This window comes from Siphateles boraxobius, unplaced genomic scaffold (genome assembly GCF_051911475.1).
Source record: "Siphateles boraxobius isolate OS27281-9 unplaced genomic scaffold, OSU_SipBor_1 30, whole genome shotgun sequence".
Classification (NCBI taxonomy): Eukaryota; Metazoa; Chordata; class Actinopteri; order Cypriniformes; family Leuciscidae; genus Siphateles; species Siphateles boraxobius.
The window spans coordinates 14,116,225-14,347,500 of NW_027508920.1; the positions used below are offsets into that span (position 1 = coordinate 14,116,225).

Here is a 231,276-nt window from a genome sequence, read left to right on the forward strand (position 1 = left end):
GACGGCTGCTTCCTTCAAAGTCGCCGCCGCGCAGTTTCAGAAACAAGGCCCGCTCCACTCCTGCCGGAACTTCATGCGGAGTTGACGAAGTCATGGAATACACCGTTTTCTGCAGGCTTCAGTCACAGGCCTCCCGATAGGACGGCGCCGCCGAGAAAGGGTACACAGCAATTCCCCCTGTGGAAGAGGCGGTCGCAGCGCACCTTTGCCCGCCCTCCACGAGATGGCGGTCACGGTCAGCCCTCCCGTCTAAAGCCTGCAGAGCCACGTCCGCCTTGGTCGGCCGCACTTATGCCGCCTCCGGCCAGGCCGCGTCTGCTCTACACCCGATGGCTGTGCTTCAGATCCTGCAAGCCGACCTCCTCCGTGAATGGGATGAGAAGGGCCGGGACCCAGCTGCGGTTACGGATTTGAGAAGTGCGACGGATCTCTCTCTCCGCGCCACCAAAGCCGCAGCCCAAGCCATCGGACGAGCCATGGCCGCGTTAACCGTGACGGAGAGGCACCTCTGGTTAATGCTTGCGGATATGAGGGAAACTGAGCGAGCCACCTTTCTGAACGCGCCGCTCTCCCCCACTGGTCTCTTCGGCCCAGCGGTGAACGGGATCGTTGACCGCTTCTCTGTGGTGCAAAAGACCACGCAGGCCATGAACCTCTTCCTGCCGCGACCCTCGATTTCCGCCACAGGCCGCTCTCGCGAGAGACAAAGCCAGCCTCCTGTGCGAACCAGCACCCAGCGTCCAGCACAGCCTCAGCAGCGACGTCAGGGCGGCCGCCTAGATCGCGCTCAGACCGCCGTCACAGACCGCCGCCCCCCAGAGGGCCTCGGCAAAGAATCACGCTGAAGTCCGAGCACGCGAAGCCCTCCTAACAGCGAGAGAGAAAAGACGCGCGTGTCCCGCTGCGGCCGGACTGCCGTCAAAGTTAATTTCCCTGTCAGTCCCCTTCGAACAGGCTACTGCAGTGGTTCAACTAGCAGCCAACGAGCCGGTTTATTCACCCTCTCGCCTGCACACAAAAGCCGTTTTCACGGCGACCCAGAGAAATCTCAAAAAGAGTATAATGTCTGGTCCGGCTCAGGCCGTCAGTGATTTAAGTGTAGTGAAAGTGCCCACGCCCCAGTGTTCACCCCTACACATAAGCATTCCAAATCCCAAGAGCTTGGGACTCTCAGAGCACACTCTCATAAAGCGCAGAAAAGCCGCTCGAGTGTTGAATGTAAGAAATGTGTCCACAGGTCTGTGCCCACTATCTGCCCGCTCTGTTACACGATCAAAGAAGCAGGTTATGAACGTAAGTCTCGTGCCCGCCAGAGAGCGCTTACGCTTGCTAACACAAAACTCCAACCCGGGCCCCGACTGCGCGTTTAAGTGTTATCACAAAACGCAGGGCGTTAATAAAACGCTCCCCATCTATTATGATCGAGGCGTCAGATACAGTTGTAAGTCTCGTGACCGCGTACGCGCGCTTATTTCTCTAGATCTGAAGGATGCCTATTTTCAGATTCATATAGTACCCCGTCACAGGCAATTTTTGAGATTCGCCTTCGACGGTCAGGCATATCGATATACCGTTCTGCCGTTCGGCCTGTCCCTGGCACCCCTTACATTTACAAAGTGCATGGACGCGGCGCTCGCCCCCCTGAGAAGTCAGGGACTGCGCATAATGAACTATCTGGACGATTGGCTGATATTGGCACAGTCAGAGACAGAACTACTATCTCACAGAACAGTGCTTCTCAGTCATCTGGAATGCTTGGGTCTCACGGTCAACTGGAACAAGAGCTCATTACTGCCCAGCCAGTCAATTTCCTTTTTAGGAATAGAACTGGACTCGGTGACCATGACGGCTCGTTTATCGACACAGCGCGCGCGCCGTGTTCGCCACCTAGCCGCATCTTTCCAGAAGGGCAGCTTTCTCCCTTTGAAAACATTTCAAAGGATGTTGGGCTGTATGGCATCAGCTGCAGCGGTGCTCCAGCTGGGCCTACTGCGCATGCGCCCGCTCCAACGCTGGTTGAACGCTCGCGTGTCTCGCCAAGCCTGGGTGTCTGGCGGCCAGAAAATCAGAGTGATTCAGACCTTCATAGCAGCTCTGCAGCCCTGGTTAGTGGCCGACTGGTACCAGCAGGGAGTAATGATGGGAACCATCTCTTATCGGAAAGACATCTCGACAGACGCGTCCAAATCGGGTTGTGGCGCGCTGTTCGAGGGCAGACCGGCCTTTGGCCAGTGGTCAGACCAGGAGAAGGGTTTTCACATAGACTGTCTGGAAATGATAGCGGTCGAGAACGCGCTGAAGTGCTTCCTCCCGTTCATACAGGAACACGGCTGTCACATACAGCTCCGTGGCCGATTCCGGTGAGGGCAGATCTCCTCTCTCAGGCTCGCGGCACGATCTGGCATCCCCATCCAGAGCGCTGGTCTCTGCATGCATGGTTGATCAACGGGTACTCGTTGCCCTGCCAGAAGGAGTGATGAACACGATCACGCAGTCTAGAGCCCCTTCCACGAGAAGGCTCTACGCGTCTAAATGGTCGGTGTTCTCTGGATGGTGCACCGACAGAGGTCTGGACCCGCGGACATGCGGGGTGGCGCAGCTGCTCACCTTCCTACAAGAGCTGTTGGATAAGGGAAGGTCCCCATCCACGCTCAAAGTATACGTGGCGGCCGTGGCAGCGTTCGCAGAATCGACGCACGGCCAGTCACTGGGAAGACATGAGTTGGTCATCCGCTTCCTTAGAGGAGCTAGAAGGATGAATCCGCCGCGCCCCCCGTCAGTTCCCATGTGGGATCTTTCATTGGTCCTCGAGACCCTGAAAGCTTTTCCATTTGAACCACTAGACTCCGTGGGGTTGAAATATCTATCACTAAAAACCGTCTTTCTGACTGCACTGTCGTCAGTAAAACGTGTAGGGCATCTGCATGCGCTGTCTGTCAGCGCGTCGTGTCTTGAGTTCGGACCAAATGACTCTAAAGTCATCCTCAGACCTAGACATGGTTATGTCCCTAAAGTGATGGGCACTCCATTCAGAGCGCAAGTTATTTCGTTGTCAGCCCTCCCAGCATCTGACAGCGAAAGTGATGTGAATCTCTTCTGCCCTGTCAGAGCGCTGAGGTTTTACATTACGCGCTCCGCCTCCTTCAGGCGTTCGGAACAGCTTTTCGTTTCGTTTGGTGGGCGCGCCAAGGGTCTCGCCTCCTCGAAACAGAGCCTGTCCAGATGGATAGTGGACGCTATAGCGGCAGCTTACGCGTCAAAAGGTCTGCAATGCCCTCTGGGCATCAGGGCTCATTCCACGAGAGGCGTGGCCTCTTCGTGGGCATGGTCCAGTGGAATTTCTATCCATGACATATGTGTAGCGGCAGGCTGGAGCTCCCCGTCTACCTTTGTCTGGTTTTATAACCTAGAAGTTCCTGCCTTGCAGGCTAAACTGTTGTCAGTCTGAAAAAGAGGTGTATTCTGCCCAGATCTCCTGCTCAGATCACTTTCATGACTCAGCTCTCCTGGTTGAGCTGCACTAAGTAGGGTATGTGCCATGTGACTTTACAGACCGGCGCGCTGCTCTTTATTCCCTATGTGTGCTTATGTACAAGTGATGGCCCGCGTGGCTGGCCACCTTATTTTTTCCACTTATGGGGTTCCCCTCAAGCTCGGGGTCTCATGTGGATGCTTGGCGCGCACGGCTTTGACTAAACTTTGACTAAACTGACTAAGCTAAACTTACGCAATACGAGAGAACCTCTCGTAAGAGAACGATACTCGGTTACTAACGTAACCTCGGTTCTCTCTAGAGAGGGAACGAGTATTGCGTAACCGGCCGTGCTCGCGCCACGAGCGACTTCGCTTCAGTCATCGAAAAACCAGAGAATTCAGCCTACAGCCCCTATTTTTATACGCTAAGCCACACCTACCTGGCGGGCTGTGACGCTATAAAGGCGCGGGCGCCCTTCATTGGGCGTGACATCACGCCGGGCTCACTGGTAGGCTGCAGCAGTTGCCCGCAGGGCAGCCAATGAGCACGCGAGATGACATGCTCTAGGTCTGCTAGCTGCTGCACTGCGTTGACAAGGTATACAAAATTAAGGATAATTTTTTGGCTTCAGTATCTCGAGAAGATGAATCTTTCCCGTAGCGTAAGCTAAACTTACGCAATACTCGTTCCCTCTCTAGAGAGAACCGAGGTTACGTTATTAACCGAGTATCGTTTTTCTTCTTCCAATTAGCCTACTATGAAAAAAAAAAAACGACGAAAACATGTTACTTGTTCAATTAATAAACAGTTTGGTTGATGACAAATCGCTAAAGATGAAATTGGTATCCCTTTCTGTCATTGTGCGTTGTTTTTTTTTTTTTTTTTTTTTTTGAACGATATTCGACTTTTGCTCCTCTATTGTCGAATGGCATATTGGGCAGAAATTCACATCCGTACGTGAGGCGAACTATTCTCACAGATTTACTTTTAGTCATTATTTGGGTAGCACACATATTCTGAATGCCTTCGGCAGAATTCAAATGAGCCATTTTAATCTAGATTAATTCCAAGATTAAAGTGAGATTAATCTAGATTATTTTTTTTAATTTATCTATCTATCTATCTATCTATCTATCTATCTATCTATCTATCTATCTATCTATCTATCTATCTATCTATCTATCTATCTATATATATATATATATATATATTCCTTTCGCTTCATCAAATCTTTTGGAGCTATACTGAAATTTAAAAAATAAAAATATGATTTATTTTACCTTGAAATGTATTGTCTCTGTCTTTCTTCCAGAGGGAGTCTCTTTATAGTTTCATTTTAGTGCATTGTTGTTGGCATTCACCAGTTTGCACATTAAATGGTGTGAAATTGGCATTTAAAGGTCAGAGGATGTAAAAACATGAACTAATCTTAATAAGTTGTGTGACTCGGTGGATAAACATGCAGTTTGAAGAAGAAAATGCATAGTTTATGACACTACTGAACCATTAAACTGTACTGTTTTGGAAAAAAACATGAAAAGTTGTGTTGGTTCATCTTTGGCAGACAATTGTGAATCTCAACATTGAGACTCCAGCCTTATACTGCTCCCTAAAGGCATTTTATTTTACACAGACAGGGTCAAAATAGGGCCAAAAAAATGACCGTCCAACTGGAGGTTGAAATAAATTATATGAGATAATTGAAAGGTTTATTTTATGCAAAAAAGTTATAACTTTGAACATTGACATGTTTGAAAGGGTTTGAAACAGAACCCCCAATTGTAAAACAAAAAAAACATTAAACATTAAAGGAGCTATTCGTTCGGGTCACATGACATAAAGCTTTGCGCCGCCATCTTGACGACCGACGGTCTCAGTAATGCCTGCAATATGTTGTGCAGTTAGCTGCAACAACAGCCGAAAAAGGGGCCCCGAACTTGTATTATATACCAAAAGAAAAGGATAAAAGAAATGTCTCATATTGTATCATGTCTCATCTTTCTGTGCGCACACACCCGACCCGAAGCGTGCAGCCATAGACCCCTATACAGTGCGCGAGTAATGAATTGAGCTCTGTTTCGTGTCTGAATGGACAAATACACACAACATTGTTTGAATGTCCGTTTTGGAGAGTATTCATGTAAGATATGTCGGTTATGTCTTAAACAGAGTTGTCATCCAGTCTCTTTGGTATATATATATATATATATATATATATATATATAGAGAGAGAGAGAGAGAGAGAGAGAGAGAGAGAGAGAGAGAGAGAGAGAGAGAGAGAGAGAGAGAGAGACGAGGAAAACAAACAAGCATGCAAATGGAAATGATTGCGGCCGGAAAAAATTATCGAGCTAATTTTTTTCATTGTGCGATTAATTGATTTGATTTAATGACTATCGCAACAGGCCTAATCCAGATTAATGACAGCTAGCTGTGAGCCGTGCATGGCTAACAGCTGGTAAGTTACCAGCCGTTAGCCACTTAGCAAGCTAACAACTCGCTACCTAGTCAGAACAAACTAGCACCACATTTTTTTTAATAATAACTACATTCCCCATGATTAAATATAAATCCTTGGTGGCCAGGTGCCGCACTTTTACGTTTGTTATACATCCAGCAACAGCATATTGATATGCGTCTGTAACTCTTGAAAGCCTTCAAGCGATCCCCACTGTATGGGGTACATATATCATGGAAGGCAAGTCTGGGGCAGATAATAAAGGACAAAAGAAAACTGGGGGTAACAAATAAGAATCGGAGCCTAAAATTTTAATTTTATCCATGTATCTCTGTCTTTCTCTCTCATTCAAATGGGCAGTTTGGGCGGCCATACCGGGCGAGATCGGTCGTCAATATGGCGGCGTTCTATTTCTAGTGACGTAGGTGGCATCTATGAATAGAATTCAGAAACCCATTGAAACGATACTGGTGGCCGTTAAGTGAACTGCAGCCAGCAACTTACTGCACATGCTCGCATTCGTGCACACGTAACGTGCAAGATATTGAACTGAACGTGAGTGATTCAAGACCCGATGTACTTACGGTGAAGTTCTTTTTCGTTTTTCTCTTAGAAGTAAAAAGAAATTGGAAATACCTTTGCAGCGATATACTTTTTAACAAACATCCCGACGCCATTCACGCTGCTGAGAGTGACGTTTAAGTTAATTGTTGCTTTCCTCTCAATAACAAAATAAACACACAACGAAAATGACAGTGGTGGAAAAACAGCAGATATGTTTGCACTAGCTCTTCGCAATACACCAGCATCATGTCAACAGATTAGGTAATTAAAATTACACTGTTATGATAGTTTGATTATAAAGTAGGCCTTTATTTGACAGACACTACTGTAGGTCTGGCTATGTAGTTTGATTGAATCCCTTTTCTTTGCATGACACATTGACATTATAGTACAGAATGCTCTTTTGGCATTATCCACTGTATTAAAGGGACAGTTCACCCAAAAATGAAATTTCTGACATTATTAATCACCCTCATGTCCTTCCAAACCTACAAGACTTTAGTTCATCTTTGGAACACATGTAGATCTTTTTGATGAAATCTGAGAGCTTTCTGTCCCTGAACTGACAGCTGCAACTGACACTTTGACGCTTCAAAAAGTTTCAATATTCTTTTCTCTAAATACCCGGCTATGTTTCAACAAAAGTGGAGAAGGGAGGAGTACCCGCAGCGTCAGCTTTCCTGCCTCTCAGGGAATCAGGGTTACGATAGTAACCAGGGACGTTTTAGGGTACATTTACAGGACAATGCTTAAAACGGAGAAGTTTTTCCTTTGGGTTTTCCGCGTACAGACCACACCATTGCCAAAACGATCCCCATTCAGACGGATCCGCGAAAACGACTAAAAACGCTGTATTCTGCTGCCATTAGATGCCGATGAAACACTATAGACTGAACACGTAATACGCATGTGCATGACGTCATCGTCTTCAGAGATTTGTGTTTTTGTTGTTTACACGGAGACCGTTTCCAAAAAGGTGCACTTTGTGAAACCTGTTCTCAAAAGTTTGCGTTTTCAGGCAACAAAAACGCTGTTGTCAGCAAAAACGCATAAAAAGTGTTACGTTTTTAGTTATAAACGGTGTCGTGAAAACAACCCCTAAGTCTAAATTTTCTGAAGAAACTCAATTGCTTTATATCATGAACAGATTGAATTTAGGCTTTTATTCACATTTAAACATTAATCAGTGAACATAAACAGAAGCTTAACCGAACCTGCTTGACATGAGAGAACAAAGCTCATTGGTTCTTGCAAAACGTGCTGGATAACACGAGAATGAACCTCATTTGTTCTCGTACTTCAAGTGAACATGCTTGAGCTTCAGAGTTGATGAATGTATGAAGACTCTTGACCCAGGGAGCGAGTCTACTTAATGGGTGCATCCAAAATCTCATACTCTCGAGTATGTATTTATTTCGAATGAGTACTACTCTGTGACCGCTAAAAAAGTATCTTCTACATAGTATGAATATGTGTAGTATGAATTAGGCCTGCATGATTCTGGGAAAAATATGAATCACGATTTTTTAGCTTAGAATTGATATCACGATTTTTTCACGAATTTTTTCTCATGAAGTGTAATCAGGGTTCGTACAGATTCTGTAAAATGAAATTCCAGGACTTTCAAGGACTTTCCAAGCACTACTTTTTTGGATTTCAAGGACTTCAATAACCGATCCCTGAATTTTCACTGCATTTGTAATTTTTAAATGTATTAGTCGATAAACCAAAAGAATATAAATCATATTAGTTGGGTTTAATTTGTTCATCAAATATATATTTCCTTCCGATATTGTCATGCTTAATTAATCCTGCTAAAAAGCATGCTTCTGTTTCTACTGTCACTGTTCATTCTATTACTCTTTCATATTTTATCTTTCATTTGATTGTACAGCACATATTTAGAGCAGCTCCAGAAGGGTCAGTGCTGAGGATTGGGTCAGTGGTACAAATGTTTAGACACCAATGAAATACCAGTTATTTAATCCAATTTTGATACTACAACAAAAACTACCAGCCCAATTTATGTGAATTTAAAACATTTTAAGAAAAGGAAGCAGTCAGTAACAAAATAAGAAAAAATAATCGAATTACAAATAGGACAAATAAATACAAAAACAGAACAAAGAAAAGCTACAAATAATATGAACAGTGTTTTTAGAGTATATGGGTATACATTTGAATAAAGTAATCAAATGTGAAAAAATTGCATATTCATTACTGTATAAATTAAATATAGATGGATATTTTTGTAAAGTTGAAAAGGGTAGACTATTTAGTCTAGAGCAGTGAGTAATTTTGTCCTTTGTTTGATTCATATGAAAACACAGCAGCAGGTTTATTAAACTCCTGTGCCCGGTTGCATAAAGCACCTTAAAGGGTTAGTTCACCCAAAAATGAAAATTATGTCATTGACTCACCCTCATGTCGTTCCAAGCCCGTAAGACCTCCGTTCATCTTCGGAACACAGTTTAAGATATTTTAGATTCAGTCCGAGAGCTTTTTGTCCCTCCATTGAAAATCTATTTACGGTAAACTGTCCTTGTCCAGAAAGGCAATAAACACATCATCAAAGTAGTCCATGTGACCTCAGTGGGTTAGTTAGAATTTTTTGAAGCATCGAAAATACATTTTGTTCAAAAAATAACAAAAACGACGACTTTATTCAGCATTGTATTCTCTTCCGGTTCTGTTGTCAATCCGCGTTCATGAGTCCGCTGACGTAAGACGAGCTGACGTGTTTTCTGGTGCGCTCGAGCTTCGTTTACAGTCTGAGGGAGAGACGCACGCTGTAAACAAAACAATCTTTGCAAACATGTCTAAGGATTTCGACACAGGGGAAGACTTGCATTTTTTTTTACCAGAAATATTTATTTGAACCCGAATACACGGACGCACCAGATAACACGTCAGCAGCGTCTTACGTCAGCAGCGTCACTAGCCTCGTGAACATTGACAACAGAACCGGAAGAGAATACAATGCTGAATAAAGTCATCGTTTTTGTTATTTTTGGAACAAAATGTATTTTCGATGCTTCAAAAAATTCTAACTAACCCACTGAGGTCACGTGGACTACTTTGATGATGTGTTTATTGCCTTTCTGGACAAGGACAGTATACCGTACATAGATTTTCAATGGAGGGACAGAAAACTCTCGGACTAAATCTAAAATATCTTAAACTGTGTTCCGAAGATGAACGGAGGTCTAACGGCCTTGGAACGACATGAGGTCGAGTCATTAATGACATCATTTTCATTTTTGGGTGAACTAACCCTTTAAGTTTTTCCCTTAAGTATGATACTTAAGGGGCGATTTCCCCTTACCTAAGAGAATAACTTAAATGTTTCCCTTACCTAAGAGAACCGTTTAAGAGATTATATGCAACACCCTTAAGTGTTTCACGACAGCGCTCATGGATTCACGTTATAAACGTCTGTTGTTGCCAGATACGCAAAACACTAACACTAGCAACTTCGCAGTTTAATCAAATAAAGTAGGCTAGGATATCGGAATGAATAAAGAAAACAAAAAAAGAAAGCCTAATTGGACAGAGGATGAGAAATGCATGGCATGCCATGTAGAAATTCACTTCTTTTCAGTATCTATTTTTGTGTGAAAAATCAAAACATAAAAGTGTCTCAACTGTACTCAGTCTACCCTACTTACCAGTGTGAGAACTTGCGTCAATTCACTGCCATTCACAAACCTCTCCCGTGGCCTCATGGGATCGTAGTGTCCTTCGTATGCACACTTCATAATCTTGCCGGAAGGAGTCGTCCGGGTACTTTTTTCCTACTTTTTTTTATGAGTAGTGTGAAGTTGGACATACTACTCTTGTCACATATTGTTTTTCACTTACTATTTTGTAGGGAAATATTCAATTTCTGATGCAGCCAATATGTACACTTCAGGCAGTTCCATAGACCACAATGCACCATGATTGTGACGTCACAGCACAATATTAATATATTAATATTTAATATTTGTCAATATTTATTTTTTTAACAGCCCAACCCTACATACAGGCCTATAGAATGGTGTGTAAACAAATTTATAGGGGAAAAAAGCCCCTATAAATAAGCTCCATAGCAGACTCCAAATGATCTAGGGCTTAGGGTGTTAGATTTAAACACATTGTGTTCCGCCAGTTGTGGGAACCCGTGCAACATGAGTAATGACGTACATCTGGGTGAATGAGACGGAGGGAATTTAGCGAGGGAGGGGCATTAAAAAGTGGACTTAAATGCAGCCCTACTCCACAGGCTTTCATTGACAACGTAGGAAGTCGGGGAAGGCCTCGTTTTTTAAATTCCGTTTCAAGCTGTTGACACATTGGCAATAAGAAAGCAATTAATACATGAAGATTCTTACATATAGCCCCTTTAGAATGAAATACATTTTATCCAAAAAAGAAAAAAAAATGCTCTAAAAAGATTTACGATTACAGATTATTACAAATGATTTATTTATGGGATGCGGTCAAGGTGGTCATAGTTTTCTTTTGTCTTTTCTATAATATCATCAAATAGGATCCCCCATCGCTATCTGTTTTTGTTTGTTTTCTGCATTTTGGTGAATCACAGAGATGGCAGATTAAAACGTGTATGTTTTAACAGAGAAACCATGCGTGTGTGTCATTATTAATTATCTTCAATTTTCACTTTGAAAAGATACTTTAATTTTGAGCATCTATATTTTACTATCCAAAGCAATGATATTTATACATTTTTAATAAGGCTGATGTGTCCACATATGTTTTGTATGGGGCAAGATTTCTTACGATCAACAAATACAAGAGATATTTACAAAAAATAAACAAATTCACAAATATATGCTAGGAATTTCACAAATATTAAATAAATTCCAAAAAAAAATTTACAAATGTTTTTTTTGACAAACACAACCCTGTCTAGACTTCATTTTACGGATCGTTTTTAAGGAGACATTTCATGCTATTAATTGACAAATAAAATAACAAAATGCCTCCAACTGTAGACAGTGAATAGTATTATGTGATAATGTACAGTGTTACAGCGGATTCTAATTTAATTGAATAGCTATTGTGTCACAACAGCACAACGTGGTATGAATCTGAACGGTGAAAATCATTGTTCTTGAATGTAAATTGTGGTGCAGAGCCACTGATGTAACACACACACAACAGAAAACACACAAACAATATATTTATTTATTGCAAATTAATTCCACAGAACTAATAACAGAGGAATTATGTGAGCTTGTATTGTGAAAATAATGGTATAAAAACATTTAAATAACAAAATGAAGCAAACATGTCCAGTACAATTAGTAATACATTGGAAGAAGAATCGGGTAAAAAAAAAAGAAAAAAGAAGTGGTCAAATTTGTGCAAATATTTATAGCAGTTTTACTGACCTACATTATTGATCTAATAATAAAATAATTTAAGAAATGCATTATTAAAACTACAAGGTTTTCAAAAAGGGCGACTTGCAGACCCATTTACGCCAACAAGGTGAAATTCGAGAACAAACATCATAACAGGAGCACATGATCGTTTGAAACTTTCTTATGATATAGTGATTGCAGATTCGTACCGATTTAATTCGAGACTTCAAGAAAAAGAAAAAAAGACATTGTCTGCATTGTTCCATCGACTCAAAGTTAAGTGCTAAATTGGGAAGGTTAAAGAATAATCTTTAGTCTTGGATGTCTTAAGGGCCACTGGATGCTGGTTGTAATGGTTACTGTATGTTTAAACAAGATGAAAATATGCCCAGTTCAGAGAATTACAGCAATACACAGAAACCACTAAATATGATCCGACAAATATAATGAATGGAGGAGGTCTGCGGTATCACCACAATGCTAAGCGAGCCCACGCAGGCTCTTAGCTCACCACAGTTATGAAGTGAGGATGATCCGTACCACATTTCTACTCATTACCAGATGAACATCCATGTACCATTCAATCAATGCATCAACATTCAGTTCACAGTGTGCTACAAACATCTACATCACACATGAGAAGAAAAACAAATCTGTCAAATATGATGGACCAAATACAAAGATATATTTATATATATATATATATATATATATATATTCTGAGACCATAACCGGAAGGTGAATGTTGCATAATTGTTCGTGCTGAAACGGCAAACTGTGTTCCAGGCTTTTTTTTTTTAAATCAATGCTCAATACAATCTTTCAGCTTTCAAAATTCATGATTACAAAAATATATATATCTGTTTGAGAGGCACGTCACTAAAAATTCCCTAACATAGACTGATGCCCAGTAGTTTTACTTGCATTTTGACCAACCCAATCTCAAGGGAAATCATAACTATTTTACAAGGTGGCGATTAATTATGAATTTGTATGATGTGAACGTGTATGATGTGAATGTTTAATTTGTATGATGTGAATGTTTGATCATTTGAAAATCGATCACTGGGGCATAAGCAGATCGTACAAACCGTACAAATGAATTTGTATGACTTCACACGAATTAACCACCAATTCGCCAAAGCGTGAAATTGTTATGAATTGCCATGAGATTGTGTTAAAACTAGAGTTTAAGAATGTAATGTTCTGACAACTAAAAACCCTAATATGGAGTTAATATGGAGGCATGACAGAAATCTTTTTTGCTGGTTCCTGTGTTCCCCAATAATTATTTTTTACATATCCTTCGATCATATAGCTAAGGGGTCTTTTTTAAAAGAACATACAATGATCATGCTAAGTACACTTTAATTTGATGCCACACTAAGAGGTTAGATTATTTAGATCAGTGGTTCTCAAGTTGGTTTGCTTCGTGACCCAGAGTTTACATTGATGACCCAACGCGGTACCATAATTGTGTATCGTACAAAGTTTTGATGGTTTCATGCTCTCAGTAGCCAATAATTCTCTGCACAAAACTTTGTGGTTTCCACAAACCATGTCCTCATTGCACCCGGTATTTAATGTTTTTGGGAGATTTTTCAACCCGTCCATGCTGGCATCTGCCCGATTTGGCTAGCTTCTATCAAGTGACAGATGTCAACAACAAAAGATATGGGAAGCATTTTCTCCTCCCTTTTTAAGGATCACGTATCCATATCCATATCCAGACCAAGCCTCAATTCATCTTCTCCACTGCTCCAAACATGAACCAGCCGCTTAAACTGAGGAGCAACAGCGATCGCTCACGTCACATTCAAGAGCTTCAAAACGGCATTTATTGTTTGAATTTATAGTTTTGTGTTTTTATGTAGGTTAAAACCCAGAAACGTTAGCATTTTAGCACTTCTGGTTCCATCATCCCGAAATCAATGGGTTTTTGGTTAAATGCCTGAAATAAGGTTTGTGGTTAACACAAGCTCATGATATTAACATAGAGAGTCACATTTTACTTTACAACATAAAATACATCAGTAAAACCTAACTGATGCAATGTATGTATTAACTGATGTCATCATCTGAACAGTTAAACTGTCTAGTCCGCTTTTACAGCCTCAATGCGTTTATAATCACACTCTAACAAACTTGAACATTCAGGAAAAATGTTTTTTAAATAAAGACTGAAAAGATGTCGGAAGCTTAATGATGGTGACGTTGAAGTCATTCAAAAGTGGTATAGCTCGTTTATAGCCTACGTTTAGCTTTATACTTCTAACGATTGTATTTAGGCTTTAAAAATCGTTTAAGTTGTGTTCATTTGTGATGTTTATTATGAACAAAACGTGCAAGAATCATAAACTTTTGTTGGTCACAGAGCTTTTTTCTGCATTAATCCTAAAGCCAATATAAGGATCTTATTTTTGTCAAGGGAAGCTACAGTACGACATAGACATCCAAACAAACTTACAAATTGGTCTCCGAAGGTAATATAGTGGGCAAAATCGTACAGTGTGCACTGGGCCAAATTCAATACATTTATGCCAGTTACGCCATCGATCTGATCATGTACACACTGACATATAGACAGAATGGAGAGATCTGTAATGCTCATAAAAGGGAGGATATTGTAAATGATAAGAGGGTTTGAAAGATCTTTTAAATGGCTTTTCTCAGGCTACATTTTCACAACAATGTACTAAAAATGGGAAAAAGTTTTTCTTTGTGTTTTTCGCATGCAGACAAAGTTCCACGAAAGATCCATGAAACCGATTGCGTTATGAATGCCAGGCCAGTAGTTGGCGATGTCACTTTGTCAAGAAACACTACAAGCCTATAGACTGAACACGTAATAAGCAAACACACGACATCACCATTTTCACAAATTCGCGAAGACGATAACGGAATGGTTTTCAAAAACTTTGAATCCCGTTTTCAAAAGTTTGTGTTTTAAGGCCCTCAAACGCCTTCTTAGTTGAATACGGTGTCGTGTAAACGGCCCCTCTGTCTTAAACTTACAGACCAATTAAAATGTTCATTCTTTTGTATTTGTTTTATTTCCTGGGGTATTAGATTTTATGTTTAAAAGTTAAGCTTATTTATTTTGCTATCTAAGCTCTTCACCATTATACGGTTAGTGCATTTTATTGTTCGCATTTTCCCTGAAGTCCATGACCCTTTTTTGACCTACCAGTTGAGAACCACTGATCTAGGCTACTAAGAATAGATAGATGCGAAACACAAGTATACCAAGCAGAACATAACATTTCCAATGTTACAGAAAAGACACACAAAAACCCTTCAGTACAGTTAAAAAAGGGTCATTTTAAAACAAAACCTCACATGTTTAGACCTGTAATAATCAGTAGGTGGAAGCTATCAGAAAATGACATGACAATTCCATCTCTAAATTAGACGCTGTGACACCACAAACATGATATAGGAGATTGTTGATCAGAATTCATACCAAACAATCTTTTTCTAGCTCTGTTCAAAACTCTAGTGAGCTTCCTTGCTGTTTACCCTGGCACTTACTTTGCACATAGGACAAATATTACAGTTCCAATGCTGTTATCATGTTGCTATGCTAACAACTCAATTGAGCAAAAATATACATAGCACACATCCATATTGGGATATTTTTAAGTACATGGAACTATTTGAACAATACTTTTTAGTATGGTACATTTACAATCAATATTTCTCTCAAGTGCTCCAAAATCTCAATATTTTTTCCCCTCACCGAGTTAGTTGCAGTGCGTTATGGCATTGCATTCTCTGCAAAGGAGGCAATTCTATAATTTAATTTTGCTGCTTAGATTTTTAAGCATGCCTTTGCTGTCTTTGTAGGCAGCTCACTAGGTTATGGGACAGAGCTTATGACATCATACTATAAAATATTGTCATTGTGTGATGGGGGGGGGGGATGGCAAAATTTTCTTCATGTTTATCAAAATGCATGAGGCTCCCAAAACGTACATCCATGAAATATAGATAGACATTTTTCCTTTTTTAAAGTTCTGTAATTAAAAAACTACATGTATACCATTTTCAAGTCATGAAAACCTACAAAACAACATCTTTGGCGTAAGAAAAATAGCTAGTAAAAATCTACGGGATATGAACCTTATCTACAGAACATTACACAAGAGCTGATCATGTAACTGATCAATATCAGGAAAAAAAGGTTTGATACCACGTATCTAAAACAATCTCATCTGGAGTATTCCAAATATCTAAAGTGCTTCTGCATTAGTCCCTAATTCATACACAAGTGTGGGATTGTAAGTACCTCCACTGAATTTATAAGGCAGATTAATTCTATCCACTACAGATAGAAAACCATGCACACACTCAAAGTGATGGACTGAGAGGGATGAAACTACAAGAGTAAAGAACAATGAAGATTCCCTTTGACATGGTTATTTTACTTAACGACCAGTAGTCTGAAAAAACTGGCGGTTTACAAAAAAAATGTGAAGGTTGAGTTCTTTCATTTTAGCAGCTATAATTTCTCAGACAAACTCTTGGTGTCTGGACTTTCACAGCCTGTTTAGGAATGAATAAGAGGTTATCGGAATCCTTTCTTACTGTGCGGACTGGCGATTGAGGTTACTAAAACGATCTTAAAAACTGATATAAGACTGAGACCGGACAGGCACACAGGGAAAAGAGCTAGATTTTTCCAATGATAGCAACTCACGGACACGCCACTAGACTGGACAAATTCTTCCAAGTACACCATAACTCCAGATCAGGCCATTGCTGGAGAGGTTAGACAGAAGCGCCACCGTTCCACACGTGACTCGGAGCATTAAAAGTGCGCTGTCATGCTCCTAAATGTTGTCAAACACAGCACCCTCTGCTTGCGTGGCTGTGTCAGTACCACCTAGTCACGCAGTCACAATGTTACGCTGTCTTTCCAACAATAGGATTCGCGCTATAAAAGAAAGTAAAAAAAAAATCAGTTTACTGCACATACCCATACAAGACAAGATTTTGTTTAATTGGCTCTTGAAGAAGATGGGAATCTTTTTAATAAAAAGTCTAAATTTCATCAAAATGATTTGAAAAATCTATATTACAATTTACATGTTCCACTTTTGGATAAAAACGTGATGTCTTTATTCATTTTGGGTGTCTTACATAGTGCCTGGTTCATCGGTTAGTGCCCCCTTTGAGTCGTGGTGAGCCTGCAGTTCATCCAGTACTTCTCCGAGCTCTTTAATGGTGCGGAAGGTCTCTTTAGGGTCCTGTATAGTGAAGGCTGAACACTCCTCCTGCTGCCCAAGATACACTGACATGCCGGCACAGGCATCTGTAGACACACACATACACAATTAAATTCACATGTTTAAATGAAAATACATGTTTGTGTTCATTTTTTTTACAGCATTTATAGTGCTCCCATGTAGAGTGTAATAAAGCTTTTTGTAAATGTAAATGGACTGCAAAGTTTCATAGATTAAAGTATTGTCTCACAAAAGAACGAACTGATTCTGATCTGCCTAGTTTTAGTTCTTGCTCAAACCTATGCAGATTTATGTCAGCCTATGATCTTCAACAAGGTCTACTTCGACCAGCCCTCAAACACTGTAGTTGTAGCTGAGGCCTGGAAGAGTTTGATTTGTGTTGTCAACATGACAAAAATACACTGTTTTCTGTGCTGCGAAAACAAGTCCAGTTTGCATGCACTTTCAAAGGATGACGACTAGGGATCCAATTGATACGGTAAAACCGACACCATCGTTACTGTTAATATCACTGTGTATCAAGTAATGAGGAAGATCCGGAGATGAAATTCAGACAAAACGTGTTTTCGACATGCACTGCAAGCGGTCGATCAGTCACAACAGACTGGGCCATCTGACCAATTAGAGCAGAGTATTCTCTCGGAAATGAGGAGTTTAGAGAGACTGAATCCTTCATCAAACCGTTTCGGACACTGAGAAAAGTATTGAAGTTGCAATGCATATTGTAAGAAAGTGAAAATGTTTTTTGACCTTGGATGCATGTAAATCTATTGTAGCAGACCTCCAAAACAAATGTAGGAACCTTTAAGATAGCATAATAGACAATATATGCAAACTATTTTTATGAATATCTTTAAAAAAAAATGAATAAATGAAACGTATTATTACTTTTTCATGATTGAATTTGACCAAATGATAAAAGGAAAAGAGTCATTAACTGCATTGATGGGAATGAACAAAAGATTGTTTCAATTTGTTTCACATTTTTGGTCATTTTGGTGTTTCTATACTAACATTTGTGTCATTTAACACTTCAGATATAAAAGTGGAAAATAGTAGCAATAAAAATATGACAAGCTGTGTTCAAACATTTGATTAGTAATTCTGAATGACACTGAATATTGAACAGGATCCTGGATGCAATATCCTAGGTTGATTTAATGATTGGACAATAGCTTTTATGTCATAAAAATGTTTTACTTCCTAGCATTGGTTACATCAGTAGACAAGAAAAGTTAGTTCAACAGTGGAGAAAATAATAACACACAGTACACAGACCAGAATGTGTATTAATAAATTAAATGATTTCATGTTGTTTTTAGGCTATACACACCCTCCATTTTCTGTAGTCTGGAGCGGTTTGTGGAGAAAAAGGAGAAGATTCGTTCTGTTTCTCGGTCACAGTCGATGTCCAGTTGAATATTAGCCAACACGGTCCTATAAGACGGAGTCAGACATGAAAAACGGTAACGTGTACATGCTTGCACATACAGCGATAAAATGCAAATGTATTAATAAGATGTCTTACGCAGTGCATGGTTTGCAGCCCAGGGCGTTCTCATTGGGTACCTTACAGCATAACCAGAATCCACTCACATAAGCAGACGGGTGAAACGCACTGAGCCGCCCCGGGTTACACCGGCTGACCTGACTCAGCACCTCAATCCAGCTGTTGGTCTCCACACAGTTACCCGCCTGCACGTACAGAGGCTTTTCTGAATGGATTACCTGAAACATCTACAAAACAAAAGTTTGGATGTTTTAATGTTTTTAAAAGAGGTATTTTATGCTCATCAAGGCTGCATTTATTTTATTTGAACAGTAATATTGTGAGGTATTATTAAAGGGATAGTTCACCCAAAAATGAAAATTCTGTCAGTATTTACTCACCCTCATGTTGTTCCAACCCCGTAAGACCTTCGTTCATCTTCGGCACACGAATTAAGATATTTTTAATTCCCGAAAAGTCATTAAAGAGATCGTTAAAATAGTCCAAGTGAATAGAGTGGCTCAATCTTAAGTTTATCAAGCCACGAGAATACGTTTTGTGCGCAAAAACAAACAAAAATAACGACTTTATTTCAACTATTCATTTTCTTCTCTATGGGCCTCTAGTCAGTTAACTTAGTATGATTGCGTAGAGCTACGTCACACGTAGGCTCACTATTGGCCGACGCTGGTCATGTGTGTGATGCGTGTGACGTACAACAACAGAAGCTTACGCTATATCACTAGTGAACTGACTCGAGGCCCACAGAGAAGTAAATGAAGAGTTGAAATAAAGTCTTTATTTTTGTTTTGTTTTTTTGCGCACAAAAAGTATTCTTGTTGTTTGATAAACTTAAGATTGAGCCACTGTAGTCACTTGGACTATTTTATCGATGTCTTTAATAACTTTTCGGGGCTGGCAAGTTTCAATCCCTGAAGAAGCCTATGGAGGAGTGATCCAGCTCTCAGATTTAATCAAAAATATCTTAATTCATGTTCCGAAGATGAACGAAGGTCTTACGGGGTTGGAACAACATGAGGGTGAGTAAATACTCACAGAATTTTCATTTTTGGGTGAACTATCCCTTTAAAGTGTTTAAACGTTTGCCAGTTCCGGCCTCTTTCGTCCCTGAGCCTGTAACTCTGTTACACCATTGATTATCAGATATCTTGAAGAGACACCAGTCTTACAGGAGAACAGAATTAAGATTTCCTAAGTTTTCTATTTCTCAGAATACAAATGACTGCTGTGAATTTAAGTCCATTTTACCAATCACACTGAGACATTTAAAATTTTACCAAACATGAAAGGGAAAAAAACAATAGATTCTCAAGACACATCATATGTGGTATATAGTCATTCTTAGTGAACTTTCAATGACTTGAATCAGGGGGAAAAGAGAAGGAGTCGGTAGAGAAGTATAGAGAAGTTTGGGCAAGGCGGTGTCCTATGCTCTTTCTGTGAGATCTTCTCTCCTGAGATTTATTGTTTTATTGTAGGTTAGGATGAAATCCTACAACATTTGCATTGTTAGTACCATGATATACCAGCCGAGCTGCAAGAACACACATTCACAAGAACGCACAAATACGACTGAGCTACTCACGTTTTTGCGGTTAAAGGCACCTTCTTCCAGTTTCTCAACACCGAGGATGTTTTTCACAAGAATGACGCACAGTGCTTCTTTCCCTGGACACAAACACAAAGATACATTTATTTAAACAGCGAAAAATAAATCAATTAATGAATTGATAAAAATTCACACTTTGCTATTTTTAACACTTGTGTATGAATAATATAAATTTGAATTAAACACAAATACAGAGCCCAGAACTCTTACTGTATGGGTCTGTTTTTGCATACACGCATAAAAATCTGGGGACTGCGGTTCAGACACGGACACTAAATCTAACATGATATTCTTTAACGACCCGTGACTCGGTCTAGTCGGGCCGAGCCCGTGGAGCTGATAGCGCACCAACAAGGCCAGCCAACAAAAACACACAGCCGTTTCTCATGCACATTCTACACATTTGATAAATTTCTATTTTCATCTCCTTCGCTAATGTGCATCATTTTGACCACAGAACAGCCAAAGTACACAGATGCTTGAGAACTAGAGCTGCACATGCCACCCCAGCCCATCTGGTTCTCTTTTTAATGCATCATCTTTCTGAACGTTTACCAGGTGTGTACTGCCAATAGCTGGTTTGCTGTCTTTCCCCGTTCCTTTTTACTGAAAAAAACAAAAACAAAAAACAAATTGTGATTTTTCACTGGTATCTAAACAGGTGAACCACTGACTCAACCAGGCCAGTAGAAAAAAAATACTTGGCATTGAACCCTGCTGAAGCAGCTTTAAATATGAGGTGCTATTAAATGAAAGATAAAATATGATAGAGCAATAGAATGAACAGTGAGGCTTGCCTTGTATTATACATTTTAACAGGCATAATTAAACAAAAATAACTGAAGGAAATACTCACAAATTAAACCAATGAATTTGATTCATATCCTTATGGTTACTCTACCTAATACATTTAAAAATTACAAATACAATGAAAATACAGGTATCGGCGAGTACCAAAAATGAAAGTATCGGTATTGGCCATGTTCTGGAAATGTGGTATCGGTGCATGCATCCCTTATTTAAATACATGACATCCTGTACAAGTTTATATAGAAATAATATTAAAGTATATTTTAGTTTATCTTAAATGCTTGTAAATACATTCGGCATGTACACTTTAATTATATTACAAAGAAATTGAAATTGCATATAAATATGGATTCAAGTCCTTTCCAGTGAGATTTTGAATCATTAAAGGGGTTCAGGTTGAGTTTAGCCAGTGAAAAACACAGAGTATAACATCCTCAGCCGCCCCAGATCTGATATCTGGAGGACAGTTGCATGTCTACAGAGGACGGTCCATCATTTAGTCCAGATGTTCAGCGGGCTAGACTCAAGATGACCCTTGATCAAATGAGAGGAAATGAAATCACGAGTTATTAGCTTCTCTCCCTCTTCAGTCAAATGGCAGTGTCTACTGTCTACTAAAAATGCAAGTGTCCCAACCTTTCAAGCTCATGTTCCAAGAATACATTTCAGAGTATTCCAGCAGTAAAGCGGTGAATAACACAGAAGCCCCTAAATGTCACTTTTCCTCAAGTTTACACAGGTGTCCTAGCTGAGAAGCCACTGTCACAACACTTTTTTACTTCATTTTGTCTCCAAAATTGTGCTTGTGCCATATGTTTTTGTTATCAAATGCATTTTAAATGTGACTTTGGTGTCCAAATGCTTTTCGGGTCACTATATGGACATACAATCACTAGAAAATAACCAGCAACAACTGTAACATCCACAAAACTTTACAAATATTAGTTTATTGGTAAAATTAGGAGAATAGCTTACTTGAAATGAGCTGAAGAGTCATAGATCCCAACATCAAACAAAACTAATGAATGAACCTTATAATACTTGCCATGTGTGTGAAATCAAACGAGAAACGCTTTCTGCCAAAGTAACTCCCAGCACAAGTGCTTCAATTATAAGATAAAGTACCCAATTACTTAATAAAATCAGGGAGGAAAATCTAAATACACGGGGGGAAAAAACTGCAAACGAGATGTTAATCACGATTTTTCCGTGTCAATGTGACCCAGTTGAGCCTTCCAAACTCTGCTGGATATAGACACACTACATAGCCTAGGCTATTGGGTAGTCAATAATCCTGACTGACTGTATAAAAAAAAAGTAAACAAAATAAAAAAATTATTTGAAGGGTTGTTTGTACATTTGTACAATTAGAATAGCACATAAAACATTTGCGAATAAAGCTCAATTTCCATTCCATTCCATGCAAAAACAAAATCGTCACTTCCTGGGAAACTGGCACGAAATATCTGTAATTAAAATGCAACCGGGTTTTCTGAAACCGGGGAAGCCAATGTAGCTCTTTTTTCCAACGTCATAAATTACTTGCAAATAAACTGCGATAGAAACATAGCTACCATATTTATGTCTTCTTATCTGATAAAAAATGATCCAACTCAATTGAGCACATGCGTTTTTTTTATGCGCATTTTCTAGAATTTATGAGCATCTTGGTGTTTCTATCCAGTGTTTTTTGTATGCGACCTCCCAATAGATGTAATCCCAATAAAAATAGGTGGATGGAAACAGCTAATGTAATACTTTGGGTAAGTTTGTTTTGCTCTCCCATAGAAAAGACAACATCAACCCAGCAGGAAACAGAAGAAGGTCAAGCCACCATGCTGGCTCCTTCTGAGGTTATCACGCTAAAGGATGTTTATTATTACAACAGTGATAAACGTGCATCACGCAGGAAAAACAAGATTTGCAGTTGGTGACCTTGAAATTTGCATCACTCCATAGTAATCGACAGTTGTTTTTTCACAGTGTAGGTAGATCACTCAAAGGAAATGAGGGAATTATGGTTAGTATGCCATGAAGCTGATCAAGAAAAAAATTAGGACTCGATGATGCATAATGTAGTATATTTAGCTATATATATACACTATATTGGTCCACTGGCGGTGCAAAGAGAACCAAAAAAAAAACGTAAATAATTCCTTTAACATAAGTCATGACTCATAAGCATGACTCATACGTATTAGTGTTAACAGATTTAAGGTATTTGTAATATGGACCTCACTCAAACATCAATAACAAAAATACTGAGAGAGAGAGATGGGAAGTTTGATTCATTTCTGCAAATCATTTATTTTGAACTGCCCATTTCAGTGAATCATTTCAAAACAGTGATTCATCATCACTCAAAAAAGTTCACAGAACCTTCCGTGTGGATTTTTTTTTTATTGTTTAAAATTGTGTCATATAGAATACAGTCCCCTTCAAACATTCGGGGTCGGAAAGATTTTTAATCTGCATTATGGATCAACAAGTATTTATTAATTTGAAGAATTTCTCAAATCTTACTCGTTTTAATTAATTAATTAAATTTGGTGCTGTCAAATTAATTAATCGTGATTGATCACATCTAACACAAAAGTCTGTTTACATAATGTATGTGTGTATATATTATTTGATTTATATATACACATATATATATATAGGCCTATGTCTGTGTATATACTGTATACACACACACATATTTATACATATATGTGTGTATGTATATACACACACACATATATATATAAATATAATATATACACACACACACATTATGTGAACAAAAACGTTTGTTAGATTCGATTAATCGATTTGACAGCACTAATCAAATTACATCACATCCTTTATATCAGCATTATATATGGTATTTTCACCATTGTCCACTCAATAACCCATATCAAACACCAATTAAAAATATTCACAATGCTACAAATTATAACATTTTCAGTCCTCTCAACCCAACACATTGCTAAATACATGATATCCACTGACACCATTAAGCACACGTACACACCCATGACATAAAGCTGACAGCATAAATCAAAAAGGGGAAACAGAAAGTTTCACATCCAGAGCTGGCTAGCAAAACTACATGAACAGGAGCTGCACAAACAAGAATGTGAAACTGAGGACAAGCTAAAAGAATCCAGGGATACTTACCGGTATGTTATTTCAACTCCGTTTCCATATAAAACCTCCCAGCAAAAACAAGTGTCTGGACTGGACCCCCACATTTTAGAGCTCGAACTCGATGACTGCCCACGAACAGAAAGTTCTTTGGATCATGGACTAGGGCTGGGCGATATGGCCAAAAAAACGTATCACGATAATTTTTTTATATTAGTCGATATCGATAATTATCACGATAAATGTCAAATCTTTATTTCTTTCAAGTTTAAAGGCAGATTTTTGCTCCTAAGTGAAAGTTGTAGAAACCAGAGCGTTAATTGAGGTTTTAAACTATAGGCTACTCTTTATTGTCAGAACATATCATGACAAACACTTGCCAAACAGGAGAACATTTCACAAATCCAGGGGTGGTAAAAGTACTCAAAAATTATACTCGAGTAAAAGTATATATACCTAAATAAAAAATGACTCCAGTAAAAGTAGAAAGTCCTCCATTCAAACATCACTTGAGTAAAAGTACAAAAGTATCCGATTTAAAACGTACTTAAGTACCGAAAGTAAAAAGTAAATATTCAAACTGTAAATATCAAGAATTAAAAAGATCAATTGTTTTGGGAGTGATATGCAATGTTTTAATTTAACAAATTATTAGATACTGCAATTAAGAATTTGTTAGATTTGCAATCATAAGAGACAATGAAGCACCTTGCATCAATTCTAAACAATTTCATTAAGTTTAGTGACAGCATATTATGCTGCAATGACTGGTAGGCCATTCTTTGATACAAATTTTACAATTTCAATTCAATTATTGTGGTTTGATTCCGATCTTGATTCAATATAGATTAATTTTGATAAATATTTGGTACAGTAGATGCATGTTAATTTTTAAATTAAGAAAATCTCACCTAATTCTGTAAACATAGGCTACAGAGAGCCCTGTCAGCTGGTATTATTACATGTTAAAAATACATGTGATTTTTATTATAATAACAACGTTATAATATTTTAATGATATAAGTAAACATATAATAAATATATAGTGCACATTTAACAAAATACTAATTTATACTAATATTAAATATATCATAAAATAATAATTTTTCCAGCCAACTAACATGCTATGGTCATCAAATGTTTTTTTTCTTTTCCCTGAGGTAAATGTAACGTTATGTGACATTGTTCTCCAGCTGTTTTATTGACCTCTTTCCGCGGTTGAAAAACACTGATTTATTGATATTATGTATAAGGTATATACATTTCGGTAAATTGTACTGTATCTTTCAACATAGGCTACCTATTATTGTTCATTTGTGGTTATTTACAATTAACTAGTAGTAAAGAGATTAACGGCACCCCATATAGCAGGCGCTAGCTATCTGTCACATCACATTTAAAAGCTCCAAAACAGTATTTATTGTTTAAATTTCGTAATACAATTGACATAATCTGAGAGCTGAGAATTTGTTTAATATCAAAATTTAATATCGGTGTCAATGTCCTCTTTGCTTCGCGATTTTTCTCTGCGTGAGAAAATGGATGTGTGTCGTGAGAGTGTGTGGAAAGTGTCGATTGCGTGAGTCTCACACTGAATGAGTGAGAGTTGGCAGCTCTGCAATAGACATGTTCCATAACATTAGCTGCATCAAACAGAAGATGTGCAAGATTCAAAGTAAGCGGAAATCTCGGGATCATTGCTGGGCAGAGCTGCACCTTCACCTGTTTCTGCGGTCATCTTCCACAATGGCGAACTGACTGCTATGTGAGTGTATGCTGGCAAAGAGCTCGCGCGTTCTTTTTTTCAAAATAAAACCAAGTTTTTCATTGGTTTGGAAAGCCAGTGTAATAAATACTTGGAGCAGGCATGGGGAAATGTAACGGAGTAAAAAGTAAACTTTGTCTTTAATATTGTAGTGGAGTAAGAGTAAAAGTAGATGCAAATAAAACATACTCAAGTAAAGTACAGATCCCCGAAAAAAATACTTAAGTAAAGTAACGAAGTATTTCTACTTCGTTACTTACCACCACTGCACAAATCTGAGCTAGAACATTCAAACATTTGTCATTTTTCTATAAAATAAATATCTGAATAGAAAAATATATTTCTTAGTTTCTGCATGTGCTAATGGAGGATATTGTTTAGTGTAAAGTGACTTTGATGGCACGTAGCCAATCTTCAGCACAGTTTGCAGTGCAGGCTGTAATATTAATATTACATATTTTGTCTCAAAACGCATATCTGAAAGTGAGTTGACAGTAAATCTGCATCCGAACTCAAGCTAATACTACTATTTTAAATGTATGTTCATTAAAAAAAACAGTAACATCTGGTAAAAAAAATATAAAAATATTCTGACTAGTGGTGGGCCGTTATCGGCGTTAACGTGCTGCGTTAACGTGAGAATCTTATCGGGCGATAAAAAAAAATATCGCCGTTAATCTATTCTCAAAGTTGGGTTGGGATCATAAAATAGCCTTTTCGAATATCGTTATATTTTCGCGCAAACTGCGCAGCAGGGTATTTTCCTGTCAGGGACACAAGGTGTATACTTTTATATTTTATGTTGGGCGATCGTTCCTCTCGTTACTTTACATGTTGTTAAATGAGTTTATTCCAAGCGCGTTGTATTTTATTGGCATGAGCGATGTTCAATTTACAAATGAATCACTCTTTTGGTTCGATTCTGTTGGCAGATCTGTATAAATCGGTTCGCGAATCAGTTCTGTTCAGTTCCTCACGCACCGAATCGTCTGCACTCGACACAGAGTCGTAACAGGAAGATTTAAGAACATCAAGAGCTACAGTTTAGTCTAGAGAAAGCAAATCTGCAAATGCATCATATTTTTTGCCAGCGATGAAAATCTTTATTAGTTGAACACCTTCGTAAGCTGTCTGTGAATGAATGATTCCACAGGACGATACATTCGATTTCATTTCATTCAGGTAATACATTTTACAACCAAACAGATTATTACGCCACGATAGCACTACTAAAAAGTATGACATTATCCGTTGGACATATACATTAATTTATAGGCTACAAAATAAATAAGCTACCATTGTACAGTTTATGAAATGAACACCCGCCATCCCGCGGTAATGTGTGTGTATTGCGCAGGGGCATATTCACACGAATAGTCTACATTGCTTGAAACTAATTTGTTCAAAAAGGGGGAGGCTTCACATTAAATCCTTATGACATATGACATTATTTTTTGATCTAACGAGCATCTGGTTTGGCGATGCAAAAACGGACTGTAGCTACATCGTGCTTATTGTTGTTTTCTTCTTCCAATTAGCCTAAATTACTATGTTTAAAAAAAACGACGAAAACATGTTACTTGTTCAATTAATAAACAGTTTGTTTGATGACAAATCGCTAAAGATGAAATTGGCCTCCCTTTCTGTCATTGTAATTGTGCGTTTTATTTATTTATTTTATTTTATAATTTTCTTTGAACGATATTCGACTTTTGCTCCTCTATTGTCGAATGGCATTTTTGGCAGAAATTCACATCCCTACGCGAGGCAAACTATTCTCAAAGACTTACTTTTAGTTATTTTTTTGGGTAGCACACATATTCTGAATGCCTTCGTCAGAATTCAAATGAGCCATTTTAATCTAGATTAATTCCAAGATTCCAGTGAGATTAATCTAGATTAAAAAAATTAATCTATGCCCACCACTAATTCTGACTGTTTGAGTTTTATTAAAATTAACCATTGGTCATCCAGTATCATGCATTTAGATCATGATAACCACAGATAAAACCAGGCATAGCCTATAGCACCTCACTATCATGGCAAAATGTAACTTTATGATTTCTATGGTATTTGTATGAAAAACAGTAGCCTAAATACATTATTAAATACTGTAATTATATTCCATTAGTCATTTAATACATTGTCTACATTAATAATATAATTCAATTCAACATGTATATCCCACATTTCATGGTTTAGTTAATATTACTAGGCAAACATTACAGTAAATCCATAGTAAATGGATTCAGTATCAATTCAGATTCTGACTGTATCGTTGCGCACAGTGTTTCTCCTGTTTGTCAGTGCCGTTTCATCTGCCTTTAAACTGGTTTAAATCACTGAGACATTTGTGTTCTTCGATGAATTCAAGCGCTTCTCACTGGATCTCGTGAGAGTAAACGCGTCTGCTCTAGTGAGCTCGCGCTGCGCTGCCGTTTGGACTTTGAGTTGAGCGGATAAATGGTCCATGTGGCGCGCGGTTCAAATGAGTTTCGTTCCGCTTTTGGCACATAAACATTATCGAACATTTATCAAACTCTTGATATTGTTTTATCGAGAAAAAATATATCGCGATAATTATCGTTATCGTTTTATCGCCCAGCCCTATCATGGACCAAACTGGTCTTAACCCTTTCACACGTACGATCACACCGGTGTGATCAGTCTTGGCTGGTCCCTGGAGCGTACGATCACACCGGTGTGATTAGAACGGTCAGTACATCACGTGACCAACTGCTAAATTCAAACGTGCTTTCGCGCGTTTGCTGGTGCTGAGCCAGAGAAGGACGCACTCAGTGCTGTCATACATCACAACTATTGAGTGTTTTCAACCACATAATGTTTATTTTAGGTTTCAGATATTTAAATACACACAAGTACGGCAATAATAATCCTTTACATTATAATAAGACGGCACGTTTTATTCATATCAGATACATTGTGTAAGTAGCTTTACATTTGACCCTATTCTTCTCCCAGTTCACCGGCCACTTACTATCATGTATTTCGTGAGAAGTTGAGGAATTGACGTTTTGTAAATCCAACAGATCCGATTCTCTGAACTATGAAACAAACTAACATGGCGCCGCCCATCCATTGCGCATACAGCTCAACTAACGGGATCGTTATAAAGGTGTTTAAACAACAAAACACATCCACTTGCACATATTTGACAATCAGAATATCAGTGTTTCATGCTATAGCTAATAGATTTGTGAATATTTTTAATAAAAAAGGGAAAATGACAAAAGTAGATCATCATTCATTCAGCGCTGTGTTGTGGTTGCGCTGTGTCACGGGACAAGCAATGACGCGTCACCATGGAAACATTAAAGTGACAAGTTCTAAATAACGGTCGCTTTGAAAAACTCACGCTGGGGGGTCAGTTAGAATATTTTAAACTTACGTGTGAAAGGGTTAAAGGTGCTCAAAGTGATACAACAAACATCTCCTCACTATCTGCTAGCTGCCTGTCCCCTGAACACACTGTAAAAAAAAACACGGTCTCTGCAGACACCCCAGGCTCCACAAACGGCAAAAAAAAAAAAAAACTGGGCTTACCCGCACCACGAAACAAACTGTTCCAGCCAATAACCGATAAGAAGGGTTTGGGGGGTTAGTGCGCGGATGAGAAGGAGGGAGGGTCTAGCTAGCCTTCGTTTTGTTTGACAATACTTTAAACGTCAACAAGAAGTGATGTCACCCGACATCGCTTAGAGCACCTTTAAGGGTGTAGGGTCTGGACCAATCAGACACACACTAATTATTCATATTCACTATATTTAATGAATATAAAGGTCTATGAAACTCTCCCCCAAAACTAACCTCACAAATGAAGTTACTTTGTCAGCCGGGTGTCCGGTTACAGAACACTTTAAGACTGATAACAGACTTTACGACCTCAAAGGAATGTGGCCACATGCGCCACATGCTTAAGAGAGAGAGACCATCTTTAATTAAATAAACTTTGCGGTGTTACTCTGATCTATGAAGGAACATGCCTCACAGAAACTGTGATGATTTACTGTCTCGTGTACTATTAGGTATAACAACATGGTATGTTTGATTGGGGTGTATGTGGTTGAACAACCACCCAACGGTCAATATAACCTCACCTGTATCATGCTTCCTACCAAATTAATCCTCATTTAATGACACACACTTTGATGTACATCACCTTCTCTTAGAATGCAATGTGAATTTGTTATGTCTATTTGAGCTTGAATGAACAGTCTAAGCATGCTGGGGACAAAGACCATAAATCAACTAAGAGCCGCTTCCCCTCTCGGACATGTCACCTTACTCATAGGTCCATTCAAACCTTAGGGGTTGGTTCTTTCTCAGGGTATATCAGAGGCAGGCAACAGTGACCGCCCTCTCTTAGTTCTTTCATCCAGCCGCAACACTGTTCGGGTGAGACTGGGGAAACCCCTCCCCCTCCACGGGGGCCCCAGGGCCCAGCAGGCCTCAATCCAACCAGAGGTGGGCTCAGGCAGGAGAGAGAAGACTCTCTCACAAAGAACCAAGGACAATCTCAGGAGTTTTGGAACAAAGACTCCAACCAACAACGACTCCAATCACCCATCCTTTTGACTTCCTCACTTCTCCTGGGTGCTCGGCGTGGCCTCAACAGAGTCCCAGGCCTTGACCAAACCAATCATGCGTTCCTGGAGAAAGAGAATGCTCAACCAACTTCCACTTGACGCTGCCGGAACCATCAACGACTTCAATTTTCAACAACTTCAAGAATTGTTCCCATTACAAATGCAAGTATTCAATTCAATGAAATGTGAAAATTAAATTCTGATGGTTCTCCTCATAGACCCTCTTCCGGTTTCCAATTTCATCCTATCACTAACCTATTTATGTATTCATGTGTGTATGTTGTTTAGTTTATTTATATTCATATAAATATCTATATTTAGTTAATAAAACTTGTACATAATATGTATTTGGTTCTGTTTTGTTTGCAATACAAGTCACTTGACGATCACGGTTTTTGCTACTGGCTCAAAGTGCTGTACAGGCGAAGAAATAATTATTCTTCTGTGGCCATGGAAGATACCCTTTATTAGAATAAATTAATAATCAAAATAGTTCTTTGGACGAACTGATTAATTGATTGTAATATTAATTCAGCCACATCAAGTTAATCCAATTAACTGACCCAAATATTTATAATTAATAATAAAAAGATATTATTGATTATTAATGTTTCCAAAAAGCTGAGTTCCTTACAAGGGGAACACATCATAAACAGCTGGGAACACTCACCTTTCTGCTTGTGATAGGAGAGCTCTTGATTGGTCACTCGCAACCAGCGTTTCTTAAAGTTCTTCTTTCCTATTCGCTTTCTGCCCTGGGCCCGCTTATGTACCTCTCTGTTAAAAATCATACACACACGTAACTCTTAGGTTTCCTGGAAACAATGTGGTAAAAATCACCCAAACTGACCCTTATTTGAGCTGCTCAAAGCTACAGCTAAATCAATCAGACTGTTCTGTGGCGTTTTCTACTCACCCCTCCTTCAGCACAAAGGAGTCCTCCACTCCACTAGACTCCTTACTTACATTAGAGGAGATCTCATCTAAGAACTAATGCAAAAAAGAAGAGATCATTTACACATGAGAATGAAGCCCAAGCTTAACACAGAATATGCTTTATAAATGCTCACAATACACAGACATTGAAGGCTGGTCAATGGCAGATAAGCATAAGCATAAGAGACTTCTTTCAAAAATATTAAAAATAGTAATGTGTCCAAACCGGTCTTGACCGGTACTGTCTATGTTTTAAGTTATTTTGTTTTTAACAAATACAATAAATAAAATCATAAAAATGTCCTGTTACATAAGTCATGACTGTATTAGTGTTAACAGATTTAAGGTATTTGTGATAGGGCCCGGTTTCAAACAGCAATAACAAAAATGCTGAGAGAGAGAGAGAGAGAGAGAGAGAGAGAGAGAGAGAGAGAGAGAGAGAGAGAGAGAGAGAGAGAGAGAGAGAGAGAGAGAGAGAGAGAGAGAGAGAGAGAGAGAGAGAGAGAGAGAGAGAGAGAGAGAGAGAGAGAGAGAGAGAGAGAGAGAGAGAGAGAGAGAGAGAGATGGGAAGGATGATTCATTATCGCAAATCATTTCTTTTCAAGAATATCATAAAATTTTTGGGGAGTCACACCATCAGCTTACATTTTATAACCTGAACTAACCTTGCCTTCTCATAAAGAGGTCAAACTATCTGATATTTTAAGGGAACTTGACACACAGTTTTTAGTTTATGCCCCCTAAAAAATTTAATTTGAAAGCACTGTATTTATGAAGTGCATTTTTAGCATCTAAAATATCGATCCAACAGCCCTATGTACATCGGAGACCTCAAAAAATAGTTTGTCCAAAATACTTACCTTTTTTACTTTCTCTATACATTCATCTTCTTGGAATAACTTGAAGAAATCGTACATATAGGTTTCTTTAAAGCTAGACTGGAAAAACAACAAAACAAAACTATTTTATTTTTTTTAAATGTCCCAAAGTCTAGGGGAAAACTTTTGAAAAGTTATTTCCTTCAGTGCAACGCATGACTAATAGCTGACGTACCAGTTTGTTCTTGGAAAGGCTGCCCCAGCTGCCCAGAGACTGGATGGTTTTAGAGATAAGAGTAAGTGTGCGGGAAATTTCAGGGTCCTGAGAGAGAGAAAGAGGAAGATAGTAAATGTACTTTGGGTAAAACATGAGTTGGGAGAATCACCTGAGTAGACATGTATTGTTGTCTCAAATGATTCTCAGAAAATACTGGAGTGTTTCAGTGGGTCTTTCCTGGCATGAATAAATTAGTCACATGCTAAAAAAGGAAGTAAATCATGTTTGTCACAACTAAGTAGGTAGTTTGTTGTAGCTGTGACTGTTTTTGTTGCACACTCACAGGATGATGGGATCTCAGCTGGAATGTGTGTGGAGAGAGAACAGCCACCGCAAAGAACCTCAGAAATATAAAGCTACTGACCGCGGAGTACTGCACATGAGGATCCACTGTGGTAAAACACACACAGAGATTATTAGTCATGACTGAGTATCTGGCTCCTCCTAGTGGTGAATCAACACTGACTTAAGTGTCTGCATGCATTCCTGTAAGACTGTGTGAGGTATGCTAAAACACTGAAACATTCCTGAACAAAATAAATGTGTGGACCCTGCACAAGCATATGAGAGTGAAAGTGTGTCCATGTGCATGTGCTGCTTCACCTGGAAAGCGTTTAGATGCGAGCTGTCTGAGTGACCTGAAGACATCACACATGAGGGGAGGACAACTGGAGCTGGACTGTGTTATAGACGTAAAAACCTTATGCACATAACCCTGAAGATTCTCCTAAGAATACACAAAGACATGCACGTGAGATCAGCAAAAAATACTGAGGGCACAGTTTATCATCAAATTTCTCAGTCATGGGAATTTATTGCATCCAACCTGTAAAATTACAGGTTATATTATATCAATATTAACTTGTATATAGCTAGGCTTAGAAATGCATATTAAAAACTATATCAGATGGTATAAACAGAGTGCGAGTCATTACAGGGACATTTTACCCCCACATTTTGAATTTCAGGGTTTCATTTTTGGTGGCCCAGAATATCTCCTTAATTTAACTGACACATATGGCCAAATTAAGTACAACAATTCAACAAGAAAAACCCTCACCTTGTTGACCTCAACATTATCACCTTCTTTCAGTTTGACAGGATCAATCTCACAGGTTTTATTTGATTCAAAGATCTGTAAAGCAGAAAGAAAGCAACAAAACATTTTAAACTGATTTTACAGTTGTTGACACTGAGTCACAAATTTCAAAGCATCTATAAACATGTCCGAAAACCTTAAATCCTGTCTGTCTCACCTCATTGAGAACAGGTTTGAGAGTGACGGTCAAGTAACTTCGGCCCACAATCTTCATCATGTCATCTATGCAGCGGGTGGCCAGAGAATTCCCTCTGAATATGGTGTTGGCCTCTCTGCACAGGGAGACAGAGGACATTTTAGAGGATAAAGAAATAGTGTGAGTTTATAACCTAGACAGCAAAACTTCGGGGCAAAAAAACCCAAAACAAAATTAAAACAAAACAAAAAACCTATATGCACACTGACAAATTAAAACTAAACAAAACCTATATAGATATTATCTAAACAAAAACAAACAAATTAACAAAGCATATTAACAAAACAAAAACTATATAGATATTAACTTAACAAAAACGATATGGATATTAACAAGAAAAAAACTAAATAAAAATAAATATATGGATATTACCAAAACAAAAAACGAATCTAATATAAAAAGAAATAAAACAAATATTACCAAAACAAAAAAACTACATGCACACTGAAAAAAACCCATAACCAAAACAAAAACTTTATGGATATTAACAAAAAAGCCTATATGCATACTGACAAATAAAATACAAATATTAAACAATATATGGATATTACAAAAACAAAAAACTAATCAAATATTGCCTAAACAAAGAAACTAAAACTATATGCATATTACCAAAACAAACTATAGAACTGTTTTTGTGAGTGTGTGTTACTGAACTGTGTATTCTCCAGCTCCAGGGCAGCAACAGCGGTGAGAAAGGGAAGCAGTCTGTTGTGATGGAGCAGCAGTCTGACCACAGGAAGCAGTGCTTCATAACCCAAACTCTCCCTGCATATGTCTCCCAGAACATGAGCCGCTGACGCGGAGATCGGCTAGAGACGCAAAGAAACCGAAAGCAATGAAAAGATGCTGTAAACGAAAGAATGTGTATCTGAAAACTGAAAATAATGTTCAACAATTGAACATGACTGCCAGTCTTCCAGACAGAAGGAGGGAGCTGTTGTACCTTGACATCTGGGGATTTGAGCATCAGGTTTCGGAGGGCTGTGTAGCAGGCAGAGGGCAGGACGTTGTCCTCAGTGTACGTTACTTTCAGACGTAGAGAACCCAGGTCATCTGGCTTAGGCTTCGTACCATTTCCTTTTGGCTGTAGCAAGTACCTACAAAACACAAAGCAATAAGAAATTTCCCCTTTATAGCTATTTTACAGTGTCACTCAGCTTCATCATTCAATTTGCTGTATTACGGAACGTATATTAAATATTCCAAATATAGTCACAATGATTTAGCTGGTGCTATAAAAGTTGTGATGATTTTGAAACCCTAATTATTTAGTCATTGAGTTTCCGTCACTCACGGCGTCACTAAGCTAGCTTTGCGTATGCGAGTGTCGAGACATTTTAAAAGCAAAAATACAATTGTGAAATTTCCATGAATCAATTCAAGCTACTAAAAAATATAAATATATGTGTGTAACTAATTTTTTCTAAGAAATTATCCTTTCTATATGAATGCGTGTCTAGCACATGTATCATTTTATCCTATGTGTCATTTCCATTGCTCAAACTACAAAGTACAGGAATTAATGTGGCAAGACTATGTTTAATAGTGTCAGCATCTGTTTGTGTATGTGCGCTTGTTATATGCTAGGTTCATGCAAAAGCTCACCCACGCAGTAGACTCACTGCCCTCATTCAAAACATGCAGATCAGTATCAACAAGTTCCCTCTCAGTCTGAACACACACACTAATGCTCCCGCACACACTGTTTACACAACACTGCCGGCAGGGCGCTGTGATCCGCAGTCTGAGGACACGGGGGCAGCGGGCAACGGAAGCAATCCACCCAAAACACACACACCTACACACACCCACGGTCTCTCAAACGCTTCTCGACAAAAAAACATCTGAGATAAAACACGATTGCAGCTGAAATCTAAATGATGGATGCAGCAGTAAGCGGTCATCGCAAATGTCTCTGAAGTAATGCTGAGGTATGTTCATTTAAGCTCTGCCGTCTGAGAGGTGGTGCTCTCATGTCTGATTGGGCTGATAAGGCCAGTGGAGAGCCGGGATTGGCTGTTATCTCTCGTCATCTGTTCGTCGGTGTACCTCACTCAGACACCGAGATCCGCATATTACTGCACAGCAAGGAAGTGCGCGCACGCACCAAACATCTCATAGTAGAATTGGGTCAAATACAGAGGGCTCCAACTTATCTAAATTCTTCTATTTTACATGTCTAATTATGCTTTTTCAAATATTACCTTTCATGTAGTGTGTAATAGCTGTTTGTCAATGTAAAAGGACGGCAAAGTTTTAAAGATCAAAGTGCATGATAAATTAAGTCATTGTCTCCTAAAAGAAAGAATAGATTTTGAACTGCTGAAACAAGTCGTCAGCAATTCCAGTCTCACTTCCTGTTACGTACCAATGTAGCAATGTAACAAATTTGCATAATACCAGCCTATGCTCTTCATTGGCTGACTGTGAACAACGTCTACTTTGACCCGCCCTCAAACACTGTAGTTGTAGCTGAGGCCCGGAAGAGTTTGGTTTGCTGTTTTCTCCGCTGCCAAAGCAAATGCACTTTGCATGCACTTTAGAAGAATAAGGACTTGATAAGGTAAAACAGACGCCGTCGTAACGGTTTATATCACTGTGTGTGAAGTGTTGAGGAAGAGCTGAAATTCAGATATGGTGATTGGTCTACCGCTAAATAATAAGAGTTGTGAAGTCATTGTATGTACGAACTACATATTGTAAGTTTGCTGTATTTTTTTAATAAATCAATAAACCTGGACAAAAAAAAAAAACGTATCAAAATCACTCATTTAAGATTAAATAGTTCACGGTGTTGCATAATTTCATCCACCTTATTTTTCAATGCAGAAGTAGCTATTTTCTGAGAATGCACGACTTCCAATTAGAAAAATAACAAAGTGATAGTAAAACTAATTTACGCTATAAACTATGTTTATGATGATGATAATAAATTAAAGTAATATGATAAGAAATACCAGTTTGCAATATTACATTAAAACACTTGCTTCAAAAAATAAGGTGGATATTGCCAGCAAATTGAATATTCCATATACTGTCCAGCCCTACTTCTGAGTGTGTGTGTGTGTTCTTACCATGCTTTGTGGAGATGGTCGTTTCTCAGGATTTTCACAGATACTCGTGTCTCTCCGAGGAACACGTCCTGTGCCAAATTACCATTATTCCACAGCTCTACCCTGCAAGGGAGAGTACAAGAGTGTGCATTAGCTAAAAATGTTCATTTACAAACACAAACAGTTCTCTGTTTCAATGTATTCAACCCCCGGAAAAGCACAAATTTGAACTTCTCCCATTTCCAGTCAAACTGAATCTGAAATCCAGCACACAAAGTAAAGATGCAGTTGCATCAAGGTGGGTTAGTCAGTTTTCTCTCCACTACTGGATGAAGCTTTTTCTCACATCAAACATGCACACAAATAAATCGCCTTTGAGTGGGAAACCAACAACACACAAAATCATGCATAAACATACACACGCACACACACATTAGTGTCATGATCTAATGTGCCGTCTGGTGGTTTCACCTACTCTTACCTGTCAGCTTCTGCAGAGGGCTATATGGGACAATTCAGAGTGGCACATTATGTGTCAAATCAGAGCAAAGCCACATTCATCAAAATATTTTTGACATTACATATAGTCTTCCAATCAAATAAACACTCATCCCTGATTACCATAATCATCCACAACCAGTCAATCTGTGCTGTAATATGCAGTATTTAAAAAGGCTTTGCACAAAAACAAAAGTCTCCAAGAGAAGAAAAAGTTAAAACAATGAAAAGATGAACAAAAAAACAAACAAACATCCAGTCAGAAGAGACAAAGATGAAACAATGACAACACAATAATGAAGTAGAAAAAAGAAGAGAACAAAACAAACAGAAATCCAGCCAAAGATTAAACTGACAATGCAACAAAGAAGTGAAAGGACTCACTTGATCTCAAACAAAACAAAACAAAAACAAAAAAACAAAAACACAGGCTGAGATGGAACGATGCCAACACAATGGTTAAGAAAAGAGAACAAAACAAAACAAAACCAAACATACATCCAGCCAGGAGAGGCTAAGATGAAACATTGAACAACGCAACAATGAAGAAGAGAAGATAACTCACTTGATCTAAAAAACAAACAAAACAAAAAACCCATACATCCAGGAGAGGCTAACATGAAACAATGCCAACACAATGATGAAGACGAGAAAAGAAGAGAACGCACTTGATCTCTAGTTTCTCTATGTCCTCCTCCTCCACCTGGAAGTGTGACCTCCCCTTGTAACTGCTTGACCTTGTGACCTGCAAAAACATTGTGAATTGTAAATGGCTAATGCTACAAATGCATACCGCATCCACAAGAATTCATAACTCCGACATGATCAAAATTAATGACGATACCTTTTTAAGCCATTTAGGGGGGTTCAGAAACATGGTTTATGCTCACAAAATCAACATTCATGAACTATTACTGAATGAATGGATGAGGCTGTACCTCAAAATGAAAGGTCTCCTCAAACTGAGGGTCGCTGGTTTTCTTCTTCACTTTAGTTTTTTTCTGGTCAGACCTGAGAGAGAGAAAAACAGAAACACAGAGAGCAGGATGTTATTATTGAATGAGAGCGGATGTTATGTACTCATTTCAGCCTAGATCAGTGACAGGCTGACTGAATTAGAAACAATCACAATAATGCATTTTGACTGTTTCAACTACTTCATTGAAACCATCAGGTTTTATGCAAACCTCTGTTCCTTTACAGTAAACCGTGTGATTAATAATGTTTATAAAGCTACCTGGCGGGCCCCACAAGCGTTACTGTGGCGTACGGGTCACAGTTCTGTCCACTTATCAACGGCAAACCCTGACACGCAATTATCCTGCAAAAGACACACAGAGCAGTGTTAATGAGCCTGTTATTGAAAGTATCATTAAATATCAAACAGCAGAAAGCTCTGTCGATATGTGATTAAACAACACACCATTCAAGTCAACATCAAACAGCATTCTTAACCAATTTTACTTGGTTGACACATTTCCAAGTGAAACAGGATATTTAGGCTACTGTTTTAGGCTATAGTCTAAACTAAATAATGCCTAATTAACTATTTGCTAATTAAATTAAAAGCAGCAATATCACAAAATCAAATCACAACAAGATCATAAATGCGTATTAATAAAGTAAACAGGGTCAATTTTTTATGCCATGTCCTCCATCCTGACCAGCACTACAGATTTTATTTGATTGTTTATTTATAAGAATAATACTTTTATTCAGCAAGGATGCATTAAATTGATCGAAAGTGACAGTTAAAATATTTAAAATGTTACAATTATATATATATATATATATATTTTATTTTTATTTATATTTCAGATAACTGCTGTTTTTTTTAACTTTCTATTCATCAATGAATAATTAAAAATTGTATCAGTTACATATAGTATGACTATGAATGAAATTTGAATTTGGAAAATCAAATACTATGAGCCAGATTTACTAACAACTTGCGTCATGCGAAAACCCTCTTTGGCGTTAAAAAAGCTACTGTCTGGATTTACTAAAGGCACAGTAAAAAAATAGTGCTGAAAAACAGTTATGTTTGTGGCTGACCTTATTGCATATGCATTTGTAGGAGTTTCCCTTTCAGATGCAAAATTTTTAGGAGGAGAGTATTTAAAAGAATCATGCAAGGTGACTTACTAAGTTTTGCGCCAGTCAATTTACTGGTATTTGTGACAATATTTAAAGGGTAACTAAACCCTAAAACAACTTTTTTTAGTTAATGATCTGTAAGAATGGGGCTTTATTAGTACTGTTCATTGATTCGAGTAACTTTTTTGACATTTGTGTATAAAGTGTTTAAATTCTACAATATATAGTGTAAAAACGTCTGAGTGCTGCCCTCTTCAGGTTGAATGGTGGCTACTGCAGTTGAATTTTCCTATTGGATGTTCGGGAATGAATGAGAAGGAAGTCGAGTCATCCGACCTGCTATCCGTAGCTGATTCTGAACGAACTCGTCTTCGAGATGAACGCGTTCTAACGCATTTTTAGTCAATAAAATGTTAACACAATAGTACATATTTGACCATACATTTTTTAACATTATAGGGGAAGCCGAGCTTCCCTTGCAGTCTTAAAGAAATCCCCACTGCCATACACACACTTTGCTGGAAACAAAGGCACAGTGCAAAACATGACTGACTTGTTTGGAGATTTTGTGACTATGGAGTGCAACAGTGCCCGCCCACTTTTTCAGCGGCGTTGGTTCTGGAAGTATTTTTTCCATTCGTTTCTCCCATTAGGATTTCAAAAAAGTCTTTGTTAAAGTGTTATAAGCCATGAACGAAGACAATTAGCAATGAGGTGAATTATTACATTACAAACTTTGATTGGTATCAAAAAAGCATTCAAATAATGGACAAAAATACAGCATAATCCAATTAAAAATGATGGAGAAATATAAAACTACTAATTTTAAAATGTTGATATGTAAAAAATAAAAATATGCATGTATATTCAATTATTTAAGTATTTTGAGAGCGTAGGGAGATCGACTGACTCGATTACATTCGCAGTGCTTCGGGGGCGGGGCTAAAAAGATCTTTTGGCGTATTTTGCTCGATTCAACTCCGATTGGTGGAATTTTCTGTACAGCATCATGGGCAATGTAGATTTTCCCCCACAAATTCAACTGTTAAACATGATTATTTTAAAACTAAATTGTAATAATGTGGGCTGATGGTTTCAACAACCTTGTAGCTCAAAATAAGGCTGTCTTAAAAGGTTTCGTTATCGTTATCGTTAAAAATCCATTTCCTTAATGGAGAAAATGAATGGAGTTTTTACTTCTGAAACCCGACTGTTGCACTCCATTACAAGTCATTCTCAAAATTCGGATAAAATCGTATCTATATCAGTTAGCTAGACAACATTGCATTGTTGTAAATTCTTCTGGATCAAATGTCACCAATGTTTAATACATGCAACCATACAACCAGATGTTTGCATTTGCAAGGCACATGATCAACAAATGTAATATATGGTGAACAGGCCCCAAACCCTCTCAGCCACCCTTATTGTTGAACCCTGTTGTTGACTTTGTCAGAGGTTCCTCCACGTCACAAGTAGAAATATTAATGAATAAGAGAATGAGAGGATGAAAGAAGAATGTGCATAAATGAAGGTGTCAGATAAGAAGGGTGAAAGCAGAAGCACTGCTATCCAAGACAGGAAGTAATTCACACTTGTAGTCGTCATGGTGACAGCCATGAAGCAGTGAAAGAAGGTGAGAAAGAACGACAGAGAGGGAGAGAGCATGAAAGAGAGAAAAAAGCAGTGTGACGGCAAAACAAAACCACAGAAACAGCGCAGTGCGGGCTTCCTGCAGTCACGGCATCGCTTCCTCTTTCGTCAACCTGCTCTGTGGGAGAGTGTGAATGAACAGCGATGGCCAACATTAAATAGAGATGCACGTCAGCAACTCTATATTGAGTCAGACCATTTTTCACACCATTAAAGAAAATACACACAACCCTGTAGTGGTGTGAACATGAACTTCACAGGTATTCTCGCCCTCCCAGACAACACGCACCTCTGAAGTTATAGTCCAGTATACTGTACGTGAAGTACAATGAAAGCACAACGGTAAACCAAATAATGGCCATTTCAAAATTATGTAGTAGTTTTTTTTTTTTTTAATACATAAAAACATACATGATTAATTAAGCATATACCCCAACATCACCCTGTTATCTCACCGGCAGTTGTCTAGATCAGAGACTCCCAATATTTTTTGTCAGACCCTTGACAAACTATTTTTTTGAACTACAGTACCCCATAACATTTTAAGTTCTTATTATATTTCACTAATTTAACAACACATTAGCAAGTTTACAGTTCTCTGATGTCGGTTAATGGTCACATTACATGCAGGAAAACATAAAATATTTAATCTTATTTATTTGGGTTGCACAATTAGGTAAAAAAAGTGATTATTTTGTCATGAACTGCAATTGGAAAAACATTTAATCTTATAAAGAAAACTGAAATAATCCATTATTATTATTTTGGAAACACTTTAGTTAACTATACTTCTAAAGCGATAGGGATGCACCGATATGAACATTTTGGCTTATACCAATAAATGATCATTCTTAATATTTGAAAGCTGATAACCGATATATTGGCCGATAAATCTAAATCCAAATTATTATATAATTTTTAAGAGCCTGATTGCAAAAACAAAAGTCTCACCATTAAAATCCATGCCCCAAGCACACAATCATAATGTTCTCATTATAATTTTATGCAGCCTATATGACGTTGCACTTAACCGCAATTCAAAAACCATCATGGTGACCAGTGCGCATCTGAAGTGTCTCAGCTGAAGGAAATAATACATTATTTATCGGCTTTAAACCATCGGCCTTAATATATCGGCCTAATTTTCTTATTGGGCCGATGATGATAACATTAAAAATGAACATATATTGTCCGATGCCGATATGGTGGCCGATATATTGTGCATCCCTATAAAGCGATTATTAATCTTAACGTTATACATTTTTACTAATACATTTTTCAAATCATAGTTGAATCTGTTAACATTAGTTAATGCACTGTAAACTAACACGAACAACTGTATTTTTATAAACTAACATTAACAAAAGTTAATAAATGCTGTAATAATATATTGATCATAGGTAGTAGTTCATATTAACTAATGCATTAATTAACGTTAACAAATAAGACCATACTGTATAGTGTGCACATCATTATTTAACTCAAATGATAAAGAGACATGAATATATATCTATTGTAATAAAACATTTGTAACTTTAATTTTTACACTAAAAGTTACAATATTAATATGTCTTTAATTCTTGAGGGTTACATGTTTGAATATATAGAATATACTTTGGCAGAAAACTACAGAAAGTCCTTTAAGGTGAGTTTACAAACACTTCTTGTTACAAATATGATAAAATGAAGAAAACCTGTCCACAAAAATGTAGCCTGGTTCACACTGTTATACGCAGCATGCAGAGATGGAGTTTCAATTTTATTTTGACCGCCGTCCTATTTATTCATTGATTTGTATGATTTAATTAATTTTAAGCTTTTAATTTACATTAACATAATTCAGCCAACATTCAGTATAGTACAAACTAGAATAGGAAGGGATTAAGGAATAGTGAAGTAGAATAGAATGTTTCTTCATGAACTCACCAACCCTCTGCAGACAACGGATACTACTATTATATGGATATTGGATACTGGTAAAACATCTACTATAATATAATGAAATATAAGTGATACAGCCTACAGTGTTACAAAAAAAAATCATATTAGAATACATAAAAAAATATAAAAAATTCACAATATATGTTTGCTTTTGAATGGAGAAAGACTAGTTAAGACTTCCACCAGCAAGGGATAAAGAGGCCCTGTCGACTAGCCAAACCTTGACTTCTTGATATCCTGTTTCACATTGAAGTATGTAACGTTACAGAAGTACAATGTGTTGTGAATGCCAATTCATGTTGTGCTGCTCAAACACATTTAAAAACAAACACGTGCACTGACTGACAGGCATCACTTACTGAACCACAAGCTGCTGGCAGACGGATCCATTCTCTGTGATCAGTTCATTCAGCTTCATCTCTAAATGAACCTTCCCCTGTCAAAGTAGAAAGACTTCTGTCACAATAACAAACACAGATGCAATTACATTTCATTATAACAACATGTATAAAAACACACACACATGTTAGGTTTTTCCATCTTCGTGGGGACTCTCCATAGACAATGATTTTTATACTGTACAAACCGTATATTCTATACATTTACTTAAAATACAGAATGTGTTTTGAGGGCCATGGAGATGAATATAAACTTCAAAAACATTTAGTGTCTGGACTTTTATCATGATGGACATGTTTATGATCTATGTTGAAATAACCTATCCAGCCAATCAAATTTGTTGAGGCTGATAATGTCAGAATGAGAAAGAGTGCAAACATAGGAGAGGCGAGAAGGAAAGGACAGGGAGGAAGAAAGAGAGAAGAAAACGACATAAAAACGCCCACATACTCCTACGCAGTATTTTGTGCAAGTTCCTTTGAAAAATGATACGGAGAACGCACAAATAACTCAACGTTAACAGATGTCCAAAGCAGACAGATCCTATAGAACCACTTTTTTAAAAACAGTTTATGAAATTTGAATCTATTCATAGATTCATGTCATCTAATCATTTATCCCTGCAAAGTAGAGATCTGTTTGCAACATACAGTTCGTTTACAATACCTGTTAATCACTAGTTCTATAAGTATGTGGTAAGACTGGAAAGAAACAACTTGTTTTGTGTACATAAGTTGTTTAAGGTTTTTGGAGTACGTAAGGGCTTTTTGAACACAGAGATGGAGGAACGTCTTTCTTGTGATTTCAGCCAGTTCAGGGCGGCTCTGAACGTTATCGGATGTAACTGCCACCCACCTTTTTCTCGTCCTCAGGGTTAAAGACACATAAACCACAGTGTTTAACCACCGTCATAAAATAACACAGTAACATTTCAACTCTAGGGTTATCAAGAGCCTATCAATATTTTTCAGCATTTTGACAATATTCTATATTTTGATATCTGGTTTCTTTTGAATGCGAAAATAGCCATGAGCATGTTTTAAAGTAAAAAATGTTTTGCCAAGCAGATCACAAAAAATATTTTGTTCCACAGTTTTTTACTAAATGTATGCAAAATACTGATAAACTGAAGTGAATAACATTTATTATAACAATACACTGTAATAAAGAGTAATTTTTATTAAAATATTTTAATATAATAAAAAAACGACAGACTTCCCAAAAAACAATTCTGTGAGAGTGAAAAATTACTTAATCTTTTTAGAGAAAATAAACTTTTTTTACTGCTAAAGGATGGAATACACTACACAACTTAAAATCTGAATAAATTATAAAACAATGGGCAACACTTGCCAAATTTGTAAATGGTTGCAGAGAAAAGACGGGCATCGCACACTAAACAACTGAGGATCATACACTAACAGATCATACACTAACAGACTCCAAGAGCATTTGGATGCATTAATGGGTGGGTGGACGCGGTCAGAATGGACTCTAAAAATTACAATGGGAGTCAGAGTTGAGTGGTGCAGTCAGTAAGAGTCTGTGCTCATGAGTCAAATAGTGAGGCTTATTTGTTACATGTGTTCTGTTAAAGGGATAGCTTTAAACGATAAAATTCTGTCATTAACTACTCACACTCATGTCGTTCCAAACCCATAAGACTTTCGTTTATCTATTGACCACAAAAGAAGATCTTTTTTGATGAAATCTGAGAGCTTTCTGTCCCTCCATTGACAGCTATGCAACTGACACTTTGTCGCTTCAAAAAGTTCAGAAAGAGATCGTAAAACTAATCCATATGAATTGAGCGTTTTAGTCCACATTTTCTGAAAAGACACGATCGCTTTATATGATGAGCAGATTAAATTTAGGCTTGTATTCACATATAAACATTCATCAACTCACACATCAGTTGTAGTAAACTGAAGCTCAAGCATGTTCGCTTGACGTGCGAGAACCAATGAGGTTCATTCTTGTGTGTAATGCAGTAGTTCGAGCTTCTGCAAGAACCAATGAGGTTTGTTCCCATGCATCAAGCAGGTTCGGTTGAGCTTCCGTTTATGTTCGCTGATCAATGTTTACATTAGGGATGCACCGATCCGATACTCAGCATCGGTATCGGCTCCGATACTGCCATTTTTGCCGGATCGGGTATCGGTCAGACGAGGTCGATCCAAATCCGATATTGTGCGTCTACTATTCTGTGTTATAGTTAACCCACAAAAGGCACAAAAACATTATAAAGCACCATAAAGTTTTCGTGGACTATCTTATAAGTGTTCTGAAGCCATTATGTAGTATAATGTGAGATATAAATTAATATTTAAGTCATTAAATTCAAGATCACGTAAACTTTTTCCCTCTGCTGCGGCTGTCCTTCATTCTCCATTCAGCATCAAACAGCGCGTCACGTTCGGGTACGACAGTCAACATGATGAAACTCTCTCCAAGATGATTCAATGTTACTATTATTATACTTGATCTGTAGATAAAGGTCTATGGTTTCGCATAAAACAACTTTATATTGCTGGACTTTATTGCTGTAACTAAATCATGTTACTTTCTACCGTGTGTCTGTTAGATCACAACACTGGAGAGCACTATCATTGTTCTTCACGCGCACAGTAACTGATATTTAAAACCGTTAAAAGAAAAGGCTCAATAAACTATTGCATAGAGATAGATACTGTATAATACACTACGCATCAATATGTATTTCCTTTGTGCTTTGAACTTTTCAATGCGGACTCGACGTGCTGCGCGCTGTGACTCCGTGTTGCTTCAAGCGCATCATTCTGCGCTCGGGATGCGCATAAGCGCTTTGTGCCGCACTGTACTGGAGCCTTTTGCGCAATGAAGGATTATTAATAGCCTTTCTTGTTCTGTCCTATCTATCATATGTTGCTGCCTCATTAAACAGCTGTGCTATACATTTAAAACATGTCTCAAATTACATAGCCTAGGCTACTATAAAAAATTATCTTTTTGATTTTTGTTATCTTGTTTTTCATGAATGTATTTTACAACAATATAAAGAGCAATGTGTAACGTTTTACAAGATTTAGTGTTACACTTATTGTCTCTTATTTGTTCCCCACTAAATGTTTTTTTTTTCACTAAATGTTCAGATTTTATACAATTATTGTGCACTCGTGATATTTGTAGACTAGATTTTACTGCTGAACTATCCAATAATCTAGTTTATAATAGCATTTTTGTCATATATTATGATCATATATTTTTTGGATTTGTTTTTCTTTATAATGAAGTTGTCTGTTTTAAGTAGATGGTGTTTAACTCACAAAAGAGTGATTATCAGTTCAACACACAGTTATTGAAATTCTACTTGATTTTAAAAAAAAAACTGCGCTGGTATCGGATTGGTATCGGTATCGGCCGATACTCAGAATTTTGGGATCGGATCAGATCGGTTTTGAAAAAGCGGTATCGTTGCATCCCTAGTTTACATGTGAATAAAAGCCTAAATTTAATCTGTTCAGCATATAAAGCGATCGAATATCTTCAGAAAATTTGGGCTAAACCGCTCAATTCATATGAATTCGTTTTACGATCTCTTTATGAACTTTTTGACGTGTCAAAGTGATAGTTGTAGCTGTCAACAGGGGGTCAGAAAGCTCTCAAATTTCATCAAAAAGACCTTCATTTGTGTTCTGAAGATGAATGAAATTCTTATGGGTTTGGAACGACATGAGGGTGAGTAATTAATGACAGAATTTTCATTTTTGGGTGACTATCCCTTTAATTTACTTTTGTATTGTTACTGTATTTGTATTTGCAACACTGGTAGATAGAGGACAGCTTCGGCTTCAGTAGCAACCTGTCACACATTACGATATGTGCTCTAAAATCGGCTCAAAATATTAAACGTGTTTTAAAATGCTCCGACTTGATGGAATCAGTCTGAGCCCATCTTACAATACGCGATTTTCTGCAAAGTCTGTCAACTCCGACTGTCCAAAATCTGCAGACTGGTGCACACTTTCAGCAACTATTGTCGACTCTTCTAGACTGCGAATCGGGGCATTAATCGGAGCAAAAGTCATGTAGTGTAATCCAGTCTTAAAGTATCCCTACTAAAATATCTTGGAAGTTGCAAGAAACTAGCCAACTGACACCATTTTAAAAAACAAACAAATAAAAAGACAATTAAAATTGTACAATATACACAATTCCACTTAATTACCTTGAGAAATCATCGCAAATATATTGCAAGTATTCAAAATATTGCCAAATTTCAATTAAAACTGTCCACAATTAAAAACAATCCACATAAAAACACTTATGCAAATCTTGGTTGCTAAGTTTAATTTCCTTGGTTGGCAAACTGCTATTTGAAATTGCCCTCCATTGTATTTTTTTTCTTTTTCAAAACAGTTTTTTACAAAATGCAAATTCCTTTACGTAAACACTTTTTGTTTCTGATACAGTTAGTCCACACCCACTGCCCCCGGTTCTGCTGAATAGTGAACCATACTTGTGTACAAAACAGATCTGTGCATACACCATACACAAAAACAGGATGTGGAGTTAGGCCTTCATCTGCTTTCAAGTCATTGGACCACATATAAGAGCTGACTAATCATACATTGATCTCATTGGGTATAGCGAGGCGATGAGTAATCATAAACTCACCCGATTGGCCCAGACCACGGTTGGAGACTAACCACAGAAGGGAAGTAAGGCTGTGTATTCATGTATTGCTCTGTTGGGTGTCTGTTTTTGTGCTGAATAACTTCAGTGCCATCTAACTTTTCACTCACCTGAACTTCTGAGTTTGGATCCACGGGTTGTAAGTGAAACCAGTTCTCTTTCCCGCAGTACTTATACAGATCTTCCTTCCTGATGGCTACTTTACCTACAAACACACACGCAATCTTAAGTTGACATGTACACTGTGTATTAGTCTTGTACATGAGACAAAACAAGGGCGAAAGATACTGACCTACAGGTAGATCCCTTATTTGGAACATGCTCTTGGCATACACGTAGAAGGACAGGCATTGGAATGGGCGTGGGATTTCAAAGTAGAAGTCCTCGCCATAGAACGGACTAAAGCAAAGGACAGAGAGACCGTTAATCACAACCACACCCGTGACTCCAAACACAAAACTTAAGGTATTAGAGGATTTGTATAAAAAAATAAATTAGTTTATCTTATCTAAAGTTATGTGTAATATTCACACGGCCATGATTATGTTAGCAGAAAAGAGACTATTTCAGAATTGGAGAACTATAAAATGGTTTACTTTTCATTTGATTACATTTTAAAAGATTCATTAAAATGTTAATGCTTTAAGTTAAAAGACACAACACACACAAAAATCCAACATTTCATATGGCCCAATTATTGTAAAATAAATTTAAAAAATCAACAGTTTTATGAACTCAGTTGAGAAGACATGCATTTTGATTATTAACATTTAATTAAACTATTAAAAAGAATTTGGGAAAGATCTAAAAATAACCGTAGGTACCTAAGATTGTAATTTTTGTTAAACTTTTAATAAATTGTTGTTAAATTGTGTTTCATAAATTAAATTTTAGTAATCTAATTAATTGAAATTAACCATTCACATGGATTTCAGAAGAAAAAAAAAGAATCTAGAAACTGAATTTGGAAAGAAAAATTAAAATGTATTTCATAGGGCCCTATTATATGTCATTGACACAGTTTGTGACACCACGTAAGACACCATTAGAAATGTATGAGTATCATTGCATTACATAAATCATCAAATATATATTAAAATGATTAAAAAAAAAAAAAAGAGAGAGCACAATATTTCACCCAAAGCATCTTACAACAATTGAGTTTAAATGATAAAACAAACCAATACAAACAGATAAATTATTACATAAATTAAATATCAATTACAATATACATAATTAAAATAAAAAGAACTGTGGCACTTTGTGGTTGTTCAAGTTAAATGATAGTAGATCACATGCATAACTTACTACGATGTACTACAAAATGTGGTTATTCTGCTCAAGTGTCAAAAAATACTCTTTGGGGTCAGTGTCAGATGTAAATATCTGTATGTCATATTAAAGAGTAAAAAAAAATGTCCAAAAGGTTTAACATGCAAAACAATTAGGCTACTTCTTGCTGTCTGACTGCAACAGTCAAATAACTCTGCTGAGACTTGAGAGGAGAATGCTCATCCACCCACACACACTCCAGCTCTCTTACACACACACACACACAAATTACACACTCATAGCCCACGCACTAAAGAGCGCATGCGCTCCCACAAACATTCACACACATGAACAGATTCTGACCTCCACAAAACTGCTACAGGTAAAGCACTCAACTGGAAATACTGAAAACGTGGCGAACAGCCTCAAATTCAGAAAGTGTTTAATAATAAGCCAGATGAGAGAAAGAAAGATTAAGAGAGGTGAAGAAAGACTGGAGGAAAACCTGAGAGAGGCTGACTGCAAACGAGTGTGTGAACGAAAGACAAGAAGTGCTAGATAGCAAGTGTGAGAGAGAAAAGTGAGGGAACGCGTAGGTGGACACCCTTCCTTAGACACAGCCAACAGAGCCCTTTGAACAGAGGTGAAAAACTGTTGTGAAATACCACGAGAGGAAAAGCCTTCAGAAAGAGTGTGAGAAAGAAAATGTGCCTCTTTCAATGACTAGGCGCTTTTGCAAACGAAAATGTACACAACGTCATATCGCCAAACACAATGTACGTCTGATATCAAGATCAGGCAAGGCAAATCCGGTGCAGAGTGGAAGGTCTACTTTGAGTATAATGGTAAAAAAAAAAAAAAAAGGTTTTAATTATGTAAAAATTTTAATTAAAGTATTGAAGCTCAGCACACATTCCCACACCATTCATGTCTCAAATCTTGCATAGAATTGCATTGAAAACTATCTCAGAGACTTGGGATTGGACTGTTTTGACCACCCAGAACACCCCAGCAACATGTTAAAACACTCAGAATACCTTAAAGGGATACTCATGGTGTTCCAAACCTGTGTGACTTTCTTTCTCTTTTGGAACACAAAAGAAAATATTCTGAATAACGTTTTAACTGTTTATGTCCATACAATGAAAGTCAAAGGGGTCCAAAATAACGTCAGACTCCCTTTTTTATTGTATGAGCAAAAAATTGTGAGACACTTTGCAAAATATCTTCTTTTGTGTTCCACAGAAAAACGAAAGCAACACGAGGGTGAGTAAATGATGACAGACGTTTGTGAATTAATGTTATCGCTTTAACATCTGCATGAAAAAAGATTTAACAAAAATGATCATGTGCAAATCAAAAATATTATTTAACATCACCAAACACCAGCAAAACTCAACTTAAAGTGATTTTATCTCTTCACATAACTTTGAGTAAAGTGCGTGATTCATGTGGATTCATTTTACAATGCCTTTATGGCCCTTCTAAGTTTTGGTTAACTAGACTTTCAATGGGGGGACAGAAACCTCTCAGGTTTCATTAAAAATATCTTCATTTGAGTTTCAAAGATTAACCAAAATCTTATGAGTTTTGGAACAGCACGAGGATGAGTAAATGGTGACAGAATTGAAATTTGTGTGCGAACTATTCCTTTAAGTGTTAGATCAGGTAAAAATTAGGGTAACAATTGTGGGTTACCAAGTTTTACAGTATAGCATTCTAGCGGATAGGTTTGAGGAGTTAAAACCTATTCACATTTTCTTTTTCTTTAAATCTAGTTCATTTTTGTAATATATGGTATATTGAGCAACTACTGTGATGGACGAAATAAAACAACATAAAAGCGCAGTCTTCCGCTCTGGTTCAAATTACGGGTGTACATAACTGGCAGAAAAAAAAATGTAGGCCTGCATTTTTGACAAGCAGCATGAAAACCACATTCATGAGAAGTGCTGTTCTTTTAAGATAATTATCATCGACATCAGTACGTAGTTTGCATGTGATGTTTGTGCGCTTATGCATGTTCACCATCTCACCTTACACTCTTCTCGTAGACTTTTGTGCGGTATACTTCCTCCTGGTCCAAACCGATTGTACAGAAGGTGCAGAGGTCACGGAGACGGTTCGGACCTGAGCTCGGACCCAGATTCTTTGCTTCACCTGGCGAGAGGAGAATAATAGCTGTGTAACTGCAGTTTTCCCAGAAATGTAAATGTACATAAAAGCTGCCTAAGGACATTCTGCGTTAGATCATTAGAAAATAAGCTTAAATTATTTTTGGTACATCTAAACATTGCATTTGAATATCGAGGTTTGTCAGTTGTAGGGTCGGCCACTAACACACACTATCATGCGCACACACTGGCATGAGCGCTGTGGTGGTGTAGAGGCTTGAGGCGGATGTGGCCGCTGTACGTGGAGCTCATCTAAGATGTGGTTACAGACGAGAAGCATTAACATCCTCCCAGCATGCACTGGGGCTTCCAGGCGCTGATTCAAAAGATCAAATTCAAAAACACACACATACACAACCACACATATTAGTGTCAGAGGGACGATGAGGCCATAACTGATCCAGACCACATCAAACCAGGACGACACAGCTAGAGAACGCAAGAACAATTAATAAACACGAAAAGCACCTTATAACTTTATCTCAAATTTATATTTTCAGATACTCTGGATTCTTTATTGTGGTTCACAGCTTTCAGTTTTAAGTCTCTTCTAAAATCACCACAAAATATAGCTCTTTTTTTTTTTGATAAAGCCATTCATAAAATGCGATTCAGCTGTTCTTATTTAGTAGAGACAAACCTTATGTTGTAAGAAGGTGTGCATGTCATATTTCATGTTAAAGAAAACCCCAAAAAATTAAGAATTGTATTTCGGATTAAGATAATACAGCTAATTTTTTGATCTATATCATTTTGTAAAACTAAGTGTAAAATTATTATCTCAAATAATCAAAAAACAACAATTTCCTCTCAAATTCTCTATAATACAAAAACTAAATATTATGCTCATTACCATAATGCAAATTAAAATGTTCAGTACATGTTTTAACAAAATAAAACAACAAAAGAAATCTAAATAAATAAAATTATATATATAAATATATACATACACATACAACACACACAAACATACACAGTTAGTTTTATTTAATCTTTGTATATATATATATATATATATATATATATTATTTTTGTTGCACTGCATGTTATTATGCTGATATACTGTCAAAACAGGATGATTATCATTAATGCATTATGATTTTGGTATTTATTTTTTGCGAAAAGAGGATACTATGAGTAATGTATAGTGTCAAGAAAGTATTAAGTCCTAAAAATAACCTTCATTTTCAGCATGCAAAATACAATTTCTTCTTTTGGGCTGTAACATGACTTCAAAATTCGCTGACGACACTTTTAAATTCACCCTACAAGAGATGCATACAAGAGATAAGTGGTCGACCCATATATCGTTTTTCTGATTGGCCAATGTGTTGGAAGCGGGAGTTTTATCTTAAAGGCGCTCCAGACTTATATTGACGGGTTTAAAAAACTTTAAATCCTTCATTTTAAAATATGCTGTGCTATATCCAGTTTCCCACGGTGTCATATTCATAACGTTTTCACTGTGTTCTGTATGTAAAATTAGCATTACCTTGTCTTTATTTGAAAAAATATGATTACAAGTGCACGCGAAATTACCAGATTACTGAGTGCCGTTACATTGTTTACTTCCATTTAATTCACATATTCATACATTTTTAAACGATTACTTTGTGAAAAATACTGTAATAGGATTGCAGATTCAAGAAATTGCCATCCAAAGTATAAGCATTTTTATTTTAAGGATATGTTTTCTCATTTATTAATAATTTGTTAAATATTAATTAAAATAAATATTAAGTATATATATAAATATCGGCCACCCTGCTCTCTAGGCTTGGGCGGTATCCAAATTTTGATACCGTCAAACCTCCTCCCTATTTTACCGGGGTATACGGTATTACCGTGACTAATTAAAAATTATGACATAAGGCTCAGACAGCGTCACCAAACTGTTGGCTTGTGCCTACACCGTTCAGAAACTGAATACCAGATCGGGCAAAAAAAAAAAAATAATCAAGGCCAACTCGTGCACGTTGTGTCTGATCCCGGCTGACGGCATTAAATGTAATATGAGCCGGAGCCCTATTTAGACTCGACTATTTTTAATACGTGGGCCGTTATAATATGGTGGCCACAAATATTTTTTTAACCCAGGTGCTGAGGGGGTGGAAGATATAAATACTATTTATAAATGAGCAAAAATGGGACAATTAATAATATTTAATTATTTTAATTATGACAATTGTATTCATTTTATTAATTAATTTAAATTAAATTAACAAGCAACAAGCAAGAAGTGCATTTGTAAATCCGGTGACACACGTCCATTGATTTTTATTAATACAACTTTTCTGTCAGTGTCTGCTGCAAAGATTAAGTTGAGGATCGCCATCTCCTAGTGAACGCGCATATATAGAGAGAAATGCAGATCACAGATTACATAATCAGATGGTATAGGCTAGCCTTTTTCTTTTCGTTTTGAAATGTTACGTTTAAAGAAATTGACGATTGATATCTCCGTAGTGAACGCGCCTATAGAGAGAAATGCACATCCTGGATTAATCAGAGAGTATGCTGCCTATATTTCTTTTCCTTTTGAATTGTTTCGTTTAAAGAAATTGACGAATCGCCATCTCCATAGTGAACGATAGAGAGAAATCCACATCACGGATTACATAATCAGAGAGTAGGCTAGCCTATTTCTTTTCGTTTTGAATAGTTTCGTTTAATTTGATGATCGCCATTTCCGTATGAACGCGCATAGAGAGAAATGCACATCATGGATTAAATAATCAGCGAGTGGCCTATTTCTTTTCGTTTTGAATTGTTTTGTTTAATGAAATTTCAAGCTTTATTTAGATATAGGCCTATCTGTCATGTCTGTGAGACATACACTGAGTTTCGGTTAATTTATGATGAGATTTCAATGCAAGTGACCGCGGCGCGCCAGCGCACGATCATGTCATGATTATGTTGTATGCTATATTTGATTCTTATTTATTATTGGTTGATAAAAAAATTATTAAAATTAAGATACAATTTATACAAAACGAAATTCACTTTAAAGAAAGGCCTTTTACAAAATGAAACTTAAGTGGTCAATGTCTGACTCCCGATGCATCCCATCTTACTCGTGCTGTTCAGTTTTCATTATCAATGTAAAAAAAACTAACATTATAATATTTTAACAAATATAAACTAATGCGCTTATTTAATGAACTCGGGGCAAAATGCATCCTCGCAGCAGTGAGTGGGTGGTTGTTTCGGAGATGCGACATTAGGTTAGAGGTGTTTCCATCTCTCGCGGTCACCTTTTTTATTGCAACATTTACAAATTGCCTCGTCAGTATTTACCGCCTCTCCCTTCTCTCTCTCTCTCTTTCTCCTCCACACTGTCACTTGATGACAACTATATAAGCATTTTTAGGCATTTAATAAATTATATTTATATTTTATATATAAGTGCCGGTGATGACGGTATTGAAACTGATACCGTTGCTATTTTAAGACCCCACGGTATAAGATATTACCGAAATACCGCCCAACCCTACTGCTCTCTAAGATATTGGCATCGGCCATCAAAAAAAACAATCTCGGTCGAACACTAGCCTAATGCATATTCTCATTAGGGAGCAGAGACTGAATGGGCAAAGTCTGCAACATACACCTTTAGCTGTTACAGTCATGGTTTCCGGCGCACGCACGCACGCACGCACGCACGCACACACACACACACACACACACACACACACACACACACACACACACACACACACACACACACACACACACACACACACACACACACACACACACACACACACACACACACACACACACACACACACACACACACACACACACACACACACACACACACACACACACACACACACACACACACACACACACACACACACACACACACACACACACACACACACACACCTTCCCCGGAACCATTCAGAAAACAACAGCAAATACAACACAGAGCAGCTCATAATGATGCTCACAGTTGACACAGATAAAGACTCAGAGGAAACTAAACTCCCGACAGCACACTGCCGCATGGGAGCCGTGATAGCAGCCAATGCCCTAGAGTTAACCCTCTCTTCTCACACACATACACACAGGTGTGATGAAGAGAAGCCAACATGTGTAGCACTGTATGCTTAGCAACGGAAGTGAACACAAACCACAACCGTGAGGCCTGAACAAACAAGATACACAGGCGCTTTAACACACATGCAGACACTAAACTCTGGAGTTCCCTACATGCAAAGACACACATGCTGTGTAATCACACACTTTCATAGACATAAACAAACATGCACAAAAATGGTGAAAAAAACCCCCAAAGCAAACATACCGGATACTCGTCTGTGAAATAATTTGGGCCGATGAAAAAACAAAAGATATGATAAAAATCACACCAGCTAAATAATGCAGGACTGAATTTTTCCACAGAATTGGATGGTCATCATTTACTGTCCACACACCCATCATTAATGTTCAACACATCCTTAGGCTCTTGCAGGACCACATATTTTGCCTAATCTTGATATTCATTTCAGCTAAAAATAAGAGTGTCATGTTCTATTACATTTTGTGAATGATCAGAATTGCACTTCAAAATCAATGTAGAAAAACGGGGAAAACATCTACTGGTTCCATTTGCATTTTATCTACAGAAAAGCATGGTGTACAAAGCAAGACAAGACCACAAACACACACACAAAACATAACCATACGTTTTGGAGTACTTTTGAATACAAAAAATAAAAATAAAGACAAGACAAAACAACAACAACCATCCATTTTCACTATAGTCACAATTGTATCAGAGTTTTAGTTATGTATACAAAAACAAAAGAAGACTAGACAAATACCGAACGCAAGAAAAAAACTAAACAAAAAAGAAAGAATGACCAGACAAAAAATAAAACCACAACACAAATGGCCACAGAACGCATATAAGAAAAGCTAAACTGCCGATTTAACCAACAAAGAAAAAAAAAATATTACTTAATCAGAATTCGATATTACCGAACCTTTATTCACAACAACCTGATATTACCCATTAAGCAGAAGTTCTCTGATGGCAACTGACTGGTATAGTTCAACTCTATATTGATTAATATTCTTAGTAAGCAATATGATCCCGTGAGTAAATTGCAACAGTTAGGCTAGTTAATATCACATTCACTCTTGAAGAGAATTGCATCACTTTATTAAACTGGGTTTTGTGGTAAAAGCAGAGACTGTTTAGTGTTAGCTGTGTAAGCACTGCACACTGCGAAGGGTGTGTGAGGTGACAGCGTCAATCTGCTTCAGCTCTTTAAAGAACTATTCATGTCTAATCCCAGTGCCACTGACTGTAAAACCTAAAGCGACTCTTGAGCTCTGAGCTAAGCCCTCCTGCCCTGAATCACTCACAACCAGCCCGAGACCCGCTGTGACACCGTCCCCAACTGCTTTTCAGAGAACTTAACATAGACCGGAAGGGGAAACACAGAGCTGGTTCGTTTTTTACCCCATTTTTGACGCCAATTTATTCAGGCTCATAATAATTTAACTTCGCAACTTCCTTGGGAAAAAGGTCAGAAAAGCTAACTTTAGAACTAAACACAGGCTGTGTTTGGAATTGAGTACTAGTCTACAGTTGACAGCGTATTAGCCATTTCAGAAATAAATTTGGTTATTTCACAGCTTGAATGCTTGTTTCTGATTGGTCAATTTCGACATTCAGCGGTCAAATATTTAAAAAAAAAAGTCTGATATTCTATATACACACACATATATACATGTATGTATATATATATATATATATATATATATATATATATAGGCCTAACTGATCTTTTTCCCCAAACGATTTCCAATAGACAAAGCCAGTAGCTGTGCTAGTTTCATGTGTCGTGTTACTCTGTGGTCTCTTCTCGCAAAATAAAATAAAATCAACAAATCATGCGTTACACTAGGAATGGAAGGTCAAGTTGAGTGCACTGCATTGTGGGATACTAATACATGCATTGTGTTACGCTGCACATTTTGGCAAATGTAGCTGGACATTATGGATGGTTGCTCATGCATTCAAAAAAACGGACATTCTCTGCACAGTATACATACGGAGTATTCTAAACATAACCCTGGTGCCCTTCCCTCAACCCCTGTGACATATGAAAGTATGAGACAAAAATATTCACAATATATATATATATATACATATATTGTGAATACTTTCAGGCTTTGTCTATTGAAAATCATATGGGAAAAAGATCAGTTAGGCCTAATATATATATATATATATATATATATATATATATATATATATATATATATATATATAAAAATATACAGTTTATTTATAAAAACTACACCCACTGGTCAATTTATTAGGTACACCTTGCTATAATCGGGTTTGACCCCCTTTTAATTATTTGTGGCACAGATTCAACAAGGTGCTGGAAACATTCCTCCGAGATTTTGGTCCATATTGACATGATAGCATCGCTCAGTTGCTGCAGATTTGTCGGCTGCGCATCAACAGTGCAAATCATCAGTTCCATCACATCCTTAAGGTGCTCTATTGAATTGAGGTCTGGTGAACGTGGAGTACATTCGAGTAAAGTGAAGTCATTGTCATGTTCAAGAAACATTTTGAGATGATTTGAGCTTTGTGACATGGCACATTATCCCACTGGAAGGAGCCATCAGAAGATGGTATACTGTGGTCATTAAGAGATGGACGTGTTCAGCAACAATACTCAGGTAGGCTGTGACGTTTAGATGATGTTTGATTGGTATTAAGGGACCCAAAGTGTGGCAAGAAAACATCCCCAACACCATTACACCACCAGCAGCAGCCTGGCCCGTTGATGAAATCATGCTTTCATGTTGGTTACGCCAAATTCTGACCCTACCATCTGAATATCACAGCAGGAATCAAAACTGATCAGGCTACATCTTTCCAATCTTTTATTGTCCAATTTTGGTGAGCCTGTGCAAACGGTAGCCTCAGTTTGCTGTTCTCAGCTGACAGGAGTGACACCGGTTTATCTTCTGCTGCTGTAGCTCTTCTGCTTCGTGGAGCACTTCGTGGAGCTCTTCTGTTGCGCGTTCAGAGATGCTCTTCTGCAGACCTCGGTTGGTTGTTTGAGTCACTGTTGGCTTTCTATGAGCTCAAACCAGTCTGGCCTTTCTCATCTGACATCAACAAGGCATTTTTCACCCACAGAACTTCTGCACTGGATATTTTCTCTTTTTGGAACCATTCTCTGTAAACCCTAGAGATGGTTGTGCGTGAAAATCTCAGTAGATTAAGCGGTTTCTGAAATTCTCAGACTAGGGCTGGGGAGGTATGGATTTTTTCTAACCGCGGTTGAAAAGCAAGATTTTCCCGCGGTATGGCGGTAAACCGCTTTAAATAGCCAGCACCCAAACCCCCCAGCCCCCCCCCCCCCCCCCCCGACAGACTTTCGCGCACGCACCAGAAATCCGTTTTTGCTAGACAGACTTTGCTAAATATTGTCACCTACATCCGAAAAAAACGAGCACAATTTGAAATAGTCAAATTTTCATCAAGCAGTAATTTGGCATGAACCAATCACTGAATAGATTTCCTTATTTAAGAATATTCTCAGATACATTCGCATTGAATTCATCATTTTCAGGAGAATACATTATGTTCACATTGGAAATGAAAGAACACCTATTGCAACATGTCTTAATTACAAATATTATACTCCATATTTATGTTTACATAATATAGTGTTATTTTTTATTTAATCTATGTCGATTATATGAAGAGTGAACAGCACGAGTAAGATAGGATCATAAGATGGGTCAGACACGATTTTGACCACTTTATTAAGTTTTGTTTTGTAGAAAGCCTTTCTTTAAATTAAATTTCGTTTTGTATAAATTGTACCTTAATTTTAATCACTGTTTCATTAACTAATTGCCTGGGATTAAGAAATAAGAAGCAAATAGCAGACATATAATCAGGAGGACGTGGAAGCGCGGGTGCGATCTCTTGCGGGTGAATTGGAGCTCGTCTCATAAATGAACCGAAACTCGGCGTAGGCTGGGCCTAAATGTCTACTTTAAAACAAAATTCAAAACAAAATGATAAAATTTTAGTCTACAGTAGCCTAGTCAGGTAAGGTCAGGTTTGCCGATGTGCATTATAGGGAATTTACTTATATATATTTATCCCTGTGCGCCGATCGGAGACGGAGTTCACTGCTGATATTCTGGGGATACAACATAGCCAATATACTAGGGACTTTAGCCTTTAAATATCTTTGCTGCATTGGATCAGTGTTCTTTCTAGAACAGCCAAGAGCTTTCTAGCCTCGCGACAGCAGCGCCTCACATTGCTCATAGACCTTAAAACAGTCAGCGCCGTGGATGCGGTTTCGAAAATTGATCAAAAAACGTTGGTGCGGGTGGTTGGCGGACAGATGATGAGTTTTATGATGTGGTTGCGGATGAAATAATAATAGCCCATCCGCGCATCTCTAATACGAATGGAATGTTATTATGCGTCATGGAACATTGCGCTCAACTCGCGAAAGGTCGGATTTGCTCCATCTTTTGATGATAAGTTTTGTTTAGAAAACCTTGAATCCATGTAAGCCACAATATCATTAGACATAATCCATGTCATTAGAATCAATGAATCCATGTCATTAGACACAACGTGCACACATGTGCAGGCCAAGGTTTTTTTTTTTTGCGGTGATGACGGTGACGAGCTCAAACCCGCGGTCGGAGTCACGTGACCGCGGTATTGCGGTAATGCGGTAACCGTCCCAGCCCTATCTCAGACCACCCCATTTGGCGTCAACAACCATGCCATGTTCAAAGTTACTTAAATCATGTTTCTTCCCCATTCTGATGCTCAGTTTGAACTTCGGCAGATCATCTTGACCATGTCTACATGCCTAAATGCATTGAGTTGCTGCCATGTGATTGGCTGATTAGATGTTTGCGTTAACAAGCAGTTGAACAGGTGTACCTAATAAAGTTGCCGGTGAAATTGTGTATATGTTTATGCTATTTACATACATGTGTGCGCGTGTGTGTGTGTGCGTGTAAAGTGTGAAAGTAATACTTCTGCTTTACTGGTATGATTCTATGGATAGTTTTTTATGTGTTGCTCAAAACTATTTGTAACAAAATAGTTATTGTGAAAGAAGTATGAAGGCGCAAGGAAAGGATGAGGTTTGAGAGTGAATGAAGTAAGCGGTCAGAAGGTTATGAGTTAATGAGTGTGAGCCACAAGTTTTAAACACCAACATCAGCTTGTTTGCTACATTTAAAGACCCCATGAAACCGATTGACGAGCATTGTTGAAACAAGACTTTTGGGGCGAGACATATCAAAGAGCTAGTTTTCTTTTTAAGGCGAGACACGGCAGGCAAAAACATCGTTTTTTTTATTTCCTGGTCAGTTTTGAGATTTTGGGCTATTTGTCTTTAATAACAGATTTGTGCTGAAAAAAAGTCCAAAATACACATTTAGGTCTTTATTTTACTACACTTTGTCTGTTTGCGTGTGTAGATTTTGCATAAATTCAACAAAAGTTGGCGTTCTAAATCACCCAACTGCTCCGCGATCGCTGTCTGCACCCTGTCATCACACACACCGTTAGAAAGCTCTCTCTCTCCTTTGCAACGCTATCGGATCCAAATATGGTCATTTCCTGTTTATCAGCAACCAATCGTGAAAGTAAAACGGGCGATTTAACTTGAAATGCGCATCTCATTGGCTGATGCCAATTTCTGACAATGTGATTTGTTCAGAATCGTCTGACATTATATACATGCATCTCATATATACAATACTTTACACACTATTTATACAAAACAATTATATTACACAACACATTTCAGTTCTTGTATAATATAATTACTATATAATACTAAACAAATCTGTAATTGTGGGATCCTAAAGTGGTTGTGAGTCCCTCAGGCAGATTCATATTCACATGTGTGATGGACTGTTGATGTGTGGATTTGATGTTTTGAGTGTTGTTTTGGATGTTATGATCAGTAATGGATGAAGCAATGATGAGTTTTGGATGTTAAACAGTGTGATACATTGATTTTACATGGACCTAAAGCATATTTTGTCTGTAATTCATGGCTTTCAATAGAAATTAGTGGAATTTTGCCATAAAAATCTTTAAAGGCCGTTTTCTCAAAATGAGTTTTTTCCTACACTCCTAGTGACGATTTTCCACTTCTGTAGCACCTACATACACCAAACTTTACAGTCCTATTCCTAACTATATTGTGAAGGTTTTTTCAGAGGGTTTTGTTGATATATCATTCTTGGCCTGATTTATATGATATTGTATGCCTAAAAATAGGGCGGAAATCATTTTTTAAGGCTATTGGCAGTATTTTCTGATTTACAGGGTAGCAAAAGGAGATATTCATAATCCCTTCTGTAAATGTCTTTTCATTTAATATATCAAAAAAATGCAAAAATAATTTTGAACCTTGTTTTTTTCATCTTCAAAAAACGTAATTTCAAAATATATGCAAATTAGTGCATATTTAATTAGATATAGCCTGATTAGCATATTTAAACATAAAATTACAGAAAACTTGCAATACATTTTTTTCTCCTATTCATGCTAGTAATCAACTGGTAAAGTTTCATGGGGATTTCTGTACGTTAACATTTTTACCCTATTCACCTGTAGTGTCTCGCCTTAAGAAAGCACAGACAACAAAATCATGACAATTTGCTATATGCTTTTGCTAGAGAGTATCAAGCTTTTTATTGGAGTAAAATTTGGACACACCCATGAGTACATGACGAGTCAGCAATATTTCTAGTCCATTTCCTCTAAAAGAGAAAGACAACTTTTTTCAATACAATCATTTCATGAATGCAGGATAAATATGGAAAAAACATGACCACTACAGAAAACAAAAGGTTGTTTGGTGGTTTAAATATAATAGCCTATCAGGTTTGCCTACCAAGTACTGAAATGTCTAATAAGAGCATCGGAATTGGTTGACACAGGAACAATGTGGCCAGTGTAAAGTCGTAAGAGTATGTTGTAAGATGGTCCTCATAGAGCCAGCCCTTAGTTCAGTTCCTCTTTGTTTGCTGTTATTAATTTACTACTGTATGCTTCACAGTTCTCCAACACATCACAACATGAAAACATTTCCTCCTTCTGTTTGTTTATGTGCACGCACACCTGTCAATAGCCGGTGCTGGTGACCACATGTAAATGTGGCTGTTTGTGTGCAAAAAGAAGGGGAAAGAAAAGAAAAAGATAACATCAGAGTGAGCAAAAAAAGTATTTTAGTCCACGAGGATACCAATTACTAGGGGTGTAACGAAACACAAAACTGACGGCCCGGTTCTTCCCACGGTTTTGACGTCTCAGTTCGGTTTGATTCGGTGGGGTTTAGAAAGCTAAAATTGGTTTTTGTTTGGTTTTTTTTAAACAGTGGTTTAATGAAAAAAAAATGCGACTTTGTCTTTAAATTAATTCACTTAAACGTTTCGCAAGGATTAAAAAAAAAGATCAGCTAATGCTGTACACTATATAACGAGCCCGCACATTACTATAACATTAAACGTTAACAACAGTGCCTAGACGTTTAGCCTATATTCAGATGCTATTTTTTTATTAGACATAATAATCAACACCCAACACATTGTATGAAAACATGTAAACTGAACATAAGGCAGTTTTTTGCATTAAATTGTGTTTTTACTCTAATTCGTTATTGAAATATAATAATTTACACAGTTGCTGTCATTTTAATGAAAGATATTTTAAATATACATTAAATAATCAAGATATCAGGTTAAGTCAAATATAATATATTGTCATGACGTGTTCTATTAAAGGCACAGTACGTAAGTTTTGCCGCTAGGTCGATTTTTCTAAACAATAACGAAGGCGTAGCTTCAAGCATGATGTCGCCGTGAAGGAGTGTGGAATCATGGGAGTTCTCGTATTCACCTCCACAGCCGATGGAAAGCACGGGACTCGGGCAGAAATGATGTTCATGGGTGAGGTAATGTTTTAAGGTTTTATTAACGTTACTGTGGTGCGGTATGAAGCAGGGCCGGGCCGGGCCGAGATCCTGGGACAGTCAGCCATTGCCGCTCGTTTCACTTTGTCGTTTATGCATATTTTGATTAAAGTTACAACTTAAATTTCATGTCACGTTTACCTCCTCCTTCCCTGAACTTGAACTTTGTGAGTTACGTTTGGTCACTTAAATTCACATTATTTTATTTCATACTAATGAAACAGCCACAAGCGCTGAGTTACTACTCACACAGGTCACTTTATTTGACTAATTAAAATTGTGGGGTAACGAAGCGCTGTTTATTTGGTCAAAACCTTCATACTAAAAATACGTTTGAGTGTGTTGAAATTTAAGTTAAAACGTTGCTCTGCGTTCGCTCAGTGGCTGGTATGAGACACTTGTTGCACACTGCAGTAAGCTAGATCGATATTATAATATATTAACAAAAGCTGGATGACTTATGTTGCTAAATGGCATGCAATTAATTTTAAAATATAGCCTATTAAATGGCAGAGAAAATGCTGCAGTGTTTCAACAAATAAAGCACTTTCTGATTTTGCTATGTTAGCCACATGACAAAATAGTGTTGTCTCTGAGGCATGGTATAAACATGTTACTCACGGTAAATCAAGAAACCAAGATTCAAACAGTAAGACTGTGTTGAACTATATAACAATGATTCATTTCTGTCGATAAGAGTATCCAAACAGTTGCTCACCTGTCTAATAAAACACATAATATATTAAAGCGTCTTTGGTGTTTCCATGGTTTCTACAGAAATCTAGGGTAACATGGATATGACGTCATTGACAGGCGACACAGTGACACGGGCCGTTGCACTGGTTAAAATAGCTGAGTTCTCTAGATTACTCTTAATATAAGAACAATCCGTAAAAATAGGGCCCAATGTACTGTTAATATGAAGGAATTATCTGTATTATTTTTTATAATTATCTGTATTACGTGTTTTACCTGTATTGGAATTGCATTATGTTGTATTTTAGAGTTAAAAAAATGTAAACTTAACAGAAAAGGGACTAGTAATTTTTTTTCTATGGATTTTCTTTTTCTTATTGTGTAAACCAAGTATGACTTTTTAGGGAAGCTATTCAAATCTTTATATGCTAATTTCTCTCTGGAACCTATATGAGCTTGACACTTGGTCTTGGTATATTTGTTATTAATATATTTTGACCATGTCCACGAGCATATTGTGGCTTAAATCGGACTGAATGCCTGATTTTCTGTTAAGCTAAGGGACTTCAGTTACTTTAGCAGATTAATATTATTAAATGAATTAAATAATAATAATAATAATAATAAATGCTACATGCATGGAATGGTTTATTTTTGTTTGTCAAGGCCGTAACCCAATTTTTTGGTTGTGCTTGGTGTTGACATACCTCCCGATTAGGACACTTACGTGGACTAAGCCATCACTGCAGTGTGACGCACAGCACACAGTATCCTACCTACAAAAAACTCATAACAGTCATTCTGAAACAGTGGTGTGCTTTTGTGAATGAAAAAGCCATTGAGCTGCATTCATTTACCTCACGGACCAATGGGCAGTAGCCATTATTAGACAAAGACATAACAGTTGTTGTCAACCAACTACAAAACACTAGACGACAAATGAATGCCCTTAACCTTTCATAAAAATAGGAGTGGAGCAAACCACACCGTATATTTAGCCCAGTGTGTTAATATAGGACACACAGACTAACTGCACAACTAAAACAGTGAGCAACTGATCAATTGTTCAGAGTCACGTGTGTGCTGGACAATTTGATTTGATAACACATGGGACATGTCATTCAGTCGGTATCTCCCTGATTTATCCTGAACCTCATCTTTTCAGTCAGGGCAAATAAAACTGAGTAGGAAGTGGTTTGACCAAAGACTTCAGTTGTGTGTAATTTAAAAAAGCAGTTCTTCGGATGGCTCTGGCATTTTTAAGCAACCAGACGATTATCCTAAATATTATTTTAAAGGATATTTTAAACGATAGGAAATTCAGATTAGATAATGTAGAGGCCTAAATAAACAGTATCTGATTTCTTCTCAAAGTATTTATGAACAAGAGAGAAATTATTTATCAGTATGCTGGGACTTTCCCAATTATTTTTGAAGGTATCTGTAAACTTTAATGCACTAAACATGACAGCTACAACTATTTTACACATTTTCTGTCAGATCATATGAAACAAAATTGTCTCTTTTACAAACAGAAGTCAACATTTGAAGTCGATCAAAATCTTTCATCAAAGTTATACATGAATTTTGAACAATACCCGTTCTTGTCTTAGGACAACTTTGATTAACTTTTTTGATCCACTTCAAATGTTGACTACTGTACATGTCTGAAATTTGAAACTACATCCACATCACATAACGGTAAGGTATTTACTAATATTGCTATTATCATTTTTATCACTTACTCAACAACACATTACCGGAATTGATCAGAGGTTGGAACTTTCAAGTCTCCCAAATGCCCTAAAAGTCCCAACTACTAAAAATACCCCCATTGTAGACAGCTGTTTCAGTACAGTGGCAAACACAAGTTACTGGGTGGTTACTGTAATCAGAAAAGCCTACCCTCATCCAGGTGGAAAGATAAAAGAGATGTCTTTCACACAATCATACGCATTCACGGTTTTAAAAATGGCCATTAAGGGCTATACATATAGACTGATGCTGAAAGATATATTAAGACAGGTTTAAGCTACTAAACAAATTATATCTGGGTTATAAATAGAAATAAAACTTTTTAACAGAAGTTTGTTAAAAATAAAATGTTCAACTCGTACCACAGGACATCTTTTTTTATTTCATTATATTGTACGTTTTTCTTTTTATACTCTATACTTCACATGAATTATGCAATATCATTTGGATTTGAGGCTTCCAGTGAGCGATGATTTACCACGAAGTCACTTGCAACACAGAAAGTTTCAGTTCAATTTTTCTTTTCTTTTTGGTGGGTGAGGGGTGGGAGACAGTAAAAACATAAGCACCAATCATTCTGACAGCATAAAGAAAATCTCTCTTTAAGATGATCTTAAATTTAAATCAGCTCTGTCTATTCAACACACACTTGACATGTCAAAATCTCTGGGACCATTTTATTTCAGACACTGCAATCTTTCATTTGCCGATAATGACAGCTGTCCTGTCATATCCCTCACAAAAAAGTACCATGTGCCAAAAGAACCATTTTACAACAAGTGTATCATAAGGTAAGTAGGTACACTTTAAAAATATGCTGTTGCCCTTCCAATTTTCCAATCACTTAATTTAAATGTTTTTAAATATAATTCAAATGTTATTACATGACTAAACATTTTACTTGACCAAAAATACCATTTTACAATAATGGTATCAAAAGGTAATATAACAGTACACTTTAAAAACATGCAGTTGAATTTTCAATCAGTTAATTTAAATGTTATTAGATGTAAATCAAAAGTTATTACTTGACAATGACAAAACCTTTTTTACACTGTACTCCGACATATACCGTAGTGATCATGATGATGATACTCATGAACATTTGAATTTAAATTGTCCTATTAAAGAATATGTTATTACCATGGCAGAACTCCAGAAACAATATTACCATGGTATCATGTCACTATCACTAAATCAACAGGGATAAATTGGATTATACAAAAGAGTGTCATTTCTAAGGATCTTGTCCACTTTTTACGGTGTAAATATATCAAATACCCTAACAGCTAGACTTTATGAGTTAATCTAGCTATAGATACAACTGTAAAGTCATAATAAATTAATATGTGATTGATTTCAGCAAAGAGTGTAAAAAAGCTTTCTGTCATTTTAATTTCTTCTTTAATGACAGTAGCTAGCTAATACCAAGTTACCACAGTTTTATTGTACTAACGTTAACTGTAATATATATGTGGAAAATAAATTAAGTGCGTAACGGTTAGCCTACTCTGTATTATTTCATTTGAAATCACTTCACGGCGATTGAGCTACAGTTTATAATATACTGTACGCATTTACAAATTGTTTTTGAAGAAAATTGCAAATTACTATAATTGTCTATGTTAGTGTTCGCGTATTTAAAGCATTGCAACAACTTCCGTCCAGCTCAGAATTTGTCAAATTTCGGCGAAGATTCCACCGACCGTCTATTTCACAACCTCAATCCGGGTAAGAATGAATAAAACAACCGCCAACTCCAAGTGATAAAGACGGGTTTAGTTAAAACGGGTAGATAAAGAACAAGATTTCACTTCGGTAACGTTAACTTACTAACATTACTGAATAAAAACGGCGGTTGTGAGGGGGAACCAGGCTACGGAGCATGTTAGCACCTCGGCTAACTCACAGATAATGGTTTTTTTTTTTTTTTAGCTATATCTGTCACGGAAGATTTACACATCATTTAAACATAAAACACCTAAAATCACGTGAGCTAACGTTACATAATCAAACTTTCGTGAAAGTAGCAAACAGCGCTGGATTCTCAGAACCTCATCCAGTATCTCTGAGTGTGTGTGTGTGTATGGATGTGTGTGTTGCTCCTACCGCGCCCCTCTTTCCCCCGTGCCGATCCTTCTTTCTCTCTTAAAGCCATCTAAACGCACTCTTCCACACACACATCAAACTCGCATCGTGTCGCACTTACATATCTTTCCTCTGAGGCTCTGCAAAATCCGGATTTTCGTGTCGTCTTCTTCCGCCATGGTCCAAGTTTCGTCTCTGTACAGTACATTCAACACTTATCACATCCGTTTATGAATGCAGGCTCACTGATGGACGTCCCTCCAAAGCGTCACCACACCGGCTCAGCGTGATTGGTCGCGACGCCAGACCGGGATTTGTGTGAATCAACTCACACAGGCACCATCATGTAGTCAAAACAAACGGAAGCCCTAGTGGAGGACAAGCGACAAAGCAGATGGACGGGGCCCTCGGAAGAAACTCAGTTACTTATGTTTTAAAACTTAGTTCTCTACTGAGAGAGCATATTTTACTTAAGTTACCATACCCTAAATTACTAACAAGATACACCGCTCTTTGGTTGGAAAGCAGTAAAACATCTACTATTGTTTGCTTTTAAGGTGGATAGACTTTGTCTGACCTAAAAAGTCTTATAATATTTAATGTCGCTCTACACAAGTATCACTTGAAAATACTCACGATCTTTGATATCAGTATGACATACTAATAAATAAAACCTCTGCAAGTGAATCACTGGTATGCACCATCCCTGGCCAGTGTGATAGGCCTAAATGTTTCAAACATGTAGAAGACATATTGTTTTTGTCTTGTTTTTTTTTTTACTTTTGACTCCCTTTTTACTTTTATGACTGAGTGTAATAATAATACAAAATAATGTCATACATAAATAATTATATTCTAATATTATTATATTATTGTCATTAATCAGACTATGGACTAATTTCACAGGCTGATAAATTTGACATCTTTCTTGTCTGATCTTGACAGTATATGTATGCGTGTGTGTGTGTTTGTGTGTATATATATATATATATATATATATATAAATGCATGGGCAAGATTGTGTTTTACAGCACTTATCTTATATATACTTATACAGCACTTATATATACTTATATATATATGCTAATGTATGATGTGTTGCACCTTTATCAATGACTTGTCAGTTGGATGTATTAGGGCTTGTGCTATTGTAAAAGGACTGTGTTGAAAATAAAATAAAAGTCCTTTGTAACATGTTTATGTCGGTTAGATAAGAGACAGCCCAATATTTGAGTAGACTGGCAGATGTTTTTTTTTGTTTTTTTTGGGTGGATTAGGCATGCAAAACCTTTAAGTAGCTGATAGGCTGTCTGGTGAAGTTTTTCAAAAATGTACAACAACGTCCTGGTACAGATGAATAAACTACCAGACATTCCCAAATGGCTGGACTGAATGAAAACCTTCACATACATTTTACTGATAGGCTTTCTGTTTCAGGCACAAACCTGCCAGATCTCAGCATATCTCCAGAGAGTGGAGTTGACGGTGGCGGAGAGTTCAGAACATCTGGCACTGGTGTCACGTGGGCCCAGACGGGACACTGAATGCCGCATTGTGTGGAGGACCGACAGAGAAACGGGAATGAGCTTCTCAGATAGGTCAGCATGGAGGGCCAAAGACAGAGTGAGAGAGACGATATGAATGAATAAACAGAGTTCCCACTTACAAGTCTGCAGTTTCAGGAGGAAGAGGAGTTCTGGGTTCTGTTTCACTCATTCTCTCTCTCTCTCTCTGTTAACCTCTCCATGTTTTTTTCAGTTTATTTGTATAATGGATTCTAAAGATATGACATTAGGAAATGTGAAGACATATGTTCCAATTTGTAAAAAACTGACATTAGATATTTTATTACTGGCTGGAAACTCAGCCAACATTACAATAGACCTTAGTCAAGGGTAAATGCCACTTTAATGTGACACAATTTAAAACAAGGCTATAAGACTGTTTAATGTGTTTTACTATTGCGTACCCTTTTATTTAAAGGTGCACTATGCAGGATTTTTGAAGAAAAAAAAGTATAGACTACTAGAAGTGTGTGGTTGTCTACAGAGACTCTGTCCTGTGCCTATATTTTCTTATTTTTTTGAATTTCCAGTGCGTTTTGAATGGCCAGTGCGTGTGTAGCCCCAGCAAATGATGACATACGGCACAGGTGAGAGCGGGACATTGTTTATGGATTGTAATTATGTTTTTACGACACGTAATTGTTGTTTATTAGCGAGCTAGACTGACGATAGCGTACAAATTACAGCCAGTCACCTAACTATTGGCGTAACTTCTTATATACACACAAAAAAATGCTATTAATGCACGATAAACAAATAGCTCATCGTTCATCTGCCCCTTCCCAGTTTCTTGAGTCAATTGGGATGCTTGTGCAACTGATATGATATCCGAGGAGAGGCAAGAAACTAAAAATCCTGCATATATAGGCCTAGTGCACATTTAACAATCAGCGAACAAAACATGCATCTCTCCAAAATATTTCCAATTGTCAAAAAAACTCTTAAGATAGTATTGACATATTGTGCAGATAGAATAAAATAAACCATTTGAGAAAAGTATAATAAAATAAACCATTTGTTAATAAAAAAAAAACTCTAAATGCATCCTATCGCATGAACTGTTCGTCTATCCCACAGCCTCATTTTCATTTGCTAAATGTAGGCCTGGTTTCACAGACACTGCTTAGATTAAGCCAGGATTATAGGCCTTAGTTCAATTAGGACATTTAAGTAGCTTTTATAAATGTGCCTGAGAAATAAAACATTACTGGTGTGCATCTTGAGATAATACAATATTTTAAGATATGTCTGTGTAAGTTGCTTTTAGTTAAAACAGCACAAACATGCATTTTAGTCTGAGATCAGGCTTAAGCCTGGTTTGTGAAACCAGGGGATAATGTGATAAAACATTTATTAAATTTCATTACTGTGGCTAACATTATTACATTTTCCAACATTACAACAATTTTAACAAGTTATTGAGTTATAGGCCACTTAATAACATGACTTGTGTTATGTGTTATGTTTTATTTAATAATTTGTTGTAAGTATTCCACAAAATTAAACACAATTTTATAAATGAAAGGTAAAACTTTTGGTATATTCAGGAAAATAATTTTTAGCATTTATCAGCAGAGTTATTAATGCATTTGTGTGCAACAAACAGACTGAAATGGTGGTAATGGGGTTATGTTACAATAAAAGTACAATCACTCGCAGTTATCTTTACTGTAAGGTGCTGCTAGCCGTTCACTTTACTTGATGCATACAACACAATGAAATAGGGAAGATTCACCTGACTTAGACAAATAAAAACGTATAAAAATAAAACCACTTTTTTTCTCATAAAAAAACGTGGAAAACTACCAATAGTATTTCATGTGAACGACCAAAAATACTCTATATTTACATCACAAGTTCTCTTGAAGACAAAGTCACCATGTTAACCTCCTCATTCTTTCTTGTGTGTTTTCCCCCATTTTTCAAACGTTGTAAGGCCTGCCTTGTCACTTACGTCATTATTCTATGTGACATCAGCAGGAGAAGCATTTCCTTCCTGTCGTGGGTGTGAAAACGAGGTTCCTCTTTACAGAAATGTAACTGTAGGCTGTTGGGAAGTTCCTTTGGTTACAGGCATTCTTGGCTGACAGATTGGACTGAGTCAGCACTTTACTTGGTTGTACCTGTGTTGCCAGGTCAATCCTGTTGGCCCCATGACACAGAGTCCTGTGTGTGCCCCTCAAATCCAAATCCTTTAGAACATTTCAAAATGCTTTTTTTCTTGGACTTCTTCCTCTTAATCTCTGAAGGAAGGGGAGTGAAAGACCTGCCATCTGCTGCACAAGGATACGATAAAGATGTTTTCTTGTAGACACTGGTGATTGTAGGATAATTCCCCTCAGAATCTATGTCCATAGGTTCCCCCATCTTTGGCTTGATCTCTGAGCAGGAATACATGCTTTCAAAAGGCTCGGGTTTGATCTGTCCTTTGCGCTCATTAGAAATGGAACTGGTTCTTTCACATGTCCTGTCGGGATCTTCTCCATCTTCTGACTTGAAGTGCCTGCTCTCGTGCACACTCAACAGCACTGCTGATTTACATACCTTTGAGCAATATCTGCAATTGTGTCCTTTATCTGACCTTTCTAGGTGTTTTTTCTCGTGACTTTTCTTAGTGGCAAGGTAAAGGAACCGCTGTGGGCAGTAAGAACATCTGTAACGTTTTTCCATGCTCAGACTGTGGGATGCCACATCCGAGCTGAAACAGGAGCCATCCTCAGTGCAGCTCTTGCAGATAAAATCACCACTATCCTCTGCAGTGGGCCCAGCTGTGCTGGATTCAGGGAGACTGTGTTTACCACATATTCTGCAGCGTGGCTGATGGCAGCTGATGATGTGCATGCTGAGGGAAGTCTGGCTAGAGAAAGAGCTCTCACAGCTGTGGCAGGAGAAAGCTTCCTTTTGGCTGCTAAGCCTTGGCTCCCTCCTGACCCCATAGTTGTCTGCTGAGATCCTCTCATCTAGACAGAACGGTGTCTTTCTGAAGTCTTCGTTGGCTTCAGGTGACAATGGTCTCGTGTAGCATCTCACATGTTTCATCCTTGTTCGTTTGTGTTTCAGTTTCTTACCCCTCTTTTTAGGTTTATACGAGTAATAGGGTCGCCATAGCTCGTCGGTTTCAGGATCATTTGGGTCATCATATGATTCATTTTTTGTGACTGATGTTGTGACTTCTGTTCTCAGTCGGAGACTTGGACTTCCAATACTCTCCTCTGCAGGGCTATTTTGACCTATGCCCTCTTGTCTCCAGCTTTTCCTTTTTCTCTTTTTTGGAAATAGCTTTGAGCCTTTTATTTTTCGTCGAACAATTGCCTCGTTGCCAATCTTCACTGTTATTTGGCAGAGGGGAAGGACTTGGTTGTCAACGGATGGGCCTGGACATGCAGGCTTAGCAATGTACGTTTCTGTCTTCCCACTAGGTGGCTGATCCGGTGTTATGCTCTCGGGTCTTGCTTGTAGCAGCTGATTAGCCATGTCTTCAATGGTTTGTGCTGCTGCTGACAGTTCACTCAGCCTGCTCAACCCTTCGAAGGAGCAGACAGATGGTATGTTGAGGAATGGAAGTATGTCTGTGCTGTTTTCTGTGTTTTTCTCTGTTGAAGAATCTCTGTCGCTTCCATTTGTAATGAGAGAGGTCCCTGTGTTTTTCTCTATCACTTGTGAAGAATCTGTAAATCTGTGACTGAAGAGCGGTGACCCTTTGCCATCAAATCCAGACTGTTTCTTGAAATCAGCAGAGAGGTGTTTTAAAGGATGGTCTATCTCAGATGACACAGGAAATCCTATGTTTTGGTCACACGGTTTGTCAAAGCTGATGCGAGGAGTTTCTGATGCCATCATTTTCGGAGTGGCCATGAATGTCACTGGCATTGAAAATAAGGATTGACCATTAACAGCATCTGAATTAGTTGTAGGTACTGCACTGTCAAAAAGTGTGTGGGGGGAACAGCTGCCCAGTGGTTCACTGTAGGAATCATCATGGCCCTCGAACCCCTCAGAGTATGTCTGACTGTATGACTTATAACGTTTCTTTCTAAACTTCATTGGGAGAAGCCTGTAGAGCTTTATGGGGTAGACACTACCCTTGAATCCACCATTTGCTGATTTTTTATTGACAGCCAGCTGTGGATCGATGCCATGAAAGGACTTCTGGTGATTCTTGAGGATGTAATAAGTCAAGAAGGTCTCCAAGCAGAAGATGCACTGGTACCGGCGTTCCCCAGTATGCCAAATCTCGTGCTTTGTGCGGTACTCAGCCAGAGCGAAAACTTTGTTGCAGTAGTGACAAGGATAGGCTCTATGCCATGAATGTACATTTTCATGTCTTTTTAGGCTGGAAATGGTCACATAAGCCCGTTTGCATACAAAACATTTATATGTCCTTGAAGTGCTACTTGTTTTTAACGACCCATTAACTTGATCCCGAGACAGCTCAGGGGGACTTGTCAATGTGGGGTCTAAACTTAAAGGGATATGGAGATCTAGTGGAGGTGAAGCGTGTTGCGTTGTATTTTCATTAGGTGTATCATTAGAGACTGGGACTCTCAAAGAGTCTTTATTATTTGTCTCTAACTCAGATGGACCTTTTAAAGATTTCACACAAACCTGCTCATGATTGCGCAATCTTTTCAGATGCATAAACTTTTTATGGCAGTACTTGCAAAACAAATGACTGACAAATCTTTTGTGTATTTGCATGTGGATGGTGAGAAGCGTAGAGTCATTGAAGGTTTCAGGGCATTGCTGGCAGCAGAAGGCGGGGACACTGGGTGTATTCTGAGGACTGAGGCAGGGTGGCTCTGCATCCTGAGAGGGTGTAACGTCAAGTGGTGGCAAGAGATCAAGGCTGGAATGTATCACTGGTGCTGCATCTGAGGATAACTGGGAAGAAGATAAAGGTGCAACAGTAGCATTTTCCACTGCAGATGTGCCAGTAATAGTGGGCAAAGTTGCACCTGGCTCAATTGAGAGAGACGGAATACCATTACCATGTATACGACGCTTCTTTATAGGTCCAAGTCTATTGTTAACCACGGGGTTAGCTGGAGGAACGACAGGCATGATTGTTCCGTTGTCGTTCCCCTGGCTAACCTCTTTAGATTCTTGCCCCTGGCTCACTGCATACGAGTGCTCTGTTAGAGCATGGGCAGGCTCACTCTCTGTGGGTGATATGCTTGTATCTTGGGAGCTGGAAGGGGAATACTCTTCCTCAATAACTTTGTTTCGGTGATCCAGTGTAGAGAATGGGTTGTTTACTGCCCCAACCTCAATAATGGAGAAAGCATTGGTGATCCTTGGGCCCTTGGAGCAGTCTAACTCCTCAGGCTTGAGTGTCTCTTTTTTCAGCGTGCATGTGTCTGCCAACTTTGAATGACTGTTTGATCTTCCGCAGCTTGCACAGGCTTGACCTTGCAAGATACCAGAGCTCTGCCTTTCAAAGTCAAGCAATTTCTCCAGAAAGGGAATTCCTAAACGCTTTCCAGCTGCCACCAGAGACCTGCTGTCCTCTGTACTACTTGACTCAACTCTGGCATTGTAGATAAAGTTTAGAATGCTAGCAAAGACCTCAGATTTTAGGTCTGTTAACTCCAGCACCTGGCTGGACGTGTAGACATCAGCCGTTTTGAAAGCATTACGAAAATATCCACTTGTGGCAGCCAGTATGTTGCGGTGAGCGCGGAATTTGACATCCTCCACAACGATTATTACATCACAGAATAGGCCTTGAGAACGTTGTTCACTAAGATGACTGAGGACAGTTTGTGGGTGGGAATTGTCCACTAGACCAAGAGTGCTGGGGTTGACCACAGTCATCTGCAGAGAAGAGACAGAAAGTAAAAAAAAAAAAAAACACAAAAAACAATCATTTTAATCTGTGAAAATTACGGCTACTTTAAGATAACAGCACATGACCTGTGTTTTTGAATGTCAATTAACTGTTTTACAGGGGGGTGAGGAAAGGAAAAATAACTGGATGACGTATTCAATTCAGATCATAGCTGATCATGCCACTAAATTTTGCCTTGGCTGAATGACTGCACCCAAAAATGAAAATTAATTTTCTTGCTGTTCCGAACCTATGACTTTTTTTTCTTTGGCAGAGCACGTAAGAAGAAACTTCTTTGTGTTCCACAGAAGGAGGAAATACCTACAAGTTTGGAATAACATGTGGGTGAGTAAATAGTGACAGAATAATTATTTTTGGGTGAACCATCTCTTTAAATGTTAAACAAATATACATTTTTGTGTATTGGTTTAACGTGACATTTAACCATTACTAAAAAAAAGGTAGAAAGGAGACATTTTAAACTACATAATGAGAAGTGTAATTATTTGTTGACTATAATAAGATTACAGAAGACTATAAATAGATTTGTAATCTAATCACATCAAACCACTAGATGGCAGCATGACTCAACTCATAAACTCAAGCCCACTTGGTTCACTATCATAGCATGTCTATTGAACAGTAATCAAGTGAAGCTAGTACATAATGTACAGTGGTAAGCAGATGCAGTTACCTTATAACCAAAACTGTAATATATGCAGTTCTAATCCCCAAATATTGATAATGACCACATCAGTTATAAAGTGCAAAGACATATGATGTTGTTTTGATGCAGGGAAATGAGGTGAAGGCTAGTAGAGATTTTTTACTGAGTATGTTTGCACATTGCCATAACAGTCTTTATTCTATCATATTTTTGTGCTCAAGATTACAGTATACAAAAGCATACTTTGTACAAGGTAATAACACATAGATACATGCACAAAGAAAAAGCATAAAACAGAAGTAATTGCACAGAAAAACAAAGAAATGCACACGAAGAACTGCAACAATTTGCATAAATGGGTTACAATCCTTTAAAAAAAGAAAAGTTTTGAATACAAAATTTTAAATAAATATTTTGCCACTGACCTATGCACTTCCATCTCCATTTGGTATTTATATTTAGGACAGCTTAGTTCACTGGATAATGAAGGATAAGAATGGAGACTTATTACTCATCATTGCTCTTTGCATTAATGCATGTGTTGAAAGGCACACTATGATCCCATTATCTACTGGAAGAAGTGAGCAAGAATCCATGGCTGGGAATGTGCTGTCCTCTAAATGGCACTTCCACAAAGCAAAATATATTACTCAAAATCAAGGTATAGTTAATGAATTGCTGGCAGGGCCGCATTATACAAATGGGAAGCATAAACTGTAACCCAGAACTCCAAGCATTAGGAGGCACGGGAACAGGTGAAGCTAAATGAAACTAATGGACTGTTTGTCATTGGCATGTCTGCTGTGCTTCTATTGACAATGGCTTTTTGGTGACATATTGCCACGCATGGTTCTCTCAATGAAAAATATCCCAGGGGCACTAGGGGATACGTTTACCTGGCCTAACTCATGATTATTAAAGTTTATGCTGACACTGCTTAACCTTCATAGAGCATTCATCTATGTGACCACATTTTTATTAATAAGTCAAACAGATAAGGTTGCTTTAGCCATGGGGAGGCTTAACTCTGCCCTTACTGCTGTAATGAGAAGACTTTTGCCACCTGATAGGCCAGAACCTAAAGGCTTATATTGTGATTGTTTATTAGTGTTATTTCACCTTTAAGTTTCTGTATGTTCCTGAACAGATTGCTCTTTCCGATACTCTTCACATAAATGTAAATATTGTCTTCATTTACCCAAACCTGTTGCAAACCTGTACGACTTTTTCTTCTGCTGAACACAAAAGAAGATGAAAGCGTTAAGAACCAAACAACATTGGAGACCATTGACTTCCAGTGTATGGATGAAAAAAAAAACACTCCTCAAATTTCTCAAAAATATCTTCTTTTATGTTCTACAGATGAATTTAAGATTTTGAACAACACGAGGATGAGTAAAGTTTGACCATTTTCATTTTGGGGTGGAGTATCCCTTTAAAGCAAAGAATACAGAAAACAAAAATCCAAAAACAATTGTATAACATCATGACCTGTTTTGATTTAAAAAAAAAAAAAAGCGCTGGAATACAGATAAATAATTCTGGATATAGGCCTAAATTAATCATAGTTTTAAGTTATATCCTGGATGTAGGTTGTGTATAAAGCACTATAATAGCTGTTTTACTATTGCACCTCTGTCACACAAGATAGCTTCGAGCTATTATATTTTGAAATAAATATACCTGAAAAAAATATACCTACAAAAACTTCTACCTATAATAACATCTTGTACTTTTTGGCTATGTCTGTGGACTTGAATACATAACATGCCATAATTATGATTTCTTTACTCTGACACAAGATCTTACCAAGTGCACTTGAAGGCAACAGCAGACCAGGCAAACACAGGAGCAATATACAGAACACACAAGAACTAATGAGGGAGCAAAACACAGCTGAACACAATTAGGTCATGGCAGGGATACATTTGACAGAGACTAAAGACTCGCAAGAACAAGATTACTTCAAAATAGAAGTCATGGACAAGCAAAAACAAGACATTAAAAAACAACACAATATCCCTAAGAATAATAACAGATGTGTCTTGTATTGACAGTGTTTGTACATAATGATTTATAAGCAGTACCTTGGAGTTTTTATTTAAACTTCAATTTTCATAATATTTCAGGAAAAGCCATTATATTATTGTAAAATATAATGAGAAAATGTATTTTATTTAATTAATTATTTACTTATTTATATGCCAGCTGGCAGAGAGAGTGGGAAGATGAAATAAAGTGAAAAAGGGGCAGCTGCAACCAGATGTAGGCTAACAGGGAAAAGGTGGCAAATACTGCATTAAAATGCAATCTATAGAGATCAGCCAGCCCTGGCAGATATAGATGTATGCGACACAACACAAGCACAGCTAAACAGCGTGTTATAGTGTACATAAATAATATATAAATATGAGATTTGAAAATTATTCAACATAAATACAAGCATTAAAAGGTGCATTGAGCAACATTTCATGTTAAAAATACAAATTTTTCTAACCCATACATGCATAAACAATTGCCTGATGGGCTGAATGAGCCCTTCTCTGATCACTGCGATTGCCTCTATAATCCTGTACAGTAAAATAACTAAGAGGGATTCGGGACGAAATTTGAGACTGGGCGTGACGTCATGCGCGTTCACGCTCACCTGGCTATGTCTGGCAGGTTTGTGTATTCGCCGCCATTCTCTGTATCAGCGAAGACAACTCGAGCGACAAAAGTAGAAATTGGATTCAAAGAGACCGGCTTGTAGTCCATTCCAAACCCCAATGCAAACTCCACGTAAGACAAAGAAAGCACACCTCTGGTTGCAGTTTCGCTTGTTGCCAGAGGGGGGCATAGCTCTGCAAAAAAGTAATGTGTATGTGTCTGAAAAAAAATATTTTCTTTCTTTTTTTTGTCCTTCATTTTCTGTCAACAACCGAAGGAGGGTCATTCGTTCATTCTCGTCTGACTCATTAGTTGGCTAAACTACATAGCGGCACAATGAGGAAATGAACAAAGGTCAAAATTCTCCATCTCCCCGCTGGTAGAGAAGCACAAAAGCTTTTGAATATCCATCCTAGCAAACTCACCTATTTCTGCTTCTCACTACTATCTATTTCCAGTTCGACTGCTCCCCACGAGGTAAAGTGACCTGTCACTGCAAAGTGGAAATATGTCAGGTGCAACAACATTCATGGCCAATGTACTACATATTGTTTGGAGGCACAAAGCTCAAAGTGAATACAGTTTCTCATATGGATTATGTCTTTTGTCTCTTATTTGCACTGTTTTCTCCTCTCTTGCTCCTTTTGTGTATGAGGCCCTAGTTTTGTCTGTGTGACGGTGATGGAATGTCCAAATCACATTGTTCTTTAAATGAATGACTGCAATGTAGTTTTTAGGCCTTTACTTGTGTGGGAGCCTGAAATGAAACACTTGGGCGTCAATTGACCTTTTTATTTGCCAAATTGCAGAATTGCTTTTTAGACACTTGCACAGATGACAGTCATTGCTAACTTTGTATTTTCTGTATGTTCCCCATAAAGTAAAAAAAGATTACGCTTTGCCATTGTTAGTAGATTCGTTTCATTGGAGCACTTGTAGTAAACTGACAATGTTCGAGTACGTACATGGACTAGATGCTCTGCAATGTGCATGCGCTATTTTTTCAGTAATGTACATGATTCTTGCGAGAAGGAAAAGTTTTGCGTGCCTCTGTTTTATAGGTTTTTTCTTTCAACAGAGCAGCCATTTTGAAACCACGACAAATAGCATCTTGGTATAAAGTAAAATGGCTGCCTGTAAATGTTCTATTAGACTGTAGAGGTCGATCTTGTTTGGACTAACAATTTTGGATTATGGAACTTCTGAGACATTAATATCACATATTAAAATGATTGACAAGCAAAGCCTTATATGGTCAGTGCTCAGTTTCTGAAAAGACAAACTAGTTTAGAAGATAATTTCCTCAGGCTGTTCTGTGGTCCCCCTGATGCATTATGCGTTACTCATAAAGAGAAAGGAAACAACAGAACCACAAAGAAGACATATCTGCCTCAGATCATCAAAAACATGACACAGCAGTATTACTCAGCCTGTACCTTTACTCTGCATTAAACAACACAGTCTGGATGTAACATCATGCCAAATTTTATTGCTATGCTGCTGCTGAAGATCTATTTTAATCTGGACTGTTTGTGATTGCGCTGAGAGGGAGAGACAGACCTCTCTTAATCGCTGGGAAAACATCCGCCTGCTCCCTTTCTGACAGGCCTCCGTTGTCACGGCAACATGCTGTGGCGCAGCACTTATTGGGATTTGTATGAATGGCGGCTGAGCAGGCAGTTGTGTTTTCTGTCCAGAGAAAAACGGTTCATTCTTACAGACAGCGCCATGTTGGGAAGCCCCGGTAGCATTTAGCTGCGGACAATGGCCTGGGATCACCATTATCTGCATTGGTGTGTGAAACTAGTACGCAGTCAAAATCACATCCCCTAGACTCGAAGAGCTGGATGCCAATGCGAATTTGAGTTGAAGGGCCCTTTTACATTAAACAACAAAACATTTATGCTTGCTATTTGTTGCTTTGGCCGTTAAAGGTTTCTTCAACATTCAGGCATTTTTTAGGCGTAAAATGCATTTGTTGTCCGTGGATGTATCACCTGCCACACCCTTAACGTGACTTACCATACCGGATAAGCGAAATGGCGGAAAAATAAAAATCCCCCACCTTCCCTCAAACCGTTCTGTACAAAATAAGAGAAACATTTGCCTATGAGTATGAAATGTCCAGTCAAATAAAGAGCGAAAACATTAGCTTTCATTCTTACAGATAAAACCACACAAGTCTTCATGCGCTGCACTGTAAGAAAGTCGACTATGTCTGTTTGAAACTGGAGGGAAAAGCATGCTGAACGTACCTTTATTTCAGTTAATCAGAGAAAGCGCTTCAGTGGATGGAGAGCGGAAAACATCGCTCACCCCTTCCTCTACAGTTCCTGCGATCCACTGATGGCTGGAAAAAGATGTTTCGTTTGCAGGGCGAAAGTGTTACAGCTTTTTTTTTTTTTGATTCAACTCGTCACTTGCTGCTCTCTGCTGCGATCGCAGTCTCTCCTATAAGTCTATCCTGCTCTCTCTCTCTCTCTCTCTCTCTCTCTCTCTCACACTCTCTCTCTTTCGTACACCCTAGTCCCAGTACCCTCTCTGCATGAGACGCCCAGTCCAGAGGTGGCAGGGGGCATCAGTCTGCTCCACTGCACCCTGCTATAGGTCTCGTTCCTTCCGTACGCTCGCTAGCTGGCCACTAGGGTCTATTAGCCCACTGTGGAGTTTATAAATAGTCGGGCAGGGCAGCTCCAATGCTGTCTGTGCATTATTAGCGGCGGATAAGAGATGCGGCGTGCTAGCAAGGACTGCAACTACATTAACCACTGCAAAAGGGCAGCCGGAACGAGAGGGCGCGGAAAAAACGGATCAGCACACGTTAATGTGTGAGAAGCGCTCGCATGTCGTGCATTTGAGGTGGATGCAACAATGCAACCACTGGTGTCAAAACAAAAATGGCACCTGGCGCGAGGCAGAGTCTGACATTTTCCATCACGTAGAATAAATAACGGCGGTCTGGCTGGTGCTATTTTAGATGAGCCCCGCTGCCCCCACCCCTCCAAAAAAAGATCATGAACAGCGATGAATTTAGATGCACAGGCACACACGTGTTTGTGTTCTCTGCCTGTCCCTCGCCCACCTTATGAAACATGCTTTTCTCTGGTCCAGAATGTGTTTCTGCACATCTGAACGTAGCTGTTTGCTGTTGTGGCGAAGCTGTTCCGCTATAACTGCTGCAACATTTTTATATGTGCATCTTTGTGGAGGTGGTGGGTGGGTGTGAAAGAAAGAGAACGAGCAAGAGAGAGAGACGGCACAGTCTGCTTCTCGAACGTTCATTTCTGAAATCAAACAGAAGGAGGGCGAGCAGCCGCGGAGAAAGAGAGGATGAGAGAGCGCGTGAGTAAGCAGAAATGGTGATTTGAGACAAGGACAGGAAGAAGGAACATGGTGGACGACTAGACAGGGGTATCAGCGAAAGGTTGAAAAACCGCCGTGGACAGAGAGTCAGTGAGTGAGTGAGTGAGTGGGCAAGAGCGCTGAAGAGAGAACGAGAGCTCGGGAGGAAGTGGAAAGGTGGTGGGGACTGTGGGATCACCTTCAACATGGCTGCTGATTGATGCAAAGGGATGCGGCTGTTCTGCAGAGAACGTGAGAGAGGGAGGAGACGGGAGGGAGAGAATGGGAGAAAATGGACAGGGAAAAATAGGAGGAGCAACTTCAAATTCCATCTGCAGGTTATTACATTTTATTGCCCAAACCGGGTACGTCTTTATTCAGGGTGAGGACTGCAAATAAATACTGCACACGAATCCTTTGAATACTTATGGTCATTTCATTTTTTATGCTTTTTTTTCTTACAAAATGTATTTTCTCTAAAGCTTCTCCTTATTTTCCAACATATTTTAATCACACTAATACATTTACTCTAATATCTTTTTTTTAAACAAAAAATATTGAATGCACTGTGTATATTCTACAGTCATCAAACATAATTTTAAATATTCCCAAACACTATTAAACAGGAGATTATAAACACTGTAACTATTGAATGTCCATAATTCAATTATAATGGACATAGTACAGAAATACAATTCCTTGTAATCTGAGCTCTGAAACTACTGGTGAAAAAGCTTCTATTTTGTGTAAAGTGTAAGTTGAATTGAAAAAGATGTTTCTTATGTCTTAGTATTTATTTGTCCCTCTTTTGCTGTAATGACAGCAGCACTTCAGCTGAACCAAAACCTGATGAAACTTACTTTAATTGGTGATCTAAAATATGGTAGAATTAAATTTTTCTTAGGGTTAAATTTCTAAAGATCCTAAAACTATTTCCACATTTAAATGAGAACAAAAATCCCTGATTTTCCCAGAAGTGGGTGGCATCTGTAGATGGCATAATGAAGAATGGGTTATTCCACTATATGTATGCTATATTTATTTAGTTTTCATCAAATAAGCTCTTGCTTACATCTGAGTTAAATGTACCAGACCTTCTTTTAAAGTCGGTGAAGTGTCTCTTTAAAGCTTGCGGAAGACCGCCTCCTTCAGCTCGCAGTGCATCATGTGAACCTAATGCCCAGATACCAGCGGTTATTTCTGGAAACAAGGCTGAGTGCTGATTACCTGGGTGCCAGGAAGACAAGCTTCTGTAACAAAGGCTGCATTCACTAGAGGCCTGGTCTGTGTTCAGCTCTTAGGTTGTTTTATAAGTGAACCACTGATGGTGAAATAAGAATCAGAAGCTAGACTGATCATTGATCTCTCCATGCAGCCCACAACCTCTCACTGTCTGCTTATACATAATTAGGAATAATTGCCGTAATATGTCTAAACAAATTTCATACATGATATCAGTGTTCCCACAGTCCTGGAAAATGCTTATAATTAAAAGAAAATTGTGATTTGGACAAGTCATGGATATTTATCAACTTCGACAACAAGATAATTGAATTACAGTTGTAATTGAAATGATTCAACCCCCATTGCAAATTTATTGGCAAAATTTAGAGACTTCCAGCTGTTTCCAATGAGCAAATCAAAATAATTGAAATATCTCAATTCAACAAATGTTCCAAGTGGTTTCCCAAAATTCAACTGAAAATGCAACGTTTAATGACCTCTGTCTGCAGTGTCAAAATTATTCAACCCCATCATGCCAAGCATCTTTGGTACTTAGTAGAACACCCTTTTGCTGTTATGACCTGCTGCAAACGAGATATATAACCAGACACCAGCTTCTGGCAGCGTTTCTAAGAAATCTTAGCCCACTTCTCATGAACAATGACCTCCAGTTGAGTAATATTCCTGGGTTTGCGTGCTGCAACCAACCGCCGCCTTCAAATCCCACCAGAGATTTTCTATGGGGTGACTGATAACCACTGCAGAATCTTCAAGGATTTCTACTGCAACCAAGCCTTGTTGGAATTTGAGGTATGCTTGGGATCATTGTCCTGTTGGAAGGTTCAATGACGCCCAAGCTTCAGCTTCCTCGCTGACGGCATGATGTTTTCTCCAAGGATTTCCTGATACTTCAATGAATCCATCTGGCCTTCGACACACTGGAGGTGTCCAGTGGCAGAGGATGCAAAGCAGCCCCAGAGCATCACCGAGCCCCCAACATGCTTAACTGTGCACAGAGTGTTCTTTTCAGCATATGCTTCATTCTTCTTCCTCCAGACATACAGAACCAGTTTTGTTTCATCTCATGAACAGTTTCATCGCTCCACAGAACGGTATTCCAAAACTTCTTAGCTTATTTATATGATTTTGAGCAAATTGGAGCCGACTTTTCTTGTGTTTTTGTACGTCTTGGAGTTCTGGCATGCGTTTATTACACACCTTTCCGTGCAAGCTGAAAGCTCAGTGCCTGTTGCCACCAAGTCTTGCAGCAGGTCTTTTGCAGACACTTGAGGTTTTTTCTGAACCTGTCTTCTCAGAAATCTGATTGCAGCCATTGATGGCTTCCTTTTTTTTTCTTTTTTTTTTCGTCCAGGTAGTGTAACCACTGTTCCTCTAACTTTGAACATACAAACTATGCTTCCAACGGTGTCTCTAGGAACATTTAGTGCCTTTGCTGTTTTTTGTATCCTGTTCCTTGTTTGTGAAGGGTGATGATATCTTCTCTTAACTTTTTGGACCATTCTTTTGACTTAGCCATATTTCTAACATTCAGTGAAACGTGACACTCAACAAACCTAGCCAGTTCACATATTTTAGGTGTTCTAGCTCAAGCACACATGGTGCAACTAATGAAGCCCTTGATTAGTTGCATCAGGTGTGCTTGAGACAACACCTGTTTTGCATATTTTTGCTGTTGTGAGGGATTCTATTCAGGGGGTTGAATAATTCTGAGACAGCAGAAGTCATTAAAAGTAGCATTTTCAGTTGAATTTGGGGAAACCACTAGAAACATTTCTTGTGTTGAGCTATTTCAATTACTTTTGTTTGATTTGTTCATTGCAAACAGCTGAAAGTCATTTGTCATCATTGTAAATGTTGCCAATAAACCTGATTTGCAATGGGGTTGAAAATGGGATTAAAACTGTATCTATACTGAATCTACATTTTTCAGCCACTATTGTCCTAACCCTTAACAAAACCTGAAAGTTTGAGACTATTACATTGTACAAGTGATTTCCCTCTGGAAAAAAAAAGGTCGCAATGAATTCTTCTGCAATGCGATACTGCTTCTAAATAACCCCGAGGTGTAAAAACTGAGTCATAACAAGTAAGCAGTGAACCGTTAGCAGACAAGTGCTGCATAGCTGAAGTACTTTTGTTCTTTGTCACAATATAATACGTCTAGCAGGCCGTAGCCCTGAAAGTGACAAAGATGCTAATATATCTGAGGCCTGTCAAAGTGAGGCCTACTCTATGCTATGTAAAACCACGGTCCAAAGTGAGCTCATTGCATCAATCTTCCACTCAAGGCCAAAATGACCTGAAGTATAGCATAAAAAAGCGAAAGAAAACAAACAGAACACTAATACAAATCGCTCTGACGATCAAGATGAGGCCTAGGTCAATATGTGGGTTATTGTGTTTCGTAATGAATTATAGATGGAAACTTTGCCGCTCATGAAACAAAATTGTAGCAGTGAGGTATTCAACTCAAAAGTGAATACATCAAAGACAGACACGTGAAAACCAAACATGAACATCACATACGTATAACCACAATAATTTTGTTGTCTTGCTTGAACAAAAACAAGAGGGCAGGTTACAGTTCTACATTTCCTGCTATCAAGTGACTCATTAAATTATAACTCTTTAAATGACGCAGTAAGATTAAAATCCCTTTACCAACCTGACGTTTGTTCATTCCGCTCCTCATAATCGAGATCGTCTTTCCTCTGGTCCCTGTTGGTATGGTTAAATGTGTGTCTGTGCGAGGAACTATAGTGTTGTGCCCCCTGGTGGTCATCATGCAGAATCCCCAGTCCTGTAAATTTTAGTATGCATGTTTTTTATTATTATTTGACAATATTTCATCTTGTCACAATTAAAAAATTCCACAGTTATATATATAATCATGTTATAGTGCAGGAACATATTTAGATATTTAGTTGTATGCCGTTTACAATATCATTATGTCACTATTACAGTAAGGCCCGCCTTTTTTTGGAACGCAATCAAGAGAAACGCACTCAAACGACTGTCTGGATGGATTCCCACAGTATATGCTCAAAACAAGCTTGCACACACAAACGCACACTCATCTCGCTCGTGGACACTCGATCGTCTGGCCCAAAGTGGAAAGTACAGTGCACATTTTAATGCCTCTTTTTAGTCAGCATTAATGGACAATCTCTCTGTGTGTTAGTAGAGTGAGTAAGACAGCGAAAGAGAGTTCTGAGTGAGCGGGGCTGATATATACCTGATCTATTCCTCCTCCTCTTCCATATTTGAGAAGCTGTAGATGTAAACAGTCTGGCCCAGGGTGAGATCAGTTTGTTCTGCCATGGTTGTGAGGAGAGCGACGGATAGAGACTCGGCAACAGAGTTTCTCCTCAGGGCCAGATCAGCTGGTTTCTCTCTCACCAGTACTTCCTTTGTGCCGTTGTGTGTGTGTGTGTGTGTGTGTGTGTGTGTGTGTGGTGTGTGTGTGTGTTTGAGAGTCAAGGCCGGCCAAAGCAGCGCCTCTCTGTTATTCTCTCAGCCCAGCAATCGTTCCACAGGCCTCTCTCAATGCTGCGTCATCAAGCTGCTGTCCTGGCCCTAGAGAGAGAGAGAGAGAGATGAGAGGGAGGGGTTGGAAAAGGAAGGGAGAAGCAACGGAAAGAAAAAGAGGGAAAGCTAGACTTCCTCTCAAACGGTTTTGAAACGGTTACAAGCTCTGGATAGTGGATACTATTTATCATTTTGACAGGACGAACACAAAAGACTACTTTAATTATGTTACCATCATTTAGTATTCTGTTTTGTGTGGTGTTTGCTAAGGCAAGTATCACTATTACTATTGTAAAAATTATTTAGACAAATATTTAACTTTACAGTGATAGTTCATCCAAAAATGAAAATCTGTCACCATTTATATAACCAAACCCAAAGGACTTTGGTTAATCTTTGAACCACAAATGTAGATATTTTTAATTAGTTTCTGTCCCTCCATTAAAAGTCAAGGTAATCAAAACTTAGAAGATCCAAAAAGGTTATAAAGGCATCTTAAAGGAGGCATGAAATGGAAGTTGCAATAGTCTTTTCTTCCCTATTGTGATGTATACATTAAAAAAAAAAGAAAATTATAATTCGAGCTTGTAATGAAACTTCTCTTTTCTGATGACCAAACTTGTCTAATCATTTAGTCCAAAATTAGTCCCTGTCCCTTTCTTAAATTTGACCTGAAGTTGTCACACAATACGTCACAATACTAAAAGTTGCAACTTTAATATTAGGTTTTGCACAGGCAGAACCACTTACGCTTAATTTAGAATATGTAAAAATGTAGTTTTCTTATTTGACATAAAATTTCTCCTGTTTCTCCCTGAGGGTTCTTTATAGATGGTTGACTCTGTATTTGTCAGTTAGCTAGGAGAGATCAGACCTAGTTGTAACACAGGCGCTATGTCAGATTCAAAAACCCAATTGCATGAAAACTAGGTCATTCTTCTCAAATCAGAGGCAATCAGCATGTTCTGTTGTGACAACTTACCCTATATACAGTAGTGTGACAATACGACCCATTATAGGGTCAAGTAAGGGATAATGTACATCCATGTTCCGTCAAAATAACCCCCCGACCGGGTGATGAGGACCCCGACCCGAAGCAGAGGTAATTAAACTCCGTTAGCTGCAAGGGGATTTACAGTTAAAGACCCAGAACCAGAAATGAATGATTCATTAAGACAAGAGTCAGAATTATAATAAATTAAAGAAAGGTTTTACTGAAGATAGGCTAGTTTGCAATTTCATCAGCAGAAGTCAGCTTCAAGACTTGCCTTCAAGTCACGGCTACTTGCCACATAAGTAAATAATTAGACACGAAATGTTGATCTGAGTTGAAATATTTTATTAAACTTTTAAATGCAAAGCTTCCGTGGAGAAAGCAGTTGCAGCGCGGCGAGTTCAAACTAGACGGACATATAAAGGGATAGTTCACCCAAAAATGAAAAATCTGTCAGTAATTAATTACCTACATCTTCCAACCCCGTAAGACTTTCGTTCATCTTTGGAACACAAATGAAGATATTTTTGATTAAATCTGAGAGCTGGATCACTCCTCCATAGGCTTTTAAGGGATTGAAACTTGCAGGCCCCGAAAAGTTATTAAAGACGTCGTTAAAATAGTCCAAGTGACTACAGTGGCTCAGTTTTAAGTTTATCAAGCGACGAAAATACTTTTTGTGCGCAAAAAACAACAAAAATAACGATTTTATTTCAACTATTGAAACTATTATCTCGAGTGAGTTCACGTAGTGTAATAGCGTAGCGCGTCTGTGTTGTACGTCACACGCATCACACACATGACCAGCGTCGGCCAATATGAGCCTACGTGTGACGTATAACACAGAAGCTTACGTTGTTAAACTACGTGAACTCACTCGAGGCCCACAGAGAAGGAAATAAATAGTTGAAATAAAGTCGTTATTTTTGCGCACAAAAAGTATTTTCGTCGCTTGATAAACTTAAAACTGAGCCACTGTAGTCACTTGGACTATTTTAAAGATGTCTTTAATAACTTTTCAGGGCCTGCAAGTTTCAATCCCTTAGAAGCCTATGGAGGAGGGATCCAGCTCTCAGATTTCATCAAAAATGTCTTAATTCGTGTTCCGAAGGTGAGTAATTACTGACAGAATTTTCCTTTTTGGGTGAACTATCCCTTTAAGAGATACGGTATACAGTAATACCACTTATTACACATTCCCATAATTATTTATGTGGCGAAATCCTAAGATATATTGCAGCAGCTACATTTGTATGAAACAACAGAGAGCGAGTCCACAATACTGGGTCGTGGATGGCATAATTAAATAACTGTATACTAAATATTGATTCGACTGAGTTGTAATACTTTATTAGCTCACCGAACGCAAAACTTCCATGAAGAAACCCCGTTCCTAGCGCTGCTGACTTCAGTAACCCAGATGAGCCTGCGTTATGTGTTTTGAGTAGTTGTTAGGGAATAACATACCGCTGGATGGCGCTATTGACTAGGGGTGTAACGATACACAAAACTGACGGTTCGTTCGGTTTAGAAAGCTAAAAAAAGTTCAAACAGTGGTTTAATGAAAAAATGGTGTCTTTGTCTTTAAATTAATTCAATTACAATTAAACGTTTTGCAAGGATTAAAAATCTGCTAATGCTGTAAACTATATAGGGAGCCCGAGCCGCACATTACTATAACATTAAAGGGTAACTAAAACCCTGGTCAGAGCCTGACTCCACCCACTGGCAATATTTGAAAAATGCTGGAAAAATGGGCAGAGCCCAGCGGAGGGGGGCGTACACCTGAGATGCATCTCTTTGTATGGAACCTGCCTACGTCAGCAACAACCGCTGTGTCACGAACAACCGCAAACATCCAATAGGAAAATACAACTGCAGTAGCCAACGTTCAACCTGAAGAGGGCAGCACTCAGACGTTTTTATACCATATATTGTAGAATTAAAACACTTTAAACCCAAATGTCAAAAAATTTCCTGGAATCAATGAACAGCATTTATGAAGCTCCATTCTAACAGATCATCATTAACTTAAAAAAGTTGTTTTAGTGTTTAGTTACCCTTTAAAGGTTAACAACACAGCCTAAATTCAGATGCAATTTATTTTTTAGATATAATAATCAACACCCAACACATTGTATGAAAAAATGTAAACTGAACATAAGGCAGTTAAGTTATAAGGCAATAACTTTACTCAAATTTTTTATTGAAATATAATAATTTACACAGTTGCTGTCATTTTCATGAAAGATATTTTAAACGTACATTAAATAATCAAGATATAATTAACAGGTTAAATAAAATATAATATATAGGATAATATAGTGCATTTATTTAGTGCAAGAGTTAATTTCTCTAGGAACCAACAAGTTGTGGACACTGAATCGCTTGCCTGCTGAGGTAAATATAATGCGAGTGACAAACTATGCAGTTTTATTGACGTCTTTACGCTGCTGAAACACTGATTGAGTGATTACACGAGTTATGATGCCTTTCAGTAAGTATACTGAATTTTTCAACATACCTTCAGGTGTCCATTCATGTTTATTCTTTAACTGAGGAAGAGATGGTCGCGTTTACTCGCGCTCCGCGCTGTCACTTGAAATGAGGAGCTTAGTAGGCATACAGCGATCTGTCACGCCACATCAAAGAGCGCCAAAACGCCATTTATTGTTAGATTTTTGTGATCAAATAGACAGAATTTGAAAGATTACAGCTTGCTTATTATCGAAAGTAACAAAACACGGAGCTTGCTATTTGGTGTTAATGGTGTTTAGGCTACAAAACTGAATTAGTTGTGTAAACATTCCAGGTCCAATGAAGCGGGCTTGGCGGGGCCGGGGTAGCAGGGGGCGGGGCGGGGCGTGTTCGGTACGGCATGAAAAATCGCGGTTCGAATCGTGGGTTCTGTATCGCGGTTCTTCGGTTAGGTTCGAATATCGTTACACCCCTACTATTGACCAATCAGAATCAAGTATTCCACAGAGCTGTGGAATAATATTTGTTAAATTGTTTTTCCCCCTGGTAATTACATGGTAAAAACCTTCAGAAATATTAATTGGTGTAGAAAGTGTGGCAACTACCCCAGGACTATGACATTATTTAATAATCTTTTAAATGTATGCACTAAATGTCTAAATTCCAATCGGGGGACATGGTGATGGAAAAAAATATGAGATAGAAGGAAAAATTACATTTCATAGCTTTTGCAAAAAATTGGGTTCCGCTGAAATACTTTGGACTTGGTCACAAAAGCACTGAAATAGTTTTTATTCTTACTTCATTTTATGTTTATCACATATTTTTTGTTGTTTCAAGGTTGTTGACAAGGTTTCTCAGAGGAAACACATAATGTTTGTGAGAATGCAAAAGCAGTGAAATATATAACTCCCCCAACACTCCAATTTCCCCCCCATACTTTGTTACCTTTTGGAAAAATAATAAAAACTTACTGTAGATCACATTGGCTGAGTCATTCATCTACATAAATTGTATTATTCACTATTGACTACAAGTATACCATGTGTCTATAAAAAGAGATTTAAGAAAGTTTAAGTTGGAAATTTCATTTTCAGATCTATGCTCAAAAAGTGATTAACAGGTAATAAATTAATCATAACTATTCCATAAAAATAAATTAGTACCATAGATCCCCTAAAATTACAAAATATTAAATAAAAAAACATTATCGAGCTAAAATATAGGCTAGTACATAATTTAATTGCTATAAAATTATTGTTTTTTTAAAAATCCGTCATTTTTGACCGTCACACTAGCAGCACCAGAGGGTTAAAAATACAAACAAAGCTAGGTAACAATTTATTTTATGGTGTCCTTGTTGCAGTCTAATTATACATTTAAGTATTGAGTAATATTAAAACACAACATATTCTTAATATAGAGTTAGGGTTAGGAATACGGTTTGGTTTAGGGTTAGTTGTTAGTACATGTGTGACTATAGGACACTGTAAAATTAAATGTTACTAAAAAGACAACCAGCAAAACAAGGGTTTTATGTAATTTACTAGTTTTGACTCTAGTTACCTAATGAGTTTAGTTTTGTATGATGGTGGTTTCAAACACTCAGTCCAAAACGGTCTTAGATTAGAATAATGTTGTGTGTCCTTCTAATAAATCCCCATAATTTTTTTATGATATAACTTGGTAAACAAATGATCACAAAAAAATAATTGACAGAGTAGACTAGGCTATATAATGAAGATTTTACCAGAAATTGTACCTGAAAAGGCAAATCTGTCATGTGTTGCAATTTATCACAGGAGAATGAGTGGTAACTTTAATCAACATGGCAGATTTGGCTCTAAACACAGTGCTGCAAATATTAAGTACTACAGCACGACTGTGAATATGATAACTTTTATACATAGTTCAATAAATAAGACATTAAGTAACTTACATCAACCGCTGCGTCTCTGAGTGCTGTTTCGTTAATGAATCAAGCCATTGAAGAGAATTGTTCAACGAATCACTCAGTAAGACAGTCACGTGTCACCACTTACTGGCCGACTGATACAAGCTGCAGAAAGATGTGGGGAAACACGGTTTCACAGACAAGGCTTAAACCTAGTCTCAGACTAAAATGCATGTTTTAGCAGTTTTAACTGAAAACAACTTGCAATGACATATCCTTATATATGTCAATGCCATTGTTTTTTCTCAAGATGCACACCAGTCATTAAGGCACATTTATAATGCCCTATTTGAACTAAGGCCAAATTCTGGCTTGATTTAAGCCCTGTTTGTGAAACCAGGCCTTTGTGTTTCATATAGTTTTCACAGTGCTGAAAAGCCATTAAATTACCTATAATATATTTCAATACAAATATTTTGTGGAAGGCCTCTTTTTTACTTAAGTGAAATATAAATTACATATATTTATTCTCAAATCAATGTTGATAAACACAAGCTTCTATTGTGACAGCTAACCCCATTTATGTTTAATAAGGCATACTTTATTACGACCATCTCTACAGTGAAAGTGTGCGTTGATATTGCACATTCACTCACTTTATAAACGCGCGCCATCTGCTGGTCACTTTCCCCACTGCAGTTAATGAAAAGAGCCAAACAGTCAATCAGAGACGTGCTGTTACACTGGGTGAATTATTCGATCATGTTTTTCTAAACAAAAAGACGAATAACGAATTACACGAATTAATAAAATTATAATTATGTATTGCATACATGAATTATTTCAAAGTAAAGCTTTAATATGTTGGCATTCAGCATATGATTTAATTTGAATGTTTCATAAACTTGTCTTTAATCAATAACTGCAAGCATTAAAAGGCAGAAGTAGTAAATGAATGAACACTTTGAGATAGTTTTAATTGTCCTGTTGATTGAGAGTTGTATTTAATAGCTCATGGAGATTCAGTATTGGCTTTTTCTTCTTCTTTTGCAGGACAGGCCATGTTGCCATGATCTTGTTTGTAATAAAACTTAAAGAAGATGTTCTTCCAACCCATGGCTTTCGCCAGCATTTCCATGTCTTCAGTTATCATATCACAATGAGCCATCACAGTCTGCTTCCAGATCTCCTCTGAGTTACATATCTGGACACACATGTACATTAACATAAAAACACTTATCACCCTTCTGTATCATTTCTGAAGAACAAAGTTTAAAGGGTTAGTTCACCAAAAATATTTGGTCATTAATTACTCACCCTCAAGTCGTTCTAAACCTGTAATACTTTTGTTTATCTTCACACAAATTAAGATCTTTTGGATGAAATTAGTTGACAGCTACGCAACTGATACTTTGACGCTTCAAAAAGTTCATGAAGAGATTGTAAAACTAATCCATATGAATTGAGCGTTTTAGTCAAAAATTTCTAAAGAGAAACGATTGCTTATGAATAGTTTGAATTTAGGCTTTTATTCACATATAATCTATCAACACACACATCAGTGGTGCTATATGAAGCTTAAGCATGTTTGCTTGAAGTGTGAGAACCAATGAGGTTAATTCTCGTGTTGCGCAGAACGTTTGAGCTTCCTCAAGAACCAATGAGATTCATTCTCATGTTAAGCAGCACGTTTGAGCTTCTGCAAGATCCAATGAGGTTCATTCTCATGTTACGCAGCACGTTTGAGCTTCCGCAAGAACCAATAAGATTCATTCTCGTGTTACGCAGCACGTTTGAGCTTCCTCAAGAACCAATAAGATTCATTCTCGTGTTACGCAGCACGTTTGAGCTTCCTCAAGAACCAATGAGATTCATTCTCGTGTGTTACAAACCGACGAGTTTGAGCTTCCTCAAGAACCAATAAGATTCATTCTCATGTGTTACACAGCACGTTTGAGCTTCCGCAAGAACCAATAAGATTCATTCTCGTGTTACGCAGCACGTTTGAGCTTCCTCAAGAACCAACTAGATTCATTCTCATGTGTTACACAGCACATTTGAGCTTCCTCAAGAACCAATGAGATTCATTCTCGTGTTACGCAGCAAGTTTGAGCTTCCGCAAGAACCAATGAGATTCATTCTCGTGTTACGCAGCACGTTTGAGCTTCCTCAAGAACCAATAAGATTCATTCTCATGTGTTACGCAGTATATTTGAGCTTCAGCAAGAACCAAAGAGGTTAATTCTCATGTTATGCACGTTTGAGCTTCCTCAAGAACCAATAAGATTCATTCTCGTGTGTTACACAGCACGTTTGAGCTTCCTCAAGAACCAATGAGATTCATTCTCATGTGTTACGCAGTATGTTTGAGCTTCCTCAAGAACCAATTAGATTCATTCTCATGTTACGCACGTTTGAGCTACCGCAAGAACCAATGAGATTCATTCTCATGTTACGCACGTTTGAGCTTCCGCAAGAACCAATGAGATTCATTCTCATGTTACGCACGTTTGAGCTTCTTCAAGAACCAATGAGATTCATTCTCGAGTGTTACGCAGCACGTTTGAGCTACTGCAAGAACCAATGAGATTCATTCTCATGTTACGCACGTTTGAGCTTCCGCAAGAACCAATGAGATTCATTCTCATGTTACGCACGTTTGAGCTTCCGCAAGAACCAATGAGATTCATTCTCATGTTACGCACGTTTGAGCTTCTTCAAGAACCAATGAGATTCATTCTCGAGTGTTACGCAGCACGTTTGAGCTTCCGCAAGAATCAATAAGATTAATTCTCGTGTTTACATTTACATTTATTCATTAAGCAGACGCTTTTATCCAAAGCGACTTACAAATGAGAACAGTAGGACAACAATACGTAAGTGCTATGACCCCTCTAAGTTTAATTTAACAGTTTTAAAAAATTTTTTTTTGAAATAGTAGAATAGAAGAGAAAGTGTTAGAATTACTGGATCAAGTGCTGCCGAAAAAGATACGTCTTCAGCAGTTTCTTGGCTACTGGCTCTAGTTGAGTTAGGCAGATCATTCCACCAATGTGGGACAGTCATGGTAAAGGTCAGAGAAAGGGATTTTGTGCCTCTTTGAGATGGTACCACAAGACGACATTCGCTAGCAGAGCGCAAGTTTCTGGATGGAACATAAGTCTGAAGTAATGAGTTTAGGTAAGAGGGAGCAGTGTCAGTGGTTGTTTTGTAGGCAAACGTCAGTGACTTGAATTTAATGCGAGTTGCAACTGGCAACCAGTGCAATTTTGTGAGGAGAGGAGTGACTTGTGCTCTCTTTGGCTCATCAAGACCACTCTGACTGCAGCATTCTGGATCAGTTGTAAAGGGTTGACAGAGCAAGCTGGAAGACCAACCAGGAGAGCATTACAATAGTCCAGTCCGGATAGAACAAGCGCTTGAACAAGGAGTTGTGTAGCATGCTCTGTTAGGAAGGGCCTGATCCTCCTAATGTTGTGCAAGGCAAATCTGCAGGACTGGGCAGTTCTAGCAATGTGGTCTGTGAAGTTCAATTGATCATCAATTACAACGCTAAGGTTCCTAGCTGACTTTGATGGAGTTATGGATGACGAGCCTAGCTGAATGGAAAAGTTGTGATGAAGTGTTGGGTTGGACGGGACCACAAGTAGCTCTGTCTTCGCAAGGTTTAGTTGAAGGTGGTGGTCCTTCATCCAGCCAGAAATGTCTGTTAGGCAGGCTGTGATACGAGCAGCTACCGTCAGATTGTCAGGCTGGAATGAGAGGTAGAGTTGTTCGTCATCAGCGTAGCAATGATAGGAAAAGCCATGTTTCTGAATCACAGATCCTAGTGATGTCATGTAGATGGAGAAGAGGAGTGGTCCAAGCACTGAGCCCTGAGGCACCCCAGTAGCTAGATGCTGGGTCTTAGATGCCACACCTCTCCACGACACCCTAAAGGACCTACCTGAGAGGTAAGACTTGAACCATTGGAGTGCAGTTCCCGAGATGCCCTTCATCTTTAGGATTGACAGGAGGATCTGGTGGTTAACTGTGTCAAAGGCAGCAGACAGATCCAGCAGGATGAGAACTGAGGATTTGGAAGCTTGTCTTGCCAGTCTCAGAGCTTCAATTACTGAGAGCAGGGCAGTCTCAGTTGAGTGTCCGCTTTTGAAACCAGACTGATTGTTGTCCAAGAGGTTGTTCTGTGTAAGAAAGGAGGAGATCTGGTTGAAAACAACTCATTCAAGTGTTTTCGCGACGAATGGAAGAAGAGATACTGGTCTGTAACTTTCTAGATGTGCTGGATTTAGATTGGGTTTCTTAAGCAGTTGGGTTACCCGACCCTGCTTAAAAGCTGTGGGAAAGGTACCAGTGTGAAGAGAGGTGTTTATGATGTGCGTGAGTGTGGGTACAACTGAGGAAAAAATGGCTTGAAGTTGATTAGTGGGGATCAGATCAAGCGGACAGGTGGTAGGGCGATTGGAAAGGAGGAGTTTAGAGACTTCTGCCTCTGAAAGTAGAGAGAAGGAGGGTACAATGTGTGTGTTTGCTGGTAAAATATGTGTGTCCGTGTGTTACGCAGCAGATTTGAGCTTCCTCAAGAACCAATGAGATTCATTCTCATGTGTTACACAGCACGTTTGAGCTTCCTCAAGAACCCATAGATATAAACGCTAGATGTCGCCTTGGGGTTCTGAGCATAGGTCAAACCGCCGCCATCTTGGAAAAGGGGTCTTCTCATAGGAAGTAGCTAGGTGACGCTGAATTCATGGATGATGCCGGACTTTTGTGCTGCGTATGGATCTTCACACGAACAAAATCTAAAAACCAGACAGCAAGGGATTACATTTCACAAGATTTTGAAAAAAAAAAAAAAAAAAACATTCTCTGGACTCTATAATAAATACATGTCTGACCGTTGGAACGAACCAAAACAACTAGAAAATCGCATTCATGACGATTTATGGTGATGTTATTTCCGTTAGACCTTTTCCTACATTGACACTGATGAGTGGCTCCCCTGTTTCAAGATGGCGGCTCTATTGACGCATTCGTTCCAATGACCTGCCGTAGCCAAGGCGACATCTAGTGTTTATATCTATGCTCAAGAACCAATGAGATTAATTCTTGTGTGTTACGCAGCATGTTTGAGCTTCTGCAAGAACCAATGAGGTTCAGTCTCGTGTTACGCAGCACGTTTGAGCTTCTGCAAGAACCAATGAGATTAATTCCTGTGTTACGCAGCATGTTTGAGCTTCCTCAAGAACCAATAAGGTTCATTCTCGTGTTACGCAGGACGTTTGAGCTTACTCAAGAACCAATGAGATTCATTCTCGTGTGTTACGCAGCAAGTTTGAGCTTCTGCAAGAACCAACGAGGTTTGTTCTCTAATGTCAAGCAGGTTCAGTTGAGCTTCTGTTTAAGTTCACTGATCAATGTTTATATGTGAATAAAAGCCTAAATTAAATCTGTTCTTCAGTTTCTTCAGAAAAATTGGACTAAAACGCTCAATTCATATGGATTAGTTTTATGACCTCTTTATGAACTTTTTGAAGCATAAAAGTGTCAGTTGCGTAGCTGTCAATGGAGGGACAGAAGTTCATTTGTGTTCTATAGATAAACTAAAGTCTTACGGGTTTGGAACGACATGAGGGAGTAATTAATGACAGAATTTTCATTTTTGGGTGAACTATCCCTTTAATAGGCTACTTAGTGTTAGGGGTTATGAGCAATAGTAATAGTGATGTTTTCTTTAGCAATAATCAGTAATAATAAAACAGATTCAAAATATAGATAAATCACAACATTTTTACAATGTAAAATATTTTTTTATTCATTTTGCTTAAAAAAACAACAACAACAGAGAATGGGACAGAGTATTGTTCTAACCTTCTTAAACTTGTTTGAGGTTTGGCTGAGACAGCCAATTTCCTGAATGGACATGTAGGAAAGGATTTTAAGGAGCAGCCGGTCAGGTAAGCGTTCCAGGTAGTCAAAATGCCCTTGACACAAAGCCAAAGTGTACTCCAGAATCCTGGTGCCAAACACCACAGTTAACTGCTCTAAAATCAGGAATAGCATTCACAAAATAATGATTACAAGTCGGATCACATTTAAATGTAAAGCTGGATAAAACTCAGACTGGATCGTTACCCTGCAACTTTGAATCATTCAAAAAGTCATGGTGGAACATTTTTATCTCTCCAGGTGCTGTCCCTCTGAATTCAGTTCGGACTGAAATCTTCCACCACCTCCATATAAGCTGTTGGTAATAAAGAGTTATGAAACGCTTAATATGACTAAACATTTATGTTTTTTTTTTGTTGTTGTTATGTAGTAAGACTGTCACGAATTTACATTCAAATGTTTATGGAATATTGACATAATGATTATAAATGATTAATCCGTGCACATTTTTAGTTTTCAAAATGCATGTGCCCTCGTAATCTTTAATCACAATGATCTCTCCTCCCTCTTGCAGAGATATCTCTCCTCTGATGACGTCACCACTGGCACGAGGGCAGGACAACCTGTCACTCACATGAGATTGACCAATATCAAACCACAATCAATTCCCCATGGACAAAATCAAGTCCCGCCCTACATTTTTCTTTTTCGAGAAGCCATTTTGCTCCGATATACATCACAATAGGAGGAAAAAAAATGCAATTGCAACTTCTGTTTCATGCCGACTATATCAGGATAATCAATTTTGCTTATCAGACATGACAGACAATGTGCTGTTTTTGCAATTCAGGTAACACAGTGCAAAAATTTACCACCACATTAAAATAATTGTTCCTTCGTAATCTCAGTTGAATTATCATTTTGTGTAGGCTACTGTTAAATACCTCTTTTTGTGTGATACAAAATTGGTAGAAGTCTTTAGTGGGAGGTGGACCTTGTCCAGCAATTTCAAACAGAATTTCACCCAGCAGAGATGCCATATTTGGACGCTGAATTGTTACCATGACAACTGGTATACAAAAATAGATACTTTTTCTAGAGAAATGTTTTTTTTAAAATATATATTCACATCTGGCTTGACAGAAACACATACGTCTAAAATCATTTTAAAAATAGTTAACACAAAACGTTGTAAGGGTGAACGGTTTTTTAAGATGGTGGTGTTGGGGGGTCACGACCCGGCGGATTGATATTATGAAATCTTGACGTACGTTACTGATGCACTAGTGATACACTCATAAAGCGCGGGTTAATGGTGACACAACCCGTTCGTAGTAGCTCCAATGAACGTTATTCTCGTAGTCGTGGTGGTTGATAAGGCTTCGGCGCGCCGGTTGCTGTCATAATCGTTGTCAATTTGTGTTGGAAGTAGTGCGTTGCGGAAGTACGGAGCGCTGTGGAAGCGGATGTGATGCGGCAGTTCGCAGGTCGCTCAGCTGATGAAGGTAAAGCTGCTGCTGCTGCTGCACTGTGTTTAACAGCTACTTCAACACTGGAACAAATAGGTAATTACAATAACACCAAAAATATACACATATACATATATATATATTTAACTTCAATGTCCGGGGATCGTCTTACGTCCTATGCGCATTGGAGCCCTTCGTGTGAATCAGCAGCCGTGTAATATGAGTGAGAAAAGCCAGACGAAAGAAAAAATGGTTTCCAGTTGTCATCCCTCGAGCCCTTTTCACGTTTCCCTTGTTTGTTTCTGTTTATGTATTAGTGTTATATATTCACTTTTTGGCATTGGTATGGTGGTATAGACAATAAGCCACTCGATTCTTTTTTAGTAAGTTTGGAGAGATAACGTGAGCGAATTGAGACTCGTTTAGCGCTACATTCCCTTTGAAATAAATATTCAGGACAAATATAACGTTAACCACAAACATGATCTGCATCTGAGTAGCACAATGTATATGACGACTCGTTTTCTGGTGATTTTGTTAGTTTTTAAGGGATGGACCAGTTTCGAGATCTTTTAAAATAAATAATATTCTGGCCCACGAACTAGAAGGTAACGAGAAATGAATTCAAGTTTCTCTCCATTTCTCCTTTATTTGTTAGTAATGTCACAAAACGTGTAATTTAAATGAGGAAGTTTCGATGTATCACAAGTGTTGATTTGTCTGTTGTATCCAGTTGTGTTAATTTGGATGTTGATTAGTGTAACGCTAGTTTGCTGGTGCTGGTAGTTTGTTTACGTCTTCAGTCACTTTGACCTGATCTTGCCCGCATACACGTCGACAGGAGACCGGCTTTGCTCTTTAGCTTTGCCAAATGTAGGCCAAATACTGACAGCAACGGTACAGTCTTCCTCTTTTTACTGCTATTGTATTGCATGTTCATATTATACTATGTTTTTTTGTGCTGTTGTAATTAATGCCTGTTATTTGTTGATAATCGCTTGTCACGCTTCGTCCCTTCAGCAGATCAGCATCGGTTAGCCGTGCTAACAGTTAACGTTAGCACCAAAGACAGCTTAACACAAAACCTTGCCCTTTTTCTTATCCAAAGCGTAAAACTATTTCACGCTGTTTGTCAGTCTTAAAAATGTTGCTAATTTGTGAGTGGCTAGATACTCTGTTGATTTTGAGTGTTTTATTTAACTTAGCATGGCTAGCGTGAGGGCTAGCATTAGCTGATCGTGATTATCACCTGGACTTCGTTAACTACACCTAAATTATCTCCCCATCGTGTGTTGTTCGCTGTGGTGCCTTACAACAACCGTGGCAACGTAGTTTTGAATGTCCAAGCATTTTTATAGAACCAGCGCAGATGTTTTGAATTGGGAAAAGCGCCTATGCAGGGCCACAAAACGCGAGACCGGTGTGTAAGGCCTTGGGAGTGCGAAAATCAACTTATCATGCTGTATTTTGTTTATTTATAACTTACTAAACTCGTGTATGTTTTTATGAGGTGAATTTGTGTGTGGTTTGGTTGTGTAAGGACCGTAAGCTGGTCTATGCTGATTGGAGTTTGTTTCATGGACTGGGCAAAATAAACAAAAGGATCGGCTCAGGCCTGTGCTGAGAACGGCCTTCATAATCATGTCGTATTTTCATGTCAACAGTCCAAATACACAAAGCAGCACAATTCCCAGTTAGCAAACTGCGCTTGATTGGATCTAGCGATGGGTTTGTTTTGTTTTTATGGTCATATGAAGGAATTCAACTCCTAATCGTCGACAACAGTTCACCCTCTCTTTAGGGAAGTAACGTTAGAAGTCTCAGTAGTGTGCTCACTGCACAGGGTATGTTTGACATGTTTTGAGCTGTTTGTTATTTGTTTGGCGTTATGGTCGAAATTAGCGCTTTTCATGCTCGGGTCTGTAAATGTTTGTGTTTTGGGATGTATATTTGACGTTTAGTTGTTTGAATGTCGTGGACGTTGCTTAGCTTGCTGAAGTTGCTTTAATGGTGGTGTCGTTGTGAGAAGGAAGGCCTTTAGGCTCGTCTGAACAACAAAAAAACATATCTTACGTCAAAATCCATCATATTTTAATGTTAACGGCTATCTTTAAAAACCTCGCGAGCTGACGACCTAGACACCGTTTTGATACGTCACGATCTCTATACAGACGTTAATTTGGATTGTATGTGTATATTATTTTAAATGATATGGATATAAATAGCCTACTGTTTATATTAATGATGCACACTTGAATGTGACGTTAAACAACAACACAATTCTCTATTATCCTCATATATATAGAAGAGCAGCATACTTAATCTGTGGGATGTTTGTACAATGCTTAATTAGTGAACATAATTTGTACCTTTTTAAATTGAGTGAGTAGGAGAGGCACAATTATGGTAGTAATGCATGAAACAAGCTTAGTTTATTAAGTTAAAATGTGTTATATCCCTGTCCGTGTAGCTGAATGTGGTTAGAGCCTCATTTTATAATCTCATCTAAAGTCATATAGGTGTTATATAGAGTGTGATTAAGTATAGCCTATTAATTCAGTATTTCTCATCCTTTTTCTCATGATATTATAGTCAATTTTAGTGTTTCTAAAATGTCTTGCATATCAAATAATGACATTTGTCATCAGTTTTGATTATATTACTGAACAAAATGGCCGCCACCTTAGTCTGCAGTTGTAATTTAATTTATCTCTGATTTTACGTTGTCATCTTTTAATGGACTAACACATTTGACTAAAATCAACTTTTGTTTTCACTCTTCCCCCCTCCTTCCTTCCCCCATTATTGTCCATGTTCTTGTCGCCCTAGGCTGCTGGTTGGGGCATTTGCACACGGCCGGTAAGTTCGCATAGAGCTTGCTGTTACCTTCATGCTGACAAGATGAGTCCAGTGTGGTACAGGTGGGGTGAAGATTGGGTTAAACAGGAAGTTGAAAATCTTGGTTTGGCAGTTAAGTTTCTTGACATCCAGAATATATGGCTTGGGAAGGGGAGTAAGTTTTACGTTATTCAGATTTCTGGTTTTAAGTGCTTTAGATGTGTAGCATTTAGATTTGTTGTATGTGGATACAATTTAAGTTGTTCAGTATGAAGATGAACAAGCTTGCTGTGAAGAAAGGATGGTTCTGCCTGAGTGTTTTAATGGTCTTCCCACTGACTAAGGAAAGCAGTGTACACTATAGGTAATTAACATTTTTAATATATTCAAAATGAGCACCCAGTTAAAGTCAACATGAAATCAGAAATGACCCCATTTCCTTTATACAGTTCCTGGTTTTGTGTAAGGAAACTAAATGATTAATCAGTGCATTATTTAAAAGAAAAAATGTTTATCTTTCATTAGAATGTGATGACTTGCTCCATCTCTGAAACAAATTTCCTTTTTACCTTATTTTTCAAACCCTCTCTAATCTAATCACCTCCGAAACCATTTTCATGATCCAATCAATTCCTAATGGATAAATGGGAACAGTCTAAATGAAAAGTCAAAGTATTTATTCTTTTTCGACACATTGAAGGACAGGACAGTATCTCCTGTATGGCAGCGTTCCTCTTGCTGCTTTATAGGTTACTGTCTCTCAGCAGGCTTCAGGACCATTTTTAGTTTACTTGAGCTGAGCTTGTGTCAGTTTTAACAAGGGTAAAGTAATTAAAATCATTTGTTTCTCCTCCCAGTGGTATTGCCAAGCAAGCAAAATTGTAGAGAGAGTCGTATTTAACACCACTGAATATTTAGATACAATTAGTGTTCTTGAATAGCAACAGCTTGTTCAGACAGTTTTCCCCCTTTTAAAAAAAAATAAAATAAACAACCCTCTACGGACACACAGATGCTTGAGTCGCCATTGGCTGGTAAATTTTCTATTTTGCTCGCCAGGCTTTTTACATGGAATGCAAATGAGCAAATTCTATGTAAATAAAAAATATAATTTTCAAACATTATTAAAGACCGTCTGTAATAAGAACCAATAATCAAACTACAAGCAAGTAGTTCTTCAGGTAGATCTAGCAGTATTCAATTTCTGTAAGTAATCTGTATAAAGTATTGAAATGTAAAATAACACTGCAGTCTTCACTGTATAAATGAAATCTAGATGAGTCTTTGTTAAAGTTACAATTGTTATTCAGTCAAGAGCAGTGATAGATTTTTTTTAAATTTTGTCTTTGTTTTTTGTTGTTTTTGAGTCTTTGACTGCTGTTACTTTAGACATAATGCACGTATCCAATCTACTGTTACACATGCGTTGTCTTTCTCGACTGTTTACAGGGCTCGAATTTCGGTGCGGGATTGCGGGTATTGCGCATCATTTTAATCATTCCCGCAGGTCTTGCGTTTATAATGCGGGAAATTCCCGCAAACATTCATTCAATCTAGCATGTAGGCCTATGAGTAAATTTAACCTATCAGATTATAAGATCTTTAAAACTTTCTGCGAGACGCAATTTCACAAACAGCGTGAGTGATTCTGCCAATACCGCGTCTTCTCTGTCTCTTAAAATAGGTTACACAAGGCAAGCCAATCGCGCTGCAGCTGCAGGCGGTGATTCTAGACTCTTGCGTTTCAGGAGTCGGGACATTTGATGGAAATGTCACTTGCACAATCGGGCCATCGCATCGTCACTATTGTTTATAATTTGTGCGTCTTTTTAAGTCTTACCTATTTAAAGATTCAAGCGATTTTAACCCGCATAACAAACAGCTCGTGAGTAACAAAACTGAGCTATTTTTCTTGAATTATAGCGCTTTAACAGTTAAAAGCACACAACATTGTCTAAATTCCAGTCTTGGGGAGTATCCTCTCAAACACAATCGGTTATGTCTTAAAAAAAATACAAAAAGAAAATGCATGTGACACTATAATGAAAACAGTATGGGCCGTTCACGTTACGTCTTTTGCGCGTTCATCCTTTGCTGAAACGTCTTCGTCTTGATGGAGAACGTGGCTCATGATTGCTTAGTAACAGGGAGCCCTTTTTAAAAGAAGAGAAAGTGGCACGGACTGCGCTTTACACGCAACATGTGAACGTTGGATCCGTGCACTAGCTCTTAAAGTGAGAGTAGCCTAAAATGTGTCTGTCATTATTGTATATAAAACAACAAAAGATCGCATTAATTGTAAGGAATCAGGATTAATAGCCTATGTATTCAAATTATACAGGACTAAAAGACTATTCCGTGTTATTTTACATTTGATTACTTTTTTCCGTTTCTAGCATTTCTGAATACTAGTGTTAGACCTAAACTTTTCTCTTTATTTCATGTATTTATTTGTGCTACTTTTTTCAATTTAATTCAAAGATTGAAATTAAGCTTCCTTTTGTTGTGGAAACTAAAAAAAATGACCCCATTGTAGGGCCCTATGAAATCCGTTTTTATTTTTTTCCAAATTCCGTTTTATTTTTTCCCAAATTCATTTTTTTCCGTTTTAATTTTAGCAAATTAATTTTTTTCGTTTTAATTTGGGTATTCATTTTTTTTTTTACCCTTTACTGTTGTAAAAAGAGTGTGCTTTTAATGTTAATGATTAAATGTACACACATAAAACAGGAATGACCTTAAATTTATTGAGGTAACAAACATCACATTTACTGCATGATGCAAACACTGCACTCGAAGTCCTTCAGGTAACAACAAAATATTAATGATTATGAGCTTTAAACTATCCAGTAAAATACATTATATTAATTTAAGTTTAAATAAAAGTCACACTCCATCTCTCTCTCGCGCACCGTCGAGCGCGCTCTCGGACACACTCGGTCTCACCCGCGCATTGTGTGTGTGTGTGAGAGAGACGCGTGAGTGACAGAGACGGAGGGAGAGAAGGGAAAGGAAATGCAACTGAAAGAATATGCTGCGCGTTTTAAATAACGTTAAAAATGAATAACGAAACGCAAAATGTGGCGGCAAGTGTTGATTCTGTGGCACACCGCCACGAGTTAGTCTATGTGTGGGAAACACTGCATAACAGTCACATGGGAACTGCTTGCCTCGGTACTGACGCGTCAAGTTTCCTTAACTTTTTCGCAGACGAAAGCAGAGCCGTGGAGCGCCGCTTCGCCATGCTTTCGTTGTGTTGAAGGGGGAGAGGCAGCTGAAATGACGGGAGAGGTTGTGTCGCCCATATTTGCTTCCCCGGTCTGCATTTTCCCCAGACATACGTTCTTCTCCCACACAAAAACAGAAATTCATTCCAAATATGTAAAATTCCGCGAAATTTCGCATTAACAGTAGATTCCGCGTTAATTTGCCAATTCCGCGATTTCCGCATCGCGGAAATCATTTGGCTCTAGCATTGTAAAAACACAAATACAATGAGTGAGCAAACATTTAGCTAAACTTATTTTTTAAAAATTGTCTAAAATAAACTTCCCCCTCAAATTAAAAAATCCCCCCCATAAGAATGACCTAAAGGGGGATTTCCCCCCTATTTTCCAAATCGAAATTCCGGCCCTGGTTTACATTCACTTCAGACATTACCGACTGTTTACAAGGATACCAAGATGGGCATTTTGAAATCCTTTTGTGTGAAATTGTCCATTCAAGCACAAGACGTGAAAGAGAACGCTATTCAGTATTTACATGCTGTCAGACGCGACTTTCTGTGCGCAAGTCCGATGTGTGCACACAATACTTCTCGCACAGTGCGTGAGTGCCGAATTGAGTTCTTTGACGTCGTCTTGCGCTTGAATGATTAAAATTGGTAAGGCTTAAAAATGTGCAAATGATACATTTTCATGTTGATGCAGCACTGGCCTGATCAGGACCGTGACCATTCTGTCAACTCTTGGCCATCGTGCAGTCCTTATAATTGAGCCTCTAGCGCGTTGATTCTCCTTATGTGGCATGTGTAAACCTCTCTCTTTCTCTCACATGCACATGTGAGAGAAAGTGACAGAGGGCGCTCTTAGCCAAGCGACGGTGCGTAGTTAGAGGCAAAACAATTAATTTAACACAGTCACAGGTGATTTAAAGACAATGGGTCTCAATCACTAAGCATCCGTATGCACAAATTTGTGCGTGAAATGTGAGAATGAATGATTTTAAGAACAAATCACTATTTAGCCAAAATTTCATATAATTTATTCAGAAACAACTGAAACCACACGTACGCTAAAAGCACTTACTCTGTATGGCCTTATAATCGTGTTAAGTTAGCACATCCTAACATGACTATAATTCCATTGAATTGTTGCATTAATTGTACTAATCCATATATAGAATTATATACTAAAATTATTAAATTTAATTTAATCTTAAATACATTTAATCGTATACAGATAAAGAGTAAGAAAAGCTGCAACGTTTCTCTGAACAATGCAGATAAACGCGTATGTACAGCTTGCTAATGAGAGGTCTGTAATCTGGGTCTGTATAAAAGGTGTGTATTGTGAGAACTGGGGAGAATGGCACACTTCGCATTGCTCGAGGATCAGGCGAAAGCGCGTCTGCAAACAGCGGCAAGTTTGACGAGAGTGACGAAAGGAAAGTGTGTGGAAAGCCCTTATATGGAGATGGTTTGTGCGTATTATATGCAAATGACTCATTTGGAATACTCCAAATTCACTAACATCAGAACAAGGTTAAGAACCAATTCATGTTCGTACAAACGTGTTGTGAATTAGGCAGAGATTTTTTGTGAGAAGTTACAAATAAGAACTAATCCATGCAGTTATTAGTGAATGAGACCCCATTTTTTATTGTACATATGCGTGGGATTTTCTCTCATTGTAGAGGGTTGATGAAACTACCATTAGATGCAACACAGGCAGGTAAAATTATAATGATACAGACACCAAAAAAAAATGGTAATTGTGACATGTACCACACAAGATAGATGTAATGATTACTTAATTTGTTGTTGATCATTACGCCATTGTTACCAGTGGTCTGTTACTCTGTTCTTCAACATTTATTTATTTATTTATTTTTATTTATTTGATAGGGACCAGTGGGAACAATCAACATGCACCACACTACAACATTTATAGTCAAGGCTAATTTGCAATGTCCGTCCCCAGATGGGTTTTTCACATAACAGTACATACAGAAAGTAAACAAGAATACATTTACATTTACAAGAACATTACTTAATTCTGACATTGCATAAAGAAATGTGCATTTGAGCACAAACTATCTATGATTGGATACTTGATCTCTTTTTAAAAAACGCTTTAATTCATTTTTAAAATTGTGTAATAATTGTGTAAACATGATTGTGTAATAGAATAAACAGTAAAGTCCTTGGGGAAGTTAAGTTTGTTACGTCTGAGTCTCCGGGCCTATTGGTTTTAAAATATTGCCTTTGATTGCACTGCAGTGATTACATGATACCTTCAGCAAGTTATTTGACAGTTTAAGGGTGGGATGCCATATCAAACTATGGCAGCCATTTCTCTCTACATTCCTAAATTAAGACAACAGGGGTGTTTTTTGTAGAGTTTTTAAGAAACAAGACAAGAATGTGTTACGGTGATCATTTGTGTGCATTGTAGAGCTTAGATTCTCTGCCCGAGCCCAAACTTGACGGGCTGATATTTCCCGCCACTATCCTCGAGCCGGGTCCTTGATCAAGTTTTTTTTTTTTTAATCATTACTTTATTAGTCTAGTTCTAGGTGGGGAGAAATCTGTGCCATAACCACGTCTACTTTGCTAAAATATATGTAATATTTCTAAGTAACAAATGTGTACAAAGTTGCACAAGTTACAAAATGCAACACGTCATGCGCAGCGTCTCCTCCACTCGCACTCATCACACCGGGCCTGCTGTGCTGTATTGTGTAGCTTAAGGCCCTGTCCACACGGAGACGCATTTAGCTGTATACGTAAAAATTTTGTATCGTATTAGCGTTTCGTCCAGACGTATCCGGCATTTTGGGACACTGAAACCGCTATTTTTTTAAAACCGGGTCCCAGAGTGGATAAATCTGAAACCGACACCCTTGCGTTTTCGTGTCTACGGCCAATCCGTACATTTTGTGAAACGATGATGTCATCACACCACTTGTCAGCATTAGTCTCACACCGCTACGTAACAGCAACAACAATGGCGGACTATATGCTTGTGATCGTGCTGCAGAAGCTACTGAGACTATTAGCTTTTACTAAAGCAAAATCTTCTGCTTCTATGCTACTATGGTGAGCGATCTTTGTCTTCACCTTGCTGTCGTGTTGGGTTCATATAGAGGGTGCAAGGTTATGCGCATGCTCCAAATCTTCTTCACCTTGTTTAGTGTATCTCTGTGGCAGAATTACAGCGCCACATACTGGTCTGGCATGTATACCACATCGTTTTAAGTTGGTTTCAGTGGTTTCGTGTGTACGCATTTATTTCTTGAGACCAAGCTGTGTTTACGAAAAAAAAATTAGAACGAGAAAAAAAAAAAGATTGGATCAGGAAAACTCTAGCTTCGTGTGGATGTGGCCTAAGTGCAACATGGAGCTTGAAGATGTAAATAAAAAATAAAAACAGGAGAATTAACTTTGAGCAAGTTTGGAGGAAAGTCTGAGGTATGGATAACCATTTTAAACAAGTCGTGGGCAGTTACAATGTATGTGTTGGCTTTGTCGAGTGCTTAAATTTTTTTGCATTTAAGCATCACGTTGTTTTTTTACGTTACTTCTAGGGATGCTCCGATCGATCGGCCGGAGATCGGTATCGGCCGATATTCACATTTTATGACTCGATTGGTACTCACTAAACTTGGCCGATCTCACAAACCGATCACAATTTGATGAAGTCAAAAGGTGAGAAGGTGCATGATGCGTGGGGACTTAAAGGATTTGGCAGTCATGTCATCGCGGGTGTGGAATTACTCCGTGTCGAGAAACAATGAAAAAAATGAGCTATTTGCCATGTCTGTTTCAAAGGAATCTCACGTGGAGGAGAATTGTCCTCCAGAGACATCGCCTTTCTAAAGAGTTGCTTCGCTCGCTCAGTCCACACAGCGCCGCTCACTCAGAACGCCCGCAGTGACGCGCTGGTTAGGAAATGTGAAATAAATTGGGCTGCCCGTGCACGTTTTTTTCTAGTTGACTAGTAGTAGTTCATTTAAGCCATTAGTCTAATCGCATATTTATATTAATTTAATTACTTAAATATATATGGGAGAAAATACTAAACCATAATGAGCGTTATCGTAATATTGCATATTCCGCATATCAAGCGCATGCATAAAGCTTGCAATAAAGAACCGGGAAAATTAATGTTCAAGCAGCATGGTACATTTGAATTGTTTATTAATAAACGAGTGTTTTCTGGCTGCAAAGATACAGTTGTCGATGTTGACGCCATCTTCGCATGTAGTGAACGCGCCTATAGAGAGAAATGCACACTTCATACGGATCAGCCTACATAAGCAGAGAGTAGCCCATTTCTTATCGATTAGATTTTTTTTTTTTAACGCATTTCAAGCTTTCTATACGTTCTCAGGTCTGTGAGGCAAAGTATCTTATACGCTGAGTTAATCGGTCCATTTATGAGACGCGCTCCAGTTCACGCGCGGTTGCCTCCGTATCCTATATTGTCTGCTATATTTCGCTTCTTCATTATTAAATCCAGCCAATTGTTTGATGAAACATTGATTGAAATTAAGATACAATTTTTACAAAACGAAATTCACTTTAAAGAAAGGCTTTCTACAAAACAAAACTTAACCTGTTAACCGTTTCCAGAGCGTCGGCGCACTGAAGCGTTTTTTTTTTATTTAGTTCAAATTTACTATCAGATTTAATGTTATACCTTGACAAACTATACATCATTAAAAAGATATAATACTCAAGATTCAGTATTTGACCACTATTGTATTCTGAGAAACTTATAGTGACAGTTATGTCTTAATTTGTGTCAGGAGTTATGAAATGGAAAAATGAGTCGATACCTTTAATATGAATTATGAGCGTCAGCTGGTCCATTCATAAAAAACACTCCGTGCTGTCGTCATGACGGCGATTCACAAAACAAAGTCCCTCAGGGCTTTAGCTCAAAAATGTGCAGACTTGGAGAAATATTGATATATTCTCATAGATTCACATCATATTTCTATAGACATGAATACTATTTGTTGAATTTATACCCAAATGCGTCGATGTAATCATTATGATCGCTTCTTACTGAGATGTGCTGTGTTTTCAATTCATACCAATAGCCTGAGGGCGCTATATGCACAATAACAGTCCATATATGGATCACGAAGAAGACCCATAGTCATGTGACATTCCAGGACGTCACTGATACAGAAAGTAGCTGACAGAGATCGCTGTAACATGCAGATAAAGATGTTTTGAAGCCAATAAACATGATTGCAATGATATTTGAGTTACCTGTGTTCTTCAAGCCATGCCAGGTATTTCATAATAATAGATTATATTTATAATGCAATGCTAATCGATATAGATTTCATCATCGTGCAGAAGACTATAAATAATAAATTTTCTGTCGGATTTTTTTTTATCTGAAGCCAAATTAGAGCACAGAAGATTATTTAAAACACTCGACTTGCGTTATAAAGTAAGTTTGGAGCACAAACATGGTTTTAATCTCATAAATGGTCGTGTATTGATGGTGTGCTAAGCTAACATGCTAGCTAGCCCAGGTGCACCTGCCACCAGCAGATATTGTTTTATGATTTTTTTCTAAATAGGAATGCTTACTGAAATGTTTCAGTGCATTTGATACCAGTTTCAAATATTTAGTGAGAACTTTGATAAAAGAAATTAGGGTTTGAAATCCTATGAATAGCCTGTGAATAGCCAGTCGTTAGTAGCTATAATGCAGACAAAAGAAATGCATATTTAGAGCCATAACCAGTCTGGAGAGGTGTAAATGTGTGCAGGGAGAGACTCACACTGAATGGGGCTCGTTTGCACTACAAAACAATATAGACAATAGACTGATTAGATGACTCAGAAGATGACTAAACATCAGTTTGCATTTTAGAGTCTAATCAAAATAAAGTAATTTGACATGATCTTGAAAAACATTTAACTAAATACAGAGTTTTAGACTTATCATTTTCAGATTTTAAATATAAAATGGTCACACATATGGCTTTAGCTGCAGTGCATTTCTAGATTGCTCCAGGGCCAACTTCAATTATATTTTTATGAAGATGTTTCATAAAAGTAAATTTCTAATAACTTTACAAAACTTTGAAGCTATTTAAACATTTTTTTTTCATTATGACAATAATTAATTCTACATTTACAATAAACTACTAGGTGTCAGCTTTCAAATGAGATCATACTTGTGCTTTTAGTGCAAAGGGTTCATGAACTGTATCTGTTTAAGTTTGGGTATGCCATTTCTGGGGATTTTTCAAAAGTGGCCTTGAAGGTTAACAGGTTAAGTGGTCGAAATCATGTCTGACCCACTCGTCTCCTGATATATTGGGCATCTTATGATCTATCTTACCCATCTCATGCAGGTTCTTTTTCATATAATCAACATAGATGAAACTAAAAAAAGAAAATTATATTATATAAAACAAATATGAAATATTTACGTTTTTTAAGTTATATTTAAACGTCAGAACACTCCGCTTTTCTCGTGTGTGGCCTATACATGCATGTGTGCGTGCATAACGGGGAGGGGTGCGATTTGCGAATAATACCCAGCCATCTTAGAATATTATTTTAATTTGAAATGCCCATCCCTTCTAATGAGTAGCATCAAACTACTCCAATTTGTTCTTTTTAGGAGTTTAAATTATTTATTTATTTAATTTTTGTCCTGCTCAGACTTGTATTGGACAAGGTTTAAGTTAGATCAGACTTCTCTATTTTAGGTGATTAAATGTTTGTTGTCCTCCACAGTTTACTATTGGACAATGTTTAATTTAGCCTTGTGGGCTGCATCAGACTGCTCCATTTTGTTTGTATTTATCTTTGTCTTATATTAAGTATATTAAGCATCGGTATCGGGATCAGTATCGGCCGATCACCATGACAAGAAATCGGCTATCGGTATCGGCTGCAAAAATCCTGATCGGAGCATCCCTAGTTTCTTCATTTGGATCCATTTGCGATCCATTCTGAATAAACAAACAATGCAGTTTAAATGCTTTGCCTTGTTGCATTATTCATTAAGATAATTCTAAACAGATTTCTGTATTTCAAACAACTCAAAATTTTAGTTGAGAATGTCAATTATAACGGCCCAAGAATTTAAAAATGGTCTGGTTTAAATAGGGCTCATAATTACAGTTAATGTGTCGGGCCGGGCTCGGACACAACGGGGGTAGGGTCGGGCTTGATTTTTTTTTGGGCTCTAGTGCGTAGGCACATTGAAAATTGTTCAACAGATTTGGACCACCACAATTTTCTGTAAGAAATTTTTGTGCATGCGTATCTGTGTGCATTTGTCTCATTCCTCAGCACTTCTGGAAATTAAAATGGAGAACTTTATCATCTCAGTTGATATTAGCGAGCGACGCGTAATCGTCAGAAAATGCGCTCTCCGCTCTGGAGGAAATATTACCACTCCGCTCGCATGCTCTGGTGTGAGACAATGTGTATCATCTTCTGTTGTCTGAGTGTTGATTGACTGCTTTTAGATGCATTATTGGCATCACCCCCCTCTGGTTACATGAACGTGTCACTGCATCAGAACCGAAAACATGGGGATTTTTTATAGACAATAATCGCACAACCTATTTTCTATAATAAAATCAACTAATCGAATATTCGAAAATCGTGACTCATCCCTAGCTCAGACGCACATACATAGATGGTTGTGATATTTTCTCCGTCTTCTTCCCACAGAGATTTACGCACACTCGATTATCTCTAGGACCCTCCCCCTCCACACATTAGCCACTTACAGTGACCTTTCCCTATTCTTCTCACACTCATTGGCCTGCCACACATTCCGGATTCATTGACGCACCCCTTCCGAGTTTAACGCGGTCTGGAGCCCTGTTCTATAATAAAATCAACTAATTGAATATTCGAAAATCGTGACTCATCCCTAATATCAATAATTAAATTTGTACCATTTAAAATGTGAATTCTAGGGCTGAAACAACTAATCGATTTAATCGATTAAAATCGATTATTAAAATAGTTGTCAACTAATTTAGTCATCGATTAGTTGCTAAATAACTTTTATTTGCCGTAAGCGGCTCATTTCGTAAATATTTTAAATCTGCGGTGACCAAAGTGTGGCAGTAATGAGCCACCGGAGGTTTTACTCAGCCAGTACAGCAGCAGGTAGCGAATAGCCAATAGTTGGCCTCGTTTTATGTCACGTGCTTCCCGCACAGCGGCTCTGCGTCTCTGCAGCATTCAGCAAGATGGCGGAGGCAGGCGTCAGCTTCTCATCTGCGGTGATGCGTGTTGCAGTAGCGCCGTCATATCTGGCTATAACATTACATATAGCCTATATAACACGCTCTCACATGTTTATTTTTTAGAATTTTTGGGAGGAGTAAAATTAACATGTGGTTTCAACAACCAGATGCATTTACACTTGTCCAGTTTGGTCTGGAATTAGTCTCAGATCTCCTCCTGAAGTGGTTTGAGCGATCAGATTTAAATCCGTCTCGAATGCGTTTCGGAGGGCATTTACACCTGGTCTTTTCACGATCGGATAGCTATCCGGTCTGAGAAAACAATGCTACTGTGTAAACAGCTTTGTTTACTAATTTCGGGACAGTCACACTAGATCTATTGTGTCTCGAGCATCAGGTTGCGCAATCAGTTCGCTCGCAACATAAGTTATGGATTAAAATAGCGCTACCAAAGAAATTAAAACGGTGTTTACAAAGTGAAGCACTAAATATAAAGACAGTTAATAACAGCAGCAGTAAAAGATTGTTTTTTAGTCACTGTAGTCAGTGGTTTCCAGCGAATGCTTGTGCACTAATGCATCATTTTCCCTGTCCTTTTAAACAAGCCTGTCAGCTTGCTGCATACCTCCTTTCCTCTCTTTTTATAGCATGTGTCTACTATTAAGTTTTTCAAACGCAATCTACTGTGGCTCTACTAGGTTCACATGCTTGTTTTCAGTCATTCTATATTTAATTTATCAATATTAAATTTTAAAATGTAAAAAATAAAGATTATATTAGTAAAACTGAATGTGTGGGTTTTGCACTTTTTAAAGTACACTTTTACACATAAATACCCTGATTTAGGGTTTTATTTAGTTATAATAAACAATCAATCTAATTAAGTTTTCTAAACTTTTATCCGATTAATTGAGAAAATAATCGCCCGATTAATCGATTATCAAAATAATCGTTAGTTGCAGCCCTAGTGAATTCTTTATTAAGAATTTACTTTTAGTACACTTCTGATATCAGGAATTACATTTTCATTAGTACTAGTTTAAGGAGGGAGGATTGTAGTGGGAGCACTGGGTTGTCAAGTGTGACGGTGTGGCAATGGCAAATGGTTTACATGGCTCATGGGTCAGGTAGAACAGAATTTTGCTTAGGGCCCCAGGGAGGTCAGGATCGGCTCTGGGCTAATGTATGTTTCTGTCGATAGATAGCATTCTGGCATCCCTTAAACTTTGTTCAATGCGAGTTCCGTATGCTCTATATCAGGGGTTTCCAAACTTTTCCATTCCAGTACCCACCTAGACAAGAATAATCTATCTCAAGACCCACCAAAATGATTTTTAAAAAGCATGAATGTGGGGTGGGGTGGAAGGCGTTAGATCTCTTCAGAGCAGTTTTCTCCTTGTCATAGTATGAAAGACATACAAGTTTAACTGCAATACAAACTTATGGTACATTATCAAAATAATGTAGAATTAAAATAGCAGCCTAATGGCTGTTGAAATAAAGTGAAGAATACCGAGTAGTTCTTGTCTGCTGCCTCAACTAATTTACCCAGACACGAAGAAATTAAAGATTAAGTAATTTTAATCTTAACCAAAGTTTTTATATAACAACAAATAATTTTATTTTCTAAATTATTTAATTTGACAGTAGGCCCATGACCTAGAATTTCAATACTAATATTTCTGCTAAAAGTGTTGTTAAACTCACCACGTTGTTCAGCGCAGAAAACACTTTCGTCCTCGTGTGTGTACATGTGAAATACGTTTTACATAAAAAAATTTCCTTGTGTTGGTAGGTAGCAAAATGCATGCGAGGGAATGCAAACAACGCACTCTTACGAAGACCATATCTGAAAGACAACAGCGCTGTGTTGAACAGACGACAGATTAAGGGTCTGTTCACATATCGCTTATTCAAATGTAGGCGCGCGGTATGCGCGCTCATAATGGAAGCTCGCGGTGCGACGCGCTCGTTTTTCAAAGCGTGTCCGCGCCGCATCGAGATAAAAACATCTCAACTTTTCAGAATGCCGCAAGCGTTTTCCTTGCTGTAACGGAGAGCGCAGCTGATGGTTGCGCTTAGCAACGACAGACGCCTCCGGAGCGCAACCGCCCTAGCGCTTTGGAAAAAGGAGAACGCCGCGCGTAAATTTCGCTGCAGCCAATAGTGACTGCGCGACCCACCTCTTCCCAATCTGCGACCCACAAATGGGTCTCGACCCACAGTTTGAAAACCCCTGCTCTATATGACCAGTCATTTACACCGTCATCACCCAGGTGTTGATAATGGGCAACCGCTGTAGAGATCTGAACAGCACACATTGCTATCTGTGTTTAAACTAAACTCATTTATGCCTTGCCAATTCAAACATTCGATCGCAAGACGGAGAAAGGGCGCTGTGAGAAGTTTTGTCCACTCATCCGAAATCATACCGAACTGACTGACTGCCTCAGTGATTATGAAAGGAGCATTCTTTACTTGTTTTTTGTGTTAGGCTAATTCAGTCACAATTTGAAGAAAAGTTTTTGTTTTTCCATGAGACTTTGTGACTTCTTACCCTTTTCTGAATATTTGGGAGTGGAAATGGTTAATCAGTCAATAAGTGCTCCTCTGCTGCCATCTACTGGTTATAGTGGTAATTTGATGTCTTTTTTTAGATAAGTGTTTGTGTGCTGCATTTTTAGTTTTCCTAAATTTGTAAACTTTTAGTTGTACAAATCATCAGATTAAAAATAACATTAAAATGTATAATATTTAGAGCTTAAAAGTGCTGGAAAAAGTGTGTAGCACTTAAAAAAACCCTTAAAGTGCTTGAATTTCACTCTTAAAAGATTGTATGAACCCTGAGTTGAATAATGTAAAAAAATATATATATTTCTGCCACAATACCACAGTTGCAGTTAGCGTTACTACTTTAAATCTATGGGTAATGCGGTTGATTTGGATTCAAAAACCTTCTAAAACTTGTTCGTTCATGGCACAATGTTTCTCCTGGTTTCCAAGTCAGCATTGTTTGATCTGATACCTGTATTTTATAACAGAGAATTCTGCGCTGAATTTGGATACTTCCCACTAGTTCTCGCAGCGATTCTGTGGTGAATTCAAATGCTTTGAACGTTTAGCTACTGGATCTCCTTGCGCAGTGAAGTAATGGTGTCTTGAGATTGCCCGCGTGTGAACCTGTTCTGAGCTTGTGCTGCACGATTATTGGTCCGAGCTGATAAATGGTCCACGCAGCGTTAAACGATTAGCGTGGTTTCATTCCACTTTCATTTCGTTAACCATTTGATAAGACCGTTAGATTTAACGTTTGATTGATTTGAATAACTGTTTCTTAGCATTGTTTCTGACAATAACACTTTCAGATCAGTTAACTCCACAGTCTTACACCTGTTATATAATGAACAATAATGTGTACATTTTTAAACTGTCCTCCGATAAAGGTTAGAAACAGATTTCGCTTTGCATATCAACACCTTTATCATACAAGCTGCTTGCCAGCTTTTCTGGCAGATTGTATGCATATCAGTTTTGATTTGAAAACTGAAGATTTAAAAAAAAAAATTAGGAGTTCATTAGTTCAAACTCATCATTTGTAAATAGACTAATTTCAACACATTCCACCATATTTAATTTTTGGGGGCTTCAAATCAATCTTTGTTTTAAATAACTTTTGATTAAAAGTAACCACATTGCTCTGATGTGGAGTCCCATTTTGAAATCTTATGGCTCATGGTTTTCTTTTGCAAAACTTGCAAAAGACAGCATTATTTAGCCTTTGTGTGGTGAAATTGATTGGCTTTATGTTCTGGCATGTTCTTAGGACGTTGCTATAGGTTATTTAGATGGGTTGTGATAAATAAGTTCCTATTAGAACTGTACGATTAGGCTAGCCGTTAAAAGATTGCAAACAAATTCAAATACCGCACAATCTAATTCTCAATGACAACGATTCCACTATGTCTATAACACCTGTTTCACATTGCAAGCGTCAGTGGAGTTTGAACAGCACATATTTTTTGTTCCCTATGTTAATGAATGAGAGGGTCGGCCGTCAAGCTCCGCTGACGCTTGTGATGTGAAACTGTTTTTAAACCAAAGACTTTAGAAGAATATAGGGACTGTGGTTAATTTTTGAAAGTACAATCATCTGTTACCGAACTGTTACCGTCTGGTACTGTTACTGAACTGTTACCGTCAAGACGGAGACTCAGATCACTGGCCACAAGAACATCTCGGCACAGGAACAGTTTCTTCCCACAGGCCATTTCCCTCCTGAACAGTTAACACTCCTCCCAAGGCATATGCCTGTAAGTGCAATACTCCCACTGTTTAGTGCAATATCCCACAACTCAGGTGATGCTTATATGTAGATTTATTTATTTATAATATTCAAAACACTGTAAATAGGTTCATAATCTGTAAATCTGAAAATGTCTATTCTGACTAAACCCAACTGTGATAGTTTTATTCTCATATATTTATATTTTTATTCTTATAATTTGTAGTATTATGTTTCATGTTGTATTTGTATATGTCCACTGGAAGCCTCAGTACCAAAACAAATTCCTTGTGTGTGCAAGCACACTTGGCAATAAAGCTCTTTCTGATTCTGATTCTGATTCTGATTCTGATCATGCTGCAACACTCAAATCTGCGTTTGAGCTGCCGTTGATCCAGAGAGAGCAGCTGCCATGACAAAGTGTTTGTCATTGAATCATTCATTTAAAGGGGAACTTGGCAACTCTAGCCATTTCTTTGCTGATTTTCACTTTTGTTGTCGCATATTTTCTCAAAGAGCTCCCCCTACAGCTGTGGGGCGTATATTTCACAACACTGTCGTAAAAAAAACGGACCTCCGGCAGCCTCCTCCCCCTTTCTACCACTGCTCATGTGCATTTGTTATTATCGGAGCCGGCCAACTTTATCGTGTGGAGCTATGTTTACCAAGGTGGGTAATACATCATACACATTGAGAGCGGCTTGTGTGTTTGTCTAATTGCCGTAAAGCAGTTTGTGTTTCTCGCTTGTTCTCGTTTGTAACGAGACTTCCTATTTCCAACTTACCGGGACGTTAATCCTCATGTTGCAAGATTGGTTTTCCGCCTGGGAACATCACCATTTTCACCAGAACCGGTTATTTAACCATCCAAATGATCTCTACATGGTTTTATTAAGTTGAAATAGTTGCCAAGTTCCCCTTTAAAAGATTTATTCTTAAACGCAGAGTCATCCAAATTATCGTGCAGCTTTAGTTCCTTTAAATGTTATGCTTAATAATCGACACCGTAGATACTGTAGTCGAGAATAAGTGTCTTGTGTGTAACTCTTGTCTGAATAGTGAGTGTTTTTAATTTGACAGTCAGTTTAGAACAGGAATTCCAAAGCTATCTCATGGCAGTATTCTAAGTTTTGGCGAATTGGTGGATAATTTAGGAATTTATACAATCTCAATTGAACGTTTTCATACAATCTGATTACGCCCCAGTGACGGATGTTTATGGGTGGAGTTAGGGGTGGAACTTCATGCTTTTTTCTAATACTCATTGAAGTTGGGGATTCCCAAACTATTTTCACAGCTTAACCTCTTTGTTATAAAACATTTAGTTTAAGTAAATATTAAGCAAGATTAAGCAAATATTTAAATACATTTTTTTTTTTGACAATAAACCTTTTGTAGGAGACTCAAAAATAAAATGAATATTAGGAACCTTTAATGTAGCATAATAGGGGCACTTTAAAAACACGTTGCAGGTATGTGACAGGCAAGATTTTCTTAGTGTTTTATTTTAAAATTATCTATAGTATAGGGACGGACAACTTGGGCAAAAATTCTGCTCTGGATATTGTCATATATTGCTGTTGCGAATTGATAAGCATTTAATCTCTGAAATGCTGAACATGTCTCATAAATTGCTGCTGCTGAGACATCCAGAAAAAAAAGAACAAAAGTCATTTTGAAACTTGTCATCTGGGCTTCCTCGGGGCCAATGGCCTTGGTTTTTTTTGCCTGTGGAATACCTTGATCCAAAACAAGCCAGCTGGGGCTTGAGGGGTGGTCATGAACAAAGGTGGAGTTAATCTGAGTTAGGAGAGCTACTCATTTCCCATGTTTTCATATTAGGCTAACAACTAACCTCAGCAATTAAGACATTTAAAACAATTTTTTAGCTCGTCACCTTTAGCAACAAGCGTGTGTTTGAAATAGCCTAACTTCTGTTTGTGATCCTATTGGGATTCTGATCACTATGAGGCTGAAATATATTCATGCAAATTTAAAGGCTACTTATTTTAGCCATTGTGTTTTCCACAGTGGAAAAGTTTCCTAATTTTGTTTTGGTTGTCTCCAAGGTAAAAAAAAAACACTTTCATTTTCTCATAATATGCATTGCACATCACCACAATTTTCAGTGATCCTCAAACGACTCGTCGGGTGAATCAGTCTCTAATCAGTCCTTTCTGCTAGCCTACTCTGTTCTGATTGGCCAGATGGTCCAGTCTGTTATGATTAGGGATGGGTACCGAAACCCGGTATTAAACGGGCCCCGGGGCTGAATTTTGAAAGACCGTTGTATCGATAGGCTCGGACGTTATCGGTTCTGCTGTCGGTACTGGAGAAATTAAGAAAATACACGTACTATTTATTATTGCTATAAAGACGTAATCTTAAACATGTTGATCTCGCCAGCCAGTTCTATATATAATAATAGTAAACCATTTGTTTGTGATGCAATTTTGCTATTCACAGTCCAGAAGAGAGAGAGAGCGATCTCTCACGCGGAGCCACAGCGCGCACAACAAGACAGCCCTGCTTAATGAGTGACAATGAGGACAGAACAAAACATTCAAACGTGGTTACACTTTAGATCTGGGATATTATTCTAATTTTATTTTAGATTTCGGCTTTCAGAGATTATAAAAAGAATATATTTGAGATGAAACCATTACAAACTAGATGCATTCTGTTGCGAATTTTCTACGCGCTCTCCCAAATGGACTGCGACAAGAAAAGTATACTTTGGGCTTCATGTGCACATCTAAACTATCAAATATACATAAAAATATAAAAATGACCAGGTCTGAGATTCACTGAAACAGTTTATTCACTTAAACACAGTTTATGACTTAAATGGACGTAAATAGTTGGGGGAAAATTATGGTGCATCATAGGGCTGCACGATGTATCGTTTTAGCATCAATATCGCGATGTGCGCATCCACGATAGTCACATCGCAGGATGTGCAATGTAAGTAGCCTTCGGGATTGTAGTGGATCTGATTCATGATCAGTAACGGGCCAGCAGCTCCCCGACCCGTAACGCTTGTGATTCGCGGATTAATTGCAAAGTTTAACCATCATATAGTGAAAGTTTATCATTTGCATGTGTTTTTAAGTCCTGTCAGTTTAAACATTAAGCGTAAGAAGACTGGAACTTGCGCGTTGTTTTCTGTGAGCCGGGCAGACACAAAGATCAGTGGTCTTTATTTTGAATTCTCGTGCTTGTTGATGCTCAGAAATAAGAGAAAGTCAAAATGCCCTTCCTGCACTGAACATTTCTTGAAAGTGTATTTTTGTCCCGCCAAAGCCTTATTTGACCGGTGAGTGATTGATGACTGCTGCTGCGCTTGTTGAACTAACTGTGCGTTCACACCGGACGCGAATAGCGCGTCAAATTCGCTTCTACCGTTTCTAGTTTGACGCTTGACCAATTTGTTAATTTGCGCGACGAGAGTGAAATTGACGCGCGTAAATTTCGCTTCAAACTTTTGTTTTTACGCGCGTCAATTTCACTCTCGTCGCGCAAATTAACAAAGTGGTCAAGCGTCAAACTAGAAACGGTAGAAGCGAATTTGACGCTCTATTCGCGTCCGGTGTGAACGCACAGTTAGTTCAACAAGCGCAGCAGCAGTCAGAGGCGAAAGTTTCAAACCCTGTTTGCGACAATCTTTTTACAAGATGTCTGTTGTTGATGGGTCATTTATCGAGAGAGTCACCGCTCTGTATTTGCTCTGGAGAGCAGGCCAATAATAATAATGCATTTTATTTATAGGCGCCTTTCTCAACACTCAAGGTCACCTTACAAAATTAATTATAAAAAATTCAATCCAATAACAACAGCGGCGTAGGGATCATCATCGCCGTATTTGGGTCCACCAGACCCTTCGGAGGCGAACCCAGTTCGGCGAGTTTCTCCATTTACTCCAGGAGCTGCGCCTGGATGACGGCCGCTTTCAGTGGTACTTCCGCCTGTCCCGCTTTCAGTTCAATGACCTGCTATCCTGCATCGGAGCGAGGATCACCCTCGCCCTCACCCACCTAATCTGTAATTTATTTTTGTTTTGATGATAAATGGAGCCAGCCTAGTCTACTACAAAAGTGATTAAACTGTACTGTTTTTTTCCCTCACACAACACAGACACGAACTATGTTCTTGCACTAAAGATGTTGGTTCTCTTTACATTAGAATAATAATAATGTTTCATATAATCCAGATTAGATATGGAATAAATAGCATACAAAATGAATGTCTCATATATTAAAATCAAGTTTTTATGTGGTAAAATATTTACTTCACCACGTGACAGCAGCAAGCTGGCTCCTGATTGGTTAATACGGCGTGAATTTGGCGCACAAGTTCAGATTTTTCAACTTGGGCGGCAGACGCGAATTCGCATCAAACGCGTGAATGCACAAAAAGCACTAAAATCATTTGCGCGGAACGCCCCAGACGCTCAATTCGCACTATTCGCACCATTCGCTGAACTTGATGCGCGAATGAGGCGAATTCGCGTCTACCGCGCCGCGCTCTACGCCTCATTCGCGCCGCAGGAATTTTTTACGCAAGTAACGCATCTTTGCATTGACTTAACAAGAAGAGAGAGAGCCCCCGTCGCGCGCACTCACCGTTTTCAAACTGTCTTGCTCTCTCTCCCTCCCTCGTGCATATTAATGAATTAAGTTGACTGAATATCTTTGAGAATACACAATGAAGTTTCACGTGAAGCATTCGGATATTTTTTTTCCTGAACTGGTTGTGAATTGTGCTAAAAAAAAATCTTCTCTGAAAAGCGTTCCACACATTCAGATAAACCACACTTTCAATAAACAACAACAACAACAAAAAATCTTCTCTGAAAAGCGTTCCACACATTCAGATAAACCACACTTTCAATAAACAACAACAACAACAAAAAAATCTATCCAGTGATGAAATGTTTTTCTGTGTTGAGACAAATCTTGTGCTATGTCCTAACTGCCGGGATAATTACACGTGTGCCGTGGTCCGTTAATGACACCTCCAATTCGCGAACTAATGACTCCTTTGAAACTGATTCACTTTAATGAATGGTTAAAACAGCTGATCTGTCCAACACTGAACTCACGAGACCTAACAAATCGGTAACGCTTTACCGATTATAAGGTTCTGTTTATTAAACTCTAGTTAACTACATTAGTTAACTATAATAGTTTCTATGCAGATTTACTCCATTACAAAATCACCCCAGTCATTCACATGATTCATTCTTTCCACAGAGAGTTATTCATGTCATCTGTTGAAATTGTTTTCATATCGCGATATATATTGCAGAAAAATAAAATATCGCAATGTAATTTTTTTCCAATATCGTGCAGCCCTAGTGCATCAGTCACCTATTAGATCTGCACTTGGTCTTAAAGGGGCAGCAGTCTAATAAACTTGCTGACGATTGAGCCATTAATGCGAAAATCACTCACAGCTCTTAAATTAATAACTTAAACTTTAATAACCATTAATCTATCTATAATAAACTATGCAGTGTTATTTTACATTTGATTACTAAATTAGATTTCATTTCAGACAGTATAAACGCTTACCTGAAAAGTAATTTTAGTAGACCTTCCTGAAATTAAAGCACTGTGTATAATGTGTATCTTGTTTAATTGTATTATTTTTTTGACCATGTGTTTGTACTTGTTTTTGCTTATTGTGTCCTATCTCATGTATATAAAACAAAAAAGCCTGCACACTGCTGCATAACAAATAGATATTTTATTGGTTTTGTAAAAGCATTGCTTTTTCTTTTGCTATAGATATTTTACATTCCAAAATATAAAGCAAATGTTAATTATTACCCGAATGTAAAAAAAAAAAGAACCGATAAGAATACCGTTAAAGTACCGGATCGATAAGCAGTATCGGTAAGAGTAGTAATATCGTTGAAACCATAACGATAACCATCCCTAGTTATGATTGGTCTACCGCTTACCACTTGTCAGAAGCAAAACGTCCATTACCATAACTGAACTTCAACTCTGGAGTCTTCCTCAGTCTTTCTGCAATTTAACACATTTTAGAGACCGTAACAATGACGTCGATTTTTACCATATCAATCTGAGCGCGAGTCCAATGAAGAAACACTGGAAGAACTAGGCCTAGTTATTTGACCCAAACCTACATCGCAAGGGCGACTTGAGCAGGATGTTTCTCAGTGATATGCTACTCAGTTTGAGGTACATTTGAGGTGTTGCAACTTTAATTCCTCACTATCACATATGTTCATCAGTAAACGGATGTGTATACTTCTAATTTATTGCTGTGCACATGCGGGAACTGTATCAATAGCCATGTTTCCATCCTCTTGTCAACCGAATTATCTGAAGTTCGGTAAAAAAACTCATGCGAATAAAGCTGGTGAAAGTGTGTTTCCATCCAACGGCTTTAAAGCGAATAAAAACCTGTACGTAATGACGTCACATGCTGTTTTGCGATCAAATTGGTATATCGAATTGATTTGAGACATTTTAAGGTGTTTCCATTCATTTTCGCACTGAATCGAACAACATTCAAGCAAACTTTTGCGAACAAAGTTTTGCTAGACAAAATGGAGCCAAATAGTGCTTTTGTGCCAGCTGATAGCGACATATGTAAGGGAAAATGTATATGCCAGGCGGTTGTTAGCCTGAAGGGGTTGTATTCGCTAACAACCGCCTCGCTATACATTATCCTGCTTATTACATGGCTACCTACCAAATAAATCAATAATTTGACACAAAATATTAACTTAAAAAGGAGTTTATTGATTTAAAACGAGTAGTGCTTCTGCTAAAGAAAATAGTCTGTTCCGTCTCTGAACTGCGTCCATGGCAACGGTGTGTTATACTTAGCAGCTCCGCAGTCTGTTAACAAGAAATAACACACCGCATTCTACATTAGAATTCAACCAAGCCACGTAATAACAAGCAAACCTAACATAAGAAAGCAACGACTCTATAAACACATTGCTATGATGATGCAGATGCACATAAATGCCCGACGACAACGGAGGCAGCCTGTGGTGTGGGAACGACAGCGCTCCATCAGTTCTGGGAGATCGTGGTTCAGAGACACTTCACGGAAACCCTTTGGTTGAAGCATTTTTTTGCTTTGTCCACTTACATCTGTCTTGGTTGACATCCGCCATGTGTGCGCAAACAGAGCGGGAATACTGGCCGGAAATGAACTCGTCTTCTTCCCGTGTTGCAACCATAAAAGGGCCTAAAACTTATTCGCAATTCATTATTTATTCGGCAAATAACGTTTCCATCAGCTTTTATCGCATTTGCCGTATATCGATCAAGATAAAATCCGATGAGACCGAACGTATTTCATTTGAGTCGATATTCATGAAATTTAATCGTATTTTACTGTTTCCATAAGGCATTTTTCATTCGATATCACTTAATTCGGATAAAAAGGTGTGGATGGAAACATGGCTAATAACAGCGCATACTAGTGTTGGGTCCGAGTCCACCTTGGTCGAGTCCGAGTCAAGTCCAAGTCCTAAACAATCGAGTCCGAGTCCAAAGAGGGCCGAGTCGGACTTGAGTCCGAGTCCTTAACATCTGAGTCGAGTCCAGCCGAGTCCACAAAGTTTTAAATGATTTGAAATTGACCTTTCACAAAGACCCGCCCCTCTTAGTTACTGTTGCTACGTCCGACAAGCCGTTCCGCTCTCACTCCAAATGTTCTCACACAGTGAAAAATATATTGCGGAGCAAAGAGGACACTGAATGTGCGCCAACATACAAGACAGAGCAGCCTACTTTTGGTATGAAATAAAGTCTCATCTTTTACATTTTTATAATTATGAAATTCAAACAATAAATCCTGTTTTGTGGTGCTTTAATGTGTAGGCCTCAGTTCAAGCAGCACATGAACTGATAATCTCTTAGTTATAGCACAAATTAAACATGAATGAAAATCAGAACTGCAAAAAGATATCAATACACACCATTTTTCAAGTTCAAGTCCACTTACTTTAATCTACTAACTGATTTGGTTTGTTTGTCGGACAAAAATGGCGGTATCTGCATTATGATTGGTCAGATCGCCTGTCAATCAAATTCCGGCGAATGGTCTCAACACTGAGCTCTTAAATTAATATTTTAAACCTTACAAAATGATTGCATTGTATAGTCAAAGTCATTCGTTTACCTATACATCTTTCAGAATCTGCAAGGTAATGCTCAAGAATGCAACACGATGCATTAAGAGCCAGGGGTAAACTTTTGAGCAAATGGTGATGTTTAAAGTTTTCTTATTTTGTTTTACATGCTAATATCTTTTTTAGCCTCTGAAGGGCAGGCCTAAATTCATATAAATTTTCAACAAAATAAGAACAATTTACATCCAGTTACATCCTTAATGGACTTCTTGAGCATCACTAAGTGTTTGCAGGGTTTATAATAGTTGTGTATGAGTCCCTCAGTTGTCACCAGTGCGAAAAGATGGATCTCACAATCATAGTCACTGCTAGTAAGGAGTCAAATATGCAGAAGATGCTGGAAAAGCAAATAATAGGTAAAAGCAAATAATGTGCAGGAGCTGGAGGATTTTTCCTCATGAACAACCATTACAAAAAACAAAAAAAACAGTTGTGGATACAAACACAATATACAAGATAAATTACTTGATTGTAATATTGTGTGTCAGGTAATGATGTTTACAATCAAGTAATTTTTCTTGTATTTTGTGTTTGTATTTTGTCTTGTGGACTAGGCTATTAAACATCTGTTATGTGAAAAAGCTTTTTCAGTGCAGTACTAAATAGAAACAATGTTTTTATGGTCCTACTTATTAATAAATAAATAAATTCCATTTTGGAGATTTTGAAAGGTGTATGTAAACTAATGACTAAAGTGTAAATGTAACAAAAATCATTAAATTATTAGACACCAAAATGTTGCTATGGTTATCACTTTCTCATGTTGCTATGGTTACTATGTCAATCATCGCAATTTCAATACTCACAGGACTAAAATTTAGCAGATTCACTCCCACATTTAAATGCATTTATCACTCTTTATAATTTACAGTGTGAACGTAACCACTGGTCCTCTAGAAGCACTCTAGACAAAACTATTATTTAGATTGTCGATAGCGCGCCCTTTAAGCCATCACTTAAGCCATCACTTACCGCGTTCTGCACTCTCCCTAAAACTCTTGTCATAAACACTGAAGTGTCCACACTGCACAGTGAATCTCTCATTTATATTGCGTCAAGACTTTGTTTATGAGGGGATTTGCGAAAGGATAAAGCTTGTGCTGATTCTGAACATACATTTTAAGCGAATTCTCCGCATGTTGACTCTAAAATGCCTCTGATTTGCCACTGTTTTCATGCGCTTAATATACATGTCTGTGATTGGCTAATGCTCAACGCTTTCTTTTGAGAGACAATATCTGTATTTATCGTGCACTTTTGACTTTATAACTTTGCAGAACGTTTACATTCACAAAGAGCTAGGCCTATATTACACATTGCATTAAATCCAAAAGCTTTTTTTTAGTGGAAAAATGCTGGGAGACATTTATAGTCCCCGTGAACCTAAGGTTGCAACCGACTTCAGTATTGTGACGTATTTCCAAGTAAAACAAAATATTGATCAGAGGGTTTTACTTTAGCGGACCTCCTCTCCATTCTGCACTCATAGCAGACTGACGGTTTGAGGGGAGTGGATAAGGATATTCAATCTAAGCCGTCAAACTGACATCAGAGAAGGAACAAGCAAATTTTCAGATTTTGATTAGTTTACAACAGCATGCTAATTTTTTTCTGTGTATTCAGTTTTTTTTTACTGGGTCAAAATTGGTCTTTGGTGGTGGCCGACAGAGACTGTCATCCTTTCTTGCCCTCTTTTAAAAGGCTATGATTTTTACCATTGGATTTCATAGCTTTGTAAGATAAAATCCTTCTTTGCTATACCTGATAATTATTAGAGCCCGACCGATATATCGGCGGGCCGATATTATCAGCCGATATTAGGCATTTTCATAACTATCGGCACTTATAATGGCCGATAAATGAATATTTTTAAAAATGCGGGTGCGGTGATTCAGGTGGCGCTGCCAATAAAGCACCTAAAAGCTGCCACAAAGAACTGCCAAAAGTAATGATTGTGAATACATCAAATATAGCAAGGAGACATTTTAATTGTTTATTAATAAACAAGTGTTTTCAGTCAGTGTCGCTGCAAAGTTGATGACGCTGACTCGCGATCTTCAGTGAACACACCAGAGAGAAATGCAGATTTCATACGGATTACAGCAGAAAGCAGTCTGTCTTTTGTTTTGAGTTGCTCTGTTTAAAATTAGACATTTCAGAATAGATATATTTCTCATGTCTATACGCTGAGTTTCGGTTCATTTAAGAGACGGGTTGCAGTTCATGCGCCGGCGCCTCCGTGTCGAGATTATCTATTGTCTGCTATATTTACTTCTTATTTAATAAATCCAGGCAATTTGTTGATGAAACTGATTAAAATGCGTTGTGCGAGCGACAAATACCCGACAGTAAACTGATGCCCCATTCTGCTTTGTAACGGGTCCTTTTTTGCGGCTAGGGTAAACAGCTGTTGCGACGCGAGCAATAACTGCCGCGTCCGGTATATACACAGTGTTAAAGCTCATTCCGCCTATAACGTTACAACATCAAGCAATATTCCAATAATTTATATAATTATAACACTTTTTTTCACGTTTAGTACATTTTGCTTACTAATTTAAAATAGTATAAAAGTACTGTACATATATAATTAAAAACGTTTTCATTATGATATTAATTTTACTTTAGTAAAAAGATCTGAGTTCTTCCTCCACTGGTAGAGATTAGAGGAATTAAGACTAAAAATAGAAGATAATAAGGTTGTCAGTGACACTTCTGACAGTTGCATTCCCAAATGCACATTAGCGACATGCAGAGATGGAGTCCATGTCGAGTAGAGCTGCACGATTAATCGAAATTAAACCGGAATCGTGATTTGGCTTAGTGCGATTATGAAATGAGTTTTCCCCCCCCTTTTTTCTGCTGCCACAATGTGCAGCAGTGTTTACTGTGATAAGAGCCACTGAAAAGACTGGGTCATTAACTGCTCGTATGTAATTGAACCCAGTGCAGCACTTTTCTCTTAAACACGCTGGGCATCAGATAAAATATAATCATATAGCTAGCGGTTTTGATTAATGGTGTAACCCTATTTTTTTTATTTTTATGATATAATCAGCTTTTCATCAACCCACTAACCCAGGTTATCATCTGAATAAATAAGCTTTCCATTGGTGTATGTTTTTTTAGGATAGGACAATATTTGGCCATGATGCAACTATTTGAAAATCTGGAAACATTAAAATAATCTAGGTTACATTGAGAAAACCACCGTTAAAATTGTCCATTTATGTTCGTCATTGTGCTGCATTCACTCACAAAAATAAATGTTTTATATATTTACGGTAGGAAATTTACAAAATATCTTCATGGAACATGATCTTTATTTAATATCCTAATGATTTATGGCATAAAAGAAAAATTGATCATTTTGACCCATACGATGTATTGTTGGCTTTTGCCACAAATATACCCGTGCTACTTGTGACTGTTTTTGTGATGCAGGGTCACATATAACAAATGACGGGGATGTGTATAATGAACTTCTATGGAACTATTAAACGCTATACATATTTCTTACATTCTTTGTGACATTCTCTGAAATCTGGTGTTATGGATAAATTTGGACAAATCATTAATAGTGACTTCAAGCACATAGTTTTGATTAGAATACATGACATACTGTCTAGTCACACAAGTTAAAATGTTTCAACACATCTGAAGCTCAAATTGGATCTAAACATTCTTCATGGATGATTTTGGGTCTGTCGTTTGTCTTAGAAGTGAAGTGACTTCATGAGTAGATCTAGCCTTGAGCTTTCATACCCATTAGAGTCCAATGATGCCATTTGTCATAGTCTTTCATTTAGATTATCTCTTATAATCATGCACCCCACTTAAGTGATGGTGCTGTAGGACGCCATCTCGCATGTACACAGGATAAAGGTGTGGTGGGATTGTTTGTCTCAGCGGTGTCGTAGTGATTGATGGTTAGTGTTGTTCATTACCACTGAACTGGAGAGGGACACCAAGGCCCCCTCCAGCTATTTTCTGTCTATGCTCAGGATGTGTTTTATCTCACTGTAATGATGCAATAAACGGTCGTCTTCAAAATTGCCTCAAGCTTGATGATGCCAAGCGTTACTAAGGAAATGGACACCAAATGCAGATTTGATTGGTCGGTCAGTGTAGAAGTCATTCATATTTGTGTTTGGTTTTCCTGAGCATTTGTCCTTTTCTCCTTCAGCGTCTCCATATGAAGCTTTTTTCCTATTGATTATCTCGCTCTCGCTAACCCCTCCGTCACGTTCTTGGTGTATTCATGGATAATTTGTGCTTTGGTGCTGTGATGTATGTTAATATGAGATGTGAGCAAGGTTATTGATCTGTGACAAGCGATGGTGCCATGGATGTGCTGTGGTACATATATCTGTGATTTGAAAGCCTACTGGCTTTGCATAAATGGAATGGGAGATGCATCTGGACCTGTTTGCTTTGACCAGATAGTGTAGAGATGAATTGATCTTTTGGGTTGCAGGGCTCGCAAAATCAAAAATTGTATCACCACCCTACCCGACGGGCTATCTTAAATGGCTAAATAAATTCCTTCCTTGATTCATTGTTCAACTTGAATTGTAAAATATGATCATGGTTGAATGCGTTTTCGACTACATCTGAAAGTGGTCCAAAGTGGACAAGCTCAAAACGTTTTAGACCCCGTATATACCTGTATTTATATAATAAATTTATATTTCATAAATTTGTATTTATAGCATAGCTCAACTTACCTTCCTTTTTTCTCTCTTTTTAAATCTCTACCAGTGAATGGTAGTGTCTAGAAAGGGTATGTCCCTTCAGGAGAGAGGTGCCAATGTCCAACCGGCCTAATTCCAATCCAGGGGGGTCACTGCGCCGTTCACAGAGGAACACAGCCGCGGCCCAGCCAATAGACCACACACTTGCAGGAAGGTGAGTGTCCAATCTGAAATCTGTATGTAAAACTGTTTTGCAGACAAAGGTTAGGTCTGTACGTGTACCTTTATCTACCTGTCTGTATCTAGAGCAGTTTTTCCTACAGAATTTGTGCAGCAGGTGCCATGTTGAGGTCACACAACCTTTCCAATGCTATCTTAAGGCTCTTTTTTGGACACTTTCACTTGGTTCATAAATTAATAATGTCAGATTTTTTAAAAATGGGAACAGTAACTTAAATTGTTCCCTCTATGTGATGCATCACTATTTTTCAATATCAAATATGTTTTAAGTCCAATGTGACAAACATGTTAACCAGTACAATATAAAACATTACTGTCTGCATCTTTAATGGTTTTAATTAATTAAATTTTTCCTTAGGATTTTTTTTTTGTGAGACTGTTGCTAAGAAATTTAATTACAAAAAATACTGGGTGTGTTTGTGTATCATTAACTACACTGACATATAAACATCCAGCCAGTAATTTAACTAATTTAACACTACTTTTCAAAAATTTGGGATCTCTGTGCTCAACAAGGATACATTTATTTGATTCAAAATACAATATTAAAAAAGTAATATTGTGGAATATTATTACAATTTAAAATAGCTGTTTTAGTATATTTGAAGTGTAATTTATTCCTGTGACTGCACAGCTGAATTACTCTTCAGTCTTTTAGTGTTGCATGATCCTTCATATACCATTCTAATATACTGATTTGCTGCTCAAAAATGTCTTATCAATGTTGAAAACAGTTGTTCTACTTAATAGTTTTAATAATATATAATAATGTTATAAATGTCTTTACTGTCACTTTTTCTGGGCCCGGTTGCATGAAACCTCATAAGTGGTTTTACTTAAAGGTATCCCTTATTTGTGAAAAAAGAGCATTGCAACAAACATCTTAACTGTCAACCTTACCTCAGTGTTTATACTAAGTTTAATACTAAGTGTTTATTTCGTGATAGTTTCTGGCAAATCACGTCAATGGAGAAGTAGTTGCTATAGTTAAGAAATCTCCCATAATTAACAGAACATAACGGACCAATGACATTTGAACAAGTTTAACATTACTAAACTATACAGCTGTACTACATTATCTTAGTTGTGGAGATAATTAAAGGCGGTCTGACGGACGACACAGCTTCCTAAATATCAAGCGCATTGTTTCTATACGACACCAGTGGATGCTCAAAATCCTGCCGCACCACTCACATAGTTTTCCGTTAAATAACATTATCCAACTCATTGTTATTGTACTCGCGCGTCAACGCAACCTTGATCAGAATCTTTTTTTTTTCAGCCTTGAATTTAAGAGCAACAGTACAGAATGATGCTTTCGGTGTCATGGAAGTGGCTTGATGCCTAGTCTTGTCTGCTAACCGGCTTTATAGTAGGCTACAAGAAATCTAAACCAGACGAAGAACAAAAAACTAGAGATGCACCGATTACAATTTTCTTGGCCGATTCCAATTTCCGATTTTTCATGAGTTTGGCCTGCCGATACCGATTTAGCCGATTCCGATTTCATTTTTTCTAACCACTTTACAGCAAACACAAATATGTATTTTCTATCTTTTCTTTAATAGAACATTTTACATAGAACATTTTTTGAACAAATTAAATAAAATAGAACTATATCAATTATTACTCCTGCTGTGGGAAATTCACACACATCTAAGTGCAGTGTTATGGTATGGAAGAACAATTTTCATTTCCATATATTCAACTAAAAAAATAAAAGTGATATATATTTACATTTTACATTTATTCATTTAGCTGACGCTTTTATCAAAAGCGACTCACAATTGCTATGTTTCAGAGGTCGCACGCCTCTGGAGCAATTAGGAGTTAAGTGTCTTGCTCAGGGACACATTGGTGTCTCACAGTGGATTCGAACCTGGGTCTCTCACACCAAAGGCATGTGTCTTATCCACTGCGCCATCACCACCCATATTTACTTATTTAGGAAACTAAATATTTACTTATTTAGGAAACTAAACTTCTGTATGAAAACAGGTAATGGCAATAAAATAATATATAAATAGCAAATACAAATAAAATAAATATAGCCTTGCAGTATAAAGATGTTTCTCACACACACACACACACACACACACACACACACACACACACACACACACACACACACACACACACACACACACACACACACACACACACACACACACACACACGTCTATTGCAATCACTTGTACATCAATGGCAAGTTTTATTTCGCAAACAGTTGTTCTCTCGTCTGCCACATGTCCAGCCAGGGTAAACAATCACTTTAATTGAGCGTGAGAAGTGCAGCAAAAATAGACTCTGCGCCGAAACCCCGCTTCACTGCTAACACACGACGGTCCTGCTCGACGCTCGCACGCTGCTCCAGCTCTCGGTTTGAATGCACTCATTGATTAACATGCACGCCGGGGAAAAAAAACCCGCGCTGCTCACGCTTGCGTGTGAAACGGCCGTAATTCACCTGGTTTCCTTCATGTGCATTCCGTGTGCACGTGTGATGCTGATGTTGCGCGATGTTAATCGTGGCGCCCGAGGCAAAAAAATCGGAATATGGCAGACTGATCGGCCGGTCGCCGGTCATGGCCGATCACGTGAAAATCGGCCGATTCCGGTCACCAGCCGATCAATCGGTGCATCTCTACAAAAAACTGGAAAAACACCCTAGCCTGCCGCTCTAATCAGTCACTCTTGCGCACAAGACAAAAGCCTGGCACAGTGAAAGTGATAAATATATGAAAACTGTTCATACAATTTTATTTTGACCACACACACTGTTTCACGTCATACTTTCAACAGGCTTATTTTAAAAATGTACATTGGTACTTCCTCCTGCTCAATTTAAAGGCAATTATCCATCCGTGTTTGAGTTCAGCAGATGACTTAAGGGACCTCTTTTGATCCCTTAATTTTTTTAGGGCTAAAGTGTTACTAAGGACTTTGTTGCAACGCATAACACTAGTGTTGCACAATATACCAGTACTAGAAAGGTATCGCGATACCCTGCTATTAATTATGGTACAAAATGACATTTTATTAGTACTGGTACTTTAAGAGTAACAGCACTCTAAATAATAAGAGCAGTATCTCTTTATTTGCGTCGATGTGTGACAGCTGGAGTCAGGACGTGTGTGCAGAGCTCTGCTTCCACTGTTTACATTCACTAAACCACGGAAGCAGAACAGTAAAATAAACACGCAGCGCTTGACATAGAATGCATGCGTGGGACGTGCTTGCGCTGCCGGGCTCAGACCTGTAGGGTGTGCATACGCCTTTCACACAGCATGCGATCGCAACTTAAGTTCTCTTTCGCGGATTATTAGGTTGGAATAGTCAATTTTATGTAAAAATGCACGTTCTGGCGCGAGTATTCACGTAAACACTGTCGGGTAGCCTATGTCTTTAGTGAACGTAAAGCATTTGTAAAAAGAAATCTTATTTTTTCTTGCAGGTCTTCAAGGGCCGGACCTGCAGCCTAATATTTAATGTTTATCAAACAACAAAATAAAATAAACTATCACCCAATGCTTGACTAAATAAATGTAATCCATTTATTAAGAATCAGTCTATAGTCAATTTGTAGACTGAAGACTTTATTTTTTCAGCCACAGTAGGTCTATTTAAGAGTTGCATTCAAAAGAGAAATTAAGCACTGTTTATTTTATTTGTCTCTTATAGTATTTGTCATTGTTTGTCATTTTCTTTTTTGCTTATTTTTAATAAGGATAAAATAAAATCTATTGTAACTTTAAAGGTGCATTGTGTAATATTTTTGAGGATCTATTGACATAAATGCAAAATAAGATCCATAACTATGTTTTCAGTGGTGTATAAAGACCTTGCATAATGAACCGTTATGTTTTTATTACCTTAGAATGAGACAATTTATTATCTCCATATCCGCGGGCACCCCCTTCTATGGAGGTCGACATATTGTGTCGTCATGTTTCTACCGTAGCCGACAGTGAACAAACAGCGCTACAGAGCGCATTTCGTCACTACCTTGAAAAATAACTTCTTCAGTGGTGTATAAAGACCTTACTTAATGAGCCGTTATATTTGTATTACCTAGGGCTGGACAATAATTCAATATCAATATATATCGCGATATTTTTTTTTTCGATAACTGTGATATGATTTTTAAACACATTTTCGATATTTCAATATACATAGCAACATTTGTCACTGACTGACGTTAGGCGCGCAGCCGTCAGAAAGAGCAGAACACAATTGGCTTCTTTCCTGATGACGTACACCTCAGACACGCAGCCACTGCTCAGAGCAGCGGATCTCCAACGCGGCAAGTTTCAGCCACAGAATGAGCGCCCCTGACCGCAATGCAAATGTGACTGAACGAGCTTCCACAAGTGAGGAGAAAGCAGACGAAATAGTTGATAAGAGAGGAAAGACTAATTCAGTGGTATAAATTCAGTGGTGTTTCGGTGTTTCAGCGTGCTGCAAAATGTGCCGGAGTGTGACTGCCGAGTCCGACTGGCAGCGGGAACACATCAGACGAGAATCAGGAGATAGACTGTGCCGATGCGCACGTCCGCGGCCAGGAACTCCACACTCTAAAAATAGCTCACCGAAAATTCTAATGAGCAGGTATCGCTCCCTGTGAATGTCCTGACGCGCACACACACACTCACACGACGCGCAGAATCCAGTTCTCTTTATTTAGCGCTTGAATAATAACACACACATTTATGCCAAAATGTCCGTTTTGTCAATTGTATCCTCTCAAAAACAGTCTAAATGAGTTAAATAAAATCTTAAATGAAAGTTAAGAGTAGCCTAAATGAGAAAATTAAATGCGTAAGATCCTCTCATCAGCGACAGATCTTAAAGGGACAGCAGCCAATTCTGTCTGTCAGTTAAGTTAACCAAAGAACAAAGGGGGGCAGAGCAAATTACTCACTGATCTTGTCTAAAGAACGTGTGTAGCTTTAATAAGGATTAATCTATATTTAATTTATGCAGTTCAGACTATTTGATAACCTTATTCAATTTCTGTATATTTCAGTTTTATTTACACACAAAACATTAATGGTGAACATTTTTGACTTTATTAAAATGATTATCTCAAGTCTTGAAAAAAGTAAGACATATTTTTGTTATACATAGTTTAGTAGCCTACTTTTATTTTTGGCAGAATTTATCATTATAATCAACTTAATTATTTCCTGGATTTTGTAACACCATAGTCCCTAAATTTATGTAAATGCATGAAATAGGATTTAAATCGGAAAAAAATTCCCCCATTTTGTGTACCAAATGTTGCACAAATGTTATGGAAAATGTAAATTTAAAAACAGAAATGCATTGCCATTTTACATATTACATTGTCATTTTGCATATTACATTTCAAACTGAATATTGCTACCCATATGCTTTCATAGTCTTGTAGCAGGTATTGAGAAGAGAATATTATTGTTATGATGGGTTATTTCATTGCTTCATGTAGTTTGTTATGGTGCAGTAGCGAAAGACTCCAGCAGATTTCATAGACTTGGCAAATTCATTTTTCAGAAGATTGTAGGAACAGACATCTGTTATGGGCGTTTTTGGCAGTTTTTCTGAGGCTTTTATATTGTTCATATCGATATCGGAATTATACGTATCGACCGAAATTAAGAAATATATTGTGATATAAAATTTGGCCATATCGTCCAGCCCTAGTATTACCATAGAATGAGCAGTTTTACTGAATAACTAAGTACACATAATTTCTTAATTTATCCTTGTAAAGAAACCTCATTGCTGAACTGGTTACTCTCTGCGGTCTCAGACGATGACATATTTTCCTGTCGGCCACCGTAACTTTTGTTGGTTGTAATTCGTAACCTCACCACTAGATGCTGCTAAAAATCACACACTGCACCTTAAAAATTATATTAAAACATTTTTAAATGACTCGTATCTTGATTTTGGTTAGCGAATGTTAACATGATTTATGATAATGTCAATGTTGCAAACATCTCTGTAAGGACATACACACTGGCATGTAATTATTATTATTTTATTTAATAAAGGGGAGGGAATGGTCAAAAAGCAGGCCAGGAACATGCTGGTCAAGTGAGTTAAGTTTTTTAAATTAATTTATAAAACAAAGAATTGTAAGTTGTGTCATAATTTTCAATTACTTATACCGTTTTAGTTTTTTTCCCGTGGTATCGCGGTATTGTTGTCTGGTATCGTATCAAAGTCATAATTTTGGTATCGTGACAACACTAATGAACACTTCGGTTTTTTCTTGCTACCCATGTTTCACTAAGGGTACCCTTAACCTTATAGCTAAGGGCTTTCTTAACTTAAGGATTTTCATGCAACCGGGCCCTGACCCTAAACTTTTGAATGGTAGTGTAATATAACACATGATCTCAAGACCGAACTAGCACATAAGAATAAATTTTTTCTTGAAGCAAACTATTCTGGTTATGTGATACCAGCAATAGAAATATATGTAGGTTATTAGGGGTGCCCAGTCTGTCTCTATAGTTACATTAGATTCAGACTGCAAACCCACAACTTGAGTAGAATATAATTTCTTGTTCCACTGAACTGGCGCACAGCATCTTTCCTGAATAGCAGTTTTTGAATAACTGACAGTGTGTCTCTTTTAGGCGTGATGCACAGACTCTTCTGTCTCTTCTCTTTCGAATAAATTTATATTCGTTACTTTATATCCTTCAGTGGCTCAGCCATATGGCTTATAGTTTAGCTGCCCAACTCAACAAGGGTGATGCTCTTAACGTATGAGAAATGTCTAGCTAGAAACTTGTAATGATTGCTGTTTGTCTTCACCATTGGGCTGACGGGTGTGTAGGAAGTGCTGAGAATAGGGCTGGAAGAGTAGTCAGCTTGTGAAATTGAATTTGAGGTGTTCCTCATCTACTGCCCATCCATCCCACACTGCTCTCTGCTGTTTAATTCCCAACCTCTCCAGGTTGCAGACAGAGCAAGTAAACCAAAAAGCAAATTCCCTACCTGAAAGTAGAAGATCTAATTCTAAGGCTTCCAAAGCCCCACCCAGCTCTGCCGTCGGCTCCGCCCGCGGCCACGCCTCTCGAAGGTATCCCTTTTTCCTCCTGTATTGCGTGTGGGTCTTTTGTGACGTAAGTTCACCATGTGCATACTGCTTCTTCTTGGGTGCTCAAGTCCTTCCCCTTTCTGTTTGTTTTTACAGGAACAGTCTCTCTCTATCCGTGGGTTCACACTCGATCCCAGATCCAGATATAGAAGCAGCAGGAACTTCAGCCCAGCAAGGGAGACGGGAGGGCAGCAGCACCCGCGCTCTCAAACGCAGCTCCGCAACAGATCTCAACATCACCTTTTCGCCCAGCCCGGCCAAGCGGCCCAAAGCAGTGTCCAGCCACATTTCGGAAAGTTCAGCCAGTGGGCCATCGGCCCCCGCGACCTCACCTGAAGTTACAGAGCCGAAGAAGGCTCCAGCATCTGCCAGCACCAAGTCCAAAAAGAGACGGTTAGCAGCCGAGCCGGCTCCTGCAAGAGCCCTGAGCAAGAAGAGCGCGTCCTACCCTGGCCCCAGTGGGGTCTCGAGCACCCCCTCTCAAAAGCGCAAGAAGGCAGACGCCTCTTCGTTGTCGTCCTCTTCCTCCTCCCTCCCCAGCTCGAGCAGCGCGGCAGCCCCCCTGCCAGCCCGCAGCGAGGCCAGCCGGGCAGCCAAACCCACCAAGCTGGCGTCCAAATCGGCCGCCTCAGCCAAAGCTGGGTGTAGCACCGTGACTGACTCCTCCTCTTCCTGTGCCTCTTCCTCATCCTCATCTTCCTCTTCCTCCTCGGCCGCCACAGGCGCCAACAGCTGTGCCCCTCAGGGTGCCCGGCTAAAGCAGGGCAAGGACCAGAGCAAAGCGCGGCGGTCGCGCTCCGCGTCCTCCCCTTCCCCACGTAGGAGCAGCCGGGATAAAGAGCAAAACAAGGGTGCCGGCTCCTCCAAGTTTGACTGGACGTCCCGATTCAATTCCAAAGTCAACCTGCCAAAGCCCAAACTGTCCCTGCCAGGATCGGCCAAGGCTGAGACCTCCTCCAAGCCTGGGCCCTCCGGACTGCAGGCCAAACTAGCAAGTGAGTGTCCAAACTAAATAAAAAAAGAGTGTCCAAACTGCAAAACAGAGTGTCCAAACTGCAAAACAGAGTGTCCAAACTGCAAAACAGAGTGTTTCCTATCATTTGCTTCTGTATTTTTAAAGAGCTGTTCCAGGTTCAAAACAAGTTGGTCCTGTTAAGCACTTAGACTGAGATCATAAGTCTTTCCCATAGACCCACCAAGAACCACACATATACACATTCTATTATGTAATGTAGACTAAAAAAAAAAAATGAAGCTCTCAGGCAATTCATGGTGTGGGGTTCTCAAGTTCTGACAAAATAAGAGACTAAATAGTCTGAAGGTTGGTGTGTCTAGGCAATCTTATTGAGACTGGTTCCAGACTACTGACATTTTGGTATCATGACAGCACTAGTTCAATTTTATGGTACTGGTTTTGGTACCATAGAACAATCCACTGGAACCATTTTATTTAAGTATTTGAAAATAAAAATATTTAATTACTAAAGGCACAATATGTAAGATTTTTACACTAAAATCCACTAAAACAATGATATTCTGTTGATTTGTGTACTTGAGTTATCCCTGTAACTGTTTCCAACAAGGTTTAAATCCAGAGAAATCCGCATTTTTAACCAGTTCATTGCGTCGCCTGTCAATGACGTCATCCATGTTACCCTCGATTTACGGAAACCCTAAAGATGCTTTAATATATTATGCATTTTATTAGACAGGCGAGCAACTGTTTGGTTACATTTATCGACAGAAAACCAGTTATTTTTATATAGCTAAAGACGATTAGTCTTATTTTATCTATTTTAATTTACTGTGAATAACGTTTGTACCATGCCTCAGAGACAACACTATTTGTAGTTGTACTGGCTAACAGTAAAATCAGAAAGAGCTTTATTTGTAAGAACAAGAACACTGCATTTTAGAGCATTAGCTCATCCATGAACTTGAGTCCCATCGGATCGCTTTCCATCGGCTCTGGAAGTGAAAACGACAACTCGCATGATTCCACACTCATTCATGCCGCCATCAAGCTATGTCTTTGTTATTGTTTTGAATAAGTGACCTCTAGCGGTGAAACTTATATTAAAATTAAATTAAAATAAATAACACTGTAAAACAGCATATTTTCAATTTAATAAACAAACATTCCTTTAAAATAGGTAAGTAAACATTTAGTAATACATTGAACAAAGGAACACATTACATAAAACAACTGGCAGTTCTGTTAGTTTGCGTTTACATTTACATTATCAGATTTTTTTTTTTGTCCCGTCCATTGCTTTGTCAATAAAAGAAGTTTTAAATGACTAAAAGGCTCAACACTTAAAAAAAAAACACATTTTCACAGAGCATGCATACTTGTATGCACAGGAGCATTTGAAAGCAGCTGCTTATCTGCATGGCGAATTGAGTCAGTACTCGTTATTATTGGTCCTGCAGAAAAGCTGGTATTACCTTTTTTTTGTAAAAATCATTATCGCCTTGGTACCGAAGTGCCAGGATTTCTGACAACACTAATGGAATCAGGATGTGTATTAAGCGTTTGTGTAGCTGTAAAATCAGGGCTGGGCTCTTTTATCTAGATGTCAATGTGTGCACAGTCTTGAACACTATGGAGCTAGAAATGTGTCTTTATTACATGCGAGAAAATAAATGATCTGAGAGAAGAAAAAAAAAGTTTGAGAGAAAAAGTTATCACACTGATAGCTAAAAAAGCATTTCATGAGAGAAAAAAGAATATTTGAGAGAAAAAGTTTTCATACCAATAGCAAAAAATAATATTTGAGACTAAAAAAGTTTTGAGAGAAAGTATTTTCTCATAGAACATAAAAAAATATAAATTTGAAATTTTTTAAATTATTTCTGAGAAAAAAAATCTCTCTCAAAATACTTTGAAAAAAATCTCGAATATATATTTTTTGCTATCAGTGTGAAAAAATTTTCTCTAAAAATAAAAAGTGTTTCTCTCAAAACGCTTTTCTTTGCTCTCGATGCAATTTTTTGCTCTCGTGTCAGGATTTTGCTTTAGCTGTGAAAATTGTGTCATGGGCGGGGCCACGTTCTTTTTTTTCCTATTGGAACGTTCCTATTGGCCAGTCGGGTGAGCATCGTCTTGTCTTAGGAGTCGAACTGAATCATTACACCATTGTTCGCGTTCGGTTCACCTAGATAGATGCCGTCTCTGCAGATGATGACACACACACAACTCGATGGGTAGCTGGCTGAGCAAGTTCAGCATCACTGAAGATTACACATTAAACAATAGCACTCATGCAAGTTTACCTAGCATGATGGCTAATTAATAATTAGCTTTACTAGCGATTAGCAAGCTAATAATATAATACACATTCATTCATGAATATGAGTGCTATTTTTAATGTTTAATCTTCAGTGATGCTGAACTTGCTCAGCCAGCTAACATCCAGTTGTGTGTGTCATCATCTTACCCAAACATTGGAGTGTCCGTGCTCGACTTAGAGCTTAGATCAGGCCCAAAAAATCAAGCCCGATCCTACCCGAGCCCGTGCACGTTGTGTCCGAGCCCAGCCCGACGCATTAACAATAATTATGAGCCCGAGCCCGATTTAAACCCTGAGTCCCGACCATTTTAATACGTGGGTCGTTATAACTGACGTTCTCAACTACTTTCTATGTTACTTTCTCCTCCTCCTCTGTTCTGCACCTCAATACTTTCAAGTTAGCCTACGTGTCGCCATCATACACATCAGCATAAATGCTCCTGATAAATTATGTGTTATTAAAGCATTAACACACAAACCACTGTTATAACATAAAATCAAGCAACTACTGAGTGCATGGTTTGGCATGACTGAATGCGCGCAAAGTGCGCTCCCTGAAAAATCCCTAAAGCTGACATCAGTTCATCGCGATCTCACACATCTCTGTTATTATCAATGACGCTGACTGCACAATGAATCTTTCATAATATATACACTTTGTTTGTTATAATTTGAGGATTTGCCAGCATACAGAATTCAGCTCTGAACAAAAAGTCAGTTTTGAGCAGTGAGGGGAGACTATCTTAAATGGTTCTGATTGGCCATTGCGTTCAAGAAATCAACACATATGTCTGTGATTGGCTACATCGCTCAACGCTGCAAACATGTTATAAAACAAAACTCTGGCCTGTAAATCATTTGTATTTTGTTTTAGTTGTTCTTGTTGTTTTTCTGCAACAGATGAATAAAAATGTATTAGTTTTTATGTTTTATTCATAGATATTTCTAGTTTGCGGGAGTCCCACAAATCGTTTTATTCTCCCGGAACCCACACACACAGAGTGAGTGCATTACAGCCCGCGCTCGCACTCGGCCATCAAACCTAGTCCCGCGCCACACTCTCTTGCATTGGGAGTGCACGTCTCTAGATCAAAAGCCCGGCCTGGCCCGAGGATGGTGACGGGAAATATCGGCCCGAGGTCGGGCCTGGGCTCGGGCAGAGAATCTAAACTCTAAGGCAGAGACTGCATCTATCTAGGTGAACCGAACGCGAACAATGGTGTAATGATTCAGTTCGACTCCTAAGACAAGACGATGCTCACCCGACTGGCCAATAGGAACGTTCCAATAGGAAAAAAAGAACGTGGCCCCGCCCATGACACAATTTTCACAGCTAAAGCAAAATCCTGACACGAGAGCAAAAAATTGCATCGAGAGCAAAGAAAAGCGTTTTGAGAGAAACACTTTTTATTTTTAGAGAAAATGTTTTCACACTGATAGCAAAAATATATATTTGAGATTTTTTTTCCAAGTATTTTAAGAGAGATTTTTTTTCTCAGAAATAATTTAAAAAATTTCAAATTTATATTTTTTTATGTTCTATGAGAAAATACTTTCTCTCAAAACTTTTTTTAGTCTCAAATATTATTTTTTGCTATTGGTATGAAAACTTTTTCTCTCAAATATTCTTTTTTCTCTCATGAAATGCTTTTTTGCTATCAGTGTGATAACTTTCTCTCTCAAACTTTTTTTTTTCTCTCAGATCATTTATTTTCTCACATGTAATAAAGACACATTTCTAGCTCCATAGAACACAGCCTACATTTTACATCTAGGCTTCAGTTTCATCAGAGCTGCACATGTAGAAGACCAGCTGCAATGGTGCTAGAAGTGGACTTCAGTATTCAGACACCTGCTGGAAGTGAGGCAATGACACAAGCTTTTCCATGACAGATCTGATCTAGGTCTTCTGCAATGGTTTGTTTTGAGGATAAATATGATTCTCAGGTACTTTTGTTTTATTCCTTTCTGAATCTGGGTCATATTTCAGCCCAAAATCAAAAGGAAAACAGAGAGATAAATTAATTTTACAGGCCAAAAAAAATGTAGCATATCTTCCCACAAAATTTGTAGTGAAAACAAAATTACCAGTTCACAGTAAATAAATAAAAAAAGCATTTCTTTAGATTTTGGGGTAAAATATAACTTGTGTGTGTTCTTGACCTTTTTCATGGGATTCAATCTCACAGGCATGGTACATTGCTGGTATTTCTACTGTAATTTCACCTGATCCTTGACCTGAGGGTTAATATCCTGAGCAAACCAGCCTTCACAAATCAGTGTCTTCAGTAATGGCGTGATTGGTTGTGATGGGGATCATTTCTTGCCCCAGTAATAGCGGATGAAGGTTTGGTCATGGCAGGGGGAGCTGGTTCAGATTTCAGTCCAGTTCAGTGTCAGTGTCCTGGGCTAAAAATACCAGCCTCCTGCTGCCTTACAGTATTGTATGGACAAGAGTCGCGGCTGGATGTATGCTGAGGTAGGAAGGGCGTTTGGTATAGTAGTTATTTTCTGTGTGGATGAGCCTAGCAGAGCTTTGAAATATCAGATTGCCCAGAGGTGGGTCAGCACACTGGCATGCGTGGATATAGGCTTATGAGTGCTATTGGTAGGATGTTTAGGATCGCGTATTGGTTACATGTTTGTCTTGTCCCTGATTTATCCACTAATTGTTGCTTTAAAGTGTTCTGTGAAGGCTCATTGGAGGTGTTTATCTTGAGTAAGAGGTCATCCTGTGTAGACAGGTCAGGCTGGGTTGATAATGGAAAGACATGAAGAGTCACGGGAGGGCATACTGCCAAAGGGCAGGGGGCAGAACTTTGCCCAGAATAGACCCTCAGTGTTAGGGTTTGACCACCAGACTGGAGCTGTTGTGTGATTCATCTGACTTTACAGGGAAAGCACTGTCAGAGGTCTTTTAAAGGTTTTGTCTTTCATTTTTCCTTCACTTTCTTTCTATATCCAGCAGGCTGAGTGTTATGACGGTACATATATTGTGTATAAGATGAGCATTTGAAATATAACCCACTTCGACCAGTTTAGTTGTGATGCATTGTGCCACTCGCGTCTTGTATAACTCTCGGTTGTTAATGGTAGCTAAGCAAGATTAGCATTTTAATAGTGCATATTAATATAGAATTCAACCGATGTGCAGTTAAATGATCACAGGTTTCTCGCACATAGTGAAATGGCTTGATTTCACTTTGATTTTGATTTATTTGAAGATAAAAAATAATTATATATATATATATATATATATATATATATATATATATATATATATATATATATATATATATATATATATATATATAATTTTGTCAGACTAAATTTTGTTCACCAGGTCTGGCCAGACAGATTCATACTTTCACCTTGATTGGTTCACAGTGTTAATATTTTACACACTTAAGATGGGTTGTGCAAACAATAGATTGTCTTTCATACAGAAGATATTGTCTTCTGTCAGTGTGCTTCAATGCTGCCTGTGAAATTTTGCACTGCGTCCAAAAGCTTAGGCAATAGGGAGCTGACTTGTGTCGCTGTTTTATCAGGCAATGACTTTTGCAGGCAGCGTTTACACACAAAGGCACCAGACGATACTGATTTCTGAGGCAGCATTACAATCTACAGTGAAATAGAGAAAGCTCTAATAACTAAGTTAATATTTAATTACTACAATACTAATTTCTTGCTTGAAATGACATCAAAAGTGGAAAAAGTTGGTCAGAAACTTGCATTTACACAAACTGACCACCAACCCCAACTTTCAGATGCCATATTTTTTAAAGCTCAGCTGTCAAAGAATTGGAAACCGAGGATTGTGGGATATCATAGCCAGCAAAGGATACATCTATGCTGCCTTCAAAAACCGATCAGATGAAGATATCTCAGTATCTAGTAGTTGGATTCTGACATGCCTTGTTGCCTTCAGCTTTTGGATGTAACCTTTGTTTTGATAAGGAACTCTTGCGCTCAACTCTTCATTGGATGGCACATTATTTAAGACTGTTCCATTTGTTATACTACTGATATAATGTAAGATTGGCTGAAATGAAGTCTGAAAGAAAGGTTTCAAATTGATTTGTTGATTGATTTGATCTGTTCATCTATATGGATTATTTTACTCATTCTACTAGGACTGGGTGATAAAACGATAACGATAATTATTGCAATATAATTTTTCTCGTTAAAACGATATCATGAGTTCGATAAATGCTCGATAATGTTTATGCGCCAAAAGCGGATCGACCTTGTCCTACATAACGCTCGGTAGGACATCCAAGCCTGCGGGCGCTCTATGGCGCACTCTGAAGTCCCAGAACCCCAGTCCAAAAAACGCAGGGTTTCCCGCGGATGGGTCGGTTCCCCCACTCTCGAGGCTGCCCAGAATTCAAATCATATGAATTTGTTTCAGAGAGAGGATCTCTCTCCGCAGAGAGAATTAATCTCCCTGCAGAGAGAGAAAATCTCTCTTAACCCCGGCATGCTGCCCCTAGTGTGTCCACAAGGGAGCGCCATTGCATCATAAATGAGCCAGCTGGGCTTACACCGCTCCGTGGCGACTCGGATGGCTAGATGTCTCGACTCCCGAGTGGGTGATGCGTACAATAATGCAGGGTTACAGACTTCAGTTTGCTATGAAACCCCTGCATTTCAACGGCGTTCTCTCTTCACACGCGGAAGAGAGCGAAATATCCTCCCTCCTAGACAAGGGAGCGATTCAGTTGGTGCCCCCCAATCTGATAAATCAGGGATTTTATTCTCGTTATTTCCTGGTCCCAAAGAAGGACGGCTCTCTACGCCCAATCTTGGACCTCCGGGCGTTGGACAAACATTTGAGGAAATACAATTTCAGAATGCTAACCCATGGCTCGCTCGCGCCATAAAACAGAACAACTGGTTCACATCGGTCAATCTGAAAGATGCTTTCTTCCACATAAGCATTTACCCTCCACACAGGAAGTTTCTTCGTTTCGCCTACCAAGGCATATGTTACAAATTCACAGTTCTGCAGTTTGGACTCGCCCTAAGTCCTCGTTGCTTCTGTCTGTGTTCAGAGGCGGGTTTAGCACCCATGAGAATGTCAGGTCTGAGGATTTTGACATACATAGACGATTGGCCCATTATAGCCGATTCGGAAGAGAAAGTGGTGCAGGACACCTGCCGTGTGCTCGCGCACATCACGTCTCTCGGTTTCAGAGTAAAGAGCAAGAGCAATTTTATACCCAGTCAGAATGTCATTTTCCTGGGCTTGGAGTTGAACTCAGTCTCCATGCGAGCGTGTCTCTCTCAAGAGCGCGTTCTCTCTCAAATGGACTGTCTGTCACAGTTCAGAGAGGGCGCGAAAGTACAATATCGCACATGCCTCAGGCTGCAGGGTCTTATGGCTTCATCCAGCCAAGTTGTACCGCTGAGACTCCTGAGAATGAGAGCGTTCATGAAATGGGTTTTGTCACTACATTTCAGCCCGATACACGATCTTTACCGCTCTGTAACAGTGACGAGTGTCTGCTCTGCAACCCTGCGCCACTGGAAGAGCGCAGATTTTACGCACAGGGAACCCCTCTGGGGATGGTTATGATGTGAAAATTTGTGACGACGGATCCGTCCTTAACAGGCTGGGGTGCCACCCAGGAGGGCAGAACAGTGAACGGTCTGTGGCCGAGCAGACTACGTTCAGTGCACATAAATTATTTAGAGCTTATGACCATTTGGAAAGCTCTGAATCATTTTCAGCCTCATCTGCAGGGACATCATGTGCCTGACGCTGCGACAACACCACGGCTGTGGCTTATATCAACTGTCAGAGCGGCGTGCGCTCATCAAAACTTCACGCTCTAGCTTACAAGCTTTTGGTGTGGAGCAGGGTAGATGCACTGACCCACCCATGGCCCAGAGTGCTGCTGTATGCTTTTCCTCCCCTGTGCCTGATAATTCCCACACTGGCCAGGGTGAGAGAGCAGGGCCTGTCTCTAATTCTGATAGCACCCAGGTGGCCGAAAGCACCGTGGCTGGCGGAGATAATCCCTCTGTTACATGCTGAGCCGTGGCGAGCTATTGTCTCAAGCGAACAGGGAGATCTATCACCCACACCCGGACAGGGTAGCTCTCTGGGCCTGGCCCGTGAGAGGACGAACCTAAGCGCCGCGTGTAATTGCTACTATACAGAATGCCAGGGCCGTTTCTACACGGTCCTTTTATGGCTGCAAGTGTTCAAAGGGTGGTGTAATGGGCGTGGTCTCACATCTTATCAGTGCTTGGTTCCTGATATTGTGTTTCCCTCAAGACCTCATTGAAAAAGTGAGGGTTTTTTCCACAATTAAGGTCTACCTGGCTGCGATTTCGGCCTGTCATTTGGGTTTTGAGGGCTCAACAGTTTGGCAGCATCCTCTTATCCACAGATTTATGAAGGGTGCCCGTCGCTCTTTGCCAGTCATCAGGAGAACTGTTCCTGAGTGGGACCTTTCCATGGTGCTAGAGGCTCTGTCTCAGTTTCCTTTTGAGCCTCTGGCAAGTATTTCCCTGAAGTTGCTGTCTTTTAAGACAGTTTTGCTCTTGGCCTTGGCATCAGCTAAACGTGTCAGTGAGCTACATGCACTCTCGGTTCATTCCTCGTGCACTAAATTCTCTCTTAGTGGAGATAAGGTTTCCCTTAAGCCTAATCCGGCCTTCATGCCGAAATGCTTTCCTGCGTTCACTTCCGAGGTGTTGGAGCTGTCCGCTTTTCACCCTCCTCCTTTTTCCTCCCTGGAGGATCAGAGGCTAAATGCTCTGTGTCCCGTCCGTGCTTTACAGACATATATGACCAGTACCAGTGCTTTCCGGAAGAGCGACCAGGCTTTAGGCTTTCAGAACCTCACTGTGAGTGTATTGGGCAATCGGGGAGCTGTCCATGTCTCTCCCATAGGTGGATCTCGAACACGAGATGATGAAAGAGAACAGTAGGTTACTATTGTAACCCAAGTTCTCTGAAACATCGAGTGGAGAGATCCACCAGCTTTGCCCCGCTTGCCGCACGAGAAGCGAATATACTTACTGGAGGTTAGCAGCGCGTGCAAGCGGTATATACCCCTAGGTAAGGGGGCAGGACCTTACCGGGCATTGGCTGCGCGCTTCTGTCTGTCTAGCCAGACTTGGTGCAATTGGATGCTTCTGCAGAGGTCAGGTACGGATGTCCTTCCCATAGGTGGATCTCTCCACTCGATGTTTCAGAGAACCGGGGTTACGATAGTAACCTATTGTTATAGAAGGCCTTTTAATCGACAGATCACCAACAGGGCTTGACAATAAGGACTCTCAGATTTAAATATTCAAGCGCACGTAGACGTAAAAGTACCTGCGCCTACGTTTGGTATATACTCGCGTGCTGTGTGATAAGTTTTGTGTACACAGCAACGTGCATCCAAAGCGCACGCTCAGAGCGCCGCATCTCACAGCGCGACTGTAGGCTACTCTATCACGTCTTCCTGAGCATGAACGGTCACATTAGGGCCATATCGAGTTTATATGTACGATATATCGATATGTTTTTAATATTCAACATTTAATATTTAATATTTAATATACAATATTCGTTTATATTGATAAACCGTTTGATATGAGGGCATCTGAAAAATAGCGAAGGTGGCAGTGATCTGTGGGGAAAGTCAGTTATCCAAATCATATATTAAGGGCTTTAAAATAGCTAGTAAGATATAACACTTATAGTTACAGCGGCTTGCCCTGTCAGATGCTCTGATGGTGCTGACTAAAAGATAGATAGCCTACTTGCGCTGTTTAATGTTGATGTAGTGTTTTCCTTGGTGCATAACTTGCATTTCACAAGTATATTCTTCATCTGTAAATTTTAGAAACTCTTGGAAATATTTCATCATAAACATAGTTGGTTGTGTCTTAAGTGAGCGTTAACGTGGGATAAGATGCATGTGTACATTTTGGATCTGTGCAGCTCTTAAAGTGACAGCTGCCTATTTATCCTGCTGCTGTCTGTTATTATGTTTATCAGACAAAAGACTAGTTTAGACCATGAAAACCTGAAAAGAACTTTATTTCATTTGAATATCTTTGTTCTGTTGTATTTTTTTGTGCTATTGCTCATAATTTGATTTTGTTCTTATTTTATTACTGACTGTCTTTAACCCTTTGATGCACAAGCTATGAAAACCCCTTCTAATGCACAACATGGGTCTAAAAAGACCCGCATTCATTTCCTATGTTATTTCAGTCATGGCTGAATGTTTCTTTGCTGAATTTTTTTAATATATCCATTTTATCATTTGTTTTTCCAGGTATTCATTAAATATCTTGTTTTTGATTTCCACAAATCATTGTTTGTTTCATTTCTTACTTTATAAACAAACACAGTTTTTGTATTTCTACATCAATTTTACATACATGGGTCTAAAATGACCCGTATTCATTTCCTATGTTATTTCAGGTGGCTTTGACAGTTACAGATTTTAAAATCAAAAAGGCGGGGAAAAAAGGACCCTAAACTCTTAACACATAGAACCATTTCAGCATATGAAGGCTTATTCAAGACGATACGGTTCTTAATAGAACTTTTAGGCCTATTACATGTAAATAAGCTTTAAAGGGGCATTCGGTAACTATTTCAACTTAATAAAACCGTTTAGAAATCATTTGGATGGTTTAATAACCTGTTCTGGTAAAAATGGTGACTTTCCCCGCTCCCCCCAATATTCCTTGGCGGAAAACCAACCTTGCAACATGAGGACTAACGTCCCGGTAAGATGGAAATAGGAAGTCTCATGAGAAACGAGAACGAGCGAGAAATACAGACTGCTTTACAGCAATTCGACATAAACGCACACGCCGCCCTCAATGTGTATTAAGTATTACCCACCTTGGTAGACATAGGTCCACACAATAAAGTTGGCCGGCTCTGATAATAAAAAATGCACATGAGCAGCGGTAGGAAGGGGGAGGGAGAAAAAAAAATGTCGTTTTTTTTTTCGACATTGTTGTGAAATATATGCCCCACAGCTGTAGGGGGAGCTCGTTGAGAAAACATGCGACAACAAAAGTGAAAATCAGCAAAGAAATCGCTAGAGTTGCTGAGTTCCCCTTTAATTACCCATCTTTTTTTAATGTAGCTAACATTAGCTAGCTAGAATAGAATGTCAACAGCTAGCTAGTTAATAGTATTGGATATGTTTCTCTTTCTCAAGTAATTTCTCACTAGGATTTCATGGTCAAGGTAACCATAGCCTAATATTCAAATATTATGTCCAGTTATCTTTTACAAAATATCAAATATTTTCTGTGGTTAAAATAAAATAAGACTTGCATCAAATATACAAAAGCAGCTGTGTTAAGTTGTGAAATGTGTGGCAGGTGTATAGTATGTAATACTATAGAAATAGTATTTATGCATTAAAAATATGTTCCTACTTGCAAAAATGTGCAAATATCAAAGGTTTCTATATGGGTCTTTTTTTACCCATGTATGTAAAATTGATGTAGAAATACAAAAACTGTGTTTGTTTGTAAAGAAAGGAAACATAAATATCAATATGTAATGAATATCTGAAATAACAAATGATAAAATACATATATTTTTTAAAGATTCAGCAAAGAAACACTCAGCCATGACTGAAATTACATAGGAAATGAATACGGGTCATTTTAGACCCGTGTATGTAAAATTGATGTAGAAATACAGAAACTGTGTTTGTTTATAAAGTAAGAAAGGAAACATAAACATACTGATTTGGGGAAATCAAAAACAAGATATTTAATGAATACCTGGAATAACAAATTATAAAATGCATATATTTTAAAGATTCAGAAAAGAAACACTCAGCCATGACTGAAATAACAAAGGAAATGAATACGGGTCTTTTTAGATCCATGTTGTGCATTAGAAGGGTAGTGTATAATAAAAATAAGGATTTGTGATGATCAAAAACAAATTAATTGAAGAATACCTGGAATACTGAAAGATAAAATTAATTTCTTGTAAAGATATAGGAAATTAAAACTCAGTCGGGTCACTTTAGACCCATGTTGTGCATCAAAGGGTAGACAATATTTAAAAGGTATGAGTTGGGCTAGTAGTTTTTGGTGTCATGACCTTATTTATTAAGGTTAGGCTACATGGATTAAAAACAACTAAAACAATAACTAGGCCTATTTTATTTATTACTTTTTTTTATGTTGGGACCAGTGAAAATTTTGGCTGGGCAAGTAAAAATTTGAACCACTCGCCCGACCGGGCCAGTAGAAAAAATCCTTAGCTTTGAGCCCTGACCAACATTCACCATGGATTTAATGTAGTAAAGCTAACTGTAACCATGGTACTGTGGCAGAAATAGTCAAATGTTTTTTTTTTTTTTTTATTAATTTTTTTATTATACATAGTTCCTGACTCTCTGTGGTCATTAAAAATCCCAAGATGTCCTCCGAAAAAGAGTAGGGGTATAACCCCGTCATCCTGGCCAAATTTGCCCCTTGGTCTCTGTCCATCATGGCCTCCTAATCATCCCCATATAAACACTGATTGGCTTCATCACTGTCTCCTCTCCACCAGTAAGCTGGTGGATGCTGCACATTGGTGATTTTTTAGGAGATTCCCCCTTCCATGTTAAGTGCTTTGAGTAACTAGAAAAGCGCTATATAAATGTAACTAATTATAATTCATCTCAGGGTTCGTACAACCTTTTGAGAGTGAAATTCAAGCACTTTTCAAGGTCTTTCAAGTGCTTCACACTTTTTCCAGCACTTCAAAACTCTAAATATTATCCAATTTTAATTAATTTTTTTATTGTGATTTGTAAAAGTAAAAGTTTAACACTGCGGCAAACAACACTTTTATTTAAAAAAGACATGACATTATCACTATAACCAGTAGACGACAGCAGAGGAGCACTTATTGTATATCCGCAATTTTGCAGGCATGTGGGACCCCCTCGAAAATGAGATGTTAAATCTGGAGGGGCTATCATTTAAATAAATTAAAATTCATTAGACTTATTAGTAGGGCTGCAACAACTAATCGATAAAATCGATTATAATCGATTATGAAAATCGTTGTCAACGAATGTCATTATCGATTAGTTGGTCTGCTTACGTCACGGGGAGCGTTTACTGGTACGCACACACACGCAAGGTCTCTCTCCCTCAGGCGCTCTGCCGAGCGCGCGCGCTACAGGTTTGGAACAGTCTCTGTCTCGCATGATTTCGGGAGTTTGAACTAATTCGCGGGCATCAGGGAGCCGCAGTCAATATGCGGGAGACTCCCGGGACTTCCGGGATCTTGGGATGTCTGTATTTTGTCTCGAGCATCAGGTTGCGCAATCAGTTCGCTCGCAACGCAAGTGATGGATTAAAATAGCGCTACCGCAGAAATAGGTTAAATTAAAACGGTCTTTACAAAGCGAAGCACTAAATATAAAGGCAGTTAATAACAGCAGCAGTAAAATATTGTTTTTTAGTCACTGTACTCAGTGGTTTTCAGCGAATGCTTGTGCACTAATGCATAATTTCTCCTGTCCTTTACTCAAGCCTGTTAGCTTGCTGGGTAACGTTACCTCCATTCCGTTCTCTTTTTATAGCATTTGTCTACTAAGTTTTAATTGTTTTTCAAACGCGATCTACTGCGGCTCTACATTCACACAATTGTTTTCAGTCTTTCTATATTTATTTAATCAATTTATCCTTATATTATATTCTTTTATATATTATATATAATATATATTATATTCTTTATCCTTATATTCCTTATATATAATTAATTTTAAATAAAAATTAAATGAATTATATATTTTAGATGTTTTTAGTTTGTTTTTAGTTCAGATATTCACATCTGAACAACATGTCAGTGTAAATTTGTTTAACAAAAATTGTGTTAAAACATAATATGTTGGATATCATTTTTTTTAACAATAATCATGTTTGTCAACTTGCCATCAGCAATTATCATTAAAAACAATGCAAATATTAGTAAAACTCAATGTGTGGCTTTTGCACTTTTTAAAGTACACTTTTACACATAAATACCCTGATTTACGGTTTTATTTAGTTATAATTAAAAAAAAAATCTAATTTAATTTCTATCCGATTAATCGATTAATCGAAAAAATAATCGTCCGATTAATCGATTATCAAAATAATCGTTAGTTGCAGCCCTACTTATTAGCTATTTCCACACCCTAATATATGGGAAAAGTAGGAAGTCACAAAGTCTCAAGAAAAACTTTTTTTTTTTTTTTTGTGACTGATTAAAAAAGGAGTGTTTTGCACTTGTTTTCTATGTAATTCACTGAAGCTGTCAGTCAGTTCAGTGTGATACTCTTGAAGAACAATGGTACATTTAAATGGTAAACAAAACTATGTCTGCATTTGTGATCGTAGAAACGACAAGCAAGCACTACTCTATACTGCTCAAAACTCGCGTTTAAATAGTCAGTAGCAAATTTTTAAAGGGGTCATGAACTGGCTTTTAAAAAAATTTTATATCGTTGTCTGAGGTCAACTTATGACGTTCGCTTGGATTTTACATTCAAAAACATCAAAATGAATAAGTAATAGGCTATTTTCTACCCTACTTTTGAGCCTAGCTCAAAAAGGCTCGGTTTTTATGGGCGTCTCGCATTGAAGACTTGGAAGTAAACGCCCACTGCTGTGAGTGGATAACAGTTTTGCATATTATGAGTTTCAACTCACTCGTCAGTGCACGTGGGGGAAATTGTTTTGAAAACTTCCAATGTTGTAAAATGGCAACCAGAATGATTGCTACAAGAGATATACAAGAGGACAAGCTACATCCTTCATAGTTGGACTCTTCTGTGACTGATTAGACACGTACACATAATTATTAGATATCAAACGATCTGTAACAATGCAATACTAGCCTATCAGATTATTATTTTTTAAATAAAAATTTTACTCACATAAGTGTGTTGCACCATTCCTGTCGGATCCAATATAGAAGGCACAGCACCGTTTTTAATCTTAATCGGTCTGCATATCGAGTCTCAACCTGTGTCTTGTTTACAAAACAATCCTCAGTGAAATGAAGCGAACAAACGGACAATGTTTTACCCACATCAGCTGGAACGTCCTTAAAAATAAAGTTTAACCATGCATTCCTATTGGAATCCAGAGGAAGCTTATGCAGCGACTGTCTTCTTCCACAACCAGGCACTGAACAATATTTTGTAAATATTTTTGTAATATTTTGTTTTATCCTCTTTGTCGTCATAGTTCCCCAATTTGAAAAACGAGTCATTTGCTGAGCCTGGTGTCAATAAAAGCTTTTATTGGACTAACAAGGACATTTTCACTTCTGAAACTTACAGGATATTCTTATAATATGAGGACCTCTTAGATGTCAAAAGCTCAAGGAAAATTTGATTTCTCAGTTCATCACCCCTTTAAAACATGTAAACCTACTTACAGGCGGTGTGAATAGGCATTTAAAATTTGTCAAATGAAATTATTTTATGATTATACCTTAAGATGCTACCTGCATAGGCAGCACACTAGGCTTTGGAATTAAGCATATGTTTCTGGCTTAATCAGAAAGAGAGCATAAGTCTGTGGCTGATGAGGAGCTTATGTTATCGTTAACTGTAGATGGTACGATGTGACTCATTTTACACACAGTGCTAATGAGATGATGTGCAGAACGTGCTGGTTTCTGTGGAAACAGTCTTTACTCCACTGCTTCTGACACTCCGTACAGCAAATATTATGTGCTTGTTGTGACCAAAGGTCAGAGCAAGATGATGGGAAATGCCTTACAATGCTGTTATTCCCATTTTTTACAGGAAAATCTTCTGTAAACTATACTGTTGGTAAATTACTATAACATTGAAGGTTACAATCTAAACTAATTTGTATAAAAACACTTAAATTACACTAAAGGAAGTTTTTATAACAATGTTAAATATTGAAGAACAGTAAATAAAGAAATATTAAAAACATGCAATATGGTGCATATTTAGCAAAATGTTCCTATCTAGAGTTTAATGTACTGGTTCACCATATCAGAGGACCTATCTAGAGTTGTACTGTATTTTTTAACACACCTTCTGATGTTCATGTTTGAGAAACATGTCAAAATGAGAAATATTTGTACCCAAGCCTACATTACATGTATTTCAAACAAAGCTTCAGCTCATGCGCAGTTGCCACGTTCAGAACTGGAGAAAGCCACCAGGGATTTCACTGGAGCTACTGGTAGCATAATTGCTGCTTATTATTACATCAAAAAAGACATGCATGTCAGACAAGCTTTTTTTTTTTTTTGCAAAGTTTGAATGCATTTAAACGTGTGCAAATTTAAAATAATGATAATTGGGCACAAACTCTCAAATATACAGCATCTTCTGGAGTAAATAAAGGATTAATTCCATTCTTTGATTTATCATTGCAACCTGCTGAGGAATGGAGTACTGTTCTCTGTATGATTTAAGCACAATGTTCTCCTGTGATCTTCTCTCAGTGACTGGCTTTTAATTTACTGACAACCCACCCTGCAAAAACTCATTTCCAGGAGGTAGTAGCGAGTGATATCGTTTTACATACTTGCCAATGTCGACATTATTTATATATATATATATATATATATACATTACACATTAAATTAATATTATTTTATGTTCATTCGTGTAAGCCGCTTGTTCGTTCAATATTATCTGTGTGCTGAAAGTGATGTAAACTAGGGTCATGAAATAAGATGAGGCCCTCGACAAAATCAGAACGCAAGTGGTCACATAAGGCGCAATTGAGTACCGTGTGTAAACGGTAATGTGTCTTGGCTGACCACTTGTGGCCAGATCGCCGTAAACTCATCTTAATAACAGTTGGAAACGGGGCTTCTCTCTCGCCCACTTAATTTCTGGGATTTCGTAAATAATTTGCGGACGTCAGGGAGCCGCTATCAATATGCAGGAGGGATGTCTGAATTTATGGCTTGCTATCCTTTAACTGTCGCTCTCTTTCCCCTTCATTCTGATTATTATGAGTGTAATGCTGTATGTTTCTGTCTCTAGGTTTGAGGAAGTCAACTAAGAAGCGTAGTGAGTCTCCCCCAGCAGAGCTCCCCAGCTGTCGGAGGAGCACACGTCAAAAGACCACGGGCTCTTGCGCCAGCACCAGGTACTGAACTACCAGCCTTTTCAATCCAGAACAGTCTACTGATTAAGCCAATTGGTGAGATGGATCACTATGCTTGGCTGTCCAGCTTAGGGAACTAGCACACAATAAAAAAGCAAAAGTAATGAAAGTGAGCAGATGACAGTCAAGAGGGCACTCACAGAAGGCTGTTCTAATTTTTTAATGATCTTATCTGGGCATCCCAATACGCGAATAGTTTCATAAAGACAAGGCCGTCTGTAATGAATTGATCAACATGATTCATATTCAAAAGGGTAATCAAGCTCTGATTTGTTAACATTTTGTATATCCGTAGTTATGTTGCTTTCCCTTTTTGAATGAGTATAGACTACTACCACCTGCTGATATAGACTATTATTTCCTTACACGCATGTGAACAACGCATGTGCTATTTGAACACAGTAAAAAAAACAAAAAAACTTTTCATTCCCACCAAAAAAAATATATATGATGCTATCCTGGCTAGGGGTGTAAATTGGACAGTTTGTCACGATACGATATCGATTCTCTCAGCCAACGATACGATATTTGCGATACCTCAAAGAAATTCTGTGATTCGATTCAGGGCAATATCAATTGAAGTCTAAATATCTAAATATTTAGATTTTATGTTACATTTTTATTAACTCACAAATGCAACCAAACAAACATTAACTTTTTATTAAACCATTTGAAAATTGCACACCCTCTCCCATTTAGGACATTTACAACAGAAGAGTCCATCTGCAAAAACAGATAACTCGGTTCTTGTTCTATTTCATGAATCATGGTTTTTTTTGTGCATTTGTTGTGCAAGTAATATCAATCAAGTAATAATAACTTAAAAAAATCCAAGTTACTCAAATTAAAGCTCATTGAAAGTGTTTTTTTATTATTAAAAGTTAGTTTTTTTGCAAAAGCAGATATCTGCTTTTGCCAACAAAATACTAGTGGACTCCACATTTCATGTTTCAGAGTTTAACAAAACCAAGTAATTGCTATGATATATAATAAAACACTCGGTTAATCTGTAACGTTAATCTCCTCATCTGACATAGACGCCTGAAAAACTTAGTTGTTTTGATTAATGTACACGCAATACAGGGAGCTTTTCCCTCACTACTAACATGCTGCTTTAGCAAAGTTGCGTGAAAAAGTTTCAGCTTTTAGATATCACCGGTACATCAAGTTTGTTGAAATTATCCAAGCTCGAACACTTTTAGTCAGCTTTGTCGAAACTCCTCTCAGCTAGCGCGTCTTTTCGAAGTGACTAACACCCTTGTCACCTGACCTGAATATTGTGCGCTGATTCGCTAAAACAGACTTATCGAGATGTTCACAAACAATAAGGGGGCTTGTCTGTTTCTGCTGTAAAACATGAACTGTGATGCCTTGACCGTGAACAATTCCGGCTTTTGTGACAAAACGTGTTTAGGGTTCAGTCAATGTTGTCCGGGCGTTTATTTTAGATGACATTAACGTTACAAAGACACACCGGCAAACAGTATAGTGAGTAAACAAAAATGCGCGCTTTGGCAGAAATGTGTAGCCAACATTACGTGAGGATGTGGAGAGTGTCAAAATAAAGGTACCTTATATAGATATTTTACGTGTAGCAATCGATCCATATCGATGTATTGTTACACCCCTAATCTTGGCTAAGGTCTATTTTGTCTGGATCTGATACAGAGATGACAATACATGAGTAGTTGGTTCCTCCATATTAATCCTGTTCATTTACTTGTTAGATTTAGTAGAACCATTAATCAGCTGCTCTATCCCCTCAGCTGTATTTTGTGGTAACTGCAGATGGGTGTTTCTCTTCAGTTACTTACATTACTGGAACTTCCAGTTCATCCTCATGAGAAATCTGGTGCAATGTTGTGTATTGTCTTGCAGAAGAGATTTGTTTATGAATGTTTGGGAACTCAAAGACAATGTTAAACGACAGTTATAAAACAGATGGTTCGGTCCTTGATTTTGATTTGCTGAGGTTTGTTCTAAGCTGATATGAAATGGTCTGAATCAGTCCCAATCATGGGGCAGGGCCCAGTGCGAGGTAACGTAAGCGGACCCCTCCCTCGTCCGCCGTGATTGCATTGTGGTGGTGATGTCACCCTCTGTCTGTTCGTCGCGGGGCCCAGTGCGATCACACCGTTTGCACTGCCCTAAGGATGGCCTGCACTTAACACAGACCTGACACCTCAAAACATGAATAATTATTCAGTTTTTAAAGTGTTTATTTTATGAATCAGGTATATGTAGTAACCTTTCACTACTTGTGTGATTCTCAGTTGTCTGTTTGGTCATGTAGTGTATTTCAACCTTTATATTTGTAAAGATTTGTCTTTCCCTGCCTACAGAGCCTTGGTTATATATATATAAACCCAAGAATATTACTGAACTGGAGGCCATTGCTCATGAGGAATGGGCTAAGACTCCTCAGATTTATTGGCAAAATGTACAGACTTTCAGCTCTTTTAGCTTCTGGCAGCGTTTCTGAGTAATAAAGGAGGTTGAATAATTTCGATTACAACTGTGTGTGCGTTTTTTTATATATATATATATATATATATATATATATATATATATATATATCAGTCAAACCCTGCACTATGAATATGGACATTTTATTCAAGTAAATAGTTTTTGATTGTTTGGCATCGTTTTAGTGAAGTATGTATTAATATACAAATTTTATTGAGAATATTGGGCTTTCACTGTTGTTGTTTTTTTTACACCTTTCTAGTCGGCGAGGCTCAGGCCTGGGCAAGCGCGGGACAGCCGAAGCTCGCCGACAGGAGAAAATGGCCGACTCTGACAACAACCAGGATGGGGCCAATTCATCGGCCGCGCGCACAGAGGAAACGCCCCAAGGGGCGTCAGGTAAGAGAGCAGCAGTCCCCTAAGATTTTATTATATTGTATGTGATACTGTGATGTGTATGTTAAGAACACTCTGACAGTACCTTAACACAGGCATGAAAATGTATGTTTTATTACATCGGTCTCATACTCATTCTGTCTCTGCTGTGAAGCGTCTAGCTCAGTAGCTGGAGCTGTTGGCATGACCACCTCTGGAGAGAGTGAATCAGATGATTCTGAAATGGGAAGACTGCAAGGCATGTTTGCTCTTTTTATTTCATTAATTTTCTAAAAATACAGTTAGTGAAGATAAAGTAATTATATGTTCAGTGATAAGAAAACAAATGTGTTCTTAGTGTTATGTTAGTGTTATGTTTTGCACAAATCTCAACATTGAATAGATGATTATTAGATTATAGATGTGACTGGAGTATTTACCACATTGTATTTAGAAGAAAAATGTATGGAAAAAGTGTTTGAAACAGTGAAACGGTGTTTGTTTACTTGTCGTAGTTTAATCAACTGTTATAATTAAAATCGCTTAATTATCGTCACAATGCACAATTTTCTTATCTTCGTTGTAGACAAAAATAAAAAGCTTTAACAAAACTCAGTAGTTTCATTGACCAAGACTGATCAAAGCATAATAAAACACAAACATCTAGTTGTGTGTGAGGTTTCATGTCTTGCTCTCTCCACAGCTCTGCTGGAGGCCAGGGGTCTTCCTCCTCACCTGTTTGGCCCCTTTGGGCCCCGTATGTCTCAGCTGTTTCATAGGACCATTGGGAGTGGAGCTAGTGAGTGACCTTGACTAATGTTTGTGACATTTTTGTGGGATGATTAAGTATTTCTTCTGCTCAAGGTGTCCGTCTTCTTTCTCCCTCTGCAGGCTCGAAGGCACAGCAGCTGCTGCAGGGGCTGCAGGCTACAGGTGACGAATCCCAGCAACTCCAGGCTGCTATAGAGATGTGCCAGCTGCTAGTGATGGGTAACGAGGAGACGCTGGGAGGATTCCCTGTCAAGAGCGTCGTACCTGCCCTGGTGAGTATACCTGCGTCAAGAACACCCAATTAGACGAGTGAAAAAAATTCTTCAAATCGCCAAATAATAATGCCCAGATAGTGGTTGTTGGGTCGCTGCAGGTCCTTAAAAAGCCTTAAAGGCAGTTTCACAGGATTGTGTGAGTCTATAGGCTCTATGCACGATCGCTTCCGCGTTTTGTCTCAGCCCGCCCAGTTACATCCGGTGCTGCGTCAGAAGCCGGGTTTGCCTTAGGTGGAGATAATGGCAAATTACACTCGCTGTTTACAAAAACTTCCTGCGGTTGACGTGAATGATGTTAACAACACTGTGAGGCAGTTAGCTGTCACACATAAGAGTAAGAAAGAGAAGGGCTTTAAATTATATATTTCGACCTACATCGACAACTTTGAGGGTGAGTATTCTCTCATATCGTGCGAAATCCGACTAGCGAATCAGTTTCTAAAATCGTTGTCTCCGTTTCTGAGAAAATGAATTTTATTAAAGTTGTGCCGCTATACACTTCGCGCTATGCGGAAGTAAAGACGCTGGCTGAGATCCTACCGGAAATACGTCAGCAGCGTTCGTGCATAGAGCGTATTGGTGGTGGACCTCTGTTCCTCTAGGGGTCTGGGTGAATGCCAACCGAAACCCACCCTCCCTTCCCCCAGCCCATCCCTGATGTATATTATTTCACTTTAGAATTACATTAGGGAAATTACAATACTTTTGTATATTTTTTATCAGTTCACTGCAAGCAGAATCTGTATTTTAACAATTCTGTTCATGTGTTCCTTTTGTAAAATTATCGTTCTGAAAGCGGTTTGATCAGAAAAAATACCAGTTAATAAGGTTTTTTTTTTTTTGACAATACTTTGTACTAGAGCTTGAATGAAACTTACACTGAGAGCTTGTGACAAACTCGTTACTCGAGTGGATCTTCAAACTGTCGGCAAACCCTCATACAGTAGCTCCATCTTGAATGAAGTGGTACCCACATTGAGTACAAGATGCAAAAAGTGCTACTGGGGTATTCGTATCTTGGTGCTCTTTGGATGCGGGATAGTTGAACTTGCAAAAATCATACGAGGTCAAGGCACTTGAAGTGCTGCACACATTCTGGAGACCGTCTATGCTTGTTTGCAGTGTACAGGTAAACAAAAAAATTGGTTCCTTGAAAAAGTATAGCGTTTTCCTTATTCAAAACATGATGTGTGTAAAAGCTAACGTTTTATGTGTTTCAGGAGTGGAGTTGAGTATCTTAGTCTGGTATTTGCCGATTAGTCATAGCCAATACAGCCTGTGCGTAACACTTAGTTTTTACAGTTGTTTAATATATTTGGCAAAAAGCTTGTGTTATAAAAGACAGAGTGCAAACATAGCTACAATAACCTTTGTAAACTGTAAGTTGAAGATGTGATGCGATGCACTTTCTGCCTCAGATGCAACCATTTTAATGACGGACAAAACACAAATCTCTGACAAGTAACTCCATTTGAGCTTTATTTAGGAAAAATATTAATAATATAACGACACGCGCAACTGTCTGACCATACATAAAGCCACAATACTAACTTTGACAACAAGGGGTTTAATCATTTAAAAATGTTTATATCAGGTCTTAAGGCCTTAGATTTATGCTTTCTGACATGTATATTCTGAGAAAGATAACCAACCTCCTGTCTGTTTCGGGAGTCAAGCATCCATTTTGCCCTTCTATTCTTACCCATATGTCCTGTTCCCCTCTTGTCTTCTCTTTGCAGATCACACTGTTACAGATGGAGCATAATTTTGATATTGTGAGTATTAGAAACTTCTGTGAGTGGGTACATGTTTACGGAGAGATAGAACATTGTGCAAGCCTGTCATGGCAAACTGCAGTGAATTTATCACCCTACAAACATTTCATCCATTACATTTTAAATATTCAGTTGTTCAATTTTGACACTGAAAATTTGAAAATAATGTAATAGCTGTTCACCATGTGTGACATTTCTGCAGATGAATCATGCATCTCGCGCCCTCACCTACATGATGGAGGCTCTGCCACGCTCCTCGGCTGTGGTGGTAGACGCCATCCCAGTCTTCCTGGAAAAGGTAAATGGCACCTCACTGTTTCTTTAAACCTTGGCTGCCCAGTATGTAGATAACATAATTAAAGGGGTTAAATAAAGGAAAAAAACCTATTAAAAAAAATATATTAAAAAACAGTATAAATTTAGACACATCTAACAACGTTTTGCCTCCCTCAAAAACATTTTTGACATCACAACTATGTGCATGTTCACATATCACTCCTTATATTTACAGAGCAACACCTATTATGTGTTCACCGACTTGATTGGAGTGTGACATTTCACATGTGAATATGTTAGGCAGTCATGAAAAGGTTAAGAAGTGGCATCTTTTGTGCTTGTTGTCTCAAATAATTTTTCCCTTTGTGTTTACAGCTTCAGGTAATTCAGTTTATTGATGTGGCAGAGCAAGCCTTGACCGCCCTGGAGATGTTGTCACGGAGGCACAGCAAAGCCATCTTACAGGCTGTGAGTACTGATGGTTTCTTGTTACTTTCTTGTATGCTGTTTCAACCTTGTCTTAATTTCGTTAACGTAGTATATGACGCAGCGAGACCAGCGTCATTAAATGATAACTTTGACTATATCAACATGGAATATTGGGGTAAAATGTTGTTAAAAAATAAACACTTTACTGAAATGTTACAAAAGTAGGGCTGGGTATTGACACAAATTTCACAATTCGATTCGATTTCGATTCACAAGCTTGCAATTCGATTTCGATTCAATATTGATCATTTTGGATATCAGGTACAATACATCGCAAATTTTCTCAAGGAAAACTAATGCTTTACCTATGGGAGTCAGTTGTACCCTATAGCTTTCATTAGCCTACTATAATATTGAAGGTAAAAACTAACTGATTTATAAACACTTCAATTACACTTTTATTTATGTTTCTAATAATACATTTATATGAAATATAAACATTTAAATGGTGGATGTCATAAAAACTTGCCAAATTTGTTCAAACATGCATTAAATATTAAAGAACATAAAAAAATTATAATTAATATGTAATATGGTGCATATATTAGCAAAATGCTCGTCTCTACAGTTAATTTTTCTAGCTGGCTAACGAGTTTATGGTCACTGGCTATGGATATGGACATTTATATGAGGTAAATGTGACGTTACATGACACTGTTTATATTATTGTTTTCCCTGCCATCTTTCCACGGTTGAAACACTGATTGAGTGATTCCATGTAACATGATACAGAATTCGAAAATTTGTACTCTATCTTTTAAAACACTTTCAGATGCTCATGAATGTTTATTTTGCGCTGTAGTTGGTATTATTAAGGCGGAAGATAAGATGTGCCCGCGCTACTGCTTCTCTTGAGCTGAGCTGTGCCAGAGCGATCTCACCCCACAGTGCCAAAGCGGTGTTTGTTTTTGAATTTCGTAAGAAAATGGAGGTAATTTGAAATCTGAGACTTTGGTTTCATATCAATAGTAACAAAGCACAAAAATTGTTGCGTTTATTTGATGGGATGCACCCTACAATGTTCCATTCATTAATCAACTATGACTATAGCCTAATCGATTCTTGGGATTTAAGAATCGATATCAGTTCGATATAAAAATGAGAATCGATTAAAATCCAGAAATCGATATTTTTTTACCCAGCCCTATACAAAAGATTACAGACTGTTTTTGACAAGTCTACAAGCTTTCGTGCTTGTGGTTGCCAGATGTCTAGATTTTAAATCCCCCAGACAGAGCTTTTCTCTTAAATAGATGCATTTTCTGCCCTGTGTTTTACTTAATCTTTGCAATCTGGCAACCATGCGCACACGCGGTCTCTACACTGCCGAAGAAGCACTGAAAACTACCAACAAATGTAAGCATGAGTTTAGCGATTTCCATTGAGTTATTTTGCTCAAATGAAAGTGTCATACAGCCAGTCTGTTTCTTCACGGGGTGCTGTTTCCTGCTACTAAATCTGCGATCAAACCTTTTTAGTGATGAACTGTAATAAATCCAAACATGGATCTCTACTACATTGTTTGGATTGTGGTTCCTGAATAGATGCACTGACACAACCTCTGTGTGAATGCAAAGGTTTTTTTTTGCTGTTGTTTGAATAGAAAAAAATGAGCGGGTTTCCATCAGCCAGAAACTGAAGCCTCGCGGGGGCCGCCATTGTAGCAGAACTTCACCTGCTGTTAGCATTCCATTGACTCCCATTCATTTTGCCGTCACTTTGACAGCGAATAACTTTACATCTGAGGCGTCCAAAGACTTAATTTGTCCATTATTTATTTCTAAAGAAACATGACAATGTATAAAAAGCTCCATTACTTTGTATCTTACGTTATGGTTACGTTTTCTCCGTTGAAATCAATGGGGTCATTGTGTCCATTTCTTTTACTGTCTATGCGCAGCGCGAGCTCACTAGTGCAGGCCTGTTTACTCTGATCGGTCACGGTCACGAGATCCAGTGAGAAGCGCTTGAATTCATCGAAGAACACAAATGTCTCAGTGATTTAAACCAGTTTAAAGGCAGATGAAACGGCACTGACAAACAGGAGAAACACTGTGCGCAACGATACAGTCAGAATCTGAATTGATACTGAATCCATTTACTATGGATTTACTGTAATGTTTGCCTAGTAATATTAACTAAACCATGAAATGTGGGATATAACGTTACATATTGAATTGTATTATATTATTAATGTAGACAATGTATTAAATGACTAATGGAATATAATTAAAGTATTTAATAATGTATTTAGGCTACTGTTTTTCATACAAATACCATAGAAATCATAAAGTTACTTTTGCCATGATAGTGAGGTGCTATAGGCTATCCCTGGTTTTATCTGTGGTTATCATGATCTAAATGCATGATACTGGAGGACCAATGGTTAATTTTAATAAAACTCAAACAGTCAGAATATTACATTTTACCAAATAAAAATTTTGGTTAATTTTTTTTTTAACAGATGTTACTGTTTTTGTTAATGAACATAAATTTAACATGGTAGTATTAGCTTGAGAACTCACTGTCAAATATGTGTTTGGAGACAAAATATGTAATATTAATATTGCAGCCTGCACTGCAAACTGTGCTGAAGATACGTGCCATCAAAGTCAGGCAACACAAACCTGTTTCAAGACTTGAAACAATATCCTCCATTAGCACATGCAGAAACTAAGAAATTTATTTTTCTATTAAGATATTTATTTTTTTAAGGAAAAATGACAAATGTTTGAATGTTCTACCTCAGATTTGTGAAATGTTCACCTGTTTGGCAAGTGTTTGTCATATGTTCTGACAATAAAGAGTAGTTTAAAACCACAATTAACGTTTCTACAAATTTCACTTAAGAGCAAAAATCTGCCTTTAAACTTTTGACAAAAAGATTTGACATTTATCCTGATAATTATCGATATCGACTGATATAAAAAAATTATTGTGATTTTTTTTTTTTTTTGGCCATATCGCCCAGCCCTATTCATAATGTAGAGTGTGTTAATATGATAAATAGCCTATGATAAATCATGTAACTAAATGAGTTAAAATAAACCATGTGTGCGAGATTTGTGCGACAATGCCCAGACATTTAGTCGACTAAAACTTGACTAAACAGGACAAGGTTGACTAACTAAAAAGGATTTTTGACATGGCTATGACTAAATAAATAAATAGCTGGCAAAATCAACACTAATTCAACCAATAAGACACCAATTATATTGAATTAAATTTAATAACCACAAACACTTCACCCAGTTGATCTAATTAGCCTTTATGTAAACCATTGTCTGTTTTATAATGGCTTTGAATATTAAATCTGTTCTATTGACCCCCATCTTAATTTCTTATGGAAAATGACACACCACTGACTGAGGCTGTGCTGTTTTTTGAAAATGTCTCTTTACAGGGAGGTCTGGCTGACTGTTTGCTTTACTTGGAGTTCTTCAGCATCAATGCTCAGAGGAACGCGTTAGCCATCGCTGCTAACTGCTGCCAGAGCATCACGCCGGACGAGTTTCACTTTGTCGCTGACTCTCTACCCCTGCTCACTCAGAGACTCACACACCAGGTGATGAGCTGAAAGACACAGCACACACCTCATTCATAATTATAACAGCAGATGAACAGACATCATGTCTGGATCTCTAACATGCATAAACACTCGCCAGGACGTAAGCGTTATGTTTGCCATAGTGTTACTGGTGTGATTCACACCTGGTTGACACTCTGTTGGCAGACTTTGAGTGTAACAATAATTCAGCACTGTCTGTCTCAGATGAATCAGCATTTTTATTATGACTTTTGTTTTACAGGATAAAAAATCTGTCGAAAGCACTTGTCTCTGTTTTGCCAGGCTGGTGGACAATTTTCAGCATGAGGAGGTGAGATCATTACTCGCACACAAGCACAGCAAATCTTATCAACTTAAACCTGTTTGAACAATTTTAAAAAATATAGTTTTTTAAGTTTTAAGAATGAGAATTTAATTGATTGTTGAAATGTTTCGTATAAATGAGCAGCATGTGGTTTTTTATTTAATTAGAAAAACATATTCCCTTGTATAGAATACTTTAAATCCTTTATTCAAGTACTACAAAATGTATCTTCGATTTCATATCGATCTGTGAATTTTGTCCTGCTGTTTTCAATTGTCTGGAAAACATTTTTTCCAATTACTAGACTTTTCATCGGATCTCCACAAAATTTTGCAGACAGCAGCTCTATACCATGCTGGCAAAAAGTGATCAAAATATTTTTGATACATTTTCATTGTCATGATTTAGAAATGCTTTGTGAATCACTTCAAACTAAGCAAAGTCAAAATAACTTGTTTGTGAATTGACCGTCACTTAAATTGCGTAATATATTTGTGCATTCATGATGACCTCATTAACCACTCCCCTGTGTCACTGTCCCAGAACCTGTTACAGCAGGTGGCGTCACGGGACCTGCTGACCAACATCCAGCAGCTGCTGGTTCTCACTCCACCCGTGCTCAGCTCTGGCATGTTCATCATGGTAGTGCGCATGTTCTCTCTCATGTGCTCCAATTGCCCATGCCTGGCTGTGCAGCTCATGAAACAGAGTAAGTCACTCTCTCTCTCTCTCTCACACACACACACACACACACACACACACACACACACACACATACACATACACACACACACACACACACACACACACACACACACACACACACACACACACACACACACACACACACACACACACACACACACACACACACCCTGCCCTGCCCTGCTGCCTGTTACCAGAAAGACAAGAACACCAACACAGGAAAGAATGTGGTACTTCAGAGCAGTTTTTTTTTCTCCACCAAGTTCAACACTGTTCATAAATCAGCCCACATGCCTTCCCATCCAATATAAATGTAGATTGAGTGACTGTGTGTTTTGCTTGTTCATAGATATAGCAGAGACCCTGCGTTTCCTGCTCTGTGGAGCATCCAATGGGAGCTGTCAAGAACAGATTGACCTTGTTCCCAGAAGCCCCCAGGAGCTTTATGAACTCACCTCACTTATTTGGTATGTCCTGTTTTCAAAAACATCTCGATCTGTGTGGCTCTGCCAGTGACATCTGATTGACATGCTCGGAGTAAAAAAAGACTCAGATTGTAGGAGTTATTATGATGTTTAAAGGATTAGTTCACCCCAAAATGAAAACTGTCATCTTTGCTAGCAATTCAGCAGAGTATTGAGTGTGTTTGATCACTCTGTTTTATCTCTCTCCTGTAGTGAGCTGATGCCATGTCTGCCCAGAGAGGGCATCTTTGCGGTTGATGCCATGCTGAAGAAAGGAAGTGCCCACACTACAGAAGGAGCCATCTGGCAGTGGAGAGATGACAGAGGCCTGTGGCACCCGTACAACCGCATTGACAGCCGTATCATTGAAGTATGTTCAGCTAATTACATTCAGTGCAGATGTAGTTTTGTGGGTTTCAGAAGACCAGTTAATGATTTTGAATCACCATGTGTTTTTATTTCTTACTCTTTTTCAGACTGCACACCAGAATGGAGAAGATGAAATAAGTCTGTCGACACTCGGCCGTGTCTACACCATTGACTTCAACTCTATGCAGCAGATAAATGAAGACACTGGCACTGCCCGTGCCATTCAGAGGAAACCCAACCCGCTGGCCAACCCCAACACAGGTACACATGCCGCAGTCACTCTTAATGAAATGTTCCATATTGTTTAACCGCATTTGTGGCAAACTGTCAAATAGAGGTTGTTGACCGATTTTTCCGATACCAATAACTAAAACAGGAAAAGTCTGAAAACAGATTAATAGCTGATAGTTTTAATAAAATGAATATGAACCAAAACATTCCACTTAATTGTAAAATAGTGATGAACATTATTAGAAAATTATCAAGACTTAACCATGAGAATCTTTTGTCATTACATTAAATAAATGTCTTAAGCTTCATCACTACTGACATTGACGCTTTTATTAGTTTTATTGTCATGTGAAATTAATGAATAATGTACAAGAAATGGAGAGAGAAAATATTGACAAAATAAAAACAACTTTTTAAATGTAATTTTCAATGTGCATTGTATATCTCACATGAATGTTATGCTGTGCTCACGTTTAAATTTATATATTTTACCACACTCTTACATCTTTTTTGTGTATAACCACTTAATGAAATATTATTTTGTACGAACAGAAACATTTGGAAAGCTAAAAAGAGAAAACGGCTATTCCTGTGTATGCATCGTGCATTTGTGCAGTGTGTGCACTTTGTTTTCTAAAGCAAGCAATCAGATAATCAAAAGTAAAAATCCAGTTAGCATTTTTCCACATTAACATGGTTGATATTAGTCATTTAAGTTACAACAAGATCTACTTCACAACACATTTTCTTTGGAGCTCTCATGTTTATTATAACCGATAGATTAGGGCTGGTCTATATGGCCAAGAAATCATATCTCGGTATGATTGAAGCATAAGTGATGTCTTATACAAAAAAGGCAAATTAAGATGAAAGGTTTGTCCATTTTTTGTATTATGTAACTCACAGCTAATTTTATCCTCTAATCTCTTAAATGATTAAATAACTGTATGTAATAACGCATACTTGATACATACTGCGGCTTTTCTCTGCCGTCTTTTAAATTCACTTCTTCCTGTGCAAAGCATAGTCACGTGTCACAACAAACTCCATGCAAATCCTGACTGGTTTTTGGTTGGTAGACCTTTGATGTCAAATAATAATGACCAGTGGTAAACCATAAGCACACTTAAAATGTTGTAGATAAGCATGGAATCAAACTTTGCTTCCATAAATGACTCATTACTAAATTGAGATATATTTATTGTGAAATGTTGTAAAACAGTGTCTGTCTTCACAGGAGGGCACTTGGAGGTGCGGCGAGAGGACGCACGTGCTCAGCTGATGAAAGAGGACCCTGAGCTGGCCAAGTGCTTCATAAAGACTCTGTTTGGAGTCCTTTATGAGGTGTACAGCTCCTCAGCCGGGCCTGCCGTCAGACACAAGTGCCTTAGAGCCATCCTCCGGATCATCTACTTCGCAGATGCAGACCTGCTTAAAGACGTACTGCGCAACCATGCTGTGTCTAGGTCAGTTAGTGATTGAAGTGCCACGTGTGAGAATTGACCAAAATCTTATCATGATCCAAGTGATTTTACATCACATACAGAACTGAGAAAATTGGAATCCATGTGCTTTTTTCCTGCTATGCGCAAGGGGTCATATCCAATCTGTGCCACATGCTAGGAAAAAAAATAGATATTGAGTTATTTGAACCATGTTATCTAAATGTGGCCTAAAAAGCCTTTTACTTGCTAAAAAGAGTATAAACTATCAGATGACTGTAGGTATGTAGTAGATTGTGTACAACAGGTTCTTCAGCAAAGTTTTGATCAGGTTGATTATTTGGAGGCCTTTGCATATCAAATAGGATAAAGTAGACTAGGGTTAAAAACAAATTTTCGCTTGTATTACGTTTTTTTGGCAAGCATTTTTCCATGTCTTATCATTCTCTTGTGTAAATAATGTAAAGCAGTCCTGCTCACTGATAGTTGCACACATGTACTATCTACTGTGGTATGTAAACTACACTAAAATATCTATCACACATCTCTACCAACTGTTATCGTCACACCACCGAGCCATAGTGTGTGCAGCTTTTTCCATTTCACAATTTAAATGGTCTTCCACTTGAGTGAAGATGCATTGCTTATGAAGTGCTTGTTTGGTTTGAAGGTTGACTAATTCTGAACTAATACGTGCAAATGTGTGTCTTATGTCTGTAGTCACATAGCTTCCATGCTGTCGAGTCAGGACCTGAAGATTGTAGTGGGCTCTCTGCAGATGGCTGAAATCCTCATGCAAAAGCTACCGGATGTATTCAGTGTTTATTTCAGGCGCGAAGGTACTGGATTTTTTTTTATATATATATATTTTACACCAAAGTTCTATAGAAGTTTACTCCACAGAATGAAGTAGCTAACTATGACAGGATTCCAAAAATTGTTTCCAACGTTTTCATCACTGGGGAAAAAAAAATTCATTACAGTAATACTTTTCTGTCAACACTGGTGTTTTGTTGCTCTTGTTTATGTTCAGGTGTGATGCACCAGGTAAAGAACCTAGCTGAATCCGAGGTGTTCCTCACCAGCCCTCCGAAAGCGTGCACCAGCGGCACAGCTAGTCTTTGCACCACCACCATCACCACGGCAACCACTACAGCTGCCTCTAACGTCACACCCGACTTGGGCTCCCCCAGTTTCCAGCACAGCATGGACGACTCGCTGGACCTCAGTCCGCAAGGGTATAGAGCCACTTTGACACGCACCCTTACTGATCTAGAGTTTTCATACCTGGTGACATGTCTTCCCATTAAAGTTTAAAAACAAATCCCTCTTTTCTCTAGTAGGTTGAGTGATGTTCTGAAAAGAAAACGCCTTCCTAAAAGAGGGCCGAGACGTCCAAAGTACTCCCCGCCCAGAGACGATGACAAAGTGGATAATCAGGGTATGTTGCACTCCTAGTGTTAAAACATTGGACCCAAAATCTACTTGGACACTTGAGCCTGGTTTCACAGACAGGGTTTAGATAAAGCCAGGATTAGACCTTAGTTCAATTAGGACATTTAAGTAGCTTTTTCCCCCCTTGCTTTAGAAAAAAAACATTACTGGTGTGCATCTTGAGTCAAAACAATGGCACTGACATATTTTTAGATATGTCAGTGCAAGTTGCTTTCAGTTAAATAGCACAAACATGCATTTTAGTCTGGGACTAGACTTAAGCATTGTCTGTGAAATTGGGTGCATATGTTTTATTTAAAGCTACATTATATCTGTGATGCATGTTGCATCTGGCTCCCAGGAGCCGGTATAACATGCTCTCACATTTTTTATTTTTCACCATTTCGGTAGAAGTAAAATGTGACTTCAACAACCAAGTGCATGAACTCCTATCCATTTTCATTTGGAATGCATCTCAAACTACCTCCTGAAGTGGTTTGGGTGATTGGACTTAAAACCGTCTTGAAAGCGTGGTATTTTCACTATCGGATAGCTATCTAATCAGAGAAAATACCATAATTTACACTTGGTCATGAAGTGAGCAAGTGTAAATAGGCCCTTTGTTAATTTTGATGGGATGAAAAAGTTACAATTTATATAATAAGTACATCATAAAGCCATCTTCCAAACCGTGTTTTTTGCCTTACCCTAAATTACTATGGTAAGCCTATTATGATTTATATTTAGGAGTTGTCTGCAGATATAAAGTAACACATGGACGAATAATGAATTCTGCAGCATAATTCATCATTCGTCCATGTGTTACTTTATATCCCTAAATAAAAGAAAGAAGGTCAGGCAATTACTGTAAGCAGTGGAAGCAACTTGCCCTGAAAAGATTTTGCAAGCAAAAAGGCATTACAACAGTACATGTAATAAAACACGAATCAACATAGTTAGCATAGCATCACATTTGCAATAAAACAATGTCTATGTTGCTAATCTCTAAACCAGTTACTGCTTTGATCTATTTGACTATAAATAGCCTTGCCAAGTTAGTTTCCAATGTTATTTGATATGAATAGCAATCATTGTCTATTAGTAGTGGGAAGTTCGGATCATTTTACTGACTCGAATCTTTGAGTCTCGTTCAGCAAAAAGAACGAATCTTTTTTCGAGTCATTTCGTTCATTTCGTTCATTTCAGCATAATATAATTAAAATGGCATGTTAAATATCCCAACACATCTAGTACTTACGGAAATATTGATTACATTTGTAAAAAGAATAAAAATAAACTATAGGGTAATGCAGCCAAAGCCAAATTATAAGAAACCGAAATGTTTTATTAATTGATTAGTTGTTGGGTCTTAAGTTCAGGCTATTGCAGTCTGATTCTGTTAGTTCACCTCACCTCCTGATCCGAGACGTTCTTTCCTTTGCAACTTCATATTTATCAGGTTAGTTCTCCTCTCGTGTCTCGAGACATTAGCTGTCGACTCGCCAGTGTCTGACTCGGATCTGTCTGCTGGGCCGACCGTGCCGTGTGTGATACAGCAGGGCCGGAAAGAGAAATGATTAGTTCATCTTTCGAGTCTCGAGTTCGGGTTCGACCGGGTCCGAGTCTTTCGTTCTTCCTGTCAGTCCATAGAGACTATGCTGTCAGTAGCGGAAAGAGAAATGATTAGTTCATCTCTCGAGTCTCGAGTTCGGGTTCGAGTCTTTCGTTCATCCTGTCAGTCCATAGAGGCTATGCTGTCAGTACCGGACAGAGAAAGGATTAGTTCATTTTCTTCGAGTCTCGAGTTCGGGTTTTAAATCCTTCGTTCTTTTGTCACGTGACCGCTGTTATCTCGCATCAAATACAACATTATATTCGTATTATTGACTGCGTCTGAATGTATATTGTTTTATATTTAGGAATTAAAATACAAAATATGTGCAAAACATTATCTGTAAAATAAAAGTTCCATCTTATATTGTCCCTGTCCTTCTCTTTTCTAAATGTTTCTTGTGCATCTGTGGTATGTTTTATTATATATTATACATTAATTAAGTACTATTATATTTAATACCTTAACTATGTGCTTGTTTGTAAAAAGGTTGTAAATTAGTAGGCTATTCAATACGGTGACAAGTCACGTGACAAAAGAACGAAGGACTCAAACCCGAAGACTCGAAAAAATGAACTAATCATTTCTCTTTCCGGTACTGACAGCATAGCCTCTATTGGACTGACAGGAAGAACGAAAGACTCGGACCCGGCCGAACCCGTACTCGAGACTCGAAAGATGAACTAATCAATTCTCTTTCCGGTACTGACAGCATAGTCTCTATGGACTGACAGGAAGAACGAAAGACTCGGACCCGTCCCGAACCCGAAGACTCGAGAGAGATGAACTAATCATTTCTGTTTCCAGTAAAGATTCAGAACCCATATGTTGCGCAATGCGCATGCGCGGTCGACACAAAATGAACGAATCACTCTCTGAGACAACTCGGTAGTCCCGAGTCATATTAAAGATTCGTTCAAAATGAACGAATCGTTCATGAACGACACATCACTATTGTCTATGTCAATGTTACCATCTTTTGTAACATTATTTTAAAAACAATTAATTTTAGCTAGTCTAAACATGCCATACAAGCTACCTACCTGTTAAGACATTTTTCGGATATCCGTCTTTCCTTATTTGGAGAGTTTTGATGTTGATAGTGATATTAACACTAGGGCTATTATCTGTAACCGTGGGTACAGCAGTACGTGCATCTCAAGCAATCAGATTTACCCGTGCAGAATAGTAGAGCTGAAGACAACTCGCATAATGACCAAAACAATGTTTCGCTGCAATTGACTTATAGTTTTATGCTCAACTGCTAGACGACCAAAAGTTTCATAGTGTAGCTTTAATGCAATGACATTCATACAGTTTTAAGTGCTTTGAAAATGTAGCTAATTTTTGGCATCATGTTTTGTTTTTTCTGTGCTGTGAATGATGTTCAGTACGCAATACACATCCATCATTACACACAAACTTTAATCTGGTTATTATAATTTCTCCTCCACAGCTAAGAGTCCGACAACCACACAATCCCCCAAGTCCTCTTTCCTGGCCAGTTTGAATCCCAAGACCTGGGGTAAGCTGGGAACTCAGACGAACAGCACCAACTCAGAGCCCTCGCGCACTGCAGGGGTCAGTGGTCTGGCACGAGTGCCGCCTAAGGACTCTGTTTCAAACAACAGGTAAAGCTACAGGTTTTATTTATGTTCTGATTATAATTGTCTTTAATTGTATTGTTCAGCATTGTTTGTGGATGGGGAGGGGTAAGTGAATGAGCTGATTGATAACATATATTTGCAGCTCATTGTTTCTAATAAATGTTGCTGTTTTAAATAGGGTTATGATACACTAGGGGTGCAACGGTTCAAATTACTCACGGTTTGGTTTGCATCACGGTTTTTGGGTCGAGGTTTCGGTACGATTCGGTGTGTGCCATGTTCAGGGGAAAAAAGGACTACTGTTAAATAAGAATAAAGATAATAAGAACAAATATTCTAACTACAAGAAACGACACAAATAAATACAATAGAGCAAAGATACAAATAAAATAAACTGCTTTTCAGGTTTTTCAGGATGGTCTAACCTTAGTTTTCAGGTACAGAAATTGTAAAATAACATTGCATATTTGACTGTATAAATTAAATATTAATCCTTATTAAAGTTATAAAAGCAATTCAATCTAGAGCAGTGAGTGTTTTCCTTGTCTTTTGTTGATTGATTAACATTAAACACACAGACAGTAGGAATATTAGCCTATTGTCATTTTAAAATATAATCCACGGATCTAGTACACACTGATACACATGCCTCAACTTAATGCCTATGTCTGCTAGGATACTCACCAAGACGGGCATGTTGACAATTTGTGTCAATTTGTCCGTTGAAGCGCAAGACTTGAAAGAGGACTCAATATTTGCGTGCTGTCAGAGACATGGGTTTGTGCGCCTCAGATTTATTTATTTTATTTATTTGCCCTTTATTTAACCAGACAAAACTTAATGAGATTAAAAATCTCTTTTACAGATGAGTGCTCACACACAATCTTCTCACAGCACTAGTGAGTTCTCATTTGAGTCTTCTGGCTCTTAAATGTTTAAATTGACTAGGTTTAAATGTTTAGTTCAAACAAAGATGAACCGTGGAGCAAGTGCGTGCCGACCCGTGGGTGGAGAACAGTAGGGTTTTATTTTATAAAATTTTTTTACCGAGAACTGTTATACCGCTGATACACAGTAATATACAAGCTACCATTAATGTATAAGCTATCATACATTATAAATATCTTAGTCGCTTTTGATCAATTTAAGGTGTTTATAGTTTTTCTTTCTTTAAAGTGCCCCTATTATGCTTTTTTGAATATTACCTTTAATGGTGTGTAATATAGCAGTTTGCGAATGTAAAAGGTCTGCAAAGTTTTAAACAAATATTAGCAAAGTTCGCACTTCTGTAATATATCTAGTAGGTTTGTAACACATTTACATAATGCCAGTCTATGGCCAACTAGTGTTCATTTTGTCATAGGGCTGGGCGATATGGCCAAAAAAAAAATCCCCGATTTTTTCACAAAAAATCCGATTTACGATTTAAATCGATTTTTTTCTCTCCCTACTTTAAATCAATCTGCAGATGACAAAGAAATTGTTCAAAACAAGTTTTAACTTTATTTTGTTTTAATATTCCCTTCTGGGATTTGATCTCGATTAAAGTGCAATCAGAAACAACAAGCCAAAAAGACAAGAGGACAGGCCCTGTCTTTGAAAACAGTGAAAATGTAACATAAAATAAAATGGGTGGATTGGGATTGGGGGGATGTGTAAAAAAACAAAAAACTTGCATCACAATAAGCGTATTGTGATTGTCAAATTATTTGGTAACTAAACATAATTTTATTAAGTTTACTGGTATGCTACTGTTTTTATTATTGCTTAACACAAATTTCACAATTTCAATTCAATTCTTGTGATTTGATTCTGATCTTGATTCAATATAAATTCCTTTGGATAAATAGGTACAGTAGATACGTTAATGTGTTAATTGTTCTCCAAAAAAAAATCACCTAATGCTGTAAACATACAGAGAGCCCTGTCAGCTGGTATTATTAAAGGTTAAAACTAACTCAAATTAAATATAATGCGTTTTTTATAATAACAACGTTATAATATTTTAATGATATAGGTAAAAATATCATATTTAGCAAAATACTCCTCTCTATAGCAATTATTTTAAGTCCAACTAACATGCGTGCTATGTGTCATTAAAAGCCATCCTGAGGTAAATGTAACGTTACGTGACATATGTTGTTCTCCAGCTGTTTTATGGACATCTTTCCGCGGTTGAAAAACACTGATCGATCAATTTTATTACTTCTCGGTAAGTTGGTAGTAAAGAGTAACAGATGATCTGTTCACGTGCCGCTTGAACTGAGATCTGTCAGCGTTCTTTCACGTCACATTTACAAGCGCCAAAAAGGTGTTTATTGTTTGAATTTCGTAATAAAATTGACAGAATCTGAGAACTGAGAATGGGAGCGTCGGCGGTTGTTAAAGAGAAAACCGATTTTCATTTAAAAAAATCGCCGTAAACTACACATTCGAATTAATCGATAAAATCGATTTATCGCCCAGCCCTATTTTGTCAGCTTTTTTTTATTTAGTCTTAAGCCGGGTGCACTGTGCGGTTTTGGCCACGATTTGGCCATCTGAGACAAATTTAGCAAATCCTAAAAGAATCCTCTGATCCTAAGATAAAATCGGAAGTCTTTGATTGTTAGTTTGACATGATCACCGACAGCCGATTAATTACCGTTGCAATCAAATTTTACCTACAACTAATTTCTGCCAGTGTCAGAAGACGAAAACCGTCCAATTGTCTTATTTTTTCAATACAAGCCATGACCATGATTAACGTTAGAGATTTGTAGCCACCATTTCAATCCTGCGTTTAATGCAGCTCACTGTCACCGAATGTGTCATTGATTGTAAAACTCTGGAAGAGTTTTCTTGCGTTTTTCAGTTTTTAACGCGTCTTGACTGTCGTACAGTCTGACATTAATGACAACTGAGATCTTACAGTGTGACATGGCTTACAGCGAGGATCATGTTCGTACAGTCTGACAAGGAACAATCGTGAAGGACTATAATAAATCGCACATTGTGCAACCGGCTTTAGTCGGCTTTAAATGTACTTTTTAGTTTTTAGTAGGGATGGGCGATATGGCCTAAAAAAAATAATCCAAGATTTTTTCACATAAAATACGATTTACGATTTAAATCGTTTTTTTGCCCCCTACTTAAAATCAAGCTGCAGATGACAAAGAAATTGCAAAACAAGTTTTAACTTTATTTTGTTTAGATTTTCCCTTCTGGGATTTGATCTGGATTCCCCCCTTGGGGTTAAAGTGTAATCAGAAACAACAAGCCAAAAAGACAAGAGGGCAGGCCCTGCCTTTTTTAAACAGTGAAAATGTAACGTAACATAACATAAAATGGGTGGATTGGGTTTGGGGCATGGATGTAAAAAAATAAAATAAAAACCTTGCATCACAATAAGTGTATTGTGATTGTCAAAACATTTGGTAATTAAACATAAAGTTTAGTGACAACACAATGTTTATGTGGTACAATGATTGGTATGCTACTGTTTTTATTATTGCTTGACACAGATTTCACAATTTCAATTAAATTCTTGTGATTTGATTCTGATCTTCATTCAGTATCGATTCCTTGGGATAAATATTAGGTACAGTAGATACGTTAATGTGTTCTCCAAAAATACAGTGCCCTGTCAGCTGGTATTATTATTAAAGGTTAAAAATAACATCTCAAATTAAATATAATGCGTTTTTTATAACAACGTTATAATATTTTAATGATATAGGTAAAAATATAATAAATATGTAATAGTTATCATATTATTTACCAAAATACACCTCTCTCTCTTTTGTAATCAGAATCAGAATCAAAAAGAGCTTTATTTCCAAGTGTGCTTGCACACACAAGGAATTTGTTTTAGTACTGAGGCTTCCAGTGGACATATACAAATACGACAAGAAACATAATACTACAAATTATAAGAATAAAAAATATAAATATATGAGAATAAAAGTATCACAGTTGGGTTTAGTCAGAATAGACATTTTCAGATTTACAGATTGTGAAGATATTTATAGTGTTTTGAATATTATAAATAAATAAATCTACTTACAAGTATCACCTGAGTTGTATGGTATTGCACTAAACAGTGGGGGTATTGCACTTAAGGCATATGCCTTGGGAGGAGTGTTAACTGTTCAGGAGGGAAATGGCCTGTGGGAAGAAACTGTTCCTGAACTGAATCAGCAGCTCCTGTGGCAAGTTGAACTTCCTCAGCTGGGGAAGGAAGTACAGTCTCTGCTGGGCTTTTTTCACAATGGAGTCCCACTTCAGGTCCTAAGAGATGGAAGTGCCCAGGAACCTGAATGACTCCACTGCTTCCACAGTGCTGTTCATGATGGTGAGTGGGGGGAGTGCTGGGCTGTTCCTCCTGAAGTCCATGATGTCCACGATCATCTCCACTGTTTTGAGCGTGTTCAGCTCAAGGTTGTTATAACTGCACCAGACAGCCAGCTGTTCAACCTCCAGTCTGTAAGCAGACTCGTCACCGTTTCGGATGAGACCGATGACAGTGGTGTCGTCTGCAAATTTCAGGAGCTTGACAGTGGGGTCTTTAGAAGTGCAGTCATTAGTGTACAGGGAGAAGAGCAGTGGGGAGAGAACGCACCATTGGGGGGCACCAGTGCTGGAAGTGAGAGTCCTGGATGAGAGTTTTCCCAGTCTCACTCGCTGCTGCCGGTCCGTCAGGAAGCTGGTGATCCACTGACAGATCGAGGATTGTATGGAGAGCTGAGTCAGGTTGGCTGTGAGAAGACCAGGCATGATGGTATTGAAGGCCGAACTGAAGTCCACAAAGAGGATCCTTGCATAAGTCCCTGGTCTGTCGAGATGTTGCAGGATATAATGCAGTCCCATGTTGACTGCATCATCCACAGACCTGTTTGCTCTGTAAGCAAACTGAAAGGGATCCAGCAGGGGTCCAGTGATGTTCTTCAGGTGGGCCAACACCAGTCTTTCAAACGAGTTCATGACCACAGACGTGAGAGGGACAGGTCTGTAGTCATTAAGTCCAGTGATTTTGGGTTTTTTGGGGACAGGAATGATAGTGGAGCGTTTGAAGCAGCAGGGAACTTCACAGTGCTCCAATGATCTATTGAAGATATGGGTGAAGACCGGGGCCAGTTGGTCAGCGCAGGCTTTTAAACAAGCGGATGAGATGCCGTCTGGGCCTGAGGCTTTCCTAGTCTTCTGTTTTTTGAAGTCTCTGCTCACGTCCTCCACACAGACCTTAAGCTCAGGTTGGATGGCAGGAGCGGGGGAGTAATGGGAGTGCAGGAGGTGATGGTGAATGTGTGAAGTGCAGGTCAGAGCCGGTGTGTGGTGTGAATGAGGGCTTTTCAAACCTGCAATAAAATGAGTTTAAATCATCAGCCAGGTGTTGATTGTCCACACATCGGGGGGATGGTGACTTGTAGTTGGTGATGTTCCTCAGGCCATTCCAGACTGATGATGGGTCGTTGGCTGAAAACTGTTTTTTCAGTATTTCAGAGTAGCTTCTTTTAGCAACTCTGATCTCCTTTGTCAGTCTGTTTCTGGCCTGATTATACAAGATTTTATCCCCAATTCTGTAGGCATCCTCTTTGGCATGGCGAAGGTGTTTGAGTTTCCCAGTAAACCATGGTTTATCATTAGTAAATGATAAGAATGTCCTGGTAGGAATGCATGTATCCTCACAGAAACTTATATATGATGTTACAGTATCTGTGAGCTCATCCAGATCGTTGGTAGCAGCTTCAAAAACAGTCCAATCAGTGCAATCAAAGCAGGCCTGTAGATTCTGCTCTGCTTCATTAGTCCATCTTTTTACAGTCCTTATTACAGGTTTAGCTGATTTCAGTTTCTGCCTGTAGGTCGGTATGAGATGAACCAAACAGTGATCAGAGAGCCCCAAAGCTGCTCGTGAGACGGAATGATACGCATTTTTTATTGTGGTGTAACAGTGGTCCAGTATATTACTGTCTCTGGTGGGCCATGTAACGTGCTGTCTGTATTTTGGTAGTCCATGGGAAAGATTTGCTTTCTTCAAATCCCCAAGAATGATTAAAAGAGTCAGGATACCTTTGTTCTGTTTCAGCTATTTGTTCAGCCAGCTGTTGTAGCACCGCGCTCACGCACACGTCTGGAGGGATGTATACATTCACAAGAATGAAAGAGGAAAACTCCCGAGGCGAGTAGAAAGGTTTAGAGTTTATGAAATGTGCCTCTAAATTAGGAGAGCACATCCTCTTCAGTGTTGTTACATCTGAACACCAACTTTCGTTAATGTAGAAACACAATCCACCACCTCTTGTTTTCCCCGTTAGCTCTGCGATGCGATCCGCTCGGAACAGCTGGAAGCCCGGCAGATGTATTGCGTTGTCCGGTATGGTTTCACTCAGCCAGGTTTCAGTGAAGCACAGAGCAGCAGAGTTTAAAAAATCCTTGTTAGTGCGGGTAAGGAGAAGTTCGTCCGTTTTGTTAGGAAGGGATCGGAGATTCGCGAGATGAACACTGGAGAGTGTTTAACCAGCGCGCCGGCTCGCTTCCCGCGTTTGCGTCTGACCGCGTGTTTTAACAACACCGCTACTCCTCCGACGAGAATGTCCTGCAAGACGTCCGAATAATCAAAAACTGTAGAAAAGTTATCTGGTGTGTGTCTCCTAATGTCCAGTAGTTCGTCTTTGGTGAAACTGATAGGAAAAGAATGACTAAACGCAGAACAAACGAACAAAAACAACACAATAGCTGGAGAGCCCCACACCGAGGCAGCCGTCTGCGGCCATCTTGGGTGTTAACCCAAGTTGTAAGTCAACAAGTTGTCAGTCAGTAAGTTGTAAGGCAAATAACATGCTATGGTCATTAAATGGCTATTCTGAGGTGAATTCGTGAGAGTTGGCAGCCCTGCAGATTCAGTTTGTAAATGTTTTTGGCGGGTGTGCTTGTGCTGCCGCGGTCTTGTTCATTTGCCATGTTGTTTGTGTATCTCTATGGCAAACTCTGAGCCCGTTCGGAACTACGGGAGCCCAGTGGGGAGCGTCGGCGGATGTTAAAGAGAAAAACGATTTTCATTCAAACAAGTCGACGTAAACTACACATTTGAGTTAATCGATAAAATCGATTTATCGCCCAGCCCTAGTTTTTATCTAATTTATTCAACCTTGCCCTGTTTTTGTTCAGTCAAGTTTTAATCAACTAAGTGTGGGAATCTTAGTGTAGATTTAGTCTCTGAAAAGTCATGTTTTCGTCATGCTGCATAATGGTTAAACTAATAATGACGACTATTTTGCTTAAAATTATAATCGCAATGAATTTATTTAAAAAAAATTAATTCCTAATTGTAATTTGAATAATTTCATTAATTAACATACATTATTGTTTTTCTATTCAAACAACAGCAAAATAGACTTGTGTTGTCGAACAGAAGTTGTTCAAGTACACTTATTCCGCATGCACAATTTTTGCAGCAAATAGCGAAAGCGGGTCGTGACAACACAGACTAGCTGAATGACATTTTCTTTTAAAGGGTTAGTTCAGAATGAAACTAGAATGAAAATTCTGCCATCAGTTACTCGGCTTCATGTCATTCCAAACCTGTAAGACATTCGTTCATCTTTAGAACACAAATGAAGATCTTTTTGATGAAATTTGACAGCTTTCTGTCCCTCCATTGACTGCCTACACAACTACCACTTTCAAGCACCAGAAAGGTAGTAAAGACATTATTAAAGTAATCCATGTGACTCCAGTGGTTTAACATTTTATAAAGCGACGTGAGAGCTTTGTTTGCGCAAAAAACATAACATACCACTTTATTTACAAAATATTTATCTCCAATGTGTGTTTAAGCAACACAACGTCTGATCTCTTGTCAACAACGCATTGTCGTGGTGCTCTCGTGAACATACAGTTTGCTCTTGTGAAGAAACATTTTGTAGCAATACGTTGTGTTGTCGACATGTCAAGACGATGCTGTTTTCTGCACTGCGAATCCAGTTTGCATGCACTTCCAAAGGATGGCGACTCGCTCTGGAATTGATATGGTAAAACTAAAGCCATCATTAATGTTCTATCACTGTGTGTCAAGTGCTGAGGAAGACTATGGTAATGGGCGTTTTGTTTCTGTCTCCTGCTGTAAGCAGTAACCAATCACAACAGACTGGGCCATCTGATCAATCAGAGTAGAGTAATCTCTCGGAAAGGAGGAGTTTATAGTATGAATCCTGAATCCTTGGTCAAGCCCTTTCAGACACTGAGAAAAGAAGTGAATCCGCAATGTATATTATCAGAAAATCAAAGAGAACCTATTGTAGGAGATCTCTAAAACTAAATTAGTAATGTTTCAAATGGCATAATGCAAATGACAATAGTACAATTAAATACAACATAAAGATACATATATAAACTGTTTTTACTTGTTGTTTAACAATGACAGAGACAGCATCAGGTATATTATGTTGCTGTCACTTAAAGGTTCATTGTGTAATATTAGGGGAATATGTTGACAGAAATGCAATAACATATACATAACCGTTTTCAGTGGTGTATAAAGACCTTACTTAATGAACTGTTATGTTTTTATTACCTTAGAATGTGCCATTTCTATCTACATACGCCACGGGTCCCCTTACGTTGAAATGCGCCGATATGTTTGTACAGTAGCCCTAAACGGACAAACGTGTATCGTCACCATGTTGTTCTTCGTGCAAAGAAGCTAGCTTAAGTCATCGAATAAAACACTGACACAATGATGAACAAGTAACAATAATATTCGTAATAAATCGTTTGACTGAATAGGGCATAAAAAAATAAAGTTTGGTTCCGGTTGGTTGTCAGTTGTAGGGATTTTTTTTTTTTTTTTTCACTGGCAGCAAAGGATAGGAAATAAATTATAATTTTTTTCATTTTAATTTACAGTAGCGATGGATAAGTTATTCTATTTTTTTCATAACATAGCCTACCTGTACATGTAGTCTACCACCTTGTGTGTCCCAGCATGTTACACACACACACACGCTGATTTTAAATGTGTGCGCGGGGGCAAAAGGGGTTGCCTTATTGTAAAGTGTTACTGATTAGTTATACACCGATTCAGACGTCTCGTGAGTTCAGTGTTGGAAAGATCAGTTGTTTTAACCATTCATTAAAACGAATCGGTTCAAATGAGTCATTAGTTCGCGAATTAGACGTGTCATTATCGGACGTGTGCGCGTTGTGTGATTATCCTGGCAGTTAGGACATCCCACAAGATTTGTGTCATCACAGAAAACATTTCATCACTGGATAGTTTTTTGGTTTATTTAAAGTGTGGTTTATATGTCAGCTGAATGTGTGGAACGCTTTTCAGAGAAGATAAGGCAACGTATTTTAGCACAATTCCCACCCAGCAGTAATTCAGGAAAAAAGAAATCTCTGAATGCTCCACATGAAACTTTAGTCTTCCGACCTTGCCATCGTGTCGATTTATTTTCATTAATATGTGCGAGGGAGAGAGAGCAAGACAGTGCTTAGTTTTGAGACGGTGAAGCCTATACTTTCGCCTGGCTCCGCAGAGAGAGTGGGCGAGCGCGACCGGGGCTCTATCTATCTCTGGTTGTTCAGTTCATGCGCCCTGTCACAAGCGCAGCAGTGCATCTACATGACAACAACGATGTGTGAACGCCCGTGGCTGCCTCCTTTGTTAGCATTGCTGGAGGACAACAGGCTATACAAATACGGTGCTGTACAAAAACATAAATTATAGTTCGCCTCAAAGTTTTTTATTTGTGTATTTATTTAATTTGTATTATTTCTTCCCCAAGCTCATAAAATAAATTTGGGTCGCACATAAATTGGCAGGGTCGGCCGGAAACCGGAACCAAACTAATTTTTTTTTTATGCCTAATTAAGTAAACCTAATTTCTTAATTTATCTTTATCAAGAATCCTCATTTCTTAACTGGCTACTCTCTCAGGCGACGACATCTTTTCCTGTCAGCCACCGTAACTTCTGTTGGTTTCAATTAGCAACCTCACCACTAGATGCCGCTTAAAATTACACAGTGCATCTTAGTTATGCGTGGATCCAATAGTGACACGTCCTAAACTGTTTTTCCCTGAACTGTTTATTCACTAAAAGGGGTCCTATAATGCTTTTCCACTTTTTTTAAAACTTTATTTAGTGTGTAATATTGCTGTTTGAGCATAAAAATGATCCGCAAGGTCACAAAGCTCAGTCTACTCCAAAGGGAGTTTTTTTTGTTTTTTTTACAGAATCCTCTTTTCAAGAACTACAATGAACAACAACGGGTTTGGACTACAACCCGATTTTTTCCGGGTGTTATTAAGCCATAATGTTACTCATTTAAATAATCCCCACCCACGCAATACGCAAAAAAAGGGAGGAGGCCTGTCAAAGAGACACTGTTTTTTCCACCGTTTCCAAAACTCATTTGTATGACCTTCCTATGGCTGATGAACTTTAATTGGTTAATTTATTTTAAATCTCTTCTTGAACATTGTAACTGCAACATTTATCTGTATGCTGCACATTTTATGGAGAACAGCTCGTTTTCTTTTGCTTTTGTAAGCTCTCACTTTTGTAAGACTGTTCACCGCTCCATAGGAAAATTAACCATGGTTTTGTGATCGATTACTGTTTGTATTACCTTTGTTTTCCGACAAATATCACGATTAAATGGTGGGTAACATCTATAATGTATAAGAAAATTACAAAAAGCCTATCACTCAAACGTCCTTTGAAATCCATAATAGCTAAGTCTGTGCATGAAATCTCTTCGTTAACACAGTCAGGGTCTGAATCTGGCTCGAATTGGTTTGAAATTGATGCCATCCTCAATATTTACACTAGAGAAGAACTCGCAGTCATGGAGAGGTGGTTATGGACATGCGCTAAGCCCCACCAATCACAACACACTGGGCCAGCTAACCACATTTCAGATTTCGGAAGTAGGGGCTTCATCGACATCGGCATGTTCGAGTCAGACTTTTCGAGAGAGGTGCTGTAGTAATGTAAAATCTGTGGAGAAAAAAAATATGTGTTTTTTTTAACAAAATCAAGACTTGGTAAAAGGGCATAATAGGACCCCTTTAACCCTTCAAACCCTAAGGGGTTTTAAGGCCACCTGGCACTATGTTGATATTTTTGCTTCTGGAATGGTCAATTTTCATAGCAGAGTAAAGAGAGACATATTTCTGGATTCTATAGATTCTCACCTACAATGTGGATGCATTGAAAATACACTTTTTGAGACATTTATATGAGTTATTGTGTGATATATCACCAAGAAATACAAAAACAGAAATTATTTTTTTTGTTTTTATTATATAAAAATATGAAACATAAATAAACAAAGGATTTTACAACAAAAAAAAATTCCCCAAAGGCTTTAGAACACTTGCAAAAAAAATTGGGTGAAAAAATATAAAGAAACAAAAGAAATATTTACATTTCTGTAACTGTAGTCACCATACTTTTTTGTGAACAAAACAGAAATAAGAATATGAAGGGAACCCAATGGTCATTAGAATGGAATATTCTCAGTCTATATGTACAAAATATACAAAAACCACCCCTAGATGGCACTGTGCACTGCGCACTGCATTGGAAAGTTGCAATATTGATGTGCTTTTCTTACATGTGCCACATTTGAAAGCAGTTGCGCTCTGGCTGCAGGCAGAGCGGCACATCACACTCATTACACTTCCATGAGGTGTCTTTTCTTGGGAGCCCATCCGCCTTGCATTTCTCACACCTCAGCCTTGTAACTGGAGTGGAGATTGGCACAGGTGTATGCCCAGTTCTCCTTTGTACTGGAACAGCCCCGACTGTGACACCACACAGCTCAGCCACGAGCTGCTCCACGTAGGCCCTGTGGGTGGTGAGCTGGTTGGCTGGTGTGTTCCTCAGCTTTTGGATTTCTCTGTACATTATGAAGCCATTCGTCACAGCAATGTCAATAAAATGAAAAAACATGGTTCTGTACCATCTTCTTGTTGTGTGGTGCACTGAATAGTACTGGATCAGCTGGTCTGATAAGTCCACACCCCCCATGTAGATGTTGTAATCAACAATCGGTTTTGGTACTGGTATGTTTATCTCCTCCCAGGATCCATCCCTCTTTTTCTGCTTCCTCTTGACAGTGTCCCCATCATAAGCAACATGGACACTGCTGCACATTGCCACCTCCCTGTTGTCCATCCACTTAGTGAAGAGAAGGCCATCTTCTCTTATCCACCTGAGAGTTCCTCTGGGGGATTTCTTGGGCAGTTGGTTTAGTTTTGTTTTTGGAGCATCCTTCCTCCCTTCACGTATGGTTCCACAGGCTCCGAAATTGAGGGACAGCAGGTGCCTGAAGAGTTTTGGGCTGGTGTAAAAATTATCACAGTAGAGGTGATAACCACTGCCTAGGAAAGATGGCCTCATCAATTCCACCACAGAGTCAAATGAGAGCCCTTGCCCAGAGGCCAACCTGCTTTTACCTGTGTAAATGCTGAAGTCACAGGAATAACCGTTGCTGGAGTCTGCGAGCACAAACAGCTTTATCCCCCATTTGGTGGGTTTCGCCTTCATGTACTGGGTCATCCCAGTTCTTGCCTTGGTGGCCACCATCCTCTCATCAATGGAAAGCTGCTTCCTGGGATGGTAGGCAGACTGACAGGCGGCCTTTATCTCAGTCACCAATGGCTTCAGACGAAAGAGTGTGTCATACTCATCTGGCGCTGTCTGCTTCTTTTGGTCATTCACAACATCTTCCTCTGGGTCACTCATATGGATATTCCAAGATATGGCACAGAACCTATCCCTTGACATCACAGTGCTTGGAAAATTCACAGAAAAAATGTTTTTTCTCTTCCAATAGTCACTTACTGCTGGGAGCTTTAGAACACCCATGTACAGAACCAAGCCAATGAATTTGAACATCTCCGCAGGGTTGATGTTGGTCCACTTGTACCTTTTCCCAGCAGCAATGTTTCTCTCCGCCAGCTTGTTTGTGTTGGCACACAATGTCCTGACTGAATCAGCACTAAAAAAGTGCTTGAAAAGGCCAAGGGGGCTTTGCTCTACGGAGGTGTCCAATTGCACTCCAGGTTCACGTCTAGGGCAAAACCTGTGTGGAATGGGGGCCACATCAGGATCATTTTCAGTCTTCCATCCTTGTTCCAGCTGGTCTGGTGGTGGTGCTGGACATCGGACAGGTGAAAGGGACTGCCTCCTTCCCCTAGGACGCGACCTCAAGCCAGGGGTCGCAGATGATGTTGGTGGTTCTGTGGCAGTGCTGGAGGAGCCGGGCCGAGGAGGATAAATAGATCTGCGGGCTGCAGGAGACCTTGATCTGCGGGCTGCAGGAGACCTTGATCTGCGGGCTGCAGGAGACCTTGATCTGCGGGCTGCAGTAGACCTTGATCTGCGGGCTGCAGTAGACCTTGATCTGCGGGCTGCAGGAGGAGACCTTGATCTGCGGGCTGCAGGAGGAGACCTTGATCTGCGGGCTGCAGGAGGAGACCTTGATCGGCGGGCTGCAGGAGGAGCAGAAGCGGTGCTGGATGGAAATGGGCGAGCGGTCGGGGTCATGGGTTCAGCAGATGTACTCGGCTGCTCTGCAGTTTCCTGATTTAGACTATAACACACAGATTTTGTCATTAGTTTAGATTCCCACATATCAAAAGTTGTACAGCCTTACTAATAAAGATTAGCTATTTATCATCATGTGTGCATATTTTATGTTCAACTCATAGGACTAACTACAAAATTATTACTGGTGCCTTTATCATAGTATATGAGTAAATACAATGTCTAAAACCCCCTCCCATGTAGACAAAATAGTACAGGCCTTAGATAAGGCTTACTGCACTATTATTTCTAAAAAGCTACAAAAATGTTTCCCTAAAAAAACATTACAATAAAATGCAAAGAGTAAATACAATGTCTAAAGCAAACCCCCTCTCATATAGACAAATAGTACAGGCCTTAGATAACGCCCTGTACCATTATTTCTGAAAAACTACAATAACATTTTCCTAAAAAAATATTACAATAAAAATAGACAAACAAAGTAAACGAAATAGCTTATAAATGAAGATGATTACATGCGGCCAAAACGCGCAAATTGTTTGATTGCGCACATGGCGCACATGGCGCACATGGCGCACATTGTTTGAATACGCGCGCGGCACACATTGTTTGATTACAGCTCCGCTATTTCTGAACAGCTATAATAAAATCAGTTGACTAAAAAACGATACAATATATATCAGACAAACATATTATCAGTAATATATTATTCACACTTACTCCTCAAATGGATCGATTCCGTGGAATATTTGGTCTTCTTCCTCTGAATCAAACCGATCTGGATCGGATCCTATTTCATTTTCCTCACTGTCGGCAAAAAGCATTTCAGCGACTTGCTCGGCAGAGAATCTCTGTTGTGCCATATTTTCTTCGAAACCAATCTTGCGAAGTACAAAAGAGCTGTATCTGAAAACTTTCAACTGCGCGTCCTAAGACCGTGTACAACACGTTGCATCGGCTATGGCTATCACACACACCTGGCGTGATTGTAAACACCTCCCCTTTGTCTGAGAGCGTCATCTTTTGTTTTTGATCTGTGATTGGTTCACAAACATGTCTGTGATTGGTTCACACACCACAACAGCATTTCATATCATTAGACCAGAATAAAATATTTCTTTGTTTTGCAGTAAAATGCAATAGATTTGCACTAAAATAAAAAATGCTTTTAATTTGCGAAAGTCAACACAGTATATGCAGAGGAATGGCAGCTTTTTCATAAAAAAAAAAGTAAGTTAATACCATGATCCGATCCGAAGTTATAAATAGATATTTGAGGGGTGTGTCCTTTGACGCTCTAGAGCGTCAATCGGGTTTGGAGGGTTAAAACATAACCACCAAGATGGACATTTTGACATAATTGTGTGTATTTGACAGTTCAGGTGCAAAAAGCCTAGAAAGAGAACACAATTCAGTACTCCGAGCTGACAGGCGGCAAGCGCATGCACAGAAATGCACAGCCAGCCAGAATTGAGTTCTCTTTTGTTGTATACTGCCCTTTAATAACTCTGTTTAGTACTAACAAGCATAGCATACTTTTTATTTTGTCATTCATCCATTTTTTTTGTTAATCGCTTCTCCCGGTCCTTGGAACTTATGTAAGATGGCAGATGAGAAGTTCGCTTTCGCTGTTTAATTCATTGACATTATATGCGCAGCATCTGTATCCTCGTGAAAATAATGCATTACAACTTTATTTTATTTAGGGATAACTAAATTAGATAATTCTAATCTTTTTTTGTGAGACCTGTTCATTTTTGCGTTTTATTTTGTGGCAAAAATGACAAATTATGCAGGATCGCAAAAAAGCGATATTTTGTTGATTTTGCGTGTATTCAGTGATCATGGAATCGTGAAAAAATGGAGGGAACTGATATTAGGGGCACTTATAAAAAACAAATCTTACTGACCTCAAACAGTGTAATGTGGGATATACCCACTTTTTTTTTTTTTTTTTAAACAATCATTGCTCAAGTTTGCAGACAATTGTTTAAGTCAGAAGAATTTATAAGCAAAAATTAGCAGATGCATGTGATGTAAACAGTGCTTGGTTATCTAACAGCCGTATAAAACATTAAATAAAATATTCAGTGAAAAACCGAAATCAACTATTGAATTACTGTAATGCATAAAAAATTTACAGATGACAGTAAACGTGTGGTAAATACATAGATAAATACACAAGTCATGTAGTTAGTCTGTCACTGCCGTTCTTTGATCTCTTGGTTAAACGGTTTAGTTTTGACGAGTTCTTTTGGCATCTGTATTTAAGTTTTTGTTCACTTTTCAGGGATAAGATAAAGGCTTGGATAAAGGAACAAGCCAGTAAGTTTGTGGAGCGTTACTTTAATTCTGAAAGCGTGGATGGAAGCAACCCTGCCCTGAATGTCCTGCAAAGACTCTGCAATGCCACAGAACAGTTGAACTTACAGGTAACCCCTGGACACGAAGTTAACACTTGTAGCCATTATAAAGCAGTTAATATGCCAGTTCTGTCATGCTGCTGAAGGTATTTTATTACCACTGAAAAAATTTGCAAGTGATAACTGTTTATGATGCTGTTTATCTCTTTTTAATGTCTACAGTTTAGAAAGAAATACACGTTTGTTTGGTTTTGTCATCCAATGGCAATTATTCATTCTCTAAAACTGTTTTTATGTGTGTTTCAGGTTGACGGTGGTGTAGAGTGTCTAGAGGAGATAAGCAATATTGTATCTGAATCCGACGTGTCCTCCTTCGAGATCCAGCACAGTGGGCTTGTGAAGCAGCTGTTGTTGTATCTGACATCAAATAGCGAACGGGACACTGTCAGTAGAGATGAGAGAATCAAGAGGTTCCTGCATGTGTTCTTCGGCTGCCCGGTTAGTCAGACTGTCAACTGCTAGGATTTTTTTTTGTTTGGTGTTTTTATTTTTTTTACATTAATTTGGCTAAAGTTTTATTTTTATAGTGGTCACTGGTGTGATTCATTGTTTGTTATATGTGATTCAGATACCAGGTCAGGAACCTCTGGGGCGTTTGGACCCAACAGAGAATGGCCCACTGCAATCTCTGGTGAACAAGATGAACAACTGCCTTAGTCAGATGGAACAGTTTCCTGTTAAAGTGCATGATTTTCCGAGTGGAAATGGCAACGGAAGCAGGTAATGCCCCTGAATTATCTTCTCTGATGTTCTTGTTACTGTAAGAACTGTTTTTTGCACAAAACCCAAACTCATTTATTTGTTACAAATAATTAATTGTATCTTTTGGTTTGCATGTATATGTATATATGTATACATATTTGTAACAAATAAATGAGCTTGGCTTTTGTGCAAAAAAACAGTTGCTTTAAAACAGTTGATTTAAAAACAAAGATATGGTATCAAGTTGTTTTATATATATATATATCATGCTATTATTGTTATTCTTTTGTGTTTGCAGGGGTTCACAAGCCCTTAAGTTCTTTAACACCCATCAGCTGAAGTGCCAGCTGCAGAGACACCCAGACTGTACCAATGTCAAGCAGTGGAAGGGTGGGCCGGTCAAAATTGACCCCTTGGCTCTGGTACAGGCTATCGAGAGATACCTCGTGGTTAGAGGTATAAACACAAGAATGTGAACATGATGTTTTCAGTTCTCTGGTTTCTGAGTTCTCAGATGAATTGTTTGATTTTTGCTGTCTCCACAGGGTATGGAAGGATCAGGGAGGAGGATGAAGACAGTGATGATGATGGTTCTGATGATGAGATTGATGAATCTTTGGTGCGAAAGTTTTTTCTTCCATGTAGTCTGTGTTCTGTGTGTAGTATGCAGTTATTTTGTATATAATAATCAGATGGCCTACTAAATTTGTTGGAAATTGCTCATTTTTTGCAGAGCATGAAAAATATTTTTACACTTAATTTACTATTTTTAAATTGGGAAATTAGTAACATTGTGCAGGGGTATATTGTATAGTATTCATATAGTATTCCATTTTGAACTTGGCCATAGTGTACACTACTGAAAATTTCCTATAAGACTAATGAAGTGCTCTCTTTCTCTAAATTAATACTGTGGATTTCTAACTGTTTTCCAAAGGCTGCCCAGTTCTTGAATTCTGGGAGTGTACGTCACAGGCTACAGTTCTACATAGGAGAGCACCTGCTGCCATACAACATGACTGTTTATCAGGCCGTCAGGCAGTTCAGCTTACAGGCCGAGGAGGAGAGAGAGAGCACAGATGATGAAGCAAACCCTCTGGGACGTGCTGGCATCTGGACCAAAACACACACTATATGGTACACAATTTGTATGCCATTCTCTCACAAACTACATACTGACTAATGTATTGGGTCAATTCCATAAAAACGGTGTGTCTGTTACCCTGTTTTTGCCCTTTCTTGTATTCAAAGTGTATTCTAATATGTACGTGTGTGTGTGTGTGTGTGTGTGTGTGTGTGTGTGTGTGTGTGTGTGTGTGTGTGTGTGTGTGTGTGTGTGTGTGTGTGTGTGTGTGTGTGTGTGTGGATATTACAGGTATAAGCCAGTAAGAGAGGATGAGGAGGGCTGTAAAGATGTTGTTGGAGGGAAGAGGGGTCGTGCACAAACGGCTCCCACTAAAACTTCCCCTCGAAATGCCAAAAAACAAGACGAACTGTGGCATGGTAGGAAAAATGTGTGAAGTTTACCAATATCCTAAAAACGACAAAATGTGCTGGAATTTAATATGGAAATGCACTGGATTGTGTCTTTATTCAGACCATGGAGTTTTTGTGTGTTTTCAGAGGGTGTGTGTCCTAGTGTGACAAACGCATTAGAGTCATACCTCATTTGTGGTCCTCCAGAGGGCATCACTTTTGATGACCCTTCCATGGAGGTGATTCTGCTGCTGAGGGTCTTGCACTCCATCAGTAGATATTGGTTCTACCTGTACAACGTGAGTACCTCCGTGTTTGAGAACACTTCCATAAGTACTAAAGCACAGAGTTACAGTAACAATACTAGGGCTGCAACTAACTATTATTTTAATAATCGATGAATCAAACAAAACAAAAAAGCATTCATTTCCAATCCTTTATTCAAAAACAGAACTGACCGTGCAAATTCACAGTGCAAAAAATCTTTAGCAAGTGCTCATACAGGTTGCTCCTTGAACATCCCTGAGCTAATAATAATAATAAATTTTAAAAAAATGGACTAACATAAAAACATACACATGAATGCTTTACATCTGCCGAATATATAGGCCTTTTTTAAAATAAAGTGCATAAAAAGATTTATATATTTTTTTAAAGGGACCTGAGCTGTCAGAAAAATAAATAATTTATCAAAAATAAAGAAAAATACAAATCAGAAAACTTAACAGGATTTGTTTTAACGTCAGAACTTGTTCTCTACATTCACAGATGCACACACTCACAAACTTGTGTTTTGTTTTTTGTCAAAGATTTTATAATCTTTAACAAAATGTTTGACATTATTTGACAAGCACATGCACACAAAAGACAAGTCTCACGCAGTCGGATAATAGGTAATAATAATTGCAATAGTAGTTATAACAGAAGATAATATCTCTAGTCTATCCTAATATTAATTATAAATACGATGTATAACATAAATACAATGTATAAATATAAATACGAATGTATAATATAAATACAATATACTAAGGGCAGTATACAGTACTTGGGACAGACAAGAAATTGTTTTCATCTTCTGTCTATCTGATTCAAATTACAGTCTGCTAATTCAGTGTTAAGAATTGAATTGTTGTTTTTATTTATATTGTTGTCCATATAATGGTCAGACACACTCGCTCTCTCTCGCGAACTGTCGAGCACGCTCTCCGACACAGTCGGTCTCTAGCGCGCAGACACACTCGGTCTCTCTCGCACACTCTCGGACATTCAGTCTCTCTCGCGCAGTGTCGCTCGCTCGTGGCGTTCACTTCGCTTTTGTCCAGTCTGGTGCCACATAGCTCTGCTATGCTTCGTGCTCAACTTTTTTGTATTTATACTCATCTCCGCAACTTCATGAGTGGTGTAATAGTCGCGCGACATAATGAATCGATAAAGAAATTCGTTGCCAACTCTTTTAATATCAAATTTTATCGATTCGTTGTTGCAGCCCTAAAAAATACACAATCTAGCAGTGTGGTTCTCATATATTACCCTAGACGCAAAAAATAATCATGTTTTTCATAAAAAATAAAGCTTGTTTTTGCCCATTATGATCTCTTTTTTTGCATTATAACATTTTATATATTTATTTTTATTTGAGATATTATAATTAAATATTGCGTTTATTTTTATTTATTGCAATTGTTATTTTTAATTATTTATTTGGTAATTAAGTACTTTGAAAAAATCATTACAGTAGTTTTATTGCTGTAATTAAATTGATTAAATCAAGTACATTACAATATCTTAAATATATTTTTTAAAAATCAGTTTACTGTTTTACCTTCTTATCCTTTTATCTCTCTTTGTCCCAGAATGCTGCATGTAAGGAGATCATTACCACTGGTGAGTTTATTAACAGTAAACTGACAGCAAAGGCCAACAGACAGTTGCAGGATCCACTGGTCATCATGACAGGAAACATCCCGACCTGGCTCACTGAGCTCGGCAAGACATGGTACCGCAAACTCTTGATCTTACTGTTTGAACTCATGGTTGTAAACCCTTATCTTTTTTTCTTTTTTTCTTTTTTTTATAATTATAAAAGAGTCTCTTGTTCTGTACCTTTTACACCTCTAATCTTCTCTCTTCTAGTCCGTTCTTCTTCCCATTTGACACACGGCAGATGCTCTTCTACGTGACGGCGTTTGACCGTGATCGTGCCATGCAACGTCTGCTTGACACCAACCCTGAGATTAACCAGTCTGACTCACAAGACAGCCGTGTCGCTCCACGCCTTGACAGGAAGAAGGTTGCCTTCAAATTCCAGTTTAAGCATTTCATGCTGTAATTGTTCCAAATTTGCCATAGCTGTAGTATGTTTTCACAAACTAGTATCTAACTTTCTCTTTCTCTTTGTTTTGTTTGTGTAGAGAACGATAAACCGTGATGAGCTCCTGAAGCAAGCGGAGTCAGTAATGCAAGATCTCGGGAGTTCCAGAGCCATGCTGGAAATTCAATACGAGAATGAGGTATGCATGACTGACGCTTAGGCCGGAAACATAATTTCTAAAAATACACGGACGCTAATTCTTGGCCTGTCCATTTCAAACAAGTTGTCTTACATTACTGTATTACAGTAACAAACATTAGCACCCATAGGGCCTTTAAATTCTGCAGATGTGTTTTTTTCTGGTAGCTTGCTATAAACATGCTGATAGTTTAACTTGCTCAGCAAGGTTCTGTTCATACTACTAGTCTGCCATGACAGTAAAACATGAAAGAGAAAATTTACAAATTTATTTTTTATCCATTTTGTTCGGTTAGCTCTGCTGGTTGACGTCGTTGTACAGAAAGAATGTTGTGACAGTTGGTCAGTGTGGTTTTTGTCCCGCCCCTCCTCCACTGTAATTGGACAGCTGGGTAAAAAGTGACAGTGATGAGCGCAGCGTTTTACCCAAAGTTGAACCTTTTTCAACTCTCAGCGACCAGTAAAAAACGCCGGGTGCTTGAGCGTTAAATACACGCTCAACGCCTCGTTACGCTCATGGCGTTTAAAAAACGCGGTGCTCCCATTGAAAACAATTGGAATTTTACGCCGGCTGCGTGAAAAAACGCTTTGGTGGACACACGGCCTTAGTCTGAACCACACAAAAAAACACCCACATCTGATTAGTGTTGTCAAAAGATCTGGTACTTCGGTACCAAGTCGGTACTAAAAAAATTAAACCGTTACGGTACCAGCTTTTCTTAAGTACCGGTGGTACCGGGTTAATCCGGTTCTTGATGCGCTGTCCGAAAGGTGCACAGTTACGTCCTCTTTATAAAAACACTCAGACATGGCGACCGGCGGCGCTGCTAATTCGTTGGCTCTGAATCCACTTGCTGACAAGAAAGGAGGAAAGAGCCACATACGGAAATATTTTGAATTAGGCTAATGTCACGTTGCCATAAGGGGCCGTTCACACAGCGCGTTTTTTTGCACGTGCAAATTCTTTATTTCAAATGTATATGCACAGCAATCGTGCTCACAATAGAAGAGACGTGGCGTGCTTGTTTTTCCATGCTCGCCTCTGTTCATGGTTGCATAGCAACGACCCAAGTCACGGGAGGGCAAGCGCTTCTGGAAAGAAGAAAGCTGTGTGAACTGCACTCCATGATTACGAGGAAGTATCAGCAAAGAATTAATTTATTTCTAGTCCTTGCATTCTTTACTACTAGTTATATCTATGGAGATGAGAAATAAAAAGCCGCCCTGTACAGCCATGATCAGCTGTTTGGCCGAGCTTTTGATGTTGTTTCGGAAACGCCGAAGCTGATCGGTTGGTTTTTGTTACATGTCCTGTTGAGATGAGATGTTTTCATCTCGCCGCGTGTGCCTGGAAAAACGAGCGCATCGCTTCTATTATGATCCCGCTTGCCGCGCGCCTACATTTGAAATAACGAATTTGCAGTTTTGCACACACAAAAAACACCATATGTGAACGGTCCCTAAAGTGGTATCGGGTGCAGTTGTATCGGGGTAGTTTTACGAGTACATGAGCACAGTATCGTACCGACACCCGAGTAACTTACTGGTATCAGTATCGGTGCATCCCTATTTATGTCATTAAAATCAGTCCGTCAGAAAAGCAGTTCTAGGCTTATTCTTGGCTGGATTGATAACTCTTAGCAGGTTTAAAAAGCCCTTTTAAAATTAAATATGAACGCTGTTTTGGATTAAATAAAAGTACAGTTAAGTCAAATAAAACATGTTTTATCTCCTGTATAGTTTGGTAACACTACAATAAGATACCATTCATTAACATCACTTGATGCGTTATCTAATATCAACACATTGAGTGAACAATATATTTTTACAACATTAATGTTTGTGAATTTTATTTGATACAAACACTTGATTGTTCATGTTTGTTCACTTCATTCTTTGTGCATTAAATAATGTTAACAGATAAAACTTTTGATTTTAAAAATGTATTAGTAAATTTTTAAATTAACCCCAAGGAGAATAATTGCTACAGTATATAACTATTGTTTATTGTTAGGTCATTTTATCCAATGTTATCTAACAAATTGAATCTTATTGTGAATTGTTTTTAATAACTGTGATATACACTTTAATATCCTTGATATACACTTAAATATATGTAAATTTCATCTAAATTAAACTTTGATACCGAGAACCGTGGATTTTCACTGGTATTGGTACCGAATGCTGAAATTTTGGTACCGTGACAACACTACATCTGATTTTGCATAACAAATCCAAAACCAATCCTCTCCGTCTCTGCAGGTGGGAACAGGTCTCGGTCCTACGCAAGAGTTCTATGCTCTGGTGTCTCAGGAGTTGCAGAGGGCTGATTTGGGTCTTTGGAGAGGAGAGGAAGTCTCTCTCTCCAACCCTAAAGGTAACTGTCATATATTTGTCAAAATAAATTTGAGCCCTGTTTCCAGTGTAATGCAACTGGCTTTTTACTGCTGTTCACTAAGCTTGTTTTTTCTCTGTTTGTCCTATCTCATTCTCACACACTGTCTGTCTTGGAGCAGGGAGTCAGGAGGGTACCAAGTATATGTTCAGTTCCAGGGGTTTGTTTGCTGTACCGTTTGGACGAACTACCAAACCAGCTCACATCGCCAAGATCAAAATGAAGTTTCGTTTTCTTGGGAAACTCATGGCTAAAGCGATCATGGACTTCAGATTGGTATGTTTACACTGTATGAAAGATACGTTACTAGATCTTGATGCTGGGAAGAATTTTTCTGGTTTGAATGCTCACGAGGGCCAGAACGCCAGTTTTATTTTAGTATAATTGAGATTAATTATTTTATTTTTTTAATCGATTGAAAACAGTGATATAAAATAAAAATAATCGCACATTTTTCTGTAATTAACTGCACCCAACATTAAAGTTTTTAAATATTTTTAAGTTGTAATGATTTCACATTTAATCTCCAAATGAATGTAGAAACAAAATACAATAGCCTATATTTTAAATTTGTTTAATGGCATCTTTTTTTGAAAGAAGACCAGTATCAATGGTACAATACTACTACTGATGTCTCTATGAAATAGATTTTTTCTCAATTTTAGCGATTAATTACAGGCATTCAGCATTACAGTATAATTAATAGCTATTAATTTGAACATTTATTAGGCTTTTTAAATATAACTATTAATTTAAGTGAACTTAAAATAATCTTCACATTAACCCATTCCAATAAATGCCGCATTTACCTGTGCTATTCAATATATCAGGACTCAATTTTGTCTATTGGCCTAATCAGACTGGTTCAGATTTTTACTTGCCCTGTCAAAATGCACAAAAGGTTTTCAGTTTTAGTTTATTTTAGTACATCAAGTTAAACCAAATAAAAACAAGAATAAAATGCTGGAATAAAATATATCTTGAATTTTATTTCAGATTACGTTTATAACGTAATGAAATGGTTACTTTTTAAAGTTTTGGTAAATTATAACATTTAATTTATGTTAACCCTCATTCACAGGGTGTCTGGCAGTTTTACAGAATCAAAGTGTGAATGTGGCAACTGAACTATTTAATTTTGTGGGTTTTACCCCAGGCACAACAAATAAATGTTATATAGTATAGTTTTGTTAATTGGTGTTCTTTTTTTTTCTTTTTGTCTCCAGTTGGACTTGCCTCTAGGTTTGCCATTCTATAAGTGGATGCTGAGGCACGAGTCCTCCATCAGCTCTCATGACCTAGTTAACATTGATCCTGGTGTCGCCAAATCCATCCAGCACTTGGAGGACATCATCCGCCAGAAGAAGAGAATAGAACAGGACAGATCACATGTGAGCTCTGACCCCTAACCTCTACATAAACAAACAATTAAAGACATGAAACACACACTTCAGTGATGACGCATACAAATGACATTTCTCAAAACCAACAGACATCTGCAATGTGTTTTGTTTATTGTATCTGTCTGTATTTGTTAGACGCGGGAGACCCTGCAGCAGGCCTTAGAGAGTCTCAACATGAACGGCTGCTCGGTGGAAGATCTGGGGCTGGACTTCACTCTGCCTGGATTCCCAAACATAGAGTTGAAAAAAGGGGGCAAAGACGTGCCAGTCACCATTCACAACCTGGAGGAATACCTCAGAGTAGGGGACCGAATAACATGACACGTCACATCATTTGTGTAGTCTGAATGAACCGCTTTAACTTCATTGCCTCTTGCTCCATCTGTCTGTAGTTGGTGGTCTACTGGACACTCAATGAGGGCGTCTCCCGACAGTTTGAGTCGTTTAGGGAAGGATTTGAGTCTGTCTTTCCTCTGCAACACCTGCAGTACTTCTATCCTGAAGAGGTCAGTGCTTTCACTTCTATTCATTCAGTAGTTCACTTTAAGAGACAAGCACTGAAAGTGCTGACCTACCTATTTTAAAGGGGTCATGAATTGAGAAATATAATTTTCCCTGATCTTTTGACATATAAGAGTACTATATAAAACATTAAAACATCAAAATGTCCTCATAATCCAAAAACAGAGGAAATCAAGCTGCCAAAATGACTTGGATATTGACCGAACAGTAATGCAGCAATGTTTAAGAAAGCATGATGATTCTAATGTCTAATCTGTGATTGCTATGAAGGACTCTTGTGCACTCAGACGCCTTAGTTAATCAATTTACGTAATTGTTTACACCTTAGTAAATCAAGCCAGTGACTAAATGGTTACACAAAACTTCACACTGTTCTTGTTAATAACATAGACAACATTTGTTATTTATAGGGATGTACCGATACCACTTTTTCCAGAACAAGTCCGATGCCGATACTTTCAACTTTGGTAGTTGCCGATACTGATACCTGTATTTTCATTGCATTTGAATTTTTTTTTAAATATTGGGTAGAGAAACCAAAAGAATATGAATAACATTAGTTGTCATTATTTAAGCAAATATATATTTCCTTCAGTTATTTTCATTCTTAATTAAGCCTGCTGAAATGTATTGTATGAATTTGTTACTTTCACTGTTCATTCAATTGTATCATATTTTGTCTTTCATTTACTAGAATAGTGCACATTTAGAGCTGCTCCAGCAGGGCTCAGTGCTAAGGATTGGGTCAGTGGTACAAATGTTTAGATACCAGTGAAATATCATAATTATCTATTCCAATTTTGATTCTATAAAAACTACTACCTTAATGTTCATTTCACCAAGATGGGCGTTTTTACTAAATTTTATATTTTTTCGTCTGTGAAAGAGAATTTTTATGCATTCTAAAGCATTTTTATGAGTGAGTACACGATCACAGTATCGGTGCATCCCTATTTATAGATTAAATTTCATTATATACAGAAAGCAATCAAAGAATGCTCCCTTTATAAGCGCCAGAGGTGTCGATCACTTCAGCAGTGCAAGCTCTCACCAAAATTCAAATTATAATCAACGCTGTCTACACAGCACAAACATGATGTAAATAAGAGATTTGTGCAGTCTTAGTTATAATGAAAGCATTTGGAAGAGTGCAGAAATCATGTTGCAATGGTGAGGTCATTGCATTCGTGTGCTCGACAAATGTATGAAACGGGAACCGTTTTAAATATGTTATCAACACTTTTAAAAATGAGTTAATCTTGGCAACTGTAAGGTTTCAAAAGTGTTCCAATCATAGCAGTGGGCATCACCATTTAAAGAGTTCAAATCTGAGGGCTAAAATCAGGGTGGAAATGGCCTTTATTTCTTGTGTGCTCTCCCTTTACAGCTGGATCAGTTGTTATGTGGCAGTAAGTCAGAGTCCTGGGATGTGAAGACACTAATGGAGTGCTGCAGACCAGACCACGGCTACACACACGACAGGTATATAATCACACCGGCATGCTCATACTAAAGACTAGGGGTCTAACTATATTCGAACCGAACCGAAAAACCGCGATACAGAACACACGATTTGCGTACTGAACATGCCCCTCCCCGCCCCCTGCTACCCCGGCCCCGCCCAGCTCGACTCAATGGACCTCATGTCTTATGTGTACAGTACACAACAAATTCAGTTTTGTAGCCTAACCACTATTAACACCAAATAACAAGCTCCGTGTTTTGTTACTTTCGATAATAAGCAAGCTGTAATCTTTCAAATTCTGTCTATTTGATCACAAAATTCAAACAATAAATGGCGTTTTGGCGCTCTTTGATGTGGCGTGACAGATCGCTGTAGGCCTACTAAGCTCCTCATTTCAAGCGGCAGCGCGGCGCGCAGGTAAACGCGATCATCTCTTCCTCAGTTACAGAATGGACACCTGAAGGTATGTTGAAAGATGCAGTATACTTATTGAAAGGCACCATAACTCGTGTAATTGCTCAATCAGTGTTTCAGCAGCGGAAAGACGTCGATAAAACAGCATAGCTTGTCACTAGCATTATATTTACCTCAACAGGCAAGTGATTCAGTGTCCACAATTTAATGAACTCTTGCACTAAATAAATGCACCATGTTAGCCTATATATTATATTTTACTTAAAGGTTGTATCAGCGATTTCAGGCCCAAACAAAAATTATCACATTCATCTAATCTTTCCTAACGATCCGCTAGCTGCCCGCCCCATAAGCAGGCTGTCAATAAACCAAGTCTCTGTAGGCAGCCTAGGCTCTGAGATCTGCAAACAAAACAAATGGGTACAACCACCACTCAAAATCAAAATAAACAGTGTTCTAACCAATCACCGACAAGGGCGGGTGTTTGTTTTTGCGCTCGTGCACGGCGCCTGCACGCGAAGTCGGAGCTGAAGAATAAGGCAGCGTCTATCAACCCTAGGTTATCAACGGACCAGATACATTTAACATGGAAGAGGCAATCCCCAAAAAGAGAAGGAGGATTAGGGCGAGGGAATACCCTCGTTTTTCGTCAAAGAAACAAATAATAATCGGGAAGGCTTTTAAACGGTGGAGAGAAAATTTTTAAATCGGACGTCGAGGTTGCACTGTTTCTTCTGGACAGGTGAGTAGCTGCTAGTGATGACTTTTTTGTATGTGAACTGTGTGTGAAAATATAATTCTTTAAAAAATATGAGTGAAGCTCGACTAAACTTGGATAGCTCTAGCGAATATCAGATTGTAGGGATTTAGTGTGTGAGATTGGCATGCTAGTGAGCGAGTTGATTCTGACGAATTGGAATTCGTTGAGGGAGGGGCGAGCTAACTTTGTTTGTTTGGGATCTCGCTTCAAACACAAACAGAAGTGACTTCACCCACAATCGCTGATACAACCTTTAACCTGCTAATGATATCTTGATTATTTAATGTGTTTAAAATATCTTTCATGAAAATGACAACTGTGTAAAGTATTATATTACAATAACAAATTAGAGTAAAAACACAAGTTAATGCAAAAACTGCCTTATGTTCAGTTTACATGTTTTCATACAATGTGTTGTGTGTTGATTATTATATCTAAAAAATAAATAGCATCTGAATTTAGGTTAAAAGTCTAGGCTACAACCTTTAATGTTATAGTAATGTGCGGCTCCCTATATAGTTTACAGATTTAGCAGATTTTTTTTTAATCCTTGTGAAACGTTTAATTGTAATTGAATTAATTTAAAGACAAAGACAATTTTTTCATTAAACCACTGTTTAAAAAAAAAAAAAAAAAGCAATTTTAGCTTTCTAAACCGAACCGAGACGTCAAAACCGTGGGAAAACCGAACCGTCAATTTTGTGTATCGTTACACCCCTACTAAAGACCGCAATACTTTTGCCCAGATTTACAGACTGGAGTCGTCGGCACTAGTTGCATAGTCTGAGCCAGTCGAAGCTGACAAATTTAGCAGAAAATCACTCGGTGTGATAGACAAAGACTTTGATTTTCTCTAGCTTCAGAATCCAGTTAAAGGATATAAATACTTTGAGTCGTTTTTAGAACACATTTTGTTTTTATTTGTCAAGCATCTTCTAGCAACCAGGCATATGTTTCTGTCCGTGTTTCTTGTGTTCGGAATGACTCAAGCCTGTAGCCATCCTCAATCATGCATGAGTGCCAGTTTTTCCTCTGTAGCCATTTGTGTATGATGCATTGTTTTAAAATCTGTTCACTGAGACGAAACTAACACTGACATTTTAAGCCTTGTCTGCGAAATCGGGGGTTAGTGTATTCCAGCCTTAATTACAAAACCAGTAGATGCGTAATCACAACATGCATTATAATCAGACAAACTATAATTAACATCCCTGGCTGTGTGAATGACAGAACTTTTGTTGTGTTTGTCTGTAGCCGTGCAGTGCGGTTCCTGTTTGAGGTGCTGAGCAGTTTTGATGCGGAGCAGCAGAGGCTTTTCCTGCAGTTTGTCACAGGGAGCCCCAGACTTCCTGTCGGAGGTGTGCAATAGTTTCAATCATTGTGGTTTGGTGTGATTTGTGTGCCCACAACAGCAGAGGATCAGCTTTCAGAGAGATGTTCTCAGATAACGCTGCCTCTGTCTTTGCTTCCTTTCAGGATTCCGGAGTTTGAACCCTCCCCTCACCATCGTTCGGAAGACGTTCGAGTCGACGGAGAACCCAGACGACTTCCTCCCGTCGGTGATGACGTGTGTGAACTACCTGAAACTGCCGGATTACTCCAGCATCGAGATCATGCGCGAGAAACTGTTGATTGCTGCGCGCGAGGGCCAGCAGTCTTTCCATCTGTCTTGATCTCACCTCCTGCACCCTCACACTCAAAATGGCCTTCAATCAACTCACTGCAGAACCACACAAATCGTGACTTCTTCCTTTAGAGTTGCTCTTCCCATTTCATTTCCCCCTTTTTCGTTTATTTTCTTTCTTTTTTTTAAACACCTACATTGAGGCAAAATATGTACAGCCTACTTGTTTAAAGAAAAGCAGCTTGCAGAAACTAAACAATAGAACATAAGAGACTTCCTTTTGACTCCTAAACAGGAGGAAAGGGTGTTATGCGACTCATCAGATTTCAAAAAAAGAAAAGAAAACACTTTTTAAAGAAATGTTTAAAAAAAAAACACTTCAGAGCAGATTATTAAGATATATCAGTAGTTGAGAGATGTTCAATCTGAAAAAAAGAGGAGAAAAACCTGGGTGACATTTTAAATCTTGCGTTGCTGTCTGATGTATCAAGAATAAAGGGATGTTTTTTTGTTTTTTTTCTCTACTGGTGAATGACATCTTCACTGTGTGTTCCTGTTGGGGAGGGGGCATTCATCAAGCCGGCGAGGGTTCCTATAGCTCCAAAGATCATTTGTACAGACAAACATTTGCAGATTTTGCTTATTCGACACATTTGATAGAATAGCTGTGTGCTCTCCTGCCCAGTTTCCCCTCTGTTCTGTACTATACCCCGGAGTCTTGTTGCATTTTGGTTCCATTTCATTTATTTCTCTTTTTCCTCTTGTTACTTTTCCCCTCCTTTTTATTTGAAAGGGTTTTTGAACGTGTAAAAGAGTTCCAGTTGGTTGAATGCGGGTAGTGTTGGAAGTGTAGTATCTTTATAATATTATTATTATTATAATTATTATTATTATTGTTTTTGTTTTTTTTAACCCAAGTTGAAATTGTTTTCTGGCCGACGTTTCACATAGAGTGTCAGCTCCATGTTGAAAATATGTATCCATTGAGTTGGGTAAATAGACTCCTATATGGTCATAGTAGTGTGCCTCTGCTGGACTTCTGGGAACTTGAGGTCCTTAATGATGGGCCTGCTGAAGTTGCTTGGCTGATGAAGCCGGGCTTTAATCCCATAATGTAGCTGAGCACAAGAAATTCATTTAAAAGAATTGGCTGGTCTTATTTTATGGTTTCATGGCCAGATTGCATTTCAAAAAGAAAAAAAAAAGTTCATTAAATAAAATAAAGTTTATATGCAGGTTTCACACCCGGTTTGAGGTGGGATTGTCTGCTTTTTTTTTATTTTCTATTGTTTCTTTTTTTCCTCTTGCTGTAGTTTATTTTTGCACTGCTGGCTTGGAACAAACCGTGGTGTGCACTGCAGTCTGTGGCCAGGAGGAGGTGCTGCTGTGTGCTCTCCTGTCCTCATTGTTCATGTGCTGGTTTCTAAGATCTGCAATAATTTACTGCATCAGGTTCATGTTTTTACCTGAACATAAATAAAGTAATTGTTTGACTCAGCCTGTCCTTTTACTGACCAAGCTGCAGTTTGTGTTGCTTAATGAGTCCAACATTGTCAAGGGTCAAATTCAAGTATTTGCATCAACTGATTAAACTTTAAGGTAAATATAAAATAGCCTACAACTAAATTTCTACCAAAAAAAAAAAAAAAAACTACTACTAGAATCGACATAAACACAAGTGGCTGACTAGTATTTGAGTCTAAGAATAGATACCCTCATGAAAAAATTCCATTCAGTTTATAAAAATGACAGAAATGTACAAATGTAAATCATTGACTGTATTTGAGCTATGGATATCTGTTTCCCTGTGGGTTGATTGAGTGTTGGAGTGTGTACAAGTATTTCACTTTTAAATTTACAACAAAATATGAGTTGCTTTTTTCAAATAAGTAATGCAAGTTACTTTCCCCATCTATTCTCTGACAGCTCGCATGTCCCCATTCGTGGGGGTGTAGAAGCGTTTGTGCCCCCTGTAAACACGATGGTTATTGTAGTTCTAGACTAAATGTGAGCATGCACTTACTCATCTCACTTGGACAAAAACAGATTCAGCATTCCTCAAAATTAATTATAACGGTGAAATACAGAATCAGATATTACGCAAACCTGCAATAATTAAATGTTGAACAACACAAATAAATGTATTAACCAATGTCTTCAGTTTGCTAATGACCTTCGATGATACAATTAAACCATATAGCTAGTAATAAGCAAAAATGACTTTAGATAAACATCACTTTTATTTTATTTAGTTTGTATTGAAATAAGTCCTGAGCATTCTGCATCCTATTCCAGAATGACAGCACAGCTGAAAGGTTTGTTTGAGCTCAGTTCTCTACTGTACAGGTGTAAATTTGCATTTCCTTCAGTTTGAGGCTTTATCAATTGCACTTTTGATGTGAAATTACCTTTTCTCAAAAAACAAGCAAGCCCAGCCCAGGTAAGAAAAAGTAACGTAGACTAATACATTACTTTCCATACAAAGTAACCAATTAGTTACTTTTTAGGGAGTAACATTACTTTTAAAAACTTTCCCTTACGTTGATGTTGGTCAACAAAAAGACATCAGGAAATAACACACAAGCTTCATTACTTATTCAGATAAATAACATTGACTGCGTATGGATTTAAAGACGCGAAGCGTTATTTCCAAGCATTTATAGGCTAATGTCGCTTTCAATACAGTATAGTGCAATATAATACTAGGGGCTATGTTTTGTGATATTTATTGTATATTCGAATCAATTTCTGCTCATCCAGATTCATGCTTAATATTTCTTGCATAATTAAGTAGGCTACAGCATGCAATCTATTTTTGTGTAAGTTCAGTTACCAGAGTGCAATATTATCTTACCGATTCATCGCTGCCCGAAAAGACTAAACCTGCGAAATAATTAATTTACATGCATATATCAAATAAAGTAATCCTGATCCGCTGCAAATCGGGTGATTCATGTCAAGGTTTTGGCTGTAAGTCAATGATGCCCTCTTGCGTTTGTTTGGGAGTACCAGTTTATACTGCAGTGAGCAATCCTGTCATTTATATACAACAGTGAGAGCTAACTGAATATTGTTATTTTTTATTGTAACATTTATTGCCGAGTTTAAATCCTGGAAGGCAGTTACCGACCGATTTGAAGTTGGAAGCATAATTATCTTACAGTTGAGGGATACATAACGCACATCCTTCCCTGGTGGTCTAGTGGTTAGGATTCGGCGCTCTCACCGCCGCGGCCCGGGTTCGATTCCCGGTCAGGGAAAGTGATTTTGCCCTTCAACCATTAAAAGCTTACATCTGTGCTGCATTTTCCATACCATTGGTTGGATCTTGCCGCTAGCTAGACCATACAGGACTTTCTATTTAGAAAGGGTAGCTAGCGCGTCTGACTCCAGATCACAAGATTGCCTGTTTGGCTTTAAACCATAGACTGTAAAAACACGTCAGGGTCTCGAGCGTCACAGTTCTTACAAAGTGACGTGGTGCAACGAAATTTCTATTCTAGAAGGATGCATTGCAGGCAATACTTTCAAAGCCTTGTTGCTTGCAAGTGTAGAGTGTGTGCATATTAACCAAACAACCAACAACATCCCCCACACAAGAGGAATATTTTATTATTTAAAAACCTAGCAGTTTCTTGCTAGCGTAAGTCCTGAACCAAGATATTTGGGACCAAGTAGGCCTACAATAAGAGTTTGTGTTTAAATGTTCTATTAAGCAGGTGTAAATTAACCCAAAAAAGTATTAAAAAACATAAAATAGCCTACAATTTAATGCCAAAGATTAATTACGTCAACTAAAGTAACTTGTGGGAGGTTGCTCACATGAGGGTGCCACAAATCTTTTGGTTTCTGTGCTCTAGACATTGTTATTAAACACTAACAATTGCGATTTTTTGGGTCAGAAATGTCATCAGTTTCATGGGTGAATGTGTCAACGTAGCCTATACCCTACAGCAGGGGGTTTCAATGTTTTAGATGCCAAAGACCCCCTATTATAATCATTCTTATGCGACGGACCACCATCCTAAAATTTAAAAGGCATATATATTTTCACGTATAGGCTACAGACAATACTGTGAAAAATCTGTAAAATATGTTTCTATTACATTACATAATTGCATTTTTTTTCTTCTTGTTTTTTTGTTTGTTCCTTTGTAGTTTTACTTAGTTTCGACTAAGTCATGTTCACACAGATTCACGCATCCCTGCGCTTTACGTACACCTTTCATAATGACATTCTCACGTCTCATTTCTTTCTTTTTTTTTGTTTAAAGTTAAAAGTTTTTGGTTTACAATAAAGAAAACTATTTTTAATTGGCCTATACCTGTTGTTGCTCCTTTTTGCCACAGGCTATGAGCCGGCCTGTGACAAGTGGGGGTTTGTCCTTAAGTTAAAGTTAATTGTACTTTAATATTACTTAAGTATTTTAGTTTACTTTAAAATTTAGTCATAGTTGGTTAAAGTTCTGTCTAGTTTAGCGTTTCTCAACGGGGGCGGTACCGCCCCCTTGGGGGCGTTTGGACAGTGTCGGGGGGCGTTGGGAACGAGGCAGCTGAGAGGGGGGCGCTCAGGCACAAATGGGGGGCGTTATGTCTGACTGTGGCACTATATACTCACTGTTATTATCACAACTTTTTTAAGCCTCTGACAACACATACAATGTTAATTTGAATGCATGGGCGTTTTAGGTACAGCATTGATTTCCACGCTGCTGCTCAAATCCATTCCACCTTCATTCGGAGTCCCACCAGGCCAGACGATCCAATACGCACGTGCAGTCCCAAGCGCGAGTCTCAGGTTCCTATGAGAATATTAATATAAAATATCATATCGTAGAACATGTAGCCTACCGGTATATGAAATAGTAGCCTAGGCGTCATTTAGCCTACAGGGCGGTTTTGAAACACTTTTAAAACATCTCGCGGCACGGATGTACCAATGCAAATAAAACATATCCAGTTAACTAGCAGCATTCGTTTCATTCGTTTGTTAAATAAGAGACGATCTAGCGCTGAAATGTGTTGTCTTCACTCGGACGCGCACTTCAGTCCGTTACGGAAAGTGAAAGTCTCCCTAAAAGATGTAAGAAATAAAAAAGCGAAACGGATGTATACTATTTTTGAATCCCTTTCTTTTTGGATTTTTTTGTAATGTTTCCCCTTATAGTTTTTTTTTTTCTTTCTGTCTATTGTTTCTTTGATGCTATTATGAATGTAATAGATATAATACTATGTGATCCTCCGTATGTGTATGTTATTGTTCTTGTTATGCAATAAAAAAAAAGAGAAAAAAAAAAGAAAGTGAATCAGGACATCATCACATCTTTGTATACATTTTTATTTATTTACATCAGTAAGCTAACGTTACAAGACATCGTCTTACAAAACATTACCTGCGCAAAAGAAAAAAAAAAGAATGAATGAGTCATTCGCACTTTTGAAAATGCCCTTCCGAATGCGTCTCTGTCCGACATAATTCCATAGCGTCCATGTTTTAATGTAAAATAAAATTATGTCTGTGTTAATTAATTTATATTTAAATGTTGCTAGTAGCCCACTCAGACTTGTCCCGGCTAGTTACCGGCAAATTATCTCCATGGCAACGCTTAAAAACAAATGCCGCAGCCGGCAGAGTGGTAGAAAGAATGTGTCCAATCAAAATGTACACAAGCTTCGCGGTTTAAGATTAATGTGTCCAATCAAAATGCACACAATCACGTAAACTAAAACAATTTTGACATCAAAACACATTTAAACATCATGGCGGAAAACAAGAAGAAGTGCAGACAGTATAGTGTCGAGTATATTAAATATGGATTTATTCCCTCACCCACGAACATCCAGCTCCCTATGTGCCTGCTTTGCCAGCATGTTTTTTCTAACGAGGCAATGAAACCGCACCTTACTAAAATTCACCCGGATAAGGCATCCAAGGATCGCTGTCGGCTGAAAACCTCTCCATCTCCGCTGTTAAGCGGATGCGCCTTTAGAGAGAAATGCACCTTTCATACGGGTATTTGCTTTCGATCAGATTTTTTTAGTTTAAAAGTGGACATTTCAATATAGGTAGGCTATATTTTGTTTGTTCATATTTGAGACGCGCTCCAGTTCATCAAAGTGCGCCTGATAGTTTGATTTTATTTACAAAAGCACATTTTCTTGTTATTGTGAGTTTAAATAAAAGTTGCAAATTATGTTTTTTTTTTTTTTTTGTATGACCAGAAATTATATAGCTAGTATTTTCAGTTGTTTCCACTGTTGATAGGAAAATGCACGTGATCGTGCCTGCATGCAGCAAGCGCCACACTCCGCACACACACTTGGATATGCGTAAACATCTTGTGTTTATTTGTGATAATCTTACTACTAACTACTAACTTGTATTGTGAGAGACATTTGAAGAATTGCTTTGTTGTTCTTCTTTTTTTTTTGGATAAAAGCGTCTTCTACATAGCCCAAATGTAATAATAATAATGGTAATAATGGTAATTATTATTATTTGCGTTTATAACTATAAATTAGTTAACTGAAGACATAATATGTTAACCGACGCCTCGGTTGAAAACATCTCAACTTTTCAGAATGCCGCAAGTGCACAGCAAGTCATAATGACAAAACCCATCTGATCAGCTTCGGCCTTTCCGTAACAACATCGAACGCTCGGCCGGACAGCGGATCATAGCTGTACAGGGCAGGTTTTTTTTTTCTCATCTCCATAAATATATCTACTAGTAAAGCTAATGCAAGGGCTAGAAATCAATCAATCCTTTGTATCAAATGCAATGAATCCTCGTCATCATGTCATGGAGAGCGCAGTTCATGCTTTCTTAGCAACAACAGACGGGAGCGCAAGCGCTTGTGGAAAGGAGAAAACGATGCGGCCCTTATGTACACTTATTAGGTGTACTTTAGTAATTCAGAATAAGACAAAAGCACGGTTTTGAAAATGGATATACTGACTCAATACATAAATGTTTCACAATTTAAATACTTAAAGTTACGGATTTCATAATAATAATAATGATAATTATAATTTTAAGAAGAAAATAAGGACGTCAATCATACACATTATTATTGTTTTTATTATTATTATTATAACAGAATGATAATCAGCATACATTCAATAAAGACATTTAGCCCTTTTTTGGTGGTGGTGGGGGGCGGTCAGGGTTCTGGATCTTGGAAAGGGGGCGCTGGGCCAAAAAAGGTTGAGAACCACTGGTCTAGTTTGTCTTTTTCTTATCATTGATACATTTGTTTATTTGTAGTTTGGCTTATTTGACTATTGTTTTGTAGTTAACTTGGGTTAGTAGTTTTGTCAGTTTAGTTCAGATTGCCAAACTTTTTGTTTGAGGGGATGCTTTGGTTGTGCCAATATTGTTGGAGAGAGCGCTGAGCGGTAGTTTCTGGTTGTCTTTTCCACTCCACTGATTTTGTGTGCATAAAAACCCCACCACATGTGTCTGCACGAAGACCAGGGACCAGTTAGTCAGTTGTCTTGGGAGGATAGTGGGGTGTGGCTCCTGTTCTTAAACCTAGACTGGCAACAGGTGAGGTGTGTGTGTGTGTGTGTGTGTGTGTGTGTGTGTGTGTGTGTGTGTGTGTGTGTGTGTGTGTGTGTGGACACAAATGTGTATAATGACATGGGTATTACACTGGTATTACAACTTGAACGTGATTTATGAGGACATTTCATGAGTCCTCATATTTCAAACGGCTTTAAAAACATACTAAGCAGTGTTTTATTAAAAATGTAAAAATGCAGAATGTCTCCTGTGATGGGTAGGTTTAGGGATGGGGCAGTGTAAGGGGATAGAATATACAGTTTGTCCAGTATAAAAACCATTACGCCTATGGAATGTCCCAGTGTGTGTGTTTATTTATTTTTTATTTTATTTTTTATTATTATGTATATTTATTTTTTTGGGCAGTTAGTAGTTGTAGTGTAGTGTAATAGTTGTAGGCTATTGGTTGAGGAAAATGTCATTCATTTTGAGAAGTTTTGTTCAGATTTCTTCAGAATTAGCTTTAGAGTTGTGTGCTAAGGAGCAGTTAATTGAAATGGCTGACCATTATCAGATTGAGATGGTTGATAAACTTAAAGAGACTGACCACACATTCTGCTAGTAGTGTGAGAGTGCAAGTTTTCAGTCTAGCCCTTCATTAACTTTTGAGCAGCAGAGGGAGCTGTTGCAAATGCAGTTAGCGATAGCGGGATTGTGAAATGCCAATATGGATCTCCCAGTCACGTGACCCCTAGCCGCGTGTCAGCCATTTTGACGGAATACATCCGTCAGCTAATCAGTGGCAATGGATCTATTATTAGGGGCAAAGAGTATAAAAGTTGTTCTTCTATACTCTTTGTTAGGGGTTGGCCACCCCTAATAATAGATCCATTGCCGTGGTAATATATATTATTAGTATATTATTATACTAATAATATAATTACATAAAAACGTTTTGACATTGGGCTACAGTGTGTTAGGTAAATGCATTTACCAGTGACTCTGAAGCTAACTGAGCAGTTCCACAGCTCTCTTCTCTATTCTTTACTACTACTTTAATACTGTTTCTAGCTAATGTTGGTAGGTTTTTTTTCACTGCTACAAAAAAAACGTAGAAAAATGTAGTCAACCCATACACCGTTAGAACCGTGAAAAAATGCACAGCAGTTCTATCATAAAGGGCGACAGCTAAACTTTTGATTAACAAATGATTTTCTGTTTCAAAGCAACAACAAAAAAATTATATATATATATATATATATAACGTTATATATCGTAAAATTGGGAGCCTGATGTGTCCGGCTAAGACAAGCTTATTTTATGCTGAATGCTTGGTTGTGCACACAAACATTGCGGATTTCTATGGCAACAGTGGATTTAACATTTGATCCCAAACTCAGAGAAATCATTCATTAGCCTTCGAGGGGAAAACTTACCTGATCCAAAATGAAGACTGCAAAGCCGTGTGTTGAGTTGGAAGCCAAACACCGCCATCAACGTTTAGCCTGTTTATTGCTGCCAACCGCTTGTTTCTCCGTTTTGTTTCTTTTGGGATACGGTATAAAGATATTCCTTTTGTATGATCACATATCTGATCGCATCCAACTGCACAGCATCGCTCGGGCATGATAGATTTAGTGACGAGCTGTATTATAACCGGCGGTATAGCATTTTCTATTCCGTCAAGATGGCTGCTCCAAATGGCGTGACGTCACGTGGGACGTCCCTATAGACCAGGAGGAGTACCACAGTTTGCTGTTTCACAGAATCTTCATTTGTTGCCTAAATTTGATCCAGATACATACTTTACTTTATTTGAGTGTATTGCGGGACCTAGAGCTTGGCCAGATTTGGACAGGACTATGTTGTTGCAATGTGTATTTACAGGTAAAGCATGTGAGGCTTTTTCAGCACTAAGTGTAGCAGATCGTAAGTTAAATCAGCAGTTCTGAAGGTCTACGAGCCGGAGGCATATCGTCAACGCTTTCGTTACAGGAAAAAAATAGATTCACAAACCTATTCTGAGTTTGTTCGTGATTTGACTTCTGCATTTCATCGTTGATGTATAGCTTCTGAAGTTCGCACTTTCGGGGGTTTGTCTAACTTGGTTGTGTTAAAACAGTTAAATTCTGTGTCTGAACAAGGTTGCTACATTAATGAACGTAAAGTTAAGTCTCCAAGTGATGCAGCAAACTTTGCAGATGAGTACAGACTAACGCATAAAAGCCATTTTGAGTCAAACCGTGACGTACCATAAAAATAACTTTACTCCTAGGAATAGGTCACCTTTTTCTGGAGCTTCTTTCCAAAGGCTTCAGTTTGGTTCTGGGGGACCTAAAGCAACAGTTAATGCTAATACCAGTCCCTACTGTTTAGTTGAAGGACATTAGAAGAAAGATTATCCTCTACTGAAATCATAAAAAAGTCAGGTCAAGTTAAACCTGCTGTGATTGCAGCTACTGTTATAGCCTCTGACTACCAGGGTGAGCTTTTGCAGCTAGTAGTTGGCTCTCAGTCTTCCCACTGATTTTCAGCCTTTATTTTCAGATGGTGTAGTGTCTCTGGTAGATGGCAACCAAAATGTTCCAATTAAAATCTTAAGAGACACTGGAGCTTTAGATTTAGTTTATTTTGGAATCTGTTTTGCCATTCTCTAAGGACTCTGATACTGGCAGTTGTGTAATGGTACGCGGCATGGGTTTAGTTCCATTCTCTTCTCCTTTACTTGAAGTTACCCTAAAATGTGGTCTGGTAGAGAGTGATGTGGCTGTTGGGGTTAGACCCCAGTTGCCTGGAGCATCAGTTCCCAACAGGGGGGTCGCGGCCCACAAGGGGGCCTCAGCGAGCTCTTTTGGGGGGTAGTAGTCGTATTTTGAAAAGTGTTGAACGTAGAGCATTAAAGCAGCAGTCCGTAACTTTTTTTATGTTCAAAATTTACAAAATTTATATAATGAGCGAGTACATCATGAATCCACTTTCCAAACCGTCTTTTCCCGAGTCACTATGGTACACCTATAATAAGTGTTTATATTGGGACTATTTTACACTGGTTCGGGTCGTACCGCTGCGGTGTAGCCCAGTGCCTGCGTGACTCGTCATAGACATAAACGGAGAGAGGTAGCTCCGGCTACAATGTTCTTCCGCAAGACGCATTATACTGTTAATAAACGCATGTTTATTAATCGCTAGAGTGCCAAACGATCATATTACATTAGCTAATTCTATTCAAAATCCCTTGGCTGACCAAAAAATGGGTTTTCAATGAGGTCCCAGACACCAGTCATTTTGTTATAGCCTATAGTAATACTTTTTTCCCTACACACCAGTGTGAATACTGATATTTTTATTGCATTTAAAATGGGGCCAATTAATAGGCTACTCCTAGGCAGGGCCGGCCCGAGGCATAAGCGAACTAAGCGGCCACCAGGGGGCCCCCCAATCGAGTTTAAATTATTATAATTTTTTTTAGATGACTTAAACAAGTGACATAAATGAATGAATGAATATGAATCAATGAATGAATGAATGAATAAATAATTCAAGACAAGAAAATTCTGATTTCATGATCAATATACCTGCCAACAACTGCTGCTGTGTCTGCCAGCGTTTAAGTTATGCGCATAATCTAGACACCTCGCGAGTGCATAGACAATTCATGCGCAACTGCGCATAGTCACGGTATCGATTTAAGTTGGAGAAAATAGCCGCAGGGGAACTTAACCTTCTAGGTGTAAGGGTAGCAGTTTGAATAAATAATAAACATAGCAGTTTGAACTCTTCTCCACTTTATTATACCACACATCAGATCAATAACTCCAAAAACCCGCGACACTCCAGTACCAAGTGCGCACGACCCATTCATATCTACGGCAACCCCCGAGGGGAAAAATACATTGTATACACACATACAACAAGCGCCAGTACATCATTACCGGTATCATAGTAACAGACTTTGTTGGATTCTGGCATGTACAATCCAACAAAGTCTGTTACAATAATAATAATAAAAAAGATTTTGAGGACACTTACACTGTACTGAGACAGTTGAGAAATAATAATATTTTTACAGTTTTCAACAATAATTGTCATTGCTGAACCCTTGCTCTTATTAAGTTTCTGATTTCTCAGTTTTGTCATTATTTTAGCAAATTTATTTTATTTGTTTTGAGACAGTTTGTTTTAAGAAGTTTCAAAGAGTTAGTAAAAGAGTAAAGTAAAGGTTAACACTTTTTTATTTAAGTAGGCATCTATTTTTTATCATGTATTTATTTTGTATTAATACATAACCTCACTGTATTCATTTATAATGTATCATTATTGCGTGACATTTGTGTCAATAATCGTCAAGCACAGGTGACTTCGCGTAGTGGGAGGGGCCCCCAAATCAAATTCTGCTTAGGGCCCCAAAAAGGCTTGGACCGACTCTGCTCCTAGGCTTACGTTTTTAAATTACAAATGGCCTACTGATGTTTTTGTTATAGTATTTTCAATATTATACACTATTATTTGTGCATAAACATGGTTATATTAATGAACATACTGTTTGTTTAAAAACAAAACATTTTGTCATCCTTGCTGCAAGCTTACAAGAGCGACAATATCATTAAATGTGAAGGGGGGCCCTAAAATATTTTCTTTGGAAAAAGGCGGTCTCAGACAAAAAAAGGCTGGGAACCACTGGCCTAGAGGGAGTCCACATGATTTTGGGGAATGACTTGGCTGGTAGTAAAGTGTGGGCAGATGGAAAACTAAACATCTTTTAAGAAGCAACCTTCAGTGCCCCCTGCAAGGGAATCTCCAGATTGCAGCTGTGTGTCTCCTGGGGTATTTCCAGTTTATGCTGTTACCCGCTCTGCCTCTCGTAAAGAGGTTGTGAGTAAGCCAGAAAGTCTTGAGTTGCCAGATAAACTCCAGATAGAACGGTTGACTAGTTCTAGATATAAAATCGACTCACTCAACATACCGCAGAGCTAACCGCCCTCTAATGGTTAATCATAGTACTGCAGCAAAGATACTGGAGTTTCTTTGTGATATACAAATCAAAAGTAGACCGTAGTTACAAATAAATTTACTTTAGGACTAAAAATAAAGAGAAAAAATATGAACGTACAATTCAAAGGGGTTACATCCTCCCCTCCTGAACCTGCACGCGTCTCTCCATGCAGTGTACCTATAAAATCATTGATCTATCAGGGGTCAGTATCCTAACCTCAGGGAAATCATCTGACTCAAGGGCTTGTGTGAAGGCTTTGTTTAAACCACTTAACTGGGATTGCATGACTAACACTAAGGGGTTTCCTAATGATGTGTAAGTTAGCACATAAGGGTGGCTCCCTGATTCTGGTAGAACGTCTGGACTCTGGCTCTGGTATTTCCTGCACAGGGGTATTTCCATTTATTTCAACATTCTCCTCAATCAGCATTTCACTGTCATTGTCCTCTTTCCTCATTCCATCTCTTTTTCCCTCGACAGGTTCTGTTCTATACCTGATCAACTCCTCAGTGCGGTCATCATCGTTGACATCAACGGCCTCGGAATCCAGTTCCTTGACAGGTGAGTTTCCCTCATTCTCTTCCGTGGTGTCCTCAGGTAAGTTTGTTTACCTAACAAGGTAGCTACTTCTACCTCTGCGTTTCCCCAATCAAATTGCACATGTTCAAATTCAATATCAATACTTTCCACGCCTCCAGAAGGTTCAAATGGTTGTGCATTTGGATTCAGTGTTGTCTCACAAGAACTTCCTTCATCCCCTTGTATATAGGGCACATCCTTGACAATCGTTATGGTATGATATGCGTTATCCTGCATTATTTGGGGGAAGTAGAAATTTGGTTCTCCATCCCTATCATACGCTTGTTCATCGTCATCTCTGGAACTGTTGGTGATTCCTTAGAACAAGTCGTGTTTTCCTTTCCCCCCATCCTGTTGTCTTCATCACTGGAATTGTTGGGGGTTAAGAAACCACAGGGCAAGAGTAAATCTCGATGGAGGGTTCTTTCAGGTCCGTCAGTAGTAAGAGGCTTTACAACATAAACTGGAGAATCTTATTTAGTTATTTGCTTGACTACTTGGTAGATGGTCTTGCTCCATCAGTCAGCCATCTTGTGCTTGCCACTTATGCCAACATTCTTGACGAGAACACGGTCTCCAGCTTGTAAAGTGGATTCTCTCACCTTCAGATCATATCGTTGCTTGTTGCGAAGAGCTGTCTTCTTACTGTATTCAACAGCAATCTTGTAGCTTTCTTGCAGACTCTCTTGAAGCTTTTTGACGTACTCGGCATGACTAACTCTCTTTTCCCCTTCAGTCTTGATACCAAAGGCTACATCTATGGGAAAGCTTGGTTGTCTCCCAAACATTAGCTGATAAGGAGAAAAACCGGTGGTGTCATTTTTCGTACAGTTATAGGCATGTACCAGAGACTGCACAAAATCACACCATTTGATCTTGTCTTCTTGAAGAGTTCCGAGCATTTGGAGAAGAGTTCGGTTAAACCGCTCCACGGGATTTCCACGTGGGTGGTAAGGAGAGGTCCTAGTCTTCTTTATACCCAGTAGAAGACAAAGGTCTTTGATCACAGCAGATTAGAAATCTCGACCCTCTTCGCTGTGCAGGTGTTCTGGTATCCCATAATGAATGAAGAAGTTACTCCAAAGTGCTTTAGCAACTGTCCTTGCTTTTTGATCAGCTGTTGGAATTTCTACAGCATACTTTGTAAAATGATCGGTGATGAATAAAATGTTCTTAGTACCTTTACCATTTGGCTCAAGAGAAAGGGAGTCCATGCAGACTAGTTCTAAAGGTCGGCTGGTCTCGATGTTAACAAGGGGAAATGCTTTCTCCGCTTTTGCCTTTCTTCTGATACACCTCTCACAGGTACTGACCTTGGTTTCGAAATCCAAAGACATCCTTGGCCAACAGAATCGCGTACAAACTAAATCCAAAGTCCGCTCAACTCCCATATGACCTACTGAGTCATGCAAAGCTTCTAAGACAACTTCCTTATACTTCTGAGGTAGAACTAGCTGATAGAAGGGCTCTCCTCTGTTCATATTCTTTCTGTAGAGGACTCTATCGAGAACTACAAGTTGGTGAACCAGTCGAAGCATAAGTTAGATTTCTCAGTTTTCTTGCTGTCTGACACGGTAAGAGAGACGTTTGCCAGTGTTCAAGAGGTGAGTTACTCTACTAATGACAGGATCATTTGCTTGCTTTGCAGCCCAATGCTGGAACCAGGACGAAATTCAGCTTGGGAGATTTCAACTGGGATGGCATTAGCATCAATGGCAAGACATTCCACAGCAACAGGTAAATTGGCATCTTTGTCTGCCACAGTGCGTCCATACAGTTTATGCTTTTGACAAACGGCTCCCACTGCTTCCTTAGGAAAGGAAATCCTATTTTCTTCATTCAGAAACCGGGAAATGAACTGACTAATGCGGTCATCTTCAACCTGGGAACTGTTATCGGGGTCTACCTGATCATGTGGTCGCCTGTAGAGACCGTCAGCATCTTGATATTTCTTTCTAGCTCTGTATCGAATGCTGAAATTGAAAGCAGACAGTGCCGCAAGCCTCCCGGTGTCCTGCAGCATCAAGCTTGGCAGATGTTAATATATATATGAGGGGGTAATTATCGATCATGATGGTAAACTCGACCCCATACAGATAGTCATAAAACTTATCCGTCACTGCCCACTTTAAGGCTAAATATTCCAGCTTGTGGGTTGGATAATGCTTTTCACAGTTGGACAACCCTCTGCTGGAAAAGTAAATCACCCCCATGTTACCATCTTGTTCCTGGTACAAGGCAACGCCGATACCGTGGAGACTAGCATTTGTATGTAAGATGTACGGCAGTTTTGGATTCGCAAATCCCAACACCGGGGCTGTGGTCAGCTTCTGAATTCGTGTCTGGAATGCGTTGTCACACTCAGGCATCCATCTACCACCAAAAGGTTTCTTCAAATCAGAATTGGAGACGGGCTTAAAACCCTTTGCATTCCTTCGAGGTGGACAATAGCCAACTGTTAGTGCATTTAATGGTTTGGCAATTTTGGAGTAGTCCCTGACAAACCTCAGCCAAACCTTTCAGGAGGCGTTCTTCGTGTTCCTCCAGGCTTTTCGAGAAAACAATGAGATCGTCGAGGAAGACAAGGATGACTTTGAGATCAAAGGTGCCCATGCACTTTTCCATGACACGCTAGGTGCTTTTTAACTTTAGCTGAGGTATTCCTTAATGAGCACAGAGCTGATGGGGCATAGAGCTCAGCTAAACAACAGTTAGCTAAGAGTGTGATTTCGTGTGCCGTTTCATTCCGAGGGATAATGGGGACTTGAAATGAGGTCCATCTTGGACTGGTCAGGACGTAGCTGCACAAAAGCAGACCAGGGAGGCTGGAGTGAGTGGATGGCTCTACTACAATTGGAGGATCAATTATGCTAGAGATTAACTCACTTTCATTAGAAGGAAGACATGAGTGAGCTTGACATCTTACTTATGTTTGGTTCAATTCATTGGGACATGCTTTGCTGCAATTGGCCCCAGTATGTCCCGTTACTGAAACCCCGTCCAGTTTAACGGCATTCCATTTTTCACTTTCCATTCATCTTGTTTCGCTTTGAGCTCTTTGTACTTTCGGTCCACAAGTGCTTTGTTGATGGAACTTTCACATGTCCTAGCTATGTGGCCATCTTCACTGCATCTGAAACAAAACCAGGGTTTGGGAGGATTAGCAGTTACCTGTTGAGCTTGCATCTCCACTTTAGGTGTCATCGTGTTTGGGTATTCTGTTAATTTGGCCTCATGTTTCTTTTTTTTCTCAGATTTGGAGGATCTAAGCTGGATCTGGAGATCAGCCACCTGTTTTCTCAAAGCTTCTGTTTCTGTAATGTAGGTCTGCTACACACTTGAGTCACTTTAAGGAGACATGTCAACAACAGATTGTTTGTGAATTGCAGCTTTGTGCTTTGAACTGCCTGAATGTCGTTGCATTCTGTCCAATTTTGCTGCACGTCTGTCTTCCTTGGTTCTGAGCAGCAACAAAAGCTCTGCAAAGTCAGGTGGTGTCTTGGCTTTGGCTTCCAGCTGAAGTGTAAGTACTAACGAGTGATCCCAGCAGCTACGCTGAAATTGTTTAAGCAATTGACGATCTGCATATGACTCCTTTACACCATTTCTCCTAACCCCAGTACTAAGTAGTGTTTGTAATCTTTGTAAGTATGCTTTCAGATGCTTTCTCACCAGGATCTTGGTTGGTGTTCAGGAAACGGGCGAAGATTTCATCACCATCTTCAACTAAGCCATATGCAGAGTCTAGGAGCTTTACGTAATCTCTAGGAGGAGCTTTGGAACCAAGCCGTTTTTACCACATCAGAAGCTGGTTGCAAGAGGCTTTCTAAGATTTTCCTCCGCTGGATATCTATTGGAAGAGAATCCTGCAACAGAAGGTCAACATGAAGACACCAGGTGTCAAAATCAGCTTCACCTGTGGGCTTAGGTACTTTTCTGGAGAAGGAATGCAGTCATTTGGAGTGTGTCTATGCAGAAAAAGCATAATTTTTTATGACATGCTCAACTATTATTCACTGGATCTCAGGAGGGTTTAGGTCGTCATTGGTAAGTGTATTAAAGCAGGCTGTGGTGTTTTTTTCCTCACAGCAGGATCAGGCTTGCTGTCTGAGCTAAGGGCACGTGACTTTGATTTTGGCTTCTTAAGTGGTTGTCTTTTTATATACCTCTTTGGAATAAAGTCACTGTTGTCAGAAGAGACCTCTTCGGGAACCGCATTATCACTGTCATCACTGACTTAATGGATAAACTTTGTGCTTGGGCATGTGGCTGTGCTAGCACTTTGATGTTATCTGCCTACCACGCAACTGCTGGGTTTCGCACACTCTTAATTTCTTGGGGGAAATTGGGCTCAAGAAGTGTGACAGGAGTGTGTGCATCAAACTCACCTATAATGATGGGCTGTCCTGTCTGCTCAGTAGAGGGGGTTACTTTCACTATGACCCCATAATTCTCAAAAGTTGCAATAATGTCATCATCTGTCATTATCAGTAATGCCTAACACGCATAACAAATGTTTTGCTTTCACATTGTAACACTTTTCAATGTCAGACATACTCATTGTGCTCAATCACAACAAAATAAAAAAAATACTCCACAGAATAAAACTTGGAATTTCACTACTTTCTTGATGTATATATTTGAAATCCTCCTGGCTGGCTTGCCACAAAAAGGGATGTAACGGGGACAACAGAATAAGTATTTTGTGTATTTACCCAACATAGGTTAAATAAAGCCTAGGTTCGGCTCTAGGAGGATTTAAAAGTAGAAGTTTGGGCCAAATTAAATTCAAGCAATTAACAGCCAGCAATTTTATTACAAAGACTCTAAAAAAACTTTGAGTAAACATTTTTTTCACAATTTAAATTATACACAATTGTCTGGTTTCCACTCAACACCTTGAATCAACAAAAAAAAAAAAAATGGTTCGTATTGAGCCAAAAGTTAAATGTGCAGCCCAGGAATAAAATAAAATAAAACAAAGTCTCAATAATCCTTCTGGATTTGACCTTCTAAACATACAAAAATACATTCTTCAACATAATATATAACTCTGATTGGTTTTTAGGACATATATAGAGAAAGATGAATGTCAATTTGAATATCAAAGTAATTAATAAACAAGCAAAACTCACCAGAGTTCTCGTAAAAGAAAGACCAGTAATCTAAAGCATTGACCGTTTTTTCCCCCTCAGTAACAGGATGAATTGGCAACCTGAATGATTAATAACATTCTTTATAAAAGAATATACACATAAAAACGAAGAAACATCAAAATTGAATCATTTGTGCAATCTTATTTTAACCTCGTGCGTTCATGTTCAGCTGGCTTCTTGGTCTGGCTTCGATATAAAATCAACTCACTCAACATACCGCAGAGTTAACCACCCTCTAGTGGTTTATCATAGTACTGCAGTAAAGATACAGGAGTTTCTTTGTGGTATACAAATCAAACGTAGACCATAGTTACAAATAAATTTACTTTACGACTAAAAATAAAGAAAAAATATGATCGTACAATTCAAAGGGGTTACATAGAGATTCATTGATGGCTGAGCAAAAGGCCGATACTACCTTGGCCGATCTGTTTGATAAAGTTTTTCCTGATTCAGTGGTGAGAAATAGTGCTCAGTGTTACTTTCTTCTTGATGGGCTGTTGGTCAGGAAATGGGTTCGAGACTGATCAGGGTCTAAGAGAACCAGTTTGTCAAATAGTTGTACCTACTACTTTGCGAAATAAAGTGTTGCATACCTCACATTGATGTGGCAGGTCAAATGGGTGTTCGTAAAACTTATGATCGCATACTCCGTTATTTTTTCTGGCCACGTTTAAAGCGGGATGTAGTTCAGTTTATTAACTTGTCATACGTGTCAGCGTACAAGCAAGCCAAACCAGGTGTAAAGCCAGCAACTTTGTATCCAATACCAGCCATAGGGCAACCTTTTGAGCATCTTATTATCAATGTTGGGCCTTTACCACGGTCCAAGTCAGGTCATAGCTACTTATTAACTGTTATGTGTAAAAAAAAAAAAAATGGCGCCGTGCATGGCTGCCACGGTCGGATGGTGCGTCGTGTTTTGTTTTGTTTTGTTTGTTAACTCAGTGTCTTGTCATGATTTTCGGCGTTCTCTAACAAGAGAAGCGCTTCTAAACATCAGGCAAACAACTCCTGTGGATTTATTACCCATGTTTATGCTCCCAGCGGCAGAATTAGTGGGCATTCTAGTGGAAGCCGGACTAGGCTTTGTGCAAACAAAGGAACGTAGGCGAAAAAGGGGAAAGCGAGCAGGAGCTCTTGTGCGGCTTCGCGGACGCGGTAACCGTACAGTGCTACCAAGCATTTTTCTCTCAAATGTTCGTTCACTATGCAACAAAATGGATGAAATCCAGCTACTGATGGTGCAAAGCAGAGACTTTCTTGCAGCGTCTGTCCTATGTTTCTCGGAAACTTGGCTGGGCGATCTGATCCCGGATTCTTCGTTACAACTGGCCGGCTTTAGGTTCCTGAGAGCAGACCGAGACACGGCTCTTTCTGGCAAGACGAAAGGTGGAGGTATTTGTTTTTATATTAACAGTAGCTGGTGTGTAGATATCACAGCGATTCTGCAACATTGTTCCCCGGACTTGGAATCATTTGTTATAAACTGCAAACCTTTCTACTCGCCTCGCGAGTTCACATCGTTTATTTTGGTCGGTGTTTACATAGCGCCGGGAGCTAATGTTAAAGAATCCCAGCGCTTACTCGCCGATCAGATACTAAACGTGGAGCGGACAAATCCGGATTCCATAGTTATCATTCTTGGCGATTTTAACAAAGGTAATCTTAGTCATGATCTCCCCAAATATAGACAATGCATCAAATGCCCTACCAGAAAAGATAACACTCTGGATCACTGCTACACTACGGTCAGTAAAGCCTACCATGCAGTTCCTCGTGCAGCACTGGGTCACTCTGACCATGCCATGGTCCACCTGATTCCTGCTTACAGACATAAACTAAAACTCTGTAAGCCCGCTGTGAGGATATCAAAACAGTGGACCAGTGAGGCCTTAGAGGACCTGCGGGCGTGTTTGGACTCTACTGACTGGGACATGTTCAGGTACACTACCAATAGCCTGGATGAGCACACAGAGGCTGTAACGACATACATTAGTTTCTGTGAAGACTGCTGTATTCCAACACGCGCCAGGGTGCATTTTAACAACGATAAGCCCTGGTTTTCAGGTAAACTCAGAAGGTTGAGGGTGGAGAAAGAGAAAGCATTTAGGAGTTGGGATAGGGATAGATTCAAGGAGTCGAAAAACAGGTTTGGAAAAGCCGTGAAGTAGGCTAAATGACTGTATTCAGAGAGGCTGCAGCACCAGTTCTCTCCTGACAACTCCGCTTCTGTCTGGAGGAGTCTCAGGCAGATTACCAACTACAAGCCCAGAGCCCCCCCACACCACTAATGACTCTCGCTTGGCTAACGACCTGAATGAATTTTACTGTAGATTCGACAGGCAAATGGACAGTCCTCTTCTACACTCCCCTTCACCAGAGCTCCCTCCCCACACCACAGCGTTGGCTCTCTCCATTCAAGAGTGTGATGTAAACCGACTCTTCAAGAAGCAGAACCCACGAAAATCAGCCGGGCCAGACTCCATCCCTCCAGCCACCCTTAAGCACTGTGCGGACCAGCTCTCTCCTGTGTTCACCACCATCTTCACCACCTCTCTGGAGACATGCCATGTACCAGCTTGTCTTAAGTCCTCCACCATCATCCCTGTGCCCAAAAAGCCAAGGCCTATAGGACATAACGACTACAGACCTGTCGCCTTGACCTCGGTGGTAATGAAGTCCTTTGAGCGTTTGGTGCTGGCCCACCTCAAATCAATCACAGACTCTCTCCTGGATCCCCTGCAGTTTGCCTACAGAGCCAACAGGTCTGTGGACGACGCAATTAACATGGCCCTACACTTCACCCTTCAGCACCTGGACCTTCCGGCAACCTATGCAAGGATCTTGTTTGTGGACTTTAGTTCAGCCTTCAATAACATCATCCCTGCCCTGCTTCAGGACAAGCTCACCAAGCTCAATGTATTTGATTCTACTAGTAGGTGGATCACAGACTTCCTGTCTGACAGAAAGCAGTGTTTTAAACTAGGGTCACAAGTCTCTGACCCCCGGTTTATTAGCACCGGCTCCCCTCAGGGCTGCGTCCTTCCTCCTCTGCTTTTCTCCTTATACACCAATAGCTGCATCTCCAGTCACCCATCCGTCAAACTCTTGAAGTTTGCGGATGACACCACCCTCATTGGGCTCATCTCTGATGGGGATGAGTCTGACTACAGTTGGGAAGTTGACAACTTGGTGTCCTGGTGTAGCCAGAACAACTTAGAGCTCAATGCTCTAAAGACAGTGGAGATGGTTGTGGACTTTAGAAGGAGCACAGCCCCACCTACCCCCATCAACCTGGGTGACTCCCAAGTAAACACTGTGGAGTCCTTCTGTTTCCTGGGTACTATCCTCTCCCAGAACCTAAAGTGGGAACTGAACATCAGCTCCCTCGCCAAGAAAGCACTACAGCGGATGTACTTCCTACGGCAGCTGAAGAAATTCAATCTCCAAAAGACAATGATGGTGCACTTTTATACAGCCATCATAGAGTCCATTCTTACCTCCTCCATCACCACCTGGTAACCGATAAGCGGAATCGTTAAGCAGGCATACTAACGGTTCCAAGGAATTGGTTCACTGGGCACCGGTTCTGAAGAAGAACCGGTTCTCGATTCCCATGCCTAACCATAACTTCAAAATCAGCAGTTAAAGCGTTAACCCAATTTATTTCATCATTTGGGATTTCAGATCAGATTTCAGAAGTCAGATCAGATGTCTAACTTTATCTCCCATTTATTTGCTCAGGTTCTTAAACAGTTTAAAGTTAAACACAACGAGTCTACTGTGTTCCATGCCCAGAGCCAGGGAGCTTTGGAACGTTTTCATCAAACTTTAAAAACCTTGCTTCGTGCATTCTGTACAGAATTGTCTGCAGATTGGAAGGAGGGGTTACCTTGGCTGTTACTAGCTGCTTGTGAAGTAATGCAGGAAAGCACAGGGTTCAGCCCTAATGACTTAGTGTTTGGTCATAAGGTGCGTGGGCCTTTAGCAGTGCTGCAGGATGGTTGTTAGTTAATAACGTTCCGAGGTGGTTCCTCAGGCAATGTAAACGGTTTTAGGCTGAAGTTGTATAGGGCTGGTGAACTGGCAAAAGAAAAACTAGAATATTCTCAAAATAAAATAAAACAGAGATATAACGGACAGGCTGAGCTGCGTGAGTTCAGTCCCGGTGAACCTTTACTAGCTCTTTTGCCTCTTGTAAGTTCACCTTTTCAGGCAAAATACTGTGGTCCTTTTACTGTGCTGCGCAAAGTGTCCGATTTGTACTATCTTATTGAAACCCCTGGTCATAGCAAGTCCTCTAAATTCTGCCATGTGAACCTGTTAAAATGTTATCCTTCCCGTGATCTAAGCAAAGTTGAAGGCACTCCAGCAGTGAGGTCAGCGTTGACTGCTGCTCCAGTCACTGCATCTTGTGGCTTTAACTTTGTGGAGGGGGGAGAAGAGGTAGTTATGGTTTCGGATGAGGTCTTGCAAGGTCGGCTGAAAACTCCTAAAAGTAGATCATTTAGACTCTGAGAATATGATGAATTGGTACCTCTTATCAGAAACTACCCCGATTTGTTTTCTGACACCCCAGCGCAAACCCACTCAATTGAGCATGACATGGACATCGGAGATGCTAAGCCTATCAAACAGAGATTCTAGTGTGTTTCTGAGGAGAAGAGACGGCAATTTGAATCAGGTGGAGTATTTGTTGGACAATGGTATTGCTGAGCCACGTTGTTCAAATTGGGCTTCAACCTGTCTTGTCAAAAAGTCTGATTCCACTTTCAGACCCTGCACTGACTATAGAAAAGTAAACAATGTTACTAAAGCAGACCTTTACCCTCTTTCTAGGATGGAGGACTGTACTGATCAAGTTGGGTCAGCAAAGTATGTTAGCAAATTTGATATTTTAAAGGCATTTTGGCAAGTACCCCTTACCAAAAGAGCTTGTGAGATTGCTGCCTTTATAACTCCATCTGGTTTGTTCTCTTATACAGTGATGTCTTTCGGCTTGCGGAATGCTCCAGTCACCTTACAGAGGCGGATGTTCTCAGGTCTGAAAGGGTGTGCCATGTATTTGGACGACATGGTCGTCTACTCTGAGTCCTGGGAGGAGCATGTCCGGAGAGTTCAATCCCTGTTCGAAAGACTGGTGTGGACCAGGTTGACTATCAATTTGACAAAGTGTGAGTTTGCCAAAGCTACAGTCACATACCTAGGCAAGGTTGTTGGTCAGGGTTTTGTCTGTCCTGTGGAAGCCAAGGTCCAGGCTGTGGAGCAGTTCCCACAGCCCTTCACAAAGAAAGAACTGATGCGCTACCTGGGAATGGCGGGATAGTACCGTGCTTTCTGTAAAAACTTTTCGATAGTAGTGTCCCCACTGACCAATCTGTTGAAGGTCAAGGCTGAATTTATCTGGTACACCCAGTGTCAAGAGGCATTTGATGCAGTTAAGGCTCTTTTGTGTTTGGCACCCGTGTTGGCAGCACCAAATTTTGGGAAACCTTTCAAATTGCAGGTAGACGCCAGTCAAATCGGTGCTGGGGCTGTGCTTCTCCAGGAAAATGATGACAATGTTGAGTGTCCAGTCAGTTTCTTCTCCCGGAAATTTAATAAGTATCAGCAAAACTATTTTGTAATTGAGGAGGCGGCTTTAGGACTCATTTGGACAGCACTTCAAAGCACTACAGCACTACACTACAGAACTTCAAAGTCTATGTTGGTTCCGGTTTGACCCCTTTAACTGTGTTTACTGACCATAACCCTCTAATTTTTCTGAAGTCCCTGCAAAATCTCAACCAGTGCCTGATGCGTTGGGCTTTGTTCTTGCAACCATTCAACCTCGATATTAGACACATTAGTGGTAAGGATAATATCATTGTTGATGCCTTGTCCCGTGCTCCTGGATCTCTTCTCTCTGCTGACCCCTGCTGGCTTTCTGCACCTCTTTCTCTTAAATTGCTCCCCAGGTACCAGGGCTGCCGAGTTGGAGGGGTGGACAGTCGGCCAGGGCACATGGGGCGGCTGTTAGGAGCCGGGACTGGTATCCTTTTTTTTTTAATTCTTTTTTGGGGAACTTTGGATTGTTCTAAATATGTTGGGCCAAATTTTGGGCTGAGGGTGGGACCCTCATTTTAAGGGGAGATGATGGCCTCACTAGCCACTCTTCACTCACTCTCTCTGCTCCTCCAGGTATGATCCTGTTTTGTTTGTTCCTTTGTAGTTTTACTTATGGCGCTTTTCCATTACCAGTACCAGCTCGACTCGACTCGACTCGCCTTGGCTCGCCTCGACTCGGCTCGCTTTTCGTTCCGTTTTCCATTGCAGAAAGTATCGCCACAAATAGTACCCGGTCGTCATAGCGACGCCTTTCGTTCCTCGTTGCCCCATCAAGCTCTCGCTGGATCCTCTGTTCGGCAACCAAACAAAGGAATGTCTGCACCTCCTCGTTTGACTTCTTCCGAGTTGCCATAATAATAGTAGTAAGTTTAGTAACTATCTCTGGCTAAACTATTTTAAAAAGGCGGGGTTATTCTGGATACTCAATCTGGCGCGTGCAATGATGACGCAGTGAATAGTGACGATTCTCTCTGACCAATCAGCAGTCGGCATTGTTTTCACGTCACATTTTAGTATCGCCTTAGCTCGCCTCAGCTCGCTTAGAACCTCGCCGGAGGTGGTACGAAAAAAAGTACCCGAAAGCAGATACTGGTACAACTTTTACACAGTGGAAAACCAAACAAAGGCGAGTCGAGTCGAGTCGAGCCGAGCCGAGGCGAGCTGGTACTGTGTAGTGGAAAAGCGCCATTAGTTTCCACTTAGTCCTGTTCACACACACAGATTCACGCATCCCTGCACTTTATGATATTCTCACACCTCATTTATTTTTCTTTGTTTAAACTTAATAGTTGTTTGGTTTACAATAAATAAAACCTTTTTAATTGGCCTATACCTGTTGTTCGTGTCCCCTCTTTTTTGCCACAGGCTATGAGCCGGCGTGTGACAGTAGTTACTTATTTTTTATATTCATGTTTTATTCACTTTTTTTTAGTATTTAAACAATTTTTTATTAGTTTTTTTATATTTAAAAAAATATTTTGTTAATGTAGTTATTTATTTATATAAGTAAAAATATTATTTATTTATTTTATTTTATTCATTAAGTATAAAAACGTGATATTTAACGGCTCTGGTACCCCCTAGCACCCCTTGCGGCACCCTGGGGGTCAGAAATGCACCTGTTGCTAAATGTAACACCAGCTCTGACCACGCGGCGGCGAAACGGTCACCTACAGCTGCTCTCAAATGACTGGAAATAAAACTGCGTCCTGTGGGAGAAGTTGGTAGAAACAGCGAGCATCTCGAATGGGATTATTCAGAAATCGAACATTTCGCATTTTTGTTTTCATATCAGCTGCTAAGACACGGATTGGTGGACAGAAAAGGGGTGAGTGAGTGTATTTTGAGAGCCTGCTTTTGCTCATATGATGCTTGAGGAAATGTGTTTTGACATCAGCTATCCCCAGTAAAAGTTGATCAGGGGTGTGCGAGAAACACAGCATCCTTATGCTAGCAATAAAGATTTAATTACTAATTCTTTTCAGTGAATCCACAGATAAGATTCAATGAATTAATATATATCGATGTGTTCAAAGTTGGTCTGTTTAACTGCGGTGGTCGCGTTCATTCTGAATACACAGTCACGTGCAAATGATCCCAATATACTATATTTCATCATAATTAAGTTGTTTGTTTGGCAGATATAGATTTTAAGTGTATTATAGAGCAACACTATCATTACATTTCGCGGTTCACATGTTGATGTCTAAAGTGGCTGAGATATGTAACGGGGTCATTGGTATTCAGTGCATTTTGGACAACATACAATTTAGAAAATCAAACTCAGTTTTTAAAATATATTTTATGTAATCATGGGTGATGTAAAACATTTGAAAAATAATATTGGTCAAGCTCGGGAGAACCATTTATTAAATAAATGTAATGAATGATAGAACAAAAATGACTTTGTTTAGGAAAAAATATAGCTACAACAGTTTAAAATACGTAGGCTGATTCTAATTTATGGGCATTGTGTAGCTACATTTTCTTAGACAGCTATTGTCCCTTTAAAACATATGAGTTGTTAACTTAAATGATCAGGGAATGTATGTATTATGATGCATTGGGCCTATAGCCTATGTATTACTTTTTTTAAAAATATACAAATGCCTAGATGACTTTTCTGTTTAATTTTTACAAGTACTACATTATTGGTACTACAATACATTTTTAACTTTATTTATTGCTTTTTTATGACATTATTGTAAAAAACAAACAAACTGCCTATTAGGGTGGACAGGTATAGAAAATTGATGGATGGATGATTTCCAATCTCTCACATACAACCAGACATTACTTTTGTTTGAACAACATTTTGATTGTAAACCATATGTAAAACATTACCAAAGAAGAACTTCAACATAAATTACTCAATTATTCTGTTAGGTCTTCTGATTTAACAGGGTGGACACTAACAGAGTGGACATTCTGCCCTAAAATCAGCCACTGCAGCATGTCTGAGAAAAAAGAAGCTAACATAGAAGGTTTATCAAAAAAAGAACTGCATGGGTTTTAAAAATTGTATTTTTAAAAATATGATTTTCTATTAAATATAACATTTG

General features: G+C 38.6%; 5 protein-coding genes, 1 long non-coding RNA gene and 1 other non-coding gene across 31 annotated transcripts in view; 4 read left to right on the forward strand and 3 right to left on the reverse strand.

The window, feature by feature from the left end:
* Nucleotides 1-15,863: 15,863 nt before the first annotated feature.
* On the reverse strand, nt 15,864-68,468 carry rasa2 (RAS p21 protein activator 2). 2 transcript variants are annotated; one of them, XM_077248304.1, is made up of 25 exons: nt 68,310-68,468; nt 51,495-51,618; nt 48,479-48,585; nt 48,297-48,391; nt 43,473-43,549; nt 38,660-38,743; nt 38,361-38,433; nt 38,091-38,167; nt 36,946-37,047; nt 34,815-34,968; nt 34,526-34,680; nt 33,830-33,944; nt 33,634-33,708; nt 33,177-33,300; nt 32,857-32,963; nt 32,532-32,618; nt 32,339-32,416; nt 31,459-31,532; nt 31,213-31,319; nt 20,790-20,840; nt 20,211-20,293; nt 18,644-18,852; nt 18,449-18,552; nt 17,009-17,180; nt 15,864-16,802 (listed from the first exon to the last, which is right to left on the reverse strand). In XM_077248304.1, the coding sequence occupies exons 1-25, from the start codon at nt 68,365-68,367 to the stop codon at nt 16,772-16,774; spliced, it is 2,523 nt and encodes an 840-aa protein (XP_077104419.1). In that variant the 5' UTR covers nt 68,368-68,468; the 3' UTR covers nt 15,864-16,771. The 2 variants fall into 2 exon arrangements, with proteins under 2 accessions (XP_077104419.1, XP_077104420.1); XM_077248305.1 differs by lacking the exon at nt 20,790-20,840 and having other exon boundaries at nt 68,310-68,467.
* A 1,251-nt stretch (nt 68,469-69,719) lies between these two features.
* Nucleotides 69,720-79,440, forward strand: LOC143757288 (uncharacterized). The gene is made up of 3 exons (XR_013210470.1): nt 69,720-69,786; nt 75,855-75,925; nt 79,355-79,440. It is a non-coding gene; the product is annotated as an uncharacterized LOC143757288 (long non-coding RNA).
* Nucleotides 71,201-87,059, reverse strand: zbtb38 (zinc finger and BTB domain containing 38). Of its 2 annotated transcripts, XM_077248302.1 has the most exons (3): nt 86,719-87,059; nt 86,149-86,283; nt 71,201-75,567 (listed from the first exon to the last, which is right to left on the reverse strand). In XM_077248302.1, the coding sequence occupies exons 2-3, from the start codon at nt 86,266-86,268 to the stop codon at nt 71,890-71,892; spliced, it is 3,798 nt and encodes a 1,265-aa protein (XP_077104417.1). In that variant the 5' UTR covers nt 86,269-86,283; nt 86,719-87,059; the 3' UTR covers nt 71,201-71,889. The 2 variants fall into 2 exon arrangements, with proteins under 2 accessions (XP_077104417.1, XP_077104418.1); XM_077248303.1 differs by lacking the exons at nt 86,149-86,283; nt 86,719-87,059 and adding an exon at nt 81,152-81,443.
* A 6,186-nt stretch (nt 87,060-93,245) lies between these two features.
* fbxo36a (F-box protein 36a) lies at nt 93,246-99,459 on the reverse strand. The gene is made up of 4 exons (XM_077248313.1): nt 99,211-99,459; nt 98,513-98,621; nt 98,249-98,421; nt 93,246-93,581 (listed from the first exon to the last, which is right to left on the reverse strand). The coding sequence occupies exons 1-4, from the start codon at nt 99,328-99,330 to the stop codon at nt 93,390-93,392; spliced, it is 594 nt and encodes a 197-aa protein (XP_077104428.1). The 5' UTR covers nt 99,331-99,459; the 3' UTR covers nt 93,246-93,389.
* Nucleotides 99,460-99,692: 233 nt separating this feature from the next.
* On the forward strand, nt 99,693-205,868 carry trip12 (thyroid hormone receptor interactor 12). 22 transcript variants are annotated; one of them, XM_077248284.1, is made up of 43 exons: nt 99,713-99,831; nt 102,565-102,594; nt 131,268-131,414; nt 138,390-138,515; nt 138,630-139,528; nt 156,847-156,952; nt 159,699-159,835; nt 159,987-160,070; nt 160,515-160,610; nt 160,703-160,854; nt 162,597-162,632; nt 162,835-162,930; nt 163,284-163,376; nt 166,801-166,962; nt 167,207-167,275; nt 167,813-167,978; nt 168,324-168,441; nt 168,652-168,808; nt 168,915-169,068; nt 170,276-170,504; nt 171,201-171,319; nt 171,514-171,718; nt 171,821-171,921; nt 174,983-175,157; nt 190,966-191,107; nt 191,345-191,536; nt 191,667-191,818; nt 192,099-192,256; nt 192,346-192,419; nt 192,738-192,937; nt 193,176-193,303; nt 193,424-193,575; nt 195,133-195,275; nt 195,413-195,569; nt 195,691-195,789; nt 198,051-198,165; nt 198,305-198,459; nt 199,410-199,574; nt 199,722-199,886; nt 199,979-200,092; nt 201,496-201,590; nt 204,002-204,105; nt 204,224-204,784. In XM_077248284.1, the coding sequence occupies exons 3-43, from the start codon at nt 131,317-131,319 to the stop codon at nt 204,418-204,420; spliced, it is 6,285 nt and encodes a 2,094-aa protein (XP_077104399.1). In that variant the 5' UTR covers nt 99,713-99,831; nt 102,565-102,594; nt 131,268-131,316; the 3' UTR covers nt 204,421-204,784. The 22 variants fall into 22 exon arrangements, with proteins under 22 accessions (XP_077104394.1, XP_077104398.1, XP_077104402.1 ...); XM_077248280.1 differs by having other exon boundaries at nt 99,728-99,831; nt 198,302-198,459; nt 204,224-205,868; XM_077248286.1 differs by lacking the exon at nt 99,713-99,831 and adding an exon at nt 100,546-100,632.
* Nucleotides 205,869-207,559: 1,691 nt separating this feature from the next.
* Nucleotides 207,560-207,631, forward strand: trnae-cuc (transfer RNA glutamic acid (anticodon CUC)). The gene has a single exon. It is a non-coding gene; the product is annotated as a tRNA-Glu (tRNA).
* Nucleotides 207,632-229,914: 22,283 nt separating this feature from the next.
* veph1 (ventricular zone expressed PH domain-containing 1) overlaps nt 229,915-231,276 on the forward strand; it is a 208,789-nt gene continuing 207,427 nt past the window's right edge. For both annotated transcript variants that reach the window (XR_013210475.1, XM_077248327.1), the window contains exon 1: nt 229,915-230,042. The gene's annotated coding sequence lies outside the window, so the exon portion shown is untranslated. The remainder of the gene's footprint in view (nt 230,043-231,276) is intronic.

Coding starts and splice junctions, on each gene's coding strand:
- rasa2 (XM_077248304.1), bottom strand. CDS start 68,367: ATGGCGGAAGAAGACGACACGAAAATCCGGATTTTGCAGAGCCTCAGA. Junction 38,168..38,360: donor AGGAGACCTTTCATTTTGAG/GTACAGCCTCAT, acceptor ATGTTTTTGCAG/GTCACAAGGTCAAGCAGTTA. Junction 18,853..20,210: donor GTGCCTTTAACCGCAAAAAC/GTGAGTAGCTCA, acceptor TTTGTTTTGTAG/ATGTTTCAGGTAATCCATTC.
- zbtb38 (XM_077248302.1), bottom strand. CDS start 86,268: ATGATGACCACCAGGGGGCACAACACTATAGTTCCTCGCACAGACACA. Junction 75,568..86,148: donor GCGGAATGAACAAACGTCAG/GTTGGTAAAGGG, acceptor TCTTCTCTGCAG/ATGACTGTGGTCAACCCCAG.
- trip12 (XM_077248279.1), top strand. CDS start 131,317: ATGTCCAACCGGCCTAATTCCAATCCAGGGGGGTCACTGCGCCGTTCA. Junction 159,836..159,986: donor AACGCCCCAAGGGGCGTCAG/GTAAGAGAGCAG, acceptor TCTGCTGTGAAG/CGTCTAGCTCAGTAGCTGGA. Junction 198,166..198,301: donor CTCTCTCTCCAACCCTAAAG/GTAACTGTCATA, acceptor TCTGTCTTGGAG/CAGGGAGTCAGGAGGGTACC.
- fbxo36a (XM_077248313.1), bottom strand. CDS start 99,330: ATGGTAACAATTCAGCGTCCAAATATGGCATCTCTGCTGGGTGAAATT. Junction 98,422..98,512: donor GAATGATTCAAAGTTGCAGG/GTAACGATCCAG, acceptor TCCTGATTTTAG/AGCAGTTAACTGTGGTGTTT. Junction 93,582..98,248: donor CCTCAAACAAGTTTAAGAAG/GTTAGAACAATA, acceptor ATGTGTGTCCAG/ATATGTAACTCAGAGGAGAT.